Below are 223,500 nucleotides of genomic sequence, written 5' to 3'. Positions count from 1 at the left end.
AAGCAGAGTTGAATGGACGGGCTCTTGGCAACCTCATCATATCTATTATGTTCTGATCATTATTTAAACAAATGGTATTCAGTAGGGTCCAAGTCCAAGGGACGGGACACAGAGAAGGCTTTTTATCAGTCAGCTGGACTGGTCGTCTCTTTCACGAGTCTTTTGTGTTCCCCAAGGGTCCCTCAAGTGTGGAGCAGTTCACAAAGGAATGGGATGGACACAGCTTTTGTCTGGGGTGGGACACCCTATCAGTCCCCTTTGACCCTTTGCAGATGTCTTGATCCTTTTGGTGATTTTCTGTCTCTATTCAAATAAAAAAGTGGGTATGAAAAAGCCAACACATTTTTTTAGGCACTGGGAGCTGCAGAAATGGAGAGTAATGTGCACGTTTACTACAAGATCGGGTTTGATAAACTATCAAACCTGTAGTTGGTGTAGACGCTCAGACTTCAGCAGAGAAGAAACAGGTGTTGAACGATGCTGGCTCTGGAGATAGTGTGCCTTGCTTCCAATAATTATCCAAGAGATCTTGAAAAAAATGCCTTAACCTAGCAAGATTTTGATCCTTTGTCTGTACATGGGAACAATAATTATAGTTATTTCATAGCATTAACCGGAGGATTAAATGAAATGTTGTACTGTAGCTTGCTTATTGGCACATTTTGAAGTTTTATTAAATTCTCACTTTTATAATTAGAGCTGAGAATAGATTTATGGAGGGAGGTGGCCTTGGGTACTGGAAAAAAGAAAAATTATAGAATACCGAGGCCCAAGTCCAGGGAATCACAGGCTTGGGAGAATAAAGACATCTGCAATTTATCTTTTTTACTCTAGGTGCAAAGCTGGTAAAAATTTTACTCACCTGAAGGGTCTCAGGTAAACTTTGTTGGTTTAGCATGCTGACCCTTAAGCATAATTGCCCAAACCCCATTCCCACAGAATAATAGTACAGAATATATATTTTTTTAAGTTACCTCCCTGAACACTGTAAAAAAAAAGGGAGGGGTGTTCTTTCACTGAATATATTTGAAAAAACTCAGCATATTTGGCAATTCCTGATCAACAGTAAGATAAAGGCTCAGAGCAGGCCTATATGAAAAGAACAAAATCTAGCATTAACCAAATAAATCTGAATATGAAGTGTTTGTTGTTGCTTCTATTGCTGTATCTGTTGTCCGGTGTCAGGAAGCAGAAGGGTGCATATACTTTCTCTAGGAAAGATGTTGGGGTTTGGTGCTGACAGCCAAGAAAGAATTCTTGAGATGTCTTCAGAGCAAAAAGCTCGTTTTATTGAAGCACAGGGACAGTACCCTTGGACAGAAGGACTGCACTGGGGTTGTGAAGAGTGGCCCATTACATTTTCAAGTTGGGAGAGGGGGTTAAGGAGAGAACAATCCTCCAAGTTATTTTGGAAAGAAGTAAAGAAGGTTTCCAGGATCCTGAAGTTATTGTTTGGAAAAAGTCATTTATTACTGTTACTGTTATTCTGTTATTACTTTATTACTTTTTATTACTGTTTATAGTAAACCCTCAGTCATAAAACCCTTCAGATGTCTATTAGTGGGCCATATGTTTGGAGGATGATTGGTAACATGTATCTTGGGGTGGTGGTGGCTGGGGGGATAGGTAGAGATAAAGTTTCTAATGGAATTTAAATGCTAAAGTAGACTTATAAGATCCTGGGTGGTTGAGTTAAGATTGGCAACTGAGCCGCGCCTGGATGGCTCAGTGGGTTGAGCCTCTGCCTTTGTTTCAGGTCATGATCCCAGGGTCCTGGGATTGAGCCCCACATAAGGTTCTCTGCTCAGTGGGGAGCCTGCTTCCCCTTCTCTCTCTCTCTCTGCCTGCCTTTCTGCCTACTTGTGATCTCTGCTTGTCAAAGAAATAAATAAAATGTTTAAAAAAAAAAAAGATTGGCAACTGAGTTCCCAGAGGAAAGTCATTCCATCTATTTCAAGGATTTGTCAGTGGCCTATAAATAGTAAAGGAATTTAATTCTTTCTTTTGCCTTTCTTCCCACATCATACTGACATACTGAAGAACACAGGTCTATGAGGTATGCATTTGAGCTGTCTTCTGGTTTTCGGAGTTGGTTTTCAGTTGGTTCACCCAGATGTGTACCACGAGAGCAAGCATTTGTGTGCAGTACATCTAGTCCATCAAACAATATTCTCTACAGCAAGCCTGGGTAGCTCAGTTGGTTAAGCATCCAATTCTTGATTTTGGCTAGGGTCATGGTCTCAGGGCTGTGAGATCGAGCCGCAGGTCGTGCTCTACAATGAGTGAGGAGCCTGCTTGGGATTCTCTCTCTCTCTCTCTCTCTCTCTCTCTCTGTCCCCCATCCCCACCAACTGGTGCTCTCTCTCTTTAAAAAAAAATCCCTTACAACAATCATGGGGACACCAGGCATTTCCCTAAAGTGGTGGCTCGAAAGGGCAGTAATTCTGAAGGCTCAGGAGCTGAGAAGTCTGCGTGGGTGGAACCAACAGGGGAAAGTACTCTATCATGATATTGGGACCTTACAATAAAGTATGACTTTCAGTTAGCCAAGTTTGCAAGATATTTTCATTATCAACTTGCTTCTGAGTACATACAAAAACTTTACCCTCTCCAATTCTTTCCTACTGTAGTATACAGAGTCTGTGGAAGGTCAAGGCATTGGGTAGAACTGAGAATGTTGTGGAGTATGTGTTAGGCATGGAAATAGAAGGACAAGGAAGGAAGCCAGGGAAAGAGAATGGTGAAATCATGATATCTGTTTGAAAGAGGAGAGGAAAAAAAATCTATACACACACACACACACACACACAAATATACACGTATACATATATTTGAGAGAATTTGAGAGAATGTGAATATACATGAGCCATATATATAAATTAAAATATTATCCTTATAACAAATCAGTAGCCATTCTTTTAGATTTATCTAGAAATGTAATTTGGGTTTTGGGGGAGTAGAAAAAACCCTAAAGATAACTGATGAAAATTTCAGTGTTTCAAATGCATTTATAGCTATATAACTGTAGATTAAAGTCTGCTATGACTAAGCTTTTATGAATTATTTAGCATCCCATAGGTTGCTGGCACTGCATCATGAGAATTTCTAATTTCTGAATTTTTGGGGGTCTGAGCCCACCCTATGCACTGGGTCTTGGGAAATCTTTTTATGTATTCCTTGGTTTCTGCATCTGTAAACTGAAAATAATAATTTTGTTTCTGGGTTTTTAGGAAACAATATAATACAATGCAGTCATTCCCAACCACCTGTCAATATGCTGGGGTTAGTTCCGTAACAGAGGTAAAAGAAGAAAAATAAGATCAGTTTGATGAGTGTTAATCAAATTTTGCACAATTTAAAAAATGGAGATAAGTTCTTCCTACTTTTTGGCTTAAAATCTCTTTTACTTTATAAAATATTTTTGGAGGTTTCTCCTTATTTTTGCCCCTCTTTTATTAGTAGGTAAAATCTCAAAGTCCCAGAGCTGCTAAAGTGGTGACATGGAAACACTTGGCCCAGTATAGACCTGAGTGCTACTGTGATTTTTGCTGCCTGTGGGAAGTTACCCTCTAACAGAGGAGAGAGAGTTCTTTAGATGTAAGCATTTTGAGGTTAGTCCCTCTCAAGAACAGAGTTTTGAATGGTTGCCTTAAAGATGTTATTGGCGCCTATAGAATCAAATAAAGGGAACTTCTCACAAGGTGTGGGCTTATTAGCGTTGAGCCCTACAGACAGAACAAACAGCCTGCAGAATTGGGAGAGAGCCATGGGGCTTTCTTTTCCAAAATGTCTCAGTCTGCATCACACAGCCAAATACTACTGATCTCCTGTTAGTCATTGTTTGGCATTTTCTGTGTCTCTTCTGTGCCCTATTCATGCTCTGATTTCTGCAGGCTTATTCCTTAATTCATTTAACAGCCATTTACTGGGGTCCATTGTTTGTCAGGTATCATGCTGAATATTTTGAATGCTTCATTATCTCATTTAATTCACACAGCAGTTCAGTGAAACAGGCATTATTTTCATTCTCAATTTTCACAAATCAGCAAATGAAGTTCAGATGGCCCGTGTGGCATGCAAGCCCCATTCAGCAAGAAAGTTTCTTAGCTGGGTTCAAGCCCAGGTGTCTCGTGGTCACAACACTGACCATGGAAATGCAATCTTTCCAGTACAGCAGGGAGAGCATATGGTGGCAACATTAAAAGCAGGGACTTTGGAAACATACAGGTCTCGGTTGTTGCTGCTGATGTTTTTAGTTTGTTTAGAAAATGGGGCCAGTAATTGAGCTTAACTTTTATGGTGGCTGTAATGATTAAATTAAGTGCTGTATATATATTCGTGGAACACAGTAAGTTTTGTGAAAAGGTGAGGTCAGTAATAATGCTCACATTAGTATTTGGACTGTGCTGTAATTTTTGTGAGTCCTTCCGGGAAATGAGAAAATACATAGACCATGTGATGTGAAGAAGGAAGTCTGGGTGGTGGGTTCCAAGTTGTGTGGAAGGCTTGAAGGATTATAACTGGAGGCGAAAAGATGACTGTAGGTGAGTTCCCATCTGGTGAGAGCATCCTTGTTGAGACCATCCTGGCCTAGGGGGCCCTGGTGACTTAGGGATAGAGTCCTAGTTTGTCTCTGACCACCGTGTTTGCAGAGCTTTGCCTCAGTTCTCCAGGGGAAGGGAAATGATCAGTGAGGGAGAAGGTTCACACGGCTGAGACCTCATGAAAGCAGTCTGTATGCATGGAAAGCTGAGCCAGGCCTGAGGGGACACCCCCATCCTGGCTGTCTGGTTTGTGTTGAGAAGCACAGTCAGTCTCTGATTACCTTGGCTCCAAACCCTTTCTCACAATGGTCCAAGAACTGAAAGATTAGGACCCTTCTGGCAGTTGCTGGCATGTTCTGAACCACAGCTTTTGAATTTACTCCAAACTTGGAAACCAGCTACCCAGTGGAGTATATGAGGAGGGGATTTCACATGGGCAAGAACCTGAAGGGAGAAATTGCTATGGATGGAAATGAGGTCATGGTTCTTGCTACATAGCATTTCCTGCAGACTGGAGGACTGAAGCCATGATTTAGATATCTTTTGAAACTAAAGTCCACCATTATGATGAGTATTTAGAAGCTGGCAAAATTTAGGAAGCATGTCATGTTATTTTATCACTTATTTGCACACCTTTTCAATGTAGACAAGCCTCCAATGTTCTAAAACTTCTCCAGAGGATGACTCATTTCTCCTGATTCTTATCTTGGGTGTTGTTATCTGAAAGGGGTAAGGAGAAATGTGTTTAATGTTAATGTATTTTTTTGCATTTTTATACATTTCTACATATACTCTAAATAAACAGGTTAGTTAGGAGTTACTGAGTGTCCACAAGCTGCATTGTCATATGTAAATATGTATGTGTATGCAAATGTGTCCATGTGCATTGCCACGTACATGTACATATACATACACGCTTGCACACACTTAGCTTCTTGTTTTGAAATAATTATAGATCCATAGAAAGTTGCAAAGATAGTATAGACAGTTTCCTTTTTTTACACTTTGTCCAGTTTTCCCCAATGATTACATGTTGTCTAACTGTAGCATAGTACCAAATCACAAAAGTGAGATGGCTACAAGGTACAGTTCCATCTAATTTGTTCCAGGTACAGGTTGATTTAACGGCTGCCTGACCGGAGATACAGAACTATCCCCTCACCGCAAAGATTTTCCTTATGCTGCCCCTTCACGACCACCCTATCCCATTCCCTCCACCATCCCTAATCCCTGGCAACTATTAACTTGTTCCCCATCTCTATAATTTTGAACTTTGGGGAATGTTACATAAATAGACTCACAGAGTAGGTGGCCTTTCGAGGTTGGCCATTTTCAGTCAGCATGATGCCCCTGAGATCCACCTGTGTCAGAGAGTAGCTCATTGCCATTCATGGCTGAATTAATATTCTATGGTATAGTCGTACAAGTTTGTTTAAGCAAATTGTCCTTTTGAAAGGATTTTCAGTTTTTGGAAATTATAAATAAAGCTGCTATGAACAATACATACAGGACTCATTTGGATGTAGGCTTTCCTTTCTCTGGGGTAAATGCCCAGGAATGTGCTTGCTGTTGTATAGTAAGTACATGTATAGTTTTCTTTTAAGAAAGTGCCAAATTATTTTCCAGAGTGACTATATCACTTTACATTCTTTTTTTTTTAATTCTTAATGATTTTTTTTAAAATATATAATTTATTTATCAGAGAGAGAGAGAGAGCAAGCTCAAGTAGGGGGATGGGTAGAGGGAGAAGCAGGCTCCCTGCCTAGCAACAAGCCTGATGTGGGACTTGATCCCAGGACACTGAGATCACGACCTGAGCTGAAGACAGATGCTTAACCCCCTGAGCCACCCAGGCGTCCCACCACTTTACATTCTCATTAGCATCAGATGAAAGATCCTATTTCTCCACATCCTTATGGTATTTGGTATTGTCACTATTTTCCATTTTAACTGTCCTAATAGGTACGTAATGACATCTTATCATGGTCTTAATTTATATTCCCACCAGCTGCATTGCCATATTTACATAGCCTTACTGAGATATATTCACATACCATATAATTCACACTTTGAAAATGTACAATTCAGAGACTCTTAGTTTATTCACAGAGTACTATATCCATCATCATAACAATTTGAGTATTTTTATTACCTCAAAAGAAATTCCTTGCCTCAGTGTGCCTAGGTGGCTCAGTCCATTAAACATCTGACTCTTGATTTCAGCTCAGGTCGTGATCTTGGGGTCTTGAGATTGAACCCCGGGTGGGGCTCTGTGCTCAGTGGGGAGTCTGTTTCAGATTTTCTCTCTCTCCAGTTTAACTATTTTTTGTTGTTGTTCCTTATGCTTTTGGTGCCATATCTATATTGATGCCATATTTCAATGCCTAATCCAAAAGTATGAGGATTTAAACCTTCTAAGAGTCTTATAGTTTTTTTTTATAACTCTTACATTTAGGTCAGTGATACATTTTGAATTCATTTTTTTTAAAAGATTTTATTTATCCATTTGACAAACAGAGATCACAAGTAGGCAGAGAGGCAGGCAGAAAGAAAGAGGAGGGGGCAGGCTCCCTGCTGAGCACAGAGCCGATTCGGGGCTCCATCCCAGGACCCTGAGATCATGACCCGAGCCGAAGGCAGAGGCTTTATTTTTATTTTTATTTTTATTTATTTATTTTTTAAGATTTTATTTATCCATTTGACAAACAGAGATCACAAGTAGGCAGAGAGGCAGACAGAGAGAGGAAGGGAAGCAGGCTCCCTGCTGAGCAGAGAGCCCGATGCGGGGCTCGATCCCAGGACCCTGAGATCATGATCTGAGCCAAAGGCAGAGGCTTTAATCCACTGAGCCACCCAGGCACCCCTTGAATTAATTTTTGTTTATGGTGTGAGGTAGGAGTCCACACTCATTGTTTGTTTTTCTTCCTTCCTTCCCTTCTTCCTTACCTTTTCCTCCTTCCCTCCCTCCCCTCTCTCTTTCTTTCTTTGTCGCTCTATTTATTTATTCTGGAGAGGTACCAAGAGAGAAGGTGGGGGAAGGGGCAGCCAGAGGGAGATGGAGAGAGAGAATGTGAAGCAGGCTTCACGCCCAGCAGAGAGCCTAACACAGGGCTCAATCTCACAATCCTGAGATCATGACCTGAGCTGAAATCAAGAGTCAGATGCTTAACTGACTGAGCGACCAGGCACCACCACCTTCATTCTTTTTCAGATAGACATCCTGTCCGAGCACCATCTGTTTAAAAGACTACTTCCCCTTCATTTAACTGTCCTGTCAGTCTTATAAAAAATGAACTGACTGGATGCTATATTTTTTAGAGTTGTTTTTTTTCTATCCCAAATCTTCAGTTCCTGAGAACTAAGCAATTTAAGCCTCCAAAGGAAGAACTAATGCTTGATCTAAAGCTCCAGGAGCAACAACCTTCAAAGCTGTCAAGAGTCACTCATCCTTTATCTTAAATGAGATCCAGACACTTTTTAGAGAGCAACTTTAGATAGAGTTGAGAGAAAATCCAGTCCAGTGGCTTTGGGTCACGGGAGGGGAGAAGGGAAACAGGATAAAGAGGCAGAGAATGTAAGACAATCCCAAACGTCAACTTTCCTTCTTTTCAGTTGTACTTTAATTAGTCTTGGGTTTCAATTGTTTGCTTGGTCTCTCTCTATTCTCCACTGAGTACAATATAACCTCACTCTGGCTAAAAATGCAGGATTCTGCATCAGACACACAGAGGCTCAAATCACAGATCCTTTATTTTGCTACTTCCTTTGTTACTTCCTACTTGTTCCATCTCTTCAAACTTCAGTTTATTTGTTAGCAAAACTGGGATAATAGTCATGTCTACCTCAATGGATCAGTGAGTACTAAAGAGTACCAATACATACTTAGCATAGTGCCATGACATCTCTAAAATATTATCTACTACTAATATTTTCCTTATTCAGAATAAAAAACTCATTTGTCCCCTGTCCCATTTCCTTGGGTTCTGCTCTGTAAGATAGGAAAACCTACGAATCTGATTTTTAATCCTACGAGCTTTTTACTACATTTGAAATATTTTTCTTATGGAGGAGTTGAGAAGATTTCAATTCAGTTTCTGTTTAACTTCTTGATGTATTATAAGCTGTATTAAATTACATTTACCATTTGGGGGTTTTAAGGCTCCTAAAGTCATACTAAGCCTCTATTTTTTTTTTTTAAAGATTTTATTTATTTATTTGACAGAGAGAGATCACAAGTAGATGGAGAGGCAGGCAGAGAGAGAGAGAGAGAGAGAAGCAGGCTTCCTGCTGAGCAGAGAGCCCGATGTGGGACTCGATTCCAGGACCCTGAGACCATGACCTGAAGCCGAAGGCAGCGGCTTTAACCCACTGAACCACCCAGGCGCCCGCCTCTATTTTTTTTTAAGATTTATTTATTTTGGGGTGTCTGGGTGGCTCAGTGGGTTAAAGTCTCTGCCTTGGGCTCAGGTTATGATTCCAGGGTCCTGGGATTGAGCCCCACATTGGGCTCTCTGCTCGCGGCGAGCCTGCTTCCCCCTCTCTCTGCCTGCCTCTCTGCCTACTGGTGATCTCTGTCTGTCAAATAAATAAATAAAATCTTAAAAAAAAAAAAGATTATTTATTTTAAGGGATGACACAGGGAGAGGGAGAAAGAGTCCTAAGCAGATTCCTCACTGAATGCAGAGCCTAAGGAGGGGCTCAATCTCCCAACCCTGAGATTATGACCCTTGGACAAAACCTAAGATCACAACATGGGCTGAAACTAGGAGTCAGATGTTTAACTGACTGTGCCATTCAGGCACCCCCATAGTAAGCTTCTACTAACACATGACAAAAAGGGCAAAAGTCCTTGGGGTGCCTGGGTGGCTCAGTCAATTGGGCATCTGCCTTTGGCTTAGGTCATGATCTCGGGGTCCTGGGACTGAGCCCTACATGGGGCTCTCGGCTCAGCAGGGAGTCTGCTTCCCCTTCTCCCTCTGCCCCTCCCCAGGAATCCTGTGCTCTCTCTCGCTCTCTCTCTAGGGGGGAAAAAAAAGGTAAAAAAGTAAGGGCAAAAGTCCAAAAATCTGTAAAACTCTGTGACCCTTTCACTTATTCCTATGATTATAGATAAGTTGCTCACCTGTGAGCCTCACTGCTTGTAAAATGGGGTGAAATATCATACTGGACTATTGTATAAAGTAGCTAGGACATTCCAAGGAGGTAAAAAGCACACAGAGAGGGAGTGCCTGGGTGGCTCAGTCAGTTAAGCATTCAGTTCTTTTTTTTTTTTTTTTAAAGATTTTATTTATTTACTTGACAGAGAGATCACAAGTAGGCAGAGAGGCAGGCAGAGAGAGAGAGGGGAGGAAGCAGGCTCCCTGCTGAGCAAAGAGCCCGATGTGGGGCTCGATCCCAGGACCCTGAGATCATGACCTGAGCCGAAGGCAGCAGTTTAACCCACTGAGCCACCCAGGCGCCCAAGCATTCAGTTCTTAATCTCAGTTCAGGTCTTGATCTCAGGGTCATGAGTTCAAGCCTTACACTGGGCTTCATGCTGGGCATGGAGTCTATTAAAAAAAAAAAAAAAAGTGTGCAGAGCTTTTAAAATGACAAAGTTTGCCCCACCTGTAAGATGATCTTTTTATTTTATTGAAATATGGAGTAAAGTGAATTCTGTGACAAAACACCAATATTAAATTTATTTTTTCCATTACTATTATACTATAGTACCATTAGCCTTAAGAGATGTAAAGTGAACAGTACAGTTAAAAGCTTTAGCTATGAAACAAAGCAAAGAGTCAAAGACAGAAAATAATTGTTGTCAGTCAAGATTCTAAGGTGAAAAAAATTCTAAGATGTTTTGAAGGATTAATTAATGCTCAGTGTATTTTCATATTCTCTTCTGAAAGCTTTAGTGGGCTGGCTTTCCTAATGCTTCCTTTGTGGTATTATCTTTGAGAACGGGAAATAGAACTCAACTTATAATTTTAGAAGCCTTAATTTTAAGGCCAAAGAAATGGTCCCACAGGCTCTGGTTATTTAAGAAATAAGACACTCCAATCTCTGTGTGTATATGTATGCGTATGGTAAGAGTAAACTTATCTCAAGTTCATTGATTTTTTAAAATTTATTTTTGCCTTTAAAATTTCAGTATACTTGGGGTGCCTGAGTGGCTCAGTCATTTAAGTGTCTGCCTTTAGCTCTGGTCATGATCTCAGAGTCCTGGGATCTGAGCCCTGTGTCCGACTTCCGGCTCAGTGAGGAGTCTGCTTCTCCTACTCTCTCTGCCCCTTCCCCTACTCATGCTCTCTCTTTCAAATGAACAGGTAAAATCTTTTAAAAAGTAAGTAAATAAGATTTCAATATATTTAACACACAGTCTTTTATTAGTTTCAGTGTACAATACAGTGATTCAACAATTCTATACATTACTCAGTGCTCATCATGGTAAGTCAAGTTCACTGATTCTTATTGTTTAACATCAGGTTCTTTTGTTAAATTCAAGTATAATTATTTACAGGTATTTAAGAATAGGATCTATGATAGAACTCCATTACCCTAAAAGTAGCCTCAACCTTTACCCATACACCTATATATTTACACAGAAAGATGTCTAGGATAATGTTTATGTATTAATGATGATGATAATTTCTATGTGGTACAATTAGGGGTTAAATTTTACTTCATTTTTCTATTTTTCTATATTGTTTGAGAGGTTTTCCCCAACTTAAATTATAAATTTGAAGTTGGAAAATTGGGACAGAGACCCATGTAGCTTCTCTCTATGGTAACAAATTCTTTTTTTTAAGTTTTTATTTTTTAATTTGAGAAAAAGAGAGTGAGCAAGAGAAAGAGAGAGGGAGAGAGGGAGGAGGGTTAGAGAGAGGAGCTGCACCCTGTTGAGCAGGGAGACTGATGTAGGACTCAATCCTGGAATTCTAGGATCATGACCTGAGCTGGAGGCAGTCGCTTAACTGACCGAGCCACCCAGGCACCCAATAGCAACATTTTAAAAAATATATATTTATTTATTTGCTTATTTGAGAGAGAGAGAGAGAGAGAGAGAAAGAGAGAGAGAGAGAGAGAGAGAGAACATGAGCAGGAGTAGGGGCAGAAGAAAAGGGCAAGAGAGAACCCTCAAGTAGACTTCCCACTGAGCATGGAGCCCAGTGTGGGGCTTGATTCCAGGACCCTGAGATCATGAACTGAGCCAAAACCAAGAGCTGGCCACCCAACCCGCTGAGCCATCCAGGCATCCCTATGGTAACAACTTCTATAACTATAGTACAATGGTGAAACCAGGAAATTATCATTGGTATAGCACAAACTACAGAGTTGGTTCAGAGGTCTCTGGTTTTTACATGTACTGATTTGCGGCAACTGTCTCTCTTAACTCTGTTTATTCCTCAGCGAGCACTGCTATTATAGGGTGGGGTGGAGTACAGAGCACACCACACTTTCTAAGGATAAACACATACCTGCTTTGAAAAATCACATTACTTATCACTCATATGGTAACAAATTGGTAGGAAGTTATCTCATCCTTCCAAAATTACTGGTAATGATGAGCTTGAGTTGGCTTGTACCAACTCTGAGGGCCGATTGTTAAATATTCTAGAATTTTGTCATTGGTAGTTTGAAATCAGCCACGGTAAAAATGTTTATCTTCGAGACATCTGCCAAGAGTATAAATCAAGACTTCCCCTCTCTTCTGACAGTCTGCTTACCAACATACTGCTGTTCACACGGCATTTACAGTTGGTCTTGGCTAATCCTAGCTGTCCATACAATTCTTCTCATCTGGGTCTCACTGTAAAACCTTACTCCTGGTAAGACATCCCCTTATCATTCATGATGTTTTTTCCCCTCAGGTTCGTAAAACAGGGCAGCTAGATAATCCAACAAAAAGGTTTTCTGTTAATGGATTCTAATACCTTAATATATGGCCTTTCTGGGTAACTCACTTCCATTTTGCCCAGAGACGTTCTCAGATATATATTTATTTTTAACTCCAGGAGAACGTGTGAGGGCATGTGAAAGATAAGCAGCAGAAAAGTTGTTTGAGGGTGGAAGGAGCAATGCGGCAGGCAGCTGTGGGTTTCACGCAAAAGCAAGAACAGCCCTGCCTTCACTGCCTCAGTCCTGTCCTTCTTTCTGTGGAGCTACAGGGAGTCACGGGGCCCTCTCTGTTAAGGAAGGTGATGGGAATGGGGAAGAGAACTGAGTTTTAGACTTCAAAAGAGGTAGAAAGCCAAAGAGATTCTTTGCAGGGACCGGTGTGAATATATAAACTTTTATTTAGTGAAGGGCCATATCCTTCCATCTTCAGTTAACATGTTAGCTATGTTTCTTCTTAACTGTTAATATTGTTGAAGAAGAAGAATTCAAGTAAGTAAATTTGAAGCTCTAAAACTACCAAGTTTTAATGTGTTAGTTTCTTCATTAGTAAATGCAAAGTTAAGAGCATGAATGATAATAATAAGCTCCAACTCTATAGGGATCATTTTTTTTTTAAGATTTAATTTTTTCAAGTAATATCTACACCCAGTGTGGGGCTCACAACCTACAACACTGAGATCAAGTGTTGCAGGTTCTAAGTATGGAGCCCACCAGGTACCGATGTATGGGGTATTTTATGTAGCTTAATAATGTTTTATTTTATCTCACTTTAACTTAATCCTTATCATAACTTTGCCAGGTAAGTTGTATTATTTCCATCTTATAAATGAGAGATTTGAGCCAGAGACATTCATTAACTTGATCAAGGTCATAGAGCTAATGGGGAACAATGTTGGAATTCATAAGATCACTCTAGAGGCCATATGGCATATGAAAAAGCTTATAAAAATTCCTAGATGCATAGTAGGGGCTCAGCCATTGTATATTGTTATTCACTTTATTTATAATTAATTGTTAGTTATATTGATGATTATATTAATATAATTACATATTACACAAGGTTCTATAATGTATCATACAATGCCTTAATTATATGAATTAATTACATATATATATATGTAATTAATATATATATATATATGAGGGGAAAGTTCACTAAATGTGGAATCAGATTATCTGAGCCATGTCTTGGCTCTGCTATTTGTGACTTCTGCCAATAGGGAAATCATGCAAATATTCTCGTTTACACACAGGCATGCTTGCCACATGGTAGCTGTTCAATAAATGTGCAAAAATAAAGGAATAAAAAAATGAATAAGCAAATGAATAAATGTTTAAGATCAATTCGGATCTTAAAAAGCAACTCTCCTTGTAACGTACACAAAGGAAAACTGACAGGGACATCCGAGCTCACGATGCAGCGGACCACAGAGGGTCCCCACAGTGCCTCGCTGTGGTACCAAGAGGTACTGCAAGAGCATCGCGCAGGCTTCCCAGTCGCGCCTAATCCTTGGTATGTTGCCAGGGATTTGCCCAGCTACTTACTTGTTTGCTCCCCGTCTACACCCAATTAACTCTTGCCCAAGCAGGAAGACTCTTGCTTGGTCCTACACATAAATCACTGCTTATTCACTGAACATTGCGATATTCTGGTCGCGTATGTTTTTCTTGGTTTTGTCAGAGCAGCAGGAGTCAGGGCTGTGAAAGCAGGTATGTTATAGTAATGTTCTTTCATACATTATGCTCTTGTATTATCCTTTGTACTTTTCCCTTTCACACTCACAAAGTTCTTCAAACCTCACAAATAATCAAAATGTGAGTTCTGGAGCCTGTCAGTGACTGCGCCCTTGCACACTGGTTATGCATTAAAACTTCTGGTACTCATCTTGCTACACATCTCATGTAACTCTGACAACAGCCCAACAAGGAAAAGGATTTTATTCTCTTCCTTTTACAGAAAAGGGAGGCTTGGAATGAGTCAGTAACATACCTAGCAGCAGAGGTGGGAATGGGGCCGAGTCTGCTGGTCTTCCAGACACATAATGTCTCTCATAGCAGAAAAAAAAAAAGATAAATAGGTCATAAAGAGAAAAGACCAACATGATTGTGTCTCTGCTTTACTTTCATCAGTAATTATAAGATAATGGGAGCACCTGGCTTATTTTGAACTGTGCTTTCCCATAGCAGCCCCTATACAACCAGGGGGACCCAGTCCTAAGAAGCAGGGATGCTTTGTCAATTACACAGTGACTTACAAAATGCTGTTTATGGTTAAGAATGGCAGCCTGGTGAAATAAAAGCATATTTAGATCATGCTTTGTGCAAACAAGAATTGTTGCTGTTTTTCAGGCTTCTTGGGAGGTAAATGTGTTTTAAGGACAAATCCCCTATTTTTTTTTTTCAAGAATTCCTTTATGAAACATAATACGCTTTGGCAAAGATATTTAAAACATAATACTTTATTAAAAAAAAATGCAAGTGCATTCACATAGAGAAACTCTAGACAAAATAACATACCTTCCCTCGACTGTTCCCTGGGGAGAGCTTGCTTCAGAGGTGAAGAATTAGGGAGTGAATCTGATGAACTGCCTTGACCCCTTTTGTCTGGTGTCTGAGAGAGTTTGGAATACTTGGAGACTGTGTAATTGGTCGCCAAGTTTCTCTGAGCCTTTGTGCTTGCAAATGAATTTGCTGCCTGGGTAAAGACAAAAACTCAGCCTCCCTGAAGTGAAGGACAGGCTGCAAAAACCAGAATGGTGAGAAAACATAGTAGGAGAGTGGGAGAGGCGGTGCCTCAATCTCAATGTGATTACTTTCACATTGGCGTGTGGAAGAGAAACACAAAACCAAGGCACACAAAATACCGCGTAACATCAGCTTCAGATTTTCCTTGAGCCAACACTCTTTCCTAGACTTTTGGATAAATGCTTCCCTCTTGTGGTCAGATGGTAAAATGCATGGGGGGATGGAGAACTTGAACCAGGATAAGGTGAAGGGAGCAGGGAATTTTTTTTTTTTTGCATATATTTTCTGAAGAGTTTTTGGTTTAAGGAATAAAACTCTCCTTCCAAAAGAAAGAGAGGGAAAAGAAAAAAAAAAGGAAAAAAAGGAAGTAAATAAGAAGACATACAAAACGTCAGAAAAAAACAACAAAATAACTTTCCCCCAAAATGGCCCAGTTTACCTATTTCCACTTCCATGGAGACTTCTTTTATCAGCTAAACAAGAAGTGATTCCTCCCTCCACAGCCCCATACGTGAACAACAGAATCAGAATAAATGAGTGAGACACGGCTGCGTAGTCGGGACAATGTGACACACTCAAGACTGGAAGCTGAAAAAGGCATAGTCTCTGCCCTCAAATAGCTCAGACTTCATTGGGGGGATGGTGGGATCAAACAGAGTGAGTGATTTTAATATACACAGCAAATGACAAGCGAGGTACACACAAATGCTTTGGGAGAACAAAGGGTATTTTGTTCAACTCTTGAAGACGGTGATGCCTAAGCTGAATCTGTAAAGATAAGAGTTATTCAGGACATCAATGGCCATGCTAAGGGGAGTGTGAGCTTTGTTTTCTGGAGTTCCTTTAGATCAAATAGCGGCTTTATATTGGCCACAGTGTACCCCAGTTCCCACTCCCCTATTTATGTTACATATTTAGTCCAATAAGCATTTGAGAATTAACCCCAGGTAGGCATGGGAAACCAAGAAGAGATTTTAATGATGAGAACAACCTGGCCTGATCTGTACATTAAATCAAGCTGGAAACAACAGGTAGGGTATATTCATTATTTTTCTATTCGATTTTTTTTTTTTTTTTTTTTTTTTTTTTAGCTCTTCACCCAACGTGAGGCTTGAACTCATGACCCTGAGATCAAGAGTTCCACGCTTCCCCACTGATTGAGCCAGTCAGGTGGCCCTTCAGGGCATATTCAAAGAGGGCACAGCTGGAAGCAGTTATTTTACCAGGAAGCTGCTGCAAGGATTCAGGTGAGACACTCTTAGTAGATGCGATGAAGAAGAGAAGACCGACAGGCGGGGGAGGGCTGAAGTCACTGGAACGTGTAAAGGATTGAATGTGGAGGGTGAGGGAAATGCCGAGAGAATGAGGGCTATGAATCCATGAAAATCCATCTCTCACTAAGTTAGGGAACAGGGATGGAGCAGGTCTGGAAAGAAAAAAATTAACTCAGAATACTTAGTGGTTTTGGTTTCGTCATGGCCTTTAGTCATCCTGGGTTGACCCCCCCCCCCTTTTTAAAGATTCTATTTATTTATTTGAGAAAGAGAGAGCATGAGTGAGGGAGGGACAGAGAGAGAAAAGGAGAAACAGACTCCCTGATGCAGAGTTTGATCCCAGAACCTTGAGATCATGACCTGAGCCAAAGTCAGCCTCCTAACCCCTGAGCCACCCAAGCGCCACCTGGATTAAGTTCTATTTCATTGTTTCCAGGCCTGATCTGTCTTACTTTAAGTTCATCAGGAGCAAGGACTGTATCTTGTCTCGATATTCCTTAAATGCCTTTCGAAAAAGTACTCTTATCAAATTATTTAAAATGTCATTTTTACACAAATAAGTAAATATGCATCAAAGTGTTATGTACGTCATTAATTAAAGAAAGCAGGTGAACACCTAAGCTGGTTCAAGAAAGGTTTGAAGAACGGGATAAGATAGGCTGAACTCAAGGCAATATGTGGGAAACCAGGTGGGTGAATTTGTACACAAGACAAAATCCTAATCTTTGGGCTTGTCTTTTTCTATCAAGCTGAAAAAAACAAAACAGGTCACACCTTACCAACTTTCTGCAAGTTGGTCTTTAACTGTACCAGGTTGTGAAACATTGAGTCTCTCATGATCGTGGCATTTGCCCTGGAGCAGATAACTTTCCAGCTGACATGTTAGAAATCCCCTCTGAAATGAAATTGTCAAGATACACACTCATAACTTTGTCTTATGCTTACTTAGGGTAATTTTCTATATACTTTCCTATAGTAGCTCTAAGAATACTTCCTGTGCATTTTTTAAAAGATTTTATTTATTTATTTGACAGAGATCACAAGTAAGCAGAGGCAGGCAGAGAGAGGGGAGGAAGCAGACTCCCCACTGAGCAGAGAGCCCAATGCGGGGCTCGATCCCAGGACCCTGAGATCATGACCTGAGCCGAAGGCAGAGGCTTAACCCACTGAGCCACCCAGGTGCCCCCCTCCTGTGCATTTTTACAATTTTCAATTTATTTCCCATGCTGTATAAACATAGATTTGAGGTGGTATAAATTACAGGCAAAATTAAATTAAAAGGCAAACAATAAAATCAATGAAGTAAAGAGAAAATAGAAAGACTTGATAGTACACCATAATTAAATTTTAGATTCGTTTGTGCATTTCTAGGTAGTAAGGGCAAAATAATTTATACAGTACGTTATCTTGTATTATAACAGAATCAAAATCCTGTTTCTGAGGTGGTTCTTATTTAGTTTTGTGTTTCCTCTTCCTCCAAAATTCTTTAAAAAAAAAAAAGTGTCTTATGGAACTTTACATAGATGACCCAGAGGTAGTGACCCCTGTCGTCAACATTTTGTAGTAACTGCAGGCACAGATTACCAGTGATTATTTGTTATAGACCCTTTTGGTCAAAACTAATAACTTCATCCTTTTAAGTGCATCTGCATGCAAAAAAAAAAAAAAAAAGTATTCAAAACAGATTTTTATGTGGATCATTTTCAGTGAGAAAAAACCCTACAACCTCACATTCCATATGTAACTGCTAAGTTGCTTAAATAAAAGAAGCACGATTCATCAGCCATTTGGCACAAACATTTACCATGAGGTAGGTACTCATTCGACCGCATCTCTGTCCCTCTGCCACTGACTGTGCTGGCTCACTGGGAGGTAAGAGGTAGGGCTGCATCTGGAGAGGGCAGGCTCCTCTCGGGGGAATTGTTCTCCCATCCCCCCGCAATCTTTCGGGGGAGACAGGGGCGGGGTCCTTTGTTCTTGAGCTAGGAGAAGTCATTTGAATTGCTGACATGATGGCCTATTTGGGTTATGTATCAGAATTAAGGTCATCAAAACAGAGCTTTTCATTTATAAAATTAGACTCCATAATAGTAGTTGCCTATTTCAGGGCATGTTGCTACGCTTGGTACCTTTTTCAGAGACGCTGAGTCAGTTGGCAGTCTTCGTTGGATAATGTCGATAGTGATGTTTTGAGGGCTGCAGCTGTTTCATTCTTCTCTGTTTTGAGGGTTTGACTTGGCACACAAGAGGTCCTATAAACGAGTAACAGAAGGTTGTAATGAACTGATGAGCAATGCTTTTTGCTAAAGCACTTAAGTTACCGCAAGAGCACAAGTTAAAGATAAATGGGTACAACTGAAAGGAGAAACTTAGTGTGGGTTTTTTAAGCCCACCCACAAATACCAATATTATTTTTAGAAGCTTTTTTTTTTTTTAAGATTTTATTTATTTGCAAGAGAGAGTGAGAGAGAGAAAGCACAAGCAGGGGGAGTGGCAGAGAGAGCAGCAGACTCCCCATGGAGCAGGGAGCCGGATGCAGAGCTGGATCCCACAACTCTGGGATCAAGACCTGAGCCGAAGGGAGATGCTTAACCGACTGAGCCACCCAAGCGCCCCTTTTTTTAGTAAGTAGTTCTTAACAATGACCTACAACACTGTACCTAATATTGTGCCATCTTGGTTCTTTGTTTCATGCATACATGGACTGTTTCCCACATTCATCTGTAAGCTCTTTGAGGGTAGACCCACATATGCCAGTCTGTAAGGTCTGGTCCATAATGGATGCTCACCCGATACATACTTGTTAACTTGCTACCTCTAGTGGTTCTCTATGGTAGGGGGAAAAGGTAGGTGGATACAGGAAAAGAAGTAATATCTAGAATAAGGATGACGAATACCTGGCAAGGTTCTCTCCCAAATTATACTCAGAGCAGGAATGCTAAACGATCATGGGTCTCTCCTTGAATGTGTAAATTCTGCCTTGGACTCTTCCCCATAGTGCTCCTGGCAGGTACCATAAAAATTCAGAGTGAATAGATTAGGAGAAATCCATTTACTCTTCTTGATGTAGAGTTTGATCTCTGACATTATTCTGATGGCTCTGATTCTGCTTAACCTTATTTGTCAAAAGTAGGTAAGAGAACAGTTAAAACAAAAGCAAAAACCTATGAACAATGCAAGATAAAGTTTTAAAAAATGCAGCTTGTTTTATTTTTATATAAACTAAAACACCAGAGCTCATTGATTCCTATATTAAATACATAAATTATAAAATGACCATTCATAAAACTTTACATACAATAAATTGATTCCAGTCTCTACGGCAATACATACAGTGCATGTACATGTTCAGTGTACTTCAGGGGATCATTCTGGTGAAACTCAGTCAATTGATATTTTTCTCCCATTAATAAACAAGCACTGAACCAATAGATGGAGTCATGCTAATGAGATGGAGATAAAGAACCCCAAATGAGGCAGTTGATCAGATGAAAGCTCTGAGAAATTGGTCCCCTGGCTACATTAGCACAGGAGGCATCTGGGAATCAAGTATTCAAATACATCGGGTCTCTTCTTGAGTCCCCATAGAGATGGATCTCGAAGGCTAAAACATGCATGAACCCTTGTTGGAACGAGATTTCTAGCTGATAAAATTATGGAAATTTTGGGTAATATTAATACTGTAGGTTGTACTAGACTTTCTGTTGCTCTTCCTAGAAAACCACTGGCATCACTACCAGGATGGTTTATGGGGCTGGGTAATTGGAAAGCCAATGAGTAGTTTCTTGTTTCAGTCAACAACAGGGAATCGTGGTAGTGAATAGAAGGTAGAGGAGGACAGAGAAGAGGCAGGGAAGGAGAAGAGCACAGACACCAGATGCTAACAAAAAATATGAGTTACTTAGCAGCATAGAAAAACCCCTTCCTTAAGTCCTCAATCCTAGGACAGAAGTACACATTAAGTAAGCGCTCACACCATCACCTATGTACAGAATATATATGTTTTTATATGTACATTACATATCTATAAAAGTGTTTGAATTTTGATCTGTCTCATAGGAAGTTACTACAGTGAATTGGGGAGGAAATAGGCACATTTTGTGAGATGTCAATCAAATCTAAGTGATTGCTCTTATTGATGGATGCTGGGGATGTGCTTTTTGAAAACTGCATTACCCACACTCGAGCGAGTTTGTAGAGTCTTGACTTTAGGCAAAACTGGACTCAAAGTTGTTTATCTACACCATTTCCATCCTCCAGAACTTTGCTATAACAAGGATGGAAATAAAAGCAGGGTGCAAAGACCTTAATGCAAAAACACAAATGCAAACACAGGGAACTTCACCGAATCAGTCCCTGCCACCTCTGGGCATGATACACTAGGTTGAATATAGCAAATTATAACCTATTTTTGACACATTACTCCTTGGAATAGATCTTTAGTAACTTGATTAAACACTGGACTTGAACTTTCAACAGCAGAAGGTTTATTTAAGAAGAACCAAATTAAATGGCAGCAAAGGAATGTGAATCTTCCTTGCCCAGTACTGAAATGGAGTTAGAGGATCAACTCCAACCTTCTCTTATGTATGAAGCTTCTCACCAATACACCTGAAATTCAGTCTTAAGGTAATATAAAGAAGTGACAACGCAGTTGAACGGGAAAAAAACTTTAGTCCTTTAAGACCTTGTGACCTACTTTTTTCCCTTTAAAAAAGTATCAACTTAAGGAGAAGCCTGGGCCCATCCTGGAAGTATTAACTCATGACATAAAGTCATCTAAGATTTGCTTTGATTATTGATCTTCCAGAAGTTATATTGAACTTTTTCAACACCCTAAATGTATATATACACACACACACATATACCATGTATACATGTATATATATACATACATACATAGTGCCACTCTTTGAAAATCAAAAAAATGCAATTAAGTATTTAAAAATGTCTATGCTGTCCACCTACTTTGATGTAACATAACACACATGATCCAATTATTTAAACATCAACACAAAAATGATATCATTTTTATAGTTCCCATGAAAACCTAAGCAGTTTTTCAAACACTTCCTTTTTAAACAATGAAGAATTACATTGAAGACATTAAACATGTGAATTACACAATGGGTTTACAGAAAAAGTTGACAACAAATAGGCAAAAGGAACAAGTTTATCAAAGATTTATTATGAACAAAAATTTAGTTGAATTTAAATACTGTAGCAAAAATTATTTGGCAAAACTTTATTTCTCCCATACTAGTAGAGAACAAATGTCCCCTTTTAGCTCCAGTGATGACCCATGAACCCTCTACATCATCTCTATCCTACTGAAGAACCAGGCCACCTATGTGAACGGTTATTTGTGAGTGGAAGAAAAATCAAAGCAAAATTTATTCTTCCACCCCTAAAACCTTACTACTGGCAGGTTTGACACAGGTTAAAAGCACATTCAAATGTGTTTCCTAAAATAAAATTTTGGTGGCATTAAAGAAAAATGGTTAGACAGTCAATTTAATAATAGAGGCTTTTTCTAGTATGATAGCCAAATATAGTTTTCGATTTTGTTTTTCTTTCCTTGTGAAAATTTTCCTGTCCTGAATAACTATCCAAATTGGGGCTTTCCTTTTTTTGTCAAACTATTCTGTAATATCATTAGTTACATTTATTTTCCAAGAGATGAATACTTTGATAAGAAAAATTAACTAAATGAACCCTGAAGAAGGTCATCCTGACCACTACTAACTTATTGGCCAAGTATGTCAGGGTAGTTCAGATACAGAAATTAAACATCAGACTGGGGATTATGTACTCTCTGTAAGAAGGGGGCCCACATTCAGCCTCTCCATTACTCATGAGATACCCTTTACTTTTGCTGAACATAATATGCAAGGGAAACATTCATTTAAATAGGATTCATTTCTGTGGATCCATGAGTCAAACATACCTTTATAATTTTGTTGATGTTCTTATAATTGTTGAAGTAAATAACAGAGATGTATTTATCAAAATATTTAGCCTAATCCAATGGTATGTAAACTTTGAGGATCAGGACTAAGACTTGGTAAAAACATACCCTTTTAGCCTAAAATCTAGAGAACTTTGCTCATTTCCTGAAGGCTAAACAAAAAGTATGAATCCCTCCCTTTTACATTTGTCCTAAATGCATCTAAAGCTGCTTAGATGGTCATCCTACCTGTATTGCTTGTGTGTGATTTTCTATGTGTGTGATACAATCAGATTTGTAGCAGATAAGGTACACAATCAAGCCACACTGTTTTTACAGATGTTTCTAATCATTTAAATCAAAGTCAGTGCTTGGATATAAAATTTAGCATACAAGTTTCTTGGTGGAAAAAGCAAGATGAAGAGAAGGAAAGCAGGTTTGACATAGCAGATGGAGTATGGATTTGCACAGACAGACCCTGGATTGTCCACTAAAGAACAGAAGAGAAAAGTTGAAGAGGGAAGAGTAATTGATTCTCTTCCACGTACTCTGAGATCAGAAAGGGTTGGGTCACAGACTGTAGCGTAGTGCCACATTCTTTAACATTGCCTGCACAACGAATGTGCTCTTCATACCAAGTAAAGAAACTACCCAGTTGAATAAAGAACCCAGCAGGATGATTATTTTGTATATTCCCAGTAGGACCCATTACTGTACATCTCTCCAAAATGAAAGGGATGATCAGACTAATTATGTGATACTATCAGTAGATTCCACGCTTTAATTTCAGAGTTGGCTCTCCTGTGACTAAAGTGTTTCTTCCTTATCATGGCATGCATACACAATAAGGAGAGCTACGAGATACTTCTCAGGGAAATGACGTTCTTCGGTCTTGCTCAAAAACATGAGATGATCTGTTTACTATAGGTTATCAGAGATCCCAGCTCTGGATCTCCCAACCTTTATTGCTAGCGATATCCCAGGTAGTTCAATGGGAAAGCTTCAGTGCTGCGGTGCTTAGATTTAACAAAACTGAAGCACTATTTTATTATGTGGGGGACTTTTTCTCAACAATACAAGAAAGTCAAATAATATAGCAGTCATAATTTTACAAAGCACTTTGTGCTACTTTAAGCACCTCTTGTTCCAGAATTGAAAAAACAAAACAAAACAAAACCTTTATGAAAAAGCATTTAACCTCATTTTGCAGATGAGGAGACTGAGGCACAGAGAGGTTAAGTGACTGGGCCAAAGACACCTGGGTCAGCAGAAAAGAGGACAGAACACAGGACCCTCAGCATTCTAGCCTTTCTTGGCCTATTCTTCAGTTCGTGTTCTGGCTTGGAAAATGCCAGCGTTAAAAACCAAAGAATAAGATACGGAACTCACGTATGGAAGGATTTGTGTAGCATTTCATAGAAAGAGTTTCTGGCTCCCTACACACATTCTTTATGCATGAGAAATCTAGCCCTGTAAATAAAACCTTGACAATTTGAAAAATTGAGGCTGTTTTGTTATCTACAGTAAATGAGGTGTTAAATTTGTTTTTCAGGAACATTTACTGGCTCTCAGAGATGAATCCAAGACTCAGTATTACATAACTTAGGAAAAGTACCAGTCTTCTACTCTTCTCTGGTAGAAAAGGACCTTATTGGTAACATGTTACTTCTATATAAAAAAAAAAGTAGAGCTGTCTTGTTGCTGTCAGCTCTCTGGGGGAAAAAATGTTATCAGTCTAAACGACAAGAGGTCAGAATGCTCTAGGCATATCAGGATACTTTAAAAAAAATCAAAATTTTGTTGATCTTTTGCATCTCTGTGGCAAACTCAGCTGTTGGTAGAAGTTTACTTTTCACCTCTACTGTGTTTTTATTCAAACAGTATAACATATTTATTTGCAGGCAATTTTAAGCAGCCATTTGAAAACCAGTATTTTGGAAATGGATTCAGAGATGCTCTCGGGCCCGTGTGCCCTAGAGATAGATGGTAGCATTGTTAACAGAACCGAGTCAGGGAACTTGTGATTCAGGGCATCATCTTCTTAATTTTCAATATGAATGAGATCAGTCTGTTCGTGGAGGAAGACAGATGTGGCAGAAGGCCAAGGCAGCATCAAATCTGCTTTTATTTCTTATGTTACATTCGCCTAGGTCCTCCGCCTTGTTGCCCGTTGAGTGGGGGTCATTGTGGTGCGCTCTCATCTGTCCTCTGTGGAATGCATCCACAAGCTCCACCTCTGGAAGAGAAACAAACGGGAGACTGCTTTCCTTCCCATTCACATTGCAGGCGGCTCTGTTCCTGAGTTTTAAACAACAATAAAGACAAAAAGCAAATCCCTGTAGTAAGAAACCAGACTTTTCAAATGAAACATTTTATTGTAAATAGCTCCTCATAGGTATTCCTCGTGCTTCATTCCCCACCCGCCCTTGTTTTTTCCTTTGTTTTGATTTTTGAAAATGTTTATTTCAGGACTAGTGTTTCCATGGGGTGTGGTGTTACATTAAAATGATCCCCCTGCACAGCAGAGGGACAGTGTTTCTTTGTAACTTTGGTTCCATGCCCAAGACACATCTTTCCTTGATCTGCTGAAACTGTTTCCATTGCTGAACTTTTTCTTTACATAATATACGTTTATAGTTCTTTTCTTCTGGTTTGACATATACATGTTTCATTAAATGCAGCATATATTGTAGATTTTCAACAGGGTCATGTGGGAACTGTCAAGTAAGAAACCTTGAATAATGGCTTTAAAATACACAGTTGTAGTCCTGGCTACAGGGTAGTTCTTAGCTTTTGATCTCCCTCTCACTGTTGTAAACATTTCTGCCATCTTTGAAGGTCTAGAAGCATTTGCCTTTCTGGGGTCTTATCCGTGTTTTCGGTTACTCTGAAAAACAGAGGGAAAATTCTTAAATCACCATTGCTGTCATTAACTGAAGCAGGAATAAAATTATTTTTTTAAGGAAAAAAATTATTCTTTACCACCTCTTTGAGCTCTACTATCTAATCCAAGTTACATAAACAAAGTCTCTAAGCTCAATCCCTTTAATTTTAAGTGAGAAAAGAGAACAATCTATTTCAAGGGTTATATCTGCATGGAAAGTGACAAACAGGTCTTATTTCATAGTAAGTGGCCTGACATATAAGCAATTATCATAGTAGCCTTTACTTCTGGGGCCTTCCAAGACAACACCTTAGAAGCTCAAATGAATGATCATACCCCCAAAATTAAATATAAAATTACAAAACATAAAATTATTTTTAAAAGCAGATCTTGTCTATCTATGCCTTTCAGTGACTTACTTTTATGTCATATTTCCTCCTCAACAATTGTATCCAGTGGCATGTAGACTCCACTCTGAGGTCTTGACCTGGGGATTCCCTGGGAAGTATGCCATATGGGTTTCTTAATTGGCTCCAGAGATGTTCCTGAAAAGGTACTTCCCTGGACTATACCAGTTAGAACTCCTAGCCCTATTTCTCTTTAAGTCTCTGTGTCTGAGTTTTAAACTTGGTTAGATGTTAAGGATATAATACTCTCTTCCCCCCAAAAGCCAGAGATGGCACAAAGGACGTGCTATCATGCGCTGCTCAAAGACTTGGCCTTTACAGCCTCAATAACATGGATGGAGAAAACTGGGATTTCCAGTTTTGGACACTGCATGTCCAATGACAAGTTATCTCAATTCTCTAAGCCTTCATTTCTCCATCTGTAAAACAAAAATACTAATTCTCTAGCAGGACTTTACTGGTGCTGCAGAAATAGTGATCAATATCCAAAGTGGTGGGAAGCAATGCAGTTAGTACCCCAGGAGATGTCCAGTCCACCAACTAGAGGCAAATGAAAGATTCAAAAGAATTCCTGTCATTAGCACCAGTCAGAAATATCTGGAATTCATATTTGCAGAGTCATGTTGCTCCTAAAGACTAGATTAGACGTGAGTGAAAGAGTGATTGGGTCACAGAGGAGGACCAGTGGGAAGGAAGTACAGTGGGTTAGATGTAGGAGGGAGAGACTGCTGGTACTTGCACAAATGAGACTCACATTCTAGTGCTCAAATACAGAGCAATGCTCACCTATTGCACATCTTTCTTTGTCTATCTGGGCAGAGAACTGGACAGGGATGGTGGGGCAGAGATAAGGCAGGAGATGCGTTCCCAACAAGATGTTGTGGCTGGGAGCACCAATGCTGAGATCCAAAGAAGCAATGGAAGGGCTTGGGTCTCAGCCAGTCAGGGAATACTGCTGTGGGCACACCCTGCACAGCTTCTGAAGAACTCACACATACGTTCCCCCAAATGGCCAGTCTTTCATCACCTCTCATAGAAAGGACATCAGCACTGATAACTGCCAGAGAAAAGCATCAACCACCAGGGGGAGAGTCACAAGCACTGTCAATGCAGTTGAGAGACATGTACTCTTTTCCCTCTGCCTCTTCCCTGCCCTCCACGAGAACCAAGCTTTGAACAGGGAAGAGGGAGAGATCTCTTAGAGCCAGATCATGAATCTGTCCTACACCTAGAATAGGGAAGAAATGAGATTAGATGGACTCGGAGGTTGAATTTTAAACTGAGCCAGACTTTAAAGAACTGAAAAACTGGGGAGCCAGCTTGAGATTTATTAAAGAATAAGAGGAAAATTAGAACCTGAGTGAAAGCCATGTTTTGAGAAAAACAGATTATGTTCATATTTATATCCCACTGAGATAAGAGCCCCAAACAACTGGCTACAACTGTAATACTCTTATATTCCCTGGTAGAGAAGAAAACTGATCTTAACGTACATAAAAGATGCTTTAAGGTGTGTGTTTGTGTATAATATATGTACATATAAAAATATATATAGTGTATGTATATTTGTATGGATAGAATAAATATGTAAACAGAGAAGGGCAGTCTCCCAGAATATTAAATTTGTGTACAGTGAGTATCTGTAAAGGAGCTAGGAACAGAGCCACATTTATTCAGATGGGCATTGTGAATAACTGGAGTCCCATCCAATGGGCCACCATCAATGACCAATTTTCAGTGAACCAAAGGCACACTGTAACAAAAATTGTAGAGAACATACATTCGCTTTTGATTGACAAGGCCCTTGGGATATGACAGAACCTCAGGAATTCCTATGAGTGGGTTGCTTTAACATCACCGAGCTTTAGTTTCCTCCTCTGCCACACAGCGATTGCAGCTACCATTTCTGAGAGTTTACTACATGCCAGCAGACTGTAAGTGAATGAGCACAGTGATGTAATGTCTGACTTGTGATTCCAGTATCCAAGTACCTACTACACTGCCTGGTTCACAGATGACACTTAGCAAATATGAGTTGGGTTTAATGGACAGGCTACTTATGTTCACTGTTCTTTAGGGTTTTCTAACTGCTAGAAGTTATAGTTTTGATCCTTTATGGGCCACATATTTAGAGGTATATTGAGTCACAAACTATAGCTACCTCCTGATCCCTAGTTATCATAAAGAACCCCAAATCCTGGACAGCAGTCACTCCCTCTTCCTGCTTCTGAGGTCTCTGTAAAGGGCACCATCACCCAACAAACTGTACCATCCAGACCTCTACGGGTCTTCCTGACACCTTTCATTTCATAACCCTCATATACAATTTATCATATGGTAAAATAGTCAATAAAGGGTAGCTCTATTATTACCTCCATCTTACAGGTGAGGAACCCGACCCTATAAGGTAGTTGGGTTAAGAGAATCCTAGTGGGAAAGACATAATGATAAATTAAACAAAACTGAAGTCAGAGATCAGAGCAGGCTTCCCCGAGTCGCTGCTTTTACACTGACATGGGTAGGACAAATGGATATTAACTAGTTGATGGTTGTGTGGGAAAGACATTCCAAGTGGACAGAAGCACATCTCATAATGCATGATCCAAGACAGAATGCTTACTGTGTCCTAGGAACTTGGCTTTTAATGAGTCTTTCTATATGCCATATACTATACTGGTTGCTTTACTTATATAATGTCATTTAATCCCTAGAGAAGTAGTAGAGGCTATTACTTGCTAATCTTTTATATTAAGAAATTAATATTTATACAGGCATAATAGTATCTATTTTGTAGGATTTCTCTATTAAATAAAATAATAGATATGAAATGCACTTGTCAACCACAAAAGAGATGTCTTCTTTCTCTTCTTTACCATAATACCATAACCATCATTAAGAAATATTTATGGATTGTCAATACAAGCTAGGCGCTATGTGGGCATTAGGGTTACAGGATGAATAAAACATGCATGGTCCTGGCCCTCAAGAACCTGGACAGAATGAGGAATACAGGCATTAATTGAGAAAAATGACAACAACAAGAACCAAAACAACCCAAATGCATGTAAAATTTGTCTGGGAGTACAATCAAGGAAGACTTGCCTGCGGGAGTCATAAGTGAGCTGGGATCTGAAGGATAAGTGAGTAGATGTTTACTAGATAAATCAGGGCTGAAAGTACTGTGTGCACAAGGACTGCGTGGGCAAACCCCTGCAGTAGGCAGAAGGGACTAAGGCTCATCAAAGAAGCTTCTAGAGCAAGAGAAAGCCTGAGAGGCTGTTTGCAGTTAGACCATTCTGGGCTCTGTTTGGCCACATTAAGGGAATGAGATTTCACTCTAATGATGATGCTTTCCCAGGCAGGGGGCATGGTTAGATTTGTGTTTCCTAAAATTCATTCAGCTGCCATGTGGAGTGCGAATTATAAGAGCATCTAGAGAAGAAGCACTGAGCCAGGTGAGTAGGAGATGGGGGAGAATGTATTTATTCATGTATTCTTTCCTTTGTTCACTCATTTTTTTTTTAAAGATTTTATTTATTTATTTAACAGAGAGATACACAGCAAGAGAAGGAACTCAAGCAGTGGAAGTGGGAGAGGGAGAAGCAGGCTTCCTGCCCAGCAGGGAGTCTGATACAGGGCTCCATCCCAGGATCCTGGGATCACTACCGGAGCTGAAGGCAGACACTTAACAACTGAGCCACCCTGGCACCCCTATTCACTCATTCTTCAAGTTATTCTCCAAAGACACATAAAGAACAAATCAGATAGCCATCTTGTTATTATAGTCCCATCCTATCCAGGGCTCTGACCTAACATGTCACAAATCTGCTTTCTCAGTCATTTACCCAACCATTTACTCATTTATCTGTCTAGCCTTCAGTCCACCTGTCAACTTAAAATGTGTTCAGTACTTAGTATATAGAAGGCACTGCTGTAGACCTTGAACATACAAAGGTCTATAAAGCATAAGCCCTAGTCTATGATTTCTTAATAGTCTAATCTATAAGACAGGGAAACAACCTCAGTATGACTAGATGAAGACTAATGAATATATCTACATAAAGAAAGACTGATTGGGGCACCTGGGTGGCTCAGTCAGTTAAGCGTCGGCCTTTGGCTCAGGTAATGATCCCAGGGTCCTGGGATCAACCCCCACGTTGGGCTCCCTGCTCAGTGGAGAATCTGCTTCTCTCTCTCCCTCTGTCCCTCCCCCTGCTTATACTCTCTTCCTCTTTGTCAAATAAATAAAATCTTAAAAAAAAAAAAAAAGGAAAGAAAGACTGACTAACTGGCATACAATGATTCATCTTATCTCTTAACAATATAAGAGAATAAGGAACAAAATTTTTCATCTTAAACAATAAATATAGTAGAGTCATATTGCCATTTATTTTCTGCAGGCCACCCCCAGGCCTTGGCAGGAGGGATTGAAAAAATATATATGTAATAAGAAAAAACATTTGCATATTTTCATGGAGAATTTGTAACTAATCAGTTATAGCTGGCTTTTTAAAAATTTTATTTATTTGACAAAGCGAGAGAGAGACCACAAGCAGGCAGAGAGGCAGGCAGAGAGAGAGGGGGAAGCAGGCTCCCGCTGAGCAGAGAGCTGGATGCAGGGCTCGATCCCAGGACCCCGATTTCATGACCCGAGCCAAAGGCAGAGGCTTAACCCACTGAGCCACCCAGGTGCCCCGTAGCTGACTTCGTAAAAAGAGTTTTTATTTATTTATTTAAGAGAGGGAGAATGAGAGTGGGAAGGGGCAGAGGGAGAGAGAGAGAAAAGCAGACTCCCTACTGAGCAGGGAGTCTGATGTGGGCTCTATCCTAGGACCCAGAGATCACAATGCCAGCCAAAGGCAGACACTTAACCAACTGAGCCACCTAGGCGCTGCTATGGCTGTTTTTATAATACAGTTTGTTTGTTTATTTATTTATTTATTTATTTATTTATTTGACAGAGAGAGAGAGAGAGATCACAAGTAGGCAGAGAGGCAGGCAGAGAGAGAGGGGGAAGCAGGCTCCCCGCCAAGCAGAGAGCCCGATGCAGGCCTTGATCCCAGGACCCTTAGACCATGACCCAAGCTGCAGGCAGAGGCTCAACCCACCCAGGCGCCCACAGTATTTATTTTTTAAGTCTTTTTTTTTTTTTAAATCAGAAGAACAATATAGTATTATTGGTCTTTTAACCTGTATTATGTTACTAGACAGGAAGTGAAAATACTGAACTATCAAGTTCAAGTGTTCATGGTTGACACTGGGATCATTAAAAACGAACAACGGGGGACGTCTATCAAATAAATAAATAAAATCTTTAAAAACAAAAACAAAAACAAAAAAAAAACGAACAACGGTATGTAAATGAAAAATTATGATCACCTGTTCTCGGTATGGTCTTCCAAACTGCATAATGAACGGAGTTGGTTCTGGTATATTCCTCATTAACATGTCCCTCTTCAGAAGAAGAGGATTTTCAGTCACTATAACCTGGTCACTATAACCTGGATGTAACAATAACCTGGTGATAGCTATTTCTTTACTCCTCTCATTTTCTTCTTTCCTTTGTTTCCCTGTATAACTGACATGGAAGAATTTGTGGTACACTATTTATTTAGAATAAATCTACAGAATGCATGCACAGATGGTATCTTCTGAAACTACCTGGGGTTCCCCTGCTTAAGATGAAAGTCCTGATATAATCTGTGCAGCTGCATTTAGCTGCCACTGAGAGCAGTAAGGGTGCTTTCTTGGGAGCCTTCGGCAGCTTCTAGATCACCACAAAATGACTTAGGTAATTTAATTGCGAAAAGAAAAAAAAGCACGAGTGGCTCCACTTCAAGGAAGGTATCTTTACATATAATTTAAGTGAGTCTTGGGTTTAAGAGCAGAATATAAATCCTTAATTTAGTAGGAAAAATATTTTTATGGTTATGTGTAATACACCTTTACTACCTGCCAAAGAACCAAACATTTTTCTTCCTTACTTCTTCCTATCTCTCCTTCATCTGCTTTGGAGACAAAAGTGGCATTGATCAATTTCCAGTCATCTTATTTAAATCTAGAATACTTCCTGAAAAGAGGAGACAAAAAGGAAATTATTTGTTCTGGTTTAGGTGGTAACATACTTGGTACTGCTAGAAGTTATAATACCTTTTTTTTTTAAAGTTTTTTTGTTTTTGTTTTTTTAAAGATTTTATTTATTTATTTGATAGAGATCACAAGTAGGCAGAGAGGCAGGCAGAGAGAGAGGAGGAAGCAGGCTCCCTATTGTGCAGAGATTCTGATGTGGGGCTTGATTTCAAGACCCTGGGATCATGACCTGAGCCGAAGGCAGAAGCTTTAACCCACTGAGCCACCCAGCTGCCCCTATCATTTCTTTTTTTAAAAGACTTTATTTGTTTGTTTTAAAGATTTTATTTCTTTATTTGAAAGACAGGGAGAGCACTGAGTAGGGAGGAGGAGTAGAGGTAGAGAGAGAAGCAAACTCTTCACTGAGCAGGGAGTCTGACATGGGGCTCAATTTCAGGAAAATAGGATCATGACAGGAGCCAAAAGCAGACACTTAATCAACTGAGCCAGGTGTCCCAAAAGACTTCTTTGTTTTAGAGAAGGAGACAGAGAGCGAGACAGCACTCATGAGTGGGGGGAGGAGCAGAGGCCAGAGAGAGGCAGAAAAACAGACTCCCCACTGAGTGTAGAGCCTGATGCAGGTCTCCATCCCAGAACTGTGAGATCATGACCTGACCCAAAACCAAGGTCTCAGACTTAACTGACTCAGCCACCCAAGTGCCCTTACAAGTTATAATATCAAAGTTATAAACTGACAAATTCAGTAAATGTGGTGCTAAATTTTTGTATAATAATAGCTAAGAGTTGCTGATTATGAACTATGTTCCAAGGAATGTGGTAAGTCTTTTATATGTATAATTGCATTTAGTTCCCTCAACATAATACCAAGTTGTAGGTAATATAACCATTTTACAGAATAGGAAACCTCATCTCAGGTGGATTAAAGTTACCATGACATAGCTTGTAAATGGCAGGATCCAAACATAACAGTTTATCTAACTTCAAAGCTGTAACTCTAAACTACTCAGTCATTTTCCTATACCTATATCTGAATCCCCAGATTCACCGTCACATTAATTTTCTGTATTATTATTAATTATAATCATGACTTTTCACTCAGCAGATAACTACTAAGTGGCAGTTTTGTGCTACTCTGGAAGAAAAGCAAATTAAATCCTATACAACCCTCAGAGTCACAAAAAATGGAAAAAGGTAGAGAGATGAGCACACTGTAATTTTAAAACCTACTAGCCAAGCAGTACTACCCACACTGCACCCTGACTGCTGACATACATGATCACCAACAGCGCTCACAATGTGAGAGAAATGCCCTCTTTCCTTTGTGCGGCAGCATGGTGGTTTGTAAGCAGCTAAGAGCCTCTAGATGGAGGCTGTTGGCGTACAAGTGCCAGTCTTGCTGATTGTAGCTCTATTTCCTTGGGAAAGTCCTGTTTTGGTGTGTCTCCAGCTGTGAAGAAAGGAATAAAAGCAGCCCTTGATCTTGGGGATGCCTAGATGGCTTAGTTGGTTAAGCGTCTGCATTTGGCTCAGGTCATAATCTCAGGGTCCTGGGATCCTGGAGCCCTGCATCTGGCTCCCTACTCAGCGGGGAGTATGCTTCTCCCTCTCACTCTGCCCCTCCTCCCTGCTTCTGCTCTCTCTCTCTCTTAAATGAATAAATAAAATCTTAAAAAAAAAAAAAAAAGGCAGCAGAGACTTTACAGGGGGGTGTTGTGAGGGTCATTATATCTATTGCTTAGAACAGCCCTGGGCAAGGAAGTGTTAGCCATTATTGATGTGAATGTTCAAACCTACTCATTTTCTAACCAGTATTTTCGAGTTTTGATTCTTCCCTCAACTACTTGGGTAGAACTTGGGTGCCACTAAACTTTGTCCTATGTATTTATTATTTTTGGTTGGGGAGGGCCACTCATTTTCTCACACCTAGCCATTTCTACCCTTTCCTAGAAAATCTTACCCATTTTTTCTTATATTATCATTCAATTTTTTTTTTTTTTTTAGAGAAACAGTGAGCAAGCAGGAATAGGGGTGGACAGAAGGAGAGGAAGAGAGGAGAAAGAATATTAAGCAGGCTCCATGTGGGGCTCGATCTCATGACCCTGAGGTCAAGACCTGAGCCAAAATCAAGAGTCAGACACTTAACTGACTGAGCCACACAGGCACTCCTATTCTTATTCAATTTCAGAGCCTCAGTCCTCTTCCTTATGTTCTGCAAGGCTACCATCCTGATTGCCAGACAGGATGGCTATCAGTCAGAACAGAAGATCTTTTGGAAGATAGAATAAAGCCAGAGGGTTGATTATATGAGGACATAAACTTCCTGGGCATATTTGCTCAACTCCTTTGTAACTGGTTGTGCTAAAACATTTTTGCTTGTTGCTACCACATCTAGGTAACAGAGTTGATACCCATGGAAAGAGAAAGTGTTTCTTCTTTATTTTTCAACTTGTTATAGAAAATGTTGAAGAATATGAAGTCCAGGAAAGATCCCTGTATAATACAATAGGAAAACTAAAGCTGCCACAGACCATGATACCTGGATTTAGAAGAGCACCTGGCCCTTCCTCATTTTTAAATACTGTTAATATGAGTTGTGGTTTCTGTACCTGGGTAGACATCAGAATCACCTGGTATGCTTGTTAAAGACACAGATTATTCCTTGCTTTCCACCTCTCCCACCCTCCTTCTCACCTCCATCTCCAATAACCTGATCCATTCACTTGGAAGTAAGGCCTTGGGATCTGTATTTTTCAAGCTCTGGGAATCAGTGTCCAAGATTATTTATACGTGTATTCGTGAGACATAGACTTGATAATTTAAAAATAATAAAACTCTTATTTTTCTAAACTGACATTGAAAATGATCTTATTTGAAAAGAAGATCCAATTTCACTTAACAGCCTGCTTTTTTGAGTTCTGATGAAATCAGATGGAGAGAAAGGGTTAAGAGTAATCAGTCATTTTTAGCTTATTAGAATTAAAGGATCAGAATTTTTAAGTTGGAAGAGATACGAAATATAAACTCAAATTTCTTCATTTTGCAGACAGGGAAGCCATTCCTTCTGCATAATGGAAGACTGATGAGAACACTGAGCTCCACAGACATCATGACCTTCCAAAGCAATATGGTTAACTAGAACACAATTCTTGATTTCCAAAATACTTGATGGTTCCTTTATTTCTTTCATAATCACCCAAGTGGATTGGATCTGCTTCTCATTTTATAATTCAATTTTTTTTAAATTGAACCACAGTCAACACACAATGTTACATCAGTTTCAAGTGACTTTTTTCTCATTTTATGGCATTTAAGCAAACCAAACTAAGTGGACGTTTTTTAAACAAACAAACAAACAAACATGGGAATAGTAACTATATGTAGCATCCTTCTCATCACATACCTCTTAGAATCACATTTTGAGAATTAAATGCAATCTTACCTTTAAGAGGCACCTTGACATCAAGGCCATAGAATAAAGGCAAGAGAGAAGAACAAGAATAGAAACAGAAACTGCAGAAGAAAAAGAAGAAGATTATGTAAATCTGAAAATTTTTGTACTGTCATTTATGTCGTATAAAACCTCAAGCTTTTCCAGTTTGCTCAAGTCTCATCACTTGTCACATACACACCTTCTGTCACATACAAGTACCTTCTGTTAAAAAAAAAAACAAAAAAACTGTATGTTTTACTTATCTATTGACAAAATAATTCGATGAATAACCAGAGTCAACTAACATCAGCTCATACATCTTGGAATCCTGAGGGGGTCTAATAGATAATGGAATTAAGCTTGTAATTTTATAAATGAAAAACATAAGTGCCAAAGAGTTAGTCAACAGTCTAATTGCCTGTAATGTTATAGCATAATAAAGCCTGGAGGTTAGCCCTCCTAAGTCCTACTTCAGTCCATACTATAGTCTACTTGTTAGTGTGTGGCAGGGTCTACCAAAAATACAAAAATATGATCAGAGCATACATTTATTCTTAAGGCTATCACTGTTTGGTTAATGTGACAGGTTTCAGGGTAAGGCAGAGCAGGAAGAATATTAATATGTAAGGTAAAGATATGATAAATCATCTACCATGGGATACTTCTGAGGTAGAAATGGGGACACTATTAGTAATTACACCAGGGCAGCAGGCACAACCTGGGTGTGCCCTGGAGGAGTGAGGATCTATAGTATAAAACGGGCTTGCACATCAGAGGACACTTTGGAAAATGAATGCATGATACTGTTCGAACCTCTGTGCTTCTCAGATAGTTCTCTCCTTCTTGACTCAGAAGTTAAATGGAGTCTGATTTGTCTCTCTTCTCTGAGAACCTTCAAAAAGAAGCAGATACTTGGGGGGACAGACATGCTTATGTAGCAATGGAACATAACCAACTGCCTACTAATTATTAAAGGTCACAAGTCAGATCTTTTTTTTTTTTTCTTCTTCTTCAAATATCAATTTCCTTGATGATTACTCTTACAGAGTCTGTCTTTAACCTTGTTGTCACGATTCAGGAGCATTCTGTTGCCCACGACATCTTTGAATAAGGGGTTGTCTATGGTTTTCTCATGTTGAGCACATTATCCACACGTGTCTTGTAATGCCCTTGTTTATAGGACTCTTGCTTCACTGTAGCAAAATTGTATGGTCAAATTATAAATATGGTGCCAGGAGCCACGTATTGGTGACTTTTAATTAGTCTGGGAAGCAGAAACTCTGTCCTTCTTTTTCAGTCCTTGAAGATGGAGAGTGGTAAAATGACACCCACAGCAGGAGAAGATGTAGGGAATGGGAGGCTTCCACTACTCCTCTGAGGAGCTCAGACACCGGCGCTACCTCTCAGGGCATCAGGAGATACCCATCACCTCATTGGCCATGAGATTCTTTGTCCAGGCAGTGTGGTGGGCCGAGTGTAGCACCTAGAGTCAGACACCCTAACCTCCGGACTTGATTTGCCATGGACTGGTTATATGGTTCTAGGCAAGTTGTTTATCTCTCTGGGCTGTTGTACTGTCTGCATAAAAGGGGATCCCGGTATCTACTGTGCCCATCTCAGAGTAACTCTGCATGGGAGTCAGTGAAGCCAATAACCCGGGGAGTGCTCGGGAGGAGGTAAAGCTGCACAGCTGAGGCAGTTCTGCTGTCTGTAGTTATCAAGTGACGTATGCTGCGTCCATGGAAATTAGGGACAAAGACGGGATATCTCAGGTCCCCTCAGGAGGTGTTCAAGTATCCCAAGGAAAAGAAAGAGAGTATTTCTGGTAAGTGATCTTTCGCATTTTCTCTAGGTGTGTATGTATGAGAATGGAGGCAAAGGGAATAGAAGGTGTGTCACAACCCTCATCTCTCATTCAAAGCTTAATTTACTATTAAGTGGCTTAATTTACTATTATATGTGGAATATACTGCTTTGATAGCTGAAGAATCCTTGTTTGCCATCATGTACATTACCCCATTACTATAAATGGTTAAGAAGTTCAGATATGTGACACGACATATTCAGGAAATTCTGACAGGGAACATAATCTTAATATCTTGCCTCCTAAAATTTCCATGAAATTTATTAAGAAAATGCCTATGGGAGTGATATTAATAGATATATTAAAAATCTACCCCCCCCAACTTACAATTTGTTTTTCCATAGATGAATGGGGACTGAACCAAACTAAAGTTTCTGGTTTCAATTCTGACTTCCTCCTTCAGTCAGCACAGAAAATGACTAAAACCAGGAGCTTCAAAAATGTAGAAAATGAAGAACAACAGGCATGTGGTCTGACAAGCAGGGAAGCTGGGAACAACCCCTTGCCTCTTGTGGGTCTCCCTGCCAAACCCTGGGAAGTCAGACTCAGTTTGCAACACTCTACCTTTGCCTCATTCAGTCTTATAGTGCTAAATAGCACATTCTGGAAATGAGAACAATTCAAATTTAAAATTTTGCAGAGGATGTATACTTTATGTTTGGAAATTTATAAAATTATACTTCTTAATCAAGCACTTTCAGAGTTTTGTCATTTTCACATAAGTAACTTCAATGGTTCTTCATGGAACCCATGAGAAAAGGTAAGGGCAAGCTTTATCATCCCTTATTTTATCAGTAAGGCTTAGACACAAGTCTAAGTCACATACTAAGGTCAAACAGATATGGAAAGCCTACATAAGAATCCAGGTGCTTATGGTCTGGCTACTGGCCCTTACCGATTCCCTATGACCTCACATTTAGGGAGAATTAAAGAAGCAACCTGGATGAATAAAATCCTATAGATGGTTTTCTTTTTCTTCTTGGGTGCCCACAGGAGATGCTAGAAAATTGTTGTATTCTTTTGCAACACAGGAATTCAGACTGGAACTCTAGAGAAAGCCTCTTGCCCTCCTTGCTGTGTTCCTAGCACTGGTGCTCCAGGCATCATGGGTGGGAGCATTCTTTGTTGTGTGAGACTGTTTACCTCACTGCAGCTTGCTTGGCACCCGTATGAACCCTCTCCCTTCTCCGGCCATGCACATTCTGCAATGCCCTCTTTAGGAACTACTATGCATTACCCCTGAAAGTGCTGGTTGACTTGGAGGACTCTTTCTGGCCATTGGGGGAAGTGACATGAGGGCATAATTACCATGTGTCAGCCTAAGTTTTTGGACTTACTGTCAAGGGGACACTGCAGCTCGGGAAGAAAGGGCTTTTTGTGAAGAATAACAAGAATGTTTTTTTTTTTCCCCAAAAAAGTTATCAAAAAAGATTTTTAAAAGAAAGAGCAAAGTAGAGTCACAAAACTCAAAATGAAGTTTTAGAAAGGAAATGAAGGTAAGAAAGGGGAAACTGAGGAAAGAAAACATGCGTAGAAAAGAACAGGAATCAACACAAAAGGCAAACATGTCCAGGCGAGGTTGCTGAAGGCAGAACCTTTGCTGCAATGCAGGCGCCTGCCTGGCGGTGAGAGTCATACTGTCACTACACCTGCCTGGGCACGACACACAGTAACTAAGAAGAAATGAAACACAACGAGTGAAACTCCTATTATTTTCTGATCTAAAGCGCAAAGACTGAAATTCATACTGAACACATACCTTTTCTTCTAAGTCCTTTATCTGTCGTTTCTGGATGTCTGTTTTATCTTCTAAGTCACGAATTCTCTGAAGAAAGAAAAAAAAACCCAAAGAGTTAGTGGGCATTAAGTTAAAAAGATAAGTTAACAAGAAGACTGTTCACCAACCTAAAACACAGAACTTGCTATGAAAACATTAAGATTGGTACTCGCAGCTGGAAACATCACAAATCCAGGAGATTGGATGTTTCAAAAATCACCCACACTTGTGGTGCAAAAGCTAATTATACATATTATACATATATTTAAAAATTTGCTGCCCCTGTCTACTGCCCTCCAGACCCTATCCCTCTGAGGGACAGGTAGTTCCCATCCCACTGCTCTTGGGCTTGGCCATGAGACCTGTTTGGCAGGTGGCATGTGTGTAGGAGTGAGGAGCTGGAAGGCCACTTCCTCATAGAGATAGCAGTAGGTCCCAGAACTAGTGAGCAAGAAACTAACTTTGTCATGGTCATTTGGATTGGGATTTTTGGTTGTTTATTTCTACAGTTAAAAATGGCTGAAGGTGAACAAACATATGCAAACAATCCCATTGTTTTTTGCTACTACCCTTTCTTTCCAACCTTATTTCAACTCTGCTTCAGGGTGGAATTTCATTACAAAACAGGATTTGCCAATTCTCATAAAACCAAGTAGAGATTATACTTCACTAAAAATTCCAAAGAGGGAAATGATTAAATTAGGGGAAAACTAAACATAGTAAAAATAGCACAAGTAATCCTAAAGACAAAAATGTTAGTCCGGAACTGTCTGTGAACTTACCTGTCAACTACATGATAAAATTCCAGTGATTTAAATAGCACAGATTTGAAACCAAGATTACATAGACAATTATTTGCAAGTGAAAAATAGTCTTCCAATTTCGATCTGGCAATCCAAAGGCCTTTTAGGTTTACAGCACATGGGTATACAGTGTTGGCTTGTTATTTTAATGCCTCTTTTGGAAATAATCAGAAAATGGGGAATTGGAGTCTGAGAAGAAAACAGTGGAAACTAAATGCGGTGATAATATAGAAAGAGAGGTTTTTATAATGCAACGTGGGGAGAAAAAGGGAAAGCTAGAACAAAGAATACTTGAACTTGGAAATCCTATCTCCCTTTTCTTTGAAACAGTGGTTCTCAATTGAGGATGACTCTGCCCCTCAGGGGACATTTGGCAATGTCTGGACATTTTTTAAAGTTAGTTAATTTAATTTGAAGTATAAGATTCAGTGGTTTTAGAATTTCACAAAGTGGTGCGACCATCATCACTGTCTGACTGGACATTTTGGAATCACATGTGGTCACTAATCACATCTGGGATGAGGGGCAGAGCCCAGGATGATACATAGGACAGTGCCCTACCATAGTTATCTGACCAAATGCAGGGACTGAAGAGACTGAGGAGTCTGGCTTAAAGGGAAGGGGTTAAGGTGCATGCAGGAGTGGACGAGAAGTTTTGGTCAGAGAGATTATCAAGGCTGACCTTGAAATTAGAGGATAAATGAATGCTGGGTAAAGGAAAGGGCCTGGAAGCTAATAGTGTGGGTACATGAGAGTGATGTGTGTGCTTGTATGTATTTCCAGGCACCAAAGCTACTCAATAAAGCAATACATTTGCTAGACATTTCCACCTTGAGTTTGCACATAATTCCTTGATATGTCTACTGGATGTGGAGGCAGTATTCTATCAATAAAATCATGAGCCTGTGAGAATACTGCAGTGTCTTTTTTTCTTTTTCTTTTTCTTTTTTTTTAAAGATTTTATTTATTTATTTCAGAGAGAGACAGTGAGAGAGAGCATGATAGGCAAGAAGGTCAGAGGGATAAGCAGACCCCCCATGGAGCTGGGAGCCGGATGCGGGACTCCGGGACTGTGACCTGAGCTGCTTAATCAACTGAGCCACCCAGGCGCCCACTGCAGTGTCTCTTCAGCCATCAAATGTATGCTTGTTAGGCAACTTCCTACATAGGACAGGACTTTGCTAGATGTAATGGAGAGTCCAGATACCAGTGAGTTCTTGATTTCAAAGAAGCATCCAATCAGATGGGGAGACGAAGTTTGGAACACAGGGAAAACCAGCTCAAGTAGAAAAGATAAATGATGGCAAAACCATGTTTAACTTCATCACCAATCTCTAGTAACCAGGACACTGTTGAGTGCGAAGAAGCTGTCTCTACGTGTTGATGACATGAGTTATTTCTGTTAATGTGTGTTGCATGCTCTATTTCCTTTTCCTTCCCATCCGCTTGCCATCTAATCCAAGAAGGATCCCTGTCAGGTCCAAATCAGATCCCTTTTCTACCTATCTTTTCTGTATTGCTAATAAGTCCACCAAATCACTGTTATTGGCATCAGCACTGGTGTGACAGCTCACTGCCAGCCCTTCCTGTTTCTAATTTAGTACATCCATCTACAGCAGCTGTGTGTACCCTGAAATCATCAGGGTAGTCCCTGAGTTTAAGGGGAAGAGGAAGAGGAATAAGAATAAGGGAGATGTCGGGGCGCCTGGGTGGCTCAGTGGGTTAAAGCCTCTGCCTTCGGCTCAGGTCGTGATCCCAGGGTCCTGGGATCAAGCACTGCATTGGGCTTTCTGCTCAGCAGGGAGCCTGCTTCTTCCTCTCTCTCTGCCTGCCTCTCTGCCTACTTGTGATCTCTATCTTTCAAATAAATAAAATCTTTAGGGGCGCCTGGGTGGCTCAGTGGGTTAAAGCCTCTGCCTTCAGCTCGGGTCATGATCTCAGGGTCCTGGGATCGGGCCCCGCGTCGGGCTTTCTGCTCAGCAGGGAACCTGCTTCCCTTCCTCTCTCTCTGCCTGCCTCTCTGCCTACTTGTGATCGCTCTCTGTCAAATAAATAAATAAAAATCTTTAAAAAATAAATAAATAAACAAATAGATAAATAAAATCTTAAAAAAAAAAAAAAGAATAAGGGAGATATAAGCCCAACTCTTTTAAGGTCCAACATGATTTAGCCTTGACTTACCACTCCAACTTCACCTCATGACCACCCTCTTGGCTCTCTCTGCTCCATTTTTATGGCCTTCTCTCTGTTCCTCGAATATTCCAAATGTTCCCACAATAAAGACTTCGACTCTGTTGTCCCTATCTTCAGGGACACTTTGCCAAGATCTTTGTGTGGCTGGTCCCTGGATTTTAGACATCTTTAGAGAGGCCTGGTCTGACTAGCCAATCTAAAGTGGCGAATCCTTTACTCCCAAATTTTCTCTCCACAGCACTCACAGACACTCTCTAAATTGTCTTGGTCATTGTTTTTTGTGTTGTTGCTTTAACTCCCTTCATCTGTAGGATAGATAGATGAGAACAGTGAACTTTATGTCTTCATCCACTGTCACGTTCCTAGTCTCTGGCACAAGCAGGCCCTCAATATGGTTGTGAAAGAGTGTGTAACAGGGTACACAGGATAGGTTTTTTTTTTTTTTTTTTTTTTTAGTAGTATGCAGTCCATTATTATCAGGGAGAACATCCTAAGGGAACCAGATCCTAAACTGGGACTGGAAAAAATGAGAACATTTAGATAAATTAAGCAGACATGGAAGGGCATTTTAGGAGTGATCAGGCAAACAAAGGCTTGGAGGTGGGAGTCATGGCCCAAGTAGTACCAGGAAGAGGTCTGCATGAGTAGAGAGGGAGGTACACTCTGCAGATTATCTCAGATCAGATTTTCAGGGAAGGGGTAAGCTAGCTAATGAAGGACATGGAGAGATCTGCATAGGACCAGATTCAACTGGAAACTGGGATCATGGAGGCTTCTGAGGAAGAATGTACAATCACTAAAGGTGAAAGAATCTGCAGTGATATGCATGATGAACTAAGGAGAGGAGAGCTGGAAGTCTTCCCCACAACTGGGCCCCCAAGGCACACCGCATATGGTTTTTTATGCCCCTTGTCAAGAGACATCAATTATAGTTATTTTTCTTTGAATTAGTCTCCTGTGACTCCATCAGTAGGTCCTCAGCTTTGTAAAGGCAGGGTCCATGCAAATTCTCTATGTCTGGCATGGTGTTCAAAGTCTAGGAAGTGCATTTTTAAACATCTGACTGAACAAATGCATAGATGATGGAATCGGGTTACATCAGAGGACATCTGGCTGAAGCTGGGCCTGCTGCAGTATTGAAAGGTCCTTTATATGCCTGGGGTTAAAAGTATGGACAAAATGCAACAGCTTCAAAAACACTTCAGGAGAGGGGCACCTGGGTGGCTCAGTGGGTTAAGCCTCTGCCTTTGGCTCAGGTCATGATCTCAGGGTCCTGAGATAGAGCCCCACATCAGGCTCTCTGCTCAGCAGGGGTCCTGCTTCCCACTCTCTCCCTGCCTGCCTCTCTCCCTACTTGTGATCTCTCTCTCTCTCTCTCTGTCAAATAAATAAATAAAATATTAAAAAAAAACATTTCAGGAGAAATGCTAGATGGATGCAGTGCTATATTAACTATTAGAGATAAAGGACAAAGAAGACTCCAAGGTTTCCAGCCTGAGTGCTTCAGGAAATGGTAATTCTACTGACAAGGCAGGCAGATGGGGAAAGAAGGGAGCAGTAAGGATAAGAATGAATGTTTCATATGTGAAACATTCAAAGAGAAATGTCCAATGAATAGTTAGAAATATGCTCTCGGATTTAACTGGATCATACACTGATGTATGACAAATTCTGGCCAAGAACTTCTGGAATAATTCTCTCAAATCAAAACTACTGATTACAATGAGAGACAAAGAGTAAGAAATAATAACTAGAAAAGGCATTTTCTAGTGAACATTTGCTTGAGAGATAGAGAATTTCAATGGGAATCTGTGGGGCTTAGAAATGTAACATACCTATCCGTTCAGACTGATAACTTAAAGCAAACAAAACCATGTCTTTCAGGAGTGAATCACCTTAGCTGGTTAAAGACTCAAAAGAGATGATAAGCTTTTAATCATAAACGAACTGAGATAATAATTTGTACATCTTAAAAATAAACACTGCTGTGGCTCCACGGCAAAACTGATTTGTTGAAATTAATTAAATGCTATTGTAGCCTAAGAAATTTATGCAGAGGACATTTTCATTCCCCAACGAATGATGCCAGGAAGTCTATTATTAAAGGATTTGAACACTCTTTCCAGGGTCAAAAAAATCAAAAAAGTTTACGATGGAATCTGAAGGGCCAATGAAACAATTGTGCATGCGCTGACCATCTCCAGGACAAATGGCTGCCGAGTTCCCCTGTTACCTTGGATAGTCTGTCTGACTATAAAGAGTCACAGAACCCCTGGCTACATAGTAGGTATGCTAAGTGTCCTGTTCCCTGTAAACTGTTCCTACTGGTGCCATAAAATAACCTGCTCTTTGCCCACTCACCTTGAACTCTGAAGACCACACAATTCTTACTTCTTCCAGAGTCCGTCTGGATTTTGTACCAGTTCCTTGTCTCAGCTTCTGTGTACCAAACACGACAGCCCGCCACTGTCAATTTTGAGATTCTTTTGCAATCTGCTTTTTGACCAGGGCCCTAGTCCTCATCTGTCAAGCTAAGACATGAACTGAGAGTTGGAATTAAGAATTTTGGCTATAAATTGAGTGTTCTTGAGCCTTGCTGATCTCGATGAGTCCCATAAATCAGAGATAAATCAGGTTGTGTATGACAGTGTAGTGCAGTGGTCAGATGCATAGGTTTTGAGTCATGCCCACCTGAAGGGTCATGCTGGCTCTGGAGCTTGCTATCTGGGTCATCTTGGGCAAAATTAAGCTCTTTTATCATCACTATCATTATCTCTTCAATTGGGATCATAAGAATACTTACCTTAGTGGGCTACTATGAAGATTAAATATAAGGATGCAAGTTTAGTTCCTGACATGGCAAAAGCCAGTAAGTAAGCAGCAGCTTCCAGACATTGTTGGTGTTGCTGTTTGTTCTGGGAATAAAGGAAAGGCCCTTGTTCTCTTTTACCCTATTCAGATAATTGGATCAGGCTAGGGTCTGGACTGGGATGAGTAACAGGACAGTGGCATTAGTTCTGTCCTGAGGAGACTCTTGTTTCCCTGCATAAGGGAGCTAATCAGGCTCCAGGATACTGAAAGGGTATTTCATGACAAAATAGTTCCCAAAATAGCAGCAGTATGCAATGCTTCCAAAATGCCAATTTCCTTGAGACTGAATCTTTACAAAACTATCTTCCTCTCTCTGAGCCTAGGTGGAAAACAATAGTTATTTGCCTCTCTGAAAATAGTTTATAGCTCCTGGACTTCTCCACACCCATACTCAGTACCATGTGCTTAGTACTAAGTCCCATTTGCTTAGTACCAACCCTACACAGATGCAGTCACTCAGTCCTCACCTGATGGGCTTGCTGTAAGAGCTCCATTCTCTCCTGAAGAATCTGACAGTCATACTCTCTGCTCTTCCTCAGCATCTGCCGCCGTAACTTTTCTACTGCTGTCCTCAGCTCCTCTTGCTGTTTTTCACTTAACAATTCACCAAACTTGATAACAGTTTCTTGCTGCAGAGCATTGTACAAAGTAGCTTCTAGCTCCTGGATTCTCTGGCAAACAGAATTAGAAAAGTCTAACTTTGGAACTTAACATTGATGTGTGTCAGGTGAACGGAGACGCTTGTGTGTATGGTGGTGGGGGAGTCACACATTGCCGTAGTCATACAGGATCATAGCAATATGATAAACTTCAGAGCTTGTCCAGCCTGACTACCATTTTGCTAATTCCCTTTGTAGGGTTCCCCCAAAGCCATTTAGTTAACAATACGTGAACTTCTCTGATGGGGAATTTTTTCTTTTTCCTGGGATCCTGTCCATTTCATTTAGAGGAAGTTCTTACTATACTAAGAGAATTGTCTATCCTTTTGTTCCCAAATGTAGCTGAGAATAAGTTTGTTCCCTTTCATTTGACAGTCCTTCAGATATTTAGACATCTATCATGGTGGCTGTACTTTTAGAAATAAGCATTGAAAAGTGGCCCAAGTTGGAATACTTGAAACTGGAGATACATTTCATGCATAAAAGGCCACCTCTCTACCACACAACACATCTATGAACTTGAAGATGGCTGTACAGTCTCCACATCTTAAAATACAAATTGAGAGATATGATCTAAAAATGGCCTAGAGTCTTCAAAATTGGTCTTTTTTTTTTAATACTCTGAGATTTACAGCTGCTTTAGCTATGAAATGCCTCCTTGAGTATTCTCTGTTTTAGGTGAAGTGTTTATTGCTCCTTATATCCTAGTTATTTTTTTTTAACATGCCTCAGATATAGGAGCACAGACCTACAGTCTTACCCTGTGACTTTGACAGAGGTGGATGGTCATGCCTCGGTAAGGGGTGTTTTCCTAGCTCTTGTGCTGGACTAAGCAGATCTCATCTTTTTAACATTAAATGTGGTTGTCTGAATGAGTACTCAGTCACGGGACACACAAACACACAACGGAACCCTATCATGTAAAGGTGGAGGAGGCATGGATAAAAGGGTCGGAAGTGAGGGGGAAAGTGCTTCCTTCTTCATTCTCCAGGGATCAACTTTCATTTTCTCCTTTCCCCATCAAGTGGTGCTCAGAATCTCTTACTCATTTTGGAAGGGAAGACTAATTCATCTTTGTTACAAGCAGGGGCTAAGTGTTTCACTCTTATCCCCAAAGTGACTCAGGCTGCTTCCAGGAAAGCATTATAAAAACCTCTACTAGCAACTCCTTGAAATGTTCCTCTTTTAAGTTTGGTCTTTTTCTCCTGAGTCATAACCGTGAATTAATGGTGGGGTGGGGGCTTAGAAGACACACAAGCTGTAGTTCAATATTAGCAATTATGGATTACAAATTTGGTACGGGGAATGAAGCAAATGTGCTCCTCAGTCAGCACAACGTTCAGTAGGAGAGAGAAAGGCCCAGCCCATTCACCAAAGAGCCTTCCATACTGTGGCTGGATTATGGTAGTGAAGGCCACACCAGTATTACCCGCTTGCTTTGTCAGGCAAAGTTCTTTCACTCTCCAAGCCTTTATTCTCTCCTATGTAATATAGGAATAATCAGATTACCAATACTTCACAGACTTGTTGGGAGAAACATGTAAAGTGAAAATGTATATAGCAGACATTAAAAGCTCTATCATTCTATCACTACATTAGGCTCCCAAACAACTGGATTTAATAAAATTTCTCTTTAATCCACAGTACCACCCAATCTGTCCTTCATTAAAGCATTTTATAATAACATACACTTAATTTTTTCTAATGAAGCATAATTAAATACTTATTGAGTTTTGTAAGAGTATTATAATAGGAAAGAGATAGGGAAGTATTTGTTCTAAAACCGGAACTGGAAGCCACTGAATGAATGAGCTTCACGTCACGGTCTATCCACTTGGCGTGACAAGTGAACCAGGATGCTTTACTCCACAGTAGAGAACTGTGAACACTCCGGGTGTCTTTAGTGCTTGCTGCACCTACCATATATGCTTGGTCGAGAGCTTGTTTTCTGTAGTCTAGTTCTTCCTCTAGGTAGCCTTTTATTTTGCAGAACTGTTCCTATAAAAAGGGGGCCATAATGAAAAATAGAAAGAGTCAATTGAGTTTACTAGGAAGTGATAAATTGTGCTGATTAATTTTTCTCAAATTTCAACATAAGACAAGTCATTAGCATTTGCAGGGTCAAAGATATTGTCTGTTAGGGAAATGGGAAATAGTTCAGTTTTCATAGCCTCACACAGGGAATGTGAAAATCAGTGAAAAGAAGTATGAAAGACAGAATGACCAATTCACATGGAATGTTTAAAGGATTTTTATGCCAGTCCAAGAGAGTACATGGTTAAGGACAGATCTGATTTTCACAAGGTAAGTTAGTTACTAGTAAGTATATCTGTGCCAATATACTGGCAGGGTCTAATTTTGTAAGAATGTTCAGGAATGTAATATGCACAGTGGCATAATAAAACATAATAAAAATTATTCAAAATTATTTGTGTACAATTAGCAAACACAAAGATTGATAATGATTTAGAGAATAAGAGAGAGCTCTGCTCCTGCCACAAAATCCGGACGAGCTGGGACTTCAACCTAAAGTTCTCCTGCTTGTCCTCAGTTTCCACATGCATGTTCTCACATTGCTAGCATCTTGCCATTAGCATTTAAAAATAAATCTTTGTGTATGACGTAGCCACAAAGTACAGTCAGTTCTTTCTTTGTGTGCTTAACTGAAGGAACAAGGACATCTTCCAACACTGGAGGAAAACTTGACTGAATCCACTTTGGAGAGACTGTCTGCATGCGGCAGTTGTGCTGATGACTTTTCTGATTACCTCTGAGCTCCAGAGCCTAGAACAGTGCCCAGTACAGGCTGACTGGGTAATTAATAATTTGTATATCTGAAGAGTTTTCAAGGTTTTTGGGTTGTTGTTGTTTTTGTTTTTTTTAAGGATTTACAGTTCTTGTCATATGCTTTGACTTTAGAGTCTAACCTTTTGGCAAAATAGAAAGTTCATGTAAAAGACAGCAAAAGATGTGTAAGTTGTCACATACTATATAAATACAAGTCGTCCTTATTATAGGATTCCCTAATCTGATAGGAATCACTCCCTGGTTTTTAGTGTAATAACACTAATGACAGTACAGTTATAAAATTCTAATGTATTCCTGTAAGTTATAATCAATAATTCTTGTGCTTCGGAACTTAAAAAAATTTTAATTGTAGTAAAAGACACACCACATAAATTTTATGCTCTTAACCATTTTTAAGTGTACAGTTCAGTAGTGTTAAGGATATTTACATGGTTAAGGAGCTAATCTCCAAAATGCTTTTCATTTTGCAAAACTGAAACTATACCCATTAAACAATAATAACACCCCAAGTTCTCTTCCTGTTAGCCTGACAGCCATTGTTCCTACTTTCTAGGAGTTTGACTACTCTGAATACTGACGTAAGTAGAATCATCCAGTGTTTGTCTTTTTGTGACTGGCTTATTTCACTTAGTATTATGCCCCTGAGGTTCATCCATGTTATATCATACAATTTCCTTCCTTTTTAAAGCTTGAATAATATTCACTGTATATATAGACCACATTTTGCTATCCATTCATCTGCTGATAGACACTTAGGCTGCTTCCATGTTTAAGCTATTGTGAATAATGCTGCTTTGAACATGGCTGTACTTTTTGAAACTCTATCTTCAATAAATTTGGGCATATACCCAAACATGGAATTGCTGGATTGGATGGTAATTCTATTTTGAATTTTTTCAGCAACGACCATAGTATTTTCCTTAGTAGCGACACACCATTTCACATTCCTACCACCAATGCACAGGTTCCAATTTTTCCACAAGCCCACCAACATTTATCTTGTTTTTTGATAGTGGCCATCCTAATGGGCATGAGATGGTTTGGAGATTTTAAAAATCAGAGTTACACCCATCATTTCTGTAATTTTAACTATGACTCTATATGGTGGAAAAATTATTTAGCCTAAGGGAAAAAACCACTTAATTGAAATTTTCTTCAGTATTAGTTTATAGAAATATTTTAAAAATACAATGTATTTTTGAAGAATATAACTTGAAATTATGGGATACTTCCAGGAATTCTGTTCCATAGTTTGTACACAAAATACTGGAAAGCTGCAAACTTGCTTTTCAGTGCCAGATAAAATGGGTAGAAAATAGTTGTTTTCCACTTGCCTTGTCAATTTTTCTTTGTTTTTCTGATACCTCATCTTTGTACTCACCATGTCACTTTCCAATTCCATCATTTTCTGGTGTAGGGCAGCCTCTGCTCCTTCAATTTGCTGGATCCACTAAGGAGTAAACAAGACAGAAAAGTCTGAAACGATTGCCTGATATGGTGTATATCGTGCAGTCTACTGAGTTGCTTTGTCTATTCTTATATCTCAGAAGCAGAGGAGAACTGAAGTGAAAACTTGGTGCATTTTATGTCTTAGGTCAGGAAATATAGTCATACATCCATTCATTTGTTCATTTGTTCAACAAATGCATTCATGGATGTCTACTATGTGTCAGGGACTGCATTACATACTAAGGTTTTGATGGTGAATAAGATCAACATGATTTTTTTTTTTTTTTTTTTGGCCTTCCTTAGAGAATACCATAGGACGCTTTCTAGGAAGTGACAACTGCAACAGAGTCCGATGAATCTAAGTAAGAGATGATTAGGCAAAAATGACAGAATGGTTTCAAGCAGAAGAGATATCCAGTTCTCCATGGTTGGGGGAAAGATGATAAAAGAAAGAAGGTCCAGGTGAGATTGGAGAAATAGCAGTTTTTCAGTGTATGAAGCTGCCAACAGCTAAGTGTTGAAGAATCATTTTTGTTGAGTAGAGACATTTTAAATCACATAAAAAAAAAAAAAACCACCTTTCATAATACTTAGAATATATCATCCTGGTAAATGGCACTGATGTTAACACTGATTAGCACCCTGAGTAAAATTAGATCTTGAATAACATGGCATGAGCTTACCAAATATTTGGTTTAATAGAACAAATTATTATAATGGGTCTCTCCTAAGTTAAATGTCAGCTTATCCCTCAGGGAGGCAGCTGGGCATTATAATCGTGGGGGTTCTAAAGGCACACTACCTTGGGTCTAATCCCAATTCAAGTTTTTCATGGATGTACAGCCTTGAAAGGTTGTCTGATTTCTCTAAGCCTCAACTTTCTTTCCTAAAAAATAGGCTAATAATTTAAGGATTAAAGGATACAATTAATGTAAGGCACTATTCACAGTGTATTGAATATACTGGGTACCCAATAAATTCTAGTTTGGGGTTACAATGTGTTTTTGTACTTCTAAGTTGTTAAAAACTTGTCTTACTATTAGAAATTTCTTTTTTAGTTTATCTATGATAAATCATGTGGTACACTGACCATTTTTTCTATATACCAAGGCCTTGATATTCACAAAGTGACACCTATCTGACAGCCTAGGCAAAAGAAGAAATGCCCAGGGAGACTGGAGGGGATACAATCTGAGTTCTTGTATATGCACGTGGCTTCCCCCTGAAGCAAATTTCCATCAAAAGTCATGGGTAAATAGCCTCCTAATGCAACTATATACCATCAAGCTTTATCAAAATGCTTCTTTTCACTTGCTGCCCATTTATCATTGTGAAACAAATTCTCTTGTAAACAGTGTTTTTTTTTTTTTTTTAAAGATTTTATTTTTATTTGACAGACAGAAATCACAAGTAGGCAGAGAGGCAGGCAGAGAGAGAGAGGGGGAAGCAGGCTCCCTGCAGAGCAGAGAGCCCGATGCGGGGCTCGATCCCAAGTCCCTGAGATCATGACCTGAGCCGAAGGCAGAGGCTTTATCCCACTGAGCCACCCAGGCACCCCGTAAACAGTGTTTTTAAGAGTATAGTAAATTGAAGCAGTTCGGTCATGGGCTTTAGATACACATTTGTGTTTTGACTCGAAGCCCTTATTACTTGTGATGCAAGAGAAGTTCCTGAAGCCCACATCTCAATGTCCTCATGTGGAGAATGCAAACAGTGGATGAATATAGGACAGCTGTAAACAATAATGAGATCTGTGCAGTACCTGGCCCATAACATATTCTCACTATGGTCTCTGTTCTTACTTTTTTTTTCTTTTTCTTTTAAGATTTTATTTATTTATTTGACAGGGAGAGAGACAGGGAGAGCACAAGCATGGGGAGCAAGAGAGGGAGAAGCAGGCTCCCCGATGAACAGCGACCTTGACTCCGGGCTTGATGCCAAGACCCTGGGATCATTACCTGAGCTGAAGGCAGCTGCTTAACTGACTGAGCCACCCAGGTGCCCCTCTTGCTATTTTTTTCTGAGAGAGAGAGAGTGAGCGAGCACAGGCAGGGGGAGGGACAGAGTGGGAGGGAGAGAGAGAATTTCAAGCCAACTCCCTGCTGAGTGTGGTTCCTGACATAGGGCTCGATCCCCTGACCCTGAAACTATGACCTGAGCCAAAATCAAGCATCATACACTCAATCAGTAGAGCCACCCAGGCGTCGCTGTTCTTACTATTTTTAATATAAAGTCACAAGATGATTTATTTGGTGGACATTTGTCTAGGTTCAATCTCTGATTATATTATATATCTGACATTATATATATAATATATATATAATCTCTGATTATAATCCTAGGCAGCCAAATGCTATTCAAAGTTGTAGTATCAGAAACTTCAAGATTCACATTTAGAACTTCTGGGAGGGGCGCCTGGGTGGCTCAGTGGGTTAAAGCCTCTGCCTTCAGCTCAGGTCACGATCCCAGAGTCCTGGGATCGAGCCCCACATTGGGCTCTCTGCTCAGCAGGGAGCCTGCTTCCTCCTCTCTGACTGTCTCTCTGCCTACTTGTGATCTCTGTATGTCAAATAAGTAAATAAAATCTTAAAAAAAAAAAAAAAAAAGAACTCCTGGGAGATAGAAATATTCATTTGTAATTCCCAAAGGTAGAAGATGACTTTGAAACTTGTGAATTGTGAAGACCTGCACAGAAGGTAACTGCCCAGACTATAGGAGTACTAGTTCTTCCAATTAATCTTCAGTGCTAAGCACACTGTCATCCCTCCGTACATGTTCAACTGAACCCCTCATACCTGTCTTGCAAAGGAGGTGAGTGGAGGCACGAACCAATTCACCAAAGCTCTAAAAGAGCAGGTCCTATGGGCTCCACATAGGGCACCTCTTGCTTTCAATAAGATGCTTAAAGGGAATTTGGGTGCAGCGGTTAAGAAGATCATGGACTCTGCAAACAGACTGCTTGAGTATGAATCCTGATTCCATCATTTTCTAGCTGCGTGATTGGGGCAGTTACCTACCTACCTTCTCTGTGCTTTGGATTCCTTTCATATGAAATTCCTCACATAGAACAGTCATAACAAGACTTTGGCAATTAGAACACTGCCAACTGCAAAAGAAGCCCTATGCAAGTGTTAATTATGGTCAAGTTCAAATTGCACCACCCATCACACAGGGCAGGGAATGGAAGATTTCTTCCAATAATTTAAGTAAATGTGAGGCACAGAGACCCATTTCCCTTTTCTTTTTCCTATTTATATTTTCTTTTCCATTTATCTCTCATTTCCTTCATGTCCGAATCATTGCCTTTTACAGAAAGGCAAATTTTCTTGGTATTCCTAAACTAAGCTGACTTTTCTTGCAATAAAGGATTATAGTCCTTTAGGAGTCCAACTGAATGAGACACTCTGGCTTTCGCTGCCAAGTAAACGTAGCAGACCTGGGAATACAGACTTGTGTTTTCTTCATCCAACTGGATGTCACTGGAACACTGTCCTGTGGACATTCATAGTCACTTGTTCACTCCTTCAGTAAACATTTGTTGACCACCTCTTAGATGTGCTCGACTGTTGTGAAAAGCTAGGCAAACAAATATGGATATCATATTTGCTCTCATGGAGCTTAAAGTCTAGCAGTAGGTGGTTGGGGGGCATATAACAACAGCAAAAAATGAGCAGCCACATTATAGTGGTTAAAAGTCATAGTAGCAGATGCATAGTTCACTGTGGAAACAGAGAAAAAAGCCCCTGACTGGACTTGGGTGAATAAGAAGGCTTCCCTACGTTGGGGATGTCTAATGGTTCAGATTTAGTCAGACCAAGGTAGGAAAGGAAGACGGGAATATCTTCTAAGCAAAGAGAACAGTGTAAAGGGCCAAGGGATGAAAACAGTGATAGAGATGGAGAGAGACAGAGAGAGAAGATTGGGGTCCCAGAAGGATTTGTATATGGCTGGACCTTAGCAATGAACCAAAGAAACAAGTGGAATCCTGGAGAAGCAGCTAAGGGCCAGATCCTCGAGGTCCTCATGGCAAGTTCTGGATTCTAGACCTTAAGTTAGAGATAATGTGGTGTGATTAATTTTTTGTGGAGAGGTAAAGTGATAGGTCTGTAATTAAATCATAAAGGAAGTAAGTTTTTTACAAATCAAATTCCAGATATCATTTCACAGGTAAATACCTCAGTATATATCCCTAACAGATAAGGCCTTTAAAAAAAAAATCCTTAATTCAAAGACCATTTTTATACCTTGCAAAATAAACATGAACTCCTTTTGTTATCTCATTCCTGGTCCTATTAAAATCTCCCCAGCTGTCAGCAAAATGTTCTTTTCTCCGTACTTAGTGTCCTTGAATCAGGATCCAAAAAAGGATCACTTCAATATTTCTTAAGTCACTTTTTATTTTATAGCAGTCCTTGCTTCTCCCTACATTTTTTCCCCTTTATGTCATGGTATGTCAATAGGTCATTTCACCTGGAGGATTCCCTCACTTGACTAGAGAAGACAGATCAGCAAGTTTATGGTTTCATTTAACTTATAACAAACTCTACGCATTTAGGAATTAAGAAAGCATCTCAAGAAATTTATACAGTTGTCACTGTATCCAACCAGGTACACAAGCCTCTCAGGTATGTGCTCATTCTTGCTGCATCCCGAACACAGCTGTCATCAAGCTTCTCCACTTAGCTCTTTGTCTTTCTTCCTACCATTTACCAGGTTTCGACACAAGGGGGCCAGAGCACACTCAGTGTTGCTCTTCTGCCAGTCCCCAGGTTGGGCTTTCTGAATGAGACTGCAGTGAGCCAACACTGAATTACAGAATCAGTTGGGGACAATTGGTCTGTACGCAGCCAGGGAAGAGCTCATAACAAGAGCCAGGCACCATTTTACCATCTCTTGACAAAACTCTTCCTTACTGCTGTCCCAGTTTGGGAGGGATTGTTTGGATAAGGTAATGCAGAAAGTTTTCCATTTTTTAAGTGACTACAAAGCAAGAATTATCCACCCACCCCAGATCAGTGTGTAGAATTTTTTTGTGTGTGTTTCCATTCTATTGGGGTTGTATCACCCTGAAAAAAAAAGGATACTTATTAGGTATTCAGTAACACAAAGTCATGTGCAAAGAGACCATCCTTCAACCCTACCCTGCTCTTTAGGTGTGAAGTCAGACATTGAGATGATTTGAATGTTAGTTTGATGTATTACCTTTTCTGCCAGGGACAGCACAGTGCTGGCCTGAATTATGGCCACTTGTTCTTCATTTCTTAAGTTCTGCAAAAGAGCGAGAGAAATAAAGAAAAGAGGCTGAGGATAGTTAACGATAATTTGCACTATCCGAACATACTGCCCTCTGCCTGCCATAGATACTACCACATATGCATGTATGGAACATAACATTCTACTTAGTAACAATTCTCAACAAAAAGTTCATTCAAAACATGTAAAAGGACATTAAATGTGATTTCTTTTATATCTCTAATACCGATTTGATTTTGTGTTTGATTTTGTGTTTCTCTGCGTGCATACTTAGCTAATAGGTTATGAGAAAAGCAGAAACCAAAATGAAATAAATAACAAGTAATCTTTTCATAGTGGTTTGATGTGATTTAATGGATTCTGTTCTCTCCTTTGATGATTTTTCAAGGTAAAAAATGGGTAACTCCTTCAACCTATATGCATCATTCCTATAATATCTCAATGAATGGTCCTCCCACTGAATTAATATGCCTTGACCCTGCCTGGAAGGTGTTTTTAGAAAGAAAAGAGATTATAGTTTCCTGGTCCATTTTTATGGGGCTGCCACCAACCCTACTATTTAGCAGCATTTGCAACTGCATGACTGATTAATTTCATGCTAGATGGCTCTAGGCAACAGTGAGAAGGTAATTAGCTTTAATCACTGCAGATGTGGTCGGCATTCAAATGTGAAACCAGCTCATGAAAAGCACTTCACCAGTTCTCATTTCTGCCACTGCCTTCCGGACAGCATTACAACCCCTCAACCCACTTGTTTGATAAAATGATTGATTCTCTTCAAAGAGCTACAGCCTTAAGTGAACATGGCTTCTCACTTGCTATTATTTTACACATGATGCCCTGGCAAGTATTTCTTGCTTCTCTTTGGGCAAATTCATATATTTACTGCCCTTAACCAATTCATTACTTACCCCATTATCACCCAGGATATCAAGCTGCTTTATGAGATCAGGGATGTTCACATCCTGCAATATCAAGGAATACATTCAAATCAAAGACATAAATGTGACTTACTATTTTATCGCTGCTTGACCTGTAACAATGAGAAGACATTTTAAGAACCATACTTCCTTGGGTTGTTTTCAATCAGGCACACATGGTTTTATGTTTTCACTCTGCTTCTTCCAAGCTGTGTGAACCTGGCAAATAACTTAACAGTTCATTCTCAATTTCATCAGTTCCAAAATACCTCCTTCATAGGCTGATTTTGAGGATAAAGAGATGGTATGTGAAAGAGTCTAGGATACAGTACAAACTTGGCATTCTTTTATTAAATTTTTTTCTTATTAATTGCCAATTTTTTTGAACTATGATAAATTGTAGGTAGAGAGAAAAGTAACAGGTAACAAATAAAATCAACTAATTTCATTCTAATTAATGGAATTCTGACCTGGTTGAGATTTTGACTGCCACGTAGAAAACTACAGCACATTTCATTTTTTAGCATTAATTTCATGCTATGGAAAAGTAGCTCATTTTATCTATATTTCTTGAGTCAGTTTGAAGCAGCTGAACTCTTTGAAAAAGTTCCCCTGCATATAAATTTCATCCACTGGAATAGGTTGTTTGAGATTTATCTAAGAAAAGTATCTCAGGAAAAGGCAAAGTAAAGTCCTTTTCATTTAATTAGAGCTGAATTAAAAAAAAAAAAGCCAACAAACTCCTCTGTTTTACAAATTTGGGGGCAGTTGAGGAAGGACAGAAGTTTAAACACCATGAAAGGGGTTTAGGACGGAAAACAAGGAAACGCAATTTTACTGCCTAATTTTCCTCCCACTTTTTATTTCATTAGTACGCCTCTCTTCTCTTACTCACAACCAGATAGCAGTCCATCCAACCCTTACCACCAGGAATGGTGAGCTCTACCTCAGTTTCACAGGTAAAGAGAAGGCAACAAAAGCAGGTATTATTTGACAGCTCAAGTGGGAGCAGGAAGGGCCATGCACAAGGTCAAGGAGAGACCAGGAACAGCAGGAGGCTTCCCAGCTTTCCCTCTGGGATTGATATCCACCACGTGATTTCATTACATTGAAGGACAATATATTTTCCAGGAGATGGAGCCACCTCCATTCAACCTTAATGTTTAAAATGGATCCCAATATCCTTAAAGACAGAAGTACATTTTATCTAAATGAACAACATGTTATAAATCATAAGTCCTTCTAAAAGAAAAATCTTCCCTAAATTAAATGTAATCGAAAGAGATGGTGGACTAGATAATCTTTAAGGTCTCTTCAAACATCAAAATTCCAAGCTTATGAATCCCATAGTACTTAGAACAGTGTAACAATGGGACTCGACAAATACTTTATCTGGTATACTTGAAATCTGTTTATCAAAGTACTGGGTTTATTTAATATTTCCCCTAGATAACTAAGGGTAATTATTTTAATATTTTGAATCTGTATCTTCTTTACCCTGCTCTGTTCCTGTGTTCTCTGCTATCCCTGTTCATACATCTGTCACACATCTTTTCTTAATAATTTTTTTAAAAAAATTTATTTTAAGTAGGCTCCAATGCCCAACATGGTACTCAAACTCACAACCCTGAGTTCAAGGGTTTACTAACTGAGCCAGCCTGACACCTAGATGCAACTCTTTTCAGTTGCTACATAGTTGGTATCAAAATAACACCCAGTGACTAAAAAACAAAAGTGATGAACAGCCTTCCCCTTTCCAATTCCCAGTTTTTCTACTTTTTACAAACATAAAAAATTGAGTATCTGCCTACCTTGACACCTTCTTTCATACAGTAGATCTGTAGAGCACTTACACCATCAGAGAATGGGTGAATTTGTAGGTTAAATGGAGGGGATCGTCTCTCTCTTTCCTTGAAATACAGTGAAGAATATATGGGAATTAAAAAAAAAAAAAAGAAACAACTGATCAAATATTAAATCAGTTGTGTGTGTTCTCTCTTTAATGCTATTGCAGTAGTTTATCAATGTCATGTGGCAAAAAAAAATCAAACTCAAGATGTTCATGCTTTAATTTAATGGAAAAGAACTGACTGATCAACTAAGAGGTATGGTAGAAGAATTTATAGATGCTGTCGTTTAGTCTTGCACATTTTTTGATCAGAGAAATGTCAGAAGTGAAGTTCCCATTTAAACTATATGAATATTTAGAGCTTTCAGGTGTCACAGAGAACGGTCTTTTGACCCACGAAGTTTTATGGCTGCTAAAGGCCTTTTTGCATATTCAATCCACTCGAGCTGAAGATATGTGAGCTACTGAACAGGACTGAACAGTTCATTTTCCTCACTGAGGAAAATGAACTTCTAACTCTATCCAGATCTAATTTGAAAACAAAACAAAACAAAACAAAAAAACAACCCCCCCCAAAAACCCTCAAAAAGAAACTCCGGGCAAAATAAGAGAGCCATCCAATGGGAAATTTTCTTATCTTTATGTATCCACATACATTCAATGAGATTCTAAGCCAGTTTGTTTTTGTTTTTGTTTTTGTTTTTTTTAAATTTTAAGTAATTTCTACCTGTAATGTGGGGATAGAACTCATGACCCCCCAGTCAAAAGTTGCACACTTTTCTGACTGAGCCAGCTAGGTGCCTCAAAGAAGTCAGGCTTTTTCTTTTTTCTTTTTTTTTTTTTTAGAGAGGGAAAGCAGGGGGCAGAAAGAGAGATCTTAAGCAGGCTCCACTCCCACTGTGGAGTCCAACATGGGGTTTCATGTCAACCCTGAGATCATGACCCGAGCCAAAATTAAGATTAACTGCCTAAGTCACCCAGGTGCCCGTTTTTTTGTTTTGTTTTGTTTTTAAGCAATCTCTACACCCAGCATGGGGCTTGGACTCATGACCCCAAGATCAAGAGTCACATAGTCTACTGACTGAGCCAGCCAGGTGCCCTCCAGGCCAGATTCTTTGTGATACAATAAAAATCTGATTTGATTGTTATGTTTTACTAAAAAAAAAAAAAAAAGACTGAAATTTGGTCAGGTTAACCAAGGTATTTCCTAAAATAAGTTACCTTGCTTCTTGGCCTTTTGCATAAATGTGTTATAGATTTAAAAAGTTTACTCACGAATTCAAGTGTGTAACAAAATATTTTTGTATTTAACACAATTGGAAATATAATTCTTGAGGTAACATTTTTATGAGTCACAATTCAATGAAGGATGGAAATGATTACTTTAAAAGCTATGAAATATCAACGAAGTTTGAAATCTATTATGTAAATTATTTAAAAATTATTCACTCTTGTTCTTGAAGGCAATGTGTCGAAAAGTATAGTATCTGAGCAGACAATTCTAACTTGCATCAGGTCTTGGGCAAGTTGTTCAATCTCAATTGCCTCATCTATAAAATCTCGATTACGGGTGTGAGGTAGAATGACAGTAGGCATCTGAAATGCTTAATTTAGCATCTCACACATAGGATGCGTTCAGTGCATGTTAATTGTTAATGATTATTTTTATCATCATCATCATCATCATCATTTCCTTACTTCTAGCTCTAGGTTTCGAAACTCCAGCAGCTCATTCTGGTCTCGGGCATCCTGCAGTTCCTGTTGTAACCGGTGATTTTCTGCCTCCTGTTTTTCTATCTAATAAAGTAAATCCTCAAGTTAGGTGAACATTGCAAAAACCGTCTACAATTTAGCAAAGCAAGCATGGGGAGCACTCATTTAGTTGGTGAATAAATCATCCAGACTGTGAAATAAAAGATCCCAAGTAGATGTGAATAAAATAAGTCTTAGGGTTTCTCTCTAGTTATCCTTTGGTTGACTTTTTGCATCATAGGGGAAAATGCTGTAAGACACTTGCATTCATTGAGATAATGTCTGGGGACCCTCTGAGTAGTGAATCTGAGGGTACTAATTAGGCCTTTGCTGTGGGTCAGGGATGGTGTCCTGGCACTACATTTAATGGTGTACATAGTGGAGACTGATACTTCTTGTTTTTGAGTTACAAATGGTCAGAAAAATTTCATATAAATAGCTCTGATCATATACAAAACTTTACTGAGTTCCAGTTACCCACAGAATAAAGCCAAATTCATCAATATGGAATTCAAAAACCTTTATACTCTGGTCAGCACCTAGCTTTCTAGCCTTAAATATTCTCACAGTCATCTCTGTACATGCACACACTCACATGTGATCACACGCACACAAGAATCGGGAACACCCCATCTACCCTGTGGACTAACTGCCAGGAGTTGTGTCTTTGTTCATCTCTCTGCCTAAAAGGGGATCCCTCCATTTCCTTTTCTGTGTGAGGAACTCCTACTTTTCCTTGAACACAGAACTCTAACATTCCCTACCAAAAGAGGCTTCCTTTGTCTACCCATTTATAAGTGACACCTTTTCCCTCTGTTTTCCTGTAAGAATTCTCCTGTAACGTGATGAAGCATGGAATTAAGTAAGTTTTGTAAAACATGCCTCACCCTGTAAGACAGGCCCATGTCTACAAGGGACCAAACATTTTCATGATCTGTAATAGGTTTGGGGCTGCCTTGAGATATGAGCTGTGTGAGTGGGCCTTACACACAGGAACTATTTAAAATCTTGAATTTAGAAATAACAACCCAAGGGTTTTTAATCATAGGATGAATCTTACTTTCCCAAGTATACCCACTTGAAGTAGGATGTTTAGCTTTATTGTCACTGTGATTTTCTTTTACTCACAGAAACTTGAGCCCATAAATTCCCCCTTTTAGCCCAAAGAAATCAAGACTGAACAAAATCAGACAGAAGACATAATGGGAATTAGTTTTTAAGTGTAAAGAAATGTAATTAACACTTATTACCAGGCATCTCTAAGACTACTAAAAACCTTTTTCTCATAGCCTCAGGACATAGAACAATTATAGGAAAATAAAGATGGGGAACTAGTGAAATATTAGTGACATTAATTAATGTAGTCAAATTTTTTTTACAAAATCTATCTGTGGTCAAGCAAACTTTCAAAAGTTTTAAGAAGTTGACTTAGATGACCAAAGAGTGTCTACTACTTAGAATCTTACATTTGGATCCAAGATGGGATATTTGGGGAGATTTCTGGTTTTGGCAATTAACACTGGCAATCAGGTCAGTGGCTCACAGGACCAACTTGTGATGAATTATCTTTATAGAGACCCTCCAACCCCGAAAGTACCAGCTCCCAATCCTGGAATACCCACCCGCCTTCTACACATCTGCGCTATCTTGTCCTTCAGAAAGGGAGGTAAGCTAAGGACTTTGCTAGACTAGAGGGGAGGAAGCATAAGCATCTTCTTTCCCTTCTCATGCTTACGAGAGTGTTGTGGTTAATTTCAGTAGCCAAGGCTACTGAATATTGGCAGAAAAAATCCTAAAATAATTTCTACATAACAAATGGATGAACCTACAGAATTATTTCCCTTATTCAAATGGGCTTTCAAAGTCCGTTTTTTTCCCCCAAGAATAATATATTTTGCAATTTTTTCACTAGATTTACAGAAAGTAAATACTAAAGACAAAACCACCTTAAATTTAAAATGGTCTCTGTTGTATTTCATTGCCCCAGTCAAAGCCTATGTTCAGAGACAAATCAATTTATCTACTGGGCCTACACCATGCTTTTGCATCTTGATTTGTTGAGCAACCTCCTGGACATGCTGTTTTGTGCCTTAGATACATCTTTTAAAATATTCTCCCATTAAAAAAATATATATATATGTATGTATATGTATATAAATAGCCAAGATTAGCAAAACGATTAAAAGTGAGAACACAGTCTATTCTGGGTTGCAGCGTGGTCTTGGAGTCATATTCTGTCATGCCTTGCACAGAATAACAAGTCCCATTTGTAGTGTGCTTTTTGTAGATGGACAACCACATAGTATGTGTGCACCTGTGTGTGTGTGTGTATATATATATATGTATGTACAGTACACAAACAGTATATATATAAATATATATATATATATGGTCAACAAATCAATAGGTTTCGGGATCACATCCCCTCAAGTCGGCACAACGCCAGCACAGAGCCATGCACACGGGCCACTAACTGATGGTAATGGCGGTGACAGGAATGCAGTTGAGCACGCAGCAGAGGATAGCGCAGCGCCAGAAAAGCCTCCCCTTCCCCAGCCCCGGTGCCACTCCTGAGAGGACCCCCTGCTGCTCCTGGATCTCTCATCATTTTCTCCTCTGCCCCACTAGGGTGTTGCGCCCAACATACCTTTTCTAAAAGCTCCTGGTTTCTCTTAATGAAAAGTTGTTTATCTTCTACCCAGTGTGAGTCCTGTTTGACAAAGAATATTGCGCAGTCAGCATTTCAGAGTGGCACAAGAGGGCGTGTGTCGTCAAACCACTTGGCCAGAGTCGTCTCCTCACCCAGGTTGGTGGCCTGCTGATGGCTGGTAAATGACACCCACCCCTTGTTATCAGCTCCTTCCTCAAAAGACATCGGGGCCAAAGTTGCCAGGAAAATTTCACCCCCTTTTCATCGACACTCACTAATCTCTAACTTTTTCAGACTGAATAATCCAGGACCAGCCTTCCGGGGACTCAGAAGTGACCACACAGGCAAAAAGTGAAAAGGGTCAGAATGCACACAGGCTAGATACATATGGATGGAAAACATTAAAATGCAGAACCATAAATGTAGCATAGAGGCAAAGAGAGGCGGGTCTTTGTCTCAGCAGCTTGCGACCACTCTAGGCTATAAGTACAGGGCTCCTCTTCCTCTGGCCTTCTCTTTCCTGCCCAACCTCATTCATGTTGTAGCGGGGTTCACACTCTGGCCAGAAAAACACCAGGGACAGAAACATTGAGTTGAACATTCTGACACAGTTTGAGAAAGGTCACTGTGGAGAGCCAAGCCGTGTCCTGGGTATGGCCCATGCACAGGGGCTAGAGGACGGTCGGACTGAATTGTTTGCATGTGCAGAAGAGCCAGCAACTGAATGCCTACCTGCCCTTTCTGAGCCAGAGTCGCTTCCAGATCTTCAATTTTGGCTTTATACCTTAGCACCTCTGCTTGCAGCTGTTCTTGAGCCTAGTGAAATCAAAATTCCAGAACTCAGTAAGTAAAATAAATGGTAACTCAATATTTCCCCCCCGCCTTATGTTTCTTCATCAGAGCTCAACAAGGAAGAAAAAAAAAATGTCTATGACCAAAGAACCTTTTAAAACTATCTTTAGGATCTAAATTCTTGCCTAAAACTTTCCATGGTTCCTTTTACCACCAGGTTAAAATTCAAAGTCTTCAGGTGAGACGTGAGAACTCCCGTTATATTTGCAGTCTTTCCCCCACCACTCATCAACAGAGTTTACCCCTGATCTGCTGGTGATCTCATTTCCTAAATATACCTTTTAACCCTACATTTCTCTCTTATTTGAATAATTCCTCTTCTGGAAAGCCTTCTCCCTCTTTGCCTCTCCCAAAACTTGCCACTCTTTCAGAGCCAACTTTGTGCCCTAAATCTAAATCTAGATCCAGATCCAGATGTATGTATGTATGAATGATGTGTATGTGGGATGAGTATGTGTATCAGCATTTTTGGACACTGATCTTCTACGGAGCAACCTTAACTTCATTTGTTTTCAGATTCTCTTGTCTTCTTCCTACATAGGACCTTATTTTCTATGAAAAATTAGTGGGTTCTTTGTTTTTTGCCCATACATATATTTTTTACTTATCTTAAGATCTTGATAGGTTCTTTAGTATAATGTGGAATAAAGTCAGCATTGGAAGAGATCCTTTTCCTTCCTTCCTTCCTTCCTTCCTTCCTTCCTTCTTTTTTAAGGGGAGAGAAGGTAGGGAGGAACAAAGGAAGAGGGAGAGAGAGAACCTCAAGCAGACTCCCCATTGAGGAGCCTGAAGGGGGGGCTCGATCTCACAACCCTGACAACATGACCTGAGCCGAAATCAAGCAATGGATGTTTAACTGACTGAGCCACCCAGGTGCCCTGCCCTCGTCCGCCCTGCCCAGTTCTTCCTTTCTTAAAAATAATCTCTTGGGGCACCTGGGTGGCTCAGTGGGTTAAGGCCTCTGCCTTCGGCTCTGGTCATGATCCCAGGGTCCTGGGATTGAGCCCCGCATCAGGCTCTCTGCTTAGCAAGGAGCCTGCTTCCTCCTCTCTTTCTCTGCCTGCCTCTCTGCCTACTTGTGATCTCTGTCAAATTAAAAAAAAAAAATAAGAGTTGAGACACTTAATCTCTATACCCACTGTGGGGCTTGAACTCACAATCCTGAGATCAAGAATTGCATGCTATGACTGAGCCAGCCATGTGCCTCTCCTTTTCTTATTCTTCATGGAGGAGAATATATCTTTGGACTGTTGAACATTATATTTAACTTTATCAGATTAAAAAAATCCCAAACTTCATTTTACTAATTATTTTAACTTTAAATGAGAATGGACTACAATCTATTTTTCTTTTATCAAAATGATTACATCTTTTATTTTCATGATACTCATTCATCTATGTTATCTATTTTTTGCATTTTCTTTTGTTTTAATATTTTACTTATTTATTTAGAGAGACAGGGGGCATGTAATCTAGAGTGGGTGAGGGCAGAGGGAGAGAGAGAATCTCAAGCAGACATTGTGCTGAGAGCAGAGCCTGATGCAGGGCTTGATCTCACGACACTGAGATCATGACCTAAGCCAAAATAAGAGTTGGGACACTTAACCAACTGAGCCACCCAGGCACCCCTATTCTTGCATTTCTACTTTCTCTCAATTTACTCTATTACTCTTTTTTTTAACATCTTGATTTGTTTTGGACTATTTTGCTGAGAATGGTTAAGTTTCTTTGACTTTCATGGCCAGAAATAACACTAAACCTTTATGTATTTATTTAAAGATCTTATGTATGCATTTGACAGAGAGAGAGAGATCACAAGTAGGCAGAGAGACAGGCTTAGAGAGGGGGAAGCAGGCTCCCCACTGAGCAGAGAGCCTGATTTAGGGCTCAACCCGAGAACCCTAATATCATGACCTCATGACCTGAGCCGAAGGCAGAGGCTTAACCCACTGAGCCACCCAGGTGTCCCTAAACATTTATTTAGAGGTGGCGGTGAAGTGAGAGGAAGAACTGGTTTCTAGATCATCACCTCTTCAAAAAACAAGATGTATACCATTATCTTAATTAGCCAACCCTATGTTGGTGAGAATGCTTCATACATGCTAATCATGAAAACCACAACTATTAACGTATTAGGGAATAAACACGAAGGAACACACATACATCCCTTTCTAATGACTGCCTGCCTATCTACTTCAAATCACAGTGTCTTTTAATTTATTTATTTTTAAAATATTTTATTTATTATTTATTTGACAGAGATCACAAGTAGGCGGGGGGAGGGAGCAGTTTCCCCACTGAGCAGAGAGCCTGATGCAGGGCTCGATCCCAGGACCCTGGGATCATGACCTAAGCCGAAGGCAGAGGCTTTAACCCACTGAGCCACCCAGGTGCCCCCTCAGTGTTTTTTAAAAATGTTTATATTCATTTATGTATAAATATGCATGTGTACGTAGGTATGTTACAATTTAAAAACACACAACTATAATATCTATCCTGTCCCATTAAACAACTACAAGTAGGTCCTACAACATTCCAAAGCATACTACATACCCTTTAAACTGGGAAATAGGATAAAATCACTGGGTGGGCATAATCCTTTTTGTCCCATGTGAATTAATCTATGAGGCAGTTATGGTACCGGTGGTTAGGATTGTGAACTCAGAAACATGAGGTTGATACCCTAGCTTTCATCTAACTGAGCTATATATCCTAGTTTCAACCTAGCTAATTTACATTTAACTCCTACTAAGCTATTATCTCCTCTCCTATAAAAAGGACATAGCTAAGAATAGCATCTAACTCATAGGGTTGTTTGAGGATTGCATCAGATGATGTATGGAAAGTGCTTAAAACCAAGCCTGCCACACTGCACTCACAAAATTTTAAGTATTAGTATTGTGTGTATGTGGCTTTTTTTTTTTTTTTTTTAAATAAGCTTATGAGAGGCAGTCCTGATGTAATGGAAAGAACATGTGACCCAGCAAGATTTTAGGTGGAATCCAATCCAAGTTTTCTATTAATTAGCTATGGGATCTTGGGCAATTTAGTTAACCCCTCAGAGCCTCGAACTCACCTTTTATAAAACACCTGCCTTAGGGTGGTGTCATAAAAATTAAATGAGATATTGTCAGTGAAAATTCTTTGGAAGTTGTCAACGTAATGCTGTGCACTTATTAACCAAGAGAAGAAAGTGGCTAACCACAGAAGTATCTTTTCCAAGCAAGGAGGTAAAAAAAATGGATTATCAAAATTCAATATTGCCTAGCTTTGAAAATATAAGCTTTCAAATAGCAAGAATAAGAACTACTATCTTTAAAGGAACAAAAGAATCGATCTAAGTTGGTTCTAATGTCTCTAGATGCAAGGTTTGTTGACATAAAAGATAAAACAGTTCAAAAGCCGCAGTGGAGAAGATACAGGGGAAGCTATCCTACTGATATTTTTATGTGCATGGTACTTTTATGTTATGACTGCTGCAAGTCAATTCAGAGCCCTCTCCCCAGATGTATACTGACCTTGGCTTCCCTTTCAGCATCGATGATACCTCCAGTCTGCTCCTGCAGGAGGGCATATGCTCTTTGGAGGGCCTGATATTCTTTTGTTAATTGTCGAAATCGTAGCTCAGATTCCTCAGCTGCTAAACTCTTGAGGTTACAAAAAAAAGCCAAAAAATAATTAGGTTCTGTTGGGTCCTGTGTTCAATGTGAAACACTAACATTTGTCCACTTTATAAAGAGAAGTAAATATCTGTTTGATATGGGATTCAGTGTAATTTTATTCTTTTTTTTTGTAATTTTATTTTTTTTTTCAGTGTTCCAAGATTCATTGCTTATGCACCACACCCAGTGCTCCATGCAATATGTGCCCTCCTTAATACCTACCACTAGGCTCACCCATCTACCCTCCCCTCCAAAACCTTCAGTTTGTTTCTCAGAGTCCATAGTCTCATGGTTTGTCTCTCCCTCCGATTTCCCCCAACTCACTTCTCCTCTCCATCTCCCAATGTCCTCTGTGTTATTCCTTATGCTCCACAAGTAAGTTTTGTGTGGGGGAGTGGCAGAGGGAGATAAAGAATCGCAAACCGGCTCCACACCCAGTGCAGAGTCTGAGATGGGGCTTAATCTCACGACCCTGAGATCATGACCTGAGCCGAAATCAAGAGGCAGACACTTAATCAACTGAGCCTCCCAGGCACCCTGTGATTTTCTTTTCTTTGCTTTTTTTTTTTTCCCTGTGATCTGATTCTTAATTTTAAAGTATGTACATAGACATAAACACTGTAGTACTTTCAAGATGGACATCACATAAATACTTAATGTTTGTTAATATGAGGTGTTTGTTTATTTATACATATCTGATGATTGGTTATTCTTTTGGTTTGGATTACAGTCAATTTTGGATCCAAATGAGAAGTTACACCTAGCTTTTGGATTCGAATGGGAGGAAATGATAGAGTTTTAATCTCAATTCTTTTCCATACATCCATATGCAACATTTCTTGATTGATCTTGAGATAAACTTAAAAATATGCTTTCACACAAGATGGGATTGGGAGGGAGACAAACCGTAAGTGACTCTTAATCTCACAAAACAAACTGAGGGTTGCTGGGGGGAGGGAGGTTGGAAGAAATGGGGGTGGGGTTATGGAAATTGGGGAGGGTATGTGCTATGGTGAGTGCTGTGAAGTGTGTAAACCTGGCGATTCACAACCTGTACCCCTGGGGATAAAAATATATTATATGTTTATAAAAAATTTAAAAATAAAAAAATCATTAAAAAATATATACATTCTTTCACAGCTTTAGGTCTCAAACTTCAGAGCATAATATAATCACCAAGGAGCTTTGTGAAAAATGCAGATTTGGGGGTTCTACCCGTAAGATCCTGAATCAGGAGGTATGTAGTAGAGTCCAGGAATTTTCACTGTGATTGAATCCCCCTAGATGATTCTGACAATGGCAGTCTACAAAGCACACTTTGCTAAACCCTGTCCTCAACTGTATCTAGAAGCTTGTTCTTCTAAGCCTCTTCCTCGGTCCTCACCTTCCTTGTAAGAAGAATTTGGGATAGTAACTTTTAAGTTTGAAAAAAGTCTTCAACTTACAGAACGGAATTTTAGACAAGTTTTAAAAGGGTTACATGACATTGGCAAAGCTATTTTCCAAGAGGTAACAAAGTAAAAATGGAACTATTGTGTGATCATTTTGCACAGCTCAGATAGGATATAAGAAGTGCAATGCTTTCTCTCCATTTTAAATGAAAGATTTGGTGATAATATCACAGAAGACTAGAGAAGTGGAAAAGCTTACTTCATCTAAGTCATCATCAGGAGTAGCTGGTGTTCGGTCAGTTCTAAACGAGGCCATGGATGATGTCTCTGAATCCATGGAGTCCTCATCATAGCCAATAAATGGATCCAAAACAGGCCTCTAGGGGAGGGAAAGTACATATTTACTGACACAACTAGAAGTGGGTAAAGTCAACATATTATCAGGGCACCATCAACCGGCATATGTGCAAAAGGACACAGAAGACAGGGGTCCTTTAGTGCTTCTTGGAGGAAATAAACACTCTGGGAATGAACACAATAATTCCTATAAAAGTGTGTCTCCTTTTGTTTCATTTATGATGTTTTTGAGGAATGGAATATCATGGATATTTTGGTCTCTTCATAGAAACATTGGAGCCTATTTTATATTACATTTTATATCATGAGTTGTTTATATGATTTGCTCTTTCCAGTACTTAAAATATAATCAAGACATTTAAAGTCCAGGCACCTATTTGGGATTATCAAATTGTAAGTCTTACCATCCAATCTCATATCCAAATCAAATAATGTACTTGATCAAAACAAAATCAAACAAATAAACAAATTAACAAAACTCTGTGGATTATAAGAGACTATACAGATATGGGTGGACTGAGTGTAACGTTACTAGTAATCATTCTCAGAATAGTATCCAAATCCAATGGAATAATAAAATCAAACTAGTATCAATAATACTCTTCAAGAGAATAATAAAAATATACTAATAATTACAGGATGAGTATGAGACACTAATGTTGTTCACCAGGAGGCATTAAATCATGTGTATCTCTTGCATATTCTTTGGAGTCTGACTCTCCAGCTTGTCAGATAATGCCTTCGACATCAAACCTAGTGCCTTATTTGCTCAGATAAAGTCATAATAAAGCAAACCTTAAAGGTTAAAATCCATAATGTAATAATTTTTGGACTTCTAAGAACTATTAAGAGATTTTCTTCTAGCAAATAGAGCCCATGGTTTGCTGCAGTTTAGGAACATTTGATTTATCACATCTTTGCAGGAAGATTCCTTGGCAAGCCTCACTTCTTTCACAGAGCTTGTGGCAAAAGCCTGATAACCTAGTTTTCCCATTACCTTAATTGGCTTGGAACTTCTTCTATGTTTTCTCCTACGGATGAGCTTTTCTCGGTCCTGGAAAACAGATGAAGAATTCAGATGTTGAGTTGGTACATGTTTCCTTCTAGGTGGTCCGCACCCCACCCCTTCGCAATTATAGAGTTGGTTTTCCCCTGAAGCATTATGCCTTTCTATTTAAAATAAGATTGTGTTTTGTAATTTTGGCAATTTTTTGGCAGTTTGTTACTTACAGATCTTTTTAAAGATTTTATTTATTTATTTAAGAGAGAGAGAGAGAGAGAGAGAGACAGAGAGTGCGCACAAGTAGGGGGAGGAGCAAAGGGAGAGGAAGACGGAGGGGAAAGAATCTCAAACAGGCTTCACGCTGGGTGTGCCGGGCTTGATCTCATGATGCTGAGATCAGGAACTGAGTGGAAACCAAGAGTTGGTTGCTTAACCAATTAAGTCAGCTCCCCTGCTACTTACATATTTTTTAAGTAAAAATACACTACAACTTTTCCTGATAATCTATGTGGATCTGAGAGCCTCCCAATAAGGAAGTACACTGTCTTCTTCATCAGAATCCTTTGTTATACTTGAAGATCAAGTAGCTCTGAAAATACTCATATTTTCCCAAAGCACAATTTTTCAGTTTTCTCAAACCCAAAATTACTTTCTATATAAGTATTTAAAAAGTGCTATTTTGCATAAACTTTATTCTTTTCATTTAATCAGTTGAAAGGCATAGCAAGCTGTCTCAGACTCTTATTCTCACCTGTAGCCTCTGAAGATGGGAACAGAGTATCTACTGGGTTAGAGTAATCTAGTGGGGTTTTTTTGGGGGGGGGGTTGTTGTAGTTGGAATGTTCTGGGAAACTCAAAGAATATCTAGAAATCACAATCTATTTCTTCCCTCCCCCCCCCACCACAATTGATTTCTTGATTCATTGTTGCTGTGGATGGAGATATCCTGGGAATTTGGTGCTCATCCACTAAGTACCCCACATATTTACTGTATAAATTTAAAGGTAGATTAAATAAGTGACACTTAGTTTCCCTGAAAGTCTGGATAATATGCATCAACACATCAAATTCCCTTTTTAAAAAAATATTCTATTTATGTATTTGACAGAGAGACAGAGAGAAAGCACCAGTAGGCAGCAGCAGAAAGAGGGAGAGGGAGAAGCAGACTCTCTGCTGAGCAGGGAGCCCAATGCGGGGCTTGATCCCAGAACGCTGGGATCATGACCTGAGTCAAAGGCAGAGGCTTAACCCACTGAGCCACCCAGGCACCCCAACACATCAAATTCCTTTAAGAAACTTTTAGCTTAAGTTCAGATACTCAAAGTCAAGAAAAGTATGGCTGAGTGATTCTGGGATTTTCTAGAAATTAACGATGTGGATGTGAAGTAAGAGGCACACTGCTTTAGAAGGCCATATTTAATACATAATCTCGTTTATGCCAGTGATCTTAACCTTTAGGATTTCTTGCCATGTAAAAATATTTTTATTATAAAACCTCAATATATCTGAAACTTTTGAAAATTTATACTTAGATTACTCTAATACAGTATATGCCTTTTAACTCAACATAGATGATTTTAAAAGGATAAACCACAAATAGTTATAACCTAAAATTATCTTTTCTCCCCTCAACAGCAATAAATCAGCTTGCTCACCTTACTCTGGAGACACTTGACTAACCGTCCCCCCCCATCCCAATTGCTGGTTCTTCAACTCTCTGGCCCTTGGCTTGGTCCTGAAGTGAGAGTGACCAGAGATAATAATGGAATAAAGACAGAGAGGCAAAGAGGAAACTGAAAGGCGTCTGAAGGTCTTAGTCCACTGCTGCTGGCAAAACAGGCCTTGACCAGATGTAAATGGGAGTAGTAACAGCTCTACAGGCACTGAGGTCATGGTCAGAAGATCAGGACTGAAATTTCCACTCTGTCATGCAATTACAATGTCACCTTCTGCACTGGAATCCCTGTACCCACACTGGAAGTTTGCGTGTGGTGTTCAAGGCAGAGTGAAAAGTGCTTCGACAGAGGTTCATTCAACAAATATTAAACTGCACCTATGTGCTAGACACGGAATTAAATGTTGGGAAATAAGAGGCATATGATCCTGTTATTGTTGGCCAAATATTTAATCTCTGAGCCTCAGAATCTTGATACTGGAATGCAATTATAAGGTATATCCACACTACCTACCTACTCACATGACGATGCATTTAGAAGTTCTTTTAGGGTGTTCTGCAGCCACTATTTGTGTTACCAAACTAGTTAACAAAGGATTATAACTGAAAATGTATAAAACAGTTTAATAATATCAACTATTTTTGGAGTAGAGGCTCTTCAACCTACTTATGTATTGAATATATAAACGTGGGCCTTTGGGGCTAATCGGAAATTATTAAGTGCTTCCAGTGTATGTTGATTTCTCAGCTACTTGCCCTTGGAAACAGCTTAGAGTTTATAGGTTCATCAAGACCTACCCTTGTGAGCTCATCAATAATGTTCTGCTGCTCAATGACTTGAAGTTTTAAAAACTCTGTCTCTTGTTCTTCATTAGCTTGATCGAGGTCATTCAGAGATTTTAATTTCTTTAAGGGTGGGTGGGATGTTATTTTTTCTCTCTGGATTAGAAAAGAAGAAAGAATAGGTAGAGACTTTAAAATTCCCAAACTTGAACAGTTCACATAAAATATCTGTAGAAACTTTATGAGGCTCCAGCTAAATGTGAAAATTGCTCAGCTTCACAGATGCCATCAACGAAAACCCTCAAGTATATTGTATTTTCTACATGTCAAAATCATCAGGGATGTCTGAAGATCTCGATAGCTGTGCTGTAAGTCTGTTAAGAGTGCATGAGCTTATCACCGTCCATACATAATTCAAGTGGTAGCATCTATTTCTCAACTATTACGCAATGTCTCAGAAGATGAGAGCACCCATCGTACAGTTCTATAAAGAGCACGTTAGTGAAATTCTTGGAAGGAAGTCTCTGTGGCTGAGGAGCTATGTTGAAAGTTTGCTTCTCTATTGGGAAGATTTTGGAAAGTATGCAGATCCCGAAGCACTCCTACCATTCTCCAAATTTAGAAACCCCTTTAAATTCAGAGCCAGCAACTTTCTCTTGCTTTCTTCCTTTAAGGTTCCTTGTTTACACAGGGAAAAACCCCAACTTTCATGAATAGCATTGTATTTTAAAAACAAACTCAGAAAGAGCAGTAAGTCAGGTTAGTGGTGTAACATAAAGAGGGAAGTTGCAGTCTTGCAGAGTCTGTGATACACACCATTTCTGAATTTTCCTTAGTAACGGCTTTTAACTTCTCTTCCATGCGTTGCAAAGACACCATCAGCTCATCGTTCCTCTTGGCGAGGCACTTGTTCCTTTCCAGAAGAGGTTTACATTGTTTCTCGGTTTCCCGCACACGTTTTAACTGCGAAGACATAAGTTATAATTTGTCTCTTGTGCTGGAGTGGATGTGGGGGCAGAAGGAGTGAACTGACAGGGGTGAAACCTACCCAGGGCCACCTTGGTCTGCTTCTCTCTGTGTCTCAGAACTGACCATGTCCATCCTTCATTTAACAGCCCGACTGCTTTGTTTTCAGTTTCCTCTAATGGTCTGCCATCAGAGTATTCACAACTCTGTACCAAGTATTACCTTCAAGGAGGTGTGGCCAAGGTTCTCCTTTTGGAAATGCTCAGGAAGAGCAATTGCATGCCTTGCTTGCCCTTGATTCCTCCAGCCCAGTTATCCTGCACACTCAGCCCCCATCTCATGCTGCTCATACCTCTCCCCAGGCCTGCAATGACCCCTCACTGGCTCAAAGAGATAAAGCAGCTAGTGTGAATCACAAGTCACTAAGTAGTGCAACCAGGACCCAAACCCAAGCCTGGTTGTCACCAAAACCACTTCTTCCCATGAGAGATGTTGCTACGACTCCTAAAACCGTACTAAGGCTGTTCATTCATTTTTTAAAGTTGTGTTTTTTTTTTTTTTTTGGTAATCTCTACACCCAATGTGGGGCTTGAACTCATAACCCCAAGAGCAGAAGGCTCATGTTCTTCTAAGCCAGCCAGATGCCCCAAGGATGTTTATTTTTAAGAAAATGTTACTGAGGAAAAAAAAAATACTCTCAAAACTTTATTGATATTTGTGTTTAAGAATATTTCATTCTCACCGAGCTTAGGAAAAGTATGATTATATTCTTACCCACCCATAATTAAGAGTGACCATATTCTGGTTTGCTAGTTAGTCTAAGGCAGGGTTTCTCAACATCGGCACTCTAGACATTCTGGGCTAGATATTTTTTGTCATGAGGAGATGTCCTGCATTGTAGAATGTTTAGCAGCATCCCTGGCCTCTGCCCGCTAGATGCTGATAACATCCTCCCAATTGTGACAATCAAAAATGTCTCCAGATACTGCCAAAACTGCCTCTAGCTGAGAACCACTGGTCTAATTTTATGAATGCTATCTTGGGGTAATTGTTAATAGTCCCCTCCCTTTTACTCTCAAAACTCCCTTTTACACTTAAAACTCTCATTTATGGTTCCTCTATACATAACAATTTCCATTTTCATGTGAAAGTTCCTGTGCTTAGTTCAGTGACTTTATGCTAATGTTTCTGAATGAGTATGTATTGGGGGAGGGGTACTTTAGCAAGGAAAGTGGTGGGGTCTATCAATCAGAATCATCTGACAAGACTGTTTAAAGTACTCACTCTTGTTTTTGAGAATTTAACGTTTTCGGAAGTACTGGGGTAGGAGAATTAGCTACCTATAAATATTTGAAACAGCTGCTTGTGGGATTCTAAAACAGCACTTCCCAACTGTATCCTAACTGCCATTTGGAAACCCATTTTATATCAAAGGCCAAAATTTTTCATAACCTCATTTAGTCCTCAGATTCAAGTTTCAGTGTCTGAAGAAACCATATTAAATATGAAACATATACAAGGACAAAAAATAATTCCACTAGGTTCACTATTTTAAACTTCATCTCTTTTCTGAAGGTCAATGACAAGGGTTTTAAACAGTTAAATTTACTTAGTAGATGCTATTTACAGAAGATGCAGAAGAACACATGTAAAAGGAGATATCAGTAATTCTATCATACCATAAGACTCAAAGTACCTAAAAAAAAAAAAAAGTTCCTTTTAAAAGATATAACTTAAATATTATAAAGTGTGAAAGTCAATATAGATATTCATGAAACCATTAAAAGAAAATATCCGATATAGTGCAACTGACATCAGACCAAGACTTTAAGTCAAGAAGTGTTACTAAAGATAAAAAAAAAAAATCAGGATGCAAACATTTAATAAATCTTAATTTACATGTACCTAGTAATATAACTTCAAATATATATATAAAGCAAACTTGACAAAACTAAGAATAGATATGGACAAATCTGTTGGGAGAAGAAGCACACAGAAAAAGTATAAAGATATAGGAGATTTTAAACAAGACTACTAATGAACTTGACTCAAAACCCTTGCAATGATTGCAAAGTATACCTTCTTTTTATGAGAACATGGAATGTTTCTAAAATTGACAGTATGTTACCATCAAAAAGTAGATTTCAACAAGTTTTTAAAGAATGAAATGATACAAAGTATTACTGACTAATGTAACATTGCATGTCAACTGTACTTCAACTTAAAAAAAAGAAATAATATAAAGTATATTCTCTGACTACAATGGAATTAAAAATCATTAGAAATCATTAGTAGAGAGATAACTCAAAAATCTCCAAATATTTAGAAGTTAAGCCTTACGGTGCTAAGTAAACCATGGGTTGAAGAAGAAATCATATATTAGAAAAGATTTTGAAATAACAATACTTTATGACATAAAAAATGTATGGGATGAAGCTAGTCATGCTTAGAGACTTATGACTTAAAATGTATATATTTGGAAAAAACAAAATGCTGAAATTATAACTTCTTTGTATCAAGAACTACCATTAAGAATGTACAATGTGGGGCACCTGGGTGGCTCAGTGGGTTAAAGCCTTTGGCTCAGGTCATGATCCCAGGGTCCTGGGATCCAGCCCCGCATCGGGCTCTCTGCTCAGCAGGGAGCCTGCTTCTCCCCGCCCCTCACCTGCCTGCCTCTCTGCCTACTTGTGATCTGTCAAATAAATAAATAAAATCTTAAAAAAAAAAAAAAAGTACAATGTAAGGCACAGAGCAGGATTTTTTTTTTTTTTTAAGATTTATTTGTGTGTGTGTGAGAGAGAGAGAGACAGCATGAGAGAGCATGGGGAAAGGGCAGAGGGAGAAAGAGAAGGAATCTCTGGCAGACTCCATGCTGAGGCTGGAGCCTGACACGGGCCGATCTTAACACCCTGAGATCATGACCTAAGCTGAGACCAAGAGTCAGACATTTAACCGACTGAGCCAGGTGTCCCCAGAGCAGAATATTTTAAATACAAATATACAAAATGATATAAAGAATTCCTAATATTAATAAGAAAATAAAGGCAACACAAAAGAAAATTTTATGGGCCCAGCACGCTTCCGCTGCGCAACTCTGCTCACAAAAGAAAATTTTATGAAAAACAAAGGGCAAATCACACGACACCCCAAAAGCCAAAAGATATTTGATAATTCACTCAACCTCCTTATTAAGGAAAGTAAAAATCAAAATCCTACAATCAGAATATTGCTCATACCCACCATACTTACTAAGATGATCAACGATCTGTGCATGTTGGCAAAGCCGGGGAGAAACTGCCAAGTCTCCCACATTGGCGGGAGAACAGGAATACAGGAATGCAATTGTTCTCACAACTGTGGAGACCCAGCAACCAGTACTAAGGCTGACCACATGCACACCCTACAACCCAGTCATTCTGCTCCTTGGTAAGTTCTCAACAGAAAAGAACACATTTTCTCACCAAAGACATGCAGCAGCACTACTAATATTGAAACTGCTAAGAAACACTATAAATGCCCATTAGTAATCGAAGAGGAAATATACTGTGGTGTATTAACTGAATACAATAGAGTAAGAAAGTGAATGAGTGGACACAAGTAATACAGTGAGTGACTTCCACAAATGTAATGCTGGGCAAAAAAGCCAAACACAGAAGAGTGATTACTGTAGGATGCCATTTACGAAACATTTAAAGAGTGGTGATGCATGTCTACAGTGACAGAATTCAGTGAGTGGATTAGTTCTGGAAGGATGTGACTGGTAGAATTCCCAAGAGAGGGAGGCTCTGAGGCACTGGTAATCTTCCAGGTACTCATTTGAGTGGTGCTAGTATGGGTGTATTTCTTTGGGCATATTTATTAAACTGGACCTTTATTATCTGTGTACTTGTCTTTATTATGTTATATTTCCACAACATCTTATAAATTTTCTTAAACAAAACGCATAAGAAAAATCACCAAATAAATAAACAAGTAATTCTGGGCAGAACTCACCAGTTCGTTTCGTTCATCTCCAAGCAGGGTGTTCCTGTCTTCTAATTTTCTTATAGTGGCATTCAATTCAGCTATTCTCTTCTGATTTCTTCTCAAATCCTATGCATGGAAATTAAAATGGGTATTTCTTCCATAACACTTTTCACAAAGTTTGGGAATTCCACTCATAAAAGTAAGAGGTTTGGTTCCTTTCATCTGGCTTATGAGGTGAGAGTAAAATGTTCTGTATTCAGAGAAGAGTAAATATTTACTCTCTTCTAACCCTTGATTTCACTGCTTGGGTTGAAGACCAGGCCTGATTGAAACTAAAAATGAATTCCATGTGGCAGATACTCTCTGGAGCCCTGACTCCTGGCAGGGTGACTGGTAGATGGTTGGATGAGCCTCTCAGATTTGTGATCTCTGAGACTAAGGTCATTCATGATTACGTGAGGTTCAAGGAGCATTTCTTAAGTCATGGCTGCACATTGTTTCCTACAGTTAGGACAAATGTCCTATCATACTTGGCCAAAGAATAGAAGATAGGCTGGGCTTTGAAAATTCCTACATACTCATGGAAAAAAAGGTCAGAGTGAGAAGGTTGGTGTATTACCTTCATGCCTTTGTTGGTACATTTTGCCCAGAGCTACTGGAGTCCCCACTGTCATAATAGCCATGGATCACTTTACACATGGCTCTCATGGACTGATTCCATGATCTAGCATCCATAAGACCATTACAGACTTTCAATTCCATTATCATCTTACACTTTGATAGTGCTGTACTGTTGACAAACCAGTTTCCCACACATTGTATCTCCAGATTCATAAAATCCTAGAGGATTTAGCAGAACAGTGGAGATTCAGGGAGGTCATAATTCACTCAAGGTCTTGCTGCTACTATCAAAAGATCAATAATTAATATTTATTGAATGCTAACTACAAACCAGACACCATGCTCAACATTTTACAGACCGTTTCTTCCAGACCTCTGACCAGCCATATGGCCCATTAATGCGTCTCTTTTACAGATGAGGAAACTCTGAGCAGGAAAATGATTTGCCTGAGGTCACACGGTAAGTGGAAGATCCAGAATTTGAACTAAAGAGTCTGACTCTAGAGCCCGTTCTCTAGACAATTTTGCTGCACTGCAGGTAAATGTCAGGGATAGAACTGAAACTTACATCTGCTAAATCCTGGTTCCGCCACCTACGGGGATATATATATCCTGAATACCAATTCATAAATTATTCATTACTTGGTTCTAAGTACTACTTTGGAACCTATCTCTGTTCCTAAATAATACATTTTCATCTTTTTAGCAGCGACATAATTTGAAAGGTATAAGTTATGAAAGCAAACTATATACAAGCTGATTTCTCTGGCTGCAGTTCTTAAAATAATTTCTCCTATAAAATGATCAAAATCCAGGGTAATAAGTGAGAAGTTCAATCAGACTAGAAGCTTTCAGAGGATGATTTAAACTGTTTAGTTTTTTATACAGTCACACAGTTTGACTCATGTAGATGACAACCGGCTTTGCCAATTTCCAACCCAATGGTTCACCCAAGGGAAAATTACCAGTCTTGGCAAGAGTTTCACCTAATTTATGACTCTTATAATAGCCTGAAGTTTGCAAAGGTATCACATGGGTAGAAAAATTCTATGAAAGATTTAAAAAGACCTGTAATTCTCTTGTGATCTGCTAATGCAGGGCAGACCACTTTGATATCTATGGGTTTAGAAAACCCTGTTCCCAAGATACTAGCTGGTTTTATAGGAGGAGGTAGAATTGATTTCTTTGTAGCAAACAGGAAAAGAGCTTAAGTGAAAAGTAAAACTTGGGAGCTAAATAAAAGATGACTCCTGAGTTCTTTGTTCAGCTCAGACAGACTTACAGGGCTGCCGCAGTGCTCAGAGCCGTCTCCTGCTCTTCCCGGAATCTCTCGTTTCGGACTGCTCATGTTACACTCAGCCTCCTTGACCAGAAAGAGCTGTTCATCCAATGCCTCCTTCTGCAGCTGCAGTTTCTGTACATAGCCAGTTTGGGTCTCCAGTTCCTTTTCCAGGGAAAAGATGATCCTGTCCTTGGCTTTAATCTCATCCATCTGAATTAAATGACACCCAGGACATTTTATTTAAAAATGTTGTAAAAAAAATGCATTTTTACAATGGTAGGAGTTTAACTTCTTTCCTTTGATTGTTATGGGAAAAAATTATGACTGTACAGGTATACCGAATTTATGGACAAGAGAAGGCAACACTGTGTAATGAAAGGCTATCCTTGGATAATGAGGCATCAAAGAGAGTAAATTTTCTCTCTGGTATATCCTGTGTAGATGCTTTAGCTCAATATATTGTTTGAAATAGTCTAGGTTGGTTGGGTTTAGAAAGAAGAGGTTAACTTTAAAATGGGTCATTTGTAAAATAAAACAAAATAAAATGGGTCATTTGTGTTAATAAAGACAGATACTCAATATTCTATTACAGTGTTTCCCAGGACAATTTTTGATGTTCCTTCCTGTTTGGAGGAATAGCTTCTAAACAGCAGCATGCACTATGGTCATTTTCTGCTGACAAAGCCGCAGACTTTCCGGGACACTAGTCAGTTCCTAAGGCCAGTATGTTTGCATTCAGGTGGCAAATGTGGAGTGAATTCAGGAGTGAATTTGGAACATGGTTCGTGTTAGGTGGATCTTTCCATTGAGCAAAGAGCTAAGGCAACCATTTTATTACCATCAGAGAAAACCATGGTCGGGACAAGAAGAGGAATGGGAAACATCTGGTAATATTAGCCACTGTTTCCCCTCCTATATCTGTGGGACATATTTATGGACCCCAACTCTCACTTCTTTTAAGTCTCAGCATGGTCTCAGAATTATTTGTCAACTAAAGGCCACAAGCATTTGATAACAACTGATCAGGAGCTTCATTGGACTGAAAAATTTGTGCCATTTCTGGTGAGGGCTAGTGAAGTTAATGACTTTAAACAATTTCTGAAGAAAGCATAGCCATCAGGCAAAATCTTTCTTCTCGTTTTATTATATTTCATGAGAATAAAGTGGAGATAGGATAGAGACATTTAATATAAATGATATTATACTGTTCTCTTTATAAAAATGTCCCCTTGTTTATAACAAATCACTTTGTGTAAATCTTTCTTTGCTATGTTCCTTATATAAATATGCCTATGTATATATTTGGAACAAAAATTGATGCATAGTCCCATTTTTCCCCAGGTAACTATCTGCAAGATCCTGTCTCTCAGTCACAGGATTACATTTTAGATCAATATTGGAAGGACATGGGGCTAAATTTTGCATGGTCCTGTGATATCAAATGATAACTTGATGAGTAGTCAAACACTATCCTTAAATTCCAGAATGAAAGCACTGTTTTTAGTTTCTACCTCCTTGTAGAAGATTTGAATCCAGTGTTTTTCTGAACTAGGTAGTACATTCATTTGTTAGACCTGTCATCTACGATGTCATTTACAGTTTACCATGGTTCCACGCCTCCGTGCTCCTAGTTGGTTCTGATGTACCCTACCTAAATGAACTTGCTGGGAATCCCTCCCATACTACCCATATAATCATCTCATCATGGCCACATCCCACATCATAACTAAAATTTGTTGATTTTTTACAACATTCAAGGCACTATCCTCAGAACTTTATACACCTTATCTCCTCTTATAACAGTCCTATCACACAAATTTTGTTATCACCATTTTACAGATGATAATTGAGGACCAAAGGGTTTCCAACTTTGTCATAATCCTATAGTTAACAAGTAGTGAAACCAGATTTTAAGTTCAGTCTTCTGACCCCAGAGCCCATTCTAACAGGCTATGCAGTAATGATCCCAACATTACCCTTCCCCTTCCAGCACTTTCCAAAGTAGTTTTCTTTAGAATATCCAGTAATCAGTGTCGATGAGTCTCTATTGCATAGTGATTTTAAGCATAGACTCAGGCTTCAGAATACTGAAAATCTTCCAAAATCTAGTTTTTAGATGGGAAGGGGTGTCTACTAGAATTCCCTGGATAAATTTTCTAAACAGAATGGCTTTCATTTCTCCCCCTTCCAGTTCCAAAAAAATGGATCTGGGTGTAAGGATAGTAACAGAACAAGAAGAAAAAGTAAGTACATCTGCACTATTGAAAAACTTCCCATGTTATTCTGTTTGCACCCAGTTTTTTAACCACTCTTAAGGTAGCTTAGATTTTACATTGTTACTAAGAGAGAATGCATCGTCTACTTTAGCAGTATGCTGGTGAAAGGAAGTCAGAGAAGAAACTACAGATCAACAAGTGAATATACTTCCAGATTTTATATTGAAAACCATCAACAAACACAAATAGGTGTACAGCATCCTTTTCATTTACCCACCTGCTGACTCCAGACATAGTCCTGGTTCTTTCTTCATCAACTGTTGTCATTTCAAAAACCAAAGGCAAGGCAGAGACCAAAGTTTCTGCACTGTGTTTGGTTTTTATTGTCAACCAGGGCAATAGAATGAATTGCAAAGAATTTGGAAAGTGTGGCAAAGGTAACATTTTACGGTCACCCTATATTGTAGTACAAAGAAAACGACACATTTAGCTTTCAAAATATTCTATGGTGGGACGCCTGGGTGGCTCAGTTGGTTGGACGACTGCCTTCGGCTCAGGTCATGATCCTGGAGTCCTGGGATCGAGTCCCGCATCAGGATCCCAGCTCCATGGGGAGTCTGCTTCTCTCTCTGACCTTCTCCTCGTTAATGCTCTCTCTCACTGTCTCTCTTTCAAGTAAATAAATAAAATCTTAAAAAAAATAGATATATTCTATGGTAACCACTTTTACTTAAAATCGAGATCCTAGAGATATGGTCCAAGGAACGTAACTGGAGTTCTTACAAAATAATTGCTTAGAATTGGCGGACACAAAAGGGAAGTATAGTTTTCCTAAGAAAATATTATTATTTTCAAAGATCTTAAAGTACCCTCTTGTGGCTTGAACTCACAACCCTGAGATCAAGAGTTGTATGCTCCACCAAACGAGTCAGGCAGGCGGCCAGAAAGTATTATTGTTGGAGAAGCATAAAGTGCATTCTAACAGGTGAGGGGTAATTTGATAAGACAGGACTAAGATACAACTAATGCTAAACATTCTGAGTATAGACGCATGTAAATGTTTCTTCTAAAATAATGGGACGTGGTCAACTTAGGACATTATGGATTTCAAATAATTGAAATAAAATAATATAATGAATAAATGAAATAACGAATAATGAAATAAAATAAATAATATAATGAATAATGAAATAAAACAAATAATTACATTTGTTTTATTTTCAGGTATAGTGAGAGACCAATGTGGTTTTTGGCCATACGTATTAAAAAGAAAGATTCAACTCTATAGGCTTGAAATAAGTCTTGGAAATTGGCAATAGCAAATAAAGTACTTAGGAACAGTTTAAAAATTATACTGGCCACTGTTTTGAATGGCTCTTACTTATTTTGAGAAAGAAGATCTGTTTTAAAAATGACCAGGGTTCTTATGGCTCTATTTCTTGTTTTCAGACACAGTTCCTGGAAAGAAGACAGGTGAATCACTCAGGATGCTCTCAGCGGCTGCCATTTCAGATACCTTGAAAGCCACAGAAACTTTCCCCACTCCTGTAAAAAGCCAGTGGCATTTTATAAATAGAAAGCTCACAAAACATGTTGATTTTAGAAGAGCTTATAATTTAGAATATTTTTATAGACATTCAAGAAAATAGGAGTCATTGAAAAGATACTCTCCATATATGGCTGAAAGAAGCCAGTTGTTATGAGAAAGGTGATTCCCATGTTTTCTACATTTTACAATTCCAATTTTGGCTTGGCTTATCAATCCATTTATCTACTTACCTACCTACCTACAGACTTATCTTGTATTTTGGTCAGTGCTAGACAGGAGGTGAGCACTATTTATAATCCGCTCATGAGATACACCCGTAGAAGCATACCCATGGCATTCTAAAACCTGGGGAGAGAATGGTTGTGCGCTGACGAGCTGCCCTGGGTTACTGACCAGCCTCCGAATGTCCCGCTCTGATTCCCACTTGATCTTGGAGATGGCTTCCTGGTGGGACTGGTGCTCACTCCTAAGGTCGCCGGCCTTGATCTTATCTGCCTGGATCATATTGCTTAGAGCCTCGTCCACCTGCTTCTTGGCAGTTTTCAGGTCCGCAATTTCCTGTAAGAGCTTAAGGCGCTCGGCATCAAACAGCTTCCGGGCCTCCTCCCGGGCCTCAATGGTGAGCGCTGTCCTTACTTTGTCACTGCTGCCGTCCCGGAGAGCACACAGGGCCGACTTGAGCCTCTGGATCTCTCCATCCCGCAGCTTCACTGTCCTTGACATTTCTTGCTCATGCTGCTTGATGAGATTCTCCCTCACAGCCTGCAGCTCCTTCATCTTCTCCTCATGGAGCTTGGCTTTGAGTTCCGTCACCAGGACCGTGTGCTTGCGCTGCTCCAGCTCACGGATCCTCTTTGCTTCTTGAGTCTTCTCTCTTTCAAGCTTAGACACCTAAGGGCAGAGAGGCGAAAGGATGAAACCGGTGAGCCTCAAAGGGAAGGTGGGCTCCTGAGCAGGCCTGTAGCTCAGAGGCCTGGGCTCTCCCAATTCCTCACCTTTTCTTGTCCAGTCACTGAGTGCTCAGAGGGAAGGGAACCACAGGCCCCAGAGCTAGGAAGACAGTATAGGAAGGAGGAGATACCTGGAGATGCTTGTATTATTTGGTGCAGACAGTATCTGAGGTTTGGGGCCCTCACTATCCATCTGTGGTCTGCAGATAACCAACACAGGCATCGCCCAGAAGCTTGTCAGAAATGCAGAATCCAGGGCTCCTCTCCAGACCTACAACCAGGACGTGCATTTTAACAAGTCCCCAGGTGATCGTATGCACATTAAAATTAGGGCACAGTGCTAAAACGGTTTTCACCTTGGTGGGGAGAAGTTCAGAACAGATCACCTGCAGAGCTTTTTAGAACACATCCCTGGCTAGGTGTAAGCTGATACATGTGGGCATCTTAGGACAGTTCAGAGCTCAGAATTATCATTAGACTAATAAAGTGGTGCCCAAAGTGATATTATAAATATTTCTCCTATTTCCCCCTTCTGTTTTGGCTGCTGTAATGGAGAAATGAAACCAACTGATATATCTTCAACCTCACCTTTTTTCTATGGCAACTTGGTTCTACCAGCAAACATTATGCATAAACACACACCAGCCCCAAACACTGTGGTTCATTGGGCCACCTCTCTGTTCAAGGGGTCTGGTGGCTGTTACTTCTGCATGCTCCACGGCTGTCCCTTTGTGTCCTTCCCTGCCCCACTCAGCAACCTCTCCTGCTCCCCCAACCAACTAACCGTCCAAGCAGTTTAATAAAGTATTCCTTCTAACATTTAGACCTTTCGGGTATTTTGGTTAACAAAATCTTCTGTTTTGCTTCACTTCCGTTGATAATGTGGGTCTCCTTATAGATTAGCCGTGGCAATACCTTAAACTGGCTGAGTCTGGCTCTGATTCGGTAGATTGGGGGGTGGAGGGGGGGGGACCTGGCATGTGTGGCTTGGAGAAGCCTCTCAGCAAATGTTCTTTACTATCGTCTTCCTCCCCCTCTTCGTCTGTACTGTCTTTGTTCCTCTGCCTCTGTCGTGTACCACAGAATTACACTCTCTCTCTCTCTCTCCACATGTACCACATAATTACACTCTCTCTCTCTCTCTCTCCACACACACACAGTAACCTGGAAAAAAGGAAGAATTAGGGAACCCTGGGAGTAATATCCGGTTCAGTGAAATTGGGTCTCTGCCATTTGCAAAATAGGAAAGTTTCATGAAAAAATCATAAAGAGCCTCTCCAGTTAAAAAATGTTAAGATTCAAACTCCTTACTCAGATTGTTGTAATTATAATGGAAAGCGTGTGAGATTTTACTTACCTTAATAGTACCTACCTTTGGCTAGAACTGGATTTTCTAAGTCCACATGGCAATTTATGAATATTTTATTTTAAAGGCATAGCAATTATTACCACACTGGATATCCTAAAAGAACTCAGGGCACAAGGAGACTTGGGAAAATAAATAGCCAGGCATCCTTCAATGACTGTCTTTGATCTTGCCCCCAGCTTCGGCCAGGGTCCCTTCCTAGTCACTTATTATTACATATGCTCTAGACCTGTGCTGCCCAATACAGTGATCACTGGCTACACAGAGTACTTAGAATATACCAAGTCTGAACCAAGACTTACTCTAAATGAAAATACACACCAGAATGTAAAAACCTCAGCAATAATTTTTATATTGATTACAAGTTAAAATTATAATATTTTGGATGAATTAAATACAGTATGTTATTAAAACTAATGATTTCTTTTTTACATTTTGTAATTGTGGTTACAAGAAATTTAAAAATCACATACATGCCTTGCATTTGTGGACTGTTTGTATTTCTCCTGGACAGCTTTGCTCTAGGGTTCTTGTGTGTTGAATGAGGCAGGCTTTCATGATGGTGATATTTCTCCTAGTAAACCCCAGTATTTTTTTTTTAAGATTTTTTTTTTGAGAGAACAAGCATGGGGGAGGGTTAGGGTAGAGGGGGAGGGAGCGAGAGTCCCAAACAGGCTCCACAGAGTATGGAGCCAACCCTGGGCTCAATCTTACCATCCCGAGATCACCACCTGAGCCAAAACCAAGAGGCAGATGCTTAACCAACTGTACCACCCAAGTGCCCCAGGAAAGCCCAGTTCTGACCCAATTTATGTGCTCAAAAATCACCCAGGGCGGCTCCTTTATGTTGCTGAATAAAACCCCAACATCTCAGCTTCACCTTTCCTGCTCTTAGAAGATTTGGTTGGACCCTCCCAGCTCCTGTTTCTGTTTCTCACTCTACCTCTCCTCACCTGTCCCACATTATAGGTACTGCTTCATTTTGTGATCTTGTCATTTCTCTCAAATTATAAACACTAATCTTTTGTGTCTAGACTGGAGATGAATGAAAAAAAAATGAAAATACACGTGTATGAAAAATATATTCCAGTCTGAAGATAAAAACAAATACAAACAAACACTGGCTTTCTTGTCCATCACTTGAAGGAATCCACAGAACCCAAAGAAAACTCAAAGGCATTGATTGATTACATTTGGCATTTTTCATGTCTGCTTATTTTGGTTGCCATGGAAACTGGCATTTTTGCAGGATTTCTAGGTATGACTTGTTTCTTAAGCTTGGGAGAAGTGTTTCACTATGAAGCAGACACAAAGGATGTGACTGACATTCAGGAAGGAAAAAAGCCAATTAAAATTTTTATAGTAAAATCACTTTCTGAAAATTATTTGCAGCTCAGAGTGTACCAGTAAGAAAATAGAATTTACTATCTTACTGTAAATTGTACACAAAAAGAGAAAGAACTGCTCCCGACTAACAAGGAAAAATATAAAGATAATACTTTAAGTGAAAAAAAATACTTAGAAGAAGAATCAATTTTGATAAGTGCTGTTGGATCACATAATAGCATTTATTGAGGGCTTACTGTGAGATACACAGCTTCCTAAAGACTTCACACACATTACTGCATTTAACCCTGGCAGCTCTGTGATGTAGGTAGTATCTGTGTCATCCGAATGTCAGATGAGAAAAGTGAGGACGAGTCTCTGCACAAGCACAGTGTGAAGAAGGCTGCTTAGCACCCAGCGTGGGCCAGCAGCTAGGTATGGGTTGGGTCCCAGAACTCCCTATGCACTTAAAATAAATAAATAAATAAATAAATTATTATTCATTTCATTTCAGTTCAATTCAGTTTAATTTGGGAGAAAGAAAGAGTGCACATGCATCAGCTGGGGGAGGGGCAGAGGAAGAGGGAGAAGCTGACTCCCTGATGTGTGGAGAGTGCAACTTGGAGCTCTTGAGGGGCTCGATCTCACAACCCTGAGATCATGACCTGAGCCAAAACCAAGAGTTGGGTTCAACCAACTAAGTCACCCAGGTACCTCCTTCCTGTTAATTCTGAAACCTCTGGCAAACTGTTCTCTTCCCCAGCCTCCATTTTCTTATGTGTTAACTGGGATTGGGGGTCTCGTTCTCATATGGTAAGGGCTGACTTAGATAATGTATTAAAAGTCCTTCGGAAAGACTGGAACACCTGGGAGATTAATAATTATTAATACATGGTTAAATAGTATAGTATTAATTTTGATGAATATTGTTGATGCCATATTGGTATCATTATATAATGCAATGCTGTATTAATACCAATGACATAAATATAAGAACCCATATTATCAGGATAAGACTAACATGACTATTACTATATTATTAAGACCATAATAACTGTTCTCCTAACAGAAACCTTGAAAACAAAGGTAAAATTGGGTCTCCTGGAGATATCTTGAGTTCCCTGGCATTGGTGGCATCTAATTTTAACTTGGAAGAGACTCAGATTATGTGTATGCAGGAGTGGGGTGTGGGATAGGACAGAGTAAGGGGATGAGCAGTGAACAGGCTTTGAAAGATATAGATTCCAAATTCCTTCTCCCCTGGAGGTTTTATGGAAGAAAAAAGTCACCAGGAAAATTTAATCCTCCTGGGGAGACCTTACACTGTGTCAGAAGGAGAAACATTCTGACTACCCCACCCTGCCTCACATGGTATTTTCCTTTCTAGTCTGGCCTTTGAAAGCCAGTGTAAATTCTGCCCAGATAACGATGGTCATGTCTGAGCTTTAATGTGACCTTAGAAATCTAGGATGCAAAACTGGATGGCCTGATCCAAGGTGAGGAAGTTGAGAGGTTATCTAGGCAAGACAAGCTAACATGAGCTTGGGTGTGGATTATCTGCACTGGATGTTCCAGGTTATCTAAACTCACAGTAGGCAGGGAGGCTCATGGGCACTTAGTAACTCGCAGTCAGAAGATATGAAGCTGCCCTATAGAAGTTTGTTTATAAGGGAAATTTTATACAACCCGTAGGGGTACAAAGGCTTCTATTTTTTCATTTCTTACTTTTAGACACAAGGCTTTCTGAACACAAAACTAAAGGTGCATAAAACAAGAAACGCTGCATCCCAAATCGGGGCGCTGAGCATGGAGGCTTTGGAGCAGTCATTTGAGGACAAGGATTGGCTGATTCCCTGGGAGTTCTAGAGGAGTTCAGATACTCAGCATTACCCAGGTCATTTGGGAATTTCCATCTTAGCTCCTCTACTCCCTATGTCACCGGGAGCACATCAGTTAAACCATTCGAACTCATTTTCTTTCTCTGTGAAACTGGAATAGTAATCACACCTTGCTTTCCTCCCAGATAATGAAAAAATAGAAGCCTTTGTACCTACAATGAAGGCCTTTGTACCTACAATGAAGGCTGTCTCTGAGGGAAAGGAGGGAGCCCTTGGGAATAGGTGGGTGGGTTCCACATCTCACAGCAATCCCTAGTGAGCTCACACACCCCTGGGCTGCAGATCATGGCCTCACGCTGTTGACAGGAGAGACAGAGGAAAACACTAAAGTCTAATGGCTCAGAAAGCCAGTCCCCCCCCACCCCAAAAAAAAGACAGACCTGGGTGGAAATCTTTTCTTTGCCTGAGCCTGGAGTTTTCCATCTAAATAAATACTATAACTGTATTTCTGCCATGGGGTTGTTGGGAAGTTTTTTAAAGGGAACATGAAAATGTATTCCATAAGCAGTATCGAGCATTTCCGGCATGCCAGGCAGCATTCAAAGCTCGGAAGGCGCCTTCCTTAGGGGATCCCTTAGGAAGACATGGTCTCTTACGCATAACAAGCTTACATATTACTGGAGACAGGCAGGGGGCGGTTTGGCTGTGGGCAATGCATAAGCAAAAGAACAAAATCACTTCAGGCAGTACGAAGTTCTATGCTGAAGATGGAGCAGGGTGATGTGATAGAGTAAATGGATGTCAGAGCGTTACTTGGACCAGGTGGTCAGAGTGGGGCTGACACCTGCGGGTCCTAAGTGCTATCTCAGTGCAGGAAGAGCCAGAGCACACGGCTGCCTTCCCTGACCAATCCCTACCATTTTGGAGGGACCGTAGCACCTCTCTGCTGCCCACAATCCATTCATTTTAGAAATGGGAAAATGCAGGCTCAGAAATGACAAGGACACGTGGCACAGAGGCCCCACTGTGTGTTCTTTCCTCTCCACCCCATGGTTCCATCTTCTTGGGTGTTGTACTTGAAGTTCAGTCAGAATGACCTGCTTACCTGCTTATTACTATCGGTGCTTGGAAAATCTTTCAGACAAATTTCTATTCATTAGATGTTGATTATGTCTAGTCTTTTTGTTTCATTTCCCTCCAGTGGAAATGCAGACCTATGAGAGAAGGATTCAGGTATGTTCATACCCCCACCCCCAACACTTCGTTTCTTTCTTTGAAATTTGGTTAACAGTGGAGAGTAAACTTCTGATATTCTCTCTCCCTTTGCCTAATGCTTCCAGTTTTTTCAAGATCTTCACATTTTTAAAGAGCACAGGAAGTACAAGACATGGAAACAACCTAAGTCCATCAGTGGATGAATGGATAAAGAAAAAGTGTACATATTATATACATATACAGGCTATATAATATATATATGATATGTACACAGACATACACAATGGAATATCATTAAGCCATTAAAAAGAAGGACATCCTGCCATTAGCAACAACAGAGATGGACCTTGAGAGTATTTTCTAGGTGAAATAAGTCAGAGACAGATAAACAAATACCATGTGATCTCACTTACATGCAGAATCTAAAAAACTTGAACCTACAAATACAGAGAAGAGATGGGTGGTTGTCAGAGACAGAGGGGGAGTTAGGAGTATGAGAAATGGGTGAAGGGGATCAAAAGGGACAAATTCCTAGTTATAAGATGAGTAAGTTCTGGGAATGTAATGTACAGCATGGTGACTATAATTAACAATACTGTATTATATTTTTGAAAGTTGTGGAGATCTTACAAGGAAAAAATTGTACAACTGTGAGATGATGAATGTTGAATAAACTTATTGTTGTAATAATTTTCTAATACATGCATATGTCAAATCATTACACTGTATACCTAAAATGAATATTATATATATCAATCATATCTCAGTAAAACTAGGGAAAATATATCACAAAAAGGAAAACAAGAACGTAAACTCTAGAGGAGAGGCAAAGGGAGTGGAAGAACTAGCTCTGTCACCTCCTAACATGTGACTCTGGGTGAATTATTTAACTTCACTGAATCTGTTTCCTCATCTGTAAAATGGGGATAACAATGCCCACTTATGATTAAATCATAATACTTAAAAAAAAAAAGATTTTATTATTTATTTGAGAGAGAGAGCACGAATGGGAGAAGGGAAAAGGGGGAGAGATAGGGACAAGCAGTCTCTGCTATGAGCATGGATCCCACCATAGGGCTTGATCCCACGACCGATATCAGGACCTGAGATGAAACCAAGAATTGGATGCTTAAACAACTGAGCCATCCAGGTGCCCCTTGACTCATAATACTTAACATGCTTGACACAAACTAGCCACTCAAGACCAACACACACACATATACATTCTTATGAAGCAGATACTGCTATTTTCCCATTTGATGGACCAGGAAAGGAAAACACTGAGGGATTTTTATAACCTGCTCAGGGTCACTCAGGTGGTACATGAAAGAGGTGTGATTATGTCAGGATTGAATGTGCTTATTACAGTGTGTGATAGATAGTAAACATTCAATAAAGTGCAGCTATTTTTGTAATCACTTTAAAGCATTTATGACTCTGCTCTGTTGGCAGTGTGTCCTGTAAATGTCAAGGGGTGATGTATCTTTCTGGAAAAATGACTAATGCTCCACCATTTCAAAGGTTTCCACTCTTTAGCGCATTTCCCAATAGCTGAACTGTCGTTTTATCATCATAGCTTAGGAGCCAAAGTGAGAATATGAATTCACATCTTGGAATTCTTTATATTCTCTCTCTTAAAACCTGGACTTTTAGAAACACAATCATTTTTATGATTATAAATTGCTTTATAACTTGCTTGCCCTCTAAATTCCCTTTGCTCTTTGGGGAAGGCTGCTGACAGGCAGTGGGGTTTTGTTTTAGTCCCTGTGCTGGGATTGTAATTAACTGCCACGGAGAGGGAGATGGGCGGCGGGGTGAAGACAGCCGAGAGAAGGCTAAAGACAGTGCTTTTATGTGTGAGGCTGACTTTCCCGGCTCTTGTCAGTGGAAAGGGGAGATGACGCTTGATCTGCTGACTTAGAGACTAGGCCTTGGATAAACAGGGAGCCCTGTCCATGCTCAAGAGTCACCCCTTTTAAAAGTGTTGAATGTGTGGAAAATTGGCAGTGTAGGGTCTGCAGGACCTCTGCCTTTCTGAAACCTCTTGAGTTTGCTCTCTTTAAATCATCATCAGTTTATAGTTACCAGTCTCCAGACCGACAGGCTTCTCCCTATGAATGTAGTTTGTCATCCTGTCGTTACTACAATTAAAGGAGTCTGCCTCCCTTGAAATGTTACGTTGCCCCAGGGAAAGTTAAAACCAATGAAATGTTTTTAGACCGTGATACCTGGATGGAATCTTGAGAGTGCTGTGTTTGCCAATGCGAAGGCAAAGAACCACCTCTGTGGGGACTGCCTGGACCGTCTGATAGAATTCCAAGTCCTGGCTCTCAATGTGCCTGCTTTAGCAAAATCCACAGATTGTGGGCCCAAAGGTCTCAATTTTTAATAAGTTCCCCCAGGTTATTCTAACGCACAGTGAGGTTTGAGAGATACAGATATGGAGAAAGAGATTCAGTCATCTGAATTACAAATCGAGATACTGAGACACTTAAATTTGTCCCCAAGGAGGGATAAACACAATGCCCTGGTCTTCTGACTCTCAAACAAATGTTTTTATTTTGTTTTGTTCTGTTTGTCTGCTTTTATGATATCAAATTCCTTTTAGCTTCATGGTAAAAGACTTCCTCCATAAATTTTACACTGAGGTCTGGTTATCCAAGGTTTTTAAGGCTTAGCTGAGACAGGAGGCAAAGGGTTCTGGCAGATCCAAGCTTTATTATTGCTGAACCCAGGAGAAATAGATTTTTAGGAAAATAAATGATTAGGATTTAATAGTAATGTCAAGGAAGAAGAGACAGATTAAAAAAATGATAGGATATCAGTTTTTGATCGATAGCTTGATCAGGAACATTTATTTTTGTTACTATACAAAGAGTTATCTAAATAGGGCAACTTTGTGCTGACACGGCCGTCTCTGGTTTGCAGGGAGCAGAAATGTCTTACGTGTGTCAGATATTTGAAAATGCTTTCCTATTCATGATCCCCTATTTGATATCCACATCACTCTGGAGAAGTAAGTGTTAGCATATCCAACTATGAGATGAGATTCAGAGAAGTAAAGAGACTTCCCTAAGCCTAATTAGTAACTGACTCTCATGTGGAGCATATTAGAAAATTTTACTACAAATAACTGTTTAGGAGTTTACCATATGCCAGGAATCTCTCTGAGCACTTGATAGGAATTTTCTCATTTAATCATCACAACGGCTTTTTATAATTCTCTAATTTGACCCTCATCACAGTAACAAGTTACTGATGAAGAAGCTAAGGCATAAGGAAATGAATCACTTTTCATTCATTCCTCTACTCATTCAACAAACCCGTGATAAGCTTCTCAGTTCTAGACATTTATTTAAGCTGTAGGGATACAGAGGTCTGGTAAGACTCTGCTTTCGTGGAGGTGACACTGGACAACAGAAATAAGCACTAAACAAGGAAATGGATAAATACATAAATCACTATGAAATGAATCAAAATAGACTGTGGGAGTAACTGGACATGGCAAGTATTATGTCTTGGACACTGGGGCAGATGAAAGGTACTGGAGCTGACACCCAGAAAAGGTATACGGCTGCCTGGGGAAAGGGGGTAAAACCCCTAAATGCGATCAGCCTAACTTTTAATCCAGCGAAGAGGATGAAACAGAGTCATCTGGGGGTGAGGAGGGGGAAGCAGTGGGAGAGGAGTCAAAGAGAAGTGGAAGAAACATCCTGTAATAGTAGGGAAAATCCTTTGACTTTGAGAAAGGTAGAGAGCCACAGACGGTTTTAAGCAGGGCAGTGACCTGAAGTGATGTACTTTAGAAAGCTTGGTCTATACCAAAGCGGGGAGATCCCATTCAGGGCACAGTGGAACTTGGCCAGGGTCATACAAGTGATGGGCAGGTAGTGGGGTTGCACGTAGTCTCAATGTTTAGATCTGGTTTTCTGAGCCAGGCTTCCTAAGGAGGCAGACATCAGTCTTACCAGCCTGCTATCCTCACCTTCTATGAACCCTGTGCTCAAGGGCCTCCTGCCACACACAAGAGAATCTCCATAAGGACAGGGGTTGTTGCTCTCCCCAGCAACCGGCAGAGGAGCCACTGGGGCAGGGCAGCAGGCAGAGCCAGGCCAGAGCCCTTCTCAGGGCTGTGACCCTACATGGCCTCACTCACCTTGGACTTCTCTTGATGCAGCTCTATCTGGATATCTGTGAGCTTGGTCCTGAGATCTTCATTGGCAGCTTGAAGGGCGACGATGAGCGCTTCGGGCTTCTCGCCCTTATTTCGCCCTTTCTTAGACATTGTTCCTTTCTGAAGGGAGTCTTGTTTGTGAATGCCTTTCAAACAGGTGCTGCCATGTTACTGCTTTGTATCGTGGGTGCGATGTTTTCAGCATCTACTGCGTGGTGCTCCTTGGTAAGGTCTCCTCAGGTGCTGCCCTAGAAGCCCTGGGAAGAGGCAGAGACGGTGATTATGGCTGTGGCAGGGACCTGTGCTAAGGGCCAGGCAGGGTCTCTCAGCCTGAAGTACTTGTATAATTCTGCTCCTGAGGGCTCCTGCCCCCAGATCCTCTCATCCACTTGGCACATGAATTTAGAGCCATCTTTCAAAAGATGTGGTCTGGTCCTATCAATGCCCTGCTCAAAATCCTCCAAAGACCTGTAAGTATTTGAATATATTTTTCACATCTCAGAGTGCATTTTAGGTCTAAACCTGCCTATTCCCCTAGCTTATCTCCTCCATTTCACTCACTTACTCTCCAGCCCTAAGAAATCCCCTTTCTGGGGTGCTTGGGGTAGCTAAGTCAGTTAAGCGTGTGACTCTTGATTTCCACTCAGGTCATGATCTCAGAGTTGTAAGGTTGAGCCCCACCGCCACATCAGGTTCCATGCTCAGTATGGACATTCTATTTCTCTCTCTCCCTTCAGTTCTCTTTCTAAAAGGGAAAACAAAACAAAACAAAACAAAAACAAAAAACAAAACCTTTATTTATTTATTTATTTTTTAAGTAGGCTTCATGCTCAGTGTGGAGCCCAATGTGGGGGTTGAACTCATGGCCTGAGATCAAGACCAGAGCTGAGATCAAGAGTCGGTGGCTTATCTGACTGAGCCAACAAGGCACCCTGGAAATGCTCTTTCATTTTGTGATTCTTGCTCACTTCTCATAAAGACTTTCCCCACCCTGTTCATTTCTCTCCTTGCTCAGCCCAGCCTCCTCACGAGAGTTCCCTTGTGTCCTCATTCCCACACCCTCAGACACATACATGTTAGTTTGGCTAACTTTTATGACCTTTCAGGTCTCAGCTTCCATATCAGTTCCTCCTGGAAGAACCTCTAGATTATTACATGCCATCATTATTTAATGGTGGTCACACCTCCATGAATCTGTAAACTTTGTGAGGGCAGGAATACATTATTCCTATTTATAACTTGCTTCTCAGATTCCATCTTAAGACCTGCAATATACCAGTTACTTAACTGGTATTTGTGAAAGGAAGTCAACTATGTGATGACTATGTGTTGCCCTACAGAAAGTCCACAGTTTAAGAAAATCCCATATACAAAGAGCAAGAATTATACAATGGATAAACTATGGGGGGGATTAATTGTACTGCATTAACTGAGTGACTCATTTACTCCATTCAGTCAATATTGTTAGAGTTCTGTCTTTATGCTGTGGGAGGTACACTATGTTGAAATTGAAAATAAGAGTCCCGAGACAATAAATAAATAATAAAACCTTTATGTCTCTATCTACCTATCTTCATCGTTATCATTATCATCACCATCACCTATCTGATAACTGCCTTTAAAAAAATAAATACTACTTGTTTCAGAGTAGACAAGGACTCCTCCCTCCAATGTGGTGACTAAGGAATCTCCTTGAAGACAGTGGCATTGCCTGGAACTTGAGGAGTAGGATGTTAACAGATGTAGAAACAGATGAGGCATCCTGAGTGAACGAAATGCAGGTGCCGAGATACAGGGAAAACACAAACACAGAACAAGTATTTTGTGGGGAAAGAGGAGGCCTCATCAATTAACCCAGAATATAGTTGATGGGCACTAATGCTGGAAAGGTTGCCTGGAAATGACAGATTGAGGAAGACCTGGAACACGAACCTTAAGATTTTGGAATCTCTCCCAACCCCCGTAAGCAGTCGGTAAGTTGCTGAAGTTCTTGGCAGGTGGATACCCTAACAGGGAAATGCTTTGGTGTGGTTATTCTGGTGGCAGAGTGGGGAGAAACTGGGGACATGGAAACTGCACAGAAGGCTACTGAACTTGCCAAGGTGAAAGATGATACAGCCTTAAATAGAACAGTACCAACAAGAGAAAAAAAAAAAAGAGGGATGTGTCTTAATTTACAAATTCTTAAATGTGGGGCACCTGGGTCACTCAGTGGGTTAAGCCTCTGCTTTCGGCTCAGGTCATGATCTCAGGGTCCCAGGATCGAGTCCCACATCAGGCTCTCTGCTCAGCGGGGACCCTGCTTCCTCCTCTCTCTCTGCCTGCCTCTCTGCCTACTTGTGATCTCTCTGTCAGATAAATAAATAAAATCTTAAAAAAAAAAAAACCCAAATTCTTAAATGCTTCACAGGAACGAGGAGGTCAGAAAAATATGGATACTAAACTGTTAAGGTCAATGTGAAAAACATGACAAGATACTAGAGAAAGTTTCTCACACAACCTTTTAGAAAATTGGGTACTGTGTACAGGGAGGTGCTTCAGTCCAAAACTAAGGGGAATTCCTACTGGTCACCCATATGCTCCAGCAGCTGCTGTTCTCTCAAGCCCCCTGGTATTCAGCCTGGAGGACCATGCTGGGATCCTGGGCTTTGTGCCATCCCCACATGAGCACCGGGGCCATGCCCTTTGCAGTGTGACCCTAGGGGAAGGGATAGGAAGAGGTTAGGAGGTACGGAGGACCAGTCTGTCTCCAGAAGTCATGGAACTGTCCACCACATTCTACCTAAGCTGGATGTTGGAGTCGTTCTTCACGCATATTTTACAAATGTTACCAGTTTACTGAAGTACATAGTTAGGAGATGTCGAAGGGGCTACCATTCTTTGTTTCTAGAACTGAAATGAATTAACAAGGATTTATCAGATTTTTATGACCAATACCACTAGGCACAAAGATAAATGAGACAGTGTTTAATTTCAAGCAGGTGCTAGGGGAATGAACTCACATGTTTTTGTTTAACAGGTTTCTCTTCCTCTTGCTGATCTCTAAATGTTGCTGGTCCCCTGGGCTCCCCAAAGCTCTCTACACTGGCTTCACCTAGAGGGTTATGACTCCCCATTTTATATCCATAGACCTGACCATTCCCCAAACCGCGATTCAAATATTCAACATCTTACTTACCAAATCTATTTGGATATCTGACTGGTGTATCAAACATAACCTAACATGGATGTCTTTATTACTAGGCCATCATAGCCTCGTTCTCTCCAGGTTTTCCCATATCAGTAAATGCACCATCGTGGGCCCAGTTGTTCCAGATCTAAGCTTAGAAGCCCTCCTTTCGGGGCACCTGGGTGGCTCAGTGGGTTAAGCCTCTGCCTTCGGCTCAGGTCATGATCTCAGGGTCCTGGGATGGAGCAACACATAGGGCTCTCTGCTCAACAGGGAGCCTGCTTCCCCCTCTCTGCCTGCCTCTCTGCTTGCTTGTGATCTCTCTCTCTCTCTCTGTCAAATAAATAAATAAAATCTTAAAAAAAAATAAAAACAAAAAAAGAAGAAGAAGAAGCCCTCCTTTCTTATTTCCACCATTCCTCTTCTCTAGGGGTCCTGTTTGTTTTTCCTATAAAATATAATTCCCGGGGCGCTTGGGCGGTTCAGTGGGTTAAAGCCTCTGCCTTCAGCTCAAGTCAAGATCCCAGGGTCCCGGGATCGAGCCCCGCATCAGACTGTCTGCTCAGCGGGGAGCCTGCTTCCTCCTCTCTCTGCCTTCCTCTCTGCCTACTTGTGATCTCTGTCTGTCAAATAAATAAATAAATAAATAAATAAAATCTTTAAAAAAATATATAATTCCCTTTGTTCAACTTCTCTCAACCCCCTACGGTGCTTTCAGAACATAGAGAAAGGAGGAATTTGAGAAAAACTTCAGTCACTTCTAGCTTTGTGGTCTTCCTGGATGAAGAAAGGGCTTTTCTGATTAGAGATACAGGAATGGCAGAGAGAGAGACTGAGAAGTACTGGAAGTCACAAATTTGCCAGATGCATTTAGAGAAGGTTGGTAACAGGGAGAAGACAAACTGGATTAGATTGCATAGGTCCCTGCGTGACTGACGGTTAGATTTCACTGATAATGATTAGATTTCATTATGTAGAAAGGAAGCATTTGGACATAAGTGTAATGACAAGAGCTCAGAGTGACAGAGCTTGACATTGGACTAAGCACACTTGACATACTGCTCTCATTTCATGCTCCCTAAAAATAGGGGGGAACGAGTCACAGAAAGATGAAGTAACTAGCCTGAAATGACAGGTCATAGTCAGTGAGGCCTTCATGCCAGACTGGGATCCAGGCTGTGATGCCCAGGTTTGCACTGTCCCACGTTTGCATTTCAGAGAGGTAGCTTAGGCAATGTGATGGATGGTGAGTTCCCAGGGAGAGTCATATATCCCAGGGAGAATATGGTAGACAGAAAGCAGGAAATCAGGCTTCCTCATTAGTCCAGGTGGGAAGAAGACAACACTGAAGCTACCCATGGCCAGAAGGATGAAAAAGAATGTGGCAACTCTGACACATGGAGACTTTGACTGAATCATGTCTTCCTTTTAAACATTATTACTGGCTTAAACCTTCTTCTCTGCCAAGGTAAATAATGAGTACCAGCTTTCTTGCTGGTATTGCTTGTGGCAAAAATGTGCAATGCCATAGTCATATTTTACATTTTAATCTGTAATCCTTTCTCCAAAAATATAATACTATGTGCCTGACTTCATGTATTTTTTGTCTGGGAATTATTTTTAACTTAGTCACATAAGGGCTAGGGAAAACAAGAGGGTTAAAAAACTAGAAACATGTTCAAGACAGAAAAAAAATCACAGAAAGTTACAGATAGCGTCAGCTCATGGATACTGTAAGCTGAGCATCCATTCATAAGGATGATCCTTACAGCCTCCTGGTGAAGGCGAACTTTGAGAAGCCTTTTCTGGCAATCTCACAATTCTCATGTAAAATTTTACTACCGTGCTTCAGTCACCCTGTGCTGCTTCCCCCTCCAACCCTTTTGGACAGCTTCACTGAGATAAAATTCACATATAAAATTTTCCCTTAAAAAAAAAAAGTGTATTAATTCAGTAGTGTTAGCATATTCTCATTATTGTACAATTGTCACTGAAATAAATTTCAGAACTTATCACCCCAAAAATAGACCCTATACCTGTTAGCAGCCATTCCCTATTCCTCACCGAACTCTCACAGCCCTAGGCAACCACTAACCTATTTTTTGTCTCTATGGATTTGTCTATCTTGAACATTTTTTATCAAATGGAATCATACAATATGTGACTGGCTTTCATTCACTGTAGTGGAATAATGGTCAAGATTCATTCATATTATAGCATATACAGATATTTCATTTCTTTTCACTGCTGCATAATATTCCACTGTATGGCTAAAACTGCATTTCATTTATCCAGCCATCGCATGAAGGACAAGTGTGCTGCCTCTGCTTAAGTGGCCTGAGGTAAGCCTTCCAAAGAAGCTACCAGCCAGAAGACCTCTACAAGACAAAAAGTCTCACTGTGCATTCATGAACCTGACACAGTAAAACAAATGCTTTTTTTTTTTTTTTTTTTTTTAAGAGAGAGAGAGAACATAAAAGAGAGCATAAACGTATCACTCCAAGCAGATGGAATGTTTCTGGACCATTCCAGGAGCTTGTGCAATGACAACGTCTGACCCAGCAGGTGATCTGGATTCAGGAGGAATAGAAGCCTTGTTCACTGAAGGGCCAATCCTCTTAAAGGTATCAGATAATTAAGAGATAACCTCTCAGGAATCCTTGCATTTTAAAACATGGATCACTGTTTGAGAGTAAACCTTAATATAGAAGTGGATTATTGGGGGTGCCTGGGTAGCTCAGTGGGTTAAAGCCTCTGCCTTCGGCTCTGGTCATGATCCCAGGGTCCTGGGATCGAGCCCCACATCTGGCTCTCTGCTCCGCGGGGAGCCTGCTTCCTCCTCTTTCTCTCTCTCTCTGCCTGCCTCTCTGCCTACTTGTGATCTCTGTCTGTCAAATAAATAAAATATTAAAAAAAAGAAGTGGATTATTGATGCAAGAATTATAGTCATCATTCATTCATTCACTCATTCAAACATTTAGAGGAAATATAAAGTAGTGTTTGGGAGTAGATCTTACCAAATCTTTCGTATGGTTTGCTAAAATCTCCTGGTAAGTTTTAGCAATTCTAGAGCTCCATCTCTTTAGATTTTGATTTAGTAGTTGCCAGGTGATTCTGATGCCAGACCATTTTTTGAGAATTTCTGGTTAGGAGAATGGGCTATGAGTTCCACCTCTCTGTTTAATAGAAGTGGATCATGGATAAATTTCTAGTTATCTAGGACTCAATATACCTCATCTCTGAAATGGGGTTGAGGGGAAGGGGGATATAATATAGGACTATGACATCAGACTATTTGACAATTAAATGAAAAAGTGTGATAGTCTCATAGAGTTCATGACAAACAGTTACCACTTACTGAGTGCTCTCTTTGTACTAATGGCTAAGGTGGAGGAAACAAAATCGCCTATAATAGAAGCGCTGTCCTCAACATCCTTAAATTGAGTAAGAATGATGGAAGATATGCAAAAAAATAATTCAAGAGCCACATTTAAGGAAGGCCTCAAATATGAACAAAGCTATTCTTATTCTTGGTTCTCTACGGACTCATTTAGGCACCGACACAAAACCTGAGAGGGGGAGACCACACAATTCTTTGTCAGATGTATGGCCACATATTTGGACGAGAATGTGGCCACTATTTATTGAGCACTGTTCTTGGCTTTTCATAGATGTTAAAAAACCTAAGCATCATTCCTATCCTCCAGTGGCCTCCAGCCTATAAAAGGAGACAGGTGTTTATAAAGAAAGAACAAGTTCTAGAAAGCCCTGACTGATATAGTTGGTAAATGCTGGGTAGTGCCTTACTTTGGATTAAGGAGGACAAACACTTATTAGAGAACATGTCATGTGAGCTGAGCCTGAATGAGGCTGAGTATCTTACTGGGTTCTTCCTCTGTGCCAGGCACTCTGCTAAGGTACACTAACGTTAGGTACTAACTCAATGAACTGTTCTAATTCGCCCTTTCAGATATTTACTCTTATTATTTCTTAGACAGATAACTGAGGATAAGAGAGGTTAGTTAACTTGAAAAAGTTACACAGTTAAGAAATGGCAGAGCTGCAACTCAAAGACACATCTGTCAGCAGTCTCCAAAGCTGCTGCTAGTGTTTTTTGTTTGGTTTGGTTTTTTAAGAGAGAAAGAGCATGCACATGCATGGGCCTTGGGGAGGGATAGAGGGAGAGGGAGAAAGAGAATACCAAGCAGGCTCCACGCCCAGCAAGAGCTGACACCCCGCTGGATCTCACAATCCTAAGATCATGACCCAAGCAGAAATCAAGTAGGACGCCTCCACCCAAAGCTTCTTAACACATTAACACTTTCTTGAAAGACAGGAAGAGTTCAGCTCTGGTTGTAAGTAGGCTAAAGAGATGGCAAAGGTGTGCAAATATCCGCTGGGGGCTTACAAAATAGAATGGTAGAACGTGGTTAAAAGATTGGACTCTGAAATCAGAAAAACTGTCTTTGAATGAACCTTCCTAGCTGTATATTCTTAAGAAATTACTTAAACTCTCCAAGCTTCTGTTTCTTTATTATACTATGGGGAAAGGGATATATTTACTGCACTGAGCTCTTGCAAGGAATAAATGAGCTAAAATGTGTCGAATGATTAGTAAATTATTATCACCATCATTACCATGGTTATTATTTTTCTGTTTTTCTAACTATCCATGAAAAGCCAGCTTAGGTTTTAAAAGAAGAAGAAACACATTTATCACCTGTTCATGTTAAAAAGACAGGCGAGGAAAAGCACAGAGATCCCTGGGAAGTCTAATGGAATTCATGGTTATGCTTTTCAGGGACCTGCGTTGACAGGATCAGTATGCCCAGGAGTCTTGGCTTTGTCGCTGGTTTTGCCCTAAGCTATAAGCTGGATAAAGTCATTATTAATCTTGGAGTTTCCAATAAGGCTGTTGCCTTGGAGTCATGATTTGCAAAGCAACTGTAATACAAAAGGGCTAAAGTTCATATGTGTGAAGCTAAAAGCTTCACCACTGCTCTGTGATTAATATTTGGGTATGTCCACTCTACCAAAGCCTTGGGAGTTTGTTTCGGCCATTCCCCCTTTTTTTCTAAAGATGATGGCTTGAGTCAAATGTTTTAATGTTTAAAATGAATGAATTAAACTGCTTGCTTGATTCCTGGTGACCTGGCCGAGATACATTAGCACTCCTTAAACCTTTATTCAAGCAAAAAGTCTCACTACGCATTCATGAATCAGACACAGCAATTTGATATAAAAGACAGGAGGCTGCTGTTTAAGCCAGTCCAACCCTGGAGTCCTAGTTTCCCTATATAAAGGGAATGTGGTGGTGTGGCTACAGAGTCCCAGACTTTACCCATTAAACATCTGTTAGAAGAAAAGGAATCTGAACGGCTGACATTCAGCATGGTGGTGATAATGCATGTTCAGGATTGTAGGGTACCAGGCGTACATGTTTCCTTATGTTTGTTTTTCTCTCTCTCTCCTTGTCATGCCCTCTTTATCACCTAATAATAGTAGCAATTATTATTATAAATTATTTAAAGCTAACATGTTAAGGGACACCTGGGTGGCTCAGTTGGTTAAGCCGCTGCCTTTGGCTCAGGTCATGATCCCAGGGTGCTGGGATCAACCCCCAAGCCTGGAACCCTGCTCAGCAGAGAGTCTGCTTGTCCCTCCATCTCCCTGCACCCGTCTGTCCTCTCTTTCTCTCAAAATAAAAACAAAAACAAAAAAAACCCCAAACTTATTACTCCCAATGAATGTGGTTTTCTTTTTGATCTCAGGTTTAAAACTTCACATCAGAAATGTACTTCATAACATGTAGAATAAGAGAGCGCTCTCAGCACACATATAAGAGACATCTAACCTCTTTAAGAGGGCTTCTGAGGAAACTTGGTAGAAGTGATGTCAAATCTGGGATCCAAAGCAAAGAGGATTCATCCAGAACTGTTCCAGCCCGCAAACCCTTGGCTCTGCTCATGCATGCCTTTCCCTTTCTCAACATCCTGGTGAACTCCATCCTATGCATCCTTTTTTTTTTTTTTTTAAGATTTATTTATTTATCTGTGGGGCGAGGGGCAGAGGAAGAGGGAGACAGAGTCTCAAGCATACTCTGGGCTGAGCACAAAGCCTGGTAAGGGGCTCCATCTCATGACCAAGGGATCACAACTTGAGCGGAAACCAAAAGTTGGTGGCTTAACTGACTGCACCTCCCCCCTCCCAAGCATCCTTTAGGGACCAGGTCTGATGGAATCAGTTATTCCCTCATCTGGGTTTCCATTTTCACTTTGAAGATACTTTATTAAAGTATTCAGCACTCATTCCTCAATTCATTTACTCATCAATTGACATAAACTGATGAAACATCTAGAGCAGGGGATGTCTGTGCTAAACTTAAGAGACAGAGTCCTTTTCCTTCCCAGAGGAGGAATCAGCAGTTTGTACAGTGAGACAGTTGCATATATGATAGTAGATAGGAATCACAGGCGTCTTGGTGGGTCAGGAAGGACTGCTTAGGGAAAGTACAAAAAAAAAAAAAAAAGATGTGCCAGCAAAGGATTGGAGGAGGAAATAAGAATGTCCCCAGTTGGGGCACTGGGTGGCTCAGTGGGTTAAGCCTCTGCCTTTGGCTCGGGTCATGATCCCAGGGTCCTGGGATGGAGCCCCGAATCCGGCTCTCTGTTCCGCGGGGAGCCTGCTTCCTCCTCTCTCTCTCTCTGCCTGCCTCTCTGCCTACTTGTCACCTCTATCTGTCAAATAAATAAATAAACCTCTAAAAAAAAAAAAAAAAAAGAATGTCCCCGGTGGACAGAGCACTGAGTATGAAGGTCTTCATGTAAAAGAGAATATGAACGATGCTATAGAGAAACATACAGGCAAAAGCTTGGAGGGGAAAAGCAATCTTTTCAGAGAGACAGGCAGAGAGCAGCTGGTGGAGGACAGTTTCAGCTACATTAAAGGAGATGGACTTCACACCCATAGCATGTGTAGTTACTGAAAGATTCATACAGGTAAGTGGCCTGACCACATTTTGAATTCAGTAACAATCCTCTGGCAACTGAGGATGGAACAGACTAAAGGGGTAAAAGAAATGCAGAAAGGAAAGTTTGGAGCCTGTGGTCATAATTCATTTAGACTGTAGTTATTTTTCATTTACACTGTATTTATTTTTTAGGTGACTAAGTCCCACTTAAGGGTAAAACTGTGTTTTATCCACCTTTGTCCTTAGGGGACCTGTCAAGTGACCACCATGAAGTCCAACTGAATTAATATTGATCTAAATCCGAGGAAAACACTAAGATTGAAGGATGTGTTTCACAATTTCTACGAAGATCATTTATAATTAGGTCTATTATGGGAAATTTCTTTTACTTTGCAGGAGCCCTTGAATGACTGTTTTGATTTCAGGCAAAAGTTAAAGCTTGGTGTAACCGTTAAATAAACAAGAAAATTAAATGAATTTTTATTTAAGCCATGTGTTGAGATTTCATAATCCTTGCTGCTATCCATCATACTCCCAAGCTTAATTTCACTCCTCAGCACTGAGTAAGTCATCTTGCACTGTACTCTTTTGTCTGGGTTTAGAAGGCTTTCATAAGGGCTAGTTAAGCAAAGTAACTCTCTCAGTGCTATATTGTCTTATTTGCATTGTCCTTTCTTTCTGGATTCGAAGTGTTTCACAGCTGTTAGAACAAGAAGTACCAGGGGCGCCTGGGTGGCTCAGTGGGTTAAGCCTCTGCCTTCGGCTCAGGTCATGATCTCAGGGTCCTGGGATCGAGTCCCGCATCAGGCTCTCTGCTCAGCAGGGAGCCTGCTTCCTCCTCTCTCTCTCTCTCTGCCTGCCTCTCTACCTACTTGTGATCTCTGTCTGTCAAATAAATAAATAAAATCTTTAAAAAAAAAAAAAAAAAGAACAAGAAGTACCAACCTCATTGCACATAGGGAAGAAATCCCAAGCAAAGCAGGAAACTATTACATATTCAAGGTCAGATAGCAAGAAGTATGCCTCAGAGCCCCTTCCCCAAGGCAGGCATTCAACCTGTATGTACATCTTATTAAAAACAAACTGGTAGATTAAGTTAAAGAAGAAAACCTGAATCACTGAAAGAAGTGGTCTTCAGATAATTATAAGTGATAGCAAGCTTTTCTATTTTAGGTATAACTGAAACATATATAACTTATTCTGTTTCCTTGTTTTCAAAGACCTTGAATTAAAAAAAAAAAAACTATCATAAAGGCACTTTTGCAAAGTGTCACACAGGAGCAGAAATTCTATATATAGGAGGTCAATCAGGTGTGCCTGCTATTAAGAAAGGGGGGTGCAGAACAGTATCTGTATTAAGATATACACTAGGGCACCTGGGTGGCTCAGTCAGTTAAGTGTCTGCCTTGGTCTCGGGGTCATGATCCTAGGGTTCTGGATTGAGCTCCACATAGATTCCCTGCTGAGCTATTCTCCCTTTGCCCACTCCCCCACCTCCTCCCCCCTCGTCCTCTCTCATACTCTCTCAAATAAATAAAACCTTTAAAAAAGAAGATTTTTGCTGATTAATAGGACTTAAGTAGAAGCACATCAAGTTTGAATAAAACAACTTCTGGATATACTGTGTGGTTTGAGTAGAACTGCATTTAATTTTCCACATTCTACTGAAGAGAACCTGGCTATCACTATTTTTCCTAAGTTATAAGACATTTATGATGTAGTATAATATTACAGAGCAATACAGACTATTCTATTTTTTTTTAAAGATTTTATTTATTTATTTGACAGACAGAGATCACAAGTAGGCAGAGAGGCAGGCAGAGAGTGAGAGAGAGGAGGAAGCAGGCTCCCCGCGGAGCAGAGAGCCCGATGTGGGGCTTGATCCCAGAACCCTGGGATCATGACCTGAGCCGAAGGCAGAGGCTTTAACCCACTGAGCCACCCAGGCGCCCCCAGACTATTCTATTTTTTAAAAGATTTTATTTATTTATTTGACAGAGAAAGAGATCACAAGTAGGCAGAGAGGCAGGCAGAGAAAGAGGGGGAAGCAGGCTCCCTGCTGAGCAAAGAGCCCAATGCAGGGCTTGATCCCAGTACCCTGAGATCATGACCCAGGCCAAAGGCAGAGGCTTAAGCCATTGAGGTACCCAGGTGCCCTGAGACTATTCTTTTTTTAACATTTAGGATTCTGTTTTAGATTCTGTCCCAAAGGCCAATGTATAACTACATTTTTTTTTCATTTGATGGGATCTTGGAACCAAGACCGTAAGAAGGATTAATGGAAGGTAGTTAGCCTAACCCCAATGTTAAGTTATATGCTCATAAGGTTATAAGGTAACATAATTTTATATTATATTATAAGGAAAATAATTTTAAAAACAGATCAACAACTCTCTCTCTCGAACCACAGTTAAACCATAGTTACTATGTTAGAGTTGAAGATGATGCACAATGTTTGTACCAAACAAAACTGCATGTACTATGTGCCAGAGGAGTGGGGAAAACACACGCACATATGTACACACACTTGTCTGTTGGGCAAAGTTAATTGTGGGGAACCAATAGATGGACAACTGGAAAAATAAAGATAGAGTAAATCATGCATGTGCTGACTGCCTAGATACTGAATTTATGAATTTTTTTTAATAATTACAAAGAATCTGATAAACATTTTTAAGAGGAGAGACATGATCCAATTTTTTTAAAGGAAGATTAATCTTGAAGTTGTGTGTGGGGCAGAATGGAACAGAAAGGACTAGAAGTTAGAGGTCCAGATAGGAATCCACTGCCAATATTCAGAGAGAAAGGGAGGACTTTGGATTAGGATGGAGGGAAGAGGGCTTTTTCTTTCTTAAGCTAAAAGAACTCTTATTCATCTCCCCACCATCATTTTCTTCATCCTCACTCAAAACCTTTTCTCTTTACTGAGCACTCAGTATGTGCTGGGCACTGCACAATGCATGTGCACCTGCCCATTTCAAACTTAAAGCAAGCTATGAGACGCACGTGCTTACTGTTCTCCATTTATCGTTGAAAGAACTAAGTTGACAGGAGACAGTTCCCTCACTTAAAGTCACAGAGCAAGGTAAATGGTATAACTAAGGTGTGTGTGAGCCTGAAGCTTCTTACGGACTTGAGTCCCTATACTTCTCTCATCTGGTGTGTAGTGTTTGAAGAGTCCACATAACATGCTCATTTGGGGAAGTAATGCCAGAAAGAAGAAAAGATCAAAAATGACAACCAACACTTGTACCTCGAACATTAGAAGAATGTGGTACCATCCACAAACTTGCAAAGATGAAAGGAGTCACACATGTGCTTAGAAATATTAAGACCTAATATTTTCAGGGTGCTTAATATAAGCCAGGCAGTATACTAAATAACATATATTCATTTTCTCATTTAACCCACAACATTAAAATACTACAGATTGCGGGGGGGAAGCCCAATGCGGATTGTGCAACAGAAGTGTGCTGGAAGCCAACAGCAAAGTCAAGACATAACATGGACAGCCTCGCTCCAGAGCCCATTTGCCCAGTCACTATGCTGTACCAGAAACATGTCAGTTTGTTTTTAGAGAAATCACATTTCAGGGTGCACGTAGTATCTTTTAATTATTTATTATTTACCCACTTTTAAAATTTTTCTCCCACCTATTCGAAAACAATTCCCAAGGCCTCAATCAGATAAATGCACTTCAACATAATGAGATTTAAGACATTTAACACGAAGTCGACAATACGTGTATACACATGTATAGAGATAGGTGTTTAAATTGCAATAGTTTTCTTTGAGTAGTAGATGATGGGAGATTTAAGTTTAAACTTCTTAAGGCTTTTCTTCTCCCTCTCCAAGATTTCTTTAATAATTGTTATATAACTTCCATAATCTGAATGAAATAATGTTTCTTGGGGTGGGGGTGGGGGAAGAAGAATTCAGTGAGAAAAGAGGAGCAAACAGAAAGTAAGAGCAGAAAACGAGCTAGAGCCGGGAGCGAGGCTGGAATACATAGGCATGCTTTCAACATCATATGATGAAAAGCTGGAATTAATGCAAGCATAGAGATTTTTGTTCCTAAATCGGAAATGCTGTGGACTCTAAAATGCTCTTTCTCTTTGCTGAAAAGTGAACCAGCCATTAGACAAAGCAAGTCACAGCACAACTGTTAGCTCCATAAAATCAACAGCTGAAATCAACAAGATCAGATTCTGAACAGATGTCAGGCCCCTTCTCAGGAAGGGACTATACAGTCAATTTAGATTGGACCTTGAATAAATCATTTTTTGGAAATCACTGGGAACACTGTTTTTTTATCAAACCTACTTTACTCTTTCTTTACTGTCCGCCAACCTCGTCTGTGTATACTTCACAGACTCAGGAGTGCAGATCACTCAGGGAAGTAAACTGTATTACCTATGAAATTAACTTTTCTTCCTTCAATATCTCTATCACTTTTTGCTTCATAGAGGCAGAGAATTTCCTGGGCTTATTCACCACTTTTAACCCCACTGCTTAGCACAGAGCCTGACAGTAGGTACTCAGATATAAAAATGTTTATTGAGTTAAGTAAATGAAGCCAAAATGGAATTTTCAACAGCAGAAGAACTCCTTCAACCCACAAAATATTTATGTTGTTCTCCCAAATAAGGACTATTACAGAAGGAGGTGTAATTCACAATCTACTTAATGGTAATGCCATTTTACCCCATGTTAAACCCTGGAGTATATTAATAGCATCTAACTACTTAGAAATTTAAGCAATATACTTTCAAATGTAAGCAATTTACTTCTAAGAAACACATTTTCCCCCTAGTACTTTCTTTGACTTATTACTTCCTGACACAAAAAGTAGGAACTACGATTGCTCATTTAAGGTTTGAAACCACTTCTATAGACAGTCTTACTAGGAAAAGTAGTTTCAAAGGTTCAAATTTTTTTCTCCACATGGACCTTACAGGAAATTCTGAGAGCCAAATTTCCTCTTTGGATGGTAAGCAATCTTTGACAGTTCCAAAATTCTAGGGCCCTAGCTTATGACATTCTAGATCATAATAGCATTTGTATAGATAATTATTAAACTTCATCTGCTTACTCACCTCATACTGTGACAGATGAATGCTACTGCTACTGCTAATCATCATCATTACTATTATTGGCTATTTACTACTGCTAGCCGCTGTGCTAAGCTATTTAAAAGCATTATCTTTTATTTGACGTGGGTGTTAAAAGTCATCTAGTCCAGCCCTAAATGTATGATTTATGAATCCTCTCTACAACTCCCCACTGGGAGACACCAACATTCAAATAAAGAACTGCAGGCCTGAAGATGTGATGAGTTTTGGAACAGAGAAGCAAAGCAGACACTATCAGAGCACAGAGGAGATCCAGTTCCCTGGGGAGGACTCAGGCTGCTTCTAACAGAAGGTACGGCTGAGCTGAGTCTTGAAAGATGAGAGAGCACTTGTCATATGGTTGAAGGAAGAAGGAAGAACTGAATAAATATAAGATTTGGTAAGAATCACAGATGTACCGAGACTTTTGATTAACTGGAGGATGTGAGGATGGGGAAGGAGAAGGAATTTGGAAAGGGCTCATTTTCGTATCTGATATTAAGCTCATCTGAATTCTTACTTTTCAAGTAAAACTTTCAATTTGGGATGAAGGGTTCCAGATTCTGATCTGTACAGTGAAAAATTGTTAAATAATAACTCTTAAAATCTTTCTGTATGTCAAGCACTGTACTTACCATTACACATTTATTATTTCACAAAAACAAATTAATAAGATAGATATCATTTTTCCACCATACAAGAGAAGAAATTAAAATTTAATATTTGCCCAACTTTACTCAGCTCTTATATCTATGAGCCACTCATTCACTCAGTTGTTCCTCGAGAACCTGCGATGTCAAAATTTGAAAGTGGGTCAGCCTGATTTGAAAACCATTTGTTTTAACCACTACACAGCACCTGTCTCTGCCTTAGCATCAGAAAGAGAATCTATATTTTTTCCTCCTCTCATTTATTAGTTTTTAAAGTTGTTTTTTTGTTTTTTTTAATTTGAGAGGGGATGGAGAGAGAACAAGCAGGGAGAGGGGCAGAGGGAGAGTGAAAAGCAGACTCCCCGCTGCACAGATCATCTGACTCAGAACTTGATCCCAGGATCCTGAAATCATGACCTGAGCCAAAGGCAGATGCTTAACCAACTGGGCCACCCAGGTGCCCCTCACATTTATTATTATCTTTACCACTCTCAAATGACTCAGGAACAAGTCATATTCTAGAGAAGTCAAAGTGTGAGGCTACTAAACACATTTCTTGTCCAGAGCATGACAGAGATTTAACACAAAGCTGTGTATCATTATTTTAGCTATGCTCTGAATGCCAACTGAGTTCACTGCTTAGGTCATTTCACTGATAAACCCCATTTTTCAGGGCACTTATAATCTAGCAGTTAGTGATCGCTTCGGCAGCACATATAATCTAGCAGTTAATAGGAGCACCTGGATGGTTCAGTGGGTTAAGCCTCTGCCTTCTGCCCAGGTCATGATCTCAGGGTCCCAGGATCGAGCCCTGCATCAGGTTCTATGCTCGGCAGGGAGCCTGCTTCCCCGCACCCCCCCACCACCTGCCTCTCTGACTACTTGTGATCTCTCTCTGTCAAATCAATAAATAAAATCTTAAAAAAAAAGAAATCTAGAAGTTAACATTTTTCCTGTGTGAAATAGGCGAAGACAAGGGAGTACTTTATTCTGGCAAAATAGTACACACAAAATAGCTATTAAGTCTTAAATGATCAACATGAGAGAGATAACTAGGTAAGATGGGATTTGAAGTCTAAATCTAGGGCTGTGGTGGAAAATCTAGGGCTTCGTACAGAGACTGACAAAATATAACCGACAGTGGTAAATAGGAATCATTAGTATTTTCCTTGTATTCATGCAGATGGGGTAACGGAGACTTCGTGAAGGCACACAATTGGCTTGCAGCCCAGAGCTGGTAAGTAACGGAGTGAGGCTATCCTCCAAGCTGTTTCACTGGAGAGCCCATTGTCTTCGCTCTATCTCTACAGTACCTCCCTCTTAGGGAGCTGGTGAAAACGACATGGAATAACGCAGGTAAAGGGTTTAGCAGAGCATGTGTCATATAAGCACTCTCTTTAAAATCAGTTTGACGTCTGAACATTTAATTGCTGCCAATCACTGTTTTTGGCCCTGAATAAATACAATAAAACATATAAAATAGATGTGTGGCTCATGGAGCTACTGTGTTACATGGGAGAAACACACAATAAGCATGATAAATAAAGACGTAAGTACTATGCTGGATGATGACAAAGTGCTATGGGGGAAAAAAAAACAAACCATAAAGCACAGAAGTGACAGGAAGTGTCCAGGTGGGGTTGTAACTTTAGATAAGGAAGTCTAACCAAATAGGTGCTATTTGTCCAAGGGCAGGAAGAGAGGAGGCATGCAGATGCCTGGGTGGTGTGGGGGTAGAGGGGGAGCACTACAGGCAGAGGGCGGAGCAAGTACAGGAGCTCCTCAGCAGGAGCGGACATCCCAGTTCCAGGAACTGCAGGCAGCCAGCTAGGCTGGACCGAATGAGCAAGCGAGGAGAGCAGCCAAGTTGAGGGCAGACACGAATGGGAGGGCAGTGTGTGCAGACCATGCTGTGCTTTTTAGGCTACTTTACATCAGCTTGGGCTTTTACTCAGCATGAGGGCCCACTGGGGATGCCCTGATCTGACTCAGGTTTTAGCATTTCACTGACTGCAACAGGAAGAGCAGAAGAACTGGTGGCATGCATGACGCACAGAGACAGGTTTGGAGGCCTCGGGAAAAATTCAGGTTTCAGCTGGTGGTGGCTTAGGCAGGGGTGGGAGCTGTGGAGGCAGTGAGAAGGATCAGATATAAGCTGCTGTTAAGCCTTCTTAAATTGGCATCTGGCCAAAATTACAACCTGGTCTATCGGTTTTTAAGCTGAGATGTGAAACCACAGAGGCCTGAGGAAGTTTTAAATAATGTGCTATATTCTTTGTCTTTGAAACGTATTAAAAACTCCCAGTCTAAGAAAGGCATTATGCCAGGCACTGCAGATGAAAGAGATGAGGGTGACTATCCCTGTCCCTTTAAAAACTTAACTCTATTAAGAGGACAGTATACCTGACTATAAGCAGCACAGTGTGGCCATATGCATTCCTCCAATAAATATACTGGGTGAGGTTTTAGCTGGAGATAGATGAAATCCTGCTCTTGTGGGGTTTATATTCTAGTAGAGTGAAACAAAAAATTAGCAAGAAATAGAAATTATACAGTGAATTAAAAGGCAATAATGAGGGACTTCAAAAAGAGCAAGCCCATATCTGTGCAACACTCTTAACACTGAAAAATTATGAACAATGTAATGTCCATGTAAAAATAATTGGCTTAATAAGGTGGTATGTCCAGTCTACAAATTAGTATGCAAAAGTTTAAAAATACATAAGTAAATCTAATGAATCAATGAGACTAATTTTACTTTCAGACAGATAATAAAGAGCAAGATAATGAGTGAGAGAAAAAGCCTGATGTTACACACACACACACACACACACACACACACATAAAATCTCTATGTACACATGTACGTATATAAAGCCACAGTGTATTCTGGAATGACAAATGATAGGGTGAAAGGCACCACCTTGTTTAGGAATCAAAAAGGCTTTCTAGATTTGAACCCTGTGGAGAATGTAGTTCCAATTCTTTTTTTCCCAACCATGGGCCAGTCCATGGGCAACCATCCACAGCTCTGTGGCTTTGTGGCCACCGCACAATCCATTGGTAGCTCTCTGCCCCACATTGGCAACAGCTCTGACAATTACATACTTTGATCTACTCCAAAAAAGCTGAGACCCTTAAAGAGGACAGGGTTGGTCCTGGGTGAGTACAGGGTTTCTTGTTTTTCTCCTGTCTTCCAAGGCATTCCTGGGGGCTTGGATGTGACCAGAGCCCCTACTGGCCTCCTTTCTCAGGCTCTGCATCATCTCCTCGAGCAGTGCCACAGTCCATTCTGTCTGTCCACCCACCCTCAATCTCCTCCCTGGATCACAGATCACTGTGTTTGATCAACCACTTCTGCCAATGTGCTAGCAGATTAGGTTTGTGTTCACAAACTCTCCCAACCCACCAACGCATGAGTTTTATTTTAAAAAGCAATTTAGGAGGCACAAGTATTGCATGAGATTGTGTATGAGGAAACTAGCTGTTCCCCATAAACCACTGTATTAAATTGAGTTATTAAAATGATTATTAACTCTCCCACCCTTTCCACGGTATACACATTAAATGTTATGATTATTATTAACCTTCTCACCTCCTCCACAGTATACACATTGGGAAATGCTATTACTAAGCCCCAGTCCTGCTCCTTCTGTCACTGGGAAGGCATTCACAGAAACTGTGCTAGGCTTAAAGGCCTAGGATTTTAGTCCTCCCTATTCCTAAAGCTGCCTAATAGTCTCTCTCCTTATTTATCTATCTACCTATTTATTTATTTAATTTCAATTCAATTAGCCAACATATGATACATCATTAGTTTTTGATGTAGTGTTCAAAGATTCCTTAGTTGAGTATAGCACCCACCACTCATCACATCACGTGCCCTCTTTATTGAGCATCACTGAGTTACCCCATCCCCCCCTCTTCCACAACCCTCAGTTTGCTTCCTGGAGTCAAGAGTCTCATATATGGTTGTCTCCCTCTCTTGCTTTTTCCCTTCAGTTTTCCCTCTCTTCACTTATTGTCCTCTGCACTATTCCTTATGTTCCACATATGAGTGAAAATTGTATGGAGGTCCCTCAAGACCTTAAAAATAGAGCTTTCTTCTTATTTATAAGCTTACAAGGTATTCGAACATGCTTTATCTCATTGATATTCACAATGAGACTGAGGCAGACCCTAGTGTTCCCACGTTAAGATAAGAAAACAGGCTCAGAGCATGCAGTCGCTCACCGGTCTTGCTACAAGGCTGGGAGGTAACCTAACTTATCTCCTTACAAACACATGTTCATGTACCACAACCCAAGCTTCGTCCCTGAAGGAGGTTTTGGCACACAGATTTTCTCTACTGTAGCCTTGCCCAGAACAAGGGAGTGTTTCCCCTCCTACTCAAGAACACATGAGGGTGCTGCTGGATTAGGAAGATGCGAAAGAAGGAGCCTGGGAACCAGGGTGAAGACTACCTGGTTTGCAACTGTCCACATCTTGTGTGAGGACATCTGTATGTGAGCCCACTGGCCACACCTGCAGGTGCACACTCCTGAGCTTTTTGGCTCCTGTGTTTCCCTGCACAAGTGTCTGTTTCTGGATCCTTTTTCAAGTAGAATGCTCCCTAACACATCACATTTCCGTTGCAGGTCCTCTCTTCCTTAAATTCTAATGACATCAGCTTAAATGTAACTGACTCAAGGAAACTGTTGTAGGTTGAGTGTGCTCCTAAAAAATTATGGCCAAGTTCAAAGTCCCGGTACCTTTGAATGTGACCTTATTTGAGAACAGGCTCTTTGCAAATGTAAGCAATTAAGAGGAGGTCTTACTGGATTAGGGCGAGTCTTAATCCAGTGAATAGTGTGCTTTTAAGAAAAGGAAAATTTGCACACACACAGACACATCCAGAAAACAATGCCTGGATGAAGGAAGCAGAGATCAGAGTCATGCATCGACAAGCCAAGGAATGCCAGGGATTGGCAGCAACCACCAGAAGCTTGGAGAAAGGCACAGAAGAGACCTCAGAGCCTCCAACTCTGGTGACATCTGGGTTTCAGATTTCTGGCCTCCTGAACTGAGAAAGAATACATCTTTGTTGTTTTCATCACCCACTTTTTAGTAATTTGTTACAGTAGCCCTGGGAAGTCTTCCTGTTTTTTCCAGATCCGGCCAGGTTCTTCTCCTATACATTTTCACAGCATTGGCTATTTTCTTCTAAACAGCGTTATATCACAGTATATTAATATTTTTAAATCAATATTTATTGCCCCACTAAAATGGAAGCCCTGTGAAAATAGATTATGTGGGGTTTTGCTCACTATAGTGACAATCATAAAAACAGTACAGTCTGCAACAAAATATTTTTTAAATAAAAGAAAGAGGGAATGAATGATTAGATTGATGAATGCAAGAAGAGAGCAGAGCACTTACAATTTTGGCCCGAGGGTTTGGGAGAAGGGTACACCTGAAAGCAAAACAAAGATCTCTCTCTCCATCTCTCTTTGTCACAGAACTGTCTCTCTTCCCTCTCTCAATCTCTCTCTGTCTCTCTCTCTCTTGCTTGTGCCAAGTTAGATTCAGAACATTTGTCTTTTTAAAAATCTGTGGGGAATGAAAAGATTGACAAGACAGTTAATATCAGGGAAAACTGTCAACTCTAACACTGATGATAAACACTGTAAAACTGTGAAAAATGAAAACAAATGATCTCTTTCTACCAGTTAGAGAAAGTAGAAACTCTTTTTGTCTTATCAAACAGCACAACAGTAATTATTTGTACCATTAATTTTGTATGCAATCTAAAATGGCAGACAATTTTTATTTGATGAAAATAGTAAAAATCAGACATATTTTTCTATCAATAGAGTTAGCTATTTATAAATATACTCATATATCTTAAAAATTACAGAAAAAAATGATGTTGTACTGTGTTTAAGGGCAAAAGCTTTGGAGTCAGAGCCCAGGCAAAAAGACCAGCTTTAACCAAATACAATGACTACATTGGGCTTGGACACATTATTTAACTTGTCTCTGCCCAGCTTTTAATTTTGCCTCATAGGGTTGTAGTTTGGATGAAATCAGCTAATATATGTAAATACATACAAGAGTAATTGGCACACAGTAAAACTCAATACATTTTAGCATTCTTATTACTATTAGACATCTGACGTTTGATGAGACCTTGGTGAGTAGTCATTGAGATAATCTCATCCATTTATGTCATAACTATAAATTACAAATCATTTTCTTTTTTCAACTTTCAGAATTAAAAAGTGATGAACAAAATAGACTGGTGAGTGATGCGTGGGGTTAGGAATGGTGAAGAGATTTTGAAAACACTTTTCTTTGTAATAAGAAGATGCTGAAAGCTTAATTATTTTGGGGGGTGACAGAGAGTAGGGGGGGATATAATAAAATGTCCAAAAAAATGGAATTATAATGCCTTATTTCCATTTTAGTGGAGGCATTGACTTATTTTTATGGTAATTTAAATTAAAGTTTTTGTCCTTTAGTCCCAGTGTTGCCAAGTCACAATTTCAAAGGATTTTTAAAAACTTGGGTATAATGGCTTATGTGGTTTAAAGACCTAGAATTCCAATTAATTTGGGGGTTGAACTTCTGATTAGACATGTCAGATTTCAGTATAAAGTCAAATGTATTAAGCATATCTGTGGTGTTTCCTCCTTCCCAAAGAAATACTTTCTTACTATTGACATTTTCAGTATCTTTCTTGTTAATGGATTTTATGCACAATTATTTAATATATTTAATCTTAGCTCTTCTCTTGGTGTCAGATAGGATCACCTTCATCCAACCTGAGATTTAATGTTGACTGGTCAGCTGGCAAGTGCTACACTACTGCCTACACTGGGAAATTGCTGAGATTAAAAGAGTTTCTTTAGGGGCGACTGGGTGGCTCAGTCTGTTGGGCGTCTGCCTTCAGCTCTGGTCATGATCCCAAGGTCCCGTGATTGAGCCCCGGATTGGGCTCCCTGCTCAGCAGGAAGCCTGCTTCTCCCTCTCCACTCCCCCTGCTTGTATTCCCTCTCTCGCTGTGTGTCTCTCTCTGTCAAATAAATAAATAAAATCTTTAAAAAATTCCTTTAAGCTTCTATTTTGGCTAGAGAAGATAAAGTTCATTTTCCAGGGGGATGCTAGCAGCTCCTTATCTTTTTGGGTGTCTCCAATCTTGTCTTTGTGGCTAATTTGGGGATCACAATCATATGATGGGCAGTGAAAATAGAAACAGGACTCCTCAATGGGCTATCTATACCACAGGCAGTCATTACCCCAGACCAGAACTTTCTGATAGATGCAGAGGCCATTCAGGAAAATGAGCCATCCCAAGATTCCTACGGGTCCTCTAATTGTCTAGTGAAATTGATAGGCTACGCTTGTCAAAGCTGCTATCTGTCATTCTTCTGGACTCCCTCCATCTTTGTGCCTGATGATTTCCATCTGCAGCTTTCACAGTCTGATGTATAATTTGGTCTCTCCTGCCTTTCTGAATTTTGCCTTCTCTGTGTTACTTTTCCTTTTGATACTGTGTATTTCTCAAACTTTTCTTATCTCTTAGTGTTGTTCAGATTCATTCTTTGTTGTTGAAAGAGTCAGAGTTCATCTTTGCAAAAAATACAGTAAAGATGGAAACAACTGTCAAATGAAGAAAATAAAACAGAGAAAACAGAAGTTGCTTTTAAAGGCATAAAAATCAAGTTTTACATCACTTGTCCCTTTTAAAAAATTTGTTTATTTGAGAGAGAAAGACCAAGTAGGGGTGTCGGAGGGGCAGTCAGAGAAAAAGAAAGTCTTAAGCTGAATTTGTGCTGGGAGCCCAACATGGGGCTCAATCCCACAAACCTTGGGATCACAACCTGGGCCAAAACCAAGAGCCAGACGCTTAACCGATTGTACCACCAAAACACCCCTTATGTCTTATTGTTTGGACCAAAGTAATGAATATGTGTGACTCAAAACTTACAATAATTATGACAAATTTCGTGTTTGAGGTTCTAAACTACAGACTGAATAAACTGAAGGCACAGAATAGTAGAAGCATAGGCAAGCAAGTCAATCTGTTTTGTATGTGACCATTTTGGGACATAGGACTAGAAGGATTTTCTCCCCTCATTCTCAAAGTTAGACTATAGATGAATATTCACAATCAAGTTAGAATCAAACCAAATCAAAGACATGATAAGATTAAACACTCAGGATTCATATGGAGTGATTTTTGTACCAAATTTGGCAGTTTACAAATAGCTACCAATCCAACTAAATTAAGGGCTCTTTAGCACAAGCTTAAACAAGAAAAAGCCTATTCATTGGTTGACTGGATAAAAGGGAAAAGCAAAATGGCACCAACTGCCTGGTTTCCCTCCACACCCATTTTAGAAGGTTGAAGACCCTCAAGGATCAAGGCTTTCTTCCTTAAGACTTAACATAGGTAAAATTTATGATGGTTTCTCTTAGTCTGCAGCTTGACTACACCAGTTCCCATATTTTCTCTCTAAGGAGAGCCAGATGAGTAGGATTCCTTCTTATGGCATTATCTAACAGGGATAGCAGTGCTCCAACTGAAGCAGGCCCAGCTTGTGCCCTTGACATTTCTGTTCTTCTGTCCTTAGCTTCTGACCAGTAAAGTAAGGCTTGCTTCTCTCTTTTCTTCTCCTATTGTTATGGAAGCGAAGGTGTATCAGGGTGTTTGTATGTGTGTGTGTGTGTGTGTGAGAGAGAGAGAGAGAGAGAGACAGAGAGAGAGGACATCAAAGAACTAGCTAGCTCAGGGGTTTTTCTCCCTCATTTACATTCATTTATTATATAATGATTTATAGAAGTTAAGAACTAATGTTTGGCATACCTGCTTGACTTAGGTATAAGTTAAACAAATCAAAACTTTTTTTCTGGTAAGGTTATGCAGAATAATACATATTTCTATTATACATTTGAAAGCCACAGCACATCCAGTATCTAAAATCTGAATACAATACTAGAATATGGCTTCCATTTCAAAGGAGAGATGAAAACAAAACCATATTCTGGGGAGATCTCAATATTACAGATCATTACCTGTCTTAACTCTCTTCAACCCAACAAGGTTAGGTAAACACAAAAATAATGTTAAGACACATCCCAGTGGAGACTGGACAAAATTTAGTAAGCAGATACCAAATGCCAGTCATGCTTAAGATTGTTTTATATGGTACAAGGTTTACTGACACCCACTGCACAATTTTGGGAGATGTCATTCATGTGTGCTCCCTAGAATTGTGCGAAGTGGTGATACAAAAATAAATACAATACGGTCTTTCATTCATGCCCTCTGGCCTACAGAATGAAGACAACTTCTCTGGCATTGAAAGCTCTTTACTATCTGACCCAAATTCCATTTATCACAATCCATGTAGTCTAACATTTGGTTATAAAGAATCTATTTGCTACCCACCTTTTCCTGTAATTGGCTTATACTCTTGCACCCCTTCTTGTCTTGCTCATGCTATGACCCCAACCTCATAAAGCAGATTGTATATAAAAATTTAAATATATAGGTATGCCTTAGTATTTTCCATATACATATATGTGTGTGTGTGTGTGTATATATATATATAGCTGTGCATACTATACATATATAGTAGGAAAACACTAAGGCATACCGATTACATGCTGTAGATAAAGGACATTGAGAGAAAATGGAGCTGGAAAGGTAACTTAGGCCAGCTAAAAGGCTTATTCAGTAGGCCAAATGGATTGCTGATGGTTTGAATAGGTATGTAACATGAACAAAGTTGTGCATTAGTAAGTCAAAATGGGCTACAGTAAGAAAATTACTGCAACTGTTAAACAAGATAGAATTAGGCTTTAACCTCAGTGGATACAGAGAAAACAAATGTAGAAAGATTTCCAGAATAAGAGAAGGTAATGGATGAAGAGATCCTGAAAGTTATCTACATTGGTGAGAAAGTAATTAGAGAAAGATGGGTGCCTGGGTGGCTCAGTCTGATAAGCGTTTGCCTTAGGCACGGGTCATGATGCCAGTGTCCTGGGATCAAGTCCTGTATTAGGCTCCCTGCTCAGAAGGGAGCCTGCTTCTCCCTCTCCCACCCTGCCCTGCTTGTGCTCTCTGTCAAATAGATAAAAACCTTTAACAAATAATAAGTATAAAAAGAAAAGAAAGAAAGTAATTACAGAAGGAGTCTTTTATATGAGTAAGACCATGAAGAAAGAAGGTAGGAAGACAGGTAAGTGAGGTGGGAATAAGGCTGTGTGGCTTGGGAAATAGAGATGAATTAAAAAGAATTTCTTTTCCAACCATACACTGATCTAGTTTTCTTGAACATTTTGCCTACCTAAACACCTAAATTTACAGTTAACAACAAGAGCAACAACCAATAATGGACCAAAAATAGGATTCCAGAAATGTAAACAAGCACCAAGGATGATTCAATCTTGGGGGCATGAGTCAAAATGTGATGATTCTTGAACACTAGGGACAGGAACTAAATCCTAGTGTCTATCAAGAATATGGCCTTTTATTTTATGAAGGAGCCTGCATATAATTGGGTTAACAAAACAAAAACCTAATTATCAGCAAACTCTACCAGAAGAATACCAAGGAAATTGCCACAAGTCATCCATCCTTTATGATGGTGTTTGACCTAAAAGTATACTACCTATGTTAGTTGAAAACATGCTGGATGAAATACCAGTGATCTAAGTGAACAGAAGGAAGCAAACTGAAAACCTTTTTGGAGAAGGTTTTTTACTGTCAAAACAGAGCTCAAAAAATTCTCCCAGATAAAGTTCTAAGGTAGAAAATTTTACTGGGAAAAAGGAGCAGACAATAAAATCAGAGTTATAAAGATTCAAATATTGAAAACATCAGGTACAGGATATAAGTTATATATGTTAAAAATATTAAAAAATAAAGAGATTTTTAAATATAAGCACTAATTATAAAATACACAAAATGATGAAAATAACCATTCAAATAGACTTTCTAAAATAACCAAAATTGAATCTTTATAAGTGTAACAGTAATTTAACATTTAGAAAGGAAAAAAATAATTATAGTTGAAAATTAAATGGCTGGTGACTATCATGTTAAATACAGATGAAGAAACATTTAGTGAACTGGAAGACAGAGCTAAGGAAATTTTCAATAGTATGAACAAAATGAGATTGAAAAAAATGTATATGATGTTAAGACAAATGCAAATCAGAGTGAGAAAGTTTAATATATATCTTATGGTATCTCCAGGATAAGAAAATAGGCAAATCTGGAGAGAAGTAATATTTGAAGAGTAATGACAATTTTAGAATTTAGCAAGTCTTATGAGGGAAATTCATCTGTGTGTTTGAACTTCCTTTATTATGTCACTACTAAATGTTCTGAGCCAGGACCAACCCCAATTCTCAGTCTTCAGTCAGAGCTAAGAATTAGCAAATCTCCAAGGGGAAAAAAAGCAAATTCAGATCTTCAGATCATCTCCCAAAGTTTCTCGCTTTTCTAAAATTTGGTCTCCCTTGCTTCTGCAGCTCTCCACAGGGCTTTAAAATACAACTTGGGTAATAATATTTGGCTTTCTACTTATTTTCAGTGGGAACATGGAACTATTATGAACTACTTCATTCCAGCAGAAAGAAATTTAGGGATGCTTCTTTGATATTTGAGCATATTCAACTGGGTGGACTGTTTGTGAAGGGGGGAAGTGATAGAGGGAAATAGTGGTTGCTAGGAGTGAAAATATGCAGAACCTTGTAGGCTACAGTAAGGAGTTCATTTTCCCAGAACTCTAGTATCAAAATATCGTAAGGACCAATGTCATGAATGAAAAAATCTCTAAGGAGGGACACAAGATACAGAGAAGTAATACGATTCTGGATAGTGATGAATGGGCATCTTAGGATTACATGAAAAAGGAGGCTTGGATTCAAGAACAGTAGAATAAATGAATCACGCTGCCATCAGATACTGGGTTGTAGTTGAGCGGTAGAGGCAGGATATTTTAAAGATGAATGAAATGCAAATTTCTTCTCCTTACACTCACAATTAGTACAAGTAAGATGAAAAGCAGAGAGAAAAGTAGTGGGAGAGCCTTCTTGGCCTAAGCTTCAATGATACTGAAAAGTATTGCCCCCTCATCTTATACTTCCATCATCTCTACATTCTTCCAATAACAGACTCTCCTTCAGTGAACCATCCCTCTTCCATTCTCACCCCATACGAATTCAGTAGAGCTAACTGCTTCCTCCTTTACCTCTCTCCTACTTGCCTGGCAAAAGTTTGGTACATGATCCAGAACTGGTTCTGGCAACTGGTTCTACAATGGACACAATTTTGTCTGGTGAAACTCAATTCCAGGACTTTTTTTTTTTTTTTTAAAGATTTTATTTATTTATTTGACAGACAGAGATCACAAGTAGGCAGAGAGGCAGGCAGAGAGAGGAGGAAACAGGCTCCATGCTGAGCAGAGAGCCCAATGTGGGGCTTGATCCCAGGACTCTGGGATCATGACCTGAGCCGAAGGCAGAGGCTTTAACCCACTGAACCACCCAGGCGCCCCTCAATTCCAGAACTTTTCATGGAATTATTTTGCTCAAGTTGATGGAATGTTGGTCTACATCTGGTAGTGGCTACCTTGCAACATTAAAGAAGAGCTAATAGGACAAGAGAACCCAAAGGTAAGAGATTGAGAGTCAGCAAGAAAGAACACTGACAATCCAAACATGCTTGAGTATAGTTCTATTCTAGACTTTCTATTTACATGGCATAATAAGTTACCCTTCCTGCTTACATCAGTTTGTTATCACTTGCAAAAGAACAACTCCTGACAAATACACTTGAAAAAATTTGAATGGATGTTATTTGTTTACAACAAAATGGGAATTTCACAAGGCATTAAAAAGAGCCAGTCTCAGAATTTCAAGAGTAAAGGAGTTCAGAGATAAAAGAGCATGTTTTGACTTGCTTCAAGTCTCAGAGCTAGCTAGTTAATGGTAGATCTGGTGATAAAATCCAGATCTCTCATACTTTCTTCTCTCGGGAAGAGATAGTGTTGTGTTCTCCCTTTGTCTCCTTGCCTTCCCCTACTGGGGCCTTTGGTGCTAAAGAGGAAGAGGGATCTCCAACATCAGAGGTGGGGCAACCTAAGAAGAAAACTAACCAGGGGGAATGAGGGTAGGGTGAGATGGGTATCCACTTTCCTGCAAGACTAAATTGTCTATTAAAAATCAATCAACTTCTCCACTTTTCCATGGAAAATCAATAAATCCTCTTTGATAATCAGCATGACCATTACTCAACAGTGAAGTCTGACAGGTATTGCTTCCTTAACTTGTACAGATCTTCAGCTGTCAGTAATTTTTGTAGTTGATAAGGCTGATTATTCTGACTTTGAAGAAAGGATCCGAGGTGGAGTTAGGAAGCTTCTCAGAAGCAAAATGCTGCAGCATGGCTGTGTGTAAAGGCAGTCTGAGGCCAATAGAGCTGTGTTTGTTCACTTTTCCGATGGATCCAGCATGTACTGGATGAAGCCAGAGAGAGAAAAATAGCACTCACAGCATAGCAGAGTGTGAATAACAAGGTACAGGCAAACATCTGCACACAAATCAACCAGGATAATTTTATCTCATCATCTGCTATAGCCAGGATGCATGAGCGGAATCTCTCCAGAATCTGCTCATTGGTGCTTCAAGGGAGATTATTCCTTGCTCTTAAGGACAATTATCCTCTGATTACTTGATTCCTTGAAATGCCTTTTGAATCAGACAAGCCCATTATGAATGTGTGGAAAAACTTGTCTTCCTCAAGCTGGGTTTGAACCCCAGAGTTCCAATACAGTCTTTATCTTTTCTGCACCTTAAGGAGTAGATTATTAAATAGAGCCAGAGGGAATTCGAAGAGCACTTAACTTAGAGACAGTAAATGGTCACTTGTTAAGTAAAAGATATGCTTGAGGTGCTCTGCGACTCTTGGCAAAACTCTCTCCACTTTGGGCTTCAACTTTCAGACCTGCAAAGTTAGAGTTGGGTTTAGTGAAATCTAAGGTCCATAGGGCAGAAATACTCTGACCATCTATCTTCAGGATAAATGTGGCTGGGAGGCTGGTCATTTAGTTTAACACAAAGCATCAGAAGAGAGCAGTTCAATCTTATGCATAACTAAGGACCTGCAATTTAAAGCTATAATTCTTTTGTTTATATACCAGAAAAAGAATTTCTTTTTAAAGTGCCATTTTGGCATGGATGTGGGGAATCTCTCCTATACTGTAATAGAAGAATAAACTAGCACAGTCTTACTGTACAGCTATGTGGCAACATAATTAACAACTGGAAACGCATGCACCCTTTGACTTAGACATTTTACTTCTAGGAATTTCTACTACGGGTAGAGTTGCACATGTGTGAAAGACTTTTGTGTAAGGCTAGTCACTATAGCATTGTTTGTAGCAGCAAGAGACTGGGAACAATTTAAATGTCAGTATCTACAATGGAATAGCTGTACAGTGGAGTATCATGCAGCTGTAACAAAGAGAATGGAGAGAAAAGTCTTAAAATGTGTTAATAAGGAAATATTTTTTGCAGAAATGAATCACTTTAGCTACCTGACTAAAGAAAGGCTCAAAAGGGATGATGGCTCTTGTTGTTTTCCTTAAATCTTGAGTATCAGGAATGGGTTCAAGGCCAGTTAGTACATTCTAACAAAGAATTGACAAGAAACTCTTTGCAGTCGGCACTGGTAAGGATGGGGATGGGAATTCTGGCTGAGGTATTCTATTCATGATCTCATCCTCTGTATTGTGCCTCTTCCCAATGACACCTGTCTGTTAACATCCTCTGTCATAAATACTCAAAATTCTCTTTCTTAACATTTTCTTAAAACAAACAAACAAACACACAGTTATAGTATTGAATACCCAGAATGCACCATACAGTATAACCAGAAATTAATGTAAACTCTGCCATTTATCCTAAAAATGACAATCTACCTATTACCTCCATCTGTCAGAAGGCAAAACACAGACACTGAGAAGCTTATAATCGACCCAGAGAATGACAGTCAGTCCAGGGTTCTTTCTGCTCCTAAAGCTTATGTGTGTTTGTCTTTGTGTTGTCCTCCTAGGACATGTGAACATATTTTTCTTTCAGGACGTGTGAACATTTTTTTATACAGGAAGTTGAACAGTTTAAACAGACACTATGATTTAATACACAGTAATTAATCCTAAGTGCCAGGAATTGTTCTGAGTGCCTGGTATGTGCGGCCAAGCTGTAAAGTCCCAGAAAGGACAGAAATGAACACGTGCTCCCATGGATGCTGGATGTCCATGACGGATGTATAGCCAATATTGATAAAAACACTGCTTCCCAAATGTCGGACATTTTCATATGACTCTCACAATTTTCACTATAGTTACATGCTACCAATAATATTTAATTTTTCTTTGAATCACCTTATTTCTTCCTTAAAGTCTATCTACTTTAGCCTTCGTCTAAGCAGACATACTTCTAAGACCAAAGTTCTGGTGTGTTAGTAGTATTTTTCTACTAAATGCTACAACAAATATGTAATTATAAGGAAAAAGTCCATCCTTGTTCCACTTAATATCACAGTTTAGGAAATACTGGATTACTGCCAAATTGTGATAGAGTGATAGGGTCCTCTCCCCTGACCCATGAGATTCTCTCATTCAACTTTTAACAATGCCATTCTTCACAGAAATGCAATGTGCAGCCACCAGTTTTGCTAGCATTGGTACATCCTCCCTGGTGACATATCCCACTCCAAATTTGATAGACATACACATTTTCCATCATGCATTCTCCCCAAATGTTTGACTAAGACTGCTGATGTGATATGTAACATTGGGTTTGTGACACTGAATTTGGTGAGTCAATGTTTGCTACATAAATAAGGTTCAAAATAGCAAGTAAAGAGTCTTCCTAGCAAAAAGGAATTGAAACAAGAGGTGAGAAAGAAGCCATGATCTGAATTGATGTTTCCACAGAACTAGGGCTGTTTTGATGTAGGCTAAACATTGACCAGCCTGAGGAAAATCAGTTACAAAAAGGCTTTAGCTGGGAATAACTTTTTAAAAGATTTTATTTATTTGTTTGACAAAAAGAGAGAGAGAGAGAGAGAGAGAGAGAGAGAGCACACAAGCAGAGGAAGAGGGGGAGCAGCAAACAGAGGGAAAAGGAGAAGCAGGCTACTCTCTGAGAAGGGAGCCTGATGTGGGGCTTGATCCCAGGACCCTGGGATCATGACCTGAGCTGCAGACAGACGCTTAACTGACTGAACCACCCCGGTGCCCCAGCTGGGTATGATTTCTGAGTACTTTCTCCTAAGAGTAAAAGTCAGAAAGAAGGGAGATTTAAATTTATATTATATACTCCCAACAAATATTTAGTTACTTTCTAAAAGATTTTCTTAGGAGATATTCTTGGAAGTGTTAAATTATTGAGTATAAAAATATTATACACATTTGGATACACATGATGAAATTCTAACAAACTAAGGTTCAAGTGACAATAGAAGCACTATCAATTTCAAAAAAAAAAAAAGACAAATGAAAATAAAAGTAAAATTTAAAAAAGGAAAGTGGGCCAAAGAAAGATCCACACTTCTCTCATCACTGAGTTTCAGAGATTGACTCTCAAACTTTGAAGAGATTTAGCATCACCTGAGCAGTCAGTTAAAAGCTACCAAAGTTAAGCTCCATTTCTATTCATTCTGAATTAACGCTGAAGTGAGAACTTGGAAACTCCGTTTTTAGCAAGCTCCCAGGTGATTCTGACGTGCAACACACTTCACAACTTAACTGACAGCTAGTCAGGTGGGAGGAGGAACAAGTTGGAATTACAATTACCAACATTTATAGTTTAATTATGATTAGTTTAATCATCAATCTACAGAGTAAACACCTCTTTAAACCTATTATTTTTCATCAACTATTTTAACCTCTGTTTCTTCCACTCTAATATGACCCCCACACACTTCAATATTCCGGAAATTGAAACACTGCTTATGACTGACGTATTTCCTTTTCCTGGAAGATGTTAGTAAATCAGTGTTCCAAAATACAATAAATTGCTTCTTAATCAAGAAATACATTCGTGAGTGACCTCAAAGGTTCACATCATGAGGCCATTGTATAATCCTATGGACTCCTAGGTTTGAACTGTGGGTACTCTGAAACCAATGTGTAGCCTAGGTTACTGCTGGTGAGTGAGGCTAGGCAACTGCCCACTTCCAAAAGCAGCCTTACTCTTTAGAAATGCAGTGACTTTCCTAAAGTATACATGTTGCTGAAGCAAGTACTTTGACTTTCCTTAAAGTAAAGCACCATCACCACCTCAACAATAGCGCATTTTGCTTCTTGGTGAAAATCATCCCTCTGAGATAGCTAGTGATTGGCCCTGGTGTGGGTATGGAAAGACCTGAGAACGATCTTTGTATCTAAAAAAGAGTTCTTATAAAATACAATACTGTATTGTATATTTGATAGTTGCTAAGAGAGTAAATCTTAAGTTTTCATCAAGAAAAGCTGTCACTGGGGCGCCTGGGTGGCTCAGTTGGTTGGGCGACTGCCTTCGGCTGGGGTCATGATCCCGGAGTTCCGGGATCGAGTCCCGCATCAGGCTCCCGGCTCCGTGGGGAGTCTGCTTCTCCCTCTGACCTTCTCCCCTCTCATGCCCTCTCTCTCTCTCACTCTCTCTCAAATAAATAAATAAAAAATCTCTAAAAAAAAAAAGAAAAAAGAAAAACTGTCACTATATATGGTGACAAATGTTAACTAAGTCATTGCGTTAATCATTTTGCTATATATACATATATCAAACCATTACGTTGTACATGTAAAACTAATACAATGTAATATGTCAATTATATTTCAAATAAAACTGGAAAAAATTTAATTGTATACAAAAAAGGAAATATACATGCACACATTCCCTTAAAATGTTTATGTAAACATCTATAATTATTTGTATATGCACCCAAGCCTAAAATTACATACATGTAATTATTTCTATGCATATGCACATGGGTCTATATAAGCATCTCTATTTAAATATACACATATATAAAATAAAATCTTTATAAAAAAATAAAAATAAATAAATAAATATACACATATATACTAATGTATATAGTATGCCCTTTAAATTATGTAAAAAATGCAGTTAAATAGTTTCTGTGGGCTAGCCTACTAATAATAGAGCAAATCACATATTAATTCCTTATTCTGAAATCTATATAAATCAGAGGAAAAAAGTTAATCTCTCTTTTCTTGTTCTATTTGTTTTTTTTTTTTTTTTAAGATTTACTTATATATTTTGAGGAAGAGAGTGAGAGCCCGAGAGGGGGGAGGGGCAAAACGAGAGGGAGAAGTAGACTCCCCACTGAGCAGGGACCTCAATGCTGAGCTCCAAAGCACAACCCTAAGATCATGACCTGGGCCAAAATCAAGAGTTAAATGCTTAACCAACTGAGCCACCCAGGTGCCCCCCTAAAAAATTTTCCAAAGATATTGCCACTGCTTTATAATATTACAAAGATATATACATTCTGTGGTGACACACGATTTTATCAACTCTTCCAACAAATATAGTAGCTATCAAAAAAGAAAAGTCAAATAAAATACCTAAAACCAACAGGTATGCACTGTATGTACAGCAAAATGTCAAGAAGTGAAAAACACAATATACAATCCTTTGTAATGGGCTTATTTCACTTAGAAGTAAAAAATCGTAGAAATCTAGTCTGAGCTTGCCACCTACTTAGCTGGGTGACCTTCAGAAATAAGCCAATTACCGTGAGACCCCATTTCCTGGTCTGTAAAATAAAGATTATAATACTTGCTTTATCTCCTTTCAGAGTTGTTGTGAGGTTCATTAAGATAATGTATGTGAAAGTAGTTTGTATAGTGCCATACAAATGAAGGTTGTAGTTCTCTACTTCAATACCAATATTTTAATGGTATACAGCTATATATTATTATGGTGCAAAGAATTCAAAATGCATCTCTTCTCTTGCTGAAGAGAAACATAAAATGATAGATGTGATGGGATACAGCTCTGAAAACTTAATTACATTATGCAAATGCAAGGTACTACTATTATTTTATATCTTGATGCAGATTTCTGGATCAGTTATAGGGATATATAGAAGTATATTATATATAAATATAAAAATATATAAAATATATTTTATTTCAATCCAAGGAGTGAAATGTCTAGGCAACAAATAACTGTTTCTGAACAGAGAGGAGTAAAAACATTTACACTATTTTGTAAAGCCAAAGTTTTAGGCTCTTACATTTTTCTGAAAATTATTCACTTTGTTGAAAAGGTAACATGTTAAATGACAGCATTTTACAACGATTAGAGACATGAATGGATCCACCTTTCAAGAAAACAAACTTCCCTTATTTTCATGTTCATAAGGATTCTGAGAACATGGGCTTGATGGAAAAGACAATAGGACCATGACTGATGATTGCTGGTCTACAGGAGTTAGGCCAAAATTGTATATTCTATACAGTTACTCCTTTATTAGTTTATTCAACAAGTAGTTCTTTTGCATTGGGTACTATGCTTAGAAATGAAGACTCAGTACTGAATAAAAGGCATGGTTTTTTTCCTTCCTGGACTTTTCAATCAGACAGGAGAAACAAATGTTAAGGAACACGGAAGCAGGGTGACATACTAGTGACAATGAAGACAGTTTAGAGACAGATGTGGGAAATGCGGGAAACTTAATTTTATTAAGCCTCGGTTTCCTCTTAGATAAAAGTGGAATAGTACTATCACTGACCTCATGAGTATTTTAGAAAATTAAATAAAACAATGAATGTAAATTATAGTGTGTAACACAGTAAATTCTTATGAAATGACAGACTTTAAGGTGTTCATAAAGAGATCTTTTCCAGACATACAACTTTAAGCTAGTTGCACAGACTTTATGCCATTTAGAACATTCTACAAGGAACCTTGTTTTATCCATAATTTAGATTTTAAAAAAGTGTACGTCATGTTTTCACTTGGAATGTTGTTTTCTGATTCAAATCCTCTCTGTTCTGATCTTTGGCTTTGTCTCAGCTCTTCAACTCTGTATCTACTATTAGCCCTGTGTCTGAAACTCTCCTCCTGTTCTGGGCTGACCTTTTTGGCTACACTCCACACTTATCTGCAGAAGTCATGATTTGCAGCTACTCCAGGAAATAACTAGAAGGTCCATAGGATCAAGATTCCCACTGGGTTTGCTCTCAGCCCTGGGAAGGGATCTGGTAGGTTTATTTGTGATAAAGCAATTTATGTACCCTAGGTCTCAGTTTCTGCATCTGTTAAATGACAAGATTATTTGCCTTTTTATCCATCATTTTATAGTCTTGTTACTCTTTCTTTTTAATTTGGCATGAAAAAGATCATATTTTGTATATAGTCCCTTGTGAAAGCATATGAATCAGTGGTAACAGTAGGAATATGCAGAATAGGTAACATTTAAAAGTCTTTCCACTAATAATGCTTACACAGGCTTCACGCACATTTCTTTGTGTGGCTTTCTTGCATCATAAAATTGCTTTGCCGATACCAGTTAGTGGAGGGGGGAGGAGACATTTTAAAACTAGGAATTGGATGTTTCACTTGGTTGCTCTCTCATCCATCTTAATTTAGACACCATAACCACACAGCACCTAGCACCCACCCCTTCCACTCTGACGGAAATAATGGCAACGTCTATGAATGTTGAAAAGCAAAAATGGAAGGGCACACATTTCAGCTTCAAACATAGACACTTCTCATTTTCTTTCTCAAATAAAAGCTTAAGCAGTAACCTTTCTGAGAATTCTGAATGTTGAAATAAATGCTCTTTATTATGCTGAGATCATAAACCCATAAACACATATCAGAAATATGTGTACAAGGAGGGCAGGAAAATCAAGTATAGGGAACTATCAAAAGTGGCCAGCTCCAAAAAGAAACCATACCATCCTGAATATTGATAATATATTGTATAAATGTGTGACATTTTATATTTAAAATATTTCTAGCCAGGAATGATAGAATGCAGTGGACTCAGATTTGTTTTCACTTTTAAGGACTATAAAATTAGCATATCTTTATTATACTAATACAAAATTACTTAACATTTAACTTTTTTGATAGTTCACAAATTAAACCTTTTTGCAAGTGTGAACATTTTTTTTTTTTTTGGTCACCATTTTAAAGATTTATTTATTTGAGAGAAAGAGAGCACACAAATGGGTGGAGGGGCTGAGGGAGAGGGAGAGAGAGAATCTGAAGCAGACTCCCCACAGGGCGGGCCCAAGGGGTTGGGGGGCTCAATTTCATGACCCTGAGGTCAAGACCTAAGCTGACATCAAGAGTTGGATGCCTAACCAACTGAGGCACCCAAGCAACCCCATTTTTTAGGAAGTATTTTTAACAAACAGCAATAATTTTAGAAAAAACAATATCTGTATTTATAAACACTGAACATTCACTAAGACCAGATACTATTCTCAGGGTTCTGCATGCATCATCAATTTACTTGGAACAGTCTGAAGAAGTAGGTAATCCCTGTTCTAGTTACAAAGAAATTAACAGTAGAAAAAACAGTAAATGCTTAAATACATTGGCGATTCTCATTAATTAATGGCAGACCAGATAATTCTGATCAGCCCTCAATCAATAAAGACAACTTAAAAGTCTGGGGAAAAAATTCCAAGTTTTAAAAAGCACTAAAGAACAAACAAGAATTGTAAAGAATTCCTGGGCTGAGATTTGGGGAGAAATAGAAACCCAGAGTCAAGAACACAGAGCAGTCAAGGGCTGGTTTGATGGTATTTGCTAATCCAGAAAAGTTGGTCAAGAGTCTGAAGTGAGTTTTTGATAGACTAATAAGACTAGAGAGGAAAAAGCTGGGATCTGGGTAAACCGTCCTTGCTTTGGCCTGGCACCTTGGAGTGCTGCTTTTCTTTTAAAGAAAAGATGAAGTAAAGGTAATGAATATTCATAAAGACTCCCGGCTGGCTGTGAGTCATCTACATAACCCAGAAAATCTCAAACTCCAAACTTACATTAAGGTAAATCCCAGACTGCTATTACTCACGGAAGACTGGGAAAAGCAAAAGAAAATTGACGTGGAATGCTCAAATGATTTCTACTAACAATTATTGAAATACTATGCTCAGCACACATTCAAAGGTGACATGAGGAAAAAAGACTGCATTTGTGAGAAACCAATAGAACCAAGAGACAACAGAAGCAAAGTCGTCAACTACAGTAATCACCAGAAAGGTCCCATAAAACAACTAGGAGATAAAAATTGAGCTTGAATTTTTGAAAGGCAACCTTATAATATAAAGAGTAACATATAAAAGACATTATAGAACTGAGAATGAACAACAACCCAAATTAAGAAATCAATAGATGAGTTCACTGGCAGTCTAGGAGCAATAGAAGAGAGAATCAGCGAATGAAAGACAGGTCAACAATGGAGAGATCAAGACATGGAAAATGATATAAGATGGAGGAGAAGATATTGAGGATTCTGCATTTAAGTCTGGTGTATGTTCAGTGGAGCCACAGAGAGATCCAAGAGACAGAAGGGGACAGAGGCAGTGTTTAAAGACATAATGGCTAAATTTTTCCTGGAATTGATGAAGCATGCCAATCCATGTATTCAAGAAGTCCATTAAGTACCAGCAGGAATCAAAGACAAAGGGAAAATCTTAAGAGCTATCAGAGCAGAATAGATAGCCAGACTACAGAAGAGAGTGGAATGATACTTTCAGTCTGTCAAAAGAAAGTAACTGCCAAATGAGAATCCAGTATCTACTAAAAATATCCTTTAAGAATGAAGGTAAAATAAAGACATTTCAGATGGACCTTAATGAAAATTCTAAAGAGTATTCTTTGGGCAGAAAGAAAGTGATACAAAGGAGATATAAGGAACAGGAAAGTGACAAAAATCTGGGCAAATCTAGGGGCACCTGAGTGGCTCAGTGGGTTAAGACTCTGCCTTCAGCTGGGGTCATGATCTCAGGGTCCTGGGATCGAGCCCCGCATCGGGCTCTCTGCTTGGTGGGAAGCCCCTCTCTCTCTACCTACTTGTGATCTCTCTCTCTCTGTGTCAAATTAATTAATTAATTAATTAAATCTAAAAAAAAAAATCTAGGCAAATCTAAATGAACACAGACTACTTTAAAATTTGAATATTTCTTGGGAATATTTATGGAGTCTGTGTGAGCCATCATTACACATTACAGGAAAGAACAGCACATGGCTTAAGAAGTACCTATTCTGTTATATCTATTAGCTATCACTACATAGTTTGTCTTTTCATAATAGCCCAGGGATAATAATTCTAAACACAGTAAAAAAAAAAAAAAAAAAAAAGAATAGAAAAAACAGTTTTCACAAAATTATTCACAAAAATAAAAGCACACAGTTCTAGAATCCCAAAGGGATACATAACGTTTTAAGAACTAGGAGGAAGATAGGTGGATTAAAATCAGGCTTTGATAACTCTAGACTATGTTACAATGACCAGATTAGCATGAAAAGAATAGAATAAAGACTTTATAACTGCTAAATTTACAGAGGGAAGCAACTAAATGATTGTAAAAATTTCCTACTGAAATGCCTGGGTGGATCAGTCAGTTGGATCCAACTCTTGATTTTGGCTGAGGTCATGTTCGGGGTCCTGGGATGGAGCTCCATGTTGGGGTTTCCCCCACTCAGTGGGGAGTCTGCTGGTCTACCTCTCCCCTTACTCCTCTACCCTCTCCCCATTCATACACTCTCTCTCTAAAGTAAATAACTAAACCTATTTATTTTTATTTTTTTAAAGATTTTATCTATTTATTTGAGAAAGTATGAGAGAGCATGAGCAGGGGCAGGGAGAGAGGGAGAAGCAGATTCCAACTCAGCAGAGAGCCCGATGTGGGACTTGATCCCAGAACCTGGGATCATGATGTAAGCTGAAGGCAGATGCCTAACTGACTGAGCCACCCAGATGCCCAATAAATAGATCTTTAAAAATGATAATAATAAAAATTCCTATTAATCCGAAGAAATTAAGGAAAGAGAAGGAAAAAAACTAATATAGAACTCTTGGGGCAAACAGAAAATATATAATGAGGTAATAGATATAAATTCAAATATTAGTAATTACATTATGTTTCATCAAATTACATTAAATTAAATTAAATACATTAGTTAAATGGTAAAATTGGCACACTGGGAAAAAACAAGCAAAAAATCCAAAATTACATGCTCTTTAAAGAGCCCTAGCTAAAATACAAAAGTATAAAATAGTTAAAAATATATAAATGCATATTATGTTATATATAACATAAAAACCTAATTGAAAAAAGTGCTGACTGCATTAATAACAAAAATAATTTTTACTAGGAATAAACAGATTAAATTCATAATGATAAAATTCAGTTTTCCCAGAAAGATATAAAAATTCTAAATGTGAAGTATCTACTAACATAGCCTCAAAAAACATAAAGCTAAGTTGACCAAGTTATAAATCAATGTGGAAAAATCCATAATCATGGTGGGAGTTTTTGGTTTGCTTTTTTTAAACACTCCTCTCTGAGTAAAAGATGGCCATTTCAAGAGGTGCCTGGCTGGCTCAGTCCGTGGAGATTGTGATTCCTGATTTCGGGTTCATGAGTTCAAGCCCAAGCTGGGTATAGAAATTACTTTAAAAAAAATAAAATAAAATCCTTGGGGCGCCTGGGTGGCTCAGTGGGTTGAGCCTCTGCTTTCAACTCAGGTCATGATCTCAGGGTCCTGGGATTGAGCCCCGCATCGGGCTCTCTGCTTGGCAGGAAGCCTGCTTCTCCCTCTCTCTCTCTGCCTGCCTCTCTGCATCCTTGTGATATCTCTCTGTGACAAATAAATAAGTAAAATCTTTAAAATGAAATGGAACAAATAATTCTAAAATTTATATGGAACCAGAAAAGACCTCGAATAGCCAAAGGGATATTGAAAAAGAAAGCCAACGTTGGTGGCATCACAATTCCGGACTTCAAGCTCTATTACAAAGCTGTCATCATCAAGACAGCATGGTACTGGCACAAAAACAGACACATAGATCAATAGAACAGAATAGAGAGTCCAGAAATAGACCCTCAACTCTATGGTCAACTCATCTTCGACAAAGCAGGAAAGAATGTCCAATGGAAAAAAGACAGCCTCTTCAATAAATGGTGCTGGGAAAATTGGACAGCCACATGCAGAAAAATGAAATTGGACCATTTCCTTACACCACACACAAAAATAGACTCAAAATGGATGAAGGACCTCAATGTGCGAAAGGAATCCATCAAAATCCTTGAGGAGAACACAGGCAGCAACCTCTTCGACCTCAGCAGCAGCAACATCTTCCTAGGAACATCGCCAAAGGCAAGGGAAGCAAGGGCAAAAATGAACTATTGGGATTTCATCAAGATCAAAAGCTTTTGCACAGCAAAGGAAACAGTTAATAAAATCAAAAGACAACTGACAGAATGGGAGAAGATATTTGCAAACGACATATCAGATAAAGGACTAGTGTCCAAAATCTGTAAAGAACTTAGCAAAGTCAACACCCAAAGAACAAATAATCCAATCAAGAAATGGGCAGAGGACATGAACAGACATTTCTGCAAAGAAGACATACAGATGGCCAACAGACACATGAAAAAGTGCTCCATATCACTGGGCATCAGGGAAATACAAATCAAAACCACAATGAGGTATCACCTCACACCAGTCAGAATGGCTAAAATCAACAAGTCAGGAAATGACAGATGCTGGCGAGGATGCGGAGAAAGGGGGACCCTCCTACACTGTTGGTGGGAATGCAAGCTGGTGCAGCCACTCTGGAAAACAGCATGGAGGTTCCTCAAAATGTTGAAAATAGAACTGCCCTATGACCCAGCAATAGCACTACTGGGTATTTACCCTAAAGATACAAACGTAGTGATCCAAAGGGGCACGTGCACCCGAATGTTTATAGCAGCAATGTCCACAATAGCCAAACTATGGAAAGAACCTAGATGTCCATCAACAGATGGATCAAGAAGATGTGGTATATATACACAATGGAATACTATGCAGCCATCAAAAGAAATGAAATCTTGCCATTTGCGACAACATGGATGGAACTAGAGCGTATCATGCTTAGTGAAATAAGTCAAGCGGAGAAAGACAACTATCATATGATCTCCCTGATATGAGGAAGTGGTGATGCAACATGGAGGCTTAAGTGGGTAGAAGAAGAATCAATGAAACAAGATGGAATTGGGAGGGAGACAAACCATAAGTGACTCTTAATCTCACAAAACAAACTGAGGGTTGCTGGGGGTAGGGAGGCTGGGAGAAGGGGGTGGGATTATGGACATTGGGGAGGGTATGTGCTTTGGTGAGTGCTGTGAAGTGTGTAAACCTGGTGATTCACAGACCTGTACCCCTGGGGATAAAAATATATGTTTATAAAAAATAAAAATTAAAAAAAAAATCTTTAAAATGAATAAACAAAATCTTAAAAAAAAAAAAAAAAGATGGCCCCTTCAAACCATCTAATGACATTATTGTTTTTTAATCCTACTCAAGTTTAGGAGGGAATGGGGTGTTACCTTCCTTATTTTTCCCAGGGCTAGGACTTCTTAGGAAAGTTTCACCTTTAAAATGATAAATATTTAAGATCAATTATGGACTACTGTAATATCTGTCAGCAGGTATTAGTCCTAGTTATCCTGGGTATCCATTAATAGTGTTCAATACAAAAAGTATTTGAAGGTACAAATTATTATTATTATTTTTTAAGGATTTTGTTTATTTATTTGACAGAGAGAGACACAGGGAGAGAGGGAACACAAGCAGGGGGAGTGGGAGAGGGAGAAGCAGGGTCCCCACTGAGCAGGGAGCCCAAGGTAGGCCTTGATTCCAGGACCCTGGGGTTATGACCTGAGCCCAAGGCAAAAGCTTAATGACTGAGCCACCCAGGTGCCCAAAGGTACAACATACTAAAGACAGTGAAATGAATAATTTCTAAATGGTCCTCCACATCCTTAACATTTTAAAGAACTCATTGCTCTCTACCCAACTTTGCTGCAAATGACTAATCTAAGTATTTTGCTTCTTGTTGCAATTCTCACCCTTGCGGTTTTATAAATACCTGCGCGCTTTTTCGGGGATTCTGTTATAAAGTGCTATCACAGATTTCAGGCCCGTGTCCTTGCTCTTTTTAGTTATTCCCCTCTTCCTTTCCCTACTCTCTTTAACCCTTCCCTTCCCTTCTCTCCCCCAGCTCCATCCCTTTCATTTTTTCTTTGTTTTTGATTATGCATTTTGCACACAGGAGGTTCCTTATGTAAGGAGTGGCTGTTTCCTGAAAATTCCTCTTCATGATTTCCCCAAACTCCTAAATCTTTGAGAAATTCACACCAGCAGGCTCCAGAATATCATAAACTGAAATTTCTTATTTCTTTTTTTCTTAAAGAATAAAGGGTATTTGACCCGAGACTTTTCAAGTACAAGACCAGTGAAGTACAGCCAATGAAAAGGATAACATGGGGCAATGGTAGTGGATGGTGACAGTATTTGGGTGACATCAGAAGTGCAACTGAAATCTCCTAAAAAGCATAAAGTTGAACAAGAATAAAAATGACCTGCACTAATGCTTCTGCCAAGCTCAATTTTAAACTAAGTAACCATTTTCCTCTCTTCTGCAAACCTCCCCTCCTCCCTTCTTAGCCTTTTGTTTCAGAAGCTGGTACCACCCCAAACACAGGACAAACCAGGCTGACAGCACAGACACAATTCCTGTCAAAACCGGCTGGATCCTGTATTTCCCTCTAAAGTCCCCCAGCCACTTCCAGGGGGAGTGGGGAAACTTGGAGGTTTTGAAAGCCTGAGCCTGCTGCAACTTCCTTGGACCCACAAAGCAATAAAGTCATCATTCCTCTTTACACCCAAACTCTTTGCGTTACATATTTTGGCTCTGGGGCACAGAGGTCGGTTTTTGACAGCAAAATGAAGAAACTAACTCATCTCATGTTAAAGATGTCAAGTCTGGTGTTCTGACTTAAACACAAAACTAATTTGCTGTTCTCTTGATACCATAATACCTAATGTTCTCAAAGAATTGTCTGTTTTTAAAAATTAGGTAGAAAATCGCTATGGTTCCTTTTCATTCCCATCCTTTTTCTCACCACGTGCAGCCCCTTTCATGTTGTACTGCAGGAGAGAGATAGCCCGACTTTCACAATGATTACAGTTACACAGCATGAGAAAAACACTTCTGGGACAGGAAAAACAGTGTGTGATTAATTACATTTTGAATTTTGAAAAATGTAACCACAAATTATTAGTATGGTATTGAATATAAAGGAAATAGTAGGAATTCCATTTTATTTAATAGCGGAAATTTTACAACATAACTTTTGCATTTCAGTATGGTTGGATTTTCTAAGCTACTTGGCCTTTCAGGCCCTGTTACTCTCAATTTAGTATCAGATCTAGAGAAAAGCACTATCATATGTCCCACATAACCAGACACAACAAAACCCAGATATATGTGTATTTTGTAAATATGTCGATTTACATGGTATTTAGTATCCTAGCTAAATATTTTATAAACTAGTATAAAATACTGAGATTTTAATGCCCACTCTTTGGCTTACATAAATCTTCCAAAAACAAAAGAGTTCCATTCGGCACTATGAGAGAAGATTTCATCTTTAGAGAATGAAAATGATTAAAGTCAACAAATTCACAGCCTCCCATATATGTTAACTAAAATATGGAGATAGTATAAAATAAAAAAGTAAGAAACCTTTGTATGATTAAAAAAATTATTATTCAGACAGGGTAGGGGAAGAGTTTAATACAACGACTTTGTACATTCTTGGTGGTACATTCTATTACAATGCCCCATTTGGATTATTAACATTAATTGTGGGCAATGGTATGGGATGAGGTTTGGCCACTGTTTTAAAAAAAAAAAAAGAACTCTTCACTCACTGCTGGATGTTCGGTCACAGACAATTTTTAAAAACAGGTAATCACTGATCTATATATAGTAAAAAGTTAATACCCCTCCTTAATATTCACAAGATGATTCTCTCTTACTCTTCTATGCCTTTTGACAGTTATTTTTAGTAATTATTGCTCTGCCTGTGCCTCATTTATTATGCAGTCTGTATAAGCCATCATTACACATTACAGGAAAGAATAGCATACAGCTTAAAAAGTACTCATTCTGTTGTATCTATTAGCTGTCACTACCTAGTTGTCGCTTCATAGTAGCCTGGGGGTAATAATCCGAAACACAATAACTCTTAAAAAAAAAAAAATACAATGAATGGACCAAACCCCTAAAAAAGAGAGACATAATGGATCTGGGAGAACTGTGGCAAAATAATCTTATAATCTCCCACTATCTGTGGGAAGGCATAGTCATGCCTCCAAAGGAGTTTTAATCAAATGCAATTCAATGTCTAGAATATGCTATTTGTTATAAAGAAGACCAATTCACTTCACCAGAAACCTAATTGAGGACTTACTTTGTGGCAGGCACACAGCAAGATAACAGGGTTACAAAAACAAATAAGAATTTAATTTAATAAACTATTCCTTTATGCATAATTCAAGGCCCCCCCACTTTTTTAACCCTCACTATTACCAAGCACTGAGCTATGTCCTGAGGATACATGACACCTGACCTCAACTCAGTTTTTCATTCTAGAGAACTTACGACGCAAGGCAGTTTTCTTTTACCAACTAATGTGGCACATTATCAGAAATGAAGGCCCAGGTAAACACGCCAAACACCATTACTTATGTCCCTTTCCTCTTCCTTGTTATCACACCTGCAGCTTTGCATAATGAGACAAGGTGCTCTACAGCAACATGTTTTTATATCTTTCTTGCTCTTCAATAACAATAAAAAAACAAAAAGGAAAACATCTAATCTATGTGTACTTATTGTGTGCCAAGCATTGGGCTAAGTGCATTATAGGCTTTGAATCTTTAAATCCGTCTCAAAACTCTATCAGGTAAGAACTATTATCATTTTAATGTAATGAGAAGAAAGAGAGTTCAGAGTAACTCACTAAATCCCTTGAATTAACTGGGCTAATGAGGGGCTCGGCCCAAACTCAAACTCAGGTCCATTATGTGGGATGGTGATACAAGGGGAAGATCTTCCCATGCACACCTTCAGTATGAAGTCTTCCCAAGGAGGGGCCCTTTGAACTGATTTTTAAAAGAGTCGGATCAATAGTTTTCTTTTCCTTTTTAATCACTGTCCAGATGGATGGATGGATAGATAATAAATAGAGAGAGAGAGTAGGTAGGGGCAGATTAGACAGATAGATGAGAGATGATAGATGATAGACAGATAGACAGATAGTGCACTCCCACATAAGTCCTTGAACTAAGAATCGGCCAACGGCAATTTTAGGCACAGATGCAAGACACTGTCCAACACATTTAACCCCTCCACATTGGTTCTCCCTATCCTTGCCTTAATTCAATCCTTGCCTAGTTCACCTACTCATTTTCAAAATAAAATGAAGCCACTTGAGCCAGCACTCTGGAAACTGGAAGAAGATGCTCAAGCATCATCGATAAAAACTGGGTACAGTGGGAACAATGAAGGACAGAAAAATTGCCAAGCCTGATATCTCTGAAGTGTTATAATTTCAAAAGGCTAAGCAAGGTTAGATGCTGTCAAATAAAAAGCTTTTTTCTGTGAAGTATTTATTCCCTGAAAATCTTTCCCGGCAGAGCAAACGCAAGATTTTGTCTTAAAGAGGAAGCAACGGAATGTGGTGGTTAGGGAAGCAACTTCATTCAAGGTCAGCTGTGCCTGGCTTAATGGACTTGGTCATTTTATTGTCTGCAAGCCTGCAAAAGTTGTGTATGTTTTCTAAGCTCACTATCCTATCTATGAAATAGGCATATTACCTGTAAATATGCTTGCAACAACTAAATAAAAATAATGTATGTAAGGGCTTGGTATTATGCTGGGCACTGTGGCTGGCACACAGAAAATGCTCAATAAACGGTCTCATCAGAGTGACACGTTGGGATGATTTCCAACCCATACACTCATATTGTTGTTGTTTTTTAACTGGGTGATTTCAGGTCACTTTAGGTTCATCAAGAATGCAAGCAGACAGAGAGGCAAGAAGAATTGTGGCAAGTTTGTTAGACTGGAACAAAGCCAATGAGCATGGAATAAGGGTGAGTGTCTCAGGCCGGATGTATAGAGGCCATGCGACAGAGAGACAAGAATAATCTAGTTCCACTTCAAATGGACCAGGTGGGAGAGGTCAATGACAACAACAAAGATCTAGTTTGACCATAAATGATACTGCCTGGAATTTTCTGTGAAAAAATCATTAAGATGAAAGAGATCCTTGGGGGATGTAAGGCAACCTAGGCTTCTGAGTAAAGCAATGGCAAGATTCCATTTTGCTCAGGACAGACTGGATTACACCTGCTCTTCTCGTGTCACTATTCCTAGTGCTCCACACGTGTCCAGGGCTGGACAATTCTACACAGCCTCCTACTTCCAAGACCTGACAACAAAGGGGGCCTCCTTGGAGAGATTCTGGATGAGGCTTTCACACGAGTGAAAGCGACAGAGCCTCAAATCATGTGCTGAATGCTGCAGAGGTTCTGCACTGTCTCTTAAATTCATGGTTATGTTTACCAGGAAAATGCCTCAGGTTTAGAATCCCATGGAACACAGCAATGCTCCCCTCTTCCTTTTATCTAGATTATTTTCCTCCATGATAATCACAACAATAATTTGGGAAAATAGGTCACCTATATTTCAAAACTATTTTGTTTCAAGCCATCTGGGGCTGAGGATGATTTTGAAACGAGCTGTTCTCGGTAGCACGGCAAAAACCCGACAGAGTACATTTATTTGCACATCTGCCAGGGCAGCAGCATTGTCCTGGGTATTTGATATTCAGAAGATGTATCAAGAATTTGAACCTTGGAGAAACAAACTACTCAGCATTTCAATTAGGATCAGTGTGTTGTGCATACAAAGCATCACTACAGAAAATCTCGGAACATGTAACACATGGGCTTTTAAAACTACATATTGCCAAGCTTTGCAAGTAAAATGATATTCTGCAGAGATGATCTCTTCCTCTGTCCCTGGAGTAGTTGTTCTAAGAAAGACGGTTAACATATACTCCTGATTTGCATCTTCAAATTCCTATCATCACAGGTTTTCAGTCCGTGTTTAATAAATTATTGTCAGCCTGTAATTGACTCTATATAAATCTTTGATTAAATGGCATCTAAGAAAGCAGGTCATGTGACTCCATGAGTTTCCCATAACACCCAACATAACTATGAAAAAGATTAGCAGTTTCATTTGGGACTTTTTGCTGTTAGGGGGGCCCTTCCCCTACCTCGTTGGAATATTTCTTCATTTTCTTCTCTTTGCCATGTGTTTGGGGGGTCTCCAGGGTTCTATTCACAGCTGCTATTATCAAAACTGGAAAAAGAGATGGCTCCATCTCTTATAAGAAGTAGAGTGTGCTAGAAATTAAAGATGGTAAATTCTCTCTATCTGCCATGATAGTGGATACTGGAAGAAACAGAGGGCTTATTGTGATCCTTCAGATAATAATGAGGGATACTACTACAATAATAACAGATGTACATGGAACACTTTTTAGGTGCTGAGGTTCTTACCTGTACCATGTCACAAATTCTTACAAACCTGATGCAGTAAGTACTGTCATGTCTATTGTTTGAGTCAGGAAATAGGCTTACAGAGGTTTAACAGCTTGCCCAGTGTCATATAACTGGTACTTTTTTCATGAGATCAAATTTTAGCCCAGATATCTCTGACCTTTGAATTTGCTCTTAATCTCATGCTATGATACTTCTTTATCACAGTATGACGTTCTGAATGCCCACCACCATCCTGCCATATGATGTTACAGTGTTATATTAGAATTCTTCTATCTTCCCAGCACCCGCAAGGAAATATCTGAAATTAAAATCTTTATGACGCTTATTGAATTTAAAACTGATAGATATTACTTATACAAAACCATTATTCATAATTAAATCATGGTCTAGGTGAGTATATTTTTAATCCATTAAATTCTGAGGTTCTTAAGGGGAGAAAAAGTATCAATCATTTCATCCCCATTGTTGAGCACAATGGTTGAAAGGTAGTTGTCACCAAGAGATGTTTATTAAATGCATGCGTATAAAAAGGAGGAAAAAACCCTTCATTCATGATAACATCTTTCACTTTATTTGTGAGAGCAGTTCAGACATAGAAAACCTGAAATGGGCACTGTCAGCCCAAGCCAGGCTCTGTGTTTGGCAAAGGAGGAAGGAACAAAGGAAAATGTCTGTTTTTATAGTTGTTGTGTTACTGTACTACCTCTTTTTTGTCTTTTCTAATTATTATGCTTTTGTGCTGGTATTTCTCATTTTGCTCTCGATGTCCTTTGTTTTCCTGCTTATTCATGACAGAACTTTCCATCCTTGCATTTGCTGCTGCTGTTTCAGCATCTCTGTGGATAAGGTTATTGACAAAACAGATTGCTTTCCAGGAAGAACAACAGAAATTGATTTGGGGGCAAGATTTACAAACTACATGCAGATCATAACAAACTGCTAATAAACTCCTTTCTGTATATAATGAGTGTGAACACAGAGCATGATTTATTCTCTGTGTAAAAGGAGGAGGTGTAAGGGGGCACCCTGAGGGCCCTTGTAGACGTCTTGTATGAGGAGGAAATGTTCTACTACGAGAGAGAGCTGACTCCCTCCTTCCAGGCAGATTTTCTACCAGTTTTGCAAGGCTCCACACAGAGGGTAAGAGCAGAAATCTCCTGAAAATAGATTCTTGTGGATCTGCATATGCCGGGGTCAGCACCTTAGTTTGAGTCCTGCCTCTTTCAACCATGTAACCTTGACCAAATTACTTTAAACTGTCTTAATTCCCTTGTCTGAAAAAAGCGCCTGGTGCAAAACTCAAATTAACAACTTTCAGAATATGAAAGTGATTTTAAAGTGATAAAGCCCACTTCAAATGTTGCTTGTTATTATTATAGGTATCATCTTCCAAATGTTTCCACCAACTTAATTCTCGTATTTCCTAATGTTCAGCCTTAGTCAATCATTGGCCATCTCAAAACTGTTAGTTAGTCATGGTACTAAACGTTTTTACCTGTTGTGCTTTGTAGCAAACGTTGCTATTAGTAATTCAATTAAGTACCAATTCCACGAAATAATGAATTCAGCACAGTGGACTAGAAAGAGTACCGGTTTAGAAGTCAGGAGTTGATAGTTTTGGTCTCAGTTTGGAGTCTAATTTACTACACTCAAGGCAAGTATTTCTCTTCTCTGAGCCTCCAGGCAGATTAAACAAGGCAATTTCTATAAACAAAGGTCCTTTCCCATTACTCATTCTGTAACTTGGCTTAAGAATGGAATATAGTAAACTGTTTCTCACCTACAATTCTCAAGACACACAGATCAATGGATCAGAACAGAGACCCCAAAAACAAACCCACATTTACATGGTCAATTAATTTGTGACAAAAGAGGCAAGAATATACAGGAAGGAAAAGACAGTATTTTTAATAAATGGTGCAGGGGAAACTGGACAGCTACACGTAAAAAGAATGAAACTTGACTGCTTTCTAACACCAAAAACAAAAATAAACTCAAAATGGATAAAAGACCTTAAATGTGAGACCTGAAACTGTAAAAATGCTAGAAAAGAACAGAAGCAGTAATTTCTCTGACATCACCCATAGCAACATTTTTCTCAATGTCTCCTAAGGCAAGGGAAACAAAACCAAATTATTCAGAATATATCAAAATAAAAAGCTTTTGCTCAGTGAAGGAAAACATCGCACACACAAAAAAAGATAACCTACTGAATGGGAGAAGATATCCGCAAATGATACATGTGTTAACGGGTTAATATCCAAAATATATAAAGAATTTATACAACGCAACACTGAAAAAACCCCAAACTATCCAATTAAAAAATGGGCAGAATACCTGAATAGACATTTTTCCAAAGAAGATAGACAGATTATTAACAGACACAAAGATGCTTAACATCACTAATCATCAGGGAAATGCAAATCGAAACCACAATGAGGTATCACCTCACACCTGTCAGACTGTAAAATCAAGAAGACAAGAAACAACAAATGTTGGTGAGGATGTGGAAAAAAAGGAACCCTTGTGCACTGTTAATAAGAATGTGGAAAACAGTATGGTGGTTCCTCAAAAAATTAAAAAGAGTAATACCATATGAACCAATAATTCCACTATTGGGTATATATGCAGGAAAAATGAAAACACTAATTTGAAAAGATATATATGCCCCCATGTTTACTGCACCATTATTTACAAAAGCCAAGACATGCAAGCAACCTAATTGTCCATCAATAGAGAACAAACTGGTGGTTGCCAGAGGGGAAGCCATGATGTTTGGCAAAATGAGAGAAAGGGAGGGGAGATATAGGACTCCAGTTATGGAATGAGTAAGTCACAGGAATAGAAAGCTGAGGAATAGAGTCAAAGATATTATAACGTAGGGGCGCCTGGGTGGCTTAGTCGGTTAAGCTGCCTTCGGCTCTGGTCATGATCCCAGGGTCCTGGGATCGAGCCCCGCATCAGGCTCTCCACTGAGTAGGGAGCCTGCTTCCCCCTCTCCCTCTGCCTGCCCCTCTGCCTACCTGTGCTCTCTATCTCTCTGTTGAATAAATAATAAAAAAAAATTTGTTAAAGGTATTATAACATAGATTTAACAGGACAGATAGTAGCTATACTTTTGGTGAACAAAGCATAATGTACAAACTTGTCAAATAACTAAGTTGTACACCTGAAAGTAATGTAACATACATAGTGTGTCAACTATACTCAAATTAAAAATATGACTAATGTAATAAAATAAAAATAATAAAATAATAAAATAATCTAAGAAGAAAAAAAGTTGGGTTTTCTAGTTCATTTAATTTCCTGATTAATTAAAAGTAAATTTTATTTCAATCATTGCCAAGAACATTCTAGGAAGATTAATCTACTTGTTTTATAAAATATTAGCTACAAATGGGTATTTTAGAATTCATTTATCAAAACTCTGGATTTTAAAGGCTTCTGATGTTGAATATTTATAGGCATCTTTCACATATATTTTATGTGAATCTTATATTGTTTCAATTTTAAAATACTGAAAATACTCAGGTAACTGGTAGCAATCTAGAAAATTTAAGGTCACTACTTCACACATACTCAATATTGAGTATTACAACTTTCCAACTGAGTTCCCAAGAGAAGAGATAAGTTTACTAGAAGACACTGCACCTGATAGGGAGAGATTTGTGGTGTCCCTAGTCACTATTACTGCACGAGATAAGTGATTTGTAAGACTGGCTAAGGGTTCATTTATCTCTCTTACTACAGGGATGAGCCTTTGTCTTTTTAGGTAAGGTATTTACTCACTAACTATCTGATGTCAGGCCCAGTAATCTACACTAAAGAACATAAATTTAGAGAAAAAAAGGCCAGAATATTTCTAGAAACTTTTATTGTAATGGAAACTTTGGATGCTGTATTTAATTTTAATTTCTTGCCTGATCTTTCAGAATGAAAATACTTCCCATTTACTGTCAAAACATCTCCTAATGAAATTAATTATGGAGCTGAAGCATATGATTATCACTAAGTTTTTTGTGTGCCCTGTTCTAGCCTTGCTGTAACTCTGCTCTTGCAGTGTTATAATTCAGAACTATAAATAAAGGAGGATGTAACTTTTTGTCTTGTCATTTTTTAGACCAAGACACTCAAGTTCTTTTTTCTAAAGACAGGGAGAAATTAAGAATAAAGAATTCACTAACAAATAGCACTGAGAATTCAATTTCCCTTAACTGAGATGGTAATGATATAAATTTAGAATTGAAGTCCTCAATGGTGGGAAATGTTAACACTGAGGAGGATATTCCCACAATTCTCTTTTGTAATCTTTAAGGTGTGCCTTGTGACCAAGAATGCATGTAAGCTGTGACAGACTTTCAGATTTTCTATTTAAAATATTACACAGGAATTGTTTCCAACAGCTGCTGATAGTGAGATTCTGCTCTTATATAAAACATGTTCATTCTTCTATTGGAAAATAACATTCTTACATGTCTCAGTTAATACAAGTGTCTTACTGAACACATACATATAAATTTACTTTTTCCTCCCCAAAATGTTAATATAAATGTTTAAGCACCAACACCCTGAAGCCAAGAAAATTTAAGCTGTGCATTTTTTTAATTTATTTTTTATTTATTTTCAACATAACAGTATTCATTATTTTTTCACCACACCCAGTGCTCCATGCAATCCATACCCTCTATAATACTTACCACCTGGTACCCCAAACTCCCACCCCACCCCCCCGCCACTTCAAACCCCTCATTGTTTTTCAGAGTCCATAGTCTCTCATGGTTCACCTCCCCTTCCAATTTCCCCCAAACCCTTCTCCTCTCTAACTCCCCATGTCCTCCATGCTATTTGTTATGCTCCACAAATAAGTGAAACCATATGATAATTGACTCTCTCTGCTTGACTTAGCTGTGCATTTTGTAAGAAAATTCAAGGTATGGAAATTCAATGTAGAGGTCAGGAAATTCCTTAGTACTGAGTGCTAGTTTTGAATTTCCTTTATAGAAGTGTTAAAACTGTTAGGTTAATAATGGTAAGTATATTAGTAAATATGAAGTTGATGACTAAGAGCCTGGGTATTAGAATAAGAAAAGACTTTGTATCAAATGCTGCCTCTGCCACTTACCTGAAGTGTGACCTTGAGCCAGTTACTTTTCTAAATCTTAATCTTCACATCATAAAAAGAACGTTAGCTACCTTCCATGACTTCCATTAACATTGAATGGGGTCATGAGATGATCATAAGTAGAACAACGTTAATGTTAATCTTTTAACTAAGTCCAAAGATATAACAGATGCTACAAACCAATCAGACTAAGGGCTGTGTGTATGTACTGAGAACCACCTTTATGACCGTTAGGTCTTCACCCAAGGATGTTAAAACAAGAGGTAGGATATAAAATATCTGAAGGTGGAGAAAAGGAGGATTTTGTCTAGCTGATTTTGGAACAGGCTTCAGAGGATGGTATGTCACATGTGGTCCTTAACCCTCCCCAAAAAGAAAGAGTGTCTTCCTCTCCATTGAAGCTCATTGGGGCCTTTAATGTAACCACTGGGAGAGCCTGATATCAGTCTCCAAGAACTTTAGAGGCAATGGACTTGAGTCTGACTCCCACCAAGATAATTTGGAGAGAAGCAAAGCCTGGTGAGCTGCTTTTTGGAACAGGGGAGAATTTCTGCTGTAACAGCTTTCCCTCTAATAGCAGATCAAAGAACATGTGAGTTTACACTCAAGTTTAAGTCACATGAGAGGAAAAGTTGGCCAAGGATTGCTTTTACTTATACCCAGGAGAACCACCTGGAAGTAGCAATGGGACTCCAGCTGTGAGAGTCCATATGGAGGGTCCTCCCATACAACCAGTAGTGGAGTGATGGGGTGGTTCATGAGAGTAACAGTTCCAGGGTCCACATAAGAGCCTCTGAGGAAAACTCAAAAATGTCCACAAGGGAAAAGTCAGCTTTGAAATCTTTTCTCTCGTGGAAAAAAAGAGAAAAGGTCCGTAAGAGAAGAGAGCATGAAACCATTTTGAGGACACCTGGGTGGCTCAGTCGCAAAGTGTCTGCCTTCAGCTCAGGTCATGATATCAGGGTCCTGGGATCAAGTCCCATACCTGGCTCCCTTCTCTGCAGGAAGCCTGCTCAGTCTGTTGGGCGTCTGCCTTCAGCTGGGGTCATGATCTCAGGGTCCTGGGATGGAGACCCGGATCCAGCTCTCTGCTTGGCAGGAAGCCTGCTTCTCCCTCTCCCACTCCCCATGCTTGTGTTCCCTCTCTTGCTGTGTCTCTCTCTGTCAAATAAATAAAACCTTAAAAGAAAGAAAGAAAGAAAGAAAGAAAGAAAGAAAGAAAGAAAGAAAGAAAGAAAGAAAGAAAGAAAGAAACCATTTTGAAACAGTATCAATTCAAGTGAAATCAATTTCTATATCCTCCTTTGCCAGACCATTTTCCAAAACTCCAACCACAGAGGAGGTGGTGGGTGAGAAAAAGATAAGAACACCCCTACTCACACACACACACACACACACACACACACACACACACACAGCAAAGGCTAGCCTTCAGTGTGGGTGGGAGAAAAGCCAACATTAAATCAACTTCAGAGTCGTGATCATCCTCTGGGACTAGACGGCCTAAATTCCTAAAATGAGATTATCTGTGATTTTAGAAGATTGCAAGACTTTCTATCAACTGAAATTGACCAGAAAAACCATAACCCCCATCCATTTTCTGTACAGGGTCATAGAAAGACTATGTCTAGTAGACAAATTTTAAAGGAATAAAAAATAAAAATAAAGTATTTTGATTATGTTCTATCAATTACTTGTTCAAAGTACAACTGACTATAGGAATGAATTTTTTAATTTTAAAATTTTTTAATACACTGGGAAACCTTCTTCATTGCACAGTAGACTCTTATCCATACAATTATATGGTGGTTTTTTGTTTTTTGGTTTTTGTTTTTAAGATTTTTTATTTCTCCATGTAAACAGAGAGAGATCACAAGTAGGCAGAGAGGCAGGCAGAGAGAGGGGGGAAGCAGACTCCCTGCTGTGCAGAGAACCCGATGTGGGGCTTGATCCCAGGACCCTGAGATCATGACCTGAGCCGAAGGCAGAGGCTTAACCCACTGAGCCACCAGGCACCCGATATGGTGGTTTTTTATGAGCCGCACTCAAGATGCCACCACGGAGAAGGTGGGCTTATACACAGTCAGCACAATGTTATGTAAGGTAAATAATATATAGGGTGCAAATGCATGGAGCACTAAGACCTGATGCCTAATTACAGATTCAGAATGCAAGAAACACATTAATCTCCCAGATAAAAAGAAAAAATTAAGGAATGACTGTCTGGCATTATGCACATAAAAAATACCCTTTATTGTCAGTGCACCCTGAAGCCTAACTGAACATTGCCGGGGGAGGGCAAGGGTTAGGAGCTAGCAACCATGGCAACTCTAAAAAGCAGGTCTTATCACACACTTGTTTCTAAGGAATAAGCCACTTGCATGAAATTTTTTTTTTTCTGCCAGTTGACTTTGAACTTTTCCCATGCTGGAACCTGGTAGTTGTCTCAATAAACCTTCTCTGCAATGTCAAGTCTCTCTCCACTGATGCTCGGCACGCTTGCATTTGCAAAAACATCTGGACATCTTAGAAGTAGTATGGGATGCTCATAAAAATCCTCAAGTTGTTGTCTTGCAGGTTCTTCTCTCATATTCCAGGAATCCCTGGCATAATAAACAGGCTACAGCTAAAGCTCCAATATCAGGATCTGCCTCTACTAGCAGAACTTAGAACTGTGATTGGCACTATGTATGTACTCAATAAATGATAGCCAGGGTGGAGAAAAAAGTGGGTCATTATCATTAGTGCAACCCCTCTCAAAGAGTGTAAATCCTCACCTATAGGGTTGGTGAGGAACACTGTCCCCCAAATGAGCTGTGGTTCCTTTTATGTGGGAAGAATATAATCATAAATCACTAGAGCTAGAAGGCCCAATGAGGAGCTTTGCTGCAACAACTTACAATACCCAACACCTTACAATACCCTACATATGAAGAGCTAACTCTTCATATGGGCTGCACTTCCTATGATGGTGTTGACCAGTGTACAGTGCCCTGTCCATTCAGGTCTGGAAGTACATTACAACTACATTCTACTGCAAAAACAAAAACAAAAAACAAAAAAAACCCAAACCAAACAAAAACAAAAACAAACAAGACAAAACAAAAAACTCAATTAACTAAAATACAAACATGTTGAGCTAAATTTAGGTGTTGGGATATCACTACATGAAAATTTTTTACCTTACCTAAATACTAAAATGATATCAGTACTTCTCTAAATGTAAATTAAAAACATTTGCACAGAGTATATTCTACATAATTCTGATGATAACCACATGGCAAAAAACTTAGATACATAATTTTTAAAAATGTGTACCTTTTCAAGCTTTTGAATGTGAATATCAAAATGCTATCTCTTAGAGAATAGAATTGTGGGTGGCACGTATTACATATCTTTTCCTTGGAACTTTATTACTTTATTTTCTACATTTTCTAAAATGAACCCATGTAACTTGTTTAATATATAAGAAAGTCAAAGTTATAAATATAAATATAAACTTTTTCCTAGAGACAAGGAATTTTGCATATCTCCTTAATTAATCCACCAGAAAATTAAGAAAACTATGCTTTATTTTTTAACTGTCCATAAAATTTGGTAACATATTCATTATTTGGTGAAGAAAATACTTACAAAGAAAACTGATAGAGATGAGCAATAATCATTTTAGATTTTAACATAAGGGAAAAGAATTTTTTCTTCCACAATACACAAGAAAGTGTTTTCTTTCTAGCTTCAGGGAAAGCTTGTGAGCTATAATTAAATACTAAATTAACACTACTAGTTTAGAATTAATAGTACAATCAATATCTGAGCCTGATGAAATGTGAGTATGAGCATCAGCAAAACTGCTGAAAAGAAATAGCACTTGAGATAAATTCCATTCGCTGTTCCAGGTCACCTAACCTTAACAATCAAGGTGACAACAGTATTAATGTTGACCAAATTAGAAAAGGTTAAGCTCAAGATTTCATTTGAGGGGCGCCTGGGTGGCTCAGTGGGTTAAAGCCTCTGCCTTCAGCTCAGGTCATGATCCCAGGGTCCTGGGATGGAGCCCCACATCTGGCTCTCTGCTCAGCAGGGAACCTGCTTCCTCCTCCCCCTCTGCCAGCCTCATTGCCTACTTGTGATCTTTGTCAAATAAATTAAAAAAAAAGAAAAAGATTTCACTTGAACACACATGTGCATGCACACACACACACACACACACACACACACACACACACACACACAACATTAAAAGACAACAGCTTTGCCATTATCAAACCATACTGCCAGACAGTATGTTACTTTAATACAGCATTATCTGTAACCTTGTATCTTCCCCACAAACCACGTGGATCATACATATGTAAATTACTGTATTGCATTTTTTGGTAGTTTTTTTGTGGACCTTTGATGGGATTACAGCATATTTATTAAGATAAAGACACCCTGAGCTGTCACAAAAAGAGGGCTAGCAAATACTGATCTACTGGGTCAAATATGCATCTTATACCCTGATGCTTGTTTATGTGATGCAACCAAGAGCAGCTCCCCCTCAACCCTGGCCTCCCAGGATCATACCCTCTGAGATCCTGTCCTCTTAAGTTGATTCATTCTTGAGCTCTTCTGTGGCAAGGAGCAAACTTATTTTAATTCATTCATTCCTTCATTTATTCAAGGACTATTTATTAAAACCCCCAAATTTATAAGGAATCACAAAAGACCCCACACAGCCAAAGAAATCCGGAGAAAAAAAGAACAAGGCTGGAGGTATCACCCTCTTTGATTTCAAATACACCACAACGCTGCAGTAGTCAAAACAGTATGGTACTGGCACAAAAACAGCATCGATCAATAGAACAGAGAGACTGGAAAAAAACCCAACTATCTATGGCCAATTAATATATGACAAAGGAGGCAAGAATATACACAGGGAAATAGACAGTCTTCTCAATAAATGGTGTTGGGAAAATTGGACAGCCACACAGCAAAAGAGTGAAACTGAACCACATCTTATATCACACACAAAAATAAACTCAAAAATGGATTAAAGGCTTAAATGCAAAACAGAAACCATAAAACTCCTAGATGAAGACAAAGGCAGTAAAATCTTTGACATCAGTCCCAGCAATATTTTTTTGGATCCACCTCCTCAGACAAGGACAACAAAAGCAAAAATAAACAAATAGGACTACTGTAAACTAAAGAGTTTTTGCAGTGAAGGAAACCATCAAAGAAATGAAAAGGCAAGAGACCAAATGGGAGAAAATATCTGCAAATGATATATCTGATAAAGGGTTAATATCCAAAATACATAAAGAACTCATACAACTCAATATAAACAACAACAACCCAATTAAAAAATGGGCAGAGGACCTGCATAGACATTTCTCCAAAGATATGCAGATGACCCAACAGACACATGAAAAAGGCTCACCAATAGAAGTCACCAGGGAAATGCAAATCAAAACTAGAGTGAGCTATCATCTCAAAAGTGTCAGAATGAGTATTATTTTTAAAAAAAAGAAAAAAAAAAAAAGAAACAGCAAGTATTGGCCAAGGAAGTAGAGAAAAGGGAACCCACAAGTACTGTTGGTGGAATGAAAACTGGTGCAATCACTATGGAAAACAGGGTAGAGTTTCCTCAAAAAATTTTAAAAAGAAGTACTGTACAATTCACCAATTACACTTCTAGGTATTTATTCAAAGAAAATGAAAACGCTAATTTGAAAAGGTATAATGCAGCCCTGTGTTCACTGCAGCATTATTTACAATAGCCAAGATATGTTAGACACATAAGTTTCCCATCAAGAGATGAATGGATAAAGAAGATATGGTGTGTGTGTGTGTGTACATCCACATCCACACACACACACACACACACACACACACACACACACACACATATAATGAAATACTACCCAGTCATAAAAAAGAATGAGATATGGCCATTTGCTACCAAATGGATGTAAGTAAAATATGTAAAGCTAAATAAAATGTTAATAAAATAAGTCAGAGAGAGAAAGACAAACACCATATCATTTCACTTATATATGGAATCTGAAAAACAAAACAAATGAACAAACAAAATAAGACAGAAACAGAATGAAAGATACAGAGAACAATCTGGCGATTGCCAGAGGGAAGAGAGGCAGGAAGATGGGTGAAATAGGTGAAAGGGATTAAAAGGTACAAACTTCCAGTTATAAAATAAATAAATAATGGGAATGTAATATACAGCATAGGGAATAGGGTTAATAATATTCTAACAACTATGTATGGAGATAGATGGTAGGTTGACTTATTGTGATGATCACTTAGTAATGTATGTAAATGCTGAATCATTATGTTGTATACCTGAAACTAATATACTATTATATGTCAGCTACACTCCAATAAGAAAAAAAAAAAAAAAAAGTACTTATTGAGTATTTACTATGCACCAGGAAACAACAAATGATGCAGGGCTTGTGCAGATCTTTCAGTCTTGTGAGGGCAGACACATAGTTATAAAACAAAACTACGTATGCCGTGGAAAGAGTAAAGCAGGGTGAGGGGGGAGATGGGGGTTTACTTATGCAGCAGGGGGAAGAATGTGTGCTGTTGGTGCTCAATAAATGCCTACTGCATAAGTGAATGAGTGCAACTGTACATAGTCTCATATTTGTTCAGTTCAACGGTCCTTCAAGAAATGATGTTCTGTGTTTAACTCTGTTATCCTCTCTCCCAGGTGTTTCCATCTTAATTTTTTGAATTATCATCCTACACTATTTTTATGTTAGTAACAAATTAATTATTGAAACATAAATATTAACGGCTTAGAAAAACGTCTAGCACAATGCTTGGCATATAGTATGTATATTACAAGGCTGGTTGACTTACAGCACTGAAAACCTGAAATGGAACTGTATTTTGACTCTCCCTCTAAAATTCCAAACACAATCCCAATCCTCTCTCTGTGAGAAAAATTTCAGATAATAATTGTAACCATAATTGACCTTACCGGGTTCTTACTGTGATAAATAAATAAGTTGCTATGTTAACTCCTTAGATAATCATCTCATGAAACCTCATACCAATATTATGAAGGAAGCACTCATTGACCCTTACTTTTCTATGAATAAGAAAACATTCTCAGAGAGGTTAGGTGACCTGCTCTGTATCACACAGCTTATATGGGTATGAAAGGTTTGGAGCCAAGGTTGTCTGATTTAAGCCAAGCCAGCACTCTTCAACACTCTCAAACACATTGTTTAAATAAACTTTATATTATCCATTCAATTTGAAATAGCTTTTATGTAGAGGCTGTTTAACCTGTTAAAGGCACAAAAAGCACTCACGGTACCTGAATAACAGCGCTTAAGTCGGTGTGTATATGGGAGCGAAACGTTCTCTTCTATTTAGAATCTGTGTATTCCTCACAATAAAATGCAAACACTAGACTTTGATCTCAAAGGAAACCAAGAGCCCCAGATATTTAAAAATCTCATCTGTTCACTGATTAGATGAAGTTGAAGTTGTTAAACTCAGATTAGTACATTATTCTTATTGTCTCTCCATTATCCTAGAAAATAATCCATGAGTGAATTTACCTGATCGGGCAGTCTAGTGTTATTCAGTTTTTATTTGAGACTATTCCATAGAACCTAATGGATGCCAGGAATCTGTTAGGGGATTAGTCTACCTTCTCTTGTTTTTGGTCTAGGATATTACATTCTAGTTGGCTCTGGTTTCCCTGTGAACTCTCTAGAGCTACCGTAAGTCCCCTGAAGTGCTTAACCATGTAGTAATGTTCTTCTCCGAAAGGCTCAGTGTTAAAAAACGGAACTGAAAATCTTGCTCCTCTTTTGAGGATTTTTCCAAGGTCAATCAAAGCCTGAATTCAATATCCCTCCTCGCAGCACCCAGCTGTTTCCCTCTTTCTCTATCTCTCTCTTTATCCCTTTCTCCTTTCCTTCCTAGCAAGCTGCTTCATTTGTCTCACAAAGAAAAAAGACAAATAAGCCAACACAGAGAGTTGTCCTGTCTCCAAAGGGTAGCTGGAGATAGCAACAAGACTCAGGATGGCTAACGAAATTTTTTCCCAACTACTCTTGCAAAGCAAACCAAGTCGTGCCCAGCCTGTCAAGCCATATTTTGTAATGACAAGGGATACTATGCCTATGATAAGGAGCCACCAGTTTCCAACTTGACACTTTCTTTGTATAACATTATTAAGAACATGCTCGGATTCTTAAACATTCATTGAGGAAACATTCTGTGATATTTATAAATAAACTCTCAAGGCCAGCTGTATTAAAAAATGAATAAGAATCCAAAACAGTTCTTCACAATTTGTTATATATTTTAAACCTATTTATCATCAATACCATTTCAAAGTAAGAGATGCAAAGAAAAATAACTGTGCTGCTTATAAAAATAATTACAGTATTTACTTATTAATCAGAGTTCACTGAAGTCCTTAAGGTCTTGCATTGTGACAAAACTTTCAGATTTTGTGATGGATGTATTTCCATCCTGCCAAGGTAGTCTCTGACTGTACATAGATCCTTACTTGGACATGACATCGAAGTTCAAATGGGAGACTCTGGAAATGAGGTCTGTATTCAGCCCCTATTAGAGGCCCATTGGGCACTCCCCAAACAACATGTCTGTTGGGAAAACACAGACAAACCTGGGGGTGGGGGTGAAACTTTGATGTATACTAATAAACACCAATGACCTGAAGACAGCATATTAGCAAAAATGTTTGCCAGTGCAGGAAAATGAAGACTAAAACTGTCTTGAAATGATCTGGACCACTCAAGATCTCTTCTTTCAGACCCCCAAACTTTTGCGTTTGTTACATTCTGCTTGATTGACTACTCTTTATTAAAACAGAAATTACCAAGAGTAGCAGTCTTGGCTTGCAGTCTCTGCATCTCTGTAATGACTAGTGATTGTATTTGCTATGGCCCTGGAGTCCACACAAGAGGGTAAGAATGTCCATCATTCTGTCATCACTACAGACCGACATACAGGTTTCAGCTCTTATGTCTGATTTTTATGGCCTTTTGTACCCTTTCCTTACTGCTAACAATTGTATTTCTCACATCTACTATTGAACCTGCAAATAATAATCTCTCCTCTGACCTGTCCTTTTGCTTTTCTCCTGAGAGCTTAAAGACCAAGGAACCAACTTTGATGGCTGAGTTTAAAAACAAAAATAAAAAACACAGCCTTGGAGTAATGTCATTATGAATTCCAAATACAGGGCATTAACTTCAGTACCTGAAATTTTGTTAATTTATTTTCGTTCTTTTGCCTATTCAGAAGCTCTCTGAGCTTTAGATTCATCACCCATAAAAGATTGTGCACACAATTTAGGTAAGTATTAATATAGTCATATAGTACAATAGAAATAGAGGACGTGTCCTTATAGTAATACAGACATTTAGAGTTATTAATTAAGTTTCTGATTATTCGTTGTATACATAGATGAGGTTTCCAGAGAGCTGTATTCTGGGGAAGTGACACCAGATTTTGAAATTCTGAGGGTACACAATGCAAGTTGAGAAAACCTAAATATATGATTAGAAAGAAGTGGACGTTTGCACTTATCAGACCCAGCCAGACGAAATAGATGCACTTTCTCAGCATTGTTTGGAGCATCCAAGCTAACCTAACACGCAGGATCCTAACCCTTTCATTTAAGTGTGTCTGGTAGAGGCATTTTCTTATTTAATTGTCCCTAGAAAACCTGATGACTTAAGTTCTACCCATGGATTAAAAATAAGAACAGAATTGGGGCACCTGGGTGGCTCAGTGGGTTAGAGCCTCTGCCTTCAGCTCAGGTCATGATCTCAGGGTCCTGGGATCGAGCCCCACGTTGGGCTCTCTGCTCGGCAGGGAGCCTGCCTCCCCCTCTCTCTCTGCCTGCCTCTCTGCCTACTTGTGACTTTTGTCTGTCAAATAAATAAATTAAAAAAAAAATAACAGAATTCATCAGAAATAGACCTTGAATCCGTCAGAAGAATCATTTTATGAAGCCAATAGCTCATCTGAGGCTTTAAATACTCTTACGTTTTAACTATTATTTACAGGGGCACCTGGGTGGCTCAGTGGGTTGGGCCTCTGCCTTCAGCTCAAGTTATGATCTCAGGATCCTGGGATTGAGCCCCGCATCGGGCTTTCTGCAGGGAGCCTGCTTCCCCCTCTCTCTCTGCCTGCCTCTCTGCCTACTTGTGATCTCTCCCTCTCTGTCAAATAAAATAAAAATAAAATCCTTAAAAGAACTATTATTTACATTAAAATATATAAATATAGAAAACAATAAATGTATGATATGAAAATATATAATTTAGAAGTGTATTATATATATGCAAAGCATTTATCACAGAGCCTGAAACATGTAAAGTATTCATGAAAAATTAGCTAGTCCCATCACTGCAGAATTATCTGCCAAAATATCAACCAATTATACGATCTATTTTTGTACACGCATCTTTATTCATTCATTCACTGGTATAAAGATATACACTTTTTGTTTTTGTAAAAATGATTATTACTCAGAATTCTTACATACATTGGAAGCATTACTGCTGTTCGCGTATTTGACCTTATAATGGGTAACTCAGTAGTCAGTTGGTTTGATTCAGCAGAGCCTGTTTCATGAATTCCATGTCTTTAAACATTTATAAGCCAATTATCCTGCTAATAAAAAAATGCAGTCACTGAATGGGCCAGGGCCCATAAATTAGTGCTTTAAGGCAGAAGATTGAGTTTTTCTCATAATAGCTTTTCCCATGCTAACCCTCCATGCAGAAAAAGCTGTCTTATGTGTTCAATGTCCATTAACAATGAGGCAGCATTCGAATTCCGAGGACGTGAAAAAGACTCCATGAATGTACAGATGTCCTTTTACTTGCCCATGTACCATAGAGCTGGCATATCTGTACCCAGGAGAGTCATTACGAGTTCTTATAAAAAACAAGGTCCTTATCAATTTTAGGGGTGCCGTGGTGCAAACAGAGAAGGCTGTGTAACCAAGTGAGGAAAATGAACTGCTCCCTATTTCTCCCTATTTCTCAGCTGGGGATAAAGACTGAAAATCATGACCTATATAAACACCGCTGTCAGAGAAACCATTTCAAATATCACCTCTATCTAGCTACCAACAGGTTCCGTTAATCGGGTATATTAAACAAGTTGAAACACAAAAACTGCAACAATGAACACAACTGGCCTGAAAACATGAGGATGTTAGCAATAAAAACTAGTCATTACCAAAAATGTAAATAAACAGAGGCTGAGCTTTTTTCTGATGTGGTCTCATGGCCACTTGGTCTACCCTATCATATGTAACGTGAACTAATTCAGTAGACTTCCCCTTGTCTCCTCTCGTCCAGCCTCTGCTTCCTGCAACCCATCTTCATCGAGCCATGGAAGTTATTACTGACCTTGTCTCTTTCTCCTCACAATCATAAGTGACTCTCCCTTATCAGATCTCTTGGTTTTATTTAAACCACTCCAAAGTTCAACTCGAGATGATCTTTTTCAGGCTTATTGTCCCAGACTCCTCCCTCATCCTTTGTTCCAACCAAATGCAGCTCTCGCTATTCTCCATATATGTCCTGCCTTTGTATCTTTGTATGAGCTATTTACTCAGTCTAGAATGTCTAAATGCAAAAATCTCCACAAAGCCTGGGTTTGCTTAACTGTTTACTTGCTGACATATATTCTTCAAAGTGTATCTAATATATGCTACCTCCTGGGAGGAGCCATTCTCCCGTACATTATCATTTATAACAAAACCTGGGAACATTTACTGAATGTTTTCATCATGCTAGGCACTCTACTAAACGTTTCATAGACTTAAGCAAAAAATGAGAAAAGTAGAACATTGTGAAAGAGTGCAGAATGCCAGGGTTCAAATCTTGGCTTTATAGATTGTTCGCTGACCAACTTGGGAATTTCTTTACTTTCTGTGTATACAGTGTTGCCATGTGTAAAAAGGAGATAGTTATAATAGAGCTAATACTAAAAACATTATTATAGAGAATGTGAAATGATAAAGCCCTTGGAACAATTCCTAGCACACTGTAATTACAATATAAATATTGGGGCCTGCTATTACTATACCTCACAATATGCTACAAGGTAGATGTTGTCATTATTCCCATTTCAGAGATAAAGAAATTGAGGCTCACTAATGTTGAAAGTATGCCCAAAGTAACATAGCTAACAGGTGACAGATCAGAACGTACACACAAATCTGTCAATGGTAAACTTCAATCTTTTCTGTAATGCAGGCAGACTAGCTGTCTTTGGTTTCAATCTAGTAGTTTTCCTGACTGGAGGTTAAACAATAACAACATGTCTGCTGACATTAACTGAATACTCACTATGGAGTATGTGTCAGGCACAGTACTCAATGCTTTGTGCATTAGCTCATTAACTTTCATAGCTGACTTCACTGGAGACCATCGTTACCCTCACTTTATAGAGGAGGAAACTGCTTTAGAGAAATTTGTTTGGTCACACAGCTTATAAAGTGACAGAGCTAGGACTCAAACTTAGACTCTTACTGAGATGATACTCTGCCTTACTTTTAGCTATAATTATTCCCTTACTTCTCTTTTCTTCCCATTCCCTTAGTGGAAAGTATTTCTCTGTCACTGGGCACTTGATTAGCTGTGCTCATGTCCGACACCACTACCAACTTGTCAATCACCTGAAAAGCTGGACCCTGTCCCATTCACATTGCCTGGAGAACAGTGTCTTCCAAATAGTGGAAGCCTAAGAAATCTTGGACTGAAGTGAACTTCATGTTGGAACTTGGATCATAAAGAATCAAATCTTGCATAGAAAATATTTTGCATATATGCTGACACTTTAAATTATTATGACAAAGGGCTCAAATCCAGTTTCGCTAAGAATTACTAATGAATGAGAGACAACTTTCACATTGCCTTGAAATTGGATTGAGCTGGAATCAAGACCCAAGCTTATTAACATTTTTGCTTGTTTTACTTATCCATTCTAAACATTATTTCCTTATCTTTGAATAGAAGAATAATACCTCCTTTTTAGGGTTTTTGATATTACTAAATGAAAATATTCATGAAAGTTACTTAGCACGGTGACCCATGCACGGTAAGCACTCAGCAAAGTTGGCGAGAGAAGGAAAAACTATGTTTTTAAAGTCAAATAATTAAAGAATAGCTCCTTGACCATCCAAGCAACTACCCTTGTTCAGATATAAAATTCTTCCTGGAGGAGGATCACAAATTTCATATTATGAAATAAACTTGAGTGAAGGTGTGAGAAGAGAAAATAAATAACTCTCTAGGAAAAGGTGCCCTGAAAGGGTCAAGCATGTGAGAAATGGCAGGAAAGCAGGCCATTTTGTGGTAAACAGCTTCATTCTTAACCCAAGGGACACAGTCTCCAGAGGGTACCTTTGTGTTGTTAAGATGTGTCATGAAGGCCCCACAGTGAGGGTTTCCCTTTGTTCTCCAGTCTCACTGAGAGAGTGAATTTCACCGCAGTACTCATTTATTTGTAAACTCTGATCTCTAATTTACTAAGAGTTGCAAGACTGAGACTGGGTGAAAAGTATTAGAGCCAGTAAGAAAAAAGAGTAAGCACAGATTTCCCAAAGAAGGTATCATTCACATTGCCAGCAAATACAAATATGTTTGTATAGATATATTCCTTTAAGCAACAAGGAAGTCTGTACTACATAAAATTACAGTTTTAAAGATTCCTGATTGTTATGGACTAAACTGTGTTTTCCCAAAATTCATATGTTAAAGTCCTAACCCCCAATATGACTGTATTTGGAGACAGGGCCTTTGAAGCAGTAATGAAGGTTAAATGAAGTCATAAGGATGGGACCTTAGTTTGATAGGACCAGTGTCCTTACATGGAGAGGAAGACACCAGAGGTCTTTTTCCACATAACAGGAGAAAAAATCATGTGGGACAAAGTGAGAGGCAGCCATTTATAAATTGGGAAGAAATGTCCCGCCAGAGACCAATTTGCTTGTACCCCCATCTCAGGCCTCCAGAATTGGGAGATGAAGCCACCAAGTCTGAAAGTATTCCATTATGATAGCACAAGCAGACTCATATACTAATATTTGTATTAAACAATTTCCTGTCCTCCTATGAAAATATTGATTATATTTTTCCGATGAAGAGCCAGGATGGCTTACTGAATAAAGGACTTTTGTGTCTCTTTCGAGTCAAGGAGTCCACTTGGGAGCTGTCGTTTGGATCTTCTAGCTTTCACACTTCAGACAAAAAGAAAAAAAAATTAACACCCCCACACATAACACTTGTTTTATAAAGTATCTCTTTATTAAGAATCTCTTCCCTAAGTACCTCCCTCCAGACATTAAGCACAGGCAAAGTTCCACAGGGAAACAAAGACCAGTCACACAGCAGAAATCAGCACAAACTTAGCTGATACAGGCTCTTTGTTACATGGATTTACCCTTTGTCCTTCTGAAATTTAAATTCTTTCTGGTTGGAAGAAATTTTACATTTCTGTTTTTAGGCTAGCCACCCTTGGTAATTGTTGGTCAAGGACAGCAGAATAAAGCCAGGGCCTGCACAGACAAATGAGGCTCTGCCGACCTGCTAGGATTCCAGGCTTAAAGAGGTACTGGGGCTTAACACCGTTCGAGAGCAGTCATTCATTCATTCATTCATTCTTCCAAAAAGTATCTTTTGAAACCTCTTCTGTGTCCAGTACTGGACAAGGCTCTGGGGATACACACAACCCCAGTCTGCAGCAGCTTACAAACCAGTATGTAAATACAGACTACCAATTAAAATTAACCAAATTAATAAAAAAGGTATTTTTGCAATGATGAAAGTGCTTAAAAGATCATAAAAAATAGTAGTGACCGACTTTAAGTTGTCATGTGGAGTGAGTCTGAATTGCAGTCACACTAAGATGGGGTGAGGAAAATCCAGGACAACTGGTACCAAGGCTCTGGGGAAGGAATCAGCTTTGTGTGTCTGAAAATCAAAGGAAAGGATGGCTTGACTGGAGTAAAAAGGGGCACTAGATCAAAAGAGCCAGGCAGAACTTGATCAAGAGAGTTGAGGAAGTATTCTTACTGAGAAAACAAAGCAGGGATTTAAGTTAAATGAATCTAACCACAGACAATTACCCATAGGCTAAATGGAGCCTCCAGCCTGTTTTGGTGAATCAAGTTTGTCTGGGGCAGAGCCAGGCCCAGGAGCTTAAGTATTGCCTATCCCTGCTTTTGTGTACAAGCTCAGAACCCAGTGGTTGTGACAGAGACTGGATAACCCACAGCACCTAAAATCAATTTACTATCCAGGCCTTTACAGAAAAAGTGTGGTCTAGTGGAAGCAGAAGGGAGCTGTTTAGAGTCTGCACATCATCCACTGGAGAGATGATGATGGCTTGGACCAGACTGCTTGGGAGCAGTACAGAGGTGAGCAGGTAAATAGATCTAGGGCAGGCTTTGCAAGAAGAGCTGAAAGAATTTGCTAAAGGATTAAACATGGTGTTTAATCCTAATCCACACGGTCATGTGCTGCGTTAGGGAATTCTGGATGGGGAGTAGCTTTGTGGGGCAGGTGAGAATAAAGAGCTAATGGGGAATGTTCAGTTCAAAAAGGAAAGTGCCTTTTTATAAGGACTTCAGTCCAGTGCAGTGATTCTCAAAATAACCGAATGACTTCTTCTCCTTCCCTGTTCCATAACACAAACAAAAAAGTCACACACCCAGGAAAATGACAACTGACATTTCCTTGGATGCTAAACTATAAACATTCTGCATGCAGGGCCATGCCTGTATTCTTCACCATTGTGTCTCCATGCCTATCCTGGTAGCTGCCACATAGCAGCAGCTCAATAAATACAAGTTTTCAAAGTATACTGAAAAAATAATCAGCAGCCATCTACGGAAAACTTTCTATAACATCAGGAACTTGATGAAGTACTTCACAAAAATTACATTATGTAATCTTTATAAAAATCCCTCAAACTAGGGACCCCTGGGTGGCTCAGTCAGTTAAGCAACTGACTTGGGCTCAGGTCATGACCTCAGTGTTCTGGGATCAAGACCCATGTCACATTCCCTGCTTCTCCTTCTCCCTCTGCCTCTCCCCACTGCTCGTGTTCTCTCTCTAATAAATAAATTAAATCTTAAAAAAAAAAAAAAATCCCACAAGCTAGTTGCTGATACACCAATTCTACAGAATTAGAAACTGAGACTTAGAGTAAGGGTTCACAAATATGAATGCCCACACTACAGAGTTGAGTTAGGGGGTAAAAATGGGTGAGAGAAACCTTATATTGAATAATGGGAACTAGTACAATGACATCCTTCCTTATGCCATCCATCCAACTGCTTATTAGCGTCCATCAAGACTTGCTCTTTGAAAAAGCAGACACCCAATATTGCCAGGTCTGGTCTTCTAAGAGAAGCTGGAAACCCAGTTTATTTTATAAATGTAAAATCTCTCAGTTAAAGGAAAAAAATAAAAGACAATGTCCTAGATCAAGCTTTAAAAAATCCGGTCCTAGCAGGCACCCCTTACACTTTCCTTTATGCACTCTCTGGTGCAGAAAAAGCTCATATACTCCTTGGTAAATATTTATTGGTGAGTCTGGTGTTAACACACTGTCCCTGTGTGCTCAGCCAAATGTATTTTTTGTTGAAGATGCTTCTTATAATAGCTAAGAGTTGCACTAGGCACTTGCTTTTTGTGTCTGGAACACTGTAGCCATTCTCTGGTGTTTGAACATCTGCCTGATGACTAGAGTGAAAGCCCAAATCATATTGTGCAAGTGGCTAATGAATTCATGCAGTCCTCCTGATGCGCTGATGCAACAATGCTGACCTCACTGTGCCAACAAGCCCTGCAATCTTAGAACTAGAGATACCAAATGCTTCCTTTTTTTTCTTGTTACTAAGTCTGGTTTTTGGACACTGGATATCATGTTGATAAAGTAGGAGATTAAAAAATGCCATCATGGGCTTATCATTTCAACTTTAGCACAACCACCTCTACAATAGTGTAACAAGGAGGGAAATAAGATATTTAAAATATCTAACAAACTCAGTTTGGTGAACAATTACTGAATACCAATTATATGCCAGGATCTGTGGTAGGTCCCAGGATACAAAATGAACAAGCCATTGCCCCTGCGAACAAGTACTCATGTTCCAGTGGGTTCCGGAAACAGACTCATAAATAATAATAGATTAAGACATATGTATAATAGAAGGATTACAAAATGCACTGGAAACTTAAATAAAAGGATAATTAATAATGTCTTCATGGGGGTGGAGTTGGGAGAAGTCTAGGTCAAGGGAAGCTACATAGAAAAGGTTACAACTTAGCTCTAGCTTTAAGATTGACTGGCAGTTACCCAGGTGCATTCTGGGTAATACAAGCAAGAGCTGTCAAAGATTACCATGAGTTAGGTGTTGTACTGAGCACTTACACCTCATTCTTCACAACTATCCAATAAATTAAGCTGGTTTTATATTCCCATTTTTCAGGTTAAGAAACTGAGGCCCAGAAAGGTAAAATAATGTAGCCAGGGCCTCACAGCTAGTTGTTGACAAAACTTGTAGACTATTTCATGTCCATATGACTTGAAAGCCTGGGCTTTTAGACATTATACTCTATCACCAGGCCGAATAAGCAGCATGTAGACAAAAAATAAAATTGTCCGAGGATCAGCAATTAGTCCATTATAAGCAGAAAATAGTTTGCATTCACGTGTATTGGGGTAGGAGGTGCAGGTAAGGAGGAGCTGGGAAAATTTCAATGTAAGGCTTACAAACTTGATCTAGACTTTAAGACTACAGAGTTGGAGCTTTACTAGATAGGCAAGCAAGGACCCTGGATGCATGAAAGAACCACAATAATGTGACCAAGAATGAGCTCATTAGATAAACCCAGGAGCTCTGAAGTAGCTTTGGAGAAGCCAAATGCTAGAAAAACTATTAAAAGGTTACTGAAATAGTCCAGATAAAAGAAGATGATAGTCTAAACTCAGGTACTGGCAGTGATGATAAAGAAAAAGACAAGGGTGTATAAAGATGTTGCAGAGGGAGAATAAACATGATTTCAGAATGGCTGATGGAGGGATGAAAGGGAGGTACCATGGGGAAAACTAGGGATTCTGGCTTGAATAACTGGTTAGGTGTTGATGTGGAATTTGGAACATAAGGGGCAGGTCCATGGACTTTCAAGCTGACAAGTCAAAGAAATAATTGGGATATATAAAAACTTTTCTTGAAAATATAGATTTAGGAGCCATAAAAAGGGGGAGATCATCTGCACCCAGGCAAAGTGTGACAATGAGAGGAAAAAGAGGACATTAAGACACACTAGGAATACCAACAATTATACTCATACATGGATGTTCCCAGTAAGGTTTAACCTGACAATAACATGAGTCTTCCCAGTGCCTCTGTAATCTGTTTTTGTTAATTGTTTGAAATTAACCAAGCCCGAGTAGCTTTCTTTTTGTAACTAGTCCATGTACAAGCATTTAATGCTGGTGGGTCTGAGCCAGCAGATCTGAGCTGGCAAATCTGATACCCTGTATCAGTGTATTGAACCAATTCCCGATGGAAACCTACAGAGAGATTTAGCTCATTTAATGAATCTACATATGCATATATACTTTATACTACTTTAACAAAAAAGAACACAGGTTACCTACAAACCTCTGTATGAAAGTATCATAAACGGATATTCATCTGAATGTATCACTGCAAAGGGAAGGGTCCATTACGAATATTTAAATGTTTTTTAAAAAGGAACAGTCACTGTGATTATTATTGTTTCAACAACAGGGTATTAAATGGAAGTACAATGCTTTGAAAGAATTATTTTTTAAAGCATATTATATAAGAATTCTATCGAAGACAATTTGCATTTGTGTTGTCTTTACAGGAGAAATCATTTGTCAGTAAAGGTCGAAAAAAAAACAAGGAGGCTCTTGCCCTCACCCCTTACCCTGGTACGGGCAGAGATTAGAACATTGTAACCACTTAGCTTTAGAATCACTGCATACTTTATCTTCTGAGCTATTCAGAAAGGCTCTGTTCATGAAAAGTTCTCATGGTTATGAAACAAAAAAACTTGTCCAACATGATATGTTGTATTTATATTTCTTTTTGTTTGAGGATTTGAAAAAGCTTTACAAACAAGACCTAATAAATCTCTTTAAGGCAGTTGCTTGTGGGAACTCTTCGCCCCTGAATGGAGGCTGGGGGCAGGTAAAGGGAGATCAGAGATGGAGAGGCGACAAGGAGGGTGGATAGGCACCCGCTGTCATCTGAAGTCACCAAAGCAGCCCAGGGCTGCACACATTTGTCCTGCAGTGGAACTTGTCAACATAAACAATTAGTGCTCTACCCTTCCCATGTGATGGCTGCTATGTCCAGATTTTGCCATCTGTTAACACAGGTGAGGAACAGTGAACAAAACACCACAAAGGCACAGGGTAGGGAAGCAGAAGAAGGAAGACCAAGGAAGAGGAATAATGACAGTGCTTCGTGTGTTCAGCAAACTGTGCTAGACACTGTCACATTTATAGTATGTACCTAGTAAATACTCTCATACCCAATTTTAGCTATGTTCAATGAACATGAGGAAGAAACTAGCAGAATTTGACATAAATGCTCTAATTTATTTATTTTTATTAAGAAAAATGGATGGATACTAAGCAACATCAATGATGATGCATTATCATCCCAGGATTTTTAAAAATTGCTACCAGCAAAAACTAATGTATGTTGAGTTCTTACTACTTGGTAGACACTTTGCTAAATGTTCACACGCCTTATCTCCTTTCATTATGACAGTTGTCTTGGGAGGTAGATATTATAGATATTATTACTCATGTCATAAAAAAAGAAACTGTGTCCAGAGAGTACATAACTAGATTACAGAACTAGGCCCAGGTTAAGTGGCAAGGGCTGGATTCATACCCAGGCCCATCTGACAACAGAGCCCCTGGGATACTATACCTGACTTGGTTGATTTCAGTAGTTTTCTTGTCTTGTGAAAACTATAGTTTTTCAAAGGTCTTCTTCAGTTTTTTATAAATGTCTAAGAAAAGTTCAATCTTGTGGATAGATAGAGTAAGATGTCTCCCTAATGCCACATCACAGCCTCTGCTCTGCTATCAAAATCAGGAACTAAGGCAATGACTTCATTTATGAGGAGTTTCCCTACTCTGAATAGTCCACTCCACTAGAGAAGAGATTTGTGGAAAATTGGTATTCTTTATCCCAGTGGCTACTTCTGTCCCTTATCCCTTAGGTTCTTCATTTTTGGTAGTAATATTTTCTGTGAATGGAATGGGTCTTACCTGGGTGTAATCACTGTACACAGTATATAGGCTGACCTTGACCCAGCGCTGTGCCCCTGTTTCCTTCATGCCTTCAAGTCCTGATAAATAAATTAGCTTCTTTTATGATTAGCAGTTGTAATTCACAGGAACTCTCTTTTTTTTTTCTTTACAAAAACCAGCTTTCTTAATAAAAATAAATAAATTAGAGCATTTATGTCAAATTCTGCTAGTTTCTTCCTCATGTTCATTGAACATAGCTAAAATTGGGTATGAGAGTATTTACTAGGTACATACTATAAATGTGACAGTGTCTAGCACAGTTTGCTGAACACACGAAGCACTGTCATTATTCCTCTTCCTTGGTCTTCCTTCTTCTGCTTCCCTACCCTGTGCCTTTGTGGTGTTTTGTTCACTGTTCCTCACCTGTGTTAACAGATGGCAAAATCTGGACATAGCAGCCATCACATGGGAAGGGTAGAGCACTAATTGTTTATGTTGACAAGTTCCACTGCAGGACAAATGTGTGCAGCCCTGGGCTGCTTTGGTGACTTCAGATGACAGCGGGTGCCTATCCACCCTCCTTGTCGCCTCTCCATCTCTGATCTCCCTTTACCTGCCCCCAGCCTCCATTCAGGGGCGAAGAGTTCCCACAAGCAACTGCCTTAAAGAGATTTATTAGGTCTTGTTTGTAAAGCTTTTTCAAATCCTCAAACAAAAAGAAATATAAATACAACATATCATGTTGGACAAGTTTTTTTGTTTCATAACCATGAGAACTTTTCATGAACAGAGCCTTTCTGAATAGCTCAGAAGATAAAGTATGCAGTGATTCTAAAGCTAAGTGGTTACAATGTTCTAATCTCTGCCCGTACCAGGGTAAGGGGTGAGGGCAAGAGCCTCATTAGTTTTTGCTGGTAGCAATTTTTAAAAATCCTGGGATGATAATGCATCATCATTGATGTTGCTTAGTATCCATCCATACCATTTTGAAAAGCATTCTGATGATTTTTGATAAATAGATATGATTTTGACATATATATATTTGATTTATATATATAAATTAATATAAAAGTTTACATATACATATCTGTATATACATACATAAGCTGTATCATGTGTTACTTGTATTTAAGGACTAATTTATCTACTTAAATGTTATTCGGGGCCACCCTGGATGGCTCAGGCAGTTAAACATCGAATCTCGATTTCAGCTCAAGTTATGAACTCAGGGTCTGTGCTGAGTGTGGAGCCTACTTAAGATTCTCTCTACCCCTCTCCCTCTCTCCTTACTCATGAGCTCTCTCTCTTAAAAAAGAATTTTTTTTAATGTTATTCATCACAGACTTTATTTTAGGTAAAATAGTCAGAAGGAGGAACGAACAGTTTACTAAAGATTCAGCAGATGAGTCCCTGAAGTTTGATTCGTCCAATTAAAATGCTACTAGACCAATTATGAGAACACAGAAATACTGTGGTAATCAAAATAATGTCCACTATTTCTCAAATCTACAGCCATATCGAAACAGTTATAGAAAAGTACATGGCAGGGGCGCCTGGGTAGCTCAGTGGGTTAAAGCCTCTGCCTTCAGCTCGGGTCATGATCCCAGGGTCCTGGGATTGAGCCCGACATTGGACTCTCTGCTCGGCAGGGAGCCTGCATTCCCCGCTATCTCTGCCTGCCTCTCTGCCTACTTGTGATCTCTGTCTGTCAAATAAATAAATAAATAAAATCTTAAACAAAAAGAAAGAAAGAAAAGTACATGGCAGTGCAACAATTAAATAATTTTTTAAAAAATATTTTATTTATTTATTTGACAGACTGAGAGCGCACAAGCAGGGGGAACAGCGGAGGGAGAGGGAGAAGCAGGCTCGCTGAGCAGGGAGCCCAGTGTGGGACTTGATCCCAGGTCCCTGGAATCATGACCTAAGCCGAAGGCAGAGGCTTTAACCCACTGAGCCACCCAGGTGCCCCAGTGTCGTCCTTTTTTTGCTTTTCCTAAAATTAACTGTCATTTGCATTTTAGCAGTTACTAAGTCTTTCCATTACTGACAACAATTATTTAAATTGTTTAATTCTTGCAGGCGCCTGGGTGGCTCAGATGGTTAAGCATCTGCCCAGGAGAGTGATGGGATTGGAATCCATTCTACAGCTGGTTAAGGAGAAGGTGTGTAATGAGTAGGTGCAGGCAGCATTGAGAAACATCTTTCTCAACAGGTGTTGCTGGCAAGGTCAGAATATAAATGAGGCAGTGATTAAAGGCGACGTTGAAGTCAAAAGACTCTGAAGCACAGAGAGGTTAAGTAACTTACCCAGAGCCACACAGCTAATTCAGGGAGCTAAGACTAAAACCAAGGCAATTTGATGCCAGAATCCTTGCCTTCTGAGAGTGTCTTCACATGGCCTTTCCTCTTTGTCCCTTCTTCTTCTTAAAAGACACCACTCACATAGGATTAGGGTCCCACTCTAATGGCTTTAGCCCAAATTACCTCCTTAATGGCATTAGCTCCAAATACATCACATTGTATGCCACATTCCAGGTTAGAGCTTCAGCATATGGATATGAGACCAACACAAACCAGTCCATACCAAATTGTTTCCAATTTTTTGGTAGTGTAACTCATACTGATGGCAAATGATAAAGTGATTTTAATAGCATAATTGCTAGGTCAAAGGATATGTCATTTAAGGCTTTTGATATTAACTGCCAAGTTGCCTTCTGGAAATGTGTTCTCCTGGGAACTCTTGCCAGCAGAGCATCGGGATGAAAACAGAACCATTTTAAAGAAGAATATATGTGTGTAAAAATCTCTAGCCCTGAACTAAATCTTAGCTCTGTCGTGACTTAACTGTGACAAGAGGCAAGTGACCTCAGACTATTACTGGCAGCCATTTGTTTGTTCCTGCAATTCCACCTGAATTCTGGGAAGTGAAGAAGAACTTTGTGAAGACAAAAAGACAGAATAGCCAGATTGATGCATTCGGACAGCTTTCTTTAGTATCTTTGCTGCTTGTTTTAAATTACTCCCTTTCAGTTCTTCACATTGCATTAATGGGATGAGGAAACCCAGTTTATCTCTCTGACAAAGAGGAACACAGCAGGGCAGAAGAGGTGTGGGAATGTGCTGGTTAATTTGGGATGGGCTCTGAGGCTGTCTCGTCGTCTAGCTTCCGGCTAAGCTAACACAGTTGAAGGGGAGCCTTTTCACCTTCGGCTTTCTCTCCATAAATACTCTGTTCTGCTGTCTCCCGCTGGGGTCAGGTTACCACAGGCTTCTGAATATCTGAGAGGCACTGCAGGGAATTAAGTTTGTAATCACTGCTTTCTCTTCACTGCCTTTTGTCTCTGGAGTCTGGTGCCTCCACAACTGGAGACTATTTTAATTTGGAGGCAGAAAGGAACCTCTAAATGAAATAGAGAGAAGGTACATTCTTACATGCAGGGAATAGAAAGAACTTGTCCATGTATCCATGTCTTTAACATGGTTCCTGGGCTAGCGGAGTAGTTAATGAACTGGGCACTTTGAGGCTGAATCTAGTTTTGGAGAGTGGAAAAAATATCACAGAAGAGGGAAAGAAAAATTCCCTCAATGGGAAGGCAGGAAGCGGGAAGGCCATTTAAAAGCAAATAACAGAAAGCTGACTATATTTAATGTTTTCATCATTACATTTTACCTCATTTATGACAAATAAAGCAAGAGTATGGAAAAGTAGAAAATTAAATAAAATTATAAATGACCTATCACATAAAGTGACTTCTTGTTAGTCAGACAATATGGTGGAATGCAAAATGTTTAGAGATGCAGAGGCAGACAGCTGTAACCAGCTGTGTGTCCTCAGCAAAGTAAACCTCTTTCAGGTTCACTCTCATCCCATGACATAGGAGGATACTGATACCCACTTAACAGAGTAGTTATGAGGCATTAATGATAAAACATGCAAAACACCCAGCATGCCATGGTATATGCCATATAGGATTCATTCATAAAACAGAGTTTTCCCTCCATTCCTGACAGGAGGAGGACTGTAAATTTTTCAACCTTTCAATTTAGATGCGGAGACAAAATGAGAACATTTGAACAAGGACAACAATTATGTGCTAAACAGTGTGGTAGTGATTGCAAGTATGATAGGAATTTAGACAAGGGGAGATCTAAGTGCACCAGACTACTGTGCCAGTCAAAAATGCGCCTAATTATTTTACATATCGGGTGTCTGGGATAAATAACAGAGAAGCAAAGTGAGGCAAAAAGACATTGAAAGGGGGTGAGAGGGATGGGGGATGCAGAAGCAAAGACACAAATAAATGGTAGAGAAGCTGAATAAAATTAAGCAAAAATGACAAATGAAACTATGCAACTGATCTATAATTTATGGAAAGAGCAATGCTCATAGTGGATACATTTAAAAAACAAGCAGAATGACTAAGAAGAATTACAGTCTGAGTACATACTGAATAAATACTAATAGATGACAATAATGGTTTATCAGAATTCATTTGAACTAAGAAAACGATCTATGAATATAAACTAATTGGTCATATTTTCAAAAAAAGAAATGACCCCAATATTAATCTGCATAACTATTAATACAAAGGACATCAAGAAAGCTCTATTTTTAAAATTGTTGGTGATGATATAATTACTTTGCTTTGCTTAACATGATCTTGGGGCTTCAGTATCACTACACTTTAATATTGACAGAACACTGCTGCTGGTCTTCATCTGGCTTGCCTAATTCTAGGGTTTTCATTCTCTGCATTTGTTACAGTTACTTTTTTTAAGAATTTATTTATTTATCTTAGAATGTGTGTGCCCATATGCACACACACAAAAGCAGGGGTGGTGGGGACTGGCAGAGATAAAGGGAGAGGCAGAGAATCTCAAGCAGACTCAGAGTTAAGCACACCACAGCCCTACTTAGAGCTCAATCTCACAATCCTGAGATAATGACTTTAGCAGAAACCAAGAGTCGGATGCTTAACCAACTGAGCCACTAGGTGCCCCAGTTGATAATTATTTTAATTCACATTTTTAAAAAAGTAACAATGAAATCATTTGCCCTAATATGAAAGAATATGAGCTTTGCCTTTCACCTACCTAATATCCATCAGGAACCTTCCAAAAATGTTGAGGTAAAGGCAACTTCAAAAAGTTTTTTTGGTTTGTTTCCTTTCTTATTAATCAAGTAATAAATGTTCATTGGGAAAAACTTAAAAGACAACAGAAAATTAAAATTAAAAATTAAATTCACCTCTATTTCTTTTTTAAGTTTTTTTTTTTTTTTTTAATTTATTTGACAGAGAAAGATCACAAGTAGGCAGCGCAACAGGCAGAGAGAAAGAGGAAGCAGGCTCCCCGCCAAGCAGAGAGCCCATGCAGGGCATGATCCCAGGACCTTGAGATCATGACCCGAGCCGAAAGCAGAGGCTTACCCCACTGAGCCACCCAACCCCACTCACCTCTATTTCTACCACTTAACACTTTTTATATCATATTTCCTGCAGGACTTTTCTCTCCATGCATATATGAACACATTTTTGACAGACACAGTGCTGTTAGGTCTACATTTTTACCAAAGGTACTCTAGATATCTTTCCAAGTCATTAAAAAAACTGTTTAATCTGTAATGTTTAAAACGTTGATAACACATGCCCTCTGCAATGTTCTTTCACCAGACCTTCACTATATTCCAACCAGTGAAGGCAATTTTACATTTTGTAGTCAGAAATTACAAACTTAAAGTTTAATTAAGATGTGTTTTTGTGTCATCTGCAATTCTCTCACCCCTCCCCAAATTCTGATTTAATCCTTAGTTTCCCCCCTTCTTTTCTTTCTCTCTACCCCTACCATCCCTCAAGGAGACTGTAGGTTAACGGGGGAAGTAAGTCGGGTCCATAAATAATTAGAATTACTACTAGAGATAAATAACAAAGCAAATAGAACAACTTCCAAATTCAGAAGAAGATTCCTTCAGAGTGCACATACACTTATACACTGGATGGCAAAGGAATTAAGAAAAACCTATTCTGTACTTTTTTTTTCTCCTTTGAAGGGGAGCAACAGGGGAAAAAAAGGAAGTGATATCTTTTCTCTCTCTTTTTACAACTGGAAAAACAAAAATTACTAATACAGGATACCTATTCATATCACCCAGAGTGTTAGCTAAACAGAGATTAGACTCAGGATTTCTGAATCTCAGGTTTGTGCTTTCACAACGGCACAATGGTTCATCCTAAAAAAATACCTAATATTCCCATACAAAACTGTGGGAAAAGAATCCTTGTCAAGTCAAAGGATTCTTTATTTTTTATTTTTTTACAACAGCAAAACATGTCCTGAAAAATGGAAGAGAATAAAAAATATAATCCTGTATCCTTTCATTGATTTTTTTCTTTCAAGTATGGTTATATTTATATCTTGATCAAAATATCACACAAAAGTTGGGGAACCCTCTTGGGTCCCCTCCCTCCTCAGGAGCTTTGTATTATCACTTTGCCTTCACTCAGTAAACCTTGCTTTGCTGCCCACTAAATAAATTAAATAAATTAATAAAATAAAATAAAATCGCACAAATGCAAGCTGGCTTCCAACATGGCCCCTAAAAAGAAAAATCTAGGAAGTGACTTTCTGAATATGCCACAGCAAATATTTTATGTGCCAGAGAATGCTCCTGCCTGAGGGGTCTATTTACCACACATTCATAATGTTGAGTGGAAAGAGACCTTAAATATAATCCAATATAACCCTTTAAATAAGCTAGAAATCCTCTCAATAACATCTCTGTCAATCAATCATTCACCTTGTGCTTGAACACTGGCAATTACTGGATGCAGTATCTGGGCTCAAATCAAGAAAAAGTAAACACAGCACCTTTATGCACTGGACTAATTAGTCCGGCAGCATACCAAATTATTTGTCTTTTAAGCTGCGTGGCTTGGATTTAATGAGTTGTTTGCTGAATTAAATGTCAACGTCTCTCTCTCTCTCTCTTTCTCTCTCTCTCTCTCTCTCTCTCTCTCTCACACACACACACACACACACACAAACATACATACTTGTACACAGTGAAAGAGGAAAATGATCAAAAGCCAGTATTGCTATATTACCTTGGGAAGCATTTATTATGACACAGGACTGACAAAGAAAACAGGATGAGCAGTCACAGACTCATAATTTCTGGTTTCTGGGTTTCTGGTTAGAATAGTCATGTAATCTAGCCCAAGACTTTCCTTTTGCTTAAAGGGAAATAGGAGTTTAAGAGATTTGCCAGGGTTTTATAGGTTTCTGCCTCGGTGGCATCTGACTACTCCCAGAGAGGGAAAGAATTTACAGATTTAATACAGAGGTCCAAGTAATAATCATAGCTCAAAAAAGGGAAAACACCAAAGTGAAGGCAGGCGAATCAGAATCAATACTCTCATCAAATACTCAATGACCTTTCCCCTCTGGATTTATATTTTTTCTCATTTTCTGGGATGCTTTTTATGCATTAAATACAGAAAAAAATAATAATGAAAAGAGTCCCTTGACCATAACTGGAATCAATGTATCTAACATGTTTTCCATTACTTACTGTGCATATGGCCTCATTAGATTGACTGCCACTAAGGGTTCAAACAGAAGAAAAAAAAAAACTTTAGAAAGCCATTCATAATTTTCTCCTCAGGATTTAATGGTCATTCCATACTTGTCTGATAGTCTCTTTCCTAATATATCCCAAGTGAAAAAGCTTCGGGTATGCTGGAACTCAGAGTCCAGTAAGAAAATATGTGCTGCAAAGTGCTTGGTTTATGTGGTTTTGTTTTGCCTCATTTTGAAAATCCATATTCTGCATTATTCTCTGATAAAGGCCAGTAGTGGCCTGATTCTCCCTGTGGCCGTAACATTCTTTTTTAACTTCAAGGAAAAGGCAGAGTACAATGCCCCTCTCAAACTTCCAGGTTCATAAACCCAATCTTTGTGAATTTACTGTATTTCTTCATTTGTGCTCCTTGATTGATGTTCTTAACCAAGTTTTCTTGGTTAGATGTTCACAAGTTTGATACCCAATTTGCAAACATTCTTATGTTCTGATAAAGTCGCTGTGTCTCTTGGCACGATTTTAGTGTCTAAGTGCTTACTGCTTTACTGTACTTTTAAGAATGAGTCTTACTCATCTTTGTAGATTTCCCACTCTCTACTCCTCCACACATACACCTGAAAGACTACATTGTAGGTGTCAAAATTATTTTTATTTTATTTTTTTTATTTGACAGAGAGGGAGAGAAAGAGAGAGGAGAGAGAGAGAACAGAAGCAGGGTGAGCAGAAGCAGAGAGAGAAGGAGGCTACCCGCTGAGCAGGAAGCCCTATGTGGGGCTCCATCCCAGGACCACAGAACCATGACCTAAGCCAAAGGCAGAATGTTAACAGACTTAGCCACCCAGGCGCCCCTCAAAATTATTTTTAAACTTAAATATTTCTTTGTATTAAAAGCCAGACCACAAATCTAAAGAACACTAACTTGCATTCAGTTTGAAGAAAATATTAAAGTTCCATTTTAATTCAAAATATTCAAATATATTCCCAGTTTTTAATTGAACAGGTTTACCAAGGGATGTCATGAAGAAAAACAGGTAACCTTCATTTAGTTAATCACATAAGAAACAAGATATATGAGTTACCTTAAGATTCATCCCTGAGATAGGTTTGGTCGCATAATATTAAAATACACAATCTAAGGGTGCCTGGGTGGCTCAGTTGGTTAAGCGACTACCTTTGGCTCAGGTCATGATCCTGGAGACCCAGGACAGAGTTCCACATCGGGCTCCCTGCTCAGTGGGGAATCTGTTTCTCCCCCTTCTCATGTTCTCTCTCGCTCTCATTCTGTCTCTCAAATAAATAAAATTAAATCAATTAATTAATAAAATAAAATACACAATGTAGCAGTATCTAGGTGGCTCAGTTGGTTGAGCATCCCACTCTTGATTTCATCTCAGGTCATGATGTCAGGGTCCTGGGATGGAGCCCAGCATTGGGCTTCACACTCAAGGGGTAGTCTGTTTGAGGATTCTCTTTCTCCCTCTGCCCGTCACCCAGCTCACACTCTCACTCACTCTCTCTTTCCCTAAAATAAATAAATAAATCTTTAAAAAAAAAAAGAATGCTGTAATAATCCTTGTTTAAGATTTCCAATAAAAATGAATCATGCAGGCACCTGGGTGGCTCAGTGGGTTAAAGGCTCTGCCTTCGGCTCAGGTCATGATCCCAGGGTCCTGGGCTCAAGTCCTGCATTGAGCTCTCTGCTCAGCAGCGAACCTGCTTCCCTTCCTCTCCCTCTGCCTGCCTCTCTGCCTTCTTGTGATCTCTTTCAAATAAATAAATAAAATCTTAAAAAAAATTTTCTTTAAAATGAATCATGACTGAATCATGTGGAGTTAAGCTTCGAGTTCTATCCTATTAACACTGAGTCTATTTAAACTACTGTGAACTAAAACACTGAAGACTATGACAATATGATGAATATCCAAGTGCAAACGGAAAAATTTAGCTTTTAAAGAAGTTAAATATTTGGCACATAGAATATCAACTTTTTCAATTATATCATTGGGTTCTCAGACTATTTTGCGACAGGATCTTGCTCTCAAAACTTTAGGAGGAGGACACCCAATGGTTATCTTGTGTAGAGAGCCTGTATCCTGTTCTCTTAGCCATTCCCTTCTCTCTGCAGCTCACCAGAACACTGTGGCAGTGTGCAGAACCTCTGATGCAGAGAGCAAACCTTCCACCTTCCAGAAGCCCTGAAGAGTCACTTCAGATAGTTGAATATGGGTTTATGGATAATTTACTGATTTTGATGACAAAATCTGTCATTAAAAAATATTCACATTTTGCTAATTAAATAACTAAAACACACTTTAGTACATTTGGAAAACATAAAAAACCCAGTGAAGACATTTTTCATAAAGTCACCACGCAGAATTCTTATTAATATTTGATTTACACTATTTTAATCTTTTAAAAAGCATATATGTGTGTTTGCATATTTTTCTCTTTTCATAAGATTGGGATCAAATTCCATGTTTTGATTTTTGAGGTTTTAACTTAAAAAGACGTTATCTTACATATAATCCTCTGTTACTAAACCTTTTTCTACGGCATACTGTTTGAAAGGCCTCATTGTATTCCACAGTTGGGATAGGTCACAGTTACTTTATCATATATATTGGATCTATACAGAGACAGATAAATCAAGGTTTGTGTTTTGTCACCCAAACCAATTCTTGTCAAAATTCCTGCTATTCACTATAAACAAAAATTGAAACAAAAAAGTCTTAAGTTGCATGAATTTTAGCACCATGAACTATAAAGGCACAGAAACTGTATTGTTTGTAGCATTAAGTTCTGGGATTTGTGCCGCTCAGTCTATTTTGCACTTGGGGATTTTTTTTTTCCAGAGATAAATTCCTGTAAAACTGCTCTCTGAATCTCTTTAGAGAAAATGAAAATGTTCATAGTTTACAGAACTGTGGAAAACACAGCACAAAATGTTTTCTTGTTCCTTTATCACTTGAAAAAAGTAGGAAGGAAAACTAGGTAATTTTCTTTTATTAAAATACATTTAATGCCTATTTAAAATTTTGCTTTTTTTAAAAAAGAGAATCCCAGATTATATTGTACAAATACAAATAACTCATGCATGTTACTTCATGTAACATCAAATAGTTACTTAAACACAAAATCTCTACATGGTTAATAATAGGACTGGGATTCATTCCATCCCTCCCTTGTTTTCTTTCTTCACTAAGTGAACTGGTTATATGGACTTTGTTCTTGAATATACATTTTTTCAGTGTTGCTATCCTTTACTTAGCAAGAACTGGGTTTTGATTAATATTTAATAAAAACAATAACATTCAGAATATATTGCCTTTCTCTTACCTTACTTTAATTCTCAGGAGCAAAATCAAATTTTCATTACAAAAGGGAACTAATTAGCATATCAGTTAAGAGCGATTTGGGATGGGAGTCAGACATAATTGAGATCAGAGTCAGCTTCCGTCAGTCACTAGTTAGATAATCTTGATAAAGTTTTACACTGCTTTACCTCAATAAACCTTAGTTTCATTTTGTATAAAACAGGAATACTATTACTTTCTTCAAAGCATGTTGGTGCAGGGTATGCAATGACTTTAGTGCAATGCTTGGCATCTAGGCAAAGTAATAAAATAAAAACCAACACAGTAACCACCGACATTAATGTCAAATGTTTTGGGAAGTAATCTTTTTTAGACATTTTTAAACCAAAATTCAGTGTAAAAAGTAGATCAATACGCCTCAGCAATCTTTATTTGTTAATGGGAGCATTATTACATTTGGCTCATCAAATGAATGATATACCTTAGGAGGAGAAAGGTAGGATTAAATACTGATTCAAAACCATCCTCATCAGCATGCGCATCCATAGTTCAGGCTTATTAGCTAGACGCTATAGTGGTCACGTCACAAAAACAGAGAAGACTTCTGCTGGCAACGGTGGGGATAGTTATACATTCTCTGTGTTAGTATGTGTGAACATTCTATTAAATTTGACCCTTTTTCCTTGTGAAAACGTTAAGTTCCTTTCGGACAGGGACAAGGGCTAATTATCGGAGTCTATGAGTGCTCTCACTCTTGAGGAACTTCAGTTAGGCTCTTATGGTGTTAGTGATGATGATGATGATGATGATGATGATGATGATGAAGCACACACGGGAACTATTTTTTCATACATCTGCCCAAAGCTCTTGATTTATTTGTTTCCAGATACAGACACATACACTTGGATTATATGTGAAAAGAAGAACATGGGAGGAAGACCCAAAAAACTTAAGGTTAAACCTTAAGTTACCTTAGCACCTGAGTTAGGGCTTAAAAGCCAGGTTGGATCATGCCCAAATTCTTTGGCCCTGATTCATGTGACTGGTGTATCATTTGGTTGTTTAGGGGCAGATCTTAACAGAAAAAAAATTTCTGAAGTAAAGAAATCTGGATTTGAGTTCCATACTCTTCCACTAGTCATTAGGTGATACTAAGCACAGATAGACACTTTACTCTATGGATGATCATAAATAATGTAATATCAAAGAATGTAACATAATATATAACATCTTCTCTACTTAGATGTTTGAGAGAGTATGAAGTATCAAAAGTTCTTTGTAACGTGTAAAATAAAGTTTTAAACACTTACCATGAAAAAAATGCCTTAACTTACTAATTATAAAAAAGATGAATAATTGATGGGGCATAAAAGGAAACACTTAAAGTTGCAAATTATCATTTGTCATTGTGACTGCCCCAAAACCAGATCAATAGCATTAAAGTTCACAGAGTTCATTTTTATCAAATGCTTATCTGCTGGGTCATTTTTTACGTTCATTTTCAGCTTCTATACTAATGAAATCTGATGTTTCCCTGAAGAACAAAATACATGTTTTATTGGGAAATAACATGGTGTAGTGAAATGAAAATGGGCTGGCCAGGAATTAAGAACCCAACTGTCTCAAGTGCCAAAGAGTCACAGTGAATCAAATGAGGGGGAAAGAGGCTTGGGCATCAATGAAGCACACGCTGTAGAGCAGAAGACCCACCCAGAAGAATACCCATTACCCAAGTCCAGATGTGTTTGTCATGACGTGATATGGGCCTTGTGATGCCAGATTTTTTTTTTTTTTAAGATTTATTTATTTGAGAGAGAGAGTCAGAGGAAGAGGGAGAGAAATCCTCAAGCAGACTCCCCACCAAGCATGGAGCCCCATACGGGGCTCAATCCTAGGACACCGAGATCATGACCTAAGCCAAAAACAAAAGTCATCCACTTAGCTGACTGAGCCACCCATGTGCCCTCAGATTTTCTCATTTTCTAAGAGGAGGCAGATACTCAGGTGTTCCTTTTTTTAAATGTTAAAATTATATAGTCTAGGGATAAAAGTGTGTTTTTAAAAATACTAAAATACTGTGCTGGAACCGTAGATTGTTGTTTACAAGCACTTTATGCATGTTTACAAACACTTCCATGCTGGGGCCAGTCCACAGGCTCCAGTTTTGAACTACTGTGTTGTAAGATGTATGGATCTTACTTCAATCTCAACTTTAAACTCACTAACTGAATGACTTCGGCTAAGAAATTTAAACTATCCAAGCTTCATTTTCCTCTTGCAAAGTGGGAAGAACAATGCCTGTTGTGAGGATTGCAAAAATGGACATGGATAGAAATATTCTAATGGATCTAACAGATACACCCACAGGCCATAGCACTGATGACTATGAAAAGGGGGATGGCAGGATGGTGGGTACCTACAGGAACTCAATACAGCTCTTTTTCTCTTTTGCTGGATGACTTTTAAAAAGTAAGTTGTTCTGTTTTCTCCTTTTCATACTTGTTATACTCAGAGCACATCAGATATTCTTATTATTAAGAGGCCAGGGTTATCTCACTCATTGTTAGAATAAACTGTTTTACTTGAATTATAAAGAAAATTTTTAAAATGATGGATATCCCCAATTCTAAAGAATAGAGACGAGTCAGCATCAAGTCTGAAAATGTTTTCAGATTAACTCAAGAGAGAGGGCTTCTTTGCAAAATGATAATCTCCTGAGCAAAATGCTTTTTCACTATTTCATCTATTCCCCTCTGTCATAAAAATCCTTTTGTTAGTCAAACAGCATTTAAGGACATCAAGAATGTGGTTAAGTGATGGCACCTTATGAACTAAGAACAGATCAATTCTGTTTAGATTTCAGTTAACTACACAGTCAAAGATCAATGTTTCAAAGCAAGAGGATTATAATATAAATTTAGACAGTTAATGTTTTCTAACTATACAAATGTTAAAGTTCAGTAAGCAAATGACCAGTGACTGACTAGCAATACGAATCCTGTCTCTTTATTACCTTCTAGGCGCCTTGGCAGAGCCATTTAGGTCTGATTTCAAAAACTGTAAATAAAGTGAAAGAAGAAAAGTGTAAAATCACATATTACAGTTAAAAGAGATTAGATAGTATGTGCAGTCAAACTTGTCTAAACAAAAGCATCGGTATGAATCAGGCATGTTTAAGCATGCATGCAGAGACTGGGTTCCTTTAAATTTATAGGGATAAAAACCTAATGGTCACACAATGGTGGAAGAATCAATTTCCCTGATATTAAGCTATTTTCCTTTCTCTTGTTTAAGAGGTCAGCACTGCACCCTGTGGGTCCCCAAATGGGCACAATGTACCTAAGAAGAGAGCAAGGTGGCTAATATGTTCTCTCTGTGTAAAACTGACGAGGGTAAGGGCTTCCTTGTTCCTTCATTTTTTAAAATGAAGGGTTTATTTTTAATGATTGCTGATGCTTTAGGCATCTGGCTCAAAACATGATAAATTCTACACTTTGTAGATGCTTTTGTTCAATGAAGTGTTTTAAAAATAAAAGTAAATCATAACACAAATATTTTCCTTAAGAAATCAAAATCATGTATTTTCTAAAATATAAAATTCATTTTATGGTTAACTAGTTGCCACTTATATTCCTCCTTAACAGATGTAGGAGACAGACACTAAACCAGTGGAGTGGGAGTAATTCTTTCCTCTGGGTCTAGGTAACCAGAGCAGAGCAGATAATGCAGAAACCCCAGTAATTCCAGAGACATCTTCTTAAACTATATTAGCTAGGAAATTCGTAACAGAGCAATTTTGGGGTCTATAATATCTTCAAAATACCTAGATCCTTCTCTCCGTTTTATCAGTGCCAATTAGCAGAATTTTGAGAATTCTCATGAGAATTCAGAGTGTTGATTTTTTTGTACCACCTACAGGCTGGGTACTGTTGTATAAAAAAATTATCAATTGTCTTGCTATTCTTCTAATGGCTTGTCATTAGAATGGCACCTTAACGTGGATTTTACAGAATGGTACTTATTTAAAGTATTCTGACTAGTTGTTTTCATGAGCATCCTTGCATTAAAAAAAAAAAAAAAAGGCTTTTGCGCTGAAAAATACATTTAAAGTAGATATATCTGACCTAAGAATACTTTATGGGACATAATATATTTATAGTTTAATAATATAAATATTATAATTTAATATGTTAATAGTTCATGGGACATAATGATCACAGAGCATGAACCATGAACTCAGCTTATTTTTGGAAGGTACCTTTCTCCATTAAATGCTGTAAAAGAAAGGACCAGATAAGGAATGTGGGTAAGAAACATTTGCTTGGTTTTCATTTTCATGGTCGTTATACTGGTAGCATTTTCCAGGGGAATATTTCCAGTTTGGAACAGAAGCCATGAGGAAAATATCACCCTTTTTTCTTGAGCACATGTTCACAAGGCTTTTTTAGAGTCCCAGTGATCTCAGCAAATTTCGTTCTTGAAAATAACAGGCGAATTGTATTCTGACCAAACAGTGTCAACTAAACTTAGTCAGACTTGGTTTTCTATGTATATTTTTGCTGCAGTTAGATTCCAGAATTTCAAGCACTGCAGTAAATCATCTTGATTTAGATTCAAACAAAGAAAGGGAACAAAGACTTCTACCTCACTAAGTTTCAGAACTTCCATGAAAGCAAGATGCCGCCCTAATTTATCTTTTGAGTTAAATTATTACTACCATTTCTGTTTAGTCTTAATTTCTGGATACAGATTTGAAGGAATAATTTATTTATGATTAGTGAATTTACTGGAGTGGATTTCCAGAAAGCAAAATAACTGTGAGTGTGGATCATTTAATTTGATGCTAGTAATAATTAAATTACTAATTTATTTTAATAAATTCAGTGAATCCAAAGGTATTTCCTTACTGGTAGTGTCATTATTTCTGACTTGCAATTTAGTTTTGGAAGGGAATAAAAGGAGCCACAGAAATGTTCCCCGCTTTTTCTTATTTATGTCATAGCACATAGTGAACAAGTTTTTTTGTTGTTGTTGTTGTTTTTAAAGATTTTATTTATTTACTTGACAGAGAGAGATCACAAGTAGGCAGAGAGGCAGGCAGAGAGAGAGAGAGAGAGAGGAGGAAGCAGGCTCCCTGCTGAGCAGAGAGCGAGATGCGGGACTCGATCCCAGGACCCTCAGATCGTGACCTGGGCCGAAGGCAGCGGCTTAACCCACTGAGCCACCCAGGCGCCCCTGAACAAGTGTTAATTATGGATTTTTAAAGTGTGATTTACTGCCTTTAAGAATTTGAATTCCCTTTATTAAAATCTTAGGGGGAAAAAAAAAACAAACCTTAGAATCCTGAGAATGTCATAGGTATAAATACAATCCACTTTGTTTTTACAGCCAAAATAAAAGGATGAATAATCACAGTTCAAAAAACTACCAGTGAAAAGCTATCCCACAGTCTTAGGCAGAGGTCCTTTGGGAGACCATCCATCCATCTAGTTGGTCAGTCAATATTTATCAAGCACATACATTGTGCCATTAGATTTGTCATTAATGGTTTCATTTTCTGCCCTCATAGAGTTTACAATCTACTGAAGGGTGAGGAAAATCAAGTAAGCAAATAAATAGCTCTACAATTACAACTTTGATAAATGCTATGAAGGAAACCCACAGGGTGCAGAGGATAATAGTGGAGATATACTTAAGGAAATCTTTCCCAAGAGTTCTATTTAAAGCCCAAACTTAAAGTATAAGGAGATTCCAACCATTCATATTTTAAAAGGGGAAGAGTCAGATGACTGGCCTTTCATTTTATTATTTTTTTTGAGAGAGATTACTAAGGTGTGTGAGCTGGGAAAGGTTTGTGGGACAGAGCCCCACCTTGGGCTGCTCACTCAGTGTGAAATCTGCTTGGGATTCTCTCCTTTTCCCTTTGCCCCTTCACTCTCGCTTATTCTCTCTCTAAAAAAAGAAATAAAATAAAAATAAATAAGATAAATAAATATGTTTTCTTAGAACATTTGACTTGGACACAGAGGTTAAGACTGTAGGTCATCACTACCATACTGAGGAAGAAGGACAAAAATCTTAAAGAAATTTATCTTTGCTTTGTTTTGCTTGTTTGTGAGCTTGTGCTAGCATCTGATGACATTCTAGTGAGTTAGACAAAGATTTCATTAACTTGGGCTTAAAACTCACTCATTATGAGCAGAGAAGAGATAACCAAGGTTAATTTAATACCTATTGTAAGATGCAGTGCCAGGTCAGGGTAACAGAGCTCAGATTTCCTGAAAATAATGCTTGACTCACAGCTGCTGTAAATCAAGCAGGATCTACCTGTATCATGACAACTATTTAAAACAAAGTATAAAGACCCCTAATGGGGAAAAAAATCTTGAATCATCCGGAAAAAATGCACATAGAGATTAAAAATTTAGTAGAGACCTATTTCATCGACATGGAAAGACAGTCACTTATATAAAGTGAAAGAACTACAAAACAATGCTTAGAGTATGCTCCCATTAATAAAATTGTATGTCTGAGTGTGTTTATATTCACATGTAAAAAAAAATCTAGAAGGAAATTTTCCAAAATGCTAATAGTAATTATTTCTTGATGGTAGGCTCATGGGTGATTTCCTTTTTAATTTTTTTCTTTTCTTTTTATATATTTCTGTATACCCTTTTTGTTGGTTTCTCACAATGACGTATTTTTTAAATGTAGAAAAAAACCTATAAAAGATAAAATTTCACTGTACTGGTATATATTGATTTAAAGCAAAATGTCTTTAGTGTGACAGATCTCACTTTCCTGCAAGCTAATTAATTTTAAAGGACATTTCCCAAATGTGGAATGATAGTTCAGATGGCATAATTTGCTCTTTGGCCAGGGCTGAATTGCCAAACAGTCAGACACAAAGAATGTGCCTAGTGCATTAGCAAAAAAGGGAAAACACCAAAAAAAAAAAAAAAAAAAAGACTATTTTTTGAAATTTCAGAGAAGTGTAAAAGTATTTGCATAGGAAAAATATTAGAAAGTTATTGAACTGATGTACACTTTTTTATTTTTATAGATTTATTTATTTATTTTTTGAGAGTGAGTAGGGGCCACGCAAGCAGGGGTGGGGGCAAAAGGAGAGAGAGAGAAGCAGACTCCCCAGTAAGCACAGAACATGACAAGGGGCTCAATTTCACCACCCTGAGATCATGACCTGAGCGGAAACCAAGAGGTGTTTGCTCAACCGACTGAGCCATACAGGCACCCCCTGATGTATACTATTCAATGATTTAATATCATTTTTAATTTTAAGAACATGTAGGTGAAAAGATGCTTGGGACATATAGGTAAGAGGTATGTGGCTGAGTTTTTTTCAAAAGTCCAGGATCTACAGGAATCTTAATTTGATCCTAAGCATAGAAAAAAATTATGTTACCTCCTAACCTGGATGTTACTAAAAATAAAGACCATACTTAGCCATAAAATAAGGACACATCAATCCAATAAAGTTCTGATCAGCGGAGGCTGATACCCTAAACATACATTTAGTCTATTTAGCAATTCAATATGATCAAAGAACAAATCATGACACCTGACATATTAAAAAAATTCAAATAAAATGAGTCACATTTAATGCAGATTTGTTATATTTGATATTTTTAAATTCTAATTAGCAAGATAATATTTTAAATGTTCTAACATGGCAGATTTGGGCTCATGGGATTTGGAATCCAGGTCCAATTAGACCATTTACCAAACCCAAACTTGGACCAGTCTAACTTCTCTGAGCCTGTTTCTACTTATTTAAAATAGTTATGATGACACCGTTTTCCTGGCACAATAGAATCTGGGGGAATAGTAGATGAAAAATAAAGAATGTAAAATGACTTTGAGAACTATAAAAGATTATATTAATAATATAAGGTGTAATGGTGGTACTTACTACAACTATATTGTTTTCACGTCTGTATGTCTTAGATACCCCAAGGAAATTCTATGTTCCTAGGATATGCAAATTGTTCTAGTCATATAAGAGCTCTACAAATAGTCTAATTATATGATTGCTCTTGTGTAAAAAGATTTTTTAATCAATAGAGTAATATCTGGGATATACAAAAAGGAGGAATTATAACTAACCTCTCATAGTAACACTCAAGTATAAATCTGGTTTATTTATTTCAGACAAAAACAGACTGTTGAATTATGCTGAAACTTCCATGATATATTTGGTTTTCTTTTTACAATCATGGAAAATAAAGAATTAATCCTTTTATGAACCTGTGAGAAATACAGAAAATGGTTTTGTCTTTTCAGATATTTTCTAAGTCATCCTGATGGAGAGCAGAAGCATGTATCTAAATTAAAATATGTTCTGAGGGGGGCACCTGAGTGCCTCAGTGGGTTAAGCCTCTGCCTTGGGCTAGGGTCATGATCCCAGGGTCCTAGGATTGAGCCCCACATCAGGCTCTCTGCTTGGCGGGGAGCCTGCTTCTCCTTCTCTCTCTGCCTGCTGCTCTGTCTACTTGTGATCTCTCTCTCTCTCTCTCTCTCTGTGTCAAATTAAAAAAAAAATGTTCTGAGGTCACTTGAAGAAATAAGGAACATCCTATCACAAAGTGAGGAATTAGATAACGTATGTTTTACTCTAATTAAAACAAGTTTTACTAAAGTTTAAATGCCAGTCAAAATATTTAATATCCCAATAAGAATGGCATTTCCAAGACAGTGTTTGAGAAATCAAGAAATAATCAAATTTGAATATTGCTAAATAATACATTTAAGCAATAACCTGCAAGTATCTTTTATATACTTTGTTCTTTCTGACATCACCTTCAAGGCTCTTGAATTATTTTGTATCTAGACCCCACTCAATTCCATTTTAGTTTTCAAAATTAGCCATACAAAATGGAAAAATTTTAATATGGCTGTTAAACATCACGTTCCACAAAGTTGCTGAAAAAGGACTCTTATGAAGAGGCCAGTGTTCAGTTCTCTGCATCCTGACAAGGTAACATATAATATTTTCCAAGTAGATGGTCAACCAATTTCTTTAAAAATATTCATATTTTGTAATTTAGAAGCCCAATGCAAAATGGAGTCTTACTGTTAGAGATCTAGAAGTGCCAGAAATTAAACAGCTAAAGCACACTCTAAAATGGACAATTTATACTAGAAAAAGCCAGAGAAGTTCTTGAGAAAGAATCTAGTCTATGCCATCCCAAATAAATGCATATCTAGAGTATACTTTCAGAGGTTTTTATGGAGGAAGAATGCACTGCTTTATCTGGTTGCCCAGATGACAACTCAACTTTGCTATCAGTAAGTTCCACATTCTGTATTTCTATTCTTCATTCTTCCTAATGAAGTTGAAGCTCATTGACTGTATTTTAGGTTCCAAACAACCCCCAGCTCTTCTGAAGCAAATGACTGTCAACTCTCAATTTTCTCTTCTTCTAATGAAATAATCCTAGGCTCCTTACCCTTTGTTAGAGAATACAACCTGTAGTCTTTAAACACACTTGACTTTTGTGTGGCCTCTCAGTAAAGGCCATATAATTGTCTCAAGCTGTGGGATCAAAAACTAGGTCTAAGAGTCCCATCAGGGTCTGACCACATAGGTAAAACATGCTACTACTGAGAGTTCTGTGCTGACAGCCTACAGACACTGACCTCTGACTAAACTGTACCAACTTCACCTATAAAACCACAACCCAGTGAAAACTCAACACAAAGGAAATAAAACAAAGCCCCAAGATAGCTGCTTTCATGCATGAAACAGGGTCAACTGCATCTTTATTTCTTAAAGCTTATTATAGATACATCTGAAATCTTAATTTTTGAAAGTCAAAGTTATCATTTAAAAGATTTAGGATGCAGTGTGTTTTAAAAATTTTATGTGACATATAAGCCCAGTACTTCTTTCCTTGCTCTACTTTATTTAGTTATAATTAGGCACATGATAGCATGACTTTACAGTGTTGTGAATCTATATAATATATAATATGCTGTGAGTATATTAAATCCATGTTTCCATTAAGTCTCCCTATATATAAACCAAATGGAACATTTATTCTCTGAGAAATTAAAACTATAAACTTCATTCAAATACATGTAAAAATTTTAAACGAAGAAGGGGCAGTGAATAAAATGCAAGATCAAGATAAAAAGTGTTTCTTTACATTGTAAAAAAAATGTTTGCACTGACGATACTGTTTGAGAAGAGATCGATGGAAAAAACTAGACCATATGATGAATGCAATACACTTTTACCTGCAAGGATTTTTCTGGCTTTAATTCAATGAAATCCATTCTCCTGAGTAGTAATGGAGTCCTGTACCCTACTCATCTCCTGCATCTTCAGTCTCCTGAGCTGCCTTAAAGCCTTGACATAATAAAAGGTCAAACAGATCCTAGTAAGCATTTGTAAACTACACAGCCCCCCATTTCGGGCTACCTGCCATACATTCTCTTGCTAAGCTTTGCTCACTCTCTTGTTTCATTTCATTGTATAAGCAGGCTAATTTGGAAATAGCTAGGGTATTTGGGAACACCTAGATTTTCAAAACAATCCCACTTTCCTACGTAACCACCTAAAGAAGTGACCCAAAATACAATATTTGAGAGAACTGTAAAATGGTGCCTAGATACTGAAGGAATGAAGACCAAATAGCAAGCACCACTATCAAATAAAATGAATGCATTTCACCTTCCAGCTCATGTGTGCTTCCTGGACACAAGGCACAAACATGAAAGGGATGGAGCAGAATTTCAAGAAAACTGATTTGTTTCAACATTTACTTGGCAAGATGCTGGACACAAAATAATATCTCAAGCCACCTCCCTTTCCCATTATTGTAAATTCAGGGCTCTCAAGTCACCCCCCACAAAACCAATTAAAAATGAAGAAAAGGGGCAGGCTATAAATTCGCATCTAGTGCTAAGATACAGATTAAATGATAAGCATCTGTCCTAATTGGTCACAATGAAACTAATGGACAATAACAAGAAAAAATCTCACATTAATCCAAATGAAGCAAGTGAATAATATAAACCAGAACCACAGTTTCAAAAATATTCAATTACCTCCAAGCATGCAAGGGCATTTATAACCCATAAATATGATTGCAGAGCACAGTACGCATATAAATGTATTTCATAAATGCACTACTTATGCTAAGAAACATGTGTATATATGGATATGCATTTCCATAGGCTACACATTTGCATGTTCACAATCACATCTACCTACTAAAAATCAAACTCTATCCAGCAAATGCTTTCTCAACAAGAGTACATCAGAATATGAAGTAGAATGCTAAATTCTCAGGCCACCTTTTCTTAGCAATGAAGAAAATAAGCAAAATCACCTCATAATTAGGCCGGGAAGCTTCGGAGGCACCAAATGGGTTTTTAAAGAAGGCCCAACCCTGTATGTGAGAGCTGCAAATTAAATGAGTCCTTTCAATAACACCCATTTCTTGTTAGCTCTTTTCCCACCCCCTGATTCTGCTGCTAAGCTTGGAAGGAAAGGAACCAAGTGGCTCAGTCTGCATTCTGAGCCAGTTCAAGATAAAATCAGAGCACCATTTTTTTTTTTTTTTAAACACAGCGGATGCTTTCTTACTTCTCTCTTCCTGGCAACCTTCCTCTCTCTCCATCCCTATCTCTGTCTCTACATCTTCCTCTCCTACTCGGAGGGAGTCATTGTTCAAGTGCTGGCCACAAATGTACACAGAGGTCTTTTAACCGGCAGCCAAACGAGGAAGACAGCCCCACAGTCTCCTACTTACCATGCTGAGACCTGGAGAAGCTGTTGAAGGGAGGGAAAGATGCAAACTGAATCCATTTTCCTTGTGACCGTGTCGGATGCAGCCTCCGAACGCAACATCAGCACTGCTGCTGGGATTTTGTTCCCTCACTCTCTGGTTGGCGATGGTGCTAAGAGGAACCACCCTTCCAGCCTCACTAGAGCATCAGCAGTCGAGGCGGCAGGAGCAGCGGCATCACCACTTGGCCTCCTCCCTCTCGGAGGATGGGGTGAGCTCAGAAGCAGCCAGGAACTTGCAGCAGACACCTCCTCTGGCTCCTCCTTTCCTGCCCCTCCCCCAAAGCCCCACCCCTGCTGCGGTAGAGGCTGCCTGTCCCGGCAGCTGCTGGTTGTCATGGCAACGACCAATGGTGAACCACCAGACTAAGGGGGAGGGGAGATGGGTGAAATGAGCTGCAGGGGCTGGAGGGGAGTGAATTTGTGCTGCTGCCCTCTGGGATGCTCTTGGTCTCTCCTACCTGGACTCTGGGTCTTTAAAAATGGGGCAAGGGTGTACAGGCACAGGAAGAGAATAATTTAAACGTAGTCTAAATCAAAACTGAAACATACAAAATAACTTAGCTATTTTTTGCACTTACTATGGTTTTCCAACAAAATGTATTACAATTTGCCATCAGAAAAAAATAATAACAAATGGAGAAAATCATATCCTGTACTCGGATATTATAATTATTCCAAATATGTTTGTCTCTGATAGTATCTTTTACTCAATGTCACTCAAGGTTGTTAAAAGGCAAAGTAAGTGGCTGGACTGCAATAAAGTAAGTCTGAGTCCTTAACACTACTCTCTGCTTGTTCTTCTCAAGTGAGTCACTTGGTCTCACTGTTTTGCCAGTTCTCTCTCTGAACAGGACTTGGAGGTATTTGGTACCCCTGTGGAAAAGTAAAATGGAACAGAGGGAACAGAAATTCCTTGAGCAACCACAGGGTTCTCACAAGCACCAACTAGCTGGTGGATAGTTCCAAGCCTTTGTAATATCAAACTCCTAGAGTGTTAAATTCCCTGCAAAAAATTCTAAGCCATTTTCATGGACACCATTTTCATGGATGCCTTTTTGGTGTTCCCAAGCCAGCTGGTAATCAGGGTGGTAGGCAGGAAAAAAAAAGTGAAATCAGCAGTGTTCTGAGTTCTTTGTGAGTTTTGTTTCTAACTATAAATTATAGATAACACAAGTATTTATCTCATGCAGTAGTTGTAAAGAGCAAATGAAATAATGCATCAACAGTGCTAGGCATGTACTAAGAATGCAAATAAATGTTTACTAATAGTAGTGGTGACAGTAGTAATACATTGTAGCTGCCTCTTAATTCAAGGGATCAAGGCAATAACATGGCAAATTCAGACAAGGCAAAAAAGTAAGGTGAGGAAACAATAATGATAGATGTGTTGGTGATGATGATGGCAAAGTCAGAAAGATCCTGAAAGAATAAAGGTTTTCTAAAATGGGACAGTCGAGGATACTCTAAAAGACTCTTAAAGGACTTAGATAAATTTCCCAAATTCACACAGCTAATTAATGATAGGACTACAATGAAAACTATGACCCTTCTAATAGTAACATTTGCTCCCCCCTAATCATTACAGTTTTCTGCCACTCCTCCACGGAATGGAGATACCTTTTGTTCTTAACCCATAGGGTTATTTATAAGTTCAAATAGGGTTAATGTAATTTTTAGAGTCAGACAGCCTGGGATCCATTTCCGTTGCCAGTATTTACTATTGATATGACTTGACACAATAATTAATTTCCCTGAACAGATGTTTTTGGAAATAATCATAGAACCTCATGGATTCCTCATAAGAACTGAACAGAATGATGTATGTAGAGCATTAACACAGTGTCTAGTACATAGTAACTGTTCAATAAATGGTAGCTATGATTATGTATTGCTCGTTCTTAAATAATTAATATTAAAATGTAAGGTTTTTTCCTTAGATGGGGTCACTCTTGATGCCAGGGCCTTATTCGAACAAAACTAAATAGAAGGTAATTAGGTAGTCAAGGAAAGGGCTGCAGTCATCTTCACTACCATCCTTGGACTTACCTCTTGGTCCTCTCCTGAGGGAAGTCTGCATCCTGCTCTGTGCAGCTAGTGGTTCATGCCTCCCACCAGAGACTGAGCAACCACACAGTCTGCGCATATGTCTACATGAGCATCACGTAACAGTAGTCATGCAACAGGAAGGAATGGGTTGTCTTGCTTTTTTTTTATTCTTCTCTGTATTTCACCTTCTGCTGTCTCCACAGAGATGGTCATCTAAGTAAGCAGAAAGGAAGGCTTCGGGTTGTAGAAGTTCAGACATGTCTGGGTGACAGAACCCGCCCCACCAGGCTCGTGAGGGAGCGTTTCATCTTTCACGCCAAGAGGTAACTTGGTTGAGTGAGCCATTCCAGTTTTCTCTCCTCCCATCAACACAGGCAGAATCAACTGAGGGAGAAAACGGAGTTTGGTGTTCAAACAATTTAGTCATTCAAATGCTCTCCCATCTTCCTTCTGCCATATCCATGAAGCACTGTTACCATTATTTTGTAATAGCTTTTTAAAAATGTTTAATTATTTGCCATTTATTTACTTTATTTGTTATTTTAAAATGAAATCTGTCTCTGCCTTCACTAGAATATAAATAAAAATAAGCATCATAAAGAGAGTGTCCTCAGAGAAAAGAATTCAAAGCAAAACCATACATTTTGGAAGACTGAAAGAGACACTAACTTTATCTGTAATTTTTTTCGAGTTTTCAAATTTCATTCCTTCTCTCCATTGTCATCTCCTCTCTAATCATGCTCTATTTTTCCATGGTATTTGTCATCTTCTAATATTACGCTCTACTATTTATTTGCGCTTCTACATTTTTTGTTATCTTTTTCTCTCCATTAGAATGTAAGCTATGAAACGGCAGGGATTTTTGTTTGCTTGTCTGTTTTTGAACAGTTCCTGACCTCTATTAGGTGTTCTATAAATATTTGTTCAATGAATAAACCAGTAAATAAACAAAATAACAACTTCTGCCTTGAATCATGTCTATATAATGTTATAATGTCTATATAATGTTATATAATGTCTATATAATGTTATAATAGTATTTGTCCAGTTATGTATTTTTATATTTCTCAAAATTAAAAACTAAGATAATGATACAAAGCACCTTATTAGTATAATGTATATTAGCATAATGTCTGATACGTATTTTAAATATACATAGTTATGAAAATGGAAATGTTTGCTCATGCATATTCAAAGCCATCTAGCATATCGCCGGTAGTACGTTATCATGTTATTTGAGAAATACTGATTTTGTTCTAAGAATGTCTTCTCCAGTAGTACTAACAGTAAGCAGACTGTCTACCTCCTCTGGGACCATTCCAATTTTGACTTCTGGATTTTATGAGATGTCTGAAAAAGTACAGGGTGTGGGGTCTTGGCTTCAAAAGCAGCATTAAATTTTCAGGAGAAACCACAGCATAATGGGAGGAAGCTGCAAAGTGTAGGCTCTGAAGACCAACTTTTTGGAATGAGTTCATGCTTCACCATTTGTTTCCTGAATGACCTTGGGCAAGCTGCTTAATTTTTATATGCCTCAGTTTATTCATTATATGACATGCTAGCAGTACCTACTTCATTGAGTTGTTCTGAAGAGCAAAGCTTTTTGCTGCAAAAACTAGCAAGTACCTGGCATGGAATAAACAATAAATAATATGCAGCTCATATCATGATAAATACTATTTTAAATAACTATGGTTATGTATGCATATCATTCTGGATGTTTCCAAAACACTCAAGGTTATTCTAAGAAACTGTTATGACTGCAGATGAACTTTTAGCAGACCATGAGGATTTCTAGAGATGTTTAATCTCAGAGATAGGCCAATGTCTTGAATTCCCCCAAAAAGGGGACCAAAAAGGGATAAGTCACCGTCAGAAGTGAACATTTATTCTTTGTCTACTCTGTAAGAGGTTATTAACATATTATGTATTTACAGAGAACATTAAATGTAAGCTGTCAGGATCCTTCTGAGTTCATTAAGAAAAAAAGACATCATTTGGACCTCACTGAATATCCTTTATCAATACTGCCAGTAATGGCGTACCTGCTAGCCAGTTGGTAGAGTATGTGACTCTTGATCTCAGGGCTGTAAGTCTGGGCATAGAGATTACTTAAAAGAAAATAAAATCTTTAAAAAATGCTACCAGTAAGCAAAAATATTAGAACCCTCCCATGAACTCCATATTCCTAAGGCCAACCATCTTATGAATAATTGCCTGCATAGTAGGTGGACGCACTGGCCTTTGCTACCTTGTTTCCTCTGGCTGTGCCTTCCTTATCCCAATTCTTCAATCTTAATGATTTCTCCATCACCTCCTCTGGGGAGTCTTCAATGATACCAGGATTAGCATTAGAAGTGATGTTCAATTGAGGGTTTCGGAGGGGAGAGGGTGGGGGTTAGGTGAGCCTGATGGTGGGTACTAAGGAGGGCACATATTGCATGGAGTACTGGTTATGGTGCATAAACAACGAATCTTGGAACACTGAAAAAATAAAATTAAATTAAAAAAAAAAGAAGTAAAGTTCCCATTGTCCCCATCACATCTTTATTGCTGCCCTCATGATGCTAAATGGCAAATAGCTTTTTCTTTCTTTTTCTTTCCTATTTGACTGTAAGCACTCTGAGGTCAAGAATATACTGTTCATTCATTTATTGCTATGCCAACCTAACAAATATTTATTGCTAGCTGCTACTGTGTACTGTTTTAGGGGCTAGGGATATAGCTGTGAATAAGACAACATTAACACATTCTCTGTGGAGATAATAATCTAAGAGGAAAGACAGACTACATAATTAAGTGTAATTAAATTATGTTGAGGGCTATAACAGAGAACCATCGGAAGTTCTGATATAAAGGGAAGATAAAACTGACTTTAGGAGCCCAAGGAAGATATTACTGGAGGGATAATAGGGTAGGGTAGGAACAATTGGTTTCAGGAGAAGGGAAGAAAATGTGCGAAGAATATACAAGTTATTCATGTTTTATTTAATGTTCGCACCTAGCATAGTATCTGTGCATATTACGGGCACTTACGTGTTTGTTGAAAGAATTTGCCTCCTTTCCCCCCAACGACTCACACACATAAGCACACAACTTCTTTCCATTATGTTTTGTTTCTGTTAATTTATTTGAGAAGTTAGAGTTTGTCAATAGCTAAGGAGCTGGCTGACTATGTAGGATGAGAAGAAATGAAGGGGGGTCAAAAGAGTAACTGTTTTTACAGTAGAAAAAGAGGTGTAATGCTAACAGTGACCACTGTTCCATTACAGATTTATTAAGTGAGATTTACATGAGAATACAAACCTATGCTTTGATATTGAGATATGAAATAGTTTTTCCCTTTCTGGTCCAGGGCAATTGTGTCTTACCCAATGGCAGACAACAGATGGACTTAAGTTATCAGCAAATCAGGGACACCAAAGAAATGAGAAAAGTTCCATTTCAGTGGTCTTTTCCAAAATATTGCAATCAGAAAATCTACAAATAAGCTGGTTTGACTTCAGAATATATGCAAGTTTAATTATAATTTTAGCATGGTTTTTACATTTAGTTGTCTATGGGAGGCACCATAATTTTCAAAATTCTTACAGTGCCTAGTAGCTTAAAACATCTCATTACACACAGCAGTAAGAGTAGAGAACTTAAGCTATATAACATAAAAAGCACATACATCCCAGAGTGAACTTTATTTTCTTTTTTTTAAGATTTTATTTATTTATTTGACATACAGAGATCACAAGTAGGCAAAGAGGCAGGCAGAGAGAGAGGAGAGGGAGAAGCAGACTCCCTGCTGAGCAGAGAGCCCAATGCAGGGCTGGATCCAAGGACCCTGGGATCATGACCTGAGTCGAAGGCAGAGGTTTTTGTTTTTGTTTTTGTTTTTTTAATATATTTTATTTATTTATTTGACAGAGAGATCACAAGTAGGCAGAGAGGCAGGCGGAGAGAGAGGAAGAGAAGCAGGCCCCCCGCCGAGCAGAGAGCCTGATGTGGGGCTTGATCCCAGGACCCTGGGATCATGACCTGAGCTGAAGATAGAGGCTTTAACCCACTGAGCCACCCAGGTGCCCCCAAAAGCAGAGGTTTTAACCCACTGAGCCACCCAGGTTTCCCCAGAGTGAACTTCCATGATGGAGTTTACCATCTAGTGGGTGGGGCAGCCAAAGAACAAGAAAACAAACCAGTAAAGTAACAGCAAATTTTCATGGGGTTCCTGGGTGGCTCAGGCAGCTAAGCATCCAACTCTTGATTTTGGCTCAGGAGATGGCTCAGGCAGCTAAGCATCCAACTCTTGATTTTGGCTCAGGAGATGATCTCAGAGTCCTGTGATCAACTCCCACCTTAGGCTCTGCATTCAGTGTGAAGTCTGCTTGAGATTCTCTCCCTCTGACCCTAACCACTCCCCCACAAGGCGCACATGTGCGTGTGCGCTCTCTCTAAATAAATAAATAAAATCGTCTTAAAAAAATAGCAAATTTTCACAAGCAATGAACTACAGAGGAAGATGAGGAATGGGGGTAGGGAGAATGGGCATGACTCATTATGGAGGCGGCATTTAAACTGAGAAATGAAGTATGGATTACGGCAGTCATGAAGGAGCTGAGAAAAGAGAGGTTCACATGGAAGGCTGAGCTCTGAGGAGAAAGAAAACCAGGAATAAGAAATACTTTTGAAGGTCTGTATAGCTGGAAATGGTAAGCATGGTGGAAAGTGGTAAGAAGGGAGGTTGGGAAAGTGGGCAGGAACCAAATTATGCAGCACCTTGTAGCCCACTGTCAGGTAACTGGGTTTTTTTGTAAATGTAGTGAAGAGCCATTGAAGAGTTTAAATTTCATTTAAAGTACTGTGGGGAAGGAACTGGTAGTGGGTAAAAGTGGATGCCCTTAGGGTGCTGTGGACATCTAGGCTGGAGGTGATATAGGTTATATGAGGTAGTAGCAGGGGATATAGAAAACACTGGACTATTTTGAATGAATACATTTTAGAGGTGGCACTGTGAAGACTTTCTGGTGGATTGGATCCTGGGGCTGAAGGTGAGGGAGATAGCAAGATCCTTTCTAAGTAGACAGCCAACACTGCCATTTCAGAGGTCACACTGGTCCCTTCTATAGGGACGAAAGGCCTCAGTACTTTGACTCTGGGAAAGTGTGGGGAAACATAAAGGGGTTCTAAGTGCCTCACTTCCAGGGCCCTTTCCTCCCTCCCTCCTCAGACTTAGTGCTCTGGAGAATTAGGCTTTAAGGACCAGAAGAATCTGTGCACTAAACAAGTCACCAATGAGCTCATGGCAATGGAAGCAACTTGGCTGAGAAGGGTAGATGAGGTCTGGAAGAATACCATAATTTAGATTCAGAAAATTCCCCAAATCTGGAGAAGTGGATTGCCATCAAGAAATGGCCTTCCTTGATCCTGGAAATACAAATCAAAACCACAATGAGATACTACCTCACACCAGTCAGAATGGCTAAAATTAACAAGTCAGGAAACAACAGGTGTTAGAGAGGATGTGGAGAAAGGGGAACCCTCCTACTGTTGGTAGGAATGTAAGTTGGTGCAGCCACTCTGGAAAACAGTATGACGGTTCCTCAAAAAGTTGAAAATAGAGCTACCCTGTAACCCAACAATCACACTACTGGGTATTTACCCTAAAGATACAAATGTAGTGATCAAAGGGGCACGTGCACCTGAATGTTTATAGCAGCAATGTCCACAATAGCCAAATTATGGAAAGAACCTAGATGTCCATCAACAGATGAATGGATAAGAAGATGTGAGACACACACACACACATACACACACACACACACACACACACACACACACACAGGAATACTATGCAGCCATCAAAAATGAAATCTTGCCATTTGCAACGACATGGATGGAACTAGAGGGTATTATGCTAAGCAAAATAAGTCAATCAGAGAAAGAAAATTATTATATGATCTCTCTGATATGAGGAATCTGAGAGGCAAGGCAGGGGGTTGTGAGGGGTAGGGAGGGAAAAATGCAACAAGATGGGATCAGGGAGGGAGAAAAACTGTAACAGACTCTTAATCTCAGGAAACAAACTGAGGATTGCTGGGGGGGATAGGGTGGCTAGGTGATGAACACTTGGGAGGGTATGTGGTATGGTGAACACTGTGAATTGTGTAAGACTGATGATTTACAGACCTGTACCCCTGAAGCAAATAATACATATGTTAATTTAAAAAGAAAGAAAGAAAGGAAGGAAGGAAGGAAGGAAGGAAGGGAGGGAGAAAGGAAGGGAGAAAGAAAAGAAAAGGAACGGTAAGAAAAGGCCTTCCTCAGATGCCTGGGTGGCCCAGTTGGTTAACCATCTGTCTTCAGCTCAGGGATCAAGTCCTGAATCTGGCTCCTTGCTTGGCAGGGAGCCCACTTCTCCCTCAGTCTGCCATTCTCCACTGCCTGTGCTCTCTCTCTCTCTCTGTGACAAATAAATAAAAACTTAAAAAAAAAAAATGGCCTTCTTCTACTCTGAGCCTCCTGAATATTTAAACCATATTCTCTACCACAACTAGTTTGGCTTCTTCCTGGGTTATAATCCCAAGTCTGCTACCTTCTAACCATAAAACCCTGTAACCATATCTTCCCTCAACCTCAATGTCCTCCTCTATGAATCCAGGGTAGAAATTGCCCTTGCCTACTAAATGGACATCTAAATGAGTTGTGTTTATAAAAACCTTAGCACATGCCTGGCATGTAGACAGGTCTCTGTGACTTCTAGCTGTTCTGTTAAACCCACCCACACATCTGAACCTTTCTTGTGAAAGCCTTTATAGCCCCAAACATTTGCTTACAGATCTCAAATTTTAGAAAATGTTTCTTCCCACCTCAAACCCCCAAATGATCTTTTAGATACCTCAAACAGCTGAGGACTTATTTTTGTCTGGCAGATATGCTAGGTGCAGAGGCACTGAAAGGAGAAAAGAGTTGTCTATGAGTGGAGTTTACAGACTGCCTGGTATGTCTCATATTTATGAGCCAACTTTCTTTAAATATTTACATTTTATTACTATTCGACTGGTTTCTTACAGTTGATCTGAAGTGTGAAATTGAGAGCCTGGAGCTTGCTAACACTTCCATGATAGAAAAATGCACAGTGAAGGAATTTGTGTTCTGAGGGTTCCCCCCACTTTCACACAACCTCATGAGGAAATCTTTGTAGTCCTGTAGTCCATATCTGTATCTGCCCACTGCCTCCTCCTGAGGCACTCTTGCTTAACAGACCCCTATTTCTAGCCACTGGTACAAGCTATAACACTGGTATACTGGTATAAGCTCAAGAACCAGAGACGCCCATTATGGACCAACTGGGCTTGATTGTAGCATGGGAATGATGGAGGGAAAGCTAGGTCAAACCAGAGGGGGAAGCTCAATTTTGGGAAAGCCACTTTCCTCCTTTTAACTCTTTTAGGCCTCTCTTCTTTTTAATTCCAAATTCCTTCACTTTTCTCTGCATCTGTTTCTCCTTATAATAAACTTCTCAGTCTTTAACAAAACCCCAAACCATCTCTCAAATAAATCTGTAAATCTCTTAACTCTTGTTGATGACTAACTTTCAAAATGATAAAATTAGGACCCTCAGGCAAATGCAAAATGTACACATCAATGATTTTATTTTAATTAGCTAATTAATCAGCAGAACTATAAGATGCTAAAACTGGCCCAAAGAGCATTTAAAAAGCTAGATATTTATAGGTAAAAAGGAAATCAGAGGACAAAAGTGGTTTTACTTATGCAGTCTCATGTGAACTTTAAGCCTTGAGATACAAATTTATGCACAAGATTAATCTTTATGACCCTGAATAAACTATGCTTCTGGTCGATCTTTTGTAGGTCATACAAAAGATCCTGGTGGCCAGTCCTTGTGCCACCTGAATCAACAGATGAAATGAATATTAATCTTTTCTACTGTCCTGGGGAGAGACCTCACATAGGATGTTAAGAGCACAGTGGTCTGATACTGAAGTCAAAGAAATGGAATTTCATACCTTTTCCCCTAAACTTTCTTGGTCTTACCCGATGATTTTTTAACTTCAACTGGATCACAACATGCCAAGGACAACACAACCTTTTAAGGAAATCTTTGAGGTGTCTTGTGTCTGCCCACTACCTCCTCCTGGCAAAGTTAAATTTGGGGGTTCTCATTTCAAGCAATGTCTTTATCTCTTACAAAATTCTACCATTTTACAACTTTATTTATGGCACAGAGATAAATAACTAAAAGTATAGGATAAAAAAAGAGAATGAGTGAAAAACAATGTTTCCAGGTGGAACATGGCCCTGGGCCTTACATCAGCCTGGACCTCATCACACTGGGGGTGGGTTAGGGTTGAAGGGGGGATGGCTTATGGTTGGAGGGGGGTGGTGTCAGCTCCCCTGTATTTTGTGTGGAAACTGAAAGATCCATCCTACTCAACACTTCCACACACTGGGGACCAAGTAGTCTTGCTTTGCCAACTCTTCTAAAAGAGGCAGAGGGAACTGTTCTAATCTCACTGAAAGAGCTTTACATAGAGAGAAAAGAGCTTTTTCCTTCCCTACAAGAGCATAAGGCGGAAGTGCAAGCTAACTCTCCCTACTCTGAAAGGGACCACTACGCATGTCTGCCGAACAAGGATGAGGGCATCGGTACGCAGGGTGAACTGGTCCACTGCTGCTCCACAGAGGAGACGTGGCCTTGTGCAGAGTGGTGGGAAGCATAGCAAATCACATGGTAATAGCATCTAGAAGCAGCAGGGTCTGTATGTTCAGTAACACCAATTGTGAGAAGATTAGACCAGAGGCTTCCACGCTGATTCTTGAGCTCTCAGTGATTTATACAGAAATACTGAAACAGAAGATGTGGAGGTGCTTAGGGAGTGTATTTGGCAGGAATGTAACCCACCTATCGGTGTGAGTAGGTCAGGGCTCATTCATTCACCCAAGCAACTCCAGGTTCAAGATACCTTGGTTATATAACAAGCAGTTATCTTTAGGTTTGATCTCCACCCCCTCGTATCTTCCTTGCAGTCAGGTAAACTGAGACTGAGCTACAGACATGCAGTGCAGCATCATGCTACGTCCCCATCATTTGTCTGATTTATCATGCTTCCTCGCCTCCAGTGCAGGAAGATAGGTAGAAAAATACAAATTTTTACTCAGAGAAGTTGTTCATGCCCAAACCACCTATTAATTTCATGGTTTGGCTTCATAGAAAAGAATTTCTTGAAGGCACAGGAAGAGAAAAGGATTTTTGCTCTATGAGTTTCCCTTGATTTGTCTAGTGTGGTCTGGCAGAGTCATAGACCAGAGTCAATGTGAGAAACCAAGCTGAGAGAGAGGATATCATGACTCTTCTGTTTCATAGAATTGTAAGCTCTTTTTTTTTTTTTTTAAAGATTTTATTTATTTATTTGACATACAGAGATCACGAGTAGGCAGAGAGGCAGGCAGAGAGGGGGCGGGGTGGGGGGAAGCAGGCGCCCTGCTGAGCAGAGAGCCCAATGCGAGGCTCAATCCCAGAACCCTGGGATCATGACCTGAGCCAAAGGCAGATGCTTTAACCAGGTGCCCCTAGAATTGAAGGTTCTGTGGCCACTACTGCTCTAGTGCCCCTTCTAGTGGAAGCTCCTCTTAGAAAGCCTACCACAATGCAGCCCCAATTCCCTAGGGAGTTCTAATAGTCACACATGTGGGCATTACAGACAGTCCATGGGTTTTACACCTTAGAAATCCCCTGGGGGTAAGTTACATCATCCCAAGTCTACGTAGATTCAGATTCTTACACTAATATTATGGAAAACTGCGCCAGACCCTTTTCCCAAGTTTGGGGGGTTTGGCCTTCTATTTGAGAGCAGACGATCAGTGGTAGAATCGAGATTGTACTACTGTTAAACCATCCTCATATCTTGTGAAAGGGTTATGCATAAGAACGCCATGAATATAGTTAATTTAACATCCCCTTCCAGGCTACTGAACCATTTAAGATGAGGTCTTAAAAGTTATTATAGAAGGAGAAAATTAAAACTGAGTGAGAAAAATGTTCCTTCTTTCTACATCTCTGAACAGCTCAACTTCCAAGCCTTCTTTATTTTATCCATCATCACTGAGTAACTGGAGACCCAGACAGGAGGAACAAATCACACTGCTTCATGATTATTTTCACTAGGTTCCCAGCAAGCTATAATCTGCCTTTGTAACATGGAGCAATTTTAATTTTTTTTTAAAGATTTTATTTATTTATTTGACAGACAGAGATGACAAATAGGTAGAGATGGAGGCGGAGAGAGAGGCGGAAGCAGGCTCCCTGCGGAGCAGAAAGCCTGACTCGAGACTCGATCCCAGGACCCTGGAATCATGACCTGAGCCGAAGGCAGAGGCTTTAACCCACTGAGCCATGCAGGCGCCCGGGACAATTTTTAAACACAAGCGCGAAAGGAGATGTGGAATACTGAACTTCATGCAAACTCCTCTGTAACTTTTTTTTTTTTTTTAAGATTTTATTAATTTATTCGAGAGAGAGCACAAGCAGGGGGAGTGGCAGGGAGAGGAAGAAGCAGGCTCTCCACAGAGCAGGGTGAGCCCAACATGGGACTTAATTCCAGGACCCTGGGATTATGACCTGGTTGAAGGCAGTCACTTAACCGACTGAGCTACCCAAAAGCCCTCTTCTCTAACTCTTAATATTTGTCCAGCCTTTATAATTGAGAGTAGAGTTTTATTCCTGCTTTCCATACAGTGGAATGACCAGTGACTATCTGGTTTTGGTACCTAATTACTTTGGATTAAAACACCTACTATGAATCAGAGGTGATGAGGCTCCTAATATTTTCTCCATTTTCCCAAACATTTTTTATTTTGGCCCTAAGACATCACAGCATGAGGATGTTAAAGTGTTTTATTGAGTGTCTTTATTTCCCAGAATTTTCTGGAAAACAACCTAGGTCTGACTTTATGCAGAGATCTGTACAGAGGTATTACAGAACAAGTATAGGTATGTTTCTTATCTCTTCCCTGAAGGAGAAGTCCTCATTTCCCAGACCTCAGTATGGGCTATAATGCCAGAAAAAACATTTTATGTCTAACTGTGGCCCCTGTGACCTAAATTAGACTAAGTCAAAGGCCAGGCCTTTTGTAGGTCATCATGACAATCTTTATCTCTTGAACCAAAGGCTGGAATGTCCTCAGATCAAACTGGGTAAGTCTCTATAATCAGGATTTTAGGAGGAAGTGAAAGGAGACCAAGAAAAAAGAGCTTCATACTTTGACTAAAAAACATCTCCTGGGCTCCCCAGATTTCTTTAATCTAAGCTTTAGCCAATATAACACCCAATAATTGTTTTATTCAGTGTCCTCAATCGTCTTCTGTCCCTTCTTCCACTCTGCTTCCTATTCTCAGATCAGATGAGAAAATGGCTGAGACTGAAAATTCCAGGTACATGATGACAATTTTTTAGTCCACAGCTTGGTCTAGGAGACCAAGCTTGGAGAGGAATCCTGATGCTGTTTCTCTTCTTTTCTTTTAAGACATATTGGAATGATGAGCCACCAGCATTCCTACTGTCCTGGAAGTAGGGCATCTCCCCTCCTTCTTCACTGCTCAATAGAGAAGTGACTCCACAGCTGTTATCAAGGTCCCTGCAAGACCCTTAGTCTTTCTAGTTATGTATGGCAGCTACAATTGTAAAACAGAAGTGTACCTTTCCTTCACAAGTGAACAGCCTTCTTCAGTAAAACACATCTTGCTTAACTCTTCCTCTAGTCTTGGCTTGATTAGAAATTCATCAACAAAATATTGAATCTCCCCCTGCCCCAGGATGATCTCCAGAACTTGTTCAGTCTAACCATAAAGACAAGGAAGGATCTTTTCAGTCACACCTTCTGGCATGATCTCATATGAACTATGGGGCAGTTGTGGATCTACTGTGTCCTATAACACTAAACAGTATGGGATTGGTTTTCACACATACATTCTGGTGAACAAATGTGCCACAGCAGAATCAAGGGGAATATGGCTTCATGCTGTCTTTTTTTTTTTTTTTTAAAGATTTTATTTTATTTACTTGAGAGAGGTGGTGAAAGGGAGACAGCACAAGCAGGGGGAGAAGCAGGCTCCCCACTAAGCAGGGAGCCCAACATGGGGCTTAATCCCAGGGTCCTGGAATCACGACCTAAGCTGAAGGCAGATGCTTAACCAACTGAGCCACCCAGGCACCCCTCATGCTGTCTTATCCTATTTCTCCTTTCAGTCACCTTGTACTCTGGCCAAGTATCTCAGCATTGAGGGCAGACAAAGAGGAGTAATACAACTCTTTGCTTTATGTCATATATTCATCTTCCCAACATTCTTTTCTACTCATAAGTGTCTTTGTTTTTATGTGTTGCTTTTAAAGCCAAAAGAGAGGATTTTTTTTTTTTTTTCCACTGAGATACTCCTGAGGACTCCAGAATCAGCTGAGTCTTAATAATGCAAGTTTACTATCAGGGAAAGCCTTTCAGGTAGGGCTTCATAAACCTCCTATAATTTGTGCTCTGATTTATGTTGGCCCTTCTTATGTCTCCCATATACAAAGGGATATATAGACAGAGATTACTGTGAAATACCTAGGCTGTTTTGTACTGAAAGCTGCAGGCAGAACTTCAGTCACAGACAGCTACAACAAGAGGAGTCCTTTGGAGACAGGTAACCACCCTGTGCCTCCAGGCTGGGACAGAGCCCACACACTTTTCCCCCCCAGATTTTTATTTTTAAGTAATCTTTACACCCTATGTGGGGCTCGAATTCACAACCCCAAGATCAAGAGGCACATGTTCCAGCAAATGGGCCAGCCAGGGGCTCCCATGGCATGGAATGGGCCTCTTAACACCGTTAAGAGGCATAATGACCATTGCCCCTTCCTAGATCTTTGTAATCTGGCCTTTATGACCAGAACACACCACTAGAAACTATCTTATGAAATCAGATTATTATAAAAACAACTTCTGTTGATGAGGTTGTAGAAAAATAGACATTCTCATAGATAGCTTGTGTAAATAGAAATTGGTAGTGAAAGGCAGAGAGGGGCTGGGGGTGGAGAGAGACAACACTAGCTCTGTCCACTGAGAGGGCCTAGCAGCAATGACACACCAGCATCCCAATCACAATTTCTAAATATCATTAAAGGGAAAGAAGCCAGGGATCCTTGGGGAAGTGGCTGATTCCCGGGCTGGGGAAGTAAAGTACAAAATGAACTGGAAACCTTGCCGTATCAAAAAACAAGGAAATACTCAAAGAATGATGGGACACTTCAAAAGTCAAAGGAGAAAACCTGAATGGACTGCCATAGCAAAATATGGGAAAGCTGGAGCATAAAAATGAATAATGGTAATAACGGAATATAATCCATACAATAAAATTAGAATCCATGACCATATACTGTTACAAACAAATAAAGTGGAATGACAGGGGAGAAGGAAAAAGTTCTTTCTTACAGTCGAATGCCAGCCACTAATTATACAGAGAATGGTCCATCATCTGGCAAATCGTCATTTAGCAAACATTATAACAATAATGTTTAGGCATGAATCACCAATGGATCCTAAAACTAGTAAGTGCAAGTTTGATGAGGAAGAGGATATTCTGAGTCTCCAACTATCCTCCCCACAAGGTCCCTATTAATTACAAAGGGCAAAATAGTAACTTCTCAGTGAAGAAAGCTAAGCCGGTTCACATCTCTTTAAAGAAATGATTACAATTAAAAGCCCTAAGAAGAGGACAAATAGAAATCACGTGCCTCTTTAACACGATGCACTGAAAAGAATACAGGACGACTTTTAAAGGTATTTCTGCTCAAATGTCTTATGTATCAATTCTAATCCATGAAGAAACAGCAGACAAACTGAAGAAACAGCAGACAAACTGAAGAAACCGCAGACATTCTACAAAATAACTGACTTGGCACTCTTCAAAAATGTCAAAGTAATAGACAAGGTAATAGAACTGAGAAAACCTTCTAGACTAAAGAAGACCAGAGACATGATTATTATTAAGTGCTGTGAAATCTGGGACTGGATCCTGGGGAACCAAAATAGAACAATTTTCTATAAAGGACATTAATGGAATAACTGGCAATACCTGAATAAGATATATAGATTAGAAAGAATTATATTAATGTTAATTTTCTGATTTTGATAACTGAACTCTTGTTATGAAAGAAATTGTCCTTACTTTTAGAAAATATGCATTAAAGTACTTGGAAGAAAGAACATGATGTCTGGAACTTATCTCTGTTAAGTTTTGTTTCTCCTCCCCTTTCCTCTCCAGTTCTTTCTATCTGTCTCCTCACCTCCTTCTCTTCCTCCCAGTGTTGCTGGAGTGATGCTAACAAGAACCTCAAGTACACAGTATGCAAACGAAAACAAAAGTCCCTTCTCTCTCCTACAGTTTCCTACTCTAGCCAGCACTCCCCGGCTGGTAGAACTGGCTGACTGGTCAAGCAGCAATGAGATTTGCATAGCCCCAGACCTAATATCACAAATCAAAGTACTGAAGGGTGAGGACAAGGTGTGAGAGACAGTGCCTCCTGTCTCTTAAGCTCTCAGAGCTTGTGGCAGTGTCTTCATGACTTATACTTCAGTATGAGAGACTCAGCTTTGCAGGGGGAGTTTCATATTGCTGCTTAAGGAGGCAGAACTCTGACCTATAAGCACTCATAATTCCTAGTGTCCTTTCTTAGAAGGGATTCTTTCATCCCATAGGAAGAGAGCTATATGCTCTATTTTTGTGGTAAGAAATTTCTATAAAATTCTCAGCAAGATTTTCATAGCACTCATGTTGGGAGTTTACTTGAGAATCAAGTATTATAAGCTCCTTCTCCAGGGAAGACTGTTTAGAAATCATCTACTTCTTTTCTCCAGACTTTATTAGATGTAAGATCCTTTCATTGCATATTGAGTGTCTCTCCCTCCTAATAGCATAACCAAATCTCTCCAAATTTAACCTTCAAGGCTGAGATGTTTATTTATATTATTTTTAATAAATGATGCCTTCTGGAGGAAGATCATCAAGTTATAAATCAGCAAACTGTGTGGTGTGCTCTGTTTAACACCAAAGAATCAGGGTGGGCTTTTACATGTACAATTTGAGAGCAAATTCAGCAATGCAGAATTGGGAGGAATAAAGCTTCATATCGCATGTTCTATTGTGCTCCCTAAATTCCCAAGGATTTTTCCCCATTGCCTCAAGCCTTGACATGTAGAGAAGATTGGCAAGAAAGAACAGGATTCTGTGCCTTTATTCCTTGAGATTTTTGCCCACTTTATAGTCATGCTTAATGGCAGAGAAATGCAGTCAAGAGACATCAGGGGAAGAAACTGCTTCTTGCAACCTCTGCTAAGTTTGTCCGATCCCTCTAGGAGGGGCCTTCATGCCCCAGGTCTTAGCATGCGAGACCCAGTCTGTGAATACTTTAAGACGGTATACATGTCCAGGTTTTCTGCTGCTCAATTAAAAGAAAGCAAATTATCCTGTCAGACTCTGAGCCTGATACCTCATTATTGAGGTGGCCGTGGTCTGCCAGGTTTTCATTCAGGTTTTGTCATTGTACTGTGGGTAGCCATGACAAGTCAGAGTTTCCAAAGTTAGACACGGACACTTAGAGATTATCTAATTCCACTCCTTCCTCCCAGATGGGTTAAATTTAACTCCTTAGAATGAAAACCTTGGAAATGCTTTAACTGTGGGGCTTGAACTCATGACCCCAAGATCAAGAGATGCATGCTCCACCAACTGAGCCAGCCAGGTGCCTCTGTCTAGTTATTTCTTCATTAATTTAGGGAGGGCTTACTATTTGTCAGGAAACTGAGAAGTAAAACAAAACAATCAATATACACCTAAAATTCAAGCCAAATCCCTAAAACCAGTTGCTGTAATTGGTTATCTTTTTTCCTCTGAGAGGAAAAGCATCACTTGCACTATAGATTGGAGTTAAGGGCTCTTCCTGGAGGCAATTTCTAACAGTGCCCTGGGCCCCTCCCTCCCAGCAGTCCTTCTGTGCCAATCAAATGTCCCCTTCATAGAGCTACTCTGAATAGGCTTCTTGAATCAAGGAGAAACTCTGAGAAGCTGACACTGAAAACATGTTTAAGCTTCATTTTCTTCTGTTCTTCTTGTCTTAGAAAACTAACATTTCATAATATGTCTCTGAATCCAGAAATTTATAATTCATTTAATTTTTATCATGACCTGATAATATATTCCTTGTCCTTTCTCTCCTCTTCTCTGGCCTCTAGTATTCTAGCCCATGTTTCCTTAAGCTTTGAGATACACTGTAAACCCTAGTCTCATCTCAGTCCCTGACAGACTACTTAGATTTGACTCTGTGGCCTGAGTTGAGTTCCTATTTCCCCAAGAACTTCTACCAGAGGTCTTGGCTGTGCTCAGAGTTACACTCTACGCTGAAATCACAAAATGTTTAATCAGTAGGTGCCTTTACAGGCATCTATTATCCCCTCCTCTGTCCAAAGACTGGACTAATACTAAATATGGAGGTGCTTGAAAGCTTTATATGTGATTATTTATCTTGCTTAAGCCAGCCCCCATTTTCGTATCATCAGGAGAGATTTCTTTAATTCACTTTCTAAGGCTCTGGAATAAACAGGGCTTTAATATTACTGAAAAGTCCCTTCTCCTTCAGAGTTTCTTTCCTCTAATTTGTTGACTCTCCCAAAATGATAAAGCCAGCCAGTAAAAGAATGACTAAAGAAAATGCACTTAGTTTAGAGGAAATGAGTAAAGCAGACGCTAGAAGAGGTAGGAAATGAAATAAAATCTTCTGTCTCCTCCGCTGGACTCCTGAGGTCCTGCTCCATGGCTCTCACGCAACAGGAGGGCTCGGTGGAGCTGAATGGCTGGTGGTATTTTCTTAGCCCTGTACCCAGTCCAGGAATACTTTTCATTGTTGATCAATTTTATGATGTAATTACTCTTCAAGGAAGTACACTTCAAATGCCCTATAGAGACTGCTTATGTAGGTGAGTTTAAAAACAGCCAGACCTTGCCTTTTCCATCCTCCCCTCTCACAAATCTCACTGCTTGGGCACTGATATGATTCTCTGCCCATCCTTGCTGAAAGGAAGTATCTCAAGTATGGTACGGTAAAGAGCATCAGGAGTACGTTCTCTGGAATGGAACAGAGTTCCCTGAAATTAAGCATTTAGGAAAGTAGCCTCCATTAAAAGGACAGTGAGAGAAAGACTAATCAGAGAGTCAAGGTAAGCAAACATGGCAAAAACAAGTTTACCATGAGGGCAGGTTTACTGCAGGACCCAGATAATCATATAGAATATGCTACACCAATATATAGAAAGAAGTCTTTTAGTCAGAAACTCCTGTTCATTTTTATAATAGTCTTCTAGGCCTAAGAATCAGTATTTCTGATTTTAAAAATTCTCATATGTTTCAATATATGGATCATCCTTGGTGTAAGTGCTGAAAGTTAGTAATTTTGTATTTACCTAGTGACTTTTTAAAATACCAGTTTTTACATTGAAAATTGACTTATCTGTGGTCTAGTATTAACACTAACATAAAAAAGGCCACTTAAATAGCTCTTTCTTATTTCAACAAAATCTGTTTTCCAAAAGAAAATGCTGGAAAAAAATATTTTCCACTTACTACATACTGAAAGATACAGTACACACTGAATATATACTCCTTTGGTTACTTATGGTAAAATGCAAACCTTGGCTCATCAGTCATTCTTTCCCAGGGGCTTAGAGTAAAGAAATGCAGTGCTTTATCTTAGGGGAAGTTAACTCCATTCCAGTTTTCCTGAAACATCAATAAAAAACCCTCTTGTTGGCAGCAAAGAGGAAATACCTATTTAAATTAAGTTGATCTGGGGAGACAGATGGACATGTCTTAAAATCTGGCCTGCCTGGGGCAAAAGATATATCCAGCCAGAAATGTTGAGAAAACAGCAGGTTAAACAGTAAGATAAGATTTACAAGCTGGGTCAGGTGAGTGGTTAACCAGAGACTCGGCAAAGAGAACTGGAAAATTGGGATGGAGGGAGGGGAACACTAAAAACGGTCCATCATATGGGTATAATATTGGTGTGATCTCAGCCCTGGGAAATCCTATACTAATGTTTGACTTGGTTTTGCTCTGTCCCTTACCTTACATTCTCTGGCCAGTCCTGTCCTCAACACCCCTTACACCAGTGGTGTTCCTTCGCTCACACTTAAAGTGTTCTTTCTGAGTTTAGAGGGAACAACTTATCCTAGCAAATATCCTTGCCCACTTGCAGCTAATTTCAAACGATTACCTTGAAGTATGCTTAACTGGTTTCTGGAATGTAGAGGCATCGGGAGAGAAACTAAAGTATATATACCTCTCTACTCCTTCATTTCCAAAGGGAATTAGACAGGTGGTGATTTGGTGACTGTCAAAGGGGAGAAATCAGAAGTCCAGTAAGATACGGGCAAATATTTCCATCTGTCACCCAACTCTTGGTTTTCCTTTTCACAGAATAGAAAACAAATGAGCCCTGAAATATACTCTATTCTGAAAGGATGGGTGGATAATTACACGTAACCTCATTGGCTGGAGTCAGGGCCACACCAGGCATCATAAAGAGCACCAAGTCTTCCCACAAGGCTTTTCTGGGTTCTGAGAGAAACTTCATGTCAGACAATACAGGACTCTCAAGGATGCACAGGTCAGAGTGGAGAGGACTGCTCATACTTTCCCTTTCCATCCATTCTAGGGAAGTTCACAACTTCCTCTCCTAGGACCAAAGCACAGACTTTCTCATTGCCGAAAAGATACTGTTACAGTGCTGAATTTTTCCTTACTTCCTTGCCTAGCACCTGAAAATGACCTTCAGACAGTGTTGTTATGAAACAACAGGAGCTGTCTGAATGTTAGGGAGCCTTGTTCTCTGCCTGCCCCGGTGACACTCAAGAGTATTTCACACTAATTCCTTAAAATAGGCCACATTTTACATCTTCTCTTTTTAAAAACTTACATCATTGATACCACCCTCTCTGCTATACTTGGCTGAAAGTATTTTGTATCAGGTAAGTAACTTCTGGCCATTGACTATTTGAATGTCTGAGAGGAAAACTCTGTCTAGCTTTCTGAAATCATAATTAATAAGCCTCCTTCCTCATTAGGTGGGCAAAATATCCCTTTTGGTTCTCATAGATACAATTGGTAGAGATGATACGCTTCACTGTCTTGCAAGAGAACTCTTAACTACACATGGTAAAAACAAATAAAGGCAAGATCAGAGGAAAGTAGAAATGAGAGAAGTAAGGGCATCAGTTATACTAGGGTAGGATTTGGTAGTAGGGGCATGAAACAAGTGAGAAATCTAGCATGTTCACTTTGAGAATAGTGATAATCTTTTCCTTGCAGACAACTTGCCCCTATGCCCAGGTATGTTTCCCCCTGCCTTACAGGTTTCCTCCTCTGACCTCTAAGAAGCCTTGTTTTCACTGCTGTCTACACAGATGGCAGGGGGCTAATCAACATCAATCTTCCATCCCTAGACCTTGTCTCCTATCATGGCTGTGCTTTCTTTTTCCATGGACAGTGGTCTTTTATCCTGTCCAAGTTTGTTCAGAATTTTATCTATTGAACAAAAGGAGTAGCTCATCCAAGAATCCTCCAGGCTCAGGACATTTTGCTTGATTATGCCTGTGATCAGCAGAACTCTCACTGAGGAGCCTAGGGAGGCTGAGTATCTAAGGCACTTACACCTTTGGACTCACAAGAGGCTACCCATTAGCAGTAGCTGTTACGGGAACAAAAAGGGGTAGTGGTAGGGGTAGGGGCTCTTTGGATGAGAAGGGAGAATCTTCTGTATAATTCTTTCTTCCCCAGATTGACATCTTCTTTTTGTGCTGGCTCACAGACCCCGCATATTCTTTGACTTTTTATCCTTGCACTCTTTCCTTCATAAGACTCTGATTTAGCAGCGGAAAGAAAGGGAGTGAGTGGTAGTTCTATTCCAGGATCCATCAACACAGCAGCTTCATCTCTGGATAGGATCTGATCCTTCACCCTTAGCCTGGACCAAGTTCTTGTGTAGCCATCCTCTTTAGCCATGCCACACTGTTCCCCTGGCTGAGACGCTTAGCCCAATTTCCCAAACAATATTCTAACTTAAGGTAGAAAACAGTGACTAGAAAGAGCAGACAACTTTGAAAAATAATTCTCTCACAAATTTTCTATACTGGAGGTTCGTATCTGTATCAATCAGTGTCATGCTGACAAGCCAGACTACTCCAGATATTTAGAAGAGGCATTTAATACAAGGAATTAGTTACAATGCTCTTAAAAGAGCTGAAGGAATAGACTCTGGATTGGAGTCTCGCTTGCTTTTGCGGGAGGTGCCAGAGGTGCTGTCATTGATGCTGAAACTGCCCCCTGCAGTTGAGCAGGAATGCAAAAGTTTATAATCCTGCAGCTTCCGTTTGCGCGCACACTTCAGAACTAAGCAGGAACTCAGATCATACTCCCACTGATGCTGCTGCCATTTCTTGATGTACCATCAATAACAGAAAATAAAATGACTTTCCTCTTACCTCCTTTTTGCATCTCTTAGCCTCATGTGTCAAAGAACCTGGGAAATAGAGTTTTGGGGCCTCCATTTTCCCAATCTTATAGAAAAGAGTACTAGAGAGTGGGGATAGAGCTGACAATTAGCAGACAAAGATTCACCAGGGTCTACCCTTACCCCTTAGTTATTATGTTCATTCACATCTCTTCTGCCCTTAAACTTCATTGAACAACAATTGCAACAATATCATACTCTCACCTAACACAACTAGCTACTTTGCTTACAAATAGGAATGTTCAGACCCTGGATTACCTGTAATCTAAATACTTAATTATGCAGAAAGAAAGAATGTAAGAAAAAAATCATATGTAACTGCCACCAAGTCATCATTTCTATAAATGTAGTGGGTCTTGAGTCTACGGTGATAATTGTAATTCACTCTTCTCCTCACTCCAGGTTCTCTTTGACCTCAAGCAGCACCTCTTCCAGTTAAGATTCTTTACGTGGTGGAGTAATTCACACCTCAGCTCTTAAAGTTCTTAGTCATCTTTTTTGTTGGGTTTCTTTAGTTTTCCATTAACTGTGCTACTGAACTTAGAAGAAATAGGAGGCACCCTGGTGAATCCACTGGGGTCTAGACATAATCCACCCTGTCCCCAATGTGAAATAGCATCCTCCTTAATAATAGAGATCAAGGCCCCTGCTTTGCTTGTTGTCTCAGTGGCATGAGGATACTCAAACAGACAGGTGATGGTATAATCTTCCAGTTCAATAAAACCCTTAGGTCATGTGGTGGAAACATTGTCCCTTGGGAATTAAAACGTTTAAAAAAACCCAGGCGCCCCTATTCTTTGCATTTAACTGAAATTTGTTTTCAGACGGAAAAGTATGATTTCATTTTAATTTATGGATTTGTAGTTCTGGGGAGACTCTAATAGTAAGAGTTATTTGGGAAAGTTCATTTCCCAAGCATTTATTGAGCCTCCTGAAGACAAAGATATGGATAAGACATGTCCTCTGCTCTTACTGGACTTTAATGAGAGATACGGATCACACAAGGGGTAACTAAAGCATGACTCGTAAGTGCATGCTGAGTGGTGTGCACACAAGGCCAGCAGAGCTCAACAGAAGGGTACTGACCCACCTACTCCACCCATACAAGAATAAAGTAGTGGGGACAGGGTAGTGAATGAGCAGAAGAAAAACGGTTTTCCAAGTAAAGACAAGTAGATTTAATGTGTGAGGGATTAAGGGCAGGGTAACTGCAGTTTAAGTTTAGCACTTCGGCAAAGGTTGAATCCCAGCAGGTATACCAGGAAGTAAAAGCTCTTCTTTTATCCTGAAGGCCACAGGTTCCTACCATCTTTGCATTTAAGGGAATTTTTTTTAATGTCAAAAATTGGAAGTTTATTATCTCTCAACTGAGAAAATACTCAGAGACAAAAACTTTGTTTTTAAAGTTAAAAAGTATAATCGTGTTTTTAAGTTATTTTTTAAGAATCAAAACCTCAGGTACATACATATGAACACTTTTGATACTACTTTGTGGGAGCTGTTCCCTTTGCCTACCAAATGCATGGTACATGTAGACATTACCTGATCTTTTTTACTGTAATTCACACTGACAATATTTAATGTATGGAGGAAGCAGCAAGGTATAATGGAGTCAAACAGTTAGGCATTCTCATCCTGCTCTTCTTTGGCAGCAGGCAATTACTGAACCTCTTCAAGTTCAATATCCTCACCTAGAAAGTGGACTAAAAGGTCTTACTTAGATTAATTTTTATTTTTATTTTTTTTATTTTATTTTTTTTTTTTTTAAAGATTTTATTTATTTATTTGACAGAGAGAGATCACGAGTAGGCAGAGAGGCAGGCAGAGAGAGAGGAGGAAGCAGGCTCCCTGCTGAGCAGAGAGCCCGATGCGGGACTCGATCCCAGGACCCTGAGACCATGACCTGAGCCGAAGGCAGCGGCTTAACCCACTGAGCCACCCAGGCGCCCTTAGATTAATTTTTAAAGGAGTAGATATAAATGACCTTGTGATATAAGGGGAAGGGAAAGATTAAGAAGAAAGAGTGTCCTCACAGGAGGGACACACTACCACAGAAGAAGCCAGTATAAATCCTAGGTTATAGGACGATGACTAAGGGGTTATAGGATCACTGGGAGAGAATGAAAGGAATGGTCTAGTCCCTGAGGGGTCAGGCAGATTACACTGCTTACTTGATGACAGCGAATACCCACTCGCTATCAAAAACAAACTTCATCTACTTAGCAAGTTAGAGCATAAGAGTAGAGATGTGAGGCGGGGGGGGGGGGGGGGGGCTATATTCTAAGTTCCAGAAGAGGAAGGATGAAGGAAGATTGACAACGTAAAAACAATACCTGAGTGTTACTATCCATATCATATACTTAATCAACAACAACAAAACCCTCTAATAAGTTAGAATATTTTGACAATATATTAAAATATTGATAGTCTTACTGGTATTACAGGTCACATGTCATAATATGAGGCAAATAAATGGGCTCCATCTTAAGTTCCAGTTTCTCATCAACAACTACAAGGTGTTATGGAGATTAAGAAAGGTCCTTCTACAAAATACTCCAATCTCTTCAGCTACTAACCTTTTCCTTTCTTCCACAGAGAACAGAGGCAAAAGCACATACATTATTCATCTAAGGCTGATGAAGGTAAGAGGTATTGGAAGGATAGTAACAGAGTCCCATTCACTTTAAGGAGGTAGACTGGAGAAAATCTTACATTCTTCCCTAATCATAATATGATTAATAACCTTTATATTCAACATGTAACAATTCAGAAAAAAATTCCAGTTGGTATTCACTCTTGGAAATACCTAAGAAATAACTCCATGAACAGATAATTCCTGGCAAACTCAGTCTACCTCCTTTCCCCCATTCCTGACAACCATCAGTCTGTTCTCTGTATTTTGTGATACATGAGCTTGTGTTTTGTTTTTTTAGATTCCATATGTAAGTGAGACCATATAGTATTTGTCTTTGCCTAACTTATTTCACTTAGCATAATGTTCTCAAGGTCCATCCATGTTGTCATAAATGGCAAAATTTCATTTTATATGGCTATATAATATTTGTGTGTGTGTGTGTGTGTGTGTGTGTGTGTGTGTGTTCCACATTTTCTTTATCCATCATCCATCAGCGGAGAGAGGTTATTTCCATATCTTGACTATTAAGGATAATACTGTAATGGACATGATTGGGTGGGGAGGGGTGTTAGGGTTTATTTCTAGGGTCCTTTGGATTATGACAAGGAAAGATTCTCATGCCCCGATAGTGGGAGTATCTTTTAATGAAAGCAAAATCAAATAATTATTTAATTCAATAATTCATTAATTATTGTAGCACAGTAAAACTGTAGCTGCAACTGCAGAATCATTATTATATATTACAAATATTATATATGTAATTTAAAATAAAACCTAAATCAGTTTTTGAAGGTCACAAAAATATAAATACACAATATTCAATCAAGTAGAAAATAAAAAGTTAACCACCTAATTAATGAAGGCACTATTTTTCCTATAAGGAGTCTTATTTCTTTTTAGGTTTCTACTGTTCAAAATTTCAACACAACCCCACTTAATCAATATATTTAGTTAAATTCTTTAAAAACGAGATTCGATTTTAGGGACCTACTAGGAATTCCAGAGTTGGTATGATAAACATGATAAATATTTTAAGCTAAAGATATCTGAGATTCAACGAAAACAGAAGGAAGGGTCCCCATGTGGCTCAGTCAGTTAAGTGTCCAATTCTTGATTTTAGCTCAGGTCATGATCTCAGTGTTGTGAGATGGATACCTGAGCCAGGCTCCATGCTCAGCACAGAGTCTGCTTGAGACTCTCTCTCTCCTTTTCCTTCTGCCCCTCCCACCCCCAGCCCTCTCTTTCTCTCAAATAAATAAATCTAAAAAAACCGAAACAGAAACAGAAATAAACCTTCTCATAGTTTCTCTTATCTGACAAAAAGCAGCAATTTCTGGGAAATAAGGCTGCCATAAATTCCCTCTTTGAGTCAGGTCTAGTAGGAGGAAGAAGAATAGGAGTATACTACTATAAATACAAATACGGTCCTGAAGACGACAGACTACTCACACCTGCACAGACAAACATGGCCAATTTTTAAATCTCTTTTCCCCTAAAAACCCATTTGTCTTTCCTGAAGAAACCTATTTGTTTTTTTCATAGAAGCCTTTACTGCTCTCTCTCTTTCCTCTATTGAATTGGGCATACAAGTCTATATAAAGTTAATGATTTAGTGAGCCACCTGTTTCTTTTGTTAACTTCCATATGCACATGAATGATTTTTTTTTCTCCTGTTAATTGGTTACCTGTCAGTTTAATTTTGGGAGCCTAGTCACTGAGTCTAATTGCTTGAGGAAGTTTCTTCCCCACACTACAATTTTCAAACAGGAGTGTCACAAAATGTGAAAGAAGAAAACTCAAATTCTAAAAAATGTTGAATGCCCTCAGATTCTTCATATAAAATTAATATTTATTTATTTATTGAGCCAGTGTACTGAGAATGTTTTGTGGTTGTATAATACAGGATACAAGATGCCTCGTTAGTGCAGTAGGTAGTACATCAGTCTCATAATATGGGATACAAAGACACTTATGAACTCAATTACTCCCCTTGGGAAACTAAAACAAAGAAATGAACAAACACGGGGGCAACTGGGGAGCTCAGTTGGTTATGCATCTGACTTTTGATTTCGGCTGAGGTCATGATCTCAGGGTCATGAGACTGAGCCCCAGGTTGGGCTACATGTTGGGTGTGAAGCCTGCTTACTAATCTCTCTCCCTCTGCCCCTCCCCCTGTTCTTGAGCATCCACACTCTCCGTTCCTAAAAAAAAAAAAGGAAATGAGCAAACATGAACACATTTTCTTCTATTTCAAGGTTGACTGTACACAGTTAAACAAGAGAGGAACCCAAAAAGTACTACAGGAATTTAGAAGAGAACAGTCTGAGGAACACCTGGCTGCCTCAGTTGGTAGACCATGTGGCTTTGGATCTCACGGTTATGAGCAGGAGTCATGTGCGGCCTGTAGAGATTGCTTAAAAATAAAATCTTTTAAAAAAGAAAAAAAAAAGAAGAGAAGAGTTGAGAAGGCAGGAAAAATTTATGGGAGACCTAACAACTGAGTAAAATGACAAGTGGAGAGAGCTCCACCCAAATCAACTGATCCCACATATCTGGAAAGTGAGGCATGAATACTGACATTGTAAAGAAGTGCAGAAAGCCAATATCGTGGTTAAAAAAAAATGTGTGTAGAATGAAGGTAGGAACACATGTGGTTTTATATTCCTGAGAGCTTGAAACCGCTAAACTAAATCAGAACTTTCTTTAGTAGATAATGTGTAGCTACTACAGCTTTTTCACCGAAGTGTAACTATTTTGTGGTTTGGAGGCATTCACTGGTTCAGGAAGTGATGGCGCTGTAAAGAGGACACAGACCATGGTATGTTGGGAGGGGAGGGAGGCTGAATAACCTTGGATAGGCAGAGCATCTAGTCAGGTACATTAAACAACATCAGAAGTAATGCTGGGCTTAGTGACAGCAATTCCTGAGGAGGTTGGATCTGAGGCATAGTGTGCTTTAGGGAAGTATTCCATTGCCCAAGATCCATGGAAAATTTCTTTGGTCTTCACTTTGTAGCTCAGCTCGATACCAGAGATTTTCCAGTGAGCATGGACTGGGGAAGGGGAACCAGTGTTTGGCTGTGAAACATGTTTAGTGACTCCCTCGGACCTCAGAGTGTTTGGGATGCCTAGAAATCCAAGAAAGAAGGAAAGGTTAGAAAACTTTGGGGAGCCCAGGGCTTCTGCAGCAAGAGTTCTCAGACATTTTGGAAATTGGCAAGCACATAAAAGGAGCAAAAAGCAGAGGCCACTTAACAGGAGTTATAGGGGATTAAGAAAGAGTCCTCAGAGAAGGCGATACCTGCATTCTGAGAAGCCAATTAGAAGACAAATGGAGGTGTGTGGGAATGATGTGTGCTTGTGTGTGTATGTGTGTATGGGAATCATGGAGAAGTAAAACAACGAGGACAATTCAGTAAGAAAAGTAATGCAATGACTAGAGAACATGGCAGATTCAGAAAACCTGCAGTAATAATTTAGAAAGAAGGAAAAACCATAGGTGCTGTTACAGAAGGCAGAGAGAGCGGGGAGCAAGTAGTGGGAGATGGATAGTTAAACACGACAGAGAAGCCAAGGAGCTGCGAACTTTGACTAATTCTAACCTTCAGTCCATGAGAATCTCCGTTTTCTCATTACTGAAATGAAGACCTCAGAGTTCATGGTGAAGATTCAGTGGGAGAATGAATTCATGGGAGGCATTTAATGTAGGCACTGGCATGTAGAATTACTCAACACAGGTTAGTTCCTATGAGCTTTATTATTCTTATTAAACTTTTACCTGATGCAACATCTTTAACGTTTGAGGGTTATTTTCTATTAATAAGACATTTTTTGTAGGTTTTATAGATCTCCAGAACTCCCCCAAATTTTTATTTCAAAAGTTGTAAGTTTAAAAAACAAACATATAATTCATTTCAGCACATAAAGAAGATTTAAAAAGCTGAAATTCAACATGAACAGTTCAAAATCTAATAAGGTGCTGGCCTTCCAGAGCCACACTCATTATAAAACTTATTAAATTTGGGAGCCCGGGTGGCTCAGTCGGTTGGGCTGCTGCCTTCAGCTCTCGCGAGGGTCATGATCCCGGGGTCCTGGGATGGGGCCCTGCATGGGGCTCCCTGCTCAGTGGGGAGCCTGCTTCTCCCTCTGCCTGCTGCTCCCCTGCTTGTGCTCACTCTCTCCTGACAAATAAATTAATAAAATCTTGAAAAAACTAAAAAATAAAAACTTACTAGGTTTTCTCTTTCTGCTTCTCATTCTTTTTCTACTCAGGCATTTACATCTAATTTTTTTTTTTAATAGTATGCATGACTCTTGCTACTTTTCCCCCTCCTACTTCCATAGGAATGTGTTTTTCTTACTTATTCTGCTGTTTTCTCTTCGTGTTTACTTTTCTGTTTCTAATGCAAGTTTTGCCTTGGTGACTCCTAATCCCCAACTTCCTCTTACTTCTTTTACTTCCTTCAGCAGGGAATAGTAAAAAGCCAAAAAAATAGTATTAATTTTATTTTACACTCCTTATTCATGACTACACATGCTATGAGGAGCACGTGTTACCCACTGACACATAAAAAAGGCAAGAACTTAAACGGCACACCACCCAACTGTCTTTTGCTTTGCTCTCCAACCAGCCTTATTTGTTTCTTGTTCAGAACTTTTCAGTGAATCCTGATTTGTTGAAAAGCAGATGATTTATGTTATTCCTTTTTCCTGAAAAAGGAATGTATCTATACATTCCATATTTTGAGCTCAAAGTTAGCTACCACTTAAACAATGGGGAAAAAAAAGCAAAGGAAATTGCTGGCAGTGCTAAGACTTTGAAAAGTAAGAGCTTTGTACCTTTTTATGTAATTACTTCCTGTATTATGCAAATCAATTGTATTTTTACTTAGTTGGATTAAACTAGGGCTTCTGGGGATAAATTGGGTCAAAGAAATGGAAATAAAATTACAGTATCAGTCATGTTCCTATTTCTCAGGAGGTTTATACAGTTTTTTTTTTAATGTTTCATTTCAATCACATGTACTTCTCCAATGAGACAAAAATCTTTTTATATATACTATTACCCTCTGATAGCTTCACATTTCAAATACTCTGAAACCAGCAAAGGAAACTATTAAAAATCTGTTGGCCCTGTGACCAGGCCTTCTCGGAGTTTATCTGTAATTGTGCTTTTGCATTTAAAGAGAGCTACAGTTCTTAGGTTTCCTCTAGATGGAGACCTAACAGTAGGGACCACAAATCCCGTCCATAAAACTCCATCCATAATACTTGCAGTCAGTCCCATTCCTATTCGGAGGGCTGTGGTTTATAATTCTAAAAATTTTTTTATAGTTAAAAACGAAGAAATTTTAGTGTCACCTTGTATGCAGCCGAGAAGCTCTTCCATAAAACCGCTGATAGTTTAATAATGCGATGAACTGGCACCTTAAGAAGCAAAATTCCTGCTATCGGGGGAAATGTTAATGCACCAGGAGATCTTTTTGGTGGGTTCTAAGTGTTACAAGACGAGTAACAATAAAAATAGTAACAACAAACAGCTGGTAATTCTTGAGCACTTAACTGTATGGCAGACATGGTGCTAACTGTTGGGAAACTGTTTACTCATCCCGTTATCAGAGATGAGGACATTGTCTGGCTTTTCCTAGGTCATGCGGTTGACGGTGGGAAAGCTGGGTTCCAGCCCAAGCACCAGAAACCAGGGCCTCTGATCGTGACCATCCTAGTCTACGCTTTCCCACTGAGCCCTCATCAGCCTGCTTTAATCCTCAGTTAGTCTACATTCTCCCTTGTGGCCAACCAGAACACGCTCCTACCTTTCCCCGTCCCCTGATGTAACGACAAGAGTATCAATGGAGCAGCTCCCAGATGCTACTGTCCTCCAGCTTATCACACAGCGACCAAGGCAAGGATGGATGTCTCTGCTTCCGTGGTGTTAACTCTCTGGAATGGTTTGAAAAAACCTACCAGATACCTGAACGTTCTCCTTTCTTCGGACCATCTTCTCCCACCTCCTTCAACCATGTATGCTAGGACGCAGTTTCCAGTTCTTTCGACTCCTGTGGTCTCTCTCTTCTACACATATTCCCGCTTGCAAATACGTCTTTTTAAAAACGTGACCATCAGACATGAACGCCGTCCTCCACACGCTTCCGACAGGTCCGTTAAAGCAAGACGAGAGGCCCAGAATGGAGTCACTGATGCTCACTAGGCCCCGCGGCCCCGAACCACGCCTGAAGCGCCGCTTCTGCTCCCCCGAAGCGGATCTCCAGTCCGGCAACCGGGACTCCGCCGAGGGGCCCTCGCTAGGTCGTCGGCCTGACCTCGGCCGCACCCGAAAGGCAAGTGACCTCACCGTGACCAACCTGCGAGTCGTCGGGTCACGTGACGGCTCTGTTCCCGCTCCCTTCGGGCGGCAGGTGTCTTTCCTGCCGTCCAGCCCTTTCCACCTGCCAGACCGGAAGTTACCCGACTCGAAGCGGGTTTTGTCCGCATGAACTCCGGAGTCTGTACCGTGCCTCGGGTTTCTCTCTTCCTGGTCCCGGAGACAGAAGAGGGACCCCACGGAGCGCGGAGCGACCAGCAGCAGCCCAGGCGCCCCTCGCGCCCGTGGCTCCTCGCGCTTCTCGCCACGTCCCGAGGTCGGGCACGTCCCCGTCGGATCCCCGCTCTTCGGCTTTTACGGCAAAGCTCTCAGGCTTTACTGGACCCTTTCTTTCTGGACCCAGCAGCTGGCCGCGGTCGGACTGGGCTTGACTGAAAACCGGAAGGGGTCCCCCATCAGACGCGTCCGACTTCAAAGCCGGATGACGTTCGGGCTCACACATGTTCCGGCTTAGAAAACCGGACTGGGTCCCCCGCCAGACTGGGTGTGACTTCAAAACCCGGGCGACGTTCAGGCTCACAGATTGGTTTTGACTTCCAAAACTGGACGACGTTCAGGATCACACTGGTTCCGGCTTAGAAAGTCGGATTGGGTCCTCCAGCAGACTGGATCCGACTTCAAAGCCGGGCGACCTTCGGGGTCACACCACTGGGTCCACTTCAGACTGGGTGCGACTTAAAAACCCGACGATGTTCAGGGGTTATACAGGTTCTGGCTTAGAAACCGGACTGGGTCCCCCGTCAGACAGGTCCGACTTCAAAGCCAGATGACATTTGGTGTCACACTGGTTCCGGCTTGGAGAACCGGACTGGGTTCCCCGGCCGACTGGGTTCGACTTCAAAGCCGGACGACGTTCCGGCTCACACAGGTTCCGACTTAGAAACCGGACTGGGTCCCCTGTCAGACCCGTCGGACTTAGAAGCGGAACTGGGTCCAGGGAAGCACTGGGTCTGACGTGGGAACCAGAACGAGTTCAGGGTTGGACTGGGTCGGCTTTCAAGACTGACTGGTTCCGGGGCCTGAGCGGTTTCCCTGTGAGGCCTCCGGCGGAAGTTCTGCTTGAAGCTGAGGGAGCGCGGGAACCTCACCGGAGATAATGTTGAGTTACGGCGGCCGCAGGGGAACTTTCGCGGCAGGTAAGCTTCTCCGTTTATGAGGCGCCCTACAGAAAAGGGCCTCTCGCCCAGGTACTCAGCCGTGAGGCTGGGGGGAAACGACTTTTCCTTGGCGGACGCGTCTGGCGACCAGGCCGAGAACGCGGGGCCTCGGGCTCACCCCGCAGGCCGGATCCTGGGAAAACTGGCCGAAGCCGGCAAGGGTAAGAATTCTCACCCAAGGACGCTCTTATGTCTGCCTGCGGCGCCTGGTCCGTAGGGGAGGGCAAATGCCCTTCCTCCCTTCCTTTCCAAACCCAGACCGGCGGGCAAAAACAAAACAAATAACCCCCCCACCCAATAGAAAAACTAACATTAGATCCTCGAGTTGGGACTCATGAATTTGCTTTTTAGTTACCTTAGTTGTTGATCCTTTCCCTGCTTATTTGTCTGGTTTGTGGCTGTGATTAAGTTCTAGAACCTAGGGGAGGTTGGGTGGGTTGAGGTCCAGAGCCCATGACCAAGAAAGAATTTTTGAGACATCTTTGGTGCAAAATGGTGGTTTATTAAAGCATGGGGACAGGACCCGTGGGCAGAAAGAGCTGCTGCTCCGCTCTCCTGAGGAGTGGCTGATGATATACACAGGAGTTGGATAGGTGAGGACAAAGGGGGTGTTGTGGAGGGCTATGGGGTAAAGAAGACTT

At 39.3% G+C, this 223,500-nt stretch overlaps 1 protein-coding gene across 9 annotated transcripts; it reads right to left on the bottom strand.

Annotated features, from left to right (window-relative positions):
* Positions 1 to 24,060: 24,060 nt before the first annotated feature.
* On the bottom strand, positions 24,061 to 190,314 carry JAKMIP2 (janus kinase and microtubule interacting protein 2). Of its 9 annotated transcripts, XR_004284013.1 has the most exons (23): positions 189,993 to 190,314; positions 93,228 to 93,502; positions 82,770 to 83,267; positions 78,612 to 78,821; positions 76,736 to 76,834; positions 72,590 to 72,736; positions 71,789 to 71,929; positions 69,310 to 69,366; positions 68,215 to 68,334; positions 66,421 to 66,549; positions 62,783 to 62,866; positions 62,048 to 62,110; positions 59,347 to 59,445; positions 57,611 to 57,709; positions 55,791 to 55,844; positions 54,829 to 54,894; positions 49,559 to 49,627; positions 47,290 to 47,367; positions 45,178 to 45,381; positions 38,826 to 38,891; positions 35,212 to 35,282; positions 25,695 to 25,773; positions 24,061 to 25,278 (listed from the first exon to the last, which is right to left on the bottom strand). XR_004284013.1 is itself a non-coding variant. In XM_032336251.1 (22 exons), the coding sequence occupies exons 2-21, from the start codon at positions 93,354 to 93,356 to the stop codon at positions 35,232 to 35,234; spliced, it is 2,463 nt and encodes an 820-aa protein (XP_032192142.1). In that variant the 5' UTR covers positions 93,357 to 93,502; positions 189,993 to 190,313; the 3' UTR covers positions 24,061 to 25,278; positions 35,212 to 35,231. The 9 variants fall into 9 exon arrangements, 8 of the variants coding, with proteins under 8 accessions (XP_032192142.1, XP_032192144.1, XP_032192143.1 ...); XM_032336251.1 differs by lacking the exon at positions 25,695 to 25,773 and having other exon boundaries at positions 189,993 to 190,313; XM_032336253.1 differs by lacking the exons at positions 25,695 to 25,773; positions 62,048 to 62,110.
* Between the last annotated feature and the right edge of the window lie 33,186 nt (positions 190,315 to 223,500).

This window comes from Mustela erminea, chromosome 3, assembly GCF_009829155.1.
Source record: "Mustela erminea isolate mMusErm1 chromosome 3, mMusErm1.Pri, whole genome shotgun sequence".
NCBI lineage: Eukaryota > Metazoa > Chordata > Mammalia > Carnivora > Mustelidae > Mustela > Mustela erminea.
This window is presented reverse-complemented; position numbering and strand designations above follow the sequence as displayed.

Excerpts from the sequence above, each read along its gene's own strand:
- JAKMIP2 (XM_032336247.1), bottom strand. The coding sequence starts at position 93,356 with ATGTCTAAGAAAGGGCGAAATAAGGGCGAGAAGCCCGAAGCGCTCATC. Across the intron at positions 62,111-62,782 it reads CTCTGGCTCAGAAAGGGCAG|GACTCACACTGGGTAGAAGA; the intron begins GTAGGCATTCAG and ends TTTGTCAAACAG. Across the intron at positions 36,095-38,825 it reads TAAAGGACTTAGAAGAAAAG|GTTCTCAGAGAAGAGAGACA; the intron begins GTATGTGTTCAG and ends TTCTTTTTGAAG.